The sequence below is a fragment of the Bubalus bubalis genome, chromosome 3 (genome assembly GCF_019923935.1).
Source record: "Bubalus bubalis isolate 160015118507 breed Murrah chromosome 3, NDDB_SH_1, whole genome shotgun sequence".
In the NCBI taxonomy this organism is placed as follows: domain Eukaryota; kingdom Metazoa; phylum Chordata; class Mammalia; order Artiodactyla; family Bovidae; genus Bubalus; species Bubalus bubalis.
Window position 1 is genome coordinate 151,326,433 of NC_059159.1, and position 288,358 is coordinate 151,614,790.

Consider the following 288,358-nt stretch of genomic DNA (forward strand, 5'->3'; position numbering starts at 1 on the left):
ACAAAATGAAGCAGGCAAAGGCTGACAGTTTTGCCCAAAGAATGCACTGGTCATACCAAACACCCTCTTCCAACAACAGAAGAGAAGACTCTACACGTGGACATCACCAGATGGTCAACACCAAAATCAGATTGATTATATTCTTTGCAGCCAAAGATGGAGAAGCTCTATACAGTCAGCAAAAATAAGACCAGGAGCTGACTATGACTCAGATCATGAACTCCTTATTGCCAAATTCAGATGTAAATTGAAGAAAGTAGGGAAAACCACTAGACCATTCATGTATGACCTAAATCAAATCCCTAATGATTATACAGTGGAATTGAGAAATAGATTTAAGGGACTAGATCTTAAAGAACTATGGGTGGAGGTTAGTAATATTAGAATTGTGTGTGAAGTACAGCCATGTCCACTGGAGGTGACAGTCATTGTTCCCTGGGGGGGCGACCACTCCCACCACCTTGGAAAAGCTCATGACCCCCATCTCCTTGGCCTTGAAGATGTAGGATCTGTTGGCACCAACTCCCCTGGGATCCCTGCCGTCTCTCCCTCCCCTGGGGTGGGTTTACTCATTTTTTTGATCTCTCTGAACTTAATATGTTGAAAGTTTAAAGGTTGGCCATGCATGTGCATGGCCCACAGTCTGCATATGGTGGACAGTGAGAAGGCCATCTCACCCCTGCCCCAGGCCCCAGGTGTGCTCTGCGTCGAGGCTGAGGTGCACTGAGATGCCTCCTGCTCCCATGGCAGGCCCAGTAGGCCCTTCATCTTCTCTTTCAGAAAATCAGGGGACGTTGACCCCAGAGCAGTCATGGGAACCGACCTGTGTTGGGGTTTCCTAAATGTTGGGCCCTGTTCTCATGACCCCACCCGGGGCGGGGAGGAAGATAGCAGGGACCCCAGGGGAGCTGGAGCTGACAGATCCTACATTTTCAAACACATCTCCACTATTTTATATGCCATCTAGGTTTGTCGTGCATCTTTTAATTTCATGGCTGCAGTCACCATCCACAGTGATTTGGGAACCCAAGAAAATAAAGTCTGTTACTGTTTCCATTGTTTCGGCATACTAGCAGATAACAAACATCCAGAAGGTGTTGCCTGTGGCCAGAAGAAAACCAGCACATTGTACAGGAGGCGGTGATCAAAACCAAAAAGGCCAAATGGTTGTCTGAGGAGGCCTCACAAATAGCTGAGGAAAGAAGAGAAGCGAAATGCAAAGGAGAGAAAGAAAGATATACCCAGGGGAATGCAGAGTTCCAAAGAATAGCACTGTGAGATAACAAAGCCTTCCTCAATGATCAGTGCAGAGAAATAGAGGAAAACAATAGAATGGGAAAAACTAGAGATCTCTTCAAGAAAATTAGAGAAACCAAAGGAACATTTCATGCAAAGATGGACACAATAAAGGACAGAAGTGGTATGAACCTAGCAGAAGCAGAAGATATTAAGAAGAGGTGGCAAGAATACACAGAAGAACTGTACAGAAAATATCTTAATGACGAGATAACCATGATGGTGTGACCACTCACCTGAGCCAGACGTCCTGGAATGCAAAGTCAAGTGGGCCTTAGGAAGCATCACTGTGAACAAAGCTAGTGGAGGTGATGGAATTCCAGTTGAGCTATTTTAAATCTTAAAAGATGATGCTGTGAAAGTGCTGCACTCAATATGCCAACAAATTTGGAAAACTCAGCAGTGGCCACAGGACTGGAAAAGGTCAGTTTTCATTCCAATCCCAAAGAAGGGCAATGCTGAAGAATGCTCAAACTACTGCACAATTGCACTCATCTCACACACTAGCAAAGTAATGCCAAAATTCTCCAAGCTAGGCTTCAACAGCACATGAACCAAGAACTTCAAGATGTTCAAGCTGGATTTAGAAAAGGCAGAGGAATCAGAGATCAAATTAACACCATTCATTGGATCATAGAGAAAGCAAGAGAATTCCATAAACACCTCTGCTTCATTGACTATGCTAAAGCCTTTGACTGTGTGGATGACAACAAACTATAAAATTCTTAAAGAGATAAGAATACCAGACCACCTGATCTGCCTCCTGAGAAATCTGTATGCAGGTCAAGAAGCAACAGTTAAAACTGGACATGGAAAAATGGACTGGTTCAAAATTGGGAAAGGCATACTTCAAGGCTGTATAATGTCACCTGCTTATTTAACTTTTATATAGTGTACATCATGAGAAATGCCAGGCTGCTTGAAGCTCAAGCTGGAATCAAGATTGCCAGGAGAAATATTAATACCTCAGATATGCAGATGACACCACCCTTATGGCAGAAAATGAAGAGGAACTAAAGAGCCTCTTGATAAAAGTGAAAGAAGAGAGTGAAAAAGCTGGCTTAAAACTCAACATTCAGAAAACTAAGATCATGGCATCTGGTCCCATCACTTCATGGCAAATAGATGGGGTAACAATGGAAACAGTGACAGAATTTATTTTCTTGGGCTCCAAAATCACTGTAGATGGTGGCTGCAGCAATGAAATTAAAAGATGCTTTCTCCTTGGAAGAAAAGCTATGACACACCTAGTCAGCATATTAAAAACGAGAGGCATTACTTTGCTGACAAAGGTCTGTCTAGTCAAAGCTTTGGTTTTTCCAATAGTCATGTATGGATGTGAGAATTGGACCATAAAGAAAGCTGAGGACTGAAGAACTAATACTTTTGAACTGTGGTGTTGGAGAAGGCTCTTGGACTACAAGGAGATCAAACCAGTCAATCCTAAAGGAAATTAGTCCTGAATTCATTGGAAGAACTGATGCTGAAGCTGAAACTCCAATATTTTGGCTACCTGATGCAAAGAACTGGGTCATTGGAAAAGACCCTGATGCTGGGAAAGATTGAAGGCAGGATGAGAAGGGACGATAGAGGATGAGATGGTTGGATGGCATCACCAACTTGATGGACATGAGTTTGAGCAAGCTTCGGGAGTTGGTGATGGCCAGGGAAGGCTGGCATGCTGTAGTCCATGGAGTCACAAAGAGTTGGACATGACTGAGCAACTGAACTGACTGAACTGACTTGGTTTATCAAAGTTACAAATTTAATATTAGTGAATTCTAAAGTTGTAAAAACCTAGTTCTTCTTTAAGCAAACATAATTCATATTATTTTATTCCAAAATCTAGCCAATCTTTAAATAAACTTTAATGATATACTTTTATATAACCTAAGTCTCCTTAAGCATTTAACAATATACTTGATTTACATCAACTATACACCAATTTAAGAAAAGCAAAAATTTGATTTCCTGCATAAGTACTTTAGTTGTTTGATTAATTAACAAAATTTTCCCAAGTAGTCATCAATCTTCATAGATTCATAAATTATAAGTTCTTTTACATGGTAATAATGTTTACAAAGTTAAAGGTTTTCTTTGAAAATTAAAAATAGTCTAATCAGTTATTTAATTACGCATTTTAAACTAAAATTGCAAGATTGTTGGGCCCTAAATATCCTAAACTTCAAAAATACATAAAATACTAAGTATGCACAAAAATATTAACACTATATTCTTGATTTATGAATCAGGTCTACACCTGCTTTTAACATTTTTTAAAACTGATTTTTATTAGCATATAGTTGATTTACAATGTTATGTTTTCTACTGTACAGCAGAGTGAGTCAGTTATTTATATACATATATCCACTATTAGATTCTTTTCCTATATGGGTCATTACAGGGTATTGAGTAGAATTCCCTGTGCTAAATAGTATGTCCTTATTATTTATCTATTTTATATATAATAATTTAAATACTAGTATTTTTAACTCTTTCTCAACTGTGTTAGACTCTTTGCAACTCCATGGACTGTAGCCCACTAGGCTCTTCTGTCCATGGAATTCTCCAGGGAAGAATATTGGATTGGGTAGCCATTCCCTTCTCCAGGGGACCTTCCTGACCCAGGGACTGAGCCGGGGTCTCCTGCATTGCAGGCAGATTCTTTACCATCTGAGCCACCAGGGAAGCCCTTGGACTAAGACACATTGACACTGTAAAGACACAAGAATGTGATCCCACCTGAATGGCATGAAGTAACCATCCCAAGCACGATATTCTCTCAGCTCCAGAAAATCCAGATGATCCTTCTCAAAATGAGGGACATATTTCTGTGCCAAAGGATCTCCCAGCCCATGTTTTGATCAGTCAAGTTGTACACTATCTAATTCTCCTATCTTAAGATTGGCAGCCTCCCCCTTAAGATTGTTCTTAACATCCTTTCGAGGTTTTGTATTTTTTTTTTAATCTTTGTCTTTTGTGACTCTTTAGATATTTAAGTGATGTTACTTGGAGTCTATCTAACTCTGTACCCACAAATTCCCAGGTCCTTTGAAGGAATTCAGGAACACCACCCCAAAATATGCTTCTTTGGTATATTGATTATTTTGATCTGAAGGCACTTGAACAAAGCAAGTGCTTATCTGCCTAAAGACAAATCCCCCCAAAAGAACTCAGTTGCCATTAATTCCCTCCCAGGAGTTTTTCACCCAGCAGGGAAAATTAATTCTTATCATGGGAGAAGAGACTGGAAGTCACCACCACACTCAGACAAATGACCATAACTTCCATCTGTTTGATTCTTTTTTTTCTTGTATTTGTTGTTATTTTAAAATAATTTACTCTCCCCTAAAACGTTCATATCCCTTCTTCCCTGCCCATATGAAGATAGTATATAAGATCTCAAATCTCATCACCATTTTGGGTATTCACTTTTTTTCCCTGAGACTCCTCCAATCTTGTGATGTTAAAAATAAGTTATTTGGGGGATGTCCTTGGTGCCCTAGTGGCTAAGACTCCATGTTCCCAATGCAGGGAGCCCAGGTTTGATCTTGGGTCAGGGAAACAGATACGTGATACAACTAAGAATTGGCATGCTGGACCTAAAAATCCTGCGTACCTCATGAAAATCAAAGACCCCGAGTACTGCAACTAGGACCTGGCACAGCCAAATAAATAAATATATTTTCTTAACAATAAATTAATTTACATACTTTTTGTTCTGGTTACTGTGTCTGTTGTCAGTGTGTTTCATAGATCCAGCTAGGGCAAGTCTTTATCCCTCTACCCCTTCTAAACACAAAGACAGTTTGGAGAGACAGATACATAGTGAGGGGAGAGGGGTATCTTCCCTCACCTGCCCCATCAGTAAAACAGACCCTAAAAATCAAGAGTTGCAGTGTCCCTTCCTGTCTCTCACAGGAGCTGGCCTGTGATCTGGGCCCAGGAGGACAGATGAGGGACATACCAACATTACAGGCAGACGACCCTAGGCTCCCTGGCCACTGCCCCACCCCCCTGCCATCCTCATCTCTCTGTTGTTAATGTGCCCTTTGTTTTCCAGATGCCAGGGAGATTTTTCTTCCTCAATCACTTTAAGCAGTTTTATTATGATATAGAGAAGGAAATGGCAACCCACTCCAGTATTCTTGCCTAGAGAATCCTGTGGACGGAGGAGCCTGGTGGGCTGCTGTCCATGGGGTTGCTCAGAGTCGGACACGACTGAAGCGACTTAGCATGCATGCATGCATTGGAGAAGGAAATGGCAACCCACTCCAGTGTTCTTGCCTGGAGAATCCCAGGGACGGGGGAGTCTGGTGGTCTGCCTCTATGGGATCGCACAGAGTCGGACATGACTGAATCGACTTAGCAGTAGCAGCAGCATTATGATATAACTTGGAGTAATTTTCTTCATGATACTTCTGCTTGGGGTTGCTGAGTTTTATTTTTGTTCTTGTTCATTTGTTTAAGCTGTAGTTTTATGGTTTTCATCAAATCCCCTCCCTAGGACTCAAGTTCCAAAAATACTGTCATGAATGTTGTCTCACAGTTCACTGATAGTCTTTCATTTCAGATGATTTCTACTGCTAGGTCTTCAAGTTCACTTATCTTTTCTTGGATATTGTCTAAAATGCTATTAATTCCATCCACTGTAATTTTCTTATTTATTTATTTTTTAATTGAAGGATAATTGCTCTATAGAATTTTGTTGTTTTCTGTCAAATCTCAACATGAATCAGCCATAGGAATACATATGTCCCCTCATCTCAGGCATCATTTATTTCATTTCTTGAGGTTCTTTCTATTATATAGGTCTATTTTTCTCTTCATATGTTCCAATAACTCTTCTATACATATAATTTTCTCTGCTTTCTTGAACATTTGAAAAACATTCATAGTAGCTATTTTAACATTCATTTCTACTAATTCTATCATTGGTGACATTTCTGGAACTGTATCAATTTATTTTTCTACTAACCATGAGTTATAGTTTCCAAGATCTTTGCCTATTTGTTAAATTTTTAATTGTATGATAAATATGTTAAATATATTCTTGAGTGTAGGAATTTTTTTTATCATTCCTTTAAATGTTACTAGCCTTTATTCTGATACGTACTGTAAGTCCTTGGAAATAGTTTGATATTTCTGAGACTTGATTTTTACTCTAGGGCTAATTTGTCCCTACTCCTAAGACAATACACTATTGACTACTTTTTTCAATGCCCTGTTTATTGGGAGTCTTTCCAGTCTGGCTGGTGGAACATGAATTATTTCTGGACTGTGTGAGTGGGGATTGTTCCCCTGATCCTCTCTGGTGATGTTTCTCTGGCCTTCTCTTCACATACTCACATTTTTCAGAACTCTTTCACATGTTTGCAAAGAGATTTGGGGAGTGCTCTGTGGAGATCTCTCCTTTTGGACACTCTCACCTGTGAAGCATAGCTGCCTTGGCCACCTCCATCTCTGAGCTGTGTCTCCTTTACCCAGAGGTCCTACCACCGCTGAGCTACATCTGGGAACCCCATTATGCTCCATGGATAGCAAACCAACAAGGCAGTAATCCATAGCTTTTTTCGTTTCTCATTTGGGCAAGGTAGAAGATAATTTCTGTCCCCTTTACTCTACTCTTACTGAAAGGAGAATCCCTCCCTTTGTGATCTGTGAATGGTCAGTCCTCTAGGACCTTCATGTGTATTGAACGAGGGGATCACGGACCAGCAACAGCCCCTGGGAGATCCACTAGCTCTACTCAGTCACATGCTTCCTTTTAACCATCTCGCCTGTTACTTCATACACATGTTACATGCTATCTCAGAAACAAGCTCAAGAACAATAAAATTCACATTCTAGTTTAACTAGTTTAACACGAGAAAAATGGAATGCAAGTTAAATAGCAATCGCATGTATACATGGCATGAAAAATGCTGCATTCTTTAGCTTGCCTTTGGTTTAGAACAATTGCTACAAAGTTATTACCACAGGGATCCTTGATCACATATTATTTTCATACAATTTAGCAAAAGGTCTCCCTCTTTTTGGGTGTCATTTTGGTTTTAATATAAAGTTATATTAATACTTACTTGTAAAGCTTTTTTAATCCTAGAGTGTTCAAACACTGAACTTCAAATGTCTTTTCATTTCAGCTTCCGTAGACAGTGTGGAAGCCAGAGAGCTCACTTCACAGTCAGGAAAGGAAAGAACATAACACATGTATAAGTTACTCATTTAGAATTTTAACTGAACCAAAGGACAGTTCATTTTTGGTAGAAAAAATTTTACATTACCTGGTTCTCACGTCAAGCCAACAAGTGCACAAAGTAGGATAGAAGAGGACTCCCCTGGTGACTCGGTGGTTAAGAATTCGCCTGCCAGTGCAAGGGACATGGGTTCCATCCCTGGTCCAGGAAAATTCCATGCCTCTGGCAGCTAAGCACCCATGCCAGAACTACTGAGCCTCTGCTCTAGAGCCTGGGAGCTGCAACTACTGAATCCCATGCTCTGCAGTAAGTGAAGCCACTGAAATGAGAAGCCCAAGCATGGCAGCTAGAGATAAATTCCCTCTAGTTTCTCTAGTTGGCTTCCACTAGAGAAGCCCACATGCAGCAATGAAGACCCAGCACAACCAAAAATAAAATTAATTAGAAATGAAAAAGTAGGATAGAAGACTTATTTGGACAGATTCTAATGGCAGCTTATTTTTTTAATGTAGGTAAGTAGACAAAGTTCTCATCTCTCAAAGCATGTTATTAATAAATTCAAAATAATATCAAGGCAAATCAGTGCATAAATGCTTAGAAGTCACTATGTATATATTTTAATGATTCATTCATTCATTTTCTAAATGTAATATTTTCTAAAAGTAATATTTCTAAATAGCAAGGAGAGATAAGAAGGCTTTCTTAAATGAACAATGCATTTTCTTAAATGAACAATGCATTTTCTAAAAGTAATATTTCTAAATAGCAAGGAGAGATAAGAAGGCTTTCTTAAATGAACAGTGCAAAAACATAGAGGAAAACAATAGAATGGAAAAGACTAGAGATCTCTTCAAGAAAATTGGAGATATCAGGACTTCATGATATGAAGGATGGGCATGATAAAGGACAAAAACAGTAAGGACCTAACAAAAGCAAAAGAGATTAATAAAAGGTGACAAGAATACACAGAAGAATTGTACAAAAAAGGTTTTAATGACTCAATAACCATGATGGTCTTATCACTCACCTAGGGCCAGACATCCTGGAGTGTGAAGTCAAGCAGGCCTTAGAAAGTGTCTCTACGAGCAAAGCTAGTGGAGGTGATGGAATTCCAGCTGAGCTATTTACTATCCTAAAAGACAATGCTGTTAAAGTATTGCATTTAATATGTCACTGTTTCCATTTTTTCCCCATCTATTTGCTGTGAAGTGATGGGATTGAATGCCATGATCTTAGTTTTTTGAATGTTGAGCTTTAAGCCAGCTTTTTCACTCCGTTCTTTCACCTTCATCAAGAGGCTCTTCTGTTCCTCTTCACTTTCTGCCATAAGGGTGATGTCATCTGCATATCTGAGGTTATTGATATTTCTCCTGGCAATCTTGATTCCAGCTTAAGCTTCATCCAGCCTGGTGTTTTGCATGTTGTATTCTGTATATAAGTTAAATAATCAAGGTGACAATATACTGCCTTGACATACTCCTTTCCCAATTTGGAACCAGTTTGTTGTTCCATGACCAGTTCTAACTGTTGCTTTTTTTTACCTGCATACAGGTTTCTCAGGAGGCAAGTAAGTTGATCTGGTATTCCTATGTCTTTAAGAATTTTCTAGTTTCTTGTGATCCAAACAGTCAAAGGCTTTAGCATAGTCAATGAAGCCGAGTAGATGTTTTTCTGGAATTAAATAGTAGGGAAAAAGTGGAATCAGTGACAGACTTTATTTCCTTGGGCTCCAAAATCACTGTGGATGGTGACTGCAGGCATGAAATCAAAAGAAGAAAAGCTATGACAAGAATAGACAACATATTAAAAACCAGAGACAAAGGTCCATCTAGTAAAAGCTAAGGTTTTACTAGTAGTTATGTACATATTTGAGAGTTGGACCAGAAAAAAAGCTGAGCACTGAAGAATTGATACTTTTGAACGGTGGTGCTAGAGAAGACTCTTGAGAGTCCCTTGGACAGCAAGATCAAATCAGTCAATCCTAAAGGAAATCAGCCCTGAATATTCATTGGAAGGACTGATGCTGAAGCTCCAATAAGTTGGTCACCAGATGCAAAGAGCCAACTCATTGGAAAAGACTCTGATTCTGGGAAAGATTGAAGGCAAAAGAAGCAGGTGGCAGAGGATGAGATTTGTTAGATAGCATCACTGACTCTATAGACAAGAATCTGAGCAAACTCCTCAAGATAGTGAAGGAGAGGGGAGCCTGGTGTGCTGTAGTCCATGTGGTCTCAAAGAATTGGAGATGACTTAGTGACTGAACAACAGCAACAACTGATTTCCCAGCTCTAGTCCAGAATTTTTACTTTTTAAATTTTTTATTACTTCGTTCATTTTTGGCTGTGCTGGGTCTTTGTTGCCGCTCTGGCTTTTCTCTAGCTGCGGTACAGGAGCTTCTCATCACAGTGGCTTCTCTCGTTGCAGAGTATAGGCTCCTGATGTTCGGGTTTCAGTAGGGGTAGCTTCAGTAGTTCAGTGAGCATGGTAGTCGCAGTCCCCAGGCTCTAGAGCACAGGCTCGGCAGTGGTGGTGCTCAGGCTTAGTTGGCTGTAGCATGTAGATCTTACTGGATCAGGGATTGAACCGGTGTTTCCTGCATTGGCAGGCGATTCTTTACCACCTAGACATCAGGGAAGCTTTACCCCAGAAATTTTGATCAGTGATAATTGGCCTGTGCTCCCACAGGGCCTTGGTCTTTTCCAGAGCACCCTAGTGCTTTAGGTTTGGCAAGGAGAAGAGCACTCACTGGATCAGGGGGCTGTCTGCAACTGCTTGGAGGTGCACTCGGCCAGGTGTGCTGAGGCTTGTTCTCGACCAGTGTGGGAGAAATACAATTGCAAAATTCTTTCCCACCCCAGAAAACTGCTCCACAGAAGTAGAAAGGAAAATATATGTTATTATTATTGAATAAAAGTATTAAACCAGGATCCGATGCACATCACAGGCATTCAATGTAACTCACTAAAAGGCTTGCAGAAAGAAATCTAACTCTTTGACAGTCAAGGACATACAACCTGTCACATTAGGTAGGCTTTGCCTAAAAATTCTGGAACAAGGTGACAAGTCTGCCCCACCTCCTTCCAGGGTCTTAAACACTACTGTACTATTGGTACATAAATTGTGCATCACCGTGATTGTCCTCAAATAAGGGCAGCGTATTTGGCCACCAATCAAGATTTGAGATTATTAAGGGCTGTAGGGGTCAGAACAGGCCACCCCAAAAATACGCCACATGGCCATAAAGATTATTTTGAGCTGAAGACAATTGAGAAACAGCAGGTGCCAAACACCTCCCTCATCTGCCTAAAAGCACATAAACTCCCATTTGTAAAGCTTTTTCCCTGTCCTGTACCAGAAAGAGGAGGATTGATCTGAGTCTCTTCTCAGCCCCTGAAATAGCAGGACAGGGATGCAGGTAATGAGCCGATTAAAACAACTCTTCTTTTCCATGAGTTCTCTCCATATATTTACCTTCCAAAGTTTGCTGCCTTTAAATCCTGAACATCTTTTTCTGAGTCTGGTCACTTCTCTAGAAATTTATTGTTTTGTTAAATGCCCACATCCCTGAGTTTCCCTAGGTCTATATGTGCTACTCACATTAACAAACTCTATTTGAGTTTCTTTCTCTCTTTTTTTATTTGACTGCACCAGGCCTTAGTTGCAGCATGGAGGATCTAGTTCCCTGACTAGGGATTGAACCTGGACCCCTTGCACTGGCTGTGTGGAGTCTTAACCATTGGGCCACTAGGAAACTCTCAAGTTTCTCTTCTTAGTCTGTCTCTCTTATCAGTCTATTTTGCAGGGCCCCAGCTGGAGAACCTAGTAAGAGAGAGGGAGAGAGTTTTTTCCTCCCCTACAAACCCAATACCTTTCCTCATAGTGGGGGTGGACACCCTTATATTCATTGGGGACCTGCTGTGTTTCTCAGAATACGGAAAAGCAGCAGCAAAGTGAACGAGGCAATACAATGCTAGCCAGAAAGAAGTGCATGGTGCCATGTTGGGGAAGGAGAAAGTTTCCCTCTACTCTTTCTAGGTTCCTCTAGCTGGTCTAAGAATCACACTGACATAAGACAAGTCAACAAGAGAAAATAAAATTTAATTACATACTACATACATGTGGGGCCTCCATAAGAATGTGCTAATCCTTAAAACAAAAAAAGAGTGGATTCATTTAAACAAACAAAAAAAAGTGGAGTCATTAAAAAATGGGTTCATTAAAACAAAAAACAAAAAAAGTGTTAATGGGTGAAGCTGTGTTCCCTCCCTGCTATTTACCTGGGGCCAAACTATGGTAGAGGTAATGAAGATAATGGTTCAGTTCAGTTCAGTTCAGTCGCTCAGTCGTGTCCAACACTTTGCGACCCCATGAATCCCAGCACACCAGGTCTCCATGTCCATCACCAACTCCTGGAGTTCACTCAAACTCACGTCCACCGAGTCAGTAACGCCATCCAGCCATCTCATTCTCTGTTGTCCCCTTTTCCTCCTGCCCCCAATCCCTCCCAGCATCAGAGTCTTTTCCAATGAGTTAACTTTTCGCATGAGGTGGCCAAAGTACTGGAGTTTCAGCTTTAGCATCATTCCTTCCAAAGAACACCCAGGGCTGATCTCCTTTAGAATGGACTGGTTGCATCTCCTTGCAGTCCAAGGGACTCTCAAGAGTTTTCTCCAACACCACAATTCAAAAGCATCGATTCTTCAGTGCTCAGCTTTCTTCACAGTCCAACTCTCACATCTATACATGACCACTGGAAAAACCACAGCCTTGACTAGATGGACCTTTGTTGGCAAAGTAATGTCTGCTTTTGAATATGCTATCTAGGTTGGTCGTAACTTTTCTTCCAAGGAGTAAGCGTCTTTTAATTTCATGGCTGCAGTCACCATCTGCAGTGATTTTGGAGCCCCCAAAAATAAAGTCTGACACTGCTTCCACTGTTTCCCCATCTATTTCCCATGAAGTGATGGGACCAGACACCATGATCTGGGCACCTTCTCAGGGCCCAGCTCAGTTAGGTGTTCAGTAAATATTTGGGGATTAAAGGCAGGTTTCTTACCCTTAGATTTTAGTATGCACACTGCCCAGACATTTTGGGGGTGCAGCCAGCCAGACGCATTCTGCAGTATGAGTACGACAATGCTGTGGGCCATTTCCCCCAACTCTTGTCTCATTTCTTTGAAATTTCCCTTGCTGGATTGTCCCTGAGACAAACAGTTTTTTGTCCTTCTATAACAGGAGAGAAAGGGGCAGGGCACAACTTTTAAAAGAATGACATGGCCCAAGGACACAACATAAACCAATTAGAATCAAATGGGTCCAAGATGGCAGACAAGTCAACTTTGATTAGATCTTGATACTCAATCAACAAGCTAAAGGACACACCCAGAGGTGCCATGACAGCTCTAAGGCACTGTTAAAAGACCAAGGAGTGGGCATTGACTAATTCCTGGATATCCCCACCCTTTCCGAAAAATAGTTGGAATTATCCTCCCATTCATTGGGGTATGAAATTACCCAGCCTATAAAAACTAACCACACCACTTTTCATGGCCAAACTCACCCTCTGAGATGGCCTACACTGTCTGTGGAGTGTGTTCCTCTTTGAATCTGAATAAATTCACTTCTTACCTATTACTTTGTCTCTTACTGTATTCTTTCTATGTCGAGACATCAAGAACCTGAGCTTCATTAGGTCCTGAAACCAGGTAGTGTGCATTTTGGCTGGGTTTGAGTACCAGCATATGGGTTGGAGTCCCAATCTGAGGCAGATGGTTTCACTTGAGATTATAGTTATATTTCAAAAAACAGATGGAACAAACCTTTGCTCGTTCAAATCTCTGAGTAGAGGTGGGAAATTGATCCCCAAGTAGCCTGGAGTAACTTGGCCTAAGGGCATGGATTGTCTCATCTAAAATAGCACTTGTTTCTGCCTCTCCTAGTCCAATAATTAAACACAAGTACCTACGCAGACACATACAGTCATTCCCCACACCACCCCGCCCCAGTTTTCATATATTTATTGAGGGATACAGAGAAGGAGGTTTCTCCCTGCCAATGTAGGTGCTCACAGTATCTTCAGTCACTCCAAGATTAAGCCCTGGGGGTCTTGGAGTTGGCTGAATCTGTTGGTTAGGCTCTCAGCATCTAGAAGGAGCACTGGGGAGGTGTAGAATATAGCCTGGCTGATCATGGTGGCATACTTGGTGTAGGGGCTTATTGTGGGCAGAGTTATAATCAGACCCCAGATGGTGAAGGACGCCGTCAGTACCAGGTCCTTGGCCAAGGCATTCTTGATGAAGGCAATGAACCTTACAGTCATCTTGGTCTACTAGCTACCCCAATTTAAGTCAGCTGGTTCACAAAGACTTTCTGCTTGACCAGGCTTTAGACAAGCTCCTCATCCTTGGCCTGTGGAAAATTATCTTGGCAAAAGATCCTGCTATATCACTTTAACCAGATTCACCCACCCTTTATTTCTAACCAAACTCTTCATCTCCCTACCCTGGATGGCTCATTCTTGATACCTTCATCAAGAATCCCCCATCCTGGATGTTTCCTCCTAGCCATTTCATGTCCACCAACCTCACAGTCTTCTCATTGGCTGTAACCCCCCAGCTGTCTTTGCTCCATTCTGAGTCAAGCCTGATCTCTTGCCCCTTATTGCAATTGTCTTGGAAAAAAAAAAAAAGTCTTCTTTACCATTTGAACAGGCATCAGAATAATTTCTTTTAGCTTGTTTGAGAAGGAAACAGAGAAATGGCCCAGTTGTCACTTCTTGATCTGTTCCTACAGGTGACTGGACTATGGCCAGAGGGAATTTGGGGAGAGAGCTGTCAGTTTCTGTATTTGGTAAGTGGACAGTGGACTACCTCCTGAAATTCATGTCATTCTTTAAAAAAATATAGAAAAATGAGGTGTGGGCAAAGTGGTGCTGGGCAAGGGCATGCAGTGACCACTAGGGGATTGATAGTTAAGTGTTACTTCTGGGTTCTCAGAACTAAGGGAGAAGCACCTGTCTGTCAACCTCTCGTGTTGGAGGGAGGGTGGCGAGAACACAAAGCAGGGGCAAAGCCTCATGGAGGCGTCTGCACATGAGCCCATGTCCCTGCAGCTCACAGGAGGACATTGCAAGATCCTTTTATCAATCCCGGCCTATTTTCACATTTAAGACAATGTGTGCTGAAGAGTGCTCCATCTGCTCCCCCTTTAATTCCTTTTTTTTTTTAAGTTAATTTTATTTATTTATTTATTTTTGGCTGCAGTAAGTCTTTGTTACTGTGCTCAGGCTTTTCTCTAGTTGTGGTATGCAGGCTTTTCATCGCAGTGGTTTCTCTTATTGTCGAGCATGGGCTCTAGAGGGCATGGGTTTCAGTAGTTGCAGCTCCCAGGCTCTGGAGCACAGACTTAATAATTGTGGCATACAGGCTTAGTTGCTCCATGGCATGTGGGATCTTCCTGGATCAGGGATCTGATGTGTGCCTCCTGGGTTAGTAGGTTGATTCTTTACCAATGAGGAAGATCTTCTGGAGAAGGAAATGGCCACCCACTCCAGTATTCTTGCCTGGAAAATACCATGGACAGAGGAGCCTGGCAGGCTACAGTCCATGAAGTCACAAGAGTCAGACATGATTTAGCGACAAATCCTCCACCACCACCACCAGCACCAGGGAAACCGTCCTTTAATTTTTTTTTTTAAACAAAATTTTTTGCAAAGAGCAAGAGACAGAGAATGTAAGAGCTAGGTTGATTCATGAACAAACACGGATTAGTTAGGAGTATGTTGATATTACTTGTGTAACCCACCATCAGAAATGTTGCCTAGTAATGAAAATAAATCAATGAAAGCAATACAGATTATATTAGCACTACTGATGCAAATATCAATACTCCATTTTCACTCTCTGCAAAGTACAGAGATGAAATGGGGCCATGAAAGAAAATTGATCCACTGCACAAGTACGTGACAGTGGGAAAGGAGCAAGGACCACTCTTCTCTGCAAAGTTCCTAGCCTCTGCATTTAACGTGTTGAATCACTTCTAAGAACTGTTTGGAAAGGAAATGAAAGTGTTATTCACTCAGTCCCGTCTGATTCTTTGGATTGTAGCCCTCCAGGCTCCTCTATCCATGGGATTCTCCAGGCAAGACTGCCAGAGAGGGTGACTATTCCCTTCTCTATGGGATCTTCCCAATCCAGGAATCAAAAGCTGTTTAGCCACCATTAAAAAGATAAAAGATCATTGATACAGATTGCTGACAGTGTTTCTGCAGGAGAACACAGATTTATGTTTTGAGGATCCATCTGGAAAAAATATGTGGTGTCTACAGCTGAAAAAATTTAGAGTTCTAGGGGAAAAGTTTTCTAGATATTAAATAAAATTTATGGAAAAAATGAACCAATACAACCCAATATAGTTTATGTTATAGTTTCTAAAAGTTCTATAGAAAACTCAGAACAGATAATGCACAATTTTTTTTAATGGTTATGAAAACTGACTTTGGTTTTAATCTCGCAATGCACCATAAACATTTTTCTACGCAATGAAACATAGAGGCCTGCGGTTGAATAACAAGAGTGACATCTAAAGTATCCCCTAAAGCATGATAATGTATGAAATTTTAAGCTAACCTTTTAGATCATCTTTCTAGAGTGTGATTTCTTCTTGAGCTGGAGACTAGAGACAAGGGCCCAACTGCTAAGGAAAATTAAGCTGAGGAAAGAAGGTGGTGATGTATGGGGGGAAGGATAGTGGCTTTTAAAACACAGCCTTCACTAGAGAAACAGAGCTATAAATACCACCACAGTTAAAAACTCAACAAAACAACATACAGTCAAGCACCTAGAATTTTTTTTCAAGGTGATAGTGAATGTATAGCTATTTGGGAAAAATATAAAAATTCTCCATGTCATCTATAGATATTAGAGTTTGTTGAAGGGTAGAAGCTCTGAAAACAGACTCCAAGTTACTTTTTGTAAGGGACATTTACATTTATATAGGAAATCTCCATTTGTATTGGTGTCTCCTGCTATGTACCAGGAAGAGGAGGATGACTCCAAATTACAAGAGAATCTACTAAGTGAAGGAGGCAAACCCTTGAATCTGCATCACAACCTTGTCTTTGTTTATCCTGTTCTTCTGGGCGACAACCCCCCCACCCCCCACCGCCCGCAACCTCCCATCACCACCAGTGGCTTCCCTTCCCCAACACCTTTCTTTTATCTTTAGCTGAAGATGGTATTTAAAGTGGTGGATTGGGTGATCTGAGGATTTAATGATTTTTCTTGGGTATCTTTCCTGTATCCATGAGGTATACATGTTAATAAACTTCTTTTTTTTCCTTTTTTTGGTCAATCTATCTTTCTACAGGGAGGTCTCAGCCAAGAACTCAGGGTACAGGGAAAATTACTTTTCTTCCCCTCCATGCCAAGCATAAATTTAAATCCCCAAATTAGTTGTGATACTGTGGGGTCCTGGGCACAGGGCCTTTCTGGGTCCCCCATTTCTTCGATTATAGGAAATAGCCTTCCTTTAACCTTCATGGTCTTCCCTGAATTCTAATGGGCAAATTCAAGCAGTTGTTAATAGGGGAAGAGAGGGGATACAAGACCAGGGAGAAACAGTCAAGAACAGCCTTGGGGTAAGGTCCTGTTTCCCCATCAGCTTGTTGCAGGGAGGAAGCCAATTCTGACTCCATGCTGGAAATTGTTTCTTTGACTTGCTTTTATTATTATAATCATATTCAATGGCCTGCCTGGAGAACCCTGCCCCTCTGCTTGACTATAAACTGAAGTGCTTTTGTTCAATTCCTGGAGAGATAGTTTGTCCCTGCCCACCTGTGAATAGAAGAGATAAACACACGCCTTCTGAAGGCTGGACATTCTCTTGGAGATGTTTTGCAAGACTGAAGACCCTTTCACTTTACTTCCCCACAGCGGCTGCCTCTCTATTCTGTCTTTTGACTTTAGTTCCTCATTGCTTCTCTCTGATCTATTAAAAAACCTGGCATCCAAACCCCAGTAAGATGTCTATTTTGAGTTACAACGCTGCCGTCTTCTCGGTCTGCTGGCTCCCAGATTTAAGTCTCTTCCCTGCCTCAACACCTAGTCTCTCAGATTCATTGGCCTATAGCATCGCAAGTAGAGCGAGCTTGGACTTGGTAACAAACAGATACACACCACAGTATCTTTGAGCTGTTTTTCAGATACTGAAACCCTCTTCAGGTGGAAGAAGTTAGTAATTAATGATGATATACTGCCCCAAAACATGTAGACTCCAGACCAGTTGGACCCGAAGTTTGATGATGTTGACTCCTACTTATCTCATCATCCATTTATCAGAAGAATGTCCATGGACTGATCACACTCTCTTTGACCAATTACTATAAAACAATTACTATAAAACTTTTTACTGTCTTCCCCAACGGGGCGCATATGGTTTTGAAGGTATGAGCTCGCCGTGTCTCCCTTTGCCTGGCAAAGCAACAAAGCTATCCTTTTATACTTCACTCAAAATTCTGTCCGAAATTTGATTCGGCACCAGAGCACAGAGAAGCTGAGCTTTCAGCATCAGTTGCTAAATTTGTAATAAATATTAGTTTTTCCAGGCCCAAGTTTCTGATCTCAAAAATGAAAGAGGAGGGCTAGCAGTTGGAATATTTGTCTTATGTCTCCACAACCTGTTTACGGTTTAACACTCTTTCAGATGAGGATGACTCAGAAATCTTACGTCCCCTGTGTCCGTGGAATAAGTGATCCCTATTGGCTGCCAAGAGGGAAACATTTTTCCTGTAGTCTTCATGACGGGCTGTCATGGGAGTGGATGTTGAGGGGTTAACATGTAACCCTGACAGCTGAGGCATTCTGGCTTTAGCTGTAACAAGCAGGATGTGATTTGTCACCTGCTCCCTGGCACTAATGCCCACAAGTTGATTGGCTTCAGACAGCTGACTTCTCAAGGGGCTGAAACACATACATTCACAGTGGGAATTTTGTCTTATGACCTCATCTCCTGGGGCATCATCTGCACACCACCTCCTTAGAGGAGACAGGGGAAGGTGCCTTTGTGGTACAGGGTGGTTAGTCCTCACCTCTTCCCTGGGGAAAGTGTCTGTTTTTCTTTTTTAGGGTAGTGATGCCTTAAGTGAGGCTGTGTTTGATATGTTATAACAATGGGAGTCTATGCCAATCATCCAACAAGTATTTGTGAAGAAGTTGCTCTGCTCTCTGCCAGACGCTGCTGGGGATACAGTCACATGTCATGTCTTGTCAAAAGCAGGAATGTCTCAGTCAGGGGTTGTATTTGGCTGTGTATAATAGCCAGATAGACTCTTGAGTCACCCAAATAAGAGTGACTCAAGTTACGAGGGCTTATGAAAAAGGAGAGTGGGGGCTGGTGATTGTTGGTGGAGAGCCGCAGCTGCATACCATGGTTAAGGTCTTCGTGCCTCCCACCTGCCTTCCCTCTGGTCCCAAGACAGAAACAGACACATGTGTTTGTCAGCAACAGACACATCCCAGGGTGCATGCCCCTTTCCAGACATTTTCCCAGATGTTCAACTGAACAACTTCCATTCATGTCTCCTTTGGTACCACAGCTGCAAGGAGAACAATGCCAAGTAACTCATGGTCTGTATTTGGTTATTTCTTTTTCATTTTTTTTTTTTTTTTAATTTGTGGCTTAATACAGATAACATAGGGCTTCTCAGGTGACACTAGTGGTAAAGAACCTGCCGCCAATGCAGGAGGCAGAGACAAGGGTTCAGTCTCTGGGTCAGGGAGATCCCCTGGAGGAGGGCCTGGCAACCCACTTCAGTATTCTTGCCTGCCCAGTCCCATAGACAGAGGAGCCTGGGGGGCTACAGTCCATGGGCTCACAAAGAGTCGGACACTACTAAAGTGACTTAGCATGCGCAAACAGTTAAAATAAAACTTGACATCTTAACTGCTCTTAAGTGTGAAGTGTGCAGTTCAGTGGCATTAAGTAATTCACACTGGTATGCAACCATAACCGCCATCACCTCCAGCACTCTTTTCATCTTTCTGGACTTAAACTTTATACCCAGTAAGCAATAACTCCACATTTATCTGGGTTTTAAGATGGTGAAAATCTTCTCAAATTTCTCTAAGCGCACCATTATTGTATGTGCGCTCAGTTGTGTCCAACTCTTTGCGATCCCTTGGACTGTAGCTATGATTTTTTCTACTGGTCATGCATGGATGTGAGAGTTGGATTATAAAGAAAGCTGAGCACCGAAGAATTGATGCTTTTGAACTGTGGTGTTGGAGAAGACTCTTGAGAGTCCCTTGGACTGCAAGGAGATCCAAACTGTCAATCCTAAAGGAAATCAGTCCAGAGTATTCATTGGAAGGACTCATGCTAAAGCTCAAACTCCAATACTTTGGCCACCTGATGCGAAGAGCTGACTTATTGGAAAAGACCTGGTGCTGGGAAAGATTGAAGGCAGGAGGAGAAGGGGACGACAGAGGATGAGATGGTTGGATGGCATCACCAACTCGAAGGACATGAGTTTGAGTAAACTCCAGGAGTTGGCGATGGACAGGGAGGCCTGGAGTGCTGCAGTCCTTTTGGTTGCAAAGAATCGGACATGACAGAGCAACTGAACTGAACTGGACTGTAACCAGCCAGGCTCCATCGTTCATGAAATTTTCCAGGTAAAAATACTGGTGTGGGTTGCCATATCCTACTTCAGTGGATCTTCCAGACCCAGGGATGGAATCTGAGTCTCCTGTGTCTCCTGCATTGGCAGGCAGATCTTTACCACCCGGGGAAGCCCCAGTGTAGTAGGTTAGAGATTTTTAAATGTATATGTTGTTCCCAAATTATTGTTCCTCCCCCTGCCCAGCCATTTGTTTATATAAGTATTTGTCTTATAAACCATTGGGGTTTTTTTTCCTGCATAGTGACTGATGGATATTTATTACAAGAGAGCTTAGTAGCCAATGGAAATTTATGCTGTTGTTTTGAATGATAGTCATGTCCCAACAGGGATATCTCCAGTGAACTTTGACTGGGAGCTCAGCGGATCATTCACTGACCAGCTGACTTCACTTAGAGTATGTCCCGGGGGGCCTCTGGGATGAAAAAGGTACTGCTATAGGCAGGAGGTAGAAAGTGGAATGTAGTATGTGTCCTTGGTCTGCTGTCCTGAACTGGACTTTCTCATATCTAAAATTTTAAACCTCTGCATAGTTTTCTATAATATTAAGGTGATGCAGTTTAATTAAATTCTCCTTCTGATGTATATCTAGGGTGTTTCCATTTTTCATTATGATGAACAATATTCCTATTGGCATCCACTTAACGTACGTGATTATTTCTATAAAAAAGCTTTTCAGAAATATTATTGCTATCATAAAGCATACATGCACTTTGAATTCTGATTGATAAATGCTTATAAATAATTCTTTTTAAAGTCCTATACCAATTTTCTACTGGAAATGTGTAAAAATAAGTTTTCCTTGCCATGTAGAAACAAACATTCATTTGCTTACACTGGATATTATTAATCTTTAATATTTAGGCTCATCTAATTAGCTTAAATGATATCTCACTGTTTTGATTTTCTTTTCTCTGATATGTTTTGTTAACCATTTGTGTTTTTCATTATCTAACTAGTCTACTGATATCTTTTATGCATTTCACCCCTACTGGGTAGTTGTAATTTTCTTTTTATGTTAAAAAAAATTTTGTACATTATTTACTTTTTTTATGGTGTCTTGCTGTATTGAAGTTTAAATTTTAATGCAGCCAAATCCATGTATTTAGTGATATTTTCTTTATGACTTTGGCACTTCATATCTTCATTAGTAAGTACTTTGTCTCAGCCCATTTGGATTGTTCTAATAAAATACCATACACTGGGTGGCTTACAAGAAACAAAAATTTATTTCTTGTCCTCTATAGGCTGAAAGTCCAGGATCAAGTCACCATCTGATTCAGTGTCTAGAGAAAGCACACTTTCTGGTCTTCACACTGTGTCCCCCACTTGGCAGGAGTGAGGCAACTCTCTGATGCCTTTTTTTATAAGGCACAAATTGTATTCATGATGGTTCCATTCTCAAGACCTAATCACCTCTCAAAAGCCCCACCTCCAAACATCATCATATTGAGGGTTAGGATTTCAGCATATGAATTTTGGGGAGACATAATATTTGGTCCATAATGTTGCTGAGTCTAAGCTCACTCTGCTCTGCACAACAGACCAATTACTCAAGACGTGAGGTGTTGAGACAAGGAATATGACTTTATTTGGAAAGCTGGCTGACCGAGGAGATGACAGACTAATGTCTCAAAATAACCATCTTGTCTGAGTCTGGATGCCAGATTCTTTTATAGAACCAGAGAGAGAAGTGGTGAAGAACTAAAGTCAAAAGGCAGAGGAGAGAGAGGGAGAGGCAATAAGGAAGTAAAGTAAAAAGGGCCATCAGTCTTGCAAAACATCTCTGGGAAGGAATGTGTTAATCTCTTCTGTCTTGCAGCCATCCACAGGTAGGCAGGATCAAATTATTTCTCTGTGAGCTGAACAAAGGCACTTTAGTTTAACAGCCAGGCAGAGGGGCAGGGGCCTTTCAGGCAGGCCATTATGTATGATTATAATAACAAAAACAATGAACATCAAGTTAAAGAAACAGATCCAACAGGCAGTCAGAATTGGCTCTTTCCTGCAACCATTACAGTACTTTTGTTATTGAAGACAAGTTCTTGTGCCTGATGCACAGAGAGGAGAGAGAGGTTTAGGGCAGGAAAAGGTTTATTGCCAGGACAAGCAAGGAGAATGTTTGCTCATGTTGAAAATCCTGAACTCCTTAGGCTTTAGGTAAGAAGTTTGTAAAGGCAAAATTTAGGGTGAGGGCTGCAGAGTGTGATTTTCTTTTGATTGACTGGTGGTAAAGTACCAGGGTGGTGCTCCAGGAATCTTGAGCTCAGCTTGAAGTTACCATCCAGAATGGGGGCCTTAGTTCCTGCAGAAGAATTCAAAGTTATTATTATACATATTTCTTCAAGAGGAGCCAGGGCCCAGCCCCAAAGCTGTACTATTATTTCTTAACTGCTCCTCCCTTGTTCTGCATTCCCTGCTTTCCCTGGTTAGCAATGGTTTGAATCGGCCCTTTGGAACTCAGGGAAGATCCTGAAGGTTGAATGAAGCTTGCTGTTATTGTTTAGTCGCTGAGTCGTGTCTGATTCTTTTGTGGCCCCATGAACTGTAGCCTGCCAGGCTTCTCTGTCCATGGGATTTCTAAGATAAGAACACTGGAGTGGGTTGACATTTCCTTCTCGAGGAAATCTTCCCAACCCAGGGATCAAACCCACATCTCCTACATTTCTGGTGGATTCTTTACCACTGAGCCACCAGGGTAGCCCTGAATGAAGCTTATTGTCTACAAACAAGAGATGGGGGGACACAGAAAGGATTCATACCCAGGAGACCCACAGGGTTCTGTTTGGTTTCACTTTCCCATCCAACAGTCAAAAATATTCCTCCTTGGTTTCTTCTAGTACTTGGTTGAATTTGCTGATTAAGGTTGGTAAATTTTTTTAATAGTATTTGTTGGGATTGTTTTGCATTACATTTCTAACAGGATGTTCCTTGTTAAGATGTTCTCCTATGTGAAAGAACTGTTACAAAGGAACTTGCATTTGCTCTCCTGCCATATAGTAAAGCCGGTCTACTGACACCAGGGTGAGGTGAAGTAAAGACAGTGTTTATTTGCAGGGAACTAAGCAAAGAGAATCCACTCCAGTATTTGTGCCTAGAATATCCCATGGACAGGGGAGCAGGGGGGTTATGGTCCATAGGGTCACAAAGAGTTGGACATGACTGGAGCGACTTAGCACAGCACAGCACAGCAGAAGTGAAGAGAATGGGTAGCCTTTGCTTAAAAGACCCAAACTTCCTGATGGCTTTCAGGGATGGATTTTTAAAGGCAATATTAGGTGATGAAGGTCACAGGAGTCGTGCATAATCACCTTGTCATTCTTCTGATTAGTTGATGGTACAGTAGCAGGGTGATATTTCAGGAATCTCAATTCTCAACCTTCTGATTCCAATCAGTCTGGGGTCTGTTGTGCTTGTGATTTCTAGACAAGTGAACCTAGTTTCTGTAAAACAACTCAAAGATATGCATCAGATTGTTATCTATCCCTTCAGCAGGAACTAGGAGTCCTGTGACTATTGTTCAGATTTAGTACTTTTCTTGTTTGACTGCTTTTCCTTTGTTTCTTCATTTTCTCACTTGTGTAATCATTAACTGTTTGAGTCTGCTCTTTGGAAATTGGGGAAAGGATAGGGTACTAAAGCTTTTTCTGCAAATAAGAAGCTGGGACAAGAAGGGGCTTGTACCCAGAAGGGCCCTTCAGGGTCCTGCGTAGTTTCAGGATGAGTGATTATTGTTGTAGGAACTGTATCTGCCCACCTAATGGAACTCTCCTACTACTTCCACTAGGTTTACATTGATCATTTTGACTTTTGTTAAGACAAGCATTATTCCATTATTCAACTTTCTAGTTTTTTTCTCCTTATTACATTGGCTAGGAACCTCAATCATGGTATATCTTTTTTTATTTGAAAATTCAATGTTGTGAATTAAAGTAGGCAATTTTATTTTTATAAAATCTTCAAAGTAAAATTTGCAGTTTGAACTTTGAAGTAGTAACTGCAAACAGCAAAAAAGAAAAAAAAGGAATACAGCACTAATGAAATTACACATTCAAATACAGAACATCATGAAATTTCTACTTTGTGGTTAAAGGCTTCCAGTTGTACCCTTCCCCGCACCATGTACAACATTCTAAATTCTGAGGAAAAAAAAAAAAAAGAATCTAAAATATCCTCAGGGCAAAAATATTTTTATAAGGTACAAAAATCAGTCAATATATTGAGATTTAAGGCATTTATTTTGCATGAAACTATATAGCTATACTGGAGAAGGAAATGGCATCCCACTCCAGTATTCTTGCCTGGAGAATCCCATGGACAGAGGAGCTTTGTGGGCTACAGTCCACGGGTCGCAAAGAGTCGGACACGACTGAGAGACTTCACTTTCACTTTCTATATAACTATACAAAAGCAGCTGAGTTATGTTTATGTAATTTCCAATCTTAGAACATAGTAGAATATGTTTCTACTTCAGAGCTCTGTAATCTATCCAATTGTTTTCTGTGAAGATGAAACTCAATTCATATCATGTTCCCAGGACCCTATGAACAAATGCCTTTTATGCATAGAAATGGCATTGGTAATTCTTGAGTGGCAATGTCACTATTTGTTATCACAAATTTCTTTCTTTCTTTTTAAAAAAATTATTATTATTTCTTTCTTTGGGGCTGCACTGGGTCTTTGTGGCTGTGCAGGCTTTTTCTGGTTGCTGCAAGCAGTTGCTACTCCTTGTGGTGTGCAGACTTCTCATTACGGTGGCATCTCTTGTGTGGAGCATGGGCTCTAGGTGCTGGGGTTTTAGTAGTTGTATGTTCAAGCTTAGTAGTTGTGGTACATGGGCTTAGTTGCTCTGAGGGATGTGGAATCTTCCCAGACCAGGATCAAACCTGTGTCCTATGGATTGACAGGCAGATTCTCAACCACTGGACAACCAGGGAAGCCCCATTTCTTTCTTTCTTTCTTTCTTTTTTTTTTGGCTGCACCATGAAGCAAGTGGAACTTCCTTGACCAGGGATCACACCTGCACTGCCTACAGTGGAAATACGGAATCTTAACCACCGGACCACCAGTGAAGACTGCAATCACAGATTTCTCATTTTAGTCAATAACTTCTCACCCGACTCCATACGTGAATGTTCTTTTTTTAAAAAAAAAATTATTTATTTTTAATTGAAGGATAATTGCTTTACAGTATTGTGTTGGTTTCTGCCACACATCAATATGAATCAGCCGTGGGTATACATATGTCCCCTCCCTCCCCATCCCACCCCTCTAGGTTGTTACAGAGCCCTGGTTGGATTTCTTTTGTTCTTCTTTACCATGCTAGCTCTCTTGGTCCTATAGCTCTCAACTTACTTATCACTTTATCAAGGCAACTAACTCTTTCTGATGCCTAGGCTGGGTCACATCTCCCCTGGGGCACCTGAAGCGCTCTCTCTCTCTTTCCATTCCAGTTTCTGGTATAAAAGGAAAATCAAAATGGAGTCAGTGTTGCTAAGAGAGCACTCTAAAATGGAAATAGGAGGCCATTGACATGGTGAGACTTATGCATGTCTCAGCCCAAATGGAGTCTGAACTTTTAACCACTTATTATCTTAATATAAGCATCCAGATCAACTGTGTTGTAGAAATGTAGTGTTCTAAAAACCCAAGATATCTATGGGACCCTTACCCTAAATAACTAGTGACATCTTATGTCCTAAAAACAAATACTTCCCATAATAGCCCAGACATGTAAGCAACCTAAATGTCCAACAACAGATGAATGGATAAAGAATAGTGGTATATATACACAATGGAATACTATTCAGCCATAAAAAGAATGAAGTAATGCCATTTGCAGCAACATGGATAGACCTAGAGATTATCACAGTAAATGAAGTAAATCAGGAACACAAAAACCACATGATATCACTTACATGTGAAATCTAAAAAAATGGTATGAATGAACTTATTTATGAAACAGAAATAGATTCACAGACATAGAAAACAAACTTATGGTTACCCAGGGGGAAAGGTGGGCAAGAGAGATAAATTAGGGGTTTGGAATTAACAGTTGCAAAATACTATATATAAAATAAACAAGGTTCTACTATATAGAACAGGAGCTATATTCAACATCCTGTAATAGATAGGAAAAATGGAAAATGGAAAAGGAAAAAAAATTGACAAATGTCTCCCTTTTGCATCAGATCCAATTGTCAATCTTTTAAAATTTTATTTATTTATTTACTTTTGGCTGCACTGGGTCTTCTTGCTATACGTGGGCTTTCTCTAGTTGCAGAGAATGGAGGCCACTCTAATTACAGTGCCAGTCTTCTTGATGCAGTGGCAGCCTCTTGTTGTGGAGCAGAGGCTCTAGGTCATGTGGGCTTTAGTAGGTGTGGTGTTGGGGCTCAGTAGTTGCGGATCATGGGTTCTAGAGCATAGGCTCAGAAGCTGTGGCTCATGGGCTTATTTGCCCTGTGGCACGTGGAATCTTCCTAGATCAGGGATCAAACCCGATTCCCCTACATTGGCAGGTGAATTCTTAACCGCTAGACCACCAGGGAAGCCCCAGTTATAAGTCTTGCAAGAGAACTTTTAACAACTTTGTAGCTTTTCTCTCTTCCCCAGACCACTCTTTTGGTTTTACCTGGATCCCTGTCTGCTGAATTGCGATTCCCAGAGCTACAGACAAAACCTTCTTTTCAATCTCAATACTGATAGCGTTTGATACCAATCATAACTCTATTTGGCCCTTCTACTGGGATAGGAGCTTGTCTGGGCACGTGTGTTCCTGGCATCTTAGTCCTGTATTCATCCAGATTTGTGGAAGAAATGAATGAATAGTTTTCGTTCTTGAGCGTCTAAGAATTTTTTTTTAACAGCATCCTGTTCTGCTTATTTATTAATATGTAATATGTCGATTAGCTTATTTACTCTCTCTGTAGGATGCTTTTTCTTTTCTACATCTAAAGTGCTTATAATTTTGTCAACAAAGTTAGGCCTCGAAGATGTAAAATAAAAGAGACTCATACCCTCCAGTGGTGGGGAGGGGCATCACCAAACATCACAACAAAGTCTGTCTCCAGTCTTGAAAGTGAAAGTGAAAGTCACTCAGTGTCCCACTCTTTGTGATCCAGGCCATTCTGCAGGCCAGAATACTAGAGTGGGTAGCCTTTCCCCTCTCCAGGGAATCTTCCTAACCCAGAGATCGAACCCAGGTCTCCCATACTGCAGGCAGATTCTTTACCAACTGAGCTATCAGGGAAGCCCCAGATTGGTAGTTTAAAAAAAAAAAATAATTAACTACAGTCCAGAAAGCTTTAAAAAAAATTCTCTTCAAGTTTAATAATTAATAGTTTGTTTATATAAAATTACAGTGGCATTTTTGTCATATCTTAGTAAGTTTTTTCTTCAAAAAGGATAAAATATGAAAATATTTTTCAATGTTAAAGAAAAAGATATTGAAAGATGGTTAACTTAACTGGATTCTAAACCTTATTCTAAAATTATTATGGTTAAAAGTGTGATTTTTTTTCTTTTTTAAACTGACTGGAGTATAGTTAATTTACAATGTTGTGTTAGATTCAGATGTGCAGCCAAGTGAATCTATTATATATATACATACCCACTCATTTTTTAGATTTTTTTTTTCACATATAGGCCATTACAGGGCACTGAGTAGAGCTCCCTGTGCTATACAGTAGGTTCTTATTAGTGGTCTGTTTTATATTGTAGCATGTATATATCAATCCCAATCTCCTAATTTACACCTTCCCCCCAGTCCCCTGGTAAATCTGTTTGTTTTCTGTATCTGTGACTCTATTTGTTTTGTAAATAAGTTCATTTGTACCCTTTTTTAGAGTCCATATATAAGTGATATCACATATTTGTCTTTGATTTAGTTCACTCAGTATGGCAATCCCTGTGCATGCTAAATCACTTCAGTCATATCCAGCTCTTTTCGACTCCATGCGCTATAGTCCTCTGGGCTTCCTCTGTTCATGGAATTCTCTAGACAAGAATACTGGTGTGTGTTGCCATTTCCTTCTCCAGGGGATCTTCCCAACTCAGGGTTCGAACTTGCATCTCTTACGTCTCCTCTTTACCACCAGCGCCACCTGAGAAGCATGTGTCTGCAAATGGATTTTTGTTTGTTTGATTTTTTTTTGGCCATACTTCAAGGTATGTGGAATCTTAGCTCCCCCATCAGGAATAAAAAACGCTCATCCTCTGCAATAGAAGGTGGAGTCTTAGTCACTGGACTGCTGGGAAATTTGCCTACCCATACCTCTGCTGACGGACATTTAAGTTGCTTCCATGTCCTGGCTATTGTAAATGGTGTTGCAGTGAACATGGAGTGCATATATTTTTTGAATTTTGGTTCTCTCTGAGTATATGCCTAGGAGTGGGATTGCTGTGTCATATAGTAGTTCTAAAAAGTGTAATATTGATTCAGTCCCAGAGTTAAATGTTTTTTGCTGCATTCTAGCCTTGTGACTCAAGCTTGTCCTTCACATCACATTCTTTCCTTGTTGCATTGTGTTTCTTTGTTTATTTCTACCTGTTTCACAACGATTTCTCCCCCTCCCCTTTACTATTAGCATTGTGCACTTTGTCTACTATTTTACAGTTGTTGCTTTTGATTTTTTCTTTGATTTTTCTTTGATTTTTTCATTTTTCAAATGCTGTTTACTTCTAAATCATAAATCTCTACATATATTTTTTTCCTTTCATCTCAGTGCAGTCTTATAATTTTCTGATATCACAGATTCTTTTAATAGATTTCATTTTTAGAAAACTTGTCTTTATACGCACAGCCCACTTATGTTTTTATTTATTTTTATTTGTTATGTTTTTAATCTTGCATCAGTGGTATTGCAGACATTATATAAATGATTTGCAACTTGCTTGTTCACTTAACATTTTGTTTTCGGACTTGATCATGCTGATATGTGTAGTTCAGTGCAAGTTTTTATATTGTGTAATGTTCTTTGTATGATCAATGTATTAGTCTTTTAAAAATTTATTTTATTGAAGTATAGTTGATTTATAATGTGTTAGTTTCTGGTGTTCAGCTTAGTGTATCTCTCTTTCTCTCTCTCTCTCTCTCTCACACACACACACACATATATATATTCTTTTTCACATTCTTTTCCATTATGGTTTATTGCAGGACATTGAATATGGTTCCCTGTGTTATACAGTCGGACCTGGTTGTTTATCCATCGTATATATAATAGTTTGCGCAGCAAATACATTAGTTTTTAGTCCTCTTTTCCATTGGTAATATTTAGGCTATTCCCGTTTATTTTGCTTCCACAAACATCACCACATAAGCTCCCTATATGTTCTATGTTGAGCCAAAGCTTCCCAACCTTCCCACGTCACATCACACACCGGACACAGCCCTACTGGTGTGGCAGATTGGAATCAGCACAGGATGGCACTGCTCTTGCAGAACGTGCTGATGACAGCAATCCTGACTGCCCCTGCCCCGCTCAGCCATCAGGGGACACCTCAGAACAGGTCCAAACCCCATACATCTGCATTCACCTTGGGGCACATCATATGCTCGGATATGGAAGCGCTGCACAGGAGGACAGACTCAAAAGGGAAATTACTGGGTGGGGGAACAGTCAGCTCCAGGAATTACTGGAGTAATTCAAGTAACTTGTAATTCAAGTCACTCTTCAAAGTGGTGTTATTCTCAATGCCACTTTCAGTCTCAAGACTGTGTCTTTCCTCAGCTCTTGGAAATGTTGCAACTGTTTGATAATTTTCTAACCTTTACTTTATGTTCTCTTTCTTTCTTTCTCTCCCCTCCTCTTTTCCTCCTCCTCCTTCTCTTCATCCTCTTTCTTCTCTTTCTATCTGTCTCCCTCTCTATTTTTCTCCTTCTCTGTTTCTGCATGTTTCTCTCTCTCTCTGAATTTCCTAATAGTTGGGCACTATATCTGGATTAATCCTGGTTTAATAATCTATCTCTGACTGTTCATGTCGTATTTTCTGTCTCCTCTTTCTCTCTGTAGTCTCTGAAATGTCCTAAACATTATTTTCCATCTATGTCAATTATTTTATATTTCGTGAAACATAATTTTAATTTCCAGAGGCTTTTGTTGTGGGTATGTTCACGACTCATTTTTCATTGTGCCATTCTCTTGTTCTATGGATGCAATATTTTCTAAAACATCTCTGAGGATACTGATTATGCTTAATCGCTGCTGTGTCTGACTCTTTTCGACCCCATTGACGGTAGCCCTCTAGGCTCCTCTGTCCATGGGATTCTTCAGGCAAGAAAACTGGAGTGGGTAGCCATTCCCTTCTCTAGAGGATCTTCCCAACCCAGGGATCAAATCCAGGTATCCTGCCTTGTAGGGGGATTCTTTCCTGCCTGAGCCACCAAAAAAGCTCGAGGATACTGATCAATGAGGTTTTCTGTTACATTCTGTGTTTTATACTCTCTTGTTCTCTGAATTCCCTCTGCTTCTTCCGAGGTAAGTTTCTGTCTCTGCCTTTCTGCCTCTCTTTAGAATCCTGGTTGCTTTCTTTCACGCTACAAGTTTTCTCTCATCTCCAAAGAACCCCTAAAGGCTGATGTAAACTCCAGGACTGGAGCAGGGACTGCTGACTTGAACTGTCCTCAGCAGGATTGGGCAGAGAAGCACCTGAGGCTGTTAGGGCTCTGCTTCCCTCTCCTCTACAGCCACATTCCAGCAGGAGTAGCCTGTACTCTGGGTCTGCACACCAGCTGCCCAATTCCTTCCGTAACTGGGCGCATTCCTCTGTGCCCAGGGCAGAGAGTTCTGGCAGCTCTGTGCACAGACGGGGATGGAGCAGAGGAATGCTGACCATCCTGTACACAGATCTTCAGACAGTGCTTGGTTTTCAGCCCCATTCTTCTCTCTTGCCCCTGAGTGTCAAGCCCTGGGCCTGTTACAAATTCTGCAGGCAGAGCAGTGTCTTCCACATTTCTCCGTCCCCACCCCAAGCTGTGGCTCCTCATCTCGTTGTGGTTTCCTCTGGGCTGTGGTTTCCTTTGCTATTTCCTCCATCAACGCTCTTCTGTCTTCATTCAGCGTTCCAGAAATGAGCTGTGAGCTCTTGTCTGTGTGCACCCATCTGTCAGCATCACTCATGCTATCAGTGTTTGCTGTCTGGTGTTTATTGACACCTGCCCTTTCGCCTTAACTTCTGAGCTCATTACTGCCTAGATGTGGCTCCCAGCCCACACCAAAGCCAGTTCAAAGATCCAAGGACATCAGTGATCCTGGGTGAACCTCAAGGCTCTGAAGCCATTGCTAGCTCCAAATGCACACATTCAGCATGTTTGAATGGCTTGGGACATTTGAATGATGATGGAATGGGTATAAGTTTGAGGCAAGAAGAGAAAGGTTTTGATCTGAATATTGGGTAAAAATTTACTGAGATGGAGGAGAGGAAACAGAAAAGAATAAGCGCAGACTCAAGGGTACATCTCTAAGTTCAGTTCAGTTCAGTCCCTCAGTTGCGTCTGACCCCATGGACTGTAGCATGCCAGGCCTCCCTGTCCATCACTAACTCCCGGAGTTTACTCAAACTCATGCCCATTGAGTCAGTGATGCCATCCAACCATCTCATCTTCTGTTGACCCTTTCTCCTCCTGCCTTCAACCTTGCCCAGCATCAGGGTCCATTCAAATGAGTCAGCTCTTCACATCAGGTGGCCAAAGTATTGGAGTTTCAACTTCAACATAGTCCTTCCAATGAATATTCAGGACTGACTTCCCTTATGATGGACTGCTTGGATCTCCATGCAGTCCAAGGGGCTCTCAAGAGTCTTTTCCAACACCACAGTTCAAGAGCATCAATTCTTCGGCATTCAGCTTTCTTTATATCCAACTCTTACATCCATATGTGACTACTGGAAAAACCATAACTTTGACTAGACGAACCTTTGCTGGCAAAGTAATGTCTCTGCTTTTTAATATGCTGTCTAGGATGGTCATAACTTTTCTTCCAAGGAGTAAGCATCTTTTAATTTCATGGCTGCAATCACCATCTGCAGATATTTTGAAGCTCCAAAAAATAAAGTCTGCCACTGTTTCCACTGTTTCTTCATCTATTTGCCATAAAGTGATGGGACTGGATGCCATGATCTTTGTTTTCTGAATGTTGAGCTTTAAGCCAACTTTTTCACTCTCCTCTTTCACTTTCATTAAGAGGCTCTTTAGTTCTTCTTCACTTTTTGCCATAAGGGTGGTGTCATTTGCATATCTGAGGTTATTGATATTTCTCCGGGCAATCTTGATTCTAGCCTGTGCTTCCTCCAACCCAGCATTTCTCATGATTTACTCTGCATATAAGTTAAATAAGCAGGGTGACAATATACAGCCTTGACGAACTCCTTTTCCTATTTGGAACCAGTCTGTTATTTCATGTCCAGTTCTAACTGTTGCTTCCTGACCTGCATACAGACTTCTCAAGAGGCAGGTCAGGTGGTCTGGTATTCCCATCTCTTTCAGAATTTTCCACAGTTTACTGTGATCCACACAGTCAAAGGCTTTGGCATAGTCAATAAAACAGAAATCGATGTTTATGTGGAACTCTCTTGCTTTTTCCATGATCCAGCGGATGCTGGCAATTTGATCTCTGGTTCCTCTGCCTTTTCTAAAACCAGCTTAAACATCTGGAAGTTCACTGTTCATGTATTGCTGAAGCCTGGCTTGGAGAATTTTGAGCATTACTTTGCTAGCATGTGAGATGAGTGCAATTGTGCGGTAGTTTGAGCATTCTTTGGCATTGCCTTTCTTATGGATTGGAATGAAAACTGACCTTTTCCAGTCCTGTGGCCACTACTGAGTTTTCCAAATTTGCTGACATATTGAGTGCAGCACTTTCACAGCATCATCTTTTAGGATTTGAAATAGCTCAACTGGAATTCCATCACCTCTACTAGTTTTGTTCATAGTGATGCTTCCTAAGGCCCGCTTGACTTCACATTCCAGGATGTCTGGCTCTAGGTGAGTGATCACACCATCATGATTATCTGGGTTGTGAAGATCTTTTTTGTACAGTTCTTCTGTGTATTCTTGCCACTTCTTCTTAATATCTTCTGCTTCTGTTAGGTCCGTACCATTTCTGTCCTTTATCGAGCCCATCTTTGCATGAAATGTTCCCTTGGTATCTCTAATTTTCTTGAAGACATCTCTAGTCTTTCCTATTCTATTGTTTTCCTCTATTTTTTTGCATTGATCACTGAGGAAGACTTTCTTATCTCTCCTTGCTATTCTTTGGAACTCTGCATTCAAATGGGTATATCATTCTTTTCTCCTTTCCTTTTTTCAATTTAAGTCTGAATTTGGTAATGAGGAGTTCATGATCTGAGTCACAGTCAGCTCCCAGTCTTGTCTTTGCTAAGTGTATAAAGCTTCTCTATCTTTGGCTGCAAAGAATATAATCTATCTGATTTTGGTGTTGACCATCTGGTAATATCCATGTGTAGAGTCTTCTCTTGTGTTGTTGGAAGAGTGTTTGCTATGACCAGTGTGTTCTCTTGGCAAAACTGTATTAGCCTTTGTCCTGCTTCATTCTGTACTCCAAGGCCAAATTTGCCTGTTAATCCAGGTGTTTCTTGACTTACTACTTTTGCATTCCAGTCCCCTATAATGAAAAGGACATCTTTTTAAGGTGTTAGTTCTAGAAGGTCTTGTAGGTCTTTACAGAACTGTTCAACTTCAGATTCTTCAGCATTACTGCCCGGGGCATAGACTTGGATTACCATGATGTTGAATGGTTTGCCTTGGAAACAAACAGATCATTCTGTCATTTTTGAGACTGCGTCCACGTACTGCGTTTTGGACTCTTTTGTTGACCATAATGGCTACTCCATTTTTTCTAAGGAATTCTTGCCCACAGCAGTAGATAAAATGGTCATCTGAGAAAATGTCATTTGTCATCTGACAAAACGTGGTCCACTGGAGAAGGGAATGGTGAACCACTGCAGTATTCTTGCCTTGAGAACCCCATGAACAGTATGAAAAGGCAAAAAGATAGGACACTGAGAGACGAACTCCGCAGGTCCGCAGGTGCCCAATATGCTACTGGAGATCAGTGGAGAAATAACTCCAGAAAGAATGAACAATGGAGCCAAAGCAAAAACAACACTCAGCTGTGGATGTGACTGGGTGATGGAAGCAAGGTCTGATGCTGTAAAGAGCAATATTGTATAGGAACCTGGAATGTTAGGTCCATGAATCAAGGCAAATTGGAAGTGATCAAACAGGAAATGGCAAGAGTGAACGTCGACTTTTTAAGAATCCGCGAACTAAAATGGACTGGAATGGGTGAATTTAACTCAGATGACCATTATATCTACTACTATGAGCAAGAATCCCTTAGAAGAAATGGAATAGCCATCATAGTCAACAAAACAGTCAGAAATGCAGAACATCTCTCAGTATATTATATTTGAGAAGCTTCTAATCATTACAGGGGTTCAGAATATGTCACCTCAAGATACGCCACTCTGGAATATTGATGATTCTGAATAGAAGGTACTTGAGAAACAGCGGTTGCAAGAAGGACACCCCGAACTTCCTTTTTCCACTTGAAAGCAGGAGATAAATCTCCTCTGTGAAAAGTTCCCTCCCTGTACCAAGAGGGTAGAGGGCATTGTTATTATTGTTTCCTTGTCTAAAAGGCTTTGACTTCCTTGGGTCCCATATATTTTTTAATTATTTCTTTTTAATTGAAGGATAATTGCTTTACAGTATTGTATTGGCTTCTGCCATACATCAACATGAATTAGTCGCAGGTATACATATGTCCACTCCCTCCTGAACTCTCCTCCCACCTCTCACCCCATCCCACCCCTCTAGGCTGTCACAGAGCCCTGGTTTGAGTTCCCTGAGTCACAGCAAATTCCCACTGTGTCTACTTTACATAGGGCAGTGTGTTGCTTCCACACTACTCTCTTGATTCTTCCCAACCTCTCCTTCCCCTGCTGTGTCCGCAAGTCTGCTCTCTGTATTTGCATCTCCACCGCTGCCTTGCAAATAGGTTCATCAGTACCATCTTTCTAGATTCCATATATATGCCTTAATATACGATACTTGTTTTTCATTTTCTGACTTACTTCACTCTGTATAATAGGCTCCAGTTTCATCCACCTCATTAGAACTGAGTCCCATATTTTCATGGACTTCTGTACATACAAAATTAAATTTGCTTTTCTCCCATTAACCTGTTTTATGTAAATTTAACTACTAGACTAGCCACCTGGAAGAGAAGAAGAGAAGAGCTTTCCTCCCCTATAATACAAACAATTGCTTGGCAGCTCCTTTAAGTTCCTGCTTGGTTTAGCACGGTTCAGAGAACTTTCAGCTGAGAACCAGAACTCCTTGCACAAGGAAAATTTTGAGCTTACTGCAAGTGGTATTTATCTACCATCAACATTTTATACAGCATTAGAAATCATCCAAAGAAATATAGCAACTTATTTGTAAAACTTGATTTCATTCATCATGTAATTGAATATTTGTACTGAGAGAGCTAGGTCAAAAGTTCTGATTTTTCTCAGCGTATAAGGCATGATTATATATTTAAAGTGCTTCTTTGGGCAGGTTTGTTTTTCTGCATTTAATAACCCGTCTGCGATTTCTTTGTCTAATCCAGTAATTCCCTGAAGTGCAAGGGAAGACAGAAATTCCTCAGGGTAGGCATCCAATGTTTTATGTTTGTTCAAAGTCGGGGATTAACTCAGCATGGTATAAATAATAAGTAATGACAAGCTAAGGCAAGTTTCACAATAAGTACTTTGTTTGGCAAAAGAAATTTAATAGACTTTAAAGACTGGAACCCAAGCTAGAGTGAGTAATTTAACATGAGTAAATATATGTGAATCAAAGATATAAACTCTGTCCTCCTGAGGTGTTTGTTTAAAAATCATGTTGCTGTATTTCTTTAATAGTTACTAATACTTAAAAGTTTGGCAACTTCTCATAAACATCCAAATTTTAAAAACCATGTAACATTGGATAGATGTAGTCCAGGTTGTCAGGCTTCCCAGGTGGCACTAGTGGTAAAGCCCCTGCCAGTGCAGGAGGCTTAAGACACATGGGTTCAATCCCTGGATTGGGAAGATCCCCTGGAGGAGGGCATGGCAACCCACTCCAGTATTCTTGCCTAGAGAATCCCTCGGACAGAGGAGCCTCGTGGGCTACAGTCCACGGGGTCACAAAGAGTCAGACATGACTGAAGCAACTTAGCATGCACACAATCCCGGTTGTCTAGGGCCTGTTACCCTGTCTGTACTCATGGGATTGACCCCACCTGCTTTGGATACTCTCTTCCCCACTTTATTCTGGTTTAGGAGGATTGCAAAGAAAAGGGGATTGACTATTAAAAGCTTCCAAGAAAAGACAGAGAAACCAGTAGAATTCAGGCTTGAATTAAAACAGCAAGAGAAATTCACTCAGCAAGAGAGACTGAAAACATGACGAAAATGCAATAAAAGTACGCATGTTATTTCAGACCCTGAATACTAGTTGGAATGCAAAATATGCCATATACTTTCTTACAAAGTGAGTAGTTCTCCTCAGAAATATCGTGTTAACTCAATTCAATAAGAAGTTTTTCAACATCTATTTTATGCCTAAAACCAAGTTGGGCCCTGAGGATGCCAAAATCAGGAAGTCCATCTCTGCCTCAAGGAAATCACAAACTAAAAGAGAAGACTGCTGCTGCTGCTATATAAATGCATAAAAATCAGTGGATTTACAATTCCACAGTAAAAAGAAAAATAGCTCAATATAGGCCAGTGCTTACTTTGTGACACGTAAAAAATGAGCTTAAATTAGGTTGAAAATCTAAACATAAAAGTAAAGCTATAAAACTCTTAGAAGAAAACATAGCAGAAAATCTTCATGATTTTGGTGCCTTAATATGACATCACAAATACAGCCAGTAAAAGAAAAATAGATAAACTGCTTCTGTCAAAATGAAAAACTTCTGTGGGGACTTCCCTGGTAGTTCAGTGGGTAAGAGTCTAAACTTCCAGGGCAGGGGACCCTGATTCGATCCCTGGTCAAGAGATTAGATCCCACATGCCACATATAAGACCTGAAACAGGTAAATAAATAAATAACTATTAAAACAACAACAACAACACTTTGGTGCATCAAAGAAACACTCTCAAAAGAGTAGAAAGACAACCCACAGAATGTGGGGAAATGTTTACAAATCACATACCTGATAAGGGATTATCATCTAGAATAGACATCCAACAACACATGAGACGACTCTACACACAGACATCACCAGATGGTCAAAACCAAAATCGGATTGATTATAGTCTTTGCAGCCAAAAATGGAGACGCTCTATACAGTCAGCAAAATCAAGACCTGGAGCTGACTGCGGCTCAGATCATATGCTCCTTATTGCAAAATCCAGGCTTAACTTGAAAAAAGTAGGGAAAACCGCTAGGCCATTCAGGTATGACTTAAATCTGTTATGATTATACAGTGGAGGTGATGAATAGATTCAAAGGATTAGATCTGGTAGAGTGCCTGAAGAACTATGGACAGAGGTTCATAAAACCTCTGTCCATATACAGAAGACAGTGACCAAAATCATCCCAAAGAAAAAGAAATGCAAGAAGGCAAAGTGGTTGTCTCAGGAGGTTTTACAAATACCTGAGAAAAGAAGAGAAGTGAAAGGCAAAGGAGAAAAGGAAAGATACACTCAACTGAATGCAGAGTTCCAGAGCAAAGCAAGGAGAGATAATAAAGCCTTCTTAAGTGAACACCACAAAGAAATAGAAGAAGGCAATAGAATGGGGGAGACTAGAGATGTCTTCGAGAAAATGGGAGATATCAAAGGCACATTTATTCAAAGATGGGCATGATAAAGGACAGAAACAGTAAGGATTTAACAGAACCAGAAGAGATTAAAAAGAAGTGGCAAGAATACATAGAAGAACTATACAAAAAAAGATCTAATGACCAAATAACCACAATGGTGTGTTCACTCATCTAGAGCCAGACATCCCGGAGTGTGAAGACAAGTGGGCCTTAGGAAGCATTATGCTGAACAAAGCTAGTGGAGGTGATGGAATTCCAGCTGTGCTATTTAAAACCCTAAAATATGATGCTGTTAAAGTGCTGCACTCAGTATGTCAGCAAATTTGGAAAACTCAGCAGTGGCCACAGGACTGGAAAAGGTCAGTTTTCATTTCAATTCCAAAGAAGAACAATGCCAAAAAATGTTCAAACTACTGTACAATTGTACTCATTTCACATGCTATTAATAGCAAGGTTATATTCAAAATCCTTCCAGCTAGTCTTCAGCAGCACATGAATCAAGAGCTTCCAGATGTACCAGCTGGGTTTGGAAGAGGCCGAGGAACCAGAGATCAAATTGCCAACATTTGGTGGATCATAGAGAAAACAAGGTAATTCCAGAAAAAACATCTACTTCTGCTTCATTGACTATGCTCAAGACTTTGACTAGAAGAACAATGGCAACCCACTCCAGTACTCTTGCCTGGAAAATCCCATGGACGGAGGAACCTGGTAGGCTGCAGTCCATGGGGTCACACAGAGTCGGACACGACTGAAGTGACTTCGCAGCAGCAGCACGAAGTTATAAGCATAATGTAGATGGATCCTAAACTACATATCATGTGTAATTCATAAAAGAGATTGTGCTTACATAAAGAAATGATCCTCAAGTGTAGAATTAATGGACTTTTAGATATGCAGATGACACCACCCTTATGGCAGAAAGTGAAGAGGAACTAGAAAGCCTCCTGATGAAAGTGAAAGAGGAGAGTGAAAAAGTTGGCTTAAAGCTCACCATTCAGAAAACTAAGATCATGGCATCTGGTCCCATCACTACATGGGAAATAGATGGGGAAACAGTGTCAGACTTTATTTTTTGGGGCTGCAAAATCACTGCAGATGGTGACTGCAGCCAGGAAATTAAAAGACGCTTACTCCTTGGAAGAAAAGTTATGACCAACCTAGATAGCATGTTAAAAAGCAGAGACATTACTTTGCCAACAAAGGTCCATCTAGTCAAGGCTATGGTTTTTCCAGTTGTCATGTATGGATATGAAAGTTGGACTGTGAAGAAAACTGAGCGCCGAAGAATTTATGCTTTTGAACTGTGGTGTTGGAGAAGACTCTTGAGAGTGAGTCCCTTGGACTGCAAGGAGATGCAACCAGTCCATTCTAAAGGAGATCAGTCCTGGGTGTTCATTTGAAAGACTGATGCTAAAGCTGAAACTCCAGTACTTTGGCCACCTCAAGTGACGAGTTGACTCATTGGAAAAGACTCTGATGCTGGCAGGGATTGGGGACAGGAGGAGAAGGGGACGACAGAGGATGAGATGGCTGGATGGCATCACCAACTCAATGGACATGAGTTTGGTTGAACTCCGAGAGTTGGTGATGGACAGGGGGGCCTGGCGTGCTGCGATTCATGGGGTCACAAAGAGTCGGACACGACTAAGTGACTGAACTGAACTGAACTGATACAATATCCTTTCTGTGTTGGTGCTTGTATTTAAGACTGTAAATCTCATCAGCTTTTGCACAGTTAATGTCTCTATTAGACTTGTTAAAAAAAAGTATCTTCTATGGTTAATAAAATGTAAAGACTGCACCTGCTATTATGCTAGCTTTCATTCTTACATATTTTCACAGGGAACTTGCTTTAATGAATTTATTTTGAGAAGTTTTAAATCAAATTCTATGTCAGGATTTTACATTGATGTCCAATAGGTGGTTAGATTTGTTCAATGTTAAAATAGGTATTATGGTAACTTCCTCATCAGTTAAATTACTAATTTAAAGTATACCATGTTTTTTATTAAGAGAAACTAACTTATAGAGAAATTTGGCTGAGAATAGACAACTGTTAAGGCCCTTTGTTGTACAGAATGCTGTGCTTTAATATATCATGATGTTGTAATAGAAAAAAAAAAAAGACTTTGACTGTGTAGATCACAACAAACAGTGGAAAATCCTTAAAGAGATAGGAATACCAGACCACCTTCCCTGTCCCCTGAGAAACCTGTATGTAGGTCAAGAAGCATCAGTTAGAACCTTACATGGAACAATGGACTGGTTCGAAATTGGGAGAGGAGTACAACAAGGTCATATATTGTCAACCTGCTTATTTAACTTATATTCAGAGTACATCATGGAAAAGTCCTAGCTGGATGATTCACAAGCTAGAATCAAGATTACTAGGAGAAATATCAGCAACCTCAGATATGCAGATGATACCACTCTAATGGCAGAAAGTGGAGAGGAACTAAAGAGCCTCTTGTGGAAGGTGAAAGAGGAGAGTGAAAAAAGCTGGCTTAAAACTTAACAGTCAAAAAACTAAGATCATGACATACAATCCCATCACTTCATGAAAAATAAAAGGAGAAAAAGTGGAAACAGCAACAGATTTCATTTTCTTGGGCTTCAAAATCACTGCAGGTGGTGACTGCAGCCATGAAATTAAAAGATGCTTGCTCTTTGGAAGAAAAGCTATGAAAAACCTAGACAGTGTGTTAAAAAGCAGAGACATCACTTTGCCAGCAAAGCTCTATCTAGTCAAAGCTATGGTTTTTTCAGTAGTCATGTATGGATGTGAGAGTTGGACCATAAAGAAGGCTGAGTGCAGAAGAATTGAAGCCTTTGAATTGTGGTGCTGGAGAAGACTTCTTGGGAATCCCTTGAACTGGACAGAGATCAAACTAGTCGATCCTAAAGGAAATCAACCCTGAATATTCATTGAAAAGACTGGTGCTGAAGCTGAAGCTCCAATACTTTGGTTACCCGATGGAAAGAGCCGACTCATTGGAAAAGACCCTGATACTGGAAATGATTGAAAGCAAAAGGAGAAGGGAAAGGCATAGGATGAGATGGTTAGATAGCATCATCAACTCAATGGATGTGAGTTTGTGCAAATTCTGGTAGATAGCGAAGGACAGGGAAGCCTGGTGTGCTGCAGTCCATGGGGTTGCAAAGAGTGGGACACAACTTAGCAACTCAACAGCAACAACAACTCAACCGCAATTAAGCAAACAACCCAATTAAGAAGCGAATAAAGAATTTGAATTGACATTTCTCCAAAGAAATGTTATGTAGATGACCATTAACACATGACAAGATGTTCAATATCTTTAGCTATTAGGAAAATACAATCATAACAACAATGAGCTGTCACTTTACACCTTTTAGGATAGCTATAGTAAAAAGACAGATGATAATAAGTGTTGGTGATGATGTGGAGAAATTAGAATAGTCACAAACTGCTGGTAGAATTATAAAATAATGCAGCTGCTGTGGAAAACAGCTTTGCAGTGCCTCAAACAGCTAAACATACAGTTTTAATATGATCCAGCACTCCACACCCAGTGAGAAATGAAAATATACATCTACACAAACACTTGTATACAAATGTTCCTAGCAGCAACTAGGACAACTAAAACAACTAGTTGTTTTCCTACGTGGAAACAACTCATTCATCAACTGATGAATGGATAAACAAAATATGGGATATTCTTACAACAGAATAGTGTTCAGGAATGAAGTTCTGTTACATGCTACAATACGGATGAACCTTGGAGACATTGTACTAAGAGAAATAATTCAGTCACAAAAGACCATGTATTATATGGTTTCACTTACACAAAATGTCTAGAGGAGGCAAATCTAGAGACAGAATAGAGATTGGAAGTTACTGGGGCTGGGGTGAAAGGGTAAGTTGAGGGGTGATGGTTTAGAGATGTGGGGTTTCTCTTTGACGTAATAAAAGTGTTTTAAAGTTGATTGTGGTGATGGATGCATGATTCTGTGAATATAATAAAATCAATTCAGTTTTACACTTTAAATGGGTAAATTATATAGTATGTGAATAGTCTCAATAAAGCTGTTATAAAATGCATAACACATTTGCTTTTTAACACATTTTGTTGTGGCAGGTGTCTTAATAGAGCCTGGTTCCAAGTATAAAGGGACAAGAGCAGAAGGATGTGACTGTCCAACCTAAGAGGACAGGGGAGGTTTCCTAGAGGAGGTGATTCACCAGACATACCCACAAACAAGAGAAAGGCTTTGCAGGGGGCAGGGGGGCGGGCAGAAAAGCATATACAAAGGCCTGGAAACATGGCAAAACCCAGAACTTTCATAAGCATTTAGTTTGGCAGAAGAATAGGGGCAAGAGGGACAAAGAAGGGGATGAAAGTCCAGGTTGTGGGGAATCCAGCTAGTGGGGTTAGAGAGGTCGGCCTTTATCCTGTAGGAGATGGGATCTAGAAAAATCCTCTGGCACCAGAATGGAGGATGAATCCGACAGAATTGGGTATTTACTACTTCCTGCATTGTCCCACTGCAGTTAGTACAAGACACAATAAAATATGTTTGTTTTTAATAAGTGTTTATATGCCAGTTGGGCTTCCTTGGTGGCTCAGATGGTAAAGAATCTGCCTGCGATGCAGGAGACCCAGGTTCCATCCCTGGGTTGGGAAGATAAATGTAAGTTTGTGACATTCTAGGGGGAAAGAAAGGGTCTTTTTGATCTTGGCATCCCTCAGCCCAGCCTGGTGCAAGGCATAAAGTAGGTGCTGGGAAAATACTATTGAACTGCTATTTATATGAGGATTCTAGAAAATACTACTTGGGTTATTACCTTAAAAATTACATGGGAGATTTTGTATGGCTCCTGTATTTTATTCACATAATGATATTAGGTGTAAAAAAACACCCTCAGATGCCAGTCAAGAGATGAGTTCTCAATAGGTGAGAGAATAGAGGTCTGAACTAGACCAATGGCTACAGGGATGAAGAAAGTGGACTAACTTGAGAACTCTTTAGGAAGTAGAGTAGATAACCCCCCATGGGACAAATAGAAGTGGGCACAAGAAAGAGGTTTCTTGGCTCACTCCCAGAAACTAGTTGGGTATTATTGGTATGACAGTAGAGTTAGAATGTGTCAGGGGCAGAAGGCACACAGGAATAAGCGGGTGAGAGAGGTGAGCTTAGCAAGGGGTGGGGACAGGAAAGTCAGAGTTGCATATGTGGAGTTTTAGGTGTTTGAGGAGCAAATAGATCTGAAACCTATGAGAATGGACCGGATTAGTTAATTCGGGGGGTGTGACCCGAAAAGCTTGCTTAAAAAAGCCCTGCACTGTTCCAATTTTAAGGGCAAGATAGGTTGCACAATTAGGTGCATTAAGTTACTACTGTACCGTAGGCTTAAAAATCGCTGCTGCTGCTGCTGCTTCGCTTCAGTCGTGTCCGACTCTGTGCGACCCCATAGACGGCAGCCCACCAGGCCCCCTGTCCCTGGGATTCTCCAGGGAAGAACACTGGAGTGGGTTGCCATTTTCTTCTCCAATGCATGAAAGTGAAAAGTGAAAGTGAAGTCGCTCAGTCGTGTCTGACTCCTAGCGACCCCATGGACTGCAGCCTACCAGGCTCCTCCGTCCATGAGATTTTCCAGGCAAGAGTACTGGAGTGGGGTGCCATTGGTAAATTTTATATTATATGTATTTTTTAACCACAATAAAACAGTAAGAAATAAAAATATCTAACTTCAATGTGAAAATAATATATGCTCACCATTGCAAAATTAAAACCATACATAAATTCTTTAAACCATAAATAGTCTACTGTACATAAGTAAAATACAAGCCACAGATATAATTTAAAACTTTATTGCAACCACTTTAAAAAAAGATAGAAACGTGTGAAATTAATTTTAATAAATTTTAATTTTAAATAATATATCAAAATGTTATTGTTTTGATATGTAATTAGCAGAAAGGATTAGTAAAGAGTTATTTTACATTCTCTTTTTTCACTAAAACTTCAAAATCCAATGTGTGTCTTATAGCACATTTCAACTCAGACTAGCCACATGTGGATTCAGTAGCCACATGTGGTTAGTGGACACTGTACTGAATAGTACAGATTTTGGCTATAAAAGATCCTTGTAATTCCATTCTCAAGATAGCAAGTATTAATTACAACCTTTTTATATTTCAAGTTATTAAAATACATAGTCTTCTGTATTATCTTTTTGCTTCATAACTAAAAATAAACCAATATAAATTTTTTTAATGTTTTTTTCAAAGGGAAGAAGTGGAGACTGTGTAAAAAACTATTCTTTCAAGAGAACTTAGCTGCAAAATATAACAGAAAGAGTGGTTAACTAAATGATACAGGAAGGGAGGGAGTGTTGTTTTCTGATATTTAATAAGAAACACTTAAGCATATTTATAGGCCAAGGAAAGGAGACAAAAAGACACCCCAAGACAGAAAATAAAGGAATAGGGGTGTTAAAAATTTAGTCTATCGTTATCCCATTATTTGGCCTTCTTATCACAAATTAAATTCCCACGTGTATTGTATTTGGATCCAGATTTGCTATTCTGGGGGGCTTCCCTGGTGGCTCAGATGGTAAAGAATCCACCTACAGTGCAGAAGACTTGGATCTGATCCCTGGGTCAGGAAAATCCCTGGAGAAGGGAATGGCCCATGGGATCCCAACGAGTCGCTGAGCAGCTGCTGCTGCTGCTGCTAAGTCGCTTCAGTCATGTCCGACTCTGTGTGACCCCATAGACGGCAGCTCACCAGGCTCCCCTGTCCCTGGGATTCTCCAGGCAAGAACACTGGAGTGGGTTGCCATTTGCTAACACTTTCCTATTCCAATTCACTGTTCTATCTACTCACGTGCTGATACCATTCTGTTGTAATTACTGAGGCTTTATAAATATGTTTTAATATCTGGTAAGACCATTATTTTCACCTCATTGTCCCCCTTCTTCTTAAGATTTTATTCCATTGGTTATTCTTGTTTGTTCATTTTTTCATTTAAATTTCAAAATCAACTTGTCTATTCCAAAAATAATCTTTATTTTAAAAAACTGTTTATTTTTGGCTTCATTGAGTCCTTGTATGGTCTTTCTCTAGTTGCAGTAAGCAGGGGCTACTCTCTAGTTTTGTTGGGTGGGCTTCTCATTGCGGTGGCTTCTCTTTTTGCACAGCCTGGGCTGTAGGGCACACCAGCTAAGTAGTTATGGAGAATGGGCTTAGTTGCCCTTTGGGATATTCCTGGTCCAAGGAACAAATATGTGTCCCCTGGATTGGAAGGCAGATTCCTAACCACTGGACCACCAGGGAAGTCCAAAAAAAAAAAAATATCTCGATGATATTTTTATGAAGAAGAATTAAGTCTTGGTCAATTCAATTCACATGTGCTCTTTCCTTCTGTTCTCAAACTAAACTACATTTCAATCTTACTTTTAAAGTACTCACAACAGCAGGAAATTAATAATGAAGAGAGATGGCCAATGTTTGAGGCAGAAAAACAGAAAGAGTAGAGTCACAGAAGTCAGAGAAGAATACGGCAGTGACAGAGAATTCCAAATGCTTAGATAGAATGAATGATACATAAACAGAAAAGTTTGTATGGATTTGCCTACAAGGAAGTGTCAGGGAGCAAAACTTGCCACCCCAAAATGTCCCTTTAGCATGCTGATTATTCTAGCTAAACTATTCTAGGCCCACAAGACTCAGGAAGAAAGTTTAACCTTCTCCCTAACTGCCTAAAATAATTTAAATACAGGGCTTGTCCCCAGAATAGAACTGTCACCAGAGATACCTGCACAGTATACAGTTTAGGGGTGGTGGCTGGAACTCTAGGCAGAGTCTAGAGGTCAGAGTTCACTCTGTATTCCATTGTCTCTGCAGGGTTAGAGTTAGCCCAGCAAACATTTGTTTACCAAACATTTGTTTTTCTATCTCTGGGTTGCCTTCCTTCCCTCTGAAGTCCCAAACTACTACCCCAACACCCTCTTTTGTTTCTAGCTGATGATGGTAGTTATGTGAGGATTTCAACAGTTTTGGTGAGTTACTCAGTTTTCCTGTTGGTGAGTTACTCAGTTTTCCTGGATCTCTCCCATGTGTAGATGTTATTAAATTTTTTGTTTGATTTTTTTCTCCATTTAACTTGTTTCACATCAATTTAATTCTTAGACCAGCCAGAAGAAACTAGAAGGACAGACAGACATTTCTTTCAGATAGAAATAATTGGTAACCTTGACAAGAAGAGTTTCCATGGAGTTGTAGGGACAAAGGCCCAATTTCTGGGTGCTGAGGAAAGATTGGGAGACCAAATGAATTGGGTGTGTGTGTTCACTGCAAAGCAACAGAGAGGGACTGGGCATTAGACGGTAGCTGCAAAATTGGGTGGGAAGCATTTTAATAAAGAAGATGTGAAAACATTCATAGCCTGAGAGGAGATACGTAGTAGAGAACAGGAGGTTAAAAATAGAAGGAAAGGAAGATGGAGCAAAAGATGCGGAGGTGTGACTCAGAGCACAGGTGGAGGATGAATCTTGGATCTGGGGTCATTTTAAAAAGAAAGAGAATGTCAACATATTTGCAAGTGTGGGATGAAGAACTGATTGGATCTATTTTCACTGTCAGGTAGGACTCAGGTCAAATGCAAGATGGTGAGGGACACTAATTGATCAGGAAAAACGTCACCCTCGTTTGTAGTAACACCATTTGCTTGGTTATACTCCTTGGTGCTTGCATCCGAATAGAGGGTCAGCTGCAGACTGATTCAAAGTTAGAAGACTGTAGAAAGATAAGGAGATAAGGGCATAGTGGATACAGATGGAAAATAAGTTGATGTCATCAGTCACAGGATCTGGGGTGATCAATGAGGTAAGGAAAGGAACAAGGGGCAGGAATAAGAGGACATAAATAATTGGCAGCGACAGAAAGGAAATGTCAAAGGACATGTGAGCTCCAAATCAGTGCTGGGATGTGGCAGGGTGTTATGGACTGAATGTTTGCATTTGCTCCCCACACCCCCAAATTCGTATGCTGAAACCCTAATCCCAACATTATGGTATTAGGAAGTAGGGCCTTTGGGAGGTGACTAGGTCTTGAGGGTGAAGCCCTCACGAATGGGATTGACCCTCTCATAAAAGAGATCCTAAGAGGCCCCTCTCCCCTTCCATTATGTGAGGGTTCTTTGTGGAGATGTCTGTCTATGAACCAAGAAGAGCTCTCACCAGACAACAAATCTGTGGGCACCTTGATCATGGACTTTCAGTTTCCAGGATCATGAGAAAAAATTCCATTTTTAATAAGCTGCCCAGTTTATGGCTGCTTAGTCCATAGCAGCCCACATGGGCTTAGACATGGTGCAAGGAATGTGAAATGCTAGGGGGCTGTTTGGAGAGTAAACTTGAGTTTATAGTTTCAGAAGGGCAACTATTCCTAAGAATTGATCATCCCTAGGATTTAGCTATGAAACCAGCTAAATGAATTGAAATGGAGATGAATATGTCTGGAGTTAAGGAACTATAAGAACAAGTTACTCAGTTGGCCTGTGAACCACGAAATCATCCAGATGTTGGCAGTTAGAGTGAAGAGACATACTGAAAGTCACATGTTACAATTTTGATGAATCTGAAAGAAGCCACAGAACATTGCAATGCTTTTCAAACTTTAAAAAGATAAATACAAATACAGTGTGCACTCAAATACATGTGCATGACTCGAATAAAACAAGAGTTTTGCAAAAATAATTTCATTCGTTAATTTCTATACTTTGGTAAATACAAAGTATGAAAACTATATCCCAAAGGACAGTTTAAAAGAATGTTCCTCTTGCACACGCATGCATGCTAAGTCACTTCAGTCATGTCTGACTCTTTGCAAGCCAATGGACTGTAGACTGCCAGAGCCCCAGAATCCATGGGATTCTCCAGGCAAGAATACCGGAGTGGGTTGCCATGTCCTCCTCCAGGGGATTTTCCTGGCCCTGGATTGAATCTGGGATTCTTAGGTCTCCTGCATTGGCAGGTGCATTCTTTACCACTATCGCCACCTGGGAAACCCTCCTCATGCACAGAATCCCCAAAGTCTCCAAAAAAATCTCGTCACTTTGGGACTTCCCTGGTGGTCCAGTGGGTTAAGACTCCAGGCCTGCAATGCAGGGGTCCCTGGGTTTGATCCTGGTCAGAGAACTGGATTCCACATGACACAACTACTGTGTACTGCAATGAAGATGAATATCAGACTTGGCACAGACAAATAAATAAACAAATGAAAATGAATATTGCAAAAAAAAAGACAAAAAACAGCTTCCTCATTTTTATAGCTTTCCTTCAATCAATCATTTGTAAGATGAATTAATATGAGAAATTTCCATTTTTAAATTTCTCTTCACATTCTAAGGAATGCCCTTGGTTAATTGCCACCGCATTTAGGCACAGGGAGGTACACTATTTGCATGTATTAGAAGGTGGGTACACACAGGATGTCTGGGACAGGGGAAGTTACGTCTGAACCCTCCCCAGACCCAGTCGTCTCTCCTGCTTAGGTCTCCTCTGTGAGCTGGAAACGCTGTCCTGACAGTCCCTGGGAACGTAGCTGCATAAGCAGAAGCTGCTGCTTTTCCTTTTTCCTTCTATAGTCTGGTAGTTTGAATGTATTTTGAAAGAGTAGACCCATGACATACCCTGAAAATTATGTACAACAAAGATGAGCTAATTAAATAATGCAATGTGATGACGAAAATAATGCAATGTGATAACGATAATACTGTAGAATCATACTTTCTAACATTAAAATAGAGTATCAAGGGCCAGGAGGGATGACATTCATGGCAAGAGGTAGGGAAGGGAAGGATGAGATAAGTGTCTGACTTCAGAAATGGTTTTCCTTTCACCAAAATTGTAAAGAAAGCCTGGTGCTTTAGGGCAGTGGTCTCATCCAGCTGGGAAAAAAAAGTGTAGGCACACACACACACATATTCCAACGCTGTCTTTCTTAGAGGTCACCTTGTGGAAGTGCAGAACAGTTTCCTGGAAGGAGAAACAGTGGCTCAGAGGGAGGAGCAGGCAGACACAGTCCTTGGCTGTAGATTCTGCCTGTCATTGGTTCCTGGAAGCAGGAGGAGTTCCAGACACTGCTGACTGTGGAGGAACAAAAGTGAGAGCTGTCTCCAGGCCACAGGGAACTGAATCCAGTCCCAGCTGAGCCAATACTAATATTGGCCAACACTCTTTTTTTCTAAGGATGACTGTTTTCTGAAGGCTGCAGAGACATCTAATGAGTGACAACCAGAGACTTGTCTTTTGTTTTACATAGATAACACCATTGACCCAGTTTAGCTTCAGCAAGTGCTTACACGAACAGCCTAAGTAGGTCTAGGCCACTTGTTTGTTTATGTGATGGGAACAGCCTGTCTACTTGCCAAGGTGGGCCAGTCCTCTGACGCTGCAGCTACGTTCGCAGAGGTAGCAGAAGAGTTAAAATAGATTTGCTTGAGCTTTTTCTTCTTTAAGTGATAAGCAGGGGAGGAAAGTTGGATGGTTTACATTTCTAGACCTATCTGATTGAAAAAACCTAAAAGTTTGATAGCACAGTATGCTTGCAAGCTTCTGGCTTGCTTATATCCAGCTTTTGATAATTTAATTTCTCTCAATTAAAGGGAAAAACTTTTCCCAAAAGAATTTATTTATTTTATTTTTGGTTGCACTGGGTCTTCATTGCTGTGTTCAGACTCTCTCTAGTTTCAGAGAGTGGGGTCTATTCTCTTGCTGCTGTAGGTGGGGCTTCTCATTGCGGTAGCTTCTCCTGTTGCAGGGCCTCGGCCTGAGGCACACGGGCTTTGGCAGTTGTGGCATGTGGGCTCTGTAGTTGTGGCGCGTGTGTTTAGTTTCTCCACGGCATGGGAAAAGCTTTTTGATAATCCAAGATCACAGTGTAGTCACTGGCAGTTTCTAAGAGCTAGTCCTTTGTCCTTTTAGCATCCTATTGACATCCTTGAAAACATCTTAGCTTCCTGGCAGCAACAGGTGTTCCAAGTCTCCTGTGAGTTTTCTGCGCCCTGAGACATGTACTGAGCTATTCTCCAAGACACCCTGGATTCTTCTAGGGGAGAATAGATTTGGAAACACAGGATGGATGTTCAGGATATACATGAGAAATGGTAGGCAGAAACGCTATAGTAGATGCTGAGACAATTTTTTTTTAACAGGAGGAATGTTTCTGTGAGTTCACACTGACTTTTCCACTTTGAGTTTAGATATGTTTTTCTCTGCTGCACATTTAAAAAAATCCTCAGGCAAACTATAATTGTATTACGTGTCTTTCCCTATCATTATTGGGTGGTCAACATGTGATACATGTGATAGATAAAATACTTAACAACAAAGCATTTTATGGGACTTCCCTAGTGGTCCAGTGGTTAAGATGCTGCCTTCCAACACGGGGAATGCAGATTCAATCCCTGGTTGGGGAAGTAAGGTCCCACATGCTGTGAGGTTCAGCCAAAAATTTTTTAAAAGAAGAAATACATATATTTTAAAAAGCATGCTATTAAACAAATTAATATAAATCATTCATTTCCTTTACTATGTTAAAGCCATTTTCTTAGGTCCTGCCTTTTATTTACTAACTAGACCAGTTAACCGACACATCTCACCATTGTAGTACGATGCTGACCCTCGTAACTAGGAGGCAGGGGGAGATCTGAATTGTTTTCAGTCCCCATGATTGTAGTCCCCAGCTTGTTTCTTCTCTTCTCTCATAGATGGGCCTGGTTATTTGGTTTTCTAAAAGCTTTACTGAGATATTTCAGTTCAGTTCAGTCACTCAGTCGTGTCCGACTCTTTGCGACCCCATGGACTGCAGCACACCAGGCCTCCCTGTCCATCACCAACTCCCGGAGTTCACTCAAATTCACATCAATCGAGTCAGTGATGCCATCCAGCCATCTCATCCTCTGTCAACCCCTTCTCCTCCTGCCTTCCATCTTGCCCAGCATCAGAGTCTTTTCAAATGAGTCAGTTCTTCGCATCAGGTGGCCAAAGTATTGCAGTTTCAGCTTCAACATCAGTCCTTCCAATGAATACTCAGGACTGATTTCCTTTAGGGTGGATTGGTAGGATCTCCTTGCAATCCAAAGGACTCTTAAGAGTCTTCTCCAACACCACAGTTCAAAACCATCAATTCTTCAGCGCTTAGCCTTCCAACTCTCACATCCATACATGACTACTGGAAAAAAAATAGACCTAACTAGATGGACCTCTGTTGGCAAAGGAATGTCCCTGCTTTTTAATATGCTGTCTAGGTTGGTCATAACTTTTCTTTGAAGGAGCAAGCGTCTTTTAATTTCATGGCTGCAGTCACAATCTACAGTGATTTTGGAGCCCCCACCAAAATAAAGTCTGCCACTGTTTCCACTGTTTTTCCATCTATTTGCCATGAAGTGATGGGACTGGATGCCATGATCTTTGTTTTCTGAATGCTGAGCTTTAAGCCAACTTTTTCACTCTCCTCTTTCACTTTCATCAGAGATATTTAGACTGTCCCAAACTATGCCTCAATGGCATATTGATTATTTTAAATTAAAGTTACTTTAAAAAACAGCTTTTGCAAGAGAGACACACTGACCCTCCTTTCTGTCTCCCTGAAAGCAGGAAATTAATCTCTCATATGAAAGGTACATTCCCTGCATGGGGAAGTAGAAGAACACCTTATCAGTAGAGATAGGGAATTCATGCCTATCTAAACAAACCTTATTTAACTCACTGCTCCAAGTCCAAACTCTAGAGTCTTGACTATGTAAGCATCCAAGGTCAGGGGCGGTGGCCAAAAGGAGCTACCCCCAGCCCGAGGCCAGGGGTGGCAGCCAGGAGGTGGCTACCCCACGTCCGAGGTCAGGGGCGGCGGTCCAAAGGAGCAACCCCACGTCCAAGGAGCGGTGGCTGCGCAGGCGCAGGAGGGCCAAGAGGAGCCACTCCACGTTCAAGGTCAGGAGGGGTGGCGGTGAGGAGATACCCTTGTCAAAGGTAAGGAGCAGTGGCTGCGCTTTGCTGGAGCAGCCGTGAAGAGATACCCCACGTCCAAGGTAAGAGAAACCCAAGTAAGATGGTAAGTGTTGCAAGAGGGCATCAGAGGGCAGACACACTGAAATCATAATTACAGAAAACTAGTCAATCTAATTACACGGACCACAGCCTTGTCTAACTCAATGAAACTAAGCCATGCCCTGTGGGGCCACGCAAGACAGGCGGGTCATGGTGGAGAGGTCTGACAGAATGTGATCCACTGCAGAAGGGAATGGCAAACCACTTCAGTATTCTTGCCTTGAGAACCCCATGAACAGTATGAAACATTCTAGGAATCAGTGAACTAAAATGGACTAGAATGGGTGAATTTAACTCAGATGACCATTATATCTACTAGTGTGGGCAGGAAACCCTTAGAAGAAATGGAGTAGCCATCATGGTCAACAAAAGAGTCCGAAATGCAGTACTTGGATGCAATCTCAAAAACAACAGAATGATCTCTGTTCGTTTCCAAGGCAAACCATTCAATATCATGGTAATCCAAGTCTATGCCCCAACCAGTAACACTGAAGAAGCTGATGTTGAACGGTTGTATGAAGACCTACAAGACCTTTTAGAACTAACACCCAAAAAAGATGTCCTTTTCATTATAGGGGACTGGAATGCAAAAGTAGGAAGTCAAGAAACACCTGGAGTAACAGGCAAATTTGGCCTTGGAATATGGAATGAAGCAGGGCAAAGGCTAATAGAGTTTTGCCAAGAGAATGCACTGGTCATAGCAAACACCCTCTTCCAACAACACAAGAGAAGACTCTACACATGGACATCACCAGATGGTCAACACCAAAATCAGATGGATTATATTCTTTGCAGCCAAAGATGGAGAAGCTCTATACAGTCAGCAAAAACAAGACCAGGAGCTGACTGTGGCTCAGATCATGAACTCCTTATTGCCAAATTCAGACTTAAACTGAAGAAAGAAGGGAAAACCACTAGACCATTCAGGTATGACCTAAATCAAATCCCTTATGATTATACAGTGGAAGTGAGAAATAGATTTAAGGGACTAGATCTGATAGATAGAGTGCCTGATGAACTATGGAATGAGGTTCGTGACATTATACAGGAGACAGGGATCAAGTCCATCCCCGTGGAAAAGAAATGCAAATAAGCAAAATGGCTGTCTGCAGAGGCCTTACAAATAGCTGTGAAAAGAAGAGAAGTGAAAAGCAAAGGAGAAAAGGAAAGATATAAGCATCTGAATGCAGAGTTCCAAAGAATAGCAAGAAGACATAAGAAAGCCTTCCTCAGAGATCAATGCAGAGAAATAGAGGAAAACACAGAAGGGGAAAGATGAGAGATCTCTTCAAGAAAATCAGAGATACCAAAGGAACATTTCATGCCAAGATGGGCTCGATAAAGGACAGAAACGGTATGGACCTAACAGAAGCAGAAGATATTAAGAAGAGGTGGCAAAAATACACAGAAGAACTGTACAAAAAAGATCTTCACAACCAAGATAATCACAATGGTGTGATCACTGACCTAGAGCCAGACATCCTGGAATGTGAAGTCAAGTGGGCCTTAGAAAGCATCACTACGAACAAAGCTAGTGGAGGTGATGGAATTCCAGTTGAGCTATTTCAAATCCTGAAAGATGATGCTGTGAAAGTGCTACACTCAATATGCCAGCAAATTTGGAAAACTCAGCAGTGGCCACAGGACTGGAAAAGGTCAGTTTTTATTCCAATCCCAAAGAAAGACAATGCCAAAAATGCTCAAACTACTGCACAATTGCACTCATCTCACACACTAGTAAAGTAATGCTTAAAATTCTCCAAGCCAGGCTTTACCAATATGTGAAGCGTGAACTTCCTGATGTTCAAGCTGGTTTTAGAAAAGGCAGAGAAACCAGAGATCAAATTGACAACATCCTCTGGATCATGGAAAAAGCAAGGCAGTTGCAGAAAAACATCTATTTCTGCTTTATTGACTATGCCAAAGCCTTTGACTGTGTGGATCACAATAAACTGTGGAAAATTCTGAAAGATATGGGCATACCAGACCACCTGACCTGCCTCTTGAGAAACCTATATGCAGGTCAGGAAGCAACAGTTAGAACTGGACATGGAACAACAGACTGGTTCCAAATAGGAAAAGGAGTACATCAAGGCTGTATATTGTCACCCTGCTTATTTAACTTCTATGCAGGGTACATCATGAGAAACGCTGGGTTAGATGAAGCACAAACTGGAATCAAGATTTCTTTGGAAGGAATAATGCTGAAGCTGAAACTCTAGTACTTTGGCTACCTCATGCGAAGAGTTGACTCATTGGAAAAGACTCTGATGCTGGGAGGGATTGGGGGCAGGAGGAGAAGGGGACGACAGAGGATGAGATGGCTAGATGGCATCATTGACTCGATGGACGTGAATTTGAGTGAACTCCAGGAGTTGGTGATGGACAGGGAGGCCTGGCGTGCTGCAATTCATGGGGTCACAAAGAGTCAGACATGACTGAGCGACTGAACTGAACTGAACTGAAGCATCCAAAGCCTAAATTTCTTTGTCCTGACAATTCTTCACAAATTTATTTTTTCTTTGTCTAAAAAGTATGAAAGCTGCCTGCCTTGGTTACTTCTCAGATTCCATTTCTATGAGACCTGTGTGTGTAGAAATTAAAATGTGTTTGTTTTTCTCCTGTTATCCTATCTTGTGTCATTTTTATTATATTGGGCACTAGAACTCAAGAGGGGTAGGGGGGAATTTTCCACTCCCTGACAATAAACTTTGTCAACTGAAAAAAAAAAAAAAAAAAAAAAAAACAAATACATATGACCTAAAAGTTGAGAAATTTGTTTGGTGGGACTCATGAGGACTTCAAGCCCAGGAGACAGCATCTCAGGTGACCCCAGAAAACTGATTCCTAGGGGGAGTGGAGGAGCCAGACTATACAGAAGTTTGTAGCAAGGGGCAGGTAATCTTAATATTAAAAGATTACTGTTAATTAAGGAAAACCAGATTTCTCATATTAAGGGATCTAGTGCTCTTCTATGTATGGGAAAATGCAAGTGATCAGGCTTACTGAAATCATTTCTTTTATATGCATCTCAGCTATCTGGGGCCAAATCCTGCTTTTTGATTGTTCTCACCCGTAATTCCAGTCCCATCACCTCTTGGCAAATAGATGGAGAAAAATGGAAACAGTGGTAGAATTTATTTTCTTGGGTTTCAAAATCACTGCAGATGGTGACTGCAGTCATGAAATTATTTTCTCCACACTTGCTCCTTGGAAGAAAAGCTATGCTTTAATATGCTAGGCAGCATATTAAAAAGGAGAGACATCATTTTGCCAACAAAGGTCTGTCTAGTCAAAGCTATTGTTTTTCCAGTAGTCATGTACAGATGTGAGAGTTGGACCATAAAGAAGGCTGAGCACCAAAGAATTGATGCTTTCAAACTGTGGTGTTGGAGAAGACTTGAGAGTCCCTTGGACTGCAAGGAGATCAAACCTGTCCATCCTAAAGGAAATCAACCTGAATATTCATTGGAAGGACTGATGTTGAAGCTGAAGCTCCAATACTTTGGCCACTGATGCAAAGAACCGACTCATTGGAAAAGACCCTGATGCTGGGAAAGATTGAAGACAGCAGGAGAAGGGGGTGACAGAGGATGAGCTGATTGGACGGCATCATCAACTCACTGGACATGAATTTGAGCAATCACCAGGAGATAGTGAAGGACAGGGAAGCCTGGTGTGGTGCAGTCCATGGGGTCCCAAAGAGTCAGACACAACTTTGTCACTGAACAGCAGCAATTCTTAATTCTTCATTTACCATAAGGGGTAGCAGATATGGTGGATTTCTGCCTCTTAAACTTTCTCCTAGTCCCCCCTCCCCACTGCCCCACCACTCCAGCTCCTCAGCACTTATGGGGGAGGAAGTGGCTCATCACTGCCGAGTAGCTGATATTGTTTTACCTGGGCTCAGAAATTTGCATTTGGAAGGCTGGAATCCCTGATGTCTGTGACATGGCTTGTTTACTAGCATAGCAGAAAATATTTTATTTCACAGAAATATTTCATTTCACAACTTTATATACTTTTAGGAGAGAAAAAAACAGTTTTCCCTCTACCTATTTTAGATTCATTGGCTGGGACTCCATAAATTAGACTAACAGAAGATAGATTAACAAGAGAAAGAGAAGTTCATCCAGGCTAGAGCACTCAGAGATGAGTGACTCCAAGAGGTAACCAGGGCTTATATTGCATCTCTAAAAATCAGTAATACATTTTCAGAGAAGTGGCAAGACAAAGCAAAGGATTTTTTAGGGGCCACAAATTTCAGGAAGTTAAATACATGAGGAAATTGATGGAATATGAGCTACTTGCAACACAGGTTCCTCTGTCGTGTCTCAGGACTGATCTGGGTCTAGTGTTGTTGGGGTGATTAACTTTCATCCTTCCTCGTAGAGAAAGGAGGATGGGGACACCTTTACTAAATTTATGTCTTTTTAGGCAAATGGGAGGGGGGAGGGTTTTTCCTGCATCTACTGCTTCTCAACTGCCTTCAGCCTAAAATAATACTTATGTCAAACTGGCACATTTTGGGTGGCACGTTCTGCTATGCTTTACTGTACAGTTCATTCATTTAAAGTATATAATTCAACGTTTTCAGTATATTCATAGAGCTGTGTAATCACCACTGCAATCTAATTTTAGAACATATTTTTTTCTCACACTCCTGCAAAAGAAACTTCATACGTATCAGCTTTCAATCCTTATTCACCCCCCAACTTAGGCCCTATTTTACATTTCTACCAGCACCACATGAAGATACCAATTTCTTGCCAGCATTCGTTCCATCCTTCTGTTCACTCCAGTGAGTGTGAGTGAAGTATTCTCACTGTGAGTGTGATTGGCAGATCCCTAATGACAAGGAGATCAAACCAAGTGAATCTTAAAGGAAATCAACCTTGAATATTCACTGGAAGGACTGATGCTGAAGCTGAAGATCCATTACTTTTGTCACCTGATGCGAACAGCTGATTCACTGGATAAGACCCTGATGATGGGAAAGACTGAAGATGGAAGAAGAGGGCAACAGAGGATGAGATGGTTGTATGGCATCCTGATTCGATAGACGCCAGCTTCGGCAAACTCTGGGAGATGACGAGGGACAGGGGAGCCTGGTGTGTCGCCATCCATGGTATTGCAAAGAGTCAGGCACGACTTGGCAACTGAACAACAACGACTTGATGATGTTGAACATCCTCTCATGAGCTTGTTGACTATGTCTTTGGAGAAATGTCTGTTCAATCCTGTGTCTAGTTTTTAATTGGGTTATTTGTCTTTTTCTTATTGAGTTGTAGGAGTTCTTTATCTGTTCTAGATACAACTCGAATATCCAATTTATGATTTTATAAAATTTTCTCCCGCTCTCTGAGTTGTTTTTTCCTTTGCTTAGTGATATCATATATAGCACTGATAGTGCCTATCATTTTGATGTGGTCTAATTCATCTATTTTTTTCTTTTGTTGCTTTTTTGGTGTTTTATCTAAGAAACTAGCTCCTATAACAAATTCACAAAGACTTCCTCCTATGTTTTCTTCAAAGAGTTTAATAGTTTTGGCTCTTGTATTTAGGTCTATGAGTCATTTTGAGTTAATTTTTGCAGAGTTTGATAAGTGTTTGACTTATTTTATTGCGTGTGGATGTTCAATTGTCCCAGCACCATTTGTTGAAGGGGCAATTCTTTCCCCATGGAATGTTCTTGGAACATTTATCAGAATCATGTGACTATCATGTGAGGGTTTATTTCCAGTTCCTTAGTGTGTTTTATGGATGGAGGGAAGCTGGGCCTTTCCTATCTGCCTGACTCAGTTGCTAAGACACATTCTGACCCTATGAAGGGTCTTACAAGTCCCTTTCCTTTAGCTCTGTGGGGCTGGATCTGTGTCTTCTGGCATCTCTGACCTAAGACCTTTGCTCTGCTCACTGCATCTCTGCCTATTTTAGAAACCAGTCTGTATGGCTCAGGTCTTAGAATAGAAGCTCCCACGTGCCTTCCATGCAGTGACTACTTCCAGGCTCCTCTGGGGTATGGGCCTGTGATAGCAGAATGTGCCCTTTGACCCAGTTGTTTGTGCTTCACTCTCTGCTGTGCCCTGACACCAGTTACTGCCTGGCTGCTGAGACCCCAGCTACATCAGGTCACTGGCTGTTTCACTGGGTGACAATCCACCCAGACTTGGTGGCTTCCGATAACAACCATCATTTTATTTGTGCAAAATCCTGTAGCTCAGGATCCAGGGCAGGGTTCAGGTGGGTAGTCCTGTTCCACGATGGGTTGGTGGGCTGAGATCCCTGGGGCTGGCACTGGAGAACCTGGCCTTGTGGTGGTTGACGCCTGGGGTTGGCTGGATCTCTCTCTCTCTCTCCGCATGGCTCTTTATATGTGCTCGTGGAGGGAGGAAGAGGAGCACAGCATTTCCATAGCCCCATCTGGGAAGTTACACTTCTGCATTCTCATGGTCAAAGTCTGAGATGCAAAGGGGAGGACTCAAATCTACCCCCAATGGAAGGGTGACATCCTCACACTGAGGAAGAGCAAAGGGGATGCTGAAGCCTTCTTTGGAAACAAAATCTACCCCCAGGTCCCCACATTGACTTTCCCTGTGAATGGCCTCTGACTAACTAAATGTCCACGATAAGGAAAATGGCAGCGTCTCACTAGGTCCTGAGCAGAGTCAAAATGCCTTTGGAATCACTGAATGAATGTTTAGATTTAGTGTTGTGCTTGTTTAACTTTTATTCTTCATAAAGAAAAATGACTATTGCAATGATTTTGTCTTGTAAGCATTTTCACCTAGAAATGTGTTCCAAAATTTACTGTTACAATTTTACTATTGTTGACTCCTCCGTAATAGGAGTTCGGTGGAATCTCCATGGAACACATTCAAATGTTACGTGAAGTAAAAAGTATGCCATTAGGCAGCGGATTCTCCCCGATTGGAGGTTTCAGGAGACTTTAAGGTAGAGATGGGCACAGAAGAAATAAAAGTACTTATTACATCTAGTAACTTTAACAACCACTGCCTGCCCCTCCCCCCCAAGAAAGCTCAAAGATGTCAGAAATAAGTTCTTTTATTTTCTATACACAGTGACGAGAGGCAAGAGTGATAGCTCTGTGAGCCAGCAGGGTGGGGGAAAGATTCGCCACTGGTGAGGTGGGAAGGCCTTGGAGAAGGCATCTGTCCCCTTGGATGGGACGCAAGGCAATCACATCCACGTCCCTGCTCCACTCTTTAGTTTTATTTGTTTGTTTGTTTATTCATTTACTTATCTTTATTTGGCTTCACTGGGTCTTTGTTGCTGTGTATGAGCTTTCTCTAGTTGCAGTGCTCTGGATTCTCACTGCCATGGCTTCTGTTGCTGCAGAGCACAGGCTCTAGGGCCTGTGGGCTCCGGGAGTTGTGGCACTCTGGTTTAGCTGCTCCAAGGCATGTGGAATCTTTCTGGACCAGTAATGGAACCCATGTCCTCAGTATTGGCAGGTGGATTCTTAACCACTGGACCACCAGGAAAGTCCACCTACTGCTTTAGTTATTGACAGAAACAGCTTTCCTTACCGAAGATGTAATACATCAGACAGCAATTTTTGTTGTTGCTGTTGTTCAGTCACTAAATCATGTTTGACTCTTTGTGACCCCATGGACTATAGTCCTCCCTGCTCCTCTGTCCATGGAATTCTCCAGGCAAGAATACTGGAGTGGGTTGCTTTCTCCAAGGGATCTTCCCCACTCAGGGATCAAACCTGTGTCTCCTGCTTGGCAGGCAGATTCTTTACCACTGATCCACAGATAACAAATCCTTCTGTAAATGGTTTAGATGGATTTTCTACAAAGAAAAATAATTCTCTTCCTGTGTCAATCTGAGCAAACCATCTAAAGAATTCTTGGCATCTGGGAACATTTCAGCCTTACAGAAAAGGCGTCAAGTCTAAAGATAATGTACAACCGGACATATTTCTTCTTGTACCAATGAATTAAGCTGAAGGAAAAACAAACTGAAAATGCTGTAGACATTGAATTCTCTGTGGCCAGACCTAGAGACAGCAGAGAGGACTTTACATCTTAGGTTTATAAATGCAGCTACATGGACATTGACTAGAATACAAACCCAAACTGACCATAATTCAAGGAGAGTTGGGCTCCAGCCACAAGTCAGGCCTCTTAGATTAATATAGACATACTCAGAAACGCTGGCTGTTTTCCCTGGACTAGGAGGGGGTGTGGATTACACTGTGAAAGGGTTTAAGCGGGATTCTGTGGGTCAGTGGCCTCTTTTCCAGCAAACACTTGTGACTCTGCATGAGAAACATCCCAGCACATTCTCTTCAAACTGCAGTAATCATAAAAAGAAAGCCTTAAAAAGAAATTGAAAAAGCCATTTTAATTAGGTTAAAATTTGAATATCTGTAAGAGTTCTACCTTCTAGTGAAGAAATAACTTTCTTCTGCATAAAAATTTGCCATTTCAGTGCCAACATGGTGGGTTTTGGTCTCTCTCTCTTTCTCTCTCGATCCTTCTTTCTCCTTTGCTTCTGTTTGGTAAAAATGGACCACAGAAGCATGTTAATGGGAAAGGAGAGGCAGAGGGGGAGAGCTTTTCTGGGAGTCACTCTTCACGCTGAGTTCTGAGGGTTCCACTCCATGTCCATGGATGACAGAGAGGCAGACAAGCAGATCAAGTCCAAATTCAAGGCCCCCGGGTCCAGCATACACATGGTGAACATGAGACTCAGGCTTGTTCACTAACATGGTCACCTGTGGTTCCGGTAGTGCTGGAGTTACGCTTGGGGCCCAGGGACCTAGTTCTTTCCCGCTCCCCAGTCTCCCCTCCCTCCTCCACATTGCAGAGCTTGATCATTCTTTTGCTAGTTCAGGGAAGTCAACTTAAAAGCAGTTTATTTGACTTACTACCTACAGAGGGGGCTTTGCACATAGTATGTCATATAAATGTTGGCTTTCCTTTGTGTGTGTGTTCTCAATTTTACATTTATTTTTAAAATTTTTATTATTGGAGTATAGTTGCTTTACAATGTTGTATTAGTTTCTGCTGTACAACAAAGTGAATTAGCTATCTGTATACATATATCCTCTCCCTCATGAGTATCCCTCCCACACACACCCCTCTATCACCCACACATCCCACCCACACATCCTATCCCTCTAGGTGATCACAGAGCACCGAGGTGAGCTCCCTGCAGAACACAGTTATTTAGTCATCTGAAATTAGAGAAGTCCTGCCTAGAGACAGGCAGACAGACATAATTCTTATCTCTATAAGGGCAACTGGGGAAAAGAAGAATCTTGGATAAACTCTGAAGAACCTCATCGTCCTCACTCCCACCTCCCACTCCATGTATACTTCAGAGCAGAGCATTCTCCAGAGTAGAAATCTCTGCTTTTCTCCAAAGGAGGAAAATTGCTGAACTCTTACATCTGATTTGCCATGGCTAGACACAGAATGGTGACTCAGAGTCAACCCTCTTCAATAATAAATGGAGAATCACCAACAGAGGAAAAAACAAGCAAGAAAAAAAAGAAAAGTGAAAATGAGTACTTTGTAATACAGAGAGAGGACACAGCTCCTAGTGGGAATATCAAGATGCATCCAGACCTCAAAACAGTTTCTCCGGGGTGTCAAGAAAGAAGTGCACAGATGACCCCTTTCTCCCCTGCTCTCAGGAGTGGGTGTGGATGCCTGGATAAAAACAAACACTTCAAATCCTCTTTTAATGTCCTTGAAAGTGAAGTCGCTCAGTCGTGTCAGACTCTGCGACCCCATGAACTGTAGTCTACCAGGCTCCTCCGTCCATGGGATTTTCCAGGCAATAGTACTGGAGTGGGTCGCCATTTCCTTCTCCAGGGGGTCTTCCCAACCCCCTGGGATCGAGCCTGGGTCTCCCGCATTGTAGACAGACGCTTTATCGTCCTAGCCACCAGGGAAATCCTTTTAATGTCCTTTGAAGGTCTTTAAAAAACTGACTTGGAAAACAAACAAACAAAAAAAACACCCAAAGCCATAAAACTATGGGGGTAGCTTTCAATTCTCAACCTCTTACTTTCCTTCCCAACAAATAAAACTTCTCACAGGTTGTTTTAGTTTCTTAGCGCTGTTTTAGGAAAACCCCACAAAGTGAGTGACATTAAAGAGAGAAAGTTTTGCTCTCAGTTCTGGAGGCCAGAAATCTGAAATCAAGCTGTGAGCAGTGCCAGTCTTTCCAGGCTCTGGGGAAGGTCCTGTCCCTCCTCTTCCAGTTACTGGTGTTTCCAGGTGTTCCTTAGTTTGTGGCTGCAACATTCCTCTCTCTGCCTCTTTTCTCATAGCCTTCTCTGTATCTGTCTCTCTTCTGTCTCTTACAAAGATACCAGTCATTGGATTTCATCCTGCCCTAACCCAAGATGATCTCATCCTAAGATCCTTTTCCCATCCTGAAAAGACCTTTTTCCCAAATAACTAACATTCACATCTGGCTTCCCTAGGGCCTCAACGGTAAAGAATCTGCCTGCCATTGCAAGAGACAGGAGTTCAATCCCTGGATCAGGAAGATTCCCTGGAGAAGGAAATAGCAACCCACTCCAGTATTCTGGAGAATCCCACGGAGAGAGGCGCCTGGGAGGCTACAGTCTGTGGGGTCGCAAGAGTTGGACGTGATTGAGCAACAACACATTCTGCGGGATAGGATCTGGGCATTTGCTTTGTGGGAACCATCACTCAACCCACTACCTGAAATATACCCTAAAAACTGGTCAGACTAAATACAGAGTAGATTTTTGGCAAACAAATTTATATATATAAATTATATATATATATATATAATTTACATTTATTTATTGGCTGCACTGGGTCTCATTTGTGGCACTTGGGATTTTGAGTTGCAGCCTGTGGGATCTAGTTCCCTGACCAGAGATCAAACCTGGGCCCCCTGCATTGGGAGCTCAGAGTCTTAGCCACTGGACCACCAGGGAAGTCCCCAGAGAAATCGATTTTAAGAGTAATATCCAAATGCGACTATATATTTGGCTGAGATTTTGATCTGAAACTTTTACTTCCTAGTCTGTTTGGTTTAAACAAGGGTTTAAGACTAGAGTCACTCTTTTCACTCAGACTGAGGAGTCTGGGCTGGGACGAGTGAAGGAAAGTTACTTGGCTCAAAATAGCCTGGAGTTAAAACTCCCCTTCAGGTCCTCCCCACCATTCTATGCAAAACAAAGAACTCTCTCACCCGAAGAAAAAAAGAAAACTGGACAATAAGGTTGATTACGTCCAGCTCCCAGCTGGTCCAGCCTCTGGCCGATCTCCAGAATTCCTTGCCCCGTTCGAGAGATAACTACATCGAATAGCCTTGGAGAAGAACAGGCCCCCTTAAGACAGTCGATTTCCACATATATGCCTATTACACTTACTCTTTTCTTGGGTTACTCAGCAGCTCACTAATCTGACTGCTGCCCCTTCTCGCCTCATTAAAGGTGATCTGTTCCTGTAAAGTGCCTGTCTCATTCTTTTTCCAAACCTCGACTTTTCTAACTCCCTTACCCTACAATGAATGTTCAAGTCAAAATGGGTATCCCCATTCCTCTTGTCAGGAAATCTCGTGGAATGCCTGCAAAACCCTGCATTTGCAAATCAACCCCCTTTTCACCAATTTGACAGATAGGCCAAGTCAGGCTGACCTTCTCTGATGGGCCAACCATCAATGCCCACTGTGATATATTAATACATCACCTGTATTTAACCCTCCAGGACTCCACCACCAGCCTTTCCCATGCCAACTGACACGCATGTGGCTCTGAGGTGCAACCCAACAGGAGCAGATTTACGGAAAGTGACCTGTTTAGAAATCAAGGCCAATGTTCCCTTAGAGGTGATACTCTTTTTCCTGAGTAACTGCAGCATAAAATGTTTTGTTTATTGTTTTTCCAGATAGTGATTCTCAGAGCTCATCTTATTAGTGGCTGGATTAAGGTTATATTTCTTGATTAAGCCAAACCATTAACTCATTTTTTACCTCCACTATGAACAGTGACCTACATCTGTCTAGTCACAGGTTGGGATGCATGGGGTGCCAGGCATGAGCTGGAGGCTTTTAACACAGAAATAAACTTCACTATTGTGGATGCCTGGTGTGTTGTGGGGAAATTTCGGTTTAGTTGTTCCTTTTAAAATCTGAGGCTTTCAACAGAAATAAACCTCACTAACTCTGCATGCCTGCTGCTTGGACGAAAAATTTTGGTTGAGTTCCACGTTTGAAAATCTAATACTTGTGAGCTGTCTCTCTGTCTACCTCTCTCTCTCTTTTTAAAGATTTATTTATTTATATTTTATTTTTGGCTGCACTGGGTTTTCGTTGCTGTGCTCAGGCTTTCTCTAGTTGTGGTGAGTGGGGGCTATTCTTCATTGTGGTGGCTTCTCTTGTTGGAGAGCATGGGCTCTAGGCACTTGGGGTTCAGTACTTGTGGTGTGTGGCTCAGTAGTTGGGGCATGCAGGTTTAATTGCTCTGCAGTATGTGGGATCTTCCTGTATCAGGAACTGAACCCGTGTCCCTTGAATTGGCTGGCAGATTCTTAACCACTAAACCAGGAGGGAAGCCCTCTACCACTCTTTATTGAAGACATACTTTGTGCCAGGCATTGTTCTAGGTATATGAGGTTTCTTTTAGATATCCCATTCAATTAAGGAGAGAAGACAGCCAATGGAAGATGTGGTGATGACATAAAGAAGATAAATCACATGTCAGGGACTTCCCTGGTGGTCTAGTGGTGAAGATGCCTTGCTCCCAGTGCAGGAGGTCTAGGTTCGATCCCTGATCAGGGAACCAGATCCCACATGGTGAAACTAAGACCCCACACAGCCAAATAAATAAATAATCATTTTCTTTTTTAAATCACATCAGGGTAAAGTAAGGCGAAATCCCTGAAAGAGTGGTGAACAGAGGCGTCATACTTTCCATTGTGCAATAATGGCATTGTGATGGTTGAAAGCAGACATCCAAGAGCCAGCTGACCTCTGGTTGCAATACCCAAATTGCCTCCAGAAGCCGGATCAGAGGCCTGGCTCATTGCTTCGGTCGGATGGTGATGAAATTGGTCTCAGCCCAGTGAAAAACTTAGAGACAACCGGAAAAGTAAGGCAGGAAGATTATGTGACTGTGTATTTCAAGTTTTGTTCACTTGACATTTTCTACATGCACATACTTCACAAGATCAATCAATCAGCGGATATTTATTGAGGATTTAAATGCAGGACAAAGGCATGCCTGCTTCAATCAAAGTAAGGGTATTGCTGAGCTGATGGGTTCTGATCCACTAGAGCTGGAGGCCCGCTCAGGAAGGATTTAATTAAAGATAAATGTCCAGGCATTTGGAAGAATCAGGTCTGGGGAGGTAGGGAAAGCAGGATTAAAGCAGAGAGAAAGAAGAGAACTGGGAGTTTTCTGAGAGGACTCAAATATGATTGGAGGCTTTTACTTCAAGCCAATGTTTCCCAAAACATGTTCCTTGAATCTTTGAAGTTCTAGTGTTGAGAGATGCCCTGAAATGGGGAGGAAAAAAAAAAAACAAGAAGGTCTACCAAGTAAGCCTGCAGAGTCATAAGAAATTTCAGCTTCTAGAGAGAGAGTTAATTAGACCAAAGGATGACTTTCCCTATGAAATCTAAAGACTCGAAAAGAACAAACTAAAATGTAAAATTAAAATCAATTCCAGGTTGCAGTTCAAATGGTTGCTCTACAGAGCTATGAAGCTGCATAATTCTTAAAATAGGGACAAGATGTTCAAGGGTGCTTGGTGGACCGTGGCTCAGGTGGAGGACGCGAGAAAACTGGTGCAGGGACCCCAGGTGGCCAGAGATGCTTGCTCCACCCAGTGGCTCGAGCCCGCTTTCTCTTCCTGGTGGCTGCCTGACTAGCAACCAGGGCTGCTCCAGGGGTGCAGGGCTCCGTCCACATACAAATTCTAGTTAATAAATGTATTGTAAGACTCCTAAACCCATGGGAGGTCAGGTACTTTAAGGATGAGGCTCCAGAGTAACAAGCAGGGAAGTGGCACTTTTTTTTTTTTTTTTTTTTTTTTGGTGTGGACCTTTTTTTTTTTAGTCTTTATTGAATTTTTATTGTTTTATCTTTGGGTTTTTTGGCTGCAAGACATGTAGGATCTTAGCTTCCCGATCGGGATTGAACCCACAGCTCCTGCTTTGGAAAGTCAAGTCTTAACCACTGGAAGTCCTAGAAGTGGCATCTTTGATTTGTTTACCCTCTTCAGAGCATGAGATGGTTCCGTGGTATTCAGGCACCATCTTTTTGTTTCAGTCTAAGAACAATCTCCATGTTCTGATTGCCAAATACATTCTTCCCAGCTCACCTTGAATCTCCCACCACAAGATAAGGTGGCAAATACACCTCCATGGTCTCCGAGAATGTTTTGGCATGACAACAAAACTGTTCAAAAGGGTGACCCAGAGACGGAGGAAAAAGCTTAGGCTATACTTCACATTCACTTATTTTGTGAGTATTTCTAAACCAGACTCACTGATGCTTTCATTTTCATATATTCTCTGTTCAGAACATACACACTTTCAGTAAAAGCTGTTAAGGTTTCTGAATGGGTGTTCTTCAGGTATCTGAGCAAGTTAATATTTTTGAATATTTTTAAAGTATCCCCCACATCGACAGCTACATTAGAGATACTACAACATATTTTGAATATGATGTCTTATTTTGGTAAGGGTCTATTACTACAGATGAATCCATCTACCTCAATCTATTTTAATTAGGCCCCTTGTCAACTGGGGAAGAGAATATACAGTGGGAATAAGTAAGTAAGATTCTGAATGCTACACATTTGTGTGACTCTCCTGCTTGATGTTTAGCTCACCGCTGAAGGCATTGAGACGTGATAATGAAATTGGTTCTAGACATTGGGAAGTGTCGAAACCATGGAGATGAAAGATGCAATGAGAAACACAGGTGTATTGCTTGGAGACTGCCTAACACATCTAGCTGCCAACCTAAGGGGCTAAATTTAGACATTGGAACAAAGCACACATGTTAAAGCAAGCTTGCTCCTTCTCTGGATCCGTGGGATAGACGGGCCACCTGGATAGGAAATGACCGAAGTGCTAGTGGAGGTTAGTTAGCAGGGTTAGTTCCAGTCCTACTCTGTTATCGTGGAGCCTCCCCTCCCTGGGTTTCAGTTTACTCCTCTGCTAATTGAGGGGTATCCCGGCTTTGTTAAGCCTAAGAACTCTCAGAACCCAGGAAATCTGTTTGTAGGAAAATTGTTCCTGGAAGACAAATCACTATAAGGTTGGAAGCCGTAGCCTTTCTGGCTGGAGGTGGTAGGGCAGGCATGATCCCTCCCACTTCCCATCCCTGTGGCCCCAGCTCAGGAAGAACAGCCAATCCTTAAGAAACCACAGCTTTGCTTCTCCAGATACTGTGCATTGCTTCTGTCTCTATTGCTTGTGGTTAGCTGCCCAATAGAGCGTGGCAGGGCCATGAAGATGCTCACGAGTCCTATGGGGCAGGATTCACGCTGGGCTCACTTGGCACTTCTTGTGCATTGTGTGGGTGTCAACAGGATCATTCAGTGTTACCTTGCCTGGTCGGTTGGCTGTTCGGGAGGACCCAAAATCCCTTCCTCACGTGTCTGTGCCTCAGTGGAGAGGGCTAGAGGTGGGATCCAGCAGCACGGTCACCACCTTGCACATGGTCTCTCCAGCACATCCAGACACGGCGAGGAGGTGGCATCAGTAAGGACACAAGTGGTCCCAGAGGAGACAAATGTGTCTGAGCAGAGGTGATAGGAAACAGAAGGAGGTGATCAGCCTCCCTGGCCCGTGAATGAATGAAGGACCAAGGAGGGAGCCATCTCTCTCCCAGGTTTGGGAGATTGTCAAGGAAAACTGAGCTACGTCATGGAAATTTAGGGGACAGGAACATGCCAGCCCAAACGTGCCATTTGACATAAGGATTTTTTTGCTGCTGCTGCTGCTGCTAAGTTGCTTCAGTTGTGTCCTACTCGTTGCAACCCCATAGACGGCAGCCCACCAGGCTCCGGCGTCCCTGGGATTCTTCAGGCAAGAACACTGGAGTGGGTTGCCATTTCCTTCTCCAATGCATGAAAGTGAAAAGTGAAAGTGAAGTCGTTCAGTCGTGTCCGACTCTTTGCGACCCCATGGACTGCAGCCTACCAGGCTCCTCCATCCATGGGATTTTCCAGGCGAGAGTACTGGAGTGGGGTGCCATCGCCTTCTCCGAGGATTTTTTTGAGCTGGAGGCAAATGAGAATCAACAGATGCAGAAAGAAGCCTTCCCAGAGCTTCCCTTATCTGACTGCAAGCAGAAACTTCTGGGAAATGGGAGTTCCAAAAATCCCCTCTCTTGGGAAAGTTTTATGGCTGTGAAGAAGATGGAAATATGACACCAAGATGGTCCTACACAAACAAAACTACTCCACCAGTGCCCCCCATATATTTACCTTCTCAGAGTTCAACTTCTTTCTCTTTCTCTCATCACTTCTCTCCAAGTCTATTGTTCTTCTGTGAAGATGCTATATAAGCCCACAAGTTGTAACCACTCCTTTGAGTAACTCATCTCCAAGTTCCTCCTGCATGTATGAAAGCTGCACACAATTATAAACTCTCTTTACTCTCTTCTCTTCTTATTGATCTGTTTTTTGGTGGTTTTTAATATTCTTTTTTGGCCACACTACTCAGCATGTGGGATCTTAGTTCCCAAGCCAGGTTTCTGGCAGTGAAAGTGTAAAGTCCTTAACCACTCTACCACCAGGGAAGTCCCTGGTTGATCTGTTTTTTTGTTGTTGTTTTTTTTTTTCCCTGTCATTCTAATTTGCAGGGCTCCAGCCAAGGAACCTAAGATAAGTAGAGGGAAAAAAAATGTTTTCCTTCCCTGTGGAAGGACTTGAGAAGAGTTTTCCTTTCCCGGTAAGAGCAATGGGGGTGTAGTTATTCACTATTATGATCTTTCCAGTAGTCATGTACAGATTTGAGAGTTGGACCACAAAGAAGACTGAGCTCCAAAGAACTGATGCTTTCAAACTGTGATGCTGGAGAAAACTCTCAAGAGTCCCTTGGACAGCAAGGAGATCAAACTAGTCAATCCTAAAGGACATCAACCCTGAATATTCACTGGAAGCACTGATGCTGACGCTGAAGCTACAGTATTATGGCCACCTGATGTGAAGAGCCGACTCATTGTAAAAGACTTTGATGCTGGGAAAGATTGAGGGCAAGATGAGTAGAGGGTGGCAGAGGATGAAATAGATAGCATCACTGACTCAATGGACGTAAGTTTCAGCAAACTCCAGGAGATAGTGAAGGACAGAGAAGCCTGGTATGCTGCAGTTCATGGTGTCAAAAAGATTCTGACACAACTTAGTGACTGAACACCAACAACAATAGATCGGCAGGGAGATGGCAGTGGAGGAAAAGAGTAGGATCCATCATTTGGTGGGCCTGAACCGTTTAGAGGAGAGATTACCTACAGCCATGTGGCCATCACATGTCGATGAGCCTGGAATCAAAGAGGAGGCCTTGAAGGGAGGGTAGCAACTCTGGAGGGGAGTTTGGATGTGAATAAAGGGCTTTGTAGAATAGACAGGCTTTAAGTCCAGCTGAGGTTGGATCTGGCCCAGGTGGTGGCTCTCACATCAAGGTGGGGTGCTTGGTGTGTCCTTTCTACCTTGCTCCCTGCTGCATCTGCAGGACCAGAGTGCACTCCAGGGTTACTCTTGAACGAATGAAGAGTGAGTTACTCCAGAAATATTTGCTTGGTGAAGACTCACTGAAGCAAGGAGAGAAAGATTTGCCCTTAAAGTGACATGTAGATGGAATCTTATTTGTATTCATAAGTGCATTTGAATTCTGAAAACTATGAAATTGGGTGTGGATCTCAGCTTCCAGTATGTGGATGCTGGGAATCCCTGCTTTGTTCAGACATTGTTTTATTACTGCTGCAAGGTTTTGAAAATGAAAAGGCTCACATTCTGCCATATTTCAAAGCTCGATTCAAAGAAAAATTATTTGCAGCCAACAAAGAAAAACGATGGAGCTCTGAGTAGCATTCTTTGAGAAGCAATTTCAAGTGGTGGTTGTCACTGATTTAGGTGACACCTGGCTTACTGCAGGATAAAGCAGAAGTGCTTTCATGTAACAGTCCAAAGGCGATGAGGGCTCCAAGACAGTCTGGGTGTGAAGTCAAGTTCAAGCTGCGTGCGAGGTTGGGGTGGAGTAGCATTTTATCAGTACCATAACAAAGCAATCCAGAGCAGGGATTGTTGATGTTCTCATGTCTCTACTGATTTCCTTTTGTCTCAGTGGCAGATTCTGCTTCCTCACGCTGACCACAATTGCATTCTGGCCCCATGGGCTCTCAGGAATATTTGTCTCTGCACAATGAGGGGGGGCATCTCTATTCTCTCCCCTTGGACCTGGGAAGCTTTGTGACTGCTACAAAAATGGCCAGCATGGTTGATGAGGCTGTGTTAGAAGACATGACTCAGCTTCTGCACGGGCCTCTCTCAGGACCTCTGCCTTGGGCCACTTTTAGGGGGAATCTGGCTCTGCTAGAGCAGCTATCCCAGTCACCCGCGTGGAGCAGAGGTATGATGTTCCCAGTAAGCCTGCCCACGCTGCAGGTTGATTCTGAGTTTTGATGAAGTTTGATATAAGCTACAGGGACCTGGAAACATTTCTATGTACCTCTCAAGGACCATAGAGAAGTCCCTAAATAATAAGTAACATCTAGTTCAAATGCAAAGCTTACTTTGAAAGAATTTCTTGTAGTGAAACTCTTCAAAGCCTTCTCTTCTAATGAGCTCTGATTTTTACCAAATTTTTAAAAATTAATCTTTATCCTCTAAGTTTGTGGTAGGTAGAATTGAGATGGACTTTGAGATTGTCTGGTAGACACATTCTACCTGGTCCTGGTAGACACATTCTCTTAGTTATTTGGTCAAACACTAACCTAAGTCCCTGAATTTTACAGCTGTAATTAAGGTCCCAATCAGTTGATCTTAAGAAGGAGATTCTCATGCACCTATGGTCAGCTAATTTATGACACAGGAGGCAAGAATATATAATGGAGAAAATGCAGTCTCTTCAATAAATGGTGCTGGGAAAACTAGACAAATATGTGTAAAAGAATGACATTAGAACACCCTCTTACACCATAGACAAATATAAACCACAAATGGATTAAAGGCCTAAATATAAGTGTGGATGCTATAAAAGTCAAATGCAGAACACTCACTGACATAAATCACAGCCAGATCTTTCTGGATCCACCTCTTAGAGTAATGAAAATAAAAATAAACTACTGGAATCTAGTTAAACTTAAAAGCTTTTGTAAAACAAAGGAAACTACAAAAAAAAATGAAAAGAGGACCCACAGAATGGGAGAAAATATTTGCAAACAAAGTGACCAACAAGGGATTAGTCTCAAAATAGACAAACAGCTCATGCAGCTCAATTAAAAAAAAAAATGATGCAGTCAAAAAATGGGCGGAAGATCTAAATAGGCATTTCTCCAAAGAAGACATAACAGATGGCCAAAAAGCACATGAAAAGTTTCTCAACTTTGCTATTTATTGGATAAAAGCAAATAAAAATTGCAATGAGATATTACTTCACACTAGTCAGAATGGCTAGCATCAAAAAGTCTACAAACAGTAAATGCTGGAGAAGGTATGGAGAAAAAGGAATCCTCCTACGTTGTTGGTGGGAATGTAAATTGGTATAACCATTATGGAGAACAGTGTGGAGGTTCCTTAAAAAACTAAATATAGAACTACCATATGATCCAGCAATCCAACTCCAGGGCAAATATCTGGAGAAAATAATAATTTGAAAAGATACATGCATCCCGATGTTCATTGCAGCACTATTTATTGATACGATATGGAAGCGACCTAAATGTACATCGACAGAAGAGTGGATAAAGAAAATGTAGTACATATATACAACGGAGTATTACTAAGCCATAAAAAGATGAAATAATGTCATTTGCACCAACATGGATGGATCTAGAGATTGTCATACTGAATGGAGTCAGTAAAAGGAAAAATATTGTATGATATTGTTGAGGATGAGATGGCTGGATGGCATCACTGACTCAATGGATGTGAGTCTCAGTGAACTCCGGGAGTTGGTGATGGACAGGGAAGCCTGGCGTGCTGCGATTCATGGGGTCGCAAAGAGTCGGACACGACTGAGCAACTGATCTGATCTGATCTGATTGTTTATATGTGGAATCTAAAAAAAATGAACTTATTTACAAAACAGAAATAGTGTTACAGAAGTAGAAAACAATCTTATGGTTACCAGGACAAGAAGTGGGGAGGAATAAGTTGGGAGATTAGAATTGACAGATACACACTACTGTATGTAAAATAAATATTAATAAGTAATAAGGACCTACTGTGTAGCACAGAGAACTCTACTCAATACTCTGTAAGACCTATATGGCAGCAGTCCCCAAGCTTTTTGCCACAAAGGACTGGTTTTTGTGGAAGACAATTATTCCGTAGACATAGAGGAGGGGAGATGGTTTCAGAATGATGCAAGTGCATTTCATTTATTGTGTACTTTATTTTTATTAATATATCAGCTCCACCTCACATTAGATCAGGCATTAGATCCTGGAGCTTGGGGACCCCTGCTATACGGCAAAGTAACCCAAAAGAGAGCAGATATATGTGTTGGTATAACTGATTCATTATACTGTACACCTGAAACTAACACAACATTGTAAATCAATTATACTCAGATTAAAAAAAAAAAAAAAGATTATTCTTGGTGGACCTGACCAAATCAGGTAAGCCCCTGAAAGAACAAGACTTTTTTTGAAGAATGCAATTTGAATTGTGAGAGGGATTCAATGTGAGGAAGATACTCAGTATAATGTACCTTTGGGAAAAGCTTAGTAAGCTCACACGTGCCCCATTTATCTGAAGTGATACAAATTTTGAACCATCATTGAATTCCAGCAGATTGTGTAATTTATCTAAACAATGTATTGCAAGCATTTGGAACAACCAATTGAATAATAAAAGGTCTTTGTACATTTAGGAAAAAAAAAGAAGAAAGATTCTTTCTTGCTGGCTAAATGACCCTGGCTGACAATCAGTGAGGAAATGGTAACCTCAGTTCAACAACCACAGTGAGTTGAATTCTGCCACAGCTACATGAACCAGGAAGGGGATCTTGAGCTCCTGATGAGACTGCAGCTGGTGGACACATTGACATTGGTCATGTGTGACAATGAGCAGCGAACCCAGTCATGCAGTGCGGGACCATGATGTATAGAACTGTGAGCTAGTAAATGGGTGTTGTTCTGAGTAAAAAATTTATAATAATTTGTTATGCAGCAATAGATAATTATTGCAAACTCCATGAATGTGAACCCCCAAAACATTATCCCCTCTTACCAATGTTTCCTCTCTGTACTCCCACATACAGGTACACTAGACCAAAGATGAGCAGTTTGCATCATGTCCCAGCATCCTATATAACTGATGCCCTTTCCCTCCCAGGGTACCAAGCTGGGATGATGTATTTGATGGTCACCCCAGTCAGGTCACCCTACTCCCTGACAGTCTCCTGGTCAGTCAAAAATTTTCCCAAGGAAGAAGTGAACGGAATTTCACATGTGGAATTTCTGACTATTGTTACTCTTGGAAGAAAATTGTCTATAAAAAAATGTAAAATTGCTTATTACTTTTATTGATCTTACAACTTTAGACTCTGTGTTTAGAATTGGCTATAGATTAAGCTACTTGAGCCAGACAGAGACTTTCAATCGAGGTCTCTATGCAAGTGAACATCTAGGGAAAGCAATCGCTGACTAAGACAACAGGTGTGGACCACATGAATCTGAAACCACATGAACCAAGGTGAAGGCCTCTGTAGTGACATCAAAATTATCTCCACTCAGAATCTAAAAGTATGATATTATTTGGAAATAGAGTCTTTGTAGATACAATTAGTTACGGGCTTCCCTTGTGGCTCAGCTGGTAAAGAATCCACCTGTAATGTGGGAGACCTGGGTTTGATCCCTGTGTTTGGAAGATCCCCTGGAGAAGGGAAAGGCTACCCATTCTGGTGTTTTGGCCTGGAGAATTCCATGTACTGTACAGTCCATGGGGTTGCAAAGAGTCAGACACAACTGAGCAACTTTCACACTTAGGATGAAATCGTCCTGGATTTAGGAGATGAGTCCTAAGTCCAATGAGTGGTGTGCTTATAAGAAGAGGACACAGAGAGGCACAGAGAGATGGCCATGTCAGGATGAGGCAGAGGCTAGAATCGATTCAGTCAAATCCAGGGAACTCCTGGAGCCATGAGAACCTAGAAAAGGCAAGAAAGGACCCTTCTGTGGAGCTATTGAGGAAGCATGGCCCTTGGGATACCATGTTTCAGATTTCTAGCCTCCAGAACCATGAGAGAATTAATCTCTGTCATTCTAACCACTGGGTTTGTAATCTCTTTCTCTCTGTCTTTCTTTTATTTTTCTTCAGTTAAGACCGCAAAGGAGATGATTTACTATACACGTGTTACATTCAGCCACAAATGAGAAGAAAACTAGTCCACAAAGTCACAGGTCTGGGGAAAGGACCAAAAGGGACCACTTGGATATGAGCAAGGTGGGTCTCTCAAAGATGGTCAAGGTGATCAGAATGGCCATCGATGTCCCAGATCCACTGAGACAAGTTCTAGATTGTAGGCTTGTACAACAATTTGTACCAGCTTCTCTGGCCTCTGGCTTCCCTTGTTTTTGCTCTGTGACTTCAATGGGTGTACAATTTACCTGAAGCTCTGTCTCATTGTTCTTCTTTCGTGCTTCAGTCTGCACACTCCCTTCTTCCTCCACTAGCAACCGATCATAACCAGAGGCAGAGAATAAAACAAGAAATCATTAGTTTTATTAACAAGTTTAGGTATCTCTTTCTTTATGTATGCATGCTCATTTGTGTTTCTCTGTGTATACTTTCAAAATACATATTTGGAGCTGTCAATGAAAAATTTAATTAATAGTTTAAAAATAAAATAAAATTAAAAAAAAATAAAATAAAATAATAGTCAATCTAAAAGGGGAGTAGAGAATTTCATTGAAGCCAATCTGAGAATTGTAACTCAAGTTATACTTTCAGAAAACTATTTGAGGGCTGTTCTGCTTGTTAGAAGTCCAAAGCACAGTCATCTTCATTTTTGAGACAAGGGATCGTAGATCAAAATGACACAGTGACATCCTGACATTTCACATAAAGTTCACCAAAGGTACTTAGTCCAGATCTGCACATACGAAGTGAGCAGCAGGTCACCACGACCACTTAGACAGAACTAGGAAAAACAAAATTAATCTTCTAAGGGATTATGTTGCTGGTGTCAGAAGAATAAATTAAAAAACAACAACAACAACAATGTTGATCTTTATGGATGAGTAGGCATTCCCACCTTTGAGAAGGTCTGGTTAATATATAATGCACATTATGTATTAATATATATATTATATATATATTAATACACATTGTATACATTAATGTATATATTAATATACATGTATATATTAATATATACATTGTATATATGTATACAATATATATATTGTATATATATGCATATATTATACAATGTATATATTAATATACATTGCATATTAGGGAGAGCCCAGTATGGGCAGGGACTATGTTATGCTTCAGTTTTCCTGTCCTGCCTTAAAACATAAATTTTATTCCATTAGAGCCATTTCAGTGTAAGTAGAAGATAGTATGCTACTTCACCCCTAAATACTTCTGCGTTTTTCAGAATTTTTTTTGAAATTTATTGTCTTCTGGCACCTAATATTACTGATGATAGCCCTTGTGACAATTGTTTGCTTTTTAAATTTTTGGCTGCATCCCTCAGCATGTGGGACCTTATTTCCCCAACTGGAAATCGAACCTGTGCCCCCTGCATTGGAAGGTGGAGTCTTAGCCACTGGACTACTGGGAAATCCTTATTTCTATGTTTTTAAAAGAATGATGGAGATGTATAAAATGGCACCAACACCAAATCTGGAATGATTGAGCATCAGAATAACTAACAATAAAAGCAGATTACAACTTATTGATGCAGTGGAATGCCTGCTAAGAAATAAAAGCGTATTTTAGAGAAAAGAAATCCGGCAGAATTCACCTTAACCAAACAACCAAAGTTAACATCGCCAGAATTGGCGACAAACTGATACCATGTTCCTTCTGATATAAGGCATCATGAAAGACAAAATACTACTTTTTTTTTAGGAAAAACTTCTTATTTGTGTTGAGGTATAGCTGATTAACAATGCTGTGACAGTTTTAGGCGAACAGCAAAGGGACTCAGCCATACATATACATGTATCCACTCCTCCCCAGTCTCCTTTCCCATTCAGGCTGCCACATAACACTGAGCAGAGTTCCATGTGCTATACAATAAGTCCTTGTTGGTTATTCATTTTAAATATACCAATGTGTACATTTCCATCCCAAACTCCCCAACTATCCTTCCCCCCATCTTTCCCCTGGCAACCATAAGTTCTCTGAGTCTTTGAGTCTGTTTCTGAAGTTCATTTCTTTTTATTTATTTTTTTTAAAAGATTTCTTTATTTTGTTTTTGGCTGTGCTGGGTCTTCGTTGCTGCATGTGAACTTTCTCTAGTTCTGGGGAGCCGGCTTCTTACTGCAATGGCTTCTCTTGTTGGGGAACGTGGGCTCTAGGGCATGTGGGCTTCAGTAGTTGCGGTGTGTGGGCTCAGCGTGGAGCACAGGCTTAGTTGCTCTGCAGCATGTGAAATCCTCCTGGTCTGGGGATTGACCTCTATTCCCTGCTTTGGCTGGAATTCTCCACTGGACCACTTACCCTGTACCATTTCTGTTTAGATTCCACATATAACAGATGTCATATGATATTTCTCCTTCTCTATCTGACTTACTTCACTCAGTTTGACAACTTTTAGGTCTATCCATGTTTCTGTAAATGGCATTATTTCACTCTTTCTAATGGCTGAGTAATATTCCGTTGTGTATGTATATATATACCACATCTTTATCCATTCCTCTGTTGATGAACATTTAGGTTGCTTCCATGTCTTGGCTACTATAAACAGTGCTGCAATGAACATTGGGGTGCAATGAACTTTTGGACAATGTTTTTCTCCGGATATACACCCAGGAAGGGGATTGCAGGGTCATGCTGCTGCTAAGTCACTTCAGTCGTGACCGACTCTGTGCGACCCCATAGATGTCAGCCTACCAGGCTCTCCTGCCCCTGGGATGCTCTAGCCAAGAACACTGGAGTGGGTTGCCATTTCCTTCTCCAATGCATGAAAGTGAAAAAGTGAAAGTGAAGTCGTTCAGTTGTGTCTGACTCTTAGCGACCCCATGGACTGCAGCCCACCAGGCTCCTCCATCCATGGGATTTTCCAGGCAAGAGTACTGGAGTGGGGTGTCATTGCCTTTTTTTAAGGAACCTCCATCCAGTTCTCTGTAGTGGCTGTACCAATTTATAATCTCACCAACAGTGTAGGAGGGTTCCCTTCTCTCCACACCCTCTCCAACATTTATTGTTTGTGGATTGTTTGATGATAGCCATTTTGACTGCTGTGAGGTGATATCACATTGTTTTGATTTTCATTTCTCTAATAATTAGTGGTTATTGAGCATCTTTTTTGTTCCTCTTGGTCATCTGCATGTCTTCTTTGGAGAAATGTCTATTTAGGTCTTCTGCTCATTTTTCATTTGAGTTATTTGTTTTGATGCCGTTAAGTGTCGTGAGCTGTTTGTAAATTTTGGAGACCAATCCCTTATCAGTCACATCATTTGCAAATATTTTCTCCCAATCTGTGGGTTGTCTTTTTGTTTTGTTTATTGTTTCCTTTGCTGTGCAAAAAGCTTTTAAATGTAAGTAAGTCTTCGTTTTTGCTTTTATTTCCGTTATTCTGAGAGACAGATATTGAAAAAGATATTGCTGTGATTTATATTAGAGACAAAATATTACTTTAATAGTATTCCTTCTAAAGCCTAACCATAAGACATCAGACAAACCATCAATGAGGGACATTTTACAAAATCAGTGTAATGAAAAAAATTGTAATTTAAATATTACAAAGTCATAAAAGAAAAAGGCTGAGGAACTGTTCCAGATTAATAGAGATTAAAGGAACATGAAACAAAATGTACTGTATAATTCTGGATTTGATCAAAGACCAGGAAAAAGAAAAGAGCCATAAAAAGGACATTATTGGGACAATTGACAACAGTGGACAGTGTTCTATGGATCAGATAATAGCATGGTGCCAGAGTTCAATTTCCTGGCTTTGATGGTGGTGTTATGGTTATGTAAGAAAAAGCTTTTGTTCTTAGGAAATTCTTACCACTGTAAAACTTTAATTGTAATATATATTTTCTTTTTTGTCTATTTAGTTATTTTACTGCTTTTTTTTTCCCTTTAATATTTTATTATAAAAGTTGACAGTTATGGTACTGTTACAGACTGATCCCTGGGTCAGGAAGATCCCCTGGAGAAGGAAATGGCAACCCACTCTAGTATTCTTGCCTGGAAAATTCCAAAGACAGAGGAGCCTGTGGGCTATAGTCCATGGGATCACAACAGTCGGACATGACTTAGTGACTAAACCACATGGACTGAATTGTATCCTTCCAAAATTTATACCTTGGAGTCCTAAACCTCAGTAACTTACAATGAGGCTGTATTTGGGGACAGGGTGTTTAAGGAGGTAATAAGTTAAACTGAGGTTATTAGGGGGTTTCCCAGGTGGCTCAGTGGCTAAAGAATCTGCCTGCAATGCAGCAGACGCAGGATACGTGGGTTCTATTTCTGGGTCTGGAAGATCCCCTGGAGGAGGGCATGGAAACCCACTCCAGTATTCTTGCTTGGAGAATTCCATGGACAGAGGAGCCTGACGGGCTACGGTCCATGGGGTCACAAACAGTTGGACATGACTGAGCAACTGAGCATGTGCGCGCGCGCACACACAGACACACAGACACACAGACACACACACACACACACACACACTTATATCTTATTCCCTTTTTACATCTGTGTAGTATTGTTGCTGCCATAACTATTTTTCAGATTTCAAAAATAATATCTATTTGTTTTAAAGATTCAAATGTACAGTAGCCCTTCACGTTATACATTTTATTTTTCTTTTGTTTACAATATTTCCTGATTCTCACCCCCACATCCAGCAAACGGCTCTTCTGGTGCTCAGCACAAACCCCTGTGCCTTAGCACTGCATGCATGAGAAGAACAAGATGAAACACACACTCAGCGTTAAGCACCTCCTGCGTGCTATTCTATAGGAGTTGGAATATGGGGCAGGTGCCACAACGAACAATAACATCTTGTGAATTGGTTAATTTGTCTTACTTGTCACAGGCACTGGGGCTCAGAATGCTGCCCATGCGCATGCCCAGAGGCTCCCATGATCTGCAGTCCTGTGAGTAGCTCCAATTAGAACGACGACAGGTCTGCAGACAATGCAGGCACTCTGCTCACCCAACTACTCACATGTTTGGAAAATGAATCATCATCTTCATCTCTCCGTGCACACTGCCAACACAAGCTGGGGAGTGAGGCAGTCCTTGGCTGAGAATTAATCAACTTCTAACACGATCATTTTAAAGCTTTCACGGGAGTTTACATCACCATCAGAGGTGGCTCTGGCAAAGTAGTAAGAAGTTTAATCCATTTCTTAAAAAATTTTTATTGGAGTGTAGTTGATTTACAATGTTGTGTTAATTTCTGCTATACAGCACAGTGAGTTAGTTATGTGTGTATTAGTTGCTCAGTGTCCGACTCTCTGTGACCCTATGGGCTATAGCCGGCCAGGTTCCTCTGTCCATGGAATTCTCCAAGAAAGAATACTGGAGTGGATGGCTGTTCCTTTCTCCAGGGGATCTTCCTGACCCAGGGATCAAACCCAGGTCTTTTGTATTGCAAGTAGACACTTAACCATCTGAGGCACCAGGGAAGCTCATGTTAGTTATAGATATACATATATTCACTCTTTTTTAGCTTCTTTTCCCATATAGGCCATTACAGAGTATTGAGTAGGGTTCCCTGGGCTATAGAGTAGGTTCTTATTAGTTATCTATTTTATATATAGTAGTGTGTATATGTCAATCCCAATATTTGTCTTTGGTATGTGCGTAGGTGTGTAACCATGCGTGCTCAGTCACAGTCATGTCCGACCCTTTGGACTGTAGCCTGCCCAGCTTCTCTGCCCATGGAATTTTCCAGGCAAGAATACTGGAGTGGGTTACCATTTCCTTCTCCAGGGAATCTTCCCAACCCAGGGATCGAGCCCATGCCTCCTGTGTCTCCTGCATTGCACCCAGATTCTTTATCTGCTGAGCCATCAGGGAAGCCTGTATAAAGCCCATATGTGCACTGTTTAAACGTGGCTCACTGGACAATCAAGTGGATAAAGTGAGTGTGCTGCAACTGACCCTACTTTGGAGATGTCAAAGGGCTGGTGCCTCCTAGGAAGGTTCTGTGGGTGGAGCGTCCCAGGCCAGTTCCTTCTTGCACCTCCACCAGGGGTAAGGATGGTGTCCAAGGAGTGGAAACTCTTATGGGGGAGGTGGCTTTTTTTTTGAAAATTGGATGGCAGGGTGGAAGCAGGAAGTTCTTTTGTAGACATGCACAGGCTGAGGGCAAGTGTGTAATTCCTTGGGTATTTTTCACTAAACTATGGGAAAGATCACATTTGGCCCATTGATTCAACATTTCTCTTTTCCATGTTAAACTTTCTTTTAGAGATTTGCCAAGGACCCCCTCTAGGTTTATTAGATTGTAAATCCCATGGACGGAGGAGCCTGGTGGGCTGCAGTCCATGGGGTCGCAAAGAGTCGGACATGACTGAGCGACTTCACTGTCACTTTTCACTTTCATGCATTGGAGAAGGAAATGGCAACCCACTCCAGTGTTCTTGCCTGGAGAATCCCAGGGGTGGCGGAGCCACCCAGGACTGCTGTCTATGGGGTCGCACAGAGTCGGACACAACTGAAGTGACTTAGCAGCAGTAGCAGCAGCAGCTACTGCAAGGGGAGGACATGCGCCAGAGGAGCCTGAGAGAGGTTGCACTGGGTGACAAGGGAGGTTACCACCAGCTCTGGGCTGCCCGTTGCCCAAGGGAAGCAGCATCCTCCAGTGGGGCTCTCAGATGCATTGTGGAGGAGTGAGGTGAACAGCCTTGGGAAGTCGTTGATAAGCACAGAGTTGTCACTGTGTGGGTGGATACTGGCCATTTCAAAAGCTACCTTGTTTGTAATCTATTAGAAAAATTATCTACATTCTGTTGGTATTATCTGCATCCCACTGCAAACGTGGTGTTCCTTGTGCTGGGACCATTTCAGGCTAACTGTGAGCTGAACAGAGAACCGTTGTCTCAAACCCACACAACCTGTGTCGTCAGGCCGTGTGGCCGTGGGGTCCACAGGGTGTGCAGGATGAATGGAAGGCCCTGACGTGGGTGCAGGGGGTGAAATGCAACTGCTCAGCTTGCCAGGCTGTGGGCCTGGGACGAGAGCCAGGGCAAGCAGCAACTTCTTCCAGTTTGCCTTCCTAGTTCGCGCAAAGGTCCTATATGAGCTAGCCCTGGCCCTGGAGACACAGGGTCAGGAGCAGAGGAGGGAATGGTCACCCACCCTAACATGGGTCTCCTCTGTGTGGACAGCCAACAGTGCTGAGCTCAGGCTCTGGTGCAACAAAAGATATATCTGGTCTTTGTCCCCAGTTTCTGGCATAGAACTCCTAAAATCCTTGGAGTTTCCTTGAGTAATAGGTTGTTCAGTTGCCAAGTCGTGTCCGAATCTTTGTGACCACGTGGACTGCAGCATGCCAGGCTTCCCTGTCCTTCACCATCTCCTGGAGTTTACCCAAGTTCATGTCCATTGAGTTGGTGATGCCATCCAACAATTTCATCCTCTGCCCCACTCTTCTCCTTCTGCCTTCAATCTTTCCCAGCATCAGGATCTTTTCTAGTGAGTCAGCTGTTTGCATCAGTAACAGGAGGGTCTTGTAATTCACAAGGAGTCCCCTCTCACAAGACCTGAGTTCTTGCTAATGAAGTGACTAAGGGTGGGGCTCCTTGGTAGCCTCAGTATAGTGCTGGTATGAATGGTCTTTGGGACTTATGGCTAGCACTGCCCTGGGGGTGGTTTCCTGGGACTGAGCCCTTTAACTAGTGACCTCTGACTCCAGCTGTAGGTAGATGGTGGAATTTAATTGAATTAAGTGAATTGCTGGTGTTGGAGAAGCAGAGGGCCATACGCAGGGATGGGGAGCAGAAGTGAAGGGCCCAGAAGCAAGGCATGGGCGAGTTCAACACCATGCAGGCATCTGCCAGAGGATAATTTAAGAATAAACATAGGTGCAGACTTCTTTAGTGGTCCAGTGGCTAAGACTCCAAGCTCCCAGTGCAGGGGGACTGGGTTCAATCCCTGGTCAGGGAACTAGATCCCACATGCCACAACTAAAGATCCTGAGTGCCACAAAGAAGACTTGGCACAGCCACATAAGTACATTTTTATTTAAAAAGAGTAAATGAAGGTGCAGGATCTTCTTGCTCAACATATACAGGTGCAAGATCTCTTCACTGAGACCTGCGGGGGTTAGAAACATTTCACTGATGCATGGTGGTGATGTTAGTCACTCAGTCGTGTCTGACTCTTTGTGACCCCATGGACTATAGCCTGCCTGTCCATGGGATTTCTCAGACAAGAATACTGGAGTGGGTAGCCATTCCCTTCTCCAGGGGATCTTCTTGACCCAGGGATCAAACTCAGGTCTCCTGCACTGCAGGTTGATGCTTTACCATCTGAGCCACCAGGGAAGTCCTCACTGATGCAGTTTTCAAATTTTAGAAAACTGATGGAAAGCACATTTTGTGTTATAAAACACCTCTGGCAGGGCCTGGGCAGCACCCCAAATCAAACATAATAATACTTTGTACAATGAATCATATGATTATTCATACTAAGTGAGATAAAAAAAGAATATGAGAAATTTCGGGTTGGGCTTTGGTGACTTGAACTTAGGCAAAGATGTGGCTTTTCAAATGTCTGGATTTTGGAATTGCTGGTGAGGACTGTGCGCCTTTGTCAGCTGAGAAAGCCCATGCTAGGAAGGTGGACGCTTGTTCCTCACTCAGGATAAGACTGACTGGCTGAGGCTGGAGGGAGAGGTAGCCTGGGGAGCAAAGTGGAGTGCTTGATGAAGAAGGGCATGTCCAGCAGAGGTTGAATGGTTAAATACATTAACAACCTGTATGTTTTTGTGAATTGCATAGACATGGTCATCAGACAATTCTACTTCACATCATTGAAAATTTTTTTGTTTTGTTTTATTCTTATAAATAAATAGACATGCTTTGAACCCATAGAGCAGTCATGCTTTACCTACAGATCTTCAGGGAAAAGTTTCTCTGTCATGTAATATTTCAGAGCATTAATTAATGATGCTTTTTTCTTGATTCATGACTGTCACTGTTTTTAAGGCATTTTCTTTACCATTGCAGATATTCACCATGTAGAGCGCTAGTCAGAAAGTGTAGATTTGTATAATCAGAATATGCTGTGTTAGAGTGATGTGATTCCACTTTGGTTAGGAAAAGCTAAAATTCTGTACTCTTGGCTAGAATATTTATGCAGCTTTATTTTTTGATAATTTTATTTTTATTGATTGATTTGCTGGCTGTGTCTTCATTGCTATGCATGGGTTTTCTCTAATTGGAGCGAAGGGTGCTTTTCTTTGTTGTAGTGTGTGGGCTTCCCATTGCGGCAGCTTCTCTTGTTGTGGAGAATGGGCTTTGGCGTGTGGTCTTCAGTAGCTGTGGCACATGGGCTCGGCTGCTTCACATCATGTGAAATCTTCCTGGACCAGGGATCGAACCCGTGTCTCCTGCATTCACAAGTGGATACTTAACCACTGGACCACCAGGGAAGTCCTACACAGTTTGTATGAGCATAAAGTCTGAAAAACATTATTGGTCTGGCAAGACAGGACTAACTTGTCACAGCTGCTATATTATTGTAACTATTCATGTTTCAGGGATTTAGTTTTCAAAACAATATTCTATTAATCACATAAGTACATGAGAAAACAAACTGAGAAATGTCAGTGGGTAGGCAAATTGGAGTTTCTGAGCCACTTTTGTAGTGTCTTAGCTTATAAATTTGGAGAAGAAAAGGGAACCCCACTCCAGTGTTCTTGCCTGGAGAATCCCAGGGACAGGGGAGCCTGGTGGGCTGCCGTCTATGGGGTCACACAGAGTCAGACACGACTGAAGTGACTTAGCAGCAGCAGCTTATAAATTACTGCTATGGCGATAACCTCTGGATATACTTACTGAAAAATCTGATAGCAATTAATATTTTAAGTGACAAAAGACTCTCAAATGAAGTAATGAATGTCTTCAAACTAATTATGAAAATATGTTGTAACTGTGAAGCCTGGAAGGTGTGCAGGTGGATGAGAATTTTTCAGAACTCAAGGCAGGAAGGAAGCTGACATTTATTAAGACTCTCTGATCCCTGTGAGGTTGGAATTAATTAGCTCAGGATCTGGAGAGAGAGAAGTGCGGTTTGAGTCTTCTGGTTGCCCACTGATTTCCTTAAAACTGCACCTTTTCTTGTCCATCTCTACAGCGCCTTCTTCCTACAATAAATATTCAGGATAGTCCAGGGACTGGATCATCTCAGAGGGGGTGCACTGGCCTTATCCATGACCCATCCCTTTCTCACATCAGCCCCAGAAGACATGCGGCTCTCTGTGTCCACACTGACCTCTAGGTAGGATGGCTGAATGTGATGAAGAGACAGATGGGCACAGTTTGGCTGGAACTCAGAGAGAGAATCATGGAAGAGGCAAGCAGAGTTCTGAAAGCAAGGATGGATTTTATTCCAGTGAGCAAAACTGTAAGCAGGGGAGTGTGATGAGTCTTCATATTACAAACCCTTCATTCGCCTTCTGGGTTGAACACTGCCAAGGGGCAAAAGTAAAGACAAGAAGCCACATGGCCATCACGTGAGAAGTGATGGTGATTGAATGGGCAGTGGGCACTATATGGCAAAGGGGATTCAGCAGCTACTTGGAGATACATTTTTTTTAAAGCAGGATGTATTCCCACTACTAGGGATCAAACCTGGGTCCCTTGCATTGGGAACACAGAGTCTTAGCTACTGGACCAGCAGGGAAATCCCACTTGGAGATACTGATAGCAGATGCTTAGTCTCCATGATAGCTTACACCTTGTCTTGGGATCCTGGACAAGCCCTCAAGATGATAGATGAAAGCTTATGGTGTCCTCTAGGACTCGTGATCTCCAAAGGAGAAAATTTAACTCCAGGACCAAAGACAATCTCAGTCACTCAGAGCTTTGTATAGTAGAAATTTTATTAAAGTATAGTGACAGAGAAAGCTTCTGACATAGACATCAGAAGTGGGTAGAAAGATTAACCGCCTTGCTAGTTTTCAGCAGGGAATTATATATTTTTGTGCTAGCTGCTAAGAATAGAAAAGGTACCTCAAGGCTGTGAAAATTTCGCCCAGACCCTTTCCCATAACATACATCCTGGGATGACATCAGCGCGAAATTAGCCAGAAGGAACAGGTTAACCCGGAGCTCAAGGCTGTGGAAGTCTTACCCAGAACCTCTCTCATAGCGTACTTTCTGAGTTCGAAAAAGCATGTCCTTGAACAAGAGATATTGCTGCCTACAAGGCCTACATGTCTAAGGCAAAAGAATGTGAAAAAGAAAGAATGTTTACTTCCTCCTTAAAGGGGCCTTAGACTTGGACTCCTTATCAATCTGCCCAAGTTAACTCTCATATCTTGAAGGGCATGTCACCAATTGGATGTGGCACATGAATAGAAGGAGGAGTCAAGGATGGGTTTTAGGGCTCTGACTTAATGCTGGCTGAATGTGCTGTTTACTGGGATGGTGGGAAAGGATGTCAAGAATTCTGTGTAAATTTAAACTTTGAGAAATTGAAGTAGTAACTCTTTAGTAGAAATATGAGTCTGAATTTCAGGGGAGGCTTCTAGGCTGACAATGAATTTGGGAGCATCTAGATGTTATTTAAAGCCTGGGACTGAATGATGTTGCCAAAAGAGAGGGTATAACTAGTAAAGAGGAACTGGATGTTATGGCTCCTGCAAAACGAGAGACACTTCCACCTAAAGTTAGGTTCTGATGTCAAGACTGATGATGCCACACACACAGCAAGAGAATGTGAAAGGTTTATTACTTAATGTCAGGGAGGAAACATTTTCCCCTACCCTCTTAGATTCTTGAAGAGGGACTGTGAATTAAGCTAACAAAAGATAGATTAACAGGAGAAAAGGCACATACTTTTTATTAACACTTATGTGCATGAGACTTCACAGAAAAGAAAACTCAAAGAAGTGGTTAGACTCAGAGGTTTCTATAACATTTTAACAAAGGAAAGAGGAATTGGGCTTCAAGGGACAATATATTGTGGGTAAGTGACTAAGAAATATGTAGTAGAACTAATGGGAGATAAGAGTTATTTTAGTGAGATCTGTTTATGCAAGTGCATTTCTGTGTTGACTCCTTGTCTCAGGTGAGAACAGTGCTCTTCTTTCCCTAATATGAGGGACCACTTTTCTCAAGTGAAATTGATGCCCTGCTTTTAGGTAGATAAGGGAAGAGCATCTGTAATGTCTCAATTGCCTTTAATTCAGAGCAATACCTTTGCTAAAGGAGCATACTTGGGGTGGCACACCTTGATCACCTTCACATGCGTAATTGAGGTCTCTGGGAGAGCAGGGCAGACTTCCCAAATATGTGCAAAGGGCTTGAGGTTGTAATGAAGAGAGACTGTCTTGGGGTTTTATCGTGGTTGCATGTGTGCATACTCAGTCGCTCAGTTGTGTCCAACTTTTCATGACCACCTGGACTATAGCCCACCAGGCTTCTCTGTCCATGGGATTCTCCAAGCACGATTACAGGATTGGATTGCCATTCCCTCCTGCAGGGGATTTTCCTGACCCACGGATCAAACACAAGTCTACTGCATTGGCAAGTGGGTTTTTTACCACTGAGCCACCTGAGAAGCTCCTTATAGTGGTTAGGGTGTAGGTCAAGCTGTAGGTTCCTATGTGGGAAGGGGTTAGTGCCATTTGAATCTCCTGATGGGGCTAAAAGAGGGAGCACCAGACCCCTTACCAGTGAGTGCAGATGTGGACCCACAGGGAAAGTAGGTAGTGTGGGGCGTTTAAAGACTGCCATTAAACGTCCAAAAAGTAGAGTCAGATCTTCGTTCCACATACCAAACTCAGGGTGCCAGAAGAGAGAAGTCTGAGCCAGCAGAGTGGTGAAGCTGGGACCTCCAGGACTGAGCAAGACTGATGGAAGGAGTGAGAAGAAAGGTCAACTAGGAGGAGGTTTTCAAACCGGGAACCAGTTTGGAAACTGGTGAGTGAGATGAACATGCTGAGGGCATCACTGGATTTGCCAAAAGGCAGACCAATGGTGGCAGGGGGAAGAGTAGTCTTAGTGGAGTGGTTGAGCTGGAATCCTAACTGAGGAGGTTAGAGCTCACGGAAGGAGTGAAGACACAGGCAAGGTGTGCAGGAAGTAGGGCAGGGGTCAGGGAAAGCTGTTAGGTGAGAGGAGAGGTCAGAACAGGCCACAATGACAAAGGGAAAGCCCACATGTGTTTGGAGCAGTTGGGTCGTGCCTCTGCCCTGACGGTGTGGACCGGAAGGAGGGAGGAGGTGTTTCCTGAGGTGGTTTCTGTTTTCTCCGCCAGTGTGAGCTCATTAGCTGTGAGCAGAAGAGCAGGAAGTTTGCATTTCTTGTGTGCCTATGTAATCCCCTCTCCACCCCACCCTTTTTGGTTACAGGGAGACCACCAACCTCATGCTGAGTTGGGCATCCTATGGACTTGCTCCAGGGAAACTACAGAAAGAAAAATCAACCATGTCGACGGGGCACCTACCTAACTAAATTGTTCCAGCTTAGCAGGAAGCAGTAAGACTCATGCGTCTTAGCCTTCTGCTGGTCTTAAGTTCCTTTGAGATTCTGATGAAAGCTACAGATTCAATCCCCAGAAAAATTTGCACGTCATTTTGGGGAAATTCACAAGACCGCCTGAAGCTCTCGATCTCCTGAGCTAGAACTTGATGTTGGAAGATACACTGAGGAGGAGTGTGTTGTCAACACAACCCTGACCTCTTCTGGGAAGAGTGGAAGATGTTGTCACGTCCATAGAATTCAACCCTGCCCCATCTTTCAGCATCTGGTTCATGTGGGAGACTTGTCTGTGGCTTTGTGAGATCCTGGATTCCTATCCTCCACTCCTCCCCTCCCCACAACAGTTACGATTTACTATCTGCTAATACAAACAGTGGCTCTCTTACTCATCACTGTCTAAACCCTGGATAAAATTCAAATTCTCAGAACAGCCCACTTGCTACTAACTGAACTGTGTTCCCTCAAGATTCACATGTTGAAACCCTCACCCCTAGTTGGATGGTGGTTGCAGGAGGAGCCTTAGGGAGGTGATGAGGCTTAGATGGGCTTCCCAGGTGGCACTAGTGGTAGAGACCGTGCCCGCCAATCCAGGAGATCCAGGAGACGTGGATTTGATTCCTGGGTTGGGAGATCTCTGGAGTAGGAAATAGCAACCCATTGCAGTATTATCGTCTGGGAAATCCCGTGGACAGAGAAGTCCACGGGGTCACAAAGAGTTGGACACAACTGAGCACACACACACTTACAGGCTTAGATGAGGTCACCAGGGTGGGACCCCACCCTCCCTAGGGTGGAATTAGTGCCTTTAAAGGAAGAGGAAGAGACACCAGAACCCTTTCTCTCTGCCATTTGAGGACAGTGAGAAGGCAGCGGGCTATCTGGAAGGCAAGAAGAGAGCCCTTACCAGAACTCTACCACGCTGGCACCCTGATTTCAGACTTGCAGGCTCTGAAACTGTGGGAAAATAAATATCTGTTGTTCAAGCTGCCCGGTCTGTGGTAGCTTAGCCGGAGCTGACTAAGATACCACATTTTCTCCTTAGTGGTCATTTTACGGGAGCAAGAATTTAATTCATTTCCAAAGGGTATACGACTCTCACTTGACTTACTCAGGAAATATGTATATAGGGCTGGGATGCCTCAGGCTCTGTCCTAGGAAATGAAGAGACCGATAAGCTCCAGCTAAAAAGGTGCCTGCTTTGTTGGTGAGAGGACAAAAAGAGATCAGTAAATACATTTTAAAATGATAACTTGAAATAGACAAAGTCGCTATCAATAAAATGAACCTAAGGTCAAAAAACTAGTGATTTTTGATAAATATGCAACCATGGCGGGTAGGGACAAGATAGGGGTAGGGGTTTAAAGAAGTACCAACTACTGTGTAAAAAATAAATAGCCAGGACTTCCCTGGTGGTCCAGTGGCTAAGGCTCCACTCTCAACGTAGAGGGCTCAATTTGATCCCTAGGCAGGGAACTGGATCCGACGTGCTGCACTGAATACCTCACATGCTGCAACTAAAGATCTGAAGTACCACAACTAAGACCAAATAGAAAAGTAAAAATTATTTAAATAAATAAATAAGCTACAAGGATATATTGGGCTTCCCTTGTGGCTCAGAGGGTAAAGAGTCTGCCTGCAATGTGGGAGAGCCAGGTTCGATCCCTGGGTTGGGAATATCCCCTGGAGAAAGAAATGGCAATCCACTCCAGTATTCTTACCTGGAGAATCCCCATGGACAGAGGACAGCACAAGGAATATAGTCATATTTTATAAACTGTAAGTGGAGTATAACCTTTTTATTATTTATATTATTGTTTTTAACCTTTGGCTGCATTGGATCTTCATTGCTGCGAGTGAGTTTTCTCTAGTTGCAGTGATCAGGGGCTAATATTCATTGTGGTGTGTGGGCTTCTCATTGAGGTGGCTTCTCTTGTTGTGGAGCACTGGCTTTAGGGTGCTTGGGCTTAAATAGATGTGACATGTGGGCTCTAGAGCACGAGCTCAGTACTTGTGACATACGGGCTTAGTTGCCCTGCAGCATGTGGGATCTTCCCAGACCAGGGATTGAACCTGTGTCCCCTGCACTGGCAGGCAGATTCACAACCAGTGGACCACCAAGGAAGTCCTGGAGTATAACCTTTGAAAATTGAGAATCCCTCTGTGGTACACCTGAAACTTACATAATATTGTAAATCACCTGGACCTCAATTTTTAAAAAATGAAAAAATAAATAAAAGTATCAAGAAGATTTTCCTCTTCTCCACAACATGAAGCAAGACAGTTAGCACCTGTTGGGTCTTCCCTTTGGAGAAGGAAATGGCAATCCACTCCAGTGTTCTTGCCTGGAGAATCCCAGGGACGGGGGAGCCTGGTGGGCTGCCATCTGTGGGGTCACACAGAGTCGGACATGACTGAAGCGACTTACCAACAGTAGCAGCAGCAGGGTCTTCCCTTGCTGTGAAGATGAGAACAACACTGTTCTCCTGGTTTTTTATTTTTGGTTTAACTCCAAGCACATTTTCTCAACCACATTCCCAGCCGGTGGGGGTGGATTCCTCAGCTCTATGCGTCCCCAGTTGACATAGTTCCATCTTTTTTCTATATTTACAAACTTCAGTTTCTTACCTAACAGTGGGATGAATGCTGGTTGGAAATCTGCTTTTCAAACAGATAGAGTGTAGAGAGAGAACCCCAAACACTTGTTTTTCACAGCTACAGATGGACAAGAAAAGAAACCCTTCCTGATATTCTAACCTGCGGCTTCCCAAACTCGAGTGAGCATCAGAGCTACAAGTGGGACAGGGGAGGTAGTTTCTGATTTCACAGGTCTAGGGGAGGGGTCTGAGAATTGTGCATCTCTAACTGGTTCCCAGGGCTGCAGGTGCTTATCTAGGGATGGCACTCAGAACCCCCACTGTAAACCGCACTTAGCCTGTTCATCATGTTTGAGAGTTTAGTTGCAGCTCCATAATGGAGTGAATTCACACTGAATTCAAACATTCAAAAACCTAGAGGATGAGAAAGGAATTATGTCTGCTGTGCTCAGTCACTTAGTCAGGTCAAACTCTTTTGTGATCCCATAGACTTTAGCCACCAGGGTCCTTTGTCTACAGAATTTTTCAAGCAAGAATACTGGAGCAGGTTGCCATTTCCTGCTCCAAGGGAATCTTCCTGACCCAGGGATTGAAACTGCACCTCTTGCATTGGCAGGTGGATTCTTTACTATGGGGCCACCTGGGAAGCCCCCACATATTATGTCTGCTGCTAAGTCGCATCAGTCGTGTCCAACTCTGTGCAACCCCATAGACGGCAGCCCACCAGGTTCCCCCATCCCTGGGATTTTCCAGGCAAGAATACTGGAGTGGGCTGCCATTTTCTTCTCCAATTCATGAAAGTGAAAAGTCAAAGTGAAGTCGCTCAGTCATGCCCGACTCTTAGTGACCTCATGGACTGCAGCCTACCAGGCTCCTCTGTCCATGGGATTTTCCAGGCAAGAGTACTGGAGTGGGTGCCATTGCCTTCTCCGATTATGTCTGCTAGAAACCATGAAAGGCCGTTTGGGGGCATATTGATCCTCATTAATTTTAATAGTAATAACAGTGATGATAAAGACAAAACATCTTAGACATATTGATAATGTGTCAGTATTGCCTGGAAAATTCCATGAACAGAGGAGCCTGGTGGGCTATAGTCCATGGGGTCACAAAGAGTCAGATATGACTGAATGAACACACACACACACACACACACACACACACACACAGTTTGTCAACCAGATTATCTTCAGGCAACCAGCAAGGTGATGAAGAAGTGACCTTTGGCAGAGTGTTTTTGCAAATCTTGGGGATTTGTACTAGGGAAACCAAGTTTTCAGACTTTAATCTGCGAGCATCTAAATAGATAATGATTCCAGCTTTGTTTCACGAAGTCATAAACTGGTGTTCCTGTCTCTGTTTTCAGAGGAAACCCCATACTGTAAAATTGCATTCCTCAGATGGGACTTGAACCCACAGTTTCTGACTTAAGAGGGGAACTCAAACCCACAGTCTTTTGATTGAAACCACACACCCAGCCTCAGGACTTACTGAAGTCTCTGCGCAGAAAGAATTCAGTGAGAGGCAAAGCGACAGGCAAAGAGTGAGTTTATTAGCATAGGATGCCTGTGAGAGATACAAGCAGGTAGGCAAGGGAGCACAGCCCCGAGATCAAAGAGGGCTATATTTTTATTATCAAGGAAAAAATGGAGTGGGAAGAAAATCACCTTTCTCATTCTTGGGTAGATGTCAAGGCTTACCTCATTAGTTCCTCCTTTGACTGTATATGGTCTAACTGAGACTGTCATGGCACTATTTAAATCATATGTATATTAGCAGAAGGGTAGTAACATATACTAAAATATAGTGATCATCTCAGGTTTTGCTAAAATGTCCCCTTTGTCTATGTTCCTGTCTTGGCTACATGTAGGAATACAGTTTTTTTCAGGGCCTGTTATTTTATAGACCTCTCAAGACCAAATGCAGATCTTGCATCCATTTTTCTATGGTAGTGGTCTAAGTAAGTCTGTTTAGTTTCAAGATATTTCGATTATTGCTTAGCTGCCAGATACTCTGGGTATTTTCTGGTTGGTGTCTAGCTTATGGTGATCTCCTGCTACTGCTACTCCAGATGCTGTGAGACAACTAAGCACGGAGCCCACTAGATCTAGAGCCCATGCCTGGCAACAAGAGAAGCCCACACATACAACTAAAGAAAGCCCACAAGGAAGACATAGCACAATGGAAAAAGAAAACAGATGCCTCTGGTGAATATCCCAGGCCAGTGAGAAAGATCCAGAACGTGGTTTGTCCATTCTCATCGTGGGTCACTTTTTTTCTTTGACAATGGTTTTAATAGCATTTATATCTTGCTTTACAGTTTATAAAAATTTCTCTGTGCACTACTTCCTCACAATTGCTCTAAAGGGTCAGAGCTATGATTCTATCTGTCAAATGAGAAAGCCAACAGTTTAAGTAACTTACAGGTTGGTGCAAATGTAATTGCAGTTTCAGACAGTGAATTTCAAATCATTATAACTAGGCTCAAAGACATCTTTATTAATCAAAATAGAAAGCATTACAATCAACACATTTTTTGCCAGTGAGAAATAAGTTTATTTATTTCTGTAGCATAAAAATCTATGCTTCAGGATTTGACAAAACCTTGGAAAGTGTAGTAGTCTGCATCCTACTGGTTGTGGAAGCATTTTCCCTGCAAAAAGTTGTTGAGATGCTTAAAGAAGTGGTATTTGGTAGAGAGAAGTCTGGTGAATATGGCAGATGAGGCAAAACTTCGTAGCCCAATTCATTCAACTTTTGAAGTATTGGTTATGTGACATGCATCAGGTGTTGTGGAGGAGAATTTGGCCTATTCTGTTTGACCAATACCAGCAGCAAGCACTGCAATTTTTGGTGCATCTCATTGATTTGCTGAGCATACTTCTTAGATGTAATGGTTTCACTGGAATTCACAAAGACGTAGTGGATCAGACTGGCAGCAGACCACTAAACAGTGACCATTCCCTTTTTTGGTGCAAGGTTTAACTTTGGGAAGTGCTTTGGAGCTTCTTCTTGGTCCAACCACTGAGCTTGTCCTATCAAGTCCACTTTTCATTGCACGTCACGATCTGATTGAGAAATAGTTCATTGTTGTTGCACAGAATAAGAGACGGCAACACTTCAAAATGATGATTTTTTTTTTTTAATTTTCAGTCAGCTCAGTTCAGTTCAGTTCAGTCACTCAGTTGTGCTGGACTCTTTGCGACCCCATGAATCACAGCTCGCCAGGCCTCCCTGTCCATCACCAACTCCCGGAGTTCACTCAGACTCACGTCCATCGAGTCAGTGATGCCATCCAGCCATCTCATCCTCTGTCATCCCCTTCTCCTCCTGCCCCCAATCCCTCCCAGCATCAGAGTCTTTTCCAACGAGTCAACTCTTCACATGAGGTGGCCAAAGTACTGGAGTTTCAGCTTCAGCATCATTCCTTCCAAAGAAATCCCAGGGCTGATCTCCTTCAGAATGGACTGGTTGCATCTCCTTGCAGTCCAAGGGACTCAAGAGTCTTCTCCAACACCACAGTTCAAAAGCATCAATTCTTTGGCACTCTGCCTTCTTCACAGTCCAACTCTCACATCCATACATGACCACAGGAAAAACCATAGCCTTGACTAGATGGACCTTTGTTGGCAAAGAAATGTCTCTGCTTTTCAATATGCTATCTAGGTTGGTCATAAATTTTCTTCCAAGGAGTAAGCATCTTTTAATTTCATGGCTGCAATCACCATCTGCAGTAATTTTGGAGCCCCCCAAAAATAAAGTCTGACACTGTTTCCACATCTATTTCCCATGAAGTGATGGGACCAGATGCTATGATCTTCATTTTCTGAATGTTGAGCTTTAAGCCAACTTTCTCACTCTCACTTTTACTTTCATCAAGAGGCTTTTTAGTTCCTCTTCACTTTCTGCCATAAGGGTGGTGTCATCTGCATATCTGAGGTTATTGAACTTATGAAAAGGTTTTTTTCACTTTTTCAATTTGCTTCAAATGCCAAACAACCATAGAATGGTTGACGTTGAGTTCTTTGGCAACTTCTTGTGTAGTTATAAGAGGATCAGCTTTGATGATGCCCCTCAATTGGTCATTGTCAACTTCTGATAGCCAGCAGCTGCCCTCCTCAACTTCAAGGCTTTCATTTCCTTTGCAAAGCTTCTTGAATCACCACTGCACTGTATGTTTGTTAGCAGTTCCTGGGCCAAATGCATTGCTGATGTTGCAAGTTTTCTCCACTGCTTTACAACCCATTTTGAACTCCAATAAGAAAGTTGATCAAATTTGCTTTTTGTCTAACATAATTTCCATAGTCTAAAATAAATGTAAAATAAACAGCAATGTCACTAGCAAAAAACATAAAGTGAGAAATGAGCATTAAAATGATATATAACATAACCACCTTTATTTAAGAATGTATTCCAATATCAAAGGCAAATTTCAACAATGAAAAATCTGCAGTTACTTTTGCAGTAACCTATATTTAGAGCTCTGCAGCTGACCAACACTGCAGCAGAGCCCAAAACATGACTCCTGGTGAAACTTGCATTACTGCTGCATCAAGCTCAGATAATGTTAAAACACAAGCTAGTAACTACAAATCCCCTAAGGACAAGAATCACATTGTTCCATCACAAAGAAAAATATTTATATAATTATATTTCAGTATAATTGGTTTCCTTTGCAATCCTGTGATTTTATACATTTAAAAACTATGTTTGGGGACATTAAAAAGATATATGCACCCCAATGTTCATAGCAGAATTATTTACAATAGTCAAGACATGAAAGTAACCTGAATGTCCATCAACAGATGAATGGATAAAGAAGATGTGATACATAGAATCAATGGAATGGTACTCATCCACAAAATGAATGAAATAATGCCATTTGCAGCAACATGGATGGATCTAGAGATTATCATGGAGAAGGCAATGGCACCCACTCCAGTACTCTTGCCTGGAAGCTCCAATGGATGGAGGAGCCTTGTGGGCTGCAGTCCATGGGGTCGCTAAGAGTCGGACATGACTGAGTGACTTCACTTTCGCTTTTCACTTTTATGCATTGGAGAAGGAAACGGCAACCCACTCCAGTGTTCTTGCCTGGAGAATCCCAGGGACAGGGGAGCCTGGTGGGCTGCTGTCTACGGGATCACACAGAATCGGACATGACTAAAACGACTTAGCAGCAGCAGCAGCAGAGATTATCATACTAACTGAAGTCAGAGAAAGAAAAATAATGTATGATATCAAATAATGTATGATATTTCATGCAAAGATAGCACAATAAAGGACAGAAATGGTATGGACCTAACAAAAGCAGAAGATATCAAGAAGAGGTGGCAAGAATACACAGAAGAAATATACAAAAAAGATCTTAATGATCCAGATAACCATGATGGTGTGACTGGTCACCTAGAGCCAGACATCCTGGGGTGTGAAGTCAAGTGGGCCTTTAGGAAACATTACTACGAACAAAGCTAGTGGAGGAGATGGAATTCCAGCTGAGCTATTTCAAATCCTAAAAGATCATGCTGTTAAAGTAGTGCACTCAATATGCCAGCAAATTTGGAAAACTCAGCAGTGGCCACAGAACTGGAGCAAGTCAGTTTTCATTCCAATCTCAAAGAAGGGCAAAGCCAAAGAATGTTCACACTACCACACAATTGCTCTCATTTCACATACTAGCAAAGTAATGCTCAAAATTATCCAAGTTAGGCTTCAACAGTATGTGAATCATGAACTTCCAGATGTTCAAGCTGGATTTAGAAAAGGCAGAGGAACCAGAGATCAAATTGCCACCATCCGCTGGATCATCGAGAAATCAAGAGAGTTCCAGAAAAACATCTACTTCTGTTTCATTGACTACGCTAAAGCCTTTGACTGTGTGAATCACAACAAATTGTGATTCTTCAAGAGATGGGAATACCAGACTACTACCTGTCTCCTGAGAAATCTGTATGCAGGTCAAGAAGCAAGAGTTAGAACTGGACATGGAACAATGGACTAGTTCAAAATAGGGAAAGAGGTATGTCAAAGCTGTATATTGTCACCCTGCTTATTTAACTTATATGCATAGTACATTATGTGAAATTCCAGGCTGGATTAAACACAAGCTGGAATCAAGATTGCCGGGAGAAATATCAATAACCTCAGATATGCAGATGACACCACCCTTATGGCAGAAAGTGTAAAGGAACTAAAGAGCTTCTTGATGAATGTGAAAGAGGAGAGGGGAAAAACTGGCTTAAAACTTAGCATTCAAAAAACTAAGTTCATGGCATCCACTCCCATCACTTAATGGCAAACAGATGGGGAGAGAAAGGAAATAGTGATAGACTTTATTTTCTTGGGCTCCAAAATCACTGCAGATGGTGACTGCAGACACAAAATTAAAAGATGCTTGCTGCTTGGAAGAAAAGCTATGATAAAACTAGATAGCATATTAAAAAGCAGAGACATTACTTTGCCAACAAAGGTCTGTATAGTCAAAGCTATGGTTTTTCCAGTAGTCATGTATAGTGAGAGTTGGACCATAAAGAAGGCTGAGCACTGAAGAATTAATGCTTTTGAACTGTGGTGTTGGAGAAGATTTTTGAGAGTCCCTTGGACTGCAAGGAGATCCAACCAGTCCATCCTAAAGGAAACCAGTCCTGAGTCTTCATGAGAAGGACTGATGTTGAAGCTGAAACTCCAAATCTTTGGCCACCTGATGCGAAGAACTGACTCATTTGAAGAGACCCTGATGCTGGGAAAGATTGAAGGTAGGAGGAGAAGGGGACAACAGAGGATGAGATGGTTGGATGGCATCACTGACTCAATGGACATGGGTTTGACTAAACTCTGGGAGTTAGTGATGGACAGGGAGGCCTGACGTGCTGCAGTCCATGGGGTTGCAAAGAGACGGACACGACTTACTGACTGAACTGAACTGAACTGAACCTGTTCAATGTTATGAATCTCTGTCCATAGTTCTTCAAGCACTCTGTCTACTAGGTCTAGTCCCTTGAATCTATTTGTCATGTCCACAGTATAATCATAAGGCATTTGGTTTAGGTCATATATTTATGACCTTTTGACTTTCCCTACTTTCTTCAATTTAAACTTGCATTTTGCAATAACAAGCACATGATCTGAGTCATAGTCAGTTCCCAGTCTTGTTTTTGCTGGCTATATAGAGTTTCTTCATCTTTGGCTGCAAAGAACATAATCAGTCTTTCAGTATTGATTATCTGGTGATGTCCATGTGTAGAGTTGTCTGTTGGATTGTTGGAAAAGGGCATTTGCTATGACTAATGTGTCATCTTGATAAAACTCTGTTAGCCTTTGCCCTGCTTCATTTTGTACTCCAAGGTTAAACTTGCCTCTTACTCCAGGTATCTCTTTACTTCTTACTTTTACATTCCAGTCCCCTATGATGAAAAGGACATCCATTTGGTGTTGATTCTAGAAGGTCTTGTAAGTCTTCATTTAACTGTTCAACTTCTGCTTCTTTGGCATCAGTGTTTGGGCCATAGACTTGGATTACTGTGATGTTGAATGGTTTGCCTTGGAAACAAACTGAGATTATTATGTCACTTTTGAGGTTGTACCCAAGTACTGCAGTTATTGACTATGAAGGTTATTCAATTTCCTCCAAGGGATTCTTGCCCAAAGTAGTAGATATGGTGGTCATCTGAATTAAATTTGCCCATTTCCATCCATTTTAGTTCACTGATTTCTAAGATGTTGATATTCTATCTTGCCATCTCCTCCTTGCCCATGTTCAGTTTACCTTGATTCATGGACCTAATATTCCAGGTTCCTATGCAATATTCAGGTGGCCAAAGTATTGGAGTTTCAGCTTCAACATCAGTCCTTCCAATGAACACCCAGGACTGATGTCCTTTAGGATTGACTGGTTGGATCTCCTTGCAGTCCAAGGGACTCTCAAGAGTCTTCTCCAACACCACAGTTCAAAAGCATCAATTCTTTGGCACTCAGCTTTCTTTATAGTCCAACTCTCACATCCATACATGACCTCTGGAAAAACCATAGCCTTGACTAGACGGACCTTTGTTGGCAAAGCAATGTCTCTGCTTTTTAATATGCTGTCTATGTTGGTCATAACTTTCCTTCCAAGGAGTAAGCGTCTTTTAATTTCATGGCTGCAGTCACCATCTGCTTACTTTGGCCACCTGATGTGAAAAGTTGACTCATTTGAAAAGACCCTGATGCTGGGAAAGATTGAAGGTAGGAAAAGAAGGGGATGACAGAGGATGAGATGGTTGGATGGCATCACTGACTCAATGGAAATCAGTTTGGGTAAACTCTGGGAGTTGGTGATGGACACAAAGGCCTGGCATGCTGCCGTCCATGGGGTCACAAAGAGTCGGAGATGACTGGGCAACTGAACTGAATTGATGCAATATTCTTCTTCACAGCATTGGACTTTACTTTTACCACCAGACACATCTACAACTGAGTATCATTTCCAATTTTGGCCCAGCTGCTTCATTCCTTCTGAAGCTATTAGTAATTGCCTTCCACTCTTCCCCAGTAGCATACTGGACACTTTCGGATCTGGTAGGCTCATCTTTTGGTGTCATATCTTTTTGCCTTTTCATACTGTTTATGGGATTCTTGAGGCAAGAATACTGGAGTTACTGGCCATTCCCTCCTCCATTGGACCACATTTTGTCTGAACTCTCCACTATGGTCTGCCTATCTTGGGTGGCCCTGCATGGCATGGCTCATAGCTTCATTGAGTTATGCAAACCCCTCTGCCACGAGTAGGCTGTCGTGGCAAGTTATCACATGTGTATCATTTCCATGCTATGTGTCTTTCTTAAAAAGATGTTTTCCACCATAGTTTTGTAAATTGTGTTTCTATACTTTTAGAGTATTTTCTGTGTGTTTATACCTTTATAAGTTCGTTCTCGTGCAAGTGAGATAAAGATCTAACTTTCCATTGTAACTGTTCCAGGAATCTCTATTTCATTCCATTGTTTCATGTATCCAACTCTGTGCCAATATTTGAATTGCTAAAATGCGTGTAATGTATCATGTAATATATGTATGATTATTCATGCTTTTATATCTGGCAGAACATTTTCTCCTTCATTTCTTCTTTTGAAAACTTTCTTGGCTTCATCCATACATTTTCTTTTCCTAATGAAATTTAGAATTACCTTGTCGAGTTTCATAAGATAGCCTGGGAGGTAGCTTTAAATTTATAGATTAAGTTACAGAGATCGAAGTTGTTTTAGAATAGGATTTTTTTTTTTTGTATGTTTTAAAATTCAGGAGAGAAATATCTAGATGTACTTTTCATAATTATTAAGAAAAGCATATAGGATAATATATAGTGCTTGTATGTTGGCAGAGTTAATGTTTATAAGATCAGAGAGGTCTGAGTTTGTGGGTACAATAATGTAGCTGAACAAAATGAAAATTTTATGACATTCTAAATGTCAGAGAATAAATACACTCTTCTGTAACAAACATTCTAACTTTCCAACAAATGTGGTTTATAGATCATTGTTGAGTTTATTGATTAGCAAACTTTGAAGCTAATATAAAATTGAATATCACAGAGGTATTCTACTCTTATTTATTAAACATTTAAAATGAAGTGAAGTTATGTTAAATTTAAAATGAAGAATCTTGTCTCATTGGGCTATAATTATTTGTGATTTTTTTTTTTTTTTGCTGTGCCATCTGGAATCTTAGTTCTTCAACCAGGAATTGAACCCTGGCCCCCTGAAGGGGGGCCTGAAGTCTTGACCACTGGGCTTCCAAGGAAGTCCTTATTTTTCAAATTTTTGAGCCATCAAATAAAAGCATTCCTCAATTACTTTGCCGACAAAGCTCCATCTAGTCAAGGCTATGGTTTTTCCTGTGGTCATGTATGGATGTGAGAGTTGGACTGTGAAGAAGGCTGAGCGCCAAAGAATTGATGCTTTTGAACTGTGGTGTTGGAGAAGACTCTTGAGTCCCTTGGACTGCAAGGAGATGCAACCAGTCCATTCTGAAGGAGATCAGCCCTGGGATTTCTTTGGAAGGAATGATGCTGAAGCTGAAACTCCAGTACTTTGGCCACCTCATGCTAAGAGTTGACTCATTGGAAAAGACTCTGATGCTGGGAGGGATTGGGGGCAGGAGGAGAAGGGGATGACAGAGGATGAGATGGCTGGATGGCATCACTGACTCGATGGACATCAGTCTGAGTGAACTCCAGGAGTTGGTGATGGACAGGGAGGCCTGGCATGCTGCGATTCATGGGGTCGCAAAGAGTCTGGCACAACTGAGTGACTGAACTGAACTGAACTGAATCTCCTTTGTCTCAATTACTTGATAAATATTGTCCTTTAGCTAGATGCACGTTGTGGCATTCAGATTTCTTAGTTGCGGCATAAGCACAGGATCTAGTTCCTAGACCAGGGATTGAGCCCAGGCCCTTTACATTCATAGAGCCTTACTCACTGAACCACCAGGAAGTCCTTTGACTTTCTAATTAGATGATTACACACCAGTAAATAGGTATTTCTTTCCCTTTTTTTTTTCCCTCCTAACTCAGATCCTCTGATTTCTCTTCTTTCTCCCAATGGCTAGCTCCTGAAATACTTTGTGGAACAGAAGCAATGACAGTAAGCATTCCTGTCTTCCAAAATTTAATAGGAATTTTGATCTTTCTACTTAAGGGTATAATTTGCTGGAGGTTTCTGCCAGATACGTTTTTATCAAGTTAAACAAGATTTTATCTAATCCAAGTTTATTGAGTCTTTTTTCTCCCAAGTCTCAGATATATGTTGACTTCAGTTTTATTATCAATAAGATAGTCATTTCTCCTTTCCTTAGACCCTTGGTTTATCACCTTCATAGATTTACTAATGTTAGGATATCCTGAATTCATAGAATACTCTCTACTTGTTGGTGACATATTATTTTAGTACTTGCTGGACTTGATAACTTCTTTTTTTTTTTTTTCATTTTGGCCGTGTGGCATGTAGGATCTCAGTTCCCTGACCAGGCATCGAACCTACGCCCCCTGCATTGGAAGCACATAGTCTTAGCTACTGGACTCCCAGGGAAGTGTTGAGTACATGCTGGATTTGGTTTGATAATATTGTGAGGGCTGCAGAGTTGAGCACTGACACCTGACTTCTTCACACATGTCACTTCTCACATTTCACTGGCCAGAACTATTCTCATGGCCACACCGAACATCAAGAGAGCAGAAACAGCAGAACTGTTGCAGGAAGGCGGACCCATTCCAGGGCCCGAAACTGGGCTCTTGTCTAACACTCAGAAATGAATTGTCCAAGGAGACACATGTGCTGACAAAGCAAGAGATTTTATTGGGAAAGGGCACCCGGGTGGAGAGCAGTAGGGTAAGGGAACCCAGGAGAACTGCTCTGCCACGTGGCTTGCAGTCTCGGATTTTATGGTGATGGGATTAGTTTCCGGGTGGTCTTTGGCCAATCATTCTAATTCAGTCTTTCCTGGTGGTGCACGCTCGCTCAGCCAAGATGGATGCTAGCGAGAGGGATTCTGGGAAGTGGAAGAACACGTGGTGTCTCCTTTAGACCTTTCCTGATCTCTTCTGGTTGGTGGTGGCTTACTAGTTCCGTGTTCCTTATCAGGATCTCCTGTCATAAAACAAATCATGCAAATGGTCACTATGGTGCCTAGCCAGGGTGTGCGGTTTCAATCAGTGTGCTTCCCCTAACAGAACTAGATACTGTTGAACAATATGAAAGACTGCCATATGGGACCTTACCATTTATCATCCATACTAGAACACTTTTGAGAATGCAAGGAGGGACAATTAATAACTATGCTGAGATGACCAGTATGTTGGGTTTTTAATATTCAATTTTGTTAATTTTACACTGAATGGTATGTACTGGCATGATAAGTTTCCCTTGAATTCATGTCCACCCAGGACCTGTGAGTATTGCCTTAATTGGAAATAGGGTGTTTGCAGATGCGAGCAAGTTAAAACAAGGTCATACTGGAGTAGGATGGGCCCTAATCCAGTGGCAAGTGTCCTTGTAAAAAAAAGGGAAATTTGAACACAGATAAACAGAGTGGAAAGCCTGCCCAGGAAGATGGAAGTAGAGAATGGAATTATTCTGCCAGAAGCCAACCATCACCATAAATTTCTGGCCAACACCAAAACCTGGAAGAGGAAGAATTTTAACCTAGAGTCCTTGGAGGCAGCTTGGCTCTGATGACACCTTGATTTCAGACTTTTCTGAAATCTTTCAGATTCTTTCAGAACTGTGAAAGAATACATTTCTGTTATTTTAATAACTCACCCAGTTTGTGGAACCTCGTCATGGTGGTTGCGGGAAACAAACAGTATCAGAGACCAAGCTCTTAATGAAATTCACAGAACACACAAGTGTTCTGTTTGGCAGCCCTTTGGCCCAGATCTTTACCCCTGGGGAGACAGGAGGCAAGATGCAGGGAGCATTTCCCCAATGGCTAGTGGGAGGAGGTGAGGGATGAGAGCAAATGATTCTTCCGTGCACACAGAGGGAAGTGGCTATTCCTGCCACTTCTGAAAGTATCTTCTTGGAAATATAATGGGCCTGAGTCCTTAATTGAGGCTTTTGGTACATAAATAAAATCTCCAGGGGCCAGACTGCCTTGTGTTTGTGTGCATGTGTGGTGGCGGTGTACACGTGTGTGCCTTGGCTTTTTTTGGCTGCAAGGCATGTGGGATCTTAGTTCCTTGATCGAGGATCGAACCACCACACCTGGCACTGGAAGCACAGAGTCTTAACACTGGACTGACTGCTTTTTATACTTAGAGTTCAAGTTCTGAGGCGCACTCTTCCTTCAAATGTCCATACCTAGGGAGACAGCTGCACCATTTGGCCTTTTTGCGGAGACAAGAGAAGTTTCATTATCCTTCTGGATCAAAAAAATTAACTAGACAGAAGGCTCCAGATGTAATTCTCATGGTATGTGTGGAATATCAGAAGGCAGGTCTTTTACAGGAGCACTGAGAAATCTGAGTTTTATTTCCCCACAGAGTGTAAGCTGAGAGTGTCCTGGAAAACCTGGGCTACATGGCCATTCTACGTGTTACAGAGTACACAGTAGTAAAGCTGAAAATTAACTGCACACATATGTGCACATGCCCATACACAAACACACACACACACACACGCATGCATGCACATTGAAGATTCTGGGGTTTTTAAGACACTCTAGTGGAAAAAATGTGTCAAAGAGGAAAGCAAATCACTTTAGAAAACCCCACAATGAGGACCTGCAAAACAATACTATTAACCTTCAATTTCATATTATAAACTGTAATACTAAATGAGAACAACCTAAGCAAAGTTTCCTTTAAAAAATGCCATCATGGGACTCCCCTGGTGGTCCAGTGGCTAAGACTCTTCACTCCCAATGCAGGGGGGCTGGTTTGATCCTTGGTCAGGGAACTTGATGGATCCCCATGCTGCAACCAAGAATCTGCATGCTATAACCTTAGACCCTGCATGCTGCAACTAAAGATCCCGCATGCCAAAATGAAAACCTGGTGCAGACAGATAGATATATGAATAAAAATAAATATTAAAAAAATACCATCAACAATAAGCAAAGCACCCTTATGAATAGAAGAAAACAGAATATTAGCTACTAGAAGATATTAGTACTAAATTGATACATAAATTCAAAAGCTGCTACTTTCAGCATCCCCTAACCATATACAGATAATACACCGATAGCCTAGAAAAGCTATGGTTTTTCTAGTAGTCATGTTAGTGTTGGATCATAAAGAAGGCTGAGCATTTGCGGCACTGGTAAAGACTCTTGAGAGTCCCTTGAACAGCATGGAGATCAAACCAGTCAATCCTAAAGGAAATCAACCCTGAATATTCATTGTAAGGACTGATGCTGAAACTGAAGCCCCAATACTTTGGCCACCTGATGTGAAGAGCCAACGGTTTGGAAAAGACCCTGATGCTGGGAAAGACTGAAGGCAAAAGGAGCAGAAGGCGGCAGAGGATGAAACGGTTAGATAGCATCACTGACTCAATGGACCCGAATTTGAGCAAATGCTAGAAGATAGTGAAGGACAGGGAGGTCTGGCATGCCGCAGTCCATGGGGTCGCAAAGAGTTAGACATGACTTAGCGACTAAACAACAAGCCTAGAAAAAATGTAATGAAAAAGGACATAAAATCATCAAAATTAGAAATGCAAAAGGAGCTATAACCAGATTAATAAGAGAATATCATATACATGTCCATGCTAATAAGTTTGAAAAATCTCTATAAAACAAATGATTTTCTGGAAAAAAAAATGACCCAAATTGACTCAAGAAAAGAAATATCTAAGAATAGTGGAAAATAGCTAAGAATAGTGGAAAAGAATGAAGGAATTAATAAAGAGTTCTTTTAAAAGCAAAAGTTTTGATTCCTTGATTTTTACAAGTGCTCGTTTGAAACTTTAAAGGAATAAATAATTTCATCATAGAAAAAGATTTTAAAAATATATCCCAGTTCATTAGTGATATATAATACATTAACTAAAACTAGTTTCCCAACTCCAAAAAACGAAAGAGAATTTTAGGTAAGATTAACTGTGGACTTCCTCTGCTGGCTCAGTGATAAGATGCAGGTTCAACCCCTGGATCAGGAAGATCCACTGGAGAAAGAAATGGCAACCCACTCCAGTATTCTTGCCTAGGAAATCCCATGGACAGAGGAGCCTGGCAGGCTATAGTCCATGGGGTCACAAGAGTCAGACACAAATTAGTGACTGAATTACTTTGCCAACAAAGGTCCGTCTAGTCAAGGCTATGTTTTTTCTAGTAGTCATGTATGGATGTGAGAGTTGGACTATAAAGAAGGCTGAGCACCAAAGAATTGATGCTTTTGAACTGTGGTGTTGGAGAAGACTCTTGAGAGTCCCTTGGATTGCAAGGAGATCCAACCAGTCCATCCTAAAGGAAATCAGTCCTGGGTGTTCATTGGAAGGATTGATGTTGAAGCTGAAACTCCAATACTTTGGCCACCTCATGCTATAAGCTGACTCATTTGAAAAGGCGCTGATGCTGGGAAAGATTGAGGGCAGGAGGAGAAGGGAACGACAGAGGATGAGATGGTTGGATGGCATCACTGATTCAATGGACATGGGTTTGGGTGGACTCCTGGAGTCGGTGATGGACAGGGAGGCCTGGCATGCTGTGTTTCATGGGGTCGCAAAGAGTCAGACACGACTGAGCGACTAAACTGAACTGAATGCACGCATATCATATTAATTGTGTGTATACTCAGTTGCTCAGTTACGTCCAACTCTTTGCGACTCTGTGGACTGTAGCCCACCAGGATCCTCTGTTCGTGGAATTTTCCAGACAAGAATACTGGAGAGGGTTGCCATTTCTTTCTCCAGGGGATCTTTCCGACCTAGGGATGGAACCCATGTCTCCTGCATTGCAGGTGGATTCTTTACCACTGAGCCATTGGGGAAGCCATGGCTCTTCGCAACCCCATGGACTATACAGCCCATGGAATTTTCCAGGCCAGAATACTGGAGTGGGTAGCCATTCCTTTCTCCAGGGGATCTTCTCAACCCAGGGATCAAACCCAGGTCTTCTGCATTGCAGCCAGATTCTTCACCAGTTAAGCCACCAGGGAAGCCCAAGAGTACCAGAATGAGTAGCCTCTCCCTTCTCCATAGGATCTTCTGGAACCAGGAATCAAATCAGGGTCTCTTGCATTGCAGGTGGATTCTTTACCAGCTGAGCTACCAGGGAAGCCCTATTAATTATTTATTACTACCTGAAAAAAGATCATCCCCAAGCTTGGTGGCTTGAATCAATACACATTTCTTATCCCACTGTGTCTCTGTGGGTTAGGGGTCTGTCTCAGCTCAGCTGGGTTCTCTGCAGAGCTGCACTCACCTTGCTGGCAGGGGTTGGGGTCATCTCAAAGCTGGACTAGGGTGGGTTCGGTCTGCTTGGTGCTGACTCACTTGGCTGTCAGTCTCAGGTCCTCTCTGGTAGACAAAAGAGACAGCAGCCATTGACCTCTCCCAAGGGCAGCTCAAACATGTCTATGGGCTTCCTGCAGAGAGGGTGGGAGAAAGCCAGGAGGGCACCCAAAAGGGAAGCCAGTCTTTTACAGGCAACCAACAGAGAGGACCCCATCACTTCTGTCTGTTTGTTCCTTAGGAGCATGAGTCCCCAGGTTCTGTCTGCATGGTGTGGGGAGAATTACCCAAGAGACGTGAATACAGAGCATGGAGATCCTTGGGGCATCCTGAAGGCTGCCTCCCACAAATTGGCTAACAAAAATAGTCCAACAGAACCAAACAGAATTCATGCCAGGAATGCCATAAAATGAAGAACCTCTTGGGACTTCTCTGGTGGTCCAGTGTGTAAGACTCTTGTGCTTCCAAGGCAGGAGGCTTGGGTTTGATCCCTGGTCAGGGCTTCCCGGGTGGCTCAGCTGGTAAAGAATCCGCCTGCAATGTGGGAGACATGGCTTCGATCCCTGGGTTGAGAAGATCCCCTGGAGAAGGGAAAGGCTACCCACTCCAGTATTCTGGCCTGGAAAATTCCACAGACTGTATCCCTTCATCCCTGTATCCCATGGGATTGCAAAGAGTCAGACACAACTGAGCAACTTTCACTTCACTTCAGGGAACTAGATCCCATATGCTGCACCTAACAGCTTATATGTCACAACTGAAGATCCTGTATGCCACCCCTAAGACCTGGCTACCCACTCCAGAATTCTTGTCTGGAAAATCCCATGGACAGAGGAGCCTGGTGGGCTATAGTTGATGGGGTTGCAAGAGTTAGACACGATTTAGAGACTAAACTACCACCACTAGGATTAGGACTCAAACATATGAATTTGGGTGTTTCACTGAGGGACACAATTCAACCCACATGTGAGGGTAGTCCTTGGTAAGATCTACTTGTAGACCAGTAAAACCCAAATAGAGGATACTTCCTTAACATGAGAAAATGTTCATCTCTTGTGGAAATAAGCCAAGGCCATCCAAATAAGCAAAGGCTGGGTTGCTATAGGGAGGGAGCCAGCTACAATCACTTGCATTTGGAAGATCCTCAAAAGAATGGGAAGGAAAAGGGTGAAATGCCAGTGGGAAAAGAGGAGTTTCACATGAGCCCTGGTGGAGGCTGTGGGGGCCTCACTCGAAGGGAGCATTTTGTGATGGGATATGGGAGCATATTTGGCTTTTTGTGGTTGGTCCTGAGTTGGAAATGGGAACAAAAATCAGGGAAGCTGCCCATTACCGATCAAATTCTGGCCATTTGGAGCTCATCATTAGGTGGTTTGGTTGTTGTTTGACAGCAGGCTGGCTTCCCACACTGAACAAGAAAGCATTCTTAGTGTGACCTCTTTATTTCCTATTGTCATTGGAGGCTCTTCCAATTAACCAGGATGCAACAGAAGATGTGGAATTTGGTCAGGCTAGGTTACCACTGTTTGTGGATAACATTAGAATGCATGGTAAATGCAAGAAAACAAACTGCAAGCAAGTTTATATAAGAAAATCAGTAGGCAATTATTCTACATAAAATTACTATCTAGTTAGAAGAAAAAAATCTCATGTATGATAGCCATACAAACAATATTTAGGGACTTCCCTGGTGGTCCAGTGGTTGAGAATCTTCCTTCCAATGCAGGGGATGCAGGTTTGATCCCTGGTCGGGGAACTAAGATCTCACATGCTGGCTGAGCAACTAAGCTGGCATGCTACAACCTCTGAGTCTGTGCTGCAACTGGAAAAAGCCCATGGGCTGCAATGAAGACTCAGCACAGCCAAAAACAAAAGAAAAGACAATGATTAGAAGTAATATTAACAAGAAGAGTTAAATATATATATATATATATGAAAAAATACATGAGGAATAAAATAAGATTTGAATTTGAATACATGGATAATATATTCTGTTCTGGGGTCAAAATATGGAAAAATTTTAAATGTTGATTTTCCTTATATTGATCTATACTCATAATATAATACCAATCAAAATTTTACAAACAAAAGAAAATTCAAATGTGAATAGAGCTGCAAGCTGCTGGACTTTGCTGGCCCTGTGATTTTTATCAGTGACAGGAAGTTGTAGATCTGGGCAGATTAGTTGTGGAGGATTTCTTAAATTATCATTCAAGCTCATCACAACCTTGAAACTGGCAATTTAGTAGTAATTAGACCCACCACTAGATCTTGTTTCCAGCCTGTTAAAAAAGCTCATGTATTACTATTCCACAAATGATGATTTTAAATTGTGTTCCAATATAATTGGTTTCCTTTATAACCATATATATTTTATTTACTCACTGAAAATATTGTTCTGAAATGAAACCATGGCAGATTGTATTTTCCAAAATCGGCCACAGCAATAATTTCTGCCCACCAGCTCTTCAGGAGGCCACGGTGTCAAGACCACTGTCAACAAAAATAATCAATAGACAATCTATGATCAGCAGAGAGTTTTATTTGGGCCAAACTGAGAACTAGCCCAGAAGCCAGCTCCCAGCTTATTCTGAGAAGCTGCTCTGGAGAGAAGCATGATTTCCAGCAGAGTTTTGTATCTTGTTATAACAAAGAGCATTAAACAAGTCAGGGATCCATTCCTTCAAGGTTTCAAAAAACAAAACAAAACAAAACCAAACCCCAAACCACACATATCAGCATGCATCATGTATGCAGCAAGTTAGCATGATCTTGGCACCTGGGATGGAGTTTTATCATCAAAGAATCACCAGCTGCGGTGCCCTGAAAAGAGAAGCATTTAATCTTTAACACAGACATTCTCTTCTTCTGGTCAGTGTGCCCTTTCCTTGAATAATTAAAGCAGATGTACAGTGTGTGTTTGATAGGCCACAAATAGGCTATTTCTGCTAGCATAAACTTTGAGTTAACTCACATATAAGCCAGAATGACTTCCCTGGATCTCAGTGTGTGAACATTTCTTTTATCACCCCTTAGGGTGGCATTTAACTCCTGCTGTGTGAATCTGGGCCAGCTGTAGTGACCCCTCATCCCCAGCGGAATGCGGGAGCAGCAGTAGTCCTTGCTGTAGGTGGTGGTTTAATTGCAAAGTTATGTCCAACTTGGAGGCCAAAAACCCCACGCAGTGTTCTCCTGCTTCTCTTGGAATGCTCACTCTTTCTTGGGACCCAGTGGTGAGCTCTGACATGCCCAAGCCACAGAGGCCACACACTGGCTCCTTGGCTGACAGTCCCAAACAAGCCTACCTCGAGTACCACCTGCAGCTTTCTGAGTCCTCCTAGCTGAGTGTCCTGTCCAACTGCAGACCCCCAGATCCTGTGAGCATAATTAAATGATGGTTGGGTCAGCTACCATTTCTGTGATGCAGTGTGAACACCTGAAACAGGACCCATGGGCTTCATCAAAGTGGTCCAAAACAAGAGCAGTTTTTTGGTGTTTTTTTTTAATTTTTATTGGAGTATAGATGCTCTACTGCTGCTACTGCTAAGTCACTTCAGTCGTGTCCGACTCTGTGCGATCCCATAGACGGCAGCCCACCAGGCTCCCCCATCCCTGGGATTCTCCAGGCAAGAGTACTGGAGTACTGGAGTGGGGTGCCATTGCCTTCTCCAAGATGCTCTACAATGCTCTACAATGTTGTGTTAATTTCTACTGTACAGCAAAGTGAATCAGCTATATCAGGTATACATATACACATATCCCCTCTTTTTTGTATTTCCTTCCCATTTAGGTCAGTACAGAGCACTGACTAGAGTTCCTTAAGCTATATAGTAGGTTCTCTATTATCTATTGAGTAGATAACTCAATTAGCTATTTTATACATAGTATCAATAGTGTATATACATCAATCCCAATCCATTCCATCTCCCTTCCCCCTCTTTGTGTCCATACGTTTGTTCTCTATGTCTATGTTTCTATTTCTGATTTGGAAATAAGATCATCTATACCATTTTTCTAGATTCCACATGTAAGCATTAATAGACAATATTTGCTTTTCTCTTTCTGATTTACTTCACTCATATGGCAGACTCTGGGTCCATCCACGTCTCTACAAATGACCCAATTTCGCCCCTTTTTATGGCTAATATTCCATTATATATATGTACTACATCTTCTTTATCTATTCCTCTATTGATGGATACTTAGGTTATTCCATGTCCTGGCTATTGTAAATAGTGCTGCAATGAACATTGGATTGCATGTGCCTTTTGGAATTCCTGGGTATATGCCCAGTAAGGGGCTTCCCTTGTGGCTCAGCTGGTAAAGAATCAAAAGAGCAATTCTTAGCTAAAATATATCTTGACTGGATCTGGAGATGCTGCTGCCACCATCTTGATCTTGCCACCCTGACTTTGTGGTCTGTGGTTTTTGCAAGGCTGAGGTGCAGCTGCAGGTCTGGGTGTACACAGAGCTGGGGCTGAGGCAAGAAGCAGGAGCACCCCAGTTGGTGTTGATGGAGGGGACTCCAGCTTGTCCCACAGTTCTGGCCCAAGTGAAGTTCCACACTGTGTCACTTCTTGATACAGAGACAGAGTTCCTGAGGAGGAAGGGCTGGATGACCCCTGCTGGAGCTTTGTGTCTAAATAATAGCAGATCTTGACCTCACCCTTGCTGTCCCCACGCTGCAGAGGAAAAATAGGGCCTTCAGTTCTTACCAAGGTTACAGAGCCCAGCATTGCAGCCGCAGGCCTGGTTACTGCAATGTCTGTAGCATGTCGTTGGGAGACTTCTGTTTTTTTAGAGATTGACAAATAATTCCAATTTCTTCTTGAAGAATAAGTGAGAATCCAGCAGGGTTGCATCATCTAAGAGCGGTGTCTAAAGTGAATATGCACTGCCATTGGAACATATGTAGAATAAAACTACTACCAAAAATCCCTGGTAGAGGCTCGAATCACCAAGGCTGTAGTCCTTGAAGCAATAAAGCTAGAAGTAATAAGGAAAGGCGTTCCCCTTCCAGTGCGTGCTCCGATGTTCAGTGTCCGCATTGAGTGGAGGCTACTCTCTAGTTGCTGTGCATAGGCTTCTATTGCAGTGGCTTCTCTTGCTGGAAAGCACAAGCTCTCGGTACACAGGCTTCAGTAGCTGTAACACGTGGGCTCAGTAGTTGTGTAGCTGTGGCTTGTGGGCTCTAGAGCACTGGCTCAAGGGTTGTGGTGCATGGACTTAGTTGCTCCGCAGCATGTGGAATCTTTCCGGGCCAGGGATCAAACCTGTGTCCCCTGCATTGGCAAGTGGATTCCTATCCACTGAGCTACCAGGGAAATCCATCAGCTAACTGTATTTAATCTATATTCTGAACCACAAAATAGTAGAACAGACGAAAGAAAAAAAATTGAAGTGGTTTGAACCAGCAACCAGTTTAGAGAACCAGTAAATGTTAATTTGTATAGGAAAGAAGTAAAACATAAAGTGAAGGGAAAAGAGAGAAAGGATTTCCTGGGGGTAGTTTAGAACAGTTTAGTTCCACTTGAAAGTATAAGCTGGGCAGGAAGATAACAATACAGGGCACATAAAGGGCATATTTTATGATTTTCACAACTCCAGAAATACCAAATGTAGTCAGTTTCTCTACTGGGCACTGTCATTCTTGCTTTCTGAGAAAATTTTAAATTACTTTGCATAATTGGCTGATTTGTATCCCCCCAAAATTGATATGTTGAAGTGCTGCTGCTGCTGCTAAGTCGCTTCAGTCGTATCTGACTCTGTGCGACCCCATAGACGGCAGCCCACCAGGCTCCCCTGTCCCTGGGATTCTCCAGACAAGAACACTGGAGTGGGTTGCCATTTCCTTCTCCAATGCATGAAAGTGAAAAATGAAAGTGAAGTCGCTCAGTCGTGTCCGACTCTTAGAGACCCCATGGACTGCAGCCCACCAGGCTCCTCCGTCCATGGGATTTTCCAGGCAAGAGTACTGGAAGTGGGGTGCCATTGCTAGCCCCCAGTAATTCAGAATATGACTGTATTTGGAGATTAAAGCTCTTCAAAAGGTGATTATTGTAAAATGAGGTTGTTAAAGTAAGCCCTAATCCAATCTGACTTGTGTCCTCGTAAAAAGAGGCTATTAGGACAGAGACAGGTACAAAGGGAAGACGTGAGCATACAGGGAGAAGACTGCAGTCTATACACCGAGGAGAAAGGCCTCAGGAGGAACCAGCCCTGCCTGTATTTTGATCTTGGATTTCCGGCCTCCAGATTATGAGAAATAAATCCCTATTGTATAAGCCACCCCGTCAGTGGTGTTTGTTATGCAGTTTGAGCTGACTGACACACTTTGCATCCACGTACCTTGGTGACATGCCAAGCCGCTTGAGGACAGTTTGTTTAGTCATGTCGTCCTCTTTACAGCCTTAGCCTGGATTGGTCCCACTCTCAAATTTTGGCCAGCACTGTTGAGATGGAACCTTCTGCCTCAGTTTTCTGCACTGATGCACGAATTCTATGTTCCAGCATGACAGCTCCGATGCTCACTGTTCAGTTTAGTAATCAGAACACACATACCCTCCTAAATGGACTGATTTACACCCAAGCGGTGGTATGCCTCTCCTTGGCCCCTGTTTTCCTGTTTTCTGGCATGCTTCATTTGTACAAGTAGGAAACTGGTTGACCATGCCTCTTACCCACTCAGCTACAGCATCTCTAAATTAATATCAAGCTGCTTGGAAGTACATAAGCCTCCCTAGTCATCAATCAGATAATTTAAGATATTGTCATCAAATGAGGTTCCTGTTTTCTTCTTCCCAGTACGAACAGTCCACTGACAGTTAATGGACATTGGGGGCTTAATGCTTCAGAACCCAGCGGAAGCACCTGAAGTCAATTTTGCTGTCGATGGAGGAGTCATTTGAAGAAGCTGAGAAGTGAAATAAATAACCCTGCCTTTGTCCCTCTCATCCTTCAAGCTGTGTAGATGGAGAAAGGACTTGAGTATTAGTATGCTGGTAACTATGGAACATTGTGAAAACCAAAAATAGTAAATTCTTTTATTTATATGTCTCTGCCTTGGAACCTGAATAAGGCTGAGGACACGCTCAGGCCCTGGGCACATGCTTTAAATACTTTCTTAACCAGAACCAGCTTCATGAGCATGCATTCACAAGGCCCCTTTCTTCTCACAGCTCTGCATGGCTGTCTTGGAAGTCTTAATAATTTTGAACAAGCAGTCTTGCATTTTCACCTTGCACTGGGCCACATAAATTGTATAGCTGGTCCTTCTCTTTCACCAGGAACTAGAAAAATTGTCTCAAAAAAGCAATGGCATGGATAACCAGCAAGGACCCTGTATAGTTCCCTGTATAGCACAGGGAACTCTGCTCAATGTTATGTGGCCGCCTGGATGGGAGGGATCTTGGGAGAGAAGGGATACGTGTATATGTATAGCTGTGTCCCTTTGCTGTTCACCTGAAAATATCACAACATGGTTTGTTAATTGGCTGTACCCCAATACAAAATACAGCAAGGAGATCAGACCAGTCAATCCTAAAGGAAATCAATCCTGAATACTCATTGTAAGGACTGATGCTGAAGCTGAAGCTCCCAGTACTTTGGCCACTTGATGTGAAGTGCTGACTTATTGGAAAAGACACAGATGCTGGGGAAGATGGAGGGCAGGAGGAGAAGGGGATGACAGAGGACAAGATGCTTGGATGGCATCACCAACTCAATGGACATGAGTTTGAGCAAGCTTTGGGAGATAGTGAAGTACAGGGAAGCCCAGCGTGCTGTAGTTCATGGGGAAACAGAGAGTCAGACATGATTTGGAGATTGAACAACTAGGTGAAAACAGCTGGTCTGAAAAGACTGCATATTGTATGATTCCAACTGTATGGAAAAGGCAAAATTATGGAGACAGTAAAAAGATCAGTGGTTGCCATAGGTTAATGGGGAGAGATGGGTGAACAGGTGGAGCATGCAGGATTTTTAGGGCTGTGAAACTACTGTGTATGACATTGTAAAGGTGGATACATGTCCAAACATGTGTAGAATGTACACACCAAGAGCGATCCTCATGTGAACTATGGACTCTCACTGATGGTGGTGTGTCGATGTAGATTCATTGATTGTAACAGATGCACCACTCTGGTGGGGGTGCTGATACGGGAGGAGGCTATGCAAGCAGGGGGCCACGGTCTTTGGGAAATCTCTATCCTTTTCCCAGTTTTGCATTGAACCTAAAACTGCTCTAAAAAATAAGATCTACTTGAAACCATGAGGTGATTTCAGGGGTCTCCAAAGAACTCTGATTCTTTATGTCTCAAAACAGAAAGGATTCAGTGAGAGGCAAAGTGAGAGATAAGGAGCGATTTAAGTGACTTATTAGAACAGGATATTGTGAGGCTTACAAGTGGGCAAGGGAGAGGGTGCCACCCTGACAACTTAGTGGGCTACAGTTCTATAATCAAAGAAAAAGTGGGGAGGGGGAAGAGATCACTTTCTTCCTCATTCTTGAGTAGACATCATCAGTTCCTCCTCCAGACTGGGGAGGGAAGTTTTCTTGTCCCTATAGGGTCAAGCCAGGACTTTCATGGCACTATGGGTATATAGTCTCAGGTCTCAATACATTAAGGGTCTTTTACTTAGGAATGTTACCTTTCCATAAATTATTGCTTTTTATATGTGCAGAGAGCATGTCCTAGGGATCATTAACTTACTGAGCTCCCTGGGCAGGATGTGGGGCTCATGTCACCATTGTATTGTTTGAGGGCATGTCTCATGCTTTTGTTGCATGGTTTGTTGCTAAGCAAGCCTGCTTGGTTCTGTTGTTAAGCAATCTTGCTTTCTTAAGTGATTATTAACTTACTGGGGTCTCTTAGACATTTTTTTCTACTTACAATCCCCTAGTGTGATTAACTATTTAATCACCTATTTTGTCCATTTTGGAGAAGGAAATGGCAACCCACTCCAGTGTTCTTGCCTGGAGAATGCCAGGGACGGGGGAGCCTAGTGGGCTGCCGTCTATGGGGGTCGCACAGAGTCGGACACGACTGAAGTGACTTAGCTAGCTTAGCTTTTTGTCCATTTACTCTGTCCCTATCATATTAAAAGGAGTTCCCCTGGTGGCTTGGGCTTCCCTTGTGGCTCAGCTAGCAAAGAATCTGCGTGCAATGTGGGAGTCCTGGGTTTGATCCCTGGGTTGGCAAGATCACCTAGAGAAGGGAAAGGCTACCCATTCCAGTATTCTGGGCTGGAGAATTCCATGGACTGTATAGTATAGTCCATGGGATCACAAAGAGTTGGACATGACTGAGCGATTTTCACTTCACTTCCCTGGTGGCTCAGTTGTAAAAAATTTGTCTGCAGTGCAGGAGACACGTGTTTGATCCCTGAGCTGGGAAGATCTCCTGGAGAAGAGAATGGCAACCCACTCCAGTATTCTTGCCTGGGAAATCCCATGGATAGAGGAGACTGGTTGGTTGCAGTACATGAGGTCATAAAAAATCGGACGTGACTGAGCGACTAAACAACAACAACAATTATGTTAAAAAAAAAAAAAAAAACAAGCAAAACCCAATGAACCAGTGAGAGTCTGGAAGCTGAAGACTTGCCTTTATTGTATAGAATGCTGAACAGTTGTAGAGGGTTTTTGTTTTTTAATCCATTTTTCCAAAGATGAACATAAAATGTTTTATGTACTTAATTTTTTAGAAAGCTTTTCGTGATAACTATTTCTAAGATTGGATTTGCTTTTTCTTTCATGCTGGCATTTTAGGGTATTCTTATTTCACAAGTAAAACATGTTTTAAGTTTAAAACAAAATCGAGACAGGCTCTGTTGGAATTCATCAGTCTTTAGAAATCTATGGTTTATTTAATGTTGTTGATTATACCCTGGCTTCCAAAATGCTTCCTAGTGAGACATATTCTTGGTCTTCATTTCTGGAAGGCTGAGATCTGCACCACTGATTTGTATGTGATGACTCACCTTTCATTTGCCGGGGAAAGGAAGCTGACTCCAGCGTCTCCAGCTTAACACAGCCTCGTCTAACTCCTGTTTCCTGCGTTGCAGAAATCCACTGGCCGACTTCGGTTTCTGTGGGACTGCTCAAAGCTGAGAGCTCAATTTTGGCAGGAAACGAAGAATCAGCAATACAAAAGCAAATGTTTCCTGAATCCCAACCTATGAGTGAGTTTCAAAAGCCTATAGTAATGCAGTAAGCTTTGGATAGAAAACGAGCAGGCAGTGAGGCAGCAGAAATACTCATTCTCCAGCCGGTCTTTGTGTTGCCAAAAGCAGAGCAGTTACCAGGTGATTCTTGTGATTTAGGAAACAAATAAGTGATCTGGGATGTCCAGTCAGGGGTAACATGTACAGAGCTCTTTTTTAAAATTAAAAAAAAATTTATCGGAGTATAGTTGATTTACAATGCTGTGTTACTTTCTGATGTATGGCAAAGTGAATCAGTTATCCATATACATATATTCACTTTTTTTTTCGATTCTTTGCCTATAATGGACATTACAGAGTATTGAGTAGAGTTCCCTGTGCTATACTGTAGCTTTTTATTGGTTATCTATTTTGTTTACAGTAATGTGTATATGTCAACATCAGCCTCCAAATTTATCCTTTCCCCACCCTTACCCCCTGGTAATCATAAGTTTGTTTTATGCATTTGTAACTCTGTTTCTTTATTTTTAAAATATTTATTTGTTTGACTATGCCGGATCTTTGTTGCAGCACAAAGGATCTTTGATTCTCATTGCAGCATTTGGGATCTTTAGTTGCAGTATATGGGATCTAGTTCCTTGACAGGAATCTGACCTGGGCCCCCTCGAATTAGAAGCATAGAATCCCAGTCACTGGACCACTAGGGAAGACCCTGTGACTCTATTTAGTACAGAGCTCTTTTGCAGTGAGATCTTCACAACCAATCACTCCTTGGTTGTGTTATACGGACACCTAGGGTGAAAACATCCAACCTTGACTTCTCCCGACTTTGACCCGTAATCCTTTACTGAAGGGAGCACACAGGTTCACAGAAACATCTGAGTGCTTGGGGCACCCAGCAGGTATAACAGTCATCCACAGTGCGTAGTGCTCAGAATGCTCAGCTAGAGTCCTCCTGGGGAGACCTGGCTGCAAACAACAGATAGGCTGCCCCTTCCACCACCACCCCCCGACTCCATATTCTCTCTTTGTGTCTCTGTCACCCTCCAGCACCTCTTCCTGCCCTCGTGGGTGTAGGGTCTCAGGCAGTAATGTGGTTGGAAGTGCTAAAGGGTTCTACCATTGCCAACTGACCAGGAGAAAGCACCCACCTTCTAGACTCACTTTCCTGCCTGCCCAGTGAGAAGGGATGTCCTCCTAACTCTAAGACGCACTGGAAGCCTGAAGATTAGAACCACAGTGGTTCCTGAAGGGCCCATAGACATCCCAAGTGCTCCACCATACTGGAGGCACTGAGTGAGACATTCTGGTTGGGACTGAATGTCCAGAGCATCTCCAGAGGCCCCCATCCCCACCATGGACAGCCGAACTTTCTCGTCTCTGTTTTTTCTCACCTTAGCAGCCCACACTGCTCTGCACAAATGTAATTGGACATTTGTCCAGTACTTTAAATCATGAATGGCATTTCCAGATGGATCATTGTACTCAAGTGGTTTGAGACTGGCAAACACACAGATTCTCATTAACAGAGGGGTGATGGAGAGAATTCAGATGTGGAATCAAAGGAAATTTAGCTTCATAACCATGCAGTAGGTATTGTTTCTTTGTGCCTCATTTTTCTTATTGAACCCCACATGAGCCTTTTCTGAGGTGTGACAGCCTGGACCTCTGACACACCCACAGCAGTGGGTAGAAGGTCCCCCAACTAGGTCCAAGCCTACAGGAGATCATGGCATGGTCAGAATGAAAGGGATGATCTGTCAACCTGTACTTATTCATTTTTAAAATCCTATAGTATATACATATATGATACAAGGGGATTACATCTGATAGACAGAGTGCCTGAAGAACTATGCACAGAAGGTTGTAACACTGTGCAGGAGGAAGTGATCAAAACCATCCCCAAGAAAAAGAAACACAGAAATGCAAAATGATTGTCTGAAAAGGCCTTACAAATAGCTGAGAAAAGAAGAGAAGTAAAAGGCAAAAAAGAAAAAGAAAGATATACCCATCTTAATACAGAGTTCCAAAGAATAGCAAGGAGAGATAAGAAAGCCATGCTAAGAGATCAATGCAAAGAAATAGAGGAAAACAATAGAATGGGAAAGAGTAGAGATCTCTTCAAGAAAATTAGAGATAACAAGGGAACATTTCATGCAAAGATGGGCACAATAAACAACAGAAACAGTATGGACCTAACAGAAGCAGAAGATACCAAGAAGAGGTGGCAAGAATGCACAGAAAAATTATTTTTAAAAGATCTTCATGACCTAGATAATCACGATGGTGTGATCACTTACCTAGAGCCAGACATTCTGGAGTATGAAGTCAAATGGGCCTTAGGAAGCATCACTATGAACAAAGTTAGTGGAGGTGATGGAATTCCAGCTGAATTATTTCAAATCCTAAAAGATGATGCTGTTTAAGTGCTGTATTCAATATGCCAGCAAATTTGGAAAACTCAGCAGTGGCCATAGGACTGGAGCAAGTCAGTTTTCATTCCAATCCCAAAGAAAGGCAATGCCAAAGAATGTTCAAACTACCACACAATTGCACTCAGCTCACATGCTAGCAAACTAATACTCAAAATTCTCCAAGTTAGGCTTCACCAGAGAGCTTCCAGATGTTCAAGCTGGATTTAGAAAAAGCAGAGGGACCAGAGGTCAAATTGCCAACAACTGTTGGGTCATAGAAAAAGCAAGAGAATTCCAGAAAAACATCTATTTCTGCTTCATTGACTATGCTAAAGCCTCTAACTGTGTGGCTCACAACAAACTGTGGAAAATTCTAAAAGAGATGGGAATACCAGACCACCTGACCTGCCTCCTGCTTAACCTGTATGCAGGTCAAAAAGCAAGGGCTAGAACTGGACATGGAACAATGGACTGTTTCAAAATTGGGAAAGGAGTGTGTCAAGGCTGTATATTATCACTCTGCTTATTTAACTTATGTGCAGAGTACATCATGTGAAATGCCAAGCTGGATGAAGCCAAAGCTGGAATAATCAAGATTTCCAGGAGAAATATCAGTAGCCTCAGATATGCAGATGACACTACCCTTATGGCAGAAAGTGAAGAGGAACTAAAGAGCCTCTTGATGAAGGTGAAAGAGGAGAGTGAAAAAGCTGGCTTAAAACTCAACAATCAAAAAGTGAAGATCATGGCATCCATTCCCATCACTTCATGGAAAATAGATTGAGAAACAATGAAAACAATGATGAATTTTATTTTCTTGGTCCCCAAAATCACTGCAGATGGTGGCTGCAGCCATGAAATTAAAAGACACGTGCTGCTTGGAAGAAAAGCTATGAAAAACATAGACATCATATTAGAAAGCAGAGACATTACTTTGTCATCAAAGGTCCAGATAGTCAAAAGCTATGATTTTTCCAGTAGTCATGTATGAATATGAGAGTTGGACCATAAAGAAGGCTGAGCACCGAAGAATTGATGCTTTCAAACTGTGGTGTTGGAGAAGACTCTTGAGAGTCCCTTGGACTGCAAGGAGATCCAACCAGTCCATTCTGAAGGAGATCAGCCCTGGGATTCTTTGGAAGGAATGATGCTAAAGCTGAAACTCCAGTCCTTTGGCCACCTCATGCAAAGAGTTGACTCATTGGAAAAGACTCTGATGCTGGGAGGGATTGGGGGCAGGAGGAGAAGGGGACGACAGAGGATGAGATGGCTGGATGGCATCACTGACTCGATGGACATGAGTCTGAGTGAACTCTGGGAGTTGGTGATGGACAGGGAGGCCTGGGGTGTTGCAATTCATGGGGTCGCGAAGAGTCGGACATGACTGAGCGACTGAACTGAACTGAACTGAATGGTAGATGAGGGTTATTTAGTGAGGTTTGTTGTGCAGAACCATGTCAAGCTGGACTTTCAGACTCCAGAGCTGACTGTTTTTTTCTCCTGGTACAAGAGCAGGATAGGGGGTGGTGAGGGAATGCAGCTTCTTAAAGGGGAATTTATGCCCTGCTTTTAGGTGGATGGGGAGGGTAGAGAACTATTCCTGCATCTGCTGTTTCTTAACTGCCTTTGGCTCAAAACAATCCTTAAGCCCAAATGACATATTTTGGGTGGCATGTTCTAGCACCCTTTCACCCCAGACAATGTGCCTCACCCAGTCAATTTCCCCTCTTCCCAGGGAGCCACTATTATTTTATTTACTTTCTGGAATGAGTTTTGGAGGTAGGTTTCCTCTCGCATTGGTTTTCCTCCACGGGGAGGCAATAGGAGTTCTCTGTTTGGAGAACTGCTTGCCTACTGACCTGTCCACTTTGTGATGAAGGGTGGTAATTAAGGTCAGATTCAGAATCAAGGTGCACTGGTCTTGGCTTTCCCATTCTGACATTTTCCTCAGTTTTTCCACAAGCTATTTTATGCACTTTCTTCTTCTATTTTTTAAATAATATATTTATATTTGGCTGCACCATGTGACATGCAGGGATTTATTTCCTTGACCCTACTTTGGGAGCACAGAGTCTGAACCATTGGACTGCCAGGGAAGTCCCCTACCCACTTTCTAAAGGGAGAATTCCCATTGCTTCCTACAGATGTGATGTTGGGCTATGGGCGGGCAGTGGTGGAAGCAGGCAGCCATTGGCAGATTTATTCATACGTGAATAGTATAATGTTAGTCACTCAGTCATGTCTGACTCTTTGTGATCATACCCTGCCAGGCTCTTCTGTCCATGGGATTCTCCAGGCAAGAATACTGGAGTGGGTAGCCAAGACACACCTCCAAAGGTCCCTTGCTCCCTGCTTTCTCCTGCCTTGGGCTCACGGCCAGTCTCCTCCTCCAGCCACTGTCACTTCTTTCCAGACCCCTCCTACATATTCTGGGAAGTGCCTTATTTGCTGCCAACTGGCTTCTATCTCCCAGAATTGCCTTGACATTTATGCTCACTAAGATCCCCTTTTCATTGCTTTTACTTCAATGAACTGATTCCTTCAATGTTGTTGTCCTGGGGGCAGGAAAGATAAAGAATAATAACTCAGTCTGACTTGCTGAAACCCTATGCAGGTATTCACTAAGAGTTGTGTTGTATTGTTTCTTTGTTTGCTTGTTTTTCATGGAAAAGCATCCTTGTCTGAATAATGTGAAAAGTATTTGATTTCCTGCAGTCTGTGATCAGGCACTCTCTTCATTGCCCATGAAACCATCAGGGACCCCTGGCTGCCCCCAGCTAAGTTCACATGCAGGGATTCTTAGGAGGCTGAGGGGAAAGTGTGAAGTCCATGACTGGAAAGTGTGTCCAATATTTTCACCTTAAACATCTCTGCCACAAGCATTTTTGTTGCAAACATATTCATTGCAAAACCAATTGGCTGAAAGGCAATTTCGCTGCAAAAGGTAAAATAACTGGCTGACAGCTTTGAGTTAGATAGTTTGGTTTCAACTAGTTGAAATGAATTAGCATTTCTTCCAGCTAGGGCTGTTACCGATGGCTTTATTAAACTGACAGATGGCGGTGATTTTTTTTTCCAAGAGTTGCTTTCTTGTTTTGAAACTCTATATTGGTGGAGAAAGACGCTGAGGGCCTTGAAGGCACAGAGTTGAACCCACATTTCCCACAGAAGTTTGAAGTGTCCATCAAAAAACATGGGACAAAATGCCAAGAGCAAAGAACAGTATAGAGGCTTTCACTACACAGCGTTAAGTTCAGATGCGAAATATGCATCCTGCTGCTGCTGCTGCTAAGTCATTTCAGTCGTGTCTGACTTTGTGTGACCCCATAGACGGCAGCCCACCAGGCTCCCCCATCCCTGGGATTCTCCAGGCAAGAACACTGGAATGGGTTGCCATTTCCTTCTCCAATGCAGGAAAGTGAAAAGTGAGAGTGAAGTCGCTCAGTTGTTTCTGACTCTTAGAGACCCCATGGACTGCAGCCTACCAGGCTCCTCCATCCATGGGATTTTCCAGGCAAGAACACGGGAGTGGGGTGCCATTGCCTTCTCCAATATGCATCCTAGTGTTTGGAAACTGATATCTTTTTTAATGGGGCTTCCTGGTTGGTAAAAAACCTGCCTGCCAATGCAGGCGATGTAAGAGACATGGCATGGAAACCCACCCCAGTATTCTTGCCTGCAGAATCCCATGGATGGAGGAGCCTGGCCAGCTACGGTCCATAGGTTTGCAAAGAGTCGGATATGACTGAAGCTACTTAGCACGCATGCACCTCTTTTAATAAGAAAGGAATTTTAGTAAGCAAGAAAAAATGTGTAATGGCAAATGAGAAGATGAATCAATAAGCAAGAACATGTATAACATTATGAATGAAAGACTTGGAAGACAAATGCTTAAGTATACTAGTCACAATATAAAATCAGTTCTTTGTGCAGTATTGCCGTGAATCTATACACATTTTAAACGTTTTCACATATTTTGTATTTTGCAATAAAGTCTTGAATTTTGTTATTCATTTCTCATGCTTCATTATTTCCATTTTAAAGTCTCTTCTTTTCTTTTTTTGCTCTTTTATCTTTTATAACAAAAGTGCCTATAGCCAATTAGGCACTGAAAATGTCTGTGGCAAAAATGACTGTGTCAAGATGCTACAGTAACGATGCTTAGGGCTAAGATACTGAGACCCCAGGATGCATGACAGGCAGTGCAGAGAAACAGTGGGGAGTCATTAAGGCCCAAGACTTTCCCTCCCGGCAGCAAGTATATAAGGTCAACTACACATTGGCACTTGCCATGGGTGCTTGCCATCTACCTCTACAAGGATTGAATCACGTGCTGCTGCAGCTGCTGGTTTTCAACATTCCCTGAAAGTAGTTCAGGGTGGACAGCAGAATTTAGGCACTCTGTTCTTGGGGGTGGTAGGGGAGACTGGAAGAATGGGTCTTCAGATAGATATTTTCAGGAGTCAATTTTATGAGCCCAATTTTTGTATCTCCTCGTATCTGTCCTCAGTTGCTCAGTTGGATCCCACTCTTTGTGACCCCATGAACTGGAGCCAGCCAGCCTCCTCTGTCCATGAGATTTTCCAGGCAAGAATACTGGGTTGCCCTTTCCTTCTCCTCATATCTAGAAAAGCACTAAAATTCTTCATGGTGATGAGTGCTCCTCATGACTAGCAGCAATCTTCATGAGACTAGCAGCAATCTTCTGCAAAAAAATATGTGCTTGATTGCATGTACTCCCCCTTCACCTAGTACCTCTTTGGAGCGGTTTCTCAGAGCTAGCCAAGATGCTGTCTCCCAGGCTTCAGTCCTCATTTTGCCCCAAATAAAACTTAACTTGCAACTCTCACATGGTGCATCTTTTTTTAACATCAGCAGTTAGCTCTCTTGTGAATCAGGAGCCATTTGGCCTCAGAAGGCTGCTGGGCTGGTTCACACACCTAAGGCTGAAACGGCACCCAGTTCAGGGTCAGACTTACAGGAAGTGCACCAGCAAAGGCAGTTTTCAAAATCCCTGCTAACAAGTCACCCTGAGTGGCACTGTGCTCACTGGTCACTAATTACCTGTAGCTAGTTTACTCTGGTGTGCAGCAGGCATTCTAGGTCCAACAGGAAAAAATAACCAAGAAGAAGAAGATTAAAACAGAATGAAAAAAAAAGCAACAGAATGAAGAGAAAGCCAAGAATAGGCAGGTTCTGTGTATTTCTACAGCCTTCTGTTACTATTTACCTAGAGTTTAATTCTTAAAATCATTAAAGATTCCAAATCCATTGAAGCTTTTGTTTATGTGGGCGACCTTATAGATGGTTACCTTGCTAGAATTAAGACCAAGAAATGTTAAACTATTTATAAATTCATTGTCAAATAGCAATAAAAGTTTAATTCAATGTCTTATTTTATCCAATGTTTACTCCTTGGAAGGAAAGTTATGACCAACCTAGATAGCATATTCAAAAGCAGAGACATTACTTTGCCAACAAAGGTCCATCTAGTCAAGGCTATGGTTTTTCCAGTAGTCATGTATGGATGTGAGAGTTGGACTGTGAAGAAAGCTGATCGCCAAAGAATTGATGCTTTTGAACTGTGGTGTTGGAGAAGACTCTTGAGAGTCCCTTGGACTGCAAGGAGATCCAGCCAGTCCATTCTGAAGGAGATCAGTCCTGGGTGTTCTTTGGAAGGAATGATGCTAAAGCTGAAACACCAGTACTTTGGCCACCTCATGTGAAGAGTTGACTCATTGGAAAAGACTCTGATGCTGGGAAGGATTGGGGACAGGAGGAGAAGGGGACGACAGAGGATGAGATAGCTGGATGGCATCACTGACTTGATGGACCTGAGTTTGAGTGAACTCCGGGAGTTAGTGATGGACAGGGGGGCCTGGCGTGCTGCAATTCATGGGGTTGCAAAGAGTTGGACATGACTGAGCGACTGAACTGAACTGAATATAAAACATATATTTATTTAAAATAATATATTTTGTAAAAGAGAGAAGAATTTAGTTGAGAAGTCCTATTTTGGATTTTTGCAGTTCTTTTTAATATTTGGCTTAATAGAAGACACCTGGATTGTTGCATATGTTTTCACATTCAGCCTGTTGTGGTATCACATGTCTGGAAAACTCCCCTCAGACTTCCCTGGCAGTCAGTGGAAGGGACTCCGCACTTCCAATGCAGGGAGCACAGGTTTAATCCCTGATCAAGGAACTGGGGTTCCACATGCCATGCAGCCAAAAAACTTCCCCCAAACAAACAAACCCCTTCCCTGTCCACTTATGAGAAAAATGGGTGTGAAAAAGGCAATAATGTCTTAGAGCAGGGGTCAGCAAACTATAGCCCAGGGCCCAAATCTGGCCCAGTGCCTGCTTTGTAAATAAAGTTTTATTGGAACACAGAGGTGCTCATTATTACCTATTGTTTATGGCTGCTGTCACCCTATAAAAGCAAAGTTGAGTGCTTATGACAGAGACCAGAGACCTACAAAGCCTAAAATATTTATCTGACCTTTTCCAGAAAAAATTTGCTGGCCCTGTTTTATACTGTAATGAAAAGAGTTTGACTTCCTGGATCCCTGGAAGGGGCTCGGAAACCTGCAAGCGTCCTCACTTCATCAATGCCTGTGGTCCTGTTGTCCAGGCTTTTCGTTGCACCCCCACTTTGATTCACGCATTCATCAAATGTCTCCTGACTCCCTGGGGACATCTGGTGCTTGTCTCAAGGAGCCCTCAGTCTAGAGGGGGCAGGCAGGAGGCAGCAGTGATAAGCACCATGATGGAGAGTGCAGAGGACCACTGAAGACAGAGTTGGGGAGAGGAGTTGACCAGATAGAGATAGGAAAGGAGGAGGTGACATTTCTGGCACAGAGAAAAGCAAACTCAGAGGCCTGCAATGCTCTGGTTTGTGCAAAGCACAGAAATCCACTCATATCCTGATGTCCTGTCCTCAGGTGCCATGGGAAGGGGTGATACCCAGGACTTGGCCCATGACTTTCAACAGGGCAAGAGTCACCCCATGTTAACAGGGCTGCTGGAGTTCCTTCCACCAGGTGCCTCTCTTTCTCTGGGGCAGTGGAGGGCCTCTTCCTTCCATCTACAGACTCCCCCAGCCCCAACCCACCAAGGAGACACTGTAGCATGAAGGCTGTGCTCTTTGGAGTTGGCCCTCCAACAGAAAGAAGTGGAACCCCACACGGGCCATGTATACCTTGTAGGAAGCAGTTCAGTAGGGCACTCACACTTGACCCTGCATTTTGAACTCTGTAAGGATATAGTTTTACCACAATGGAAACTTGAGGTGTGTGTGTATCCCTTAATGAGAAGCCTTTACTACAAAGGCTCCAGGATTGTACACTGAGAAAGAGCTGAAAGACACGTGGGCCCTGGGATTGGAAAAGGCAACAATTTCATGGATACCAGTTTGAGCAGTGTCCCTTAGCAAGTGAAGTGCTGCTTCCTAGAATGCAGAGATAAGATGAGCTGTATAGCAGAAGGCCCTGTAATGTAGTACAATCTGGCTTTCAAGGGTGTGCAGCTAACGAAGTAACTGGCCTTGCAGGGTGATCAGTGGATGTGTGTGGATAAAGTGGGTGGATCTTGTTGGCCCTCTCTGTAGACGCCCACACAGCGATCCAGAGATGATCTCTGAAAACTGTGGGCCAGTTGGCATGGTGCTGCTTTTCCTATACTAGGAGAAAATATTGGGCTTTGATGAGCCACTAAGGAAGGACACGGCTCCTACGACAATCACATATTTTTTGTTGCATCGTTAACACACTTGTTTCAAAGATTTTACCTACCAAATCAAAGGTTGTTAAAATAGATAAATCTACTGTTTAGAGAACAAAAATAATCAGAAGGCTTTAGAATAAACAGCCTCAAATGGAAAACTAGTCTAAAGCCCTACTATTAATAATAGTAGGATGGATAAGTGAATGGCGATATTTTCATTTAATGGAATATTACTTAGCAATAAAAAGGAATCATCTATAACAACAGCAACAAAATAAGTGTGCTCCTATCCTCTCTCCTTCCCTTCCTCTCTCCCTTACTCCTTTTTCTCTTTTTCCCTCCTTCCTTACTCTTTTTTCTTCCTTGCCTTTCATGTTTTATTCATAAACCTAAATTTGTAACTTGATAAAAATTAGGATGCTGCTAATCATGTATTTGGAGGAGGCAATGGCACCCCACTCCAGTACTCTTGCTGGAAAATCCCATGGATGGACGAGCCTGGTAGGCTGCAGTCCACGGGGTTGCTAAGAGTCAGACATGACTGAGCGACTTCACTTTCACTTTCCACTTTCATGCATTGGAGAAGGAAATGGCAACCCACTCCAGTGTTCTTGCCTGGAGAATCCCATGGACGGAGAAGCCTGGTGGGCTGCAGTCCATGGGGTCGCACAGAGTCGGACACGACTGAAGAGACTTAGCAGCAGCAGCAATCATGTATTAAAAATCATTTCTTCATTCACCTTTATAATTTATTTTATTGTTTTTGATAAATACAAACATCAACTTTTCTGATGATTTCACAGCTCTTTAATATGCTATCTTAAATCTAATAGGCCCAAATAATTCATACTCTGACACCCCATTCCTAGGAATACATATTGCCTCGTTCACTCACAGAGAATTTACTGAGTTCTGACACAGCCTGGAGGTGGATCTGCTCTGGAAAAGTTTTAGGCATGGGTCAAGGAAAGAAAGAGCTGGAATTGAAGCAGTCAAGACAGAAGGAGATGCTTAAGCGTGTGTGACAGGGACATCCCAGGGTGGATCAACTGCTTGCAGGCATCAGAACAGCTGGCCATGCTGAGCCTACTGCGGCCCTCACCCTGTATGCAGGGGTCAGGACTTTTCTATTAAAAGGGAGCTAGCAAATTGACACCTGCCGTGTTCTGTCTTGAGATTTAGGAAAGCAATACACGCAGATTCCAAAGACAAACGAAGCAGCCCTGTGGAAGGAATAAGAGGCTTCCGGCTCCTTCGGGGTTCCTATCTGAGGTTCCTGCCCTGCCACTGCATAGGTGATCCACCTCCTTTGTATCCTTACAGGCCCTTTCCCTGGGCTATTTCCACTTTTCTCCATGCAACCAAGAATTCTAAGCATGCCATATATATATTTGAATATCTATTTTATTTCTTTATTTGGCTGTGCTGGGCCTTAGTTGTGGCATGCTAGATCTTCAGTCTTCATTGCAGTGTACAGGATCTTGGTTGCAGCATCTGTGATCTAGTTCCCTAACCTGGGATTGAACCTGGGCCCCTTGCATTGGGAGTTGGATGTCTTAGCCACTGGACCACTGGGGAAGTTTTGCCATATTTTAATAAGGCAAATTATCCTGTCTTTTGGGCACATCTAACCCTGCAGTAGAGATTGCATATCAGGATGGAAGGATTGCTTTCAAGTTCACCTAATGTAAGGTGTTTCATTTTTCTCTTTTAACACAAGCCACAGAAAAGAAAAAAAAAATACATTTACTGGGGCCCATTTGTACACATTTACACCACATGGACTTATAAAACACTGCATTGAAAGTTTGATAAGACAGTATTTAACCTCTACTGTATGTGATACATCTTATTTCCTTTCTCTTCTCTTCAATTTATTCTCTCCTATTAAATTCTACTGAGATTCCCACGTGGCTCAGTGGTAAAAAATCCACCTGCCAATGCAGGAGATGCAGGAGACATAGGATGATCCCTGGGTTGGTAACATCCCCTGGAGGAGAAAATGGCAACCCAGTATTCTTGCTGGAAAAATCCCATGCACAGAGTGGCCTGGCTGGCTAGAGTTCATAGGGTTGCAATGAGTCAGACATGACTGAGCAACTGAGCATGAGCATGAGCAAGATTAGATTCTATTAGAAAAGGTGGTTGTTAACCTACTAAGTTAATTTCAGGGTTTATGAATGGTTGTGCCCTGTAAAATTGTAAAATACTGTTTTGATCGTCTCTTCTTTGTTTACTGTCCAAGCTCCTGAGTGAAATATTGTGTCTCACAAGATTTTCTTACATAGCTAGTGAGACAATGAACCAACCATCAGTGTATTTCAGCTGTATGGGATTTATTTCCCATCACAGATGATAAGACTGGGCTTCTGCCTGGCTACGAGTGCACCGCTTCTCCAGTTTAGTTGTACAAGACTTCACCAGAAGAGTGGATATTTACAAAATTGAATTTCTGATTCTGCAAAAGCTGAGAGTCCAGCCCTAGACTTGATGTCTATGTGCATGCAATCACCAATACTGGCAGTGTTTCATTTTATTAAAAAAAAATTTTTTTTTTTTGCTCCACTGAATCTTCGCTGCAGCACAGGGGCTTCTCTAGTTGTGGCACAGAGGCTTAGTTGCCCTGTGGCACGTGGGATCTTAGTTCTCCAGTGATGCTATCCAACCATGTCATCCTCTGTCTCCCACTTTTCCAACTGCCTTCAATCTTTCCCAGCATCAGGGTCTTTTCCAATGAGTCAGCTGTTGGCATCAGGTGGCCAAAGTATTGGAGCTTCAGCTTCAGCTCCAGTCCTTCCAATGAGTATTCAGGGTTGATTTCCTTTAAGATTGACTGGTTTGATCTCCTTGCTGTCCAAGAGACTCTCGAGAGTCTTCTCCAGCAATACAGTTCTAAAGCATCAATTCTTCAGCGCTCTGCCTTCTTTATGGTCCAGCTTTCACATCCATACATAACTACTGGAAAGACCATAGCCTTGACTATATAGACCTTTGTTGGCAAAAGTCCATATAGTCTTTGCTCTCTAACACATCGTCTAGGTTTGTCATAGCTTTCCTGCCAAGAAGCAACCATCTTCTAATTTCATGGCTGCAGTCACCATCTGCGGTGATTTTAGAGCCCAAGAAGAGGAAATCTGTCACTGCTTCCACTTTTCCCTTCTATTTGCCATGAAGTGATGGGACCGGGTGCCATGATCTTAGTTTTGTTATATATTGTTTTTAATATTGAGTTTTAAGCCAGCTTAGACCATAAGAAATAAATTTGTGATGTACTAATATGGATGCTTCTTTACCAACACTATAAATAAGCTTTAGAATTGAGTCTAATGGCCACTTTAATTTTAAGTAGTGACGAGCACAAGCAGTGGTTCCAGATGAGATGAGAGGACTGAGATTTCTGTTATCGACATAGCCACCAGGCTCTGCTGATGCTGCTGTGGTTTGCTACCCACAATCATAGCAGAAGGAAATGCTAAATTGAAGTTAGAAGCTAGTGAAAATGAGTAAGTTAGTTAGTGAGCTGCTTAGTTAGCTTAGTAATTTTTTTTCCATCCGCATTCTTGGCCCATTGAATTTTGCCCATGGACTCCACAGTAGAACCTCTGGCCCATACAATGCAAGACACAGCTTCCCAGTGGCTCCTTCCCAACACACTTCCCTGGCTAAAGAGAGTAATCTCCAGAGCAAGTGCACACTTGTTTCTCCTGAAGACATAGTTTTCTCCTGAGGTCCTATGGGGAACCTCACCATGTAACCCCTGGACCGGCATCATCACTGCATGTCCTGCATGTACATCTCCAGCTTTTGATCAGACACACAGACGCCTGGGTCTGCAGAGTCCAGTCTGCTGCAGGAGAGAAGGAACCGCTCACCCGCTGAAACCTGGATGGATTGGAAACAGCTGGTTGGAGGAGTGTGACAAGTACCAGGGCCCCGTGGCTGGCCTCGCAAGCACAGATGCACGCATAATCAAGAATTCCAGAACAGTGGAAAATACTGCCTCTTCAGGGAAGGGCAGCAGCCCACGTGGCCTGAGGGCCGGGGGCCGGCTGAGGGGGCCCTCCCTCTGCCCCACACAGTTGTGTAGACAGGGTGGAGGAGGAGTGTGGGGAGGAGCGGGACCTTGGATCAGTCCTGAGAAATGATGGGAAATTACTCAGTGAAGCTTAGAAGAACTCATTGACTGCTGCTTGACTGGGGCTCGAGGCAGGACTTGCATTTTTAGCAAAGTCTGCAAAAGCACATGAAGTGAAATAATGGAGAACAGATTGAAAGCCAGCCCACGATGAGGGGGAGTGCCAGGGGTCAGAGTTCAGGCAGCGTTTCTGGAAAGAGAAGAAAGAGCATGTTTCTCAGTTCTAATTTTTACATGCCTGAGCTATGCAACCAGACAAATATTTGTGGATCTCCTCCAGCCCTGCAGAGCCCGTCATGGGAGCCCAAAGAAGAATGTTTCTGCATACCAGTCTCCCTGCGGGCCCCAGATTGCCCTGCGGTTCACCCTAACTCTCAGGAACCCCAAATTTCCCAAAGGAAGCTGCAGTGGAACCCAGACTGTCTGCTTCTCCGGGTTAGGCTGCTCACACCTCCCACCACTTCTGAGCCTCAGTCTGTGCTCAGAGCTGGGAATCACTAGGCTTGGGGGGAGGAGACGTGGGGTCTGGACACTTAGCTGAGGGCTCGGTGAACTTAGGAGGAGGATGAGGGATGAGCACACACTTGTCCGCAGTGCATCTGGCTGTCACAGGGTGCGAGTGAGCCCGAAAGTTGTCACAGCTGAGCAGACGACTCACTTCCCTGCCCTGCCATGACTGCAGCTGCGTAAACCTGGGAACGTGGGAATTCCACGGACCTGACTTTGGCCAAAAGGGCAGAAGCCCAATGTGACGTATCCGTCTATGACTTCGTTCAAATAGCTGCTTGATAAAGACCCAGGAAAGGCTGCCCATCCCTGCTACAGTCTCCTGGCTTATCTACCAATGGTATCACACTGTCCACTCTAAGACAGCAGTTCCCAACCATTGTGGCACCAAGGATAGGTTTCATGGAAGACAGTTTTCCACAGACCAAGGCAGAAGGGATGGTTACAGGATGATTCAAGCACATTACACTTATATGTGCACTTTATTTCTACTTTGTGGTAATCTGAAGATATTCTGATTAACATTAGGGTTAGGGTTCATGCTCCTGTGAGAATCTAATGCTGCCACTGCTCTGACAGGAGGCGGAGCTCAGGCAGTAATGTGAGCAATGAGGAGCAGCTGTAAATACAGATGACGCTTCACTGGCTTGCCCACCCCTCACCTGCTGCTGTGCAGTCTCATAGTGGTGTGTGGCCTGGGGGTTGGGTACCCCTGCTCTAAGACACACAATTTTTCACACTGTGACATTTCTAAAACCCAAGCACTGCCACCGGCCAGGAGGTGAATTGTGGCATCATTGCAGGAGCAACTGTTCTGTCGTTGGTGTTGGTGATGACATTAACAGATAAAGATTAGATTAAATTTGAGTGTCTCTGGTTTTCACTGAAAACTCACATCACCATGAAAATTGAAAGGAAAAGTTGTTTTCACCATATTAGGTAGCCTGAGGTGTACACCACCGAATAATGTAATTGAAGACAGAGGACCTCTGTCAGCCCATCTCTTATGACTGACTCTTGTGCTTGACCTAAGGTTGGAACATCCCTTCTCAGAAACCTCCAGATGATTTCCAGTAATAGGTAACTCAGATCAAAAGATAACATGACTTTGGACTCCACTTATCAGACTTGGTTTTCTCTGTCACAACCAGAAAATCCCCAATGAAAAATGTTAGATTAAAAAATAATGTGTGCGTGCTCAGTCACTTCAAGTTGCATCTGACTCTTTGCAACTACATGGACTGTAGCCCGCCAGGCTCCTCTGCTCATGGGATTCTCCAGGCAAGAATACTGGAATGGGTTGCCATGCCCTCCTCCAGGGGATCCTCCTGACCCAGGGATAGAACCTGAGTCTCTTATGTCTCCTGCATTTGCAGGTGGTTCTTTACCACTAGTGCCATCTGGGAAGTCCCCCAAAATAATGTATTATGCATTTAATGTGGAGTTTTCTTTTCCCCAGAAAAGCTGTTATTAAGTTGATGATGCACTGGGTGTATTAAAAGTAAGGAAACTCGCAGTTCTGGACTGTGTGATTTGAGATGCGTCTACAGCTTCCCTATGGTTCCTACTCCACTTTTTCTCCTGGAGACCCACTCTCTACTTCAATGCTTGGAATGTGATTCTGAAGTGAGCATCTGATCATCTCACTCTGGTGTGAATTCCAGCAATGAGTCTGTGGAGTTCCAAGTCAGAAATTCTTGTCTGAATTCTGGCTAAATGCACAGCCCGGTGCGTTGCAGACACTCTGAAATTGTAGACACAATTGTATTTGTGAGCATCCTTTCAAGGAATGTGCTCATAACTTTGCTCAGATTCTCAAAGAGGTTTGTTCCCAGACCTTCAAATGAGGCACATTGCCTACAGAAAGGAGTCCATGTTCCTTCACATGTATATGAACCCATTCACAATTTGGACCTTCTGCTTCCTGACTCTCTCCCTTGTAGTCTATAAATCCAACAACCGAGAAGCACTTGTAATTCTTTGAATGTGCCAAGGTATGTAATGGTTTCATATAACTATACCTGGGGCACCTTCTAGAATGTTCCCCCCATACAGCTTGCTTGCCCTTGCCAGCTGACACCCTCTCCTTCATCCTTCAATGCTCCCTCCAGGTATGACTCCCTCTGTAGAGCTTTGATCAACCACCTGGAGAGAATCAGCTTCTCCCTGATAGGTCTTCAGCATCATCTGCACAGATCTATTATTGTGTAGGTCACAGCACTGCAATCCCACTCCTTTCTGCCAGGACTGTAGTCTTCCCTTTGCATTCCAGCACACTGCTGGCCACACAGCAGGTCTCAATAAACACATGTCAGAGAAATGAATCTTCCCAGAGAAAGTATATTAATACTTCCCAGAGTATTAATGCTTTTTCTCTGGAATTTCCAGATTATGCTATCTTGACTTCACCAGGCCTGTGTGACAATTATTTGCATGCAATTTTTACCTGCATCTGCAGAGTAGAGGTTATTTGAGTTCAAGCAGTACCTGTGGTCCAGTTTTGTAGCCCACAAAGGGCCCCACCTGGGATCTGATTGAGCAGGTCTGCTCAGCATGGGATCAGGCTGGGTTCTGAATGGGATTTCTTATGCATCCGTGCTCAACAGTTCATCATGGTGCTGGAGACGTGCAGCCTATCTGGCTTGACTTTCAACTGCCTAAACTTTCTCACATCAGAATTTTCAAAGAACACATGAGACTAGTATATCATCTGTCTTCCATTGAAGTATTTGTTATAACATCGTCTCTCAGCCTTCAGCCATTTCAGATTCAAAGATTTTCTGAAACCTCAAACAGTTGACTATCAGTGCCCATGCTGTCATAGGAAATCTTTGTTTTAAATCTTCATTGTAAAAAAGGTTGACAGAAAAAAAACAAGGACAGGGAAAAGACATAATTCAGATTCAGAGACAACCTTCTGCGTTGCACAACTGCCGCTTTACTAATTGTCCCCTCGACAGACGTGGCCATTGGACATTCCTGCTTTAAAACAGGACCGGAATCCCTTGAGGCATCAGAGCTTAAAATTGCTTTTAGGTCTCCTGTGTTAATTAGCCCAGGAACTTTCCCTCCACCTCTCTTAGCATGCCTGCAGAGCAAGATAGAAAAGGTGAGATCAGGCCAGACAACACCCGGCTCTGCTCTCAGCAGTCATCTCCAGGCTAGTCTGAAGGCTCTCTCCGGTGCTCAGAACCCTGGTTTCCAGGCTTACGGGACCAGATGCCCTTCCCTGGAGGTGACCACTCATCAGCACTCACTGGGGTGGGGGTGGGGGCAACCAAAGTTGCGAGCAGGCTGACCAGAAGGTTCTGGGGACCCTGAGGGGTTCTCTGGGTCAGGGAATGTAGGTCATTTCTACTTTTGGGGGAGCATGGTTCTGGTAATAACTGGCAAATTCTCCGGGCTGGGCAGCTAGCAAGCCACCAGGAGAGAATTTGGGCTGCTGCTAAAGGAATCACCAGGGTGAATTGTGACTGATGTCTGATTTGCAAAAGGGAAAAAATTCTGATCTTCCTTTACCACTAGCCAGTATGCTATATGCTGTGCCTGTCCCTCCCAGTTGAGCATTTCTATGGCACTTGGGGTAGCCAGCTACCATTATGGCCCCCAACGAACTCCGTATCCTAGTTTTCATAGCCTTGTGAGGCCCCTCTAACATGGCACCAGGTAGGTAGGTCTGTGTAACCATTGTAGACCTATGCTATGGTGATATCATGACACTGATGTGGTTAGGTCAGAGGAGAAACTACAACATCTGTCTTGGGGCTAGCCATTCTTCTCCCTCATCACTTTTACTGGGGAAGCCAGCAATCATTTTGTGAACAGCTCTGCAGTTTGGCCTACATGGGGAGGAACGTTTAAGCCTCATGCCAACAGTCAGTGAGGAGCTGAGGCATGGGGACAGCAGTTTAGACTCAAATCCTCCAGCCCCAGTCATAACCTCAGATAAGACTGAGGCCTGGCTGACAGCTGGGCTGCAGCCTGTGAGAGGGCCTGAGCCACAAACAGCGAACAATCCACTCCTGATTTCCTAACCTCAGAGACCATGCGAGTCTTAGAGCAATCTGTTATACAGCCATAATTATCTAAAGCAGTTCTTATGAAAATTTTTAGAACTTTAAAGTGATTTTTTTACATTTATCACACTACTGTGAGATTATTATTATGACTCTTCTCAGAGAGTGAAAATTAGGTTCAAGTAGATTGCCTTAACTAAAATCCCATTGATTTGTGAGTTAGCTGCCCTTAGAAATTAAAACTTCAAGGGACTTCCTTGGTAGTCCAGTGACTAAGACTCCATGCTCCCAATGCAGGGGGCCTGGATTCAATCTCTGGTCAGGGAACTAGATCCCACGTGCCACAACTAAAGATCCCACATGCTGCAATGAAAATGGAGGATCCCGTGTGCCACAACTAAGACCTGAAACAGCCAAAATAAATAAGTAGGTAAGTAAGTATCATTCAGTCCCTTAGTTGTGTCCGACTCTTTGCGACCCCATGGAGCGCAGTGCACCGGGCTTCCCTGTCCATCACTATATCCCAGAGTTTGCTCAAACTCATGTCCACTGAATCAGTGATGCCATCCAACCATCTCACCCTCTGTCACCCCCTTCTCCTCCTGCAATCTTTCCCAGCATCAGGGTCTTTTCCAATGAGTTGTCTCTTCACATAAGGTGGCCAGAGTATTGGAGCTTCAGCTTTAGTCTCAGCCCTTCCCATGAACATTCAGGTAAGTAATTAAATAAATATTTTAAAAAAAGAAATTAAAGCTTCCAGTTTTAGCACCAATGGAAACTCTACTGTGCATTTTTGTTCATTTTTGCTTGAAGTGAATGAAAAGAAAATATCTTTAATCTCATGGCAGTCCAGGTGCGTGTGTCTGGCTGATATTTCTCATTAAACTATATTCCAGTGTATTCTTAAAACCCATGAATGAGGATGAGAGGAGAAGGGCTATAGAGCAGAAACTATCTGTGTTGTAGAGACCAGGAAATACACTTCCTCCTGAGATGATGAAAGGCTGACAGAGCGTGCATGTGATCTAATGCTATCGTGGCATCTTGCATTAACTCAAAGCACGAACTCATCAAGGGCTGTAATTTATTGATCTCAGTGAAGCACAGGAATTCAGGTTAACGCTGCATTTTTCATTCAATGATGAGATCTGTAGCTACGACTGTACATGAAGGTCTGAGCATTTCTGTTACAATGTTCATACTCACGGATTCATAGTGAGCTGGGACCCCGTTGCAGCTGAAACTCATAAAACACACTCTTAGCTTAGGAATGAAATTTAAAACAAAGCACAATAGCTAAAGGCCTTGTTTCCCTCCCTCACCCACCAGGATTATATATTCTCAGAGAGACTTGATCTCTGGCTTGAATTATGTGAAAGTACAAAAGGAAGAATTTTAGTGCACAGAAAATACGAACTATTGTCCCAAATGAGTGTTTCTCCTGTATTTTGATTTTGTTCCCACGATATTGAAGTTGGGATGATTCTGCCATTTGATGTTTAAAAAGACAGTGTAATTGAGTGTCTACTATATGGAATGCACGCTTCTGTATTTTCTGAACATCAATGCATTTATTCTTCTCTGTGTTCCTGTTTGGAACTCACCTGGAGCACATTATGAAATATTAGTGAGGAAAGCAACCAAAAATTTATGAGATAAGTTAGCAGTTGTGGAGGACAGGTAGGAAAAGATCCTTAAATGGCTTTTCTGATTATAAAAGTGATATTCACTCATTATGAAATACTTGAGAAAAATATTGAAAACTCTAAGCAAGAAAACAAAACCATCCCCTTCTTGAACCTGATCTTATCACCACACATGCTTTTTTGCCTCCATGGCTATCAGGAGGCACCCTCAGCGAACCCTGTCTTGCACACAGACCAGAGTGTGCTGATCATCGAAACTGGGTCTCCCCAGACAGACAGTGGCCCTCAGCAGCAGAAAGCATACTTGCCCTGCCATGATGTTCCTAGCATTGTGTGGGACAAGTAGTAGACACCCCGTGGATGTTTGTGGAGACAGGCATGAAGTCCAAGTCCTTGTAAATCTCTGTGAAGTACCCCTCCCCTCCTCCAAGAAAGCCCTGAGTGCTCCAGGGCTCGTGTTGTATGCCCAAGCAGTGAGGTGAGCTCTGGAGCCAAAGCTGGCCCAGCCAAACTGCCTTGACAGAGGAGTGTGGTGTTAGCCGTGCTTCAGGGACCATGGCCACTGATAGTGCCACTCATGAACAGGGGCCTCTGCATGCCTCCCTCAGCACCACCAGCTCCAGGCAACTCAGCAGATGTCACAGAGGGAGTACTTCAAAGCCTTCAGGGACAGACTAATGACCTAGAGATTCTAAAAAACTGATGGCAGCTAAAAGCCCTGCTTACTGCATCTGTCCCACCAAGTCTGAGTGGATGGTGAAAGTATCACCACAGAACAGCATATTGTGCTTATACCAAGCACTTAGTGATGAACCAGGATACCACTGGATATAACTTTGACTTCTGTGAACCCAGGCAAGTGGTACAGCCTCTGTGTATGCAGTGTTTCCTCTTCTGAGACAAGCAGTGCCTGCTTCATGGTTCCCTGGTAGGGAGGAAAGTTCTAGAAGTTAACAGAGCATGGTGAATGCCGGCTCTAGCTGTCACAGTCATTATTGTGACTGTGGAGTTCCCTTCTCAAGGAACTCATTATGTTGGGAGGGTCAAATGATGTGCTGATGGGGCTTACATCTGTTCTCAGGAGACTGAACAATCAAACAGTGAGGAATGTTGGCTCAAGGTCATACACAGTTTATATGTGCAAAGCCTCACCATTTCTGGCTCTGCAAACAGGGACAAGTCCTTATTCTTTGAGTCTTAGTTTCCTTCAGTTCAGTTCAGTTCAGTTCAGTCGCTCAGTCATGTCTGACTCCTTGCAACCCCACAAATCGCAGCACGCCAGGCCTCCCTGTCCATCACCAACTCCCAGAGTTCACTCAGACTCACATCCATCGAGTCGGTGATGCCATCAAGCCATCTCATCCTCTGCCGTCCCCTTTTCCTCCTGCCCCCAATCCCTCCCAGCATCAGAGTCTTTTCCAATGAGTCACCTCTTCACATGTGGTGGCCAAAGTACTGGAGTTTCAGCTTTAGCATCATTCCTTCCAAAGAACACCCAGGGCTGATCTCCTTTAGAATGGACTGGTTGGATCTCCTTGCAGTCCAAGGGACTCTCAAGAGTCTTCTCCAACACCACAGTTCAAAAGCATCAATTCTTCGGCTCTCAGCTTTCTTCACAGTCCAACTCTCACATCCATACATGACCACTGGAAGGACCATAGCCTTGACTAGACGGACCTTTGTTGGCAAAGTAATGTCTCTGCTTTTGAATACGCTATCTAGGTTGGTCATAACTTTCCTTCCAAGGAGTAAGTGTCTTTTAATTTCATGGCTGCAGTCACCATCTGCAGTGATTTTGGAGCCCAGAAAAATAAAGTCTGACACTGTTTCCACTGTTTCCCCATCTATTTCCAATGAAGTGATGGGACCAGATGCCATGATATTTGTTTTCTGAATGTTAAGCTTTAAGCCAACCTTTTCACTCTTCGCTTTCACTTTCATCAAGAGGCTTTTGAGTTCCTCTTCACTTTCTGCCATAAGGGTGGTGTCATCTGCATATCTGAGGTTATTGATATTTCTCCCGGCAATCTCGATTCTAGCTTGTGTTTCTTCCAGCCCAGCATTTCTCATGATGTACTCTGTATATAAGTTAAATAAGCAGGGTGACAATATACAGCCTTGACATACTTCTTTTCCTATTTGGGACCAGTCTGTCATTCCATGTCCAGTTCTAACTGTTGCTTCCTGACCTGCATACAGACTTCTCAAGAGGCAGGTCAGGTGGTCTGGTACTCCCATCTCTTTCAGAATTTTCCATAGTTTATTGTGATCCACACAGTCAAAGGCTTTGGCATAGTCAATAAAGCAGAAATAGATGTTTTCCTGGAATTCTCTGGCTTTTTCGATGATCCAGTGGATGATGGCAATTTGATCTCTGGTTCCTCTGCCTTTTCTAAATCCAGCTTGAACATCTGGAAGTTCACAGTTCATGTATTGCTGAAGCCTGATTTGGAGAATTTTGGCATTACTTTGCTAGTGTGTGAGATGAGTACAACTGTGCGGTAGTTGGAGCATTCTTTGGCATTGTCTTTCTTTGGGATTGGAATGAAAACGGACTTTTTCCAGTCCTGTGGCCACTGCTGAGTTTTCCAAATTTGCTGGCATATTGAGTGCAGCACTTTCACAGCATCAACTTTTAGGATTTGAAATAGCTCAACTGGAATTCCATCACCTCCACTAGCTTTGTTCGTAGTGATGCTTTCTAAGGCCCACTTGACTTCACATGCCAGGATGTCTAGCTCTAGGTGAGTGATCACACCATTGTGATTATCTGGGTCATGAAGATCTTTTTTGTACAGTTCTTCTGTGTATTCTTGCCATCTCTTCTTAATATCTTCTGCTTCTGTTAGGTCCATACCATTTCTGTCCTTTATTGTGCCCATCTTTGCATGAAATGTTCCCTTGGTATCTCTAATTTTCTTGAAGAGATCTCTAGTCTTTCTTATTCTATTTTTTCCCTCTATTTCTTTGCATTGATCACTGCAGAAGGCTTCTTGTCTCTCCTTGCTATTCTTTGAAACTCTGCATTCGAATGGGTATATCTTTCCTTTTCTCCTTTGCTTTTGGCTACTCTGCTTTTCACAGCTATTTGTAGACAACCATTTTGCTTTTTTGCATTTCTTTTTCTTGGGAATTGTCTTGCTCCATGTCTCCTGCACAATGTCACGAACCATGAGCCATTAGTCTATCCATATAGGGAACAGGTGTATGAACTAAAACAGTATGTTAGTCAGGATTCTGCAGTGAAATAGAACCAATAGGATACCTCTATCTATACATCTAAACCTACCTATATCATATCTTATCTATCTGTCTATCTGTCTGACTGCCTATTTATCTATCAAAAGAAAAAAAGAGAGAAAGATTTCTTTTAAGCAATTGCTTCAAGTAATCATGGGGGCTGGTAAGTCTGACCTCTATAGGAAAGACTGGCAGTCTGGAAACTAAAGGAAGAGTAGATATTGCCATTTGCAGTCCAAACTCATCAGGGCAGCAGGCTGGACATTCAAGCATGGTTTCTATGTTACAGTCTGAGGCTTAATTCCTTCATTCGGGAGAAAACCTCAGGCTGCTCTTAGATTTTCTACTGATTGGATAAGGCCCACTCACAGCGTGGAGGGTCATCCGCTTTACTCAAAGCCTAATGATTTTAATGTTAATCACACTTTTAAAATACCTTCACAGTGACATCTTTACTGGGGTTTGACCAAACAACTCGGCACTGTAGCCTAGCCAAGTTGACACATAAAATTAACCATCACAGACAGTTTTGTAACTTCTCCAAGCCTCAGTTTCCCAAGCATCCAATAATGCTGTTAATACCTAAGTTATAGTGTTTTTTTAAGCAAACATTTTTTCCAATTTTTCTGTGTGTGTTTCAGGAAGTTCTAAGTGCTTGAGATACTACAATGAGCAAAACAGAGTATCATTTTTGAGCTCACACTTGGAGGTGCTGAGGGAGGCACTTTTATTTAGTTGCTATACAAACTCTTCTGTCCATGGGATTCTCCAGGCAATCTTCCCAACCCAGGGATCAAACCCAGGTCTCCTGCATTGCAGGCAGATTCTGAGCCACCAAGGAAGCCTGTATAAACTGCCAGATATTGATAAGTGCTAGGAAGAAAAACAAAGCAGAAGCTGCTGTTGAGAGGACTAAAGAAGCTGATGGAAACAAGGGCATCCCTGAGGATTGAGCAGACTCCAGGTGCTCAGTCCGTGTTGCCTTCCTTCCCTTATCAACTGTAGTGTCACATGATAAGCCATTTTCCTACCTTGCCAGAAATTATTATGTATTTCCCCTTCTTGGCATAGACCATCTTGGAGTGAATCTTAATTATGCCTGTGGGCTGCAGTCAAACCCTGGAAGAAAGATGAAATTTAAACTTTTGCTTCCCTAGGTGCCTAAGTAAAGTTATTTTATCCCTTACAGAAATCTGGAATTCAGAAGGGGTAAAAAAAAAAAAAGTGTTTTAAATTTATTTTGCATTGAAGTATAGTTGATTTACAAAGTTGTGTTAGTTTCTGATGTATGGACAAGTGATTCACATTATGGCTTATTATAGGATATTGAACATATTTCCTGTGTGTGTTGTTTATCCATTCTATATATAATAGTTTACATCTGCTAATCCCAAACTTACAATCCATCCCTTCCATGGTGGCTCAGTGGGAGACCCAGGTTTGATCCCTGAGTCGGGAAGATCCCCTGGAGAAGGAAATGGCAACCCACTCCAGAATTCTTGCCTGGAGAATTCCATGGACAGAGAAGCCTGGCACAATTATAGTCATTGGGTCACAAAAGAGTCAGACACGACTTAGCAACTAAACAGCAACGGGTTTAGTTGCTCCTGCCTGCTTCCCAGGTGGCACAGTGGTAAGGAATCCACCTGCCAGTGTAGGGGATGCCAGAGACACGGGTTCAATCCCTGAGTCGGGAAGATCCCCTGGAGTAGGAAATGGCAACCCACTCCAGTATTCTTGCCTGGAAAATTCCATGGACAGAGGAGCCTGGAGGACCCCCACCCTTGGGGTTGCAAAGAGTCAGACATGACTGAGCACACACACTCTGGCTAGATGCTCTGTAGCATGTGAAATCTTCCTGGATCAGATATTGAAACTGTGTCTCTTGCACTGGCAGGAGGATTCTTTGCTTCTGATATCCTTATCATAGGATATTGAATGTATTAATAGTTCCCTGTGTATATAGTAGGACCTTGCTGCTTGTCATTCTGTGTATAATATAATCGTTTGCATCTGTTAATCCCAAATTCCCCATCCATCCCTCCCCCACACCCCCCCTCCTCCTTGGCAACCACGAGCCTGTTCTCTAGGTCTGTGAGTATGTTTCTCTTTTCTGGATAGGTTCATTTGTGTTGTATTTTAGATCCCACATATAAGTGATATAATATATGGTATTTGTTTTTCTATAATTTTCTTTTTTGATGTCTTTGTCTGGTTTGGTATCAGGGTAATGCTGAGTTCATAAAGTGAGTTTGGAAGCATTCTCTCATCTTCATTTTCTGGGAAGACTTTGAGAAGGAGAAGTATTAAATCTTTTTTAAAAATGTTTAGTTCAGTCGTGTCTGACTCTGCATGACCCCACAGACTGCAGCCCACCAGGCTCCCTCATCCCTGGGATTCTCCAGGCAAGAACACTGGAGTGGGTTGCCATTTCCTTCTCCAATGCATTAAAGTGAAAGTGAAGTCGTTCAGTTGTGTCTGACTCTTCACGACCCCATGGACTGCAGCCCACCAGGCTCCTCCGTCCATGGGATTTTCCAGGCAAGAGTACTGGAGTGGGGTGCCGTTGCCTTCTCCGAGTAAAATCACCAGTAAAGTCTAATTACGACTTTTGTTCATTGAGAGGCTTTTGGTTACTGATTCAACCTCCTTACTAGGAATTGGTCTTTTCAAGTTTTCTATTTCTTCATGATTAAGTCTTGAAAAATTGTGTTTCTAGGAATTTGTCGATTTACTCTAGGTGGTCCAACTTTTGGACATATACTTGTTTTTAGTATTGTCTTATGATTCTTTGTATTCCTGTGGTATCGAAACTTCTCCTCTCATTTCTGATTTTACTTGACTCTTTCTTTTTCCTAGTTAGTCTAATTGAAGACTTGTCAATTATCTTTCCAAAGAACCAGTTCTTAGTCTCTGTTTTATTTCCCTTCTGAACTTTATTACTTCCTTCCTATTATTAACTTTGGGTTTTGTTTATTCTTTTTCTACCTCCTTTAGGTGAAAAGTTAGATTATTTGTTAGAGTTTGGTTTTACCAACTATAAAGACCATGCTGTACATTACCTCCCCAGGGATTTTTTATTTTATAAATGCAAATTTGTACCTTTTGACCTTCTTCACCCATTTCACCTAACCTCTAGTCCCTGATTCTGGCAACCACCAATATGTTCTCTGTATCTGTGAGTTTAGTTTGGGGGTTTTGTATGTTTATTTATTTGTTTTTTTGATTCCCTATATAAGTGAGATCATACAGTATTTGTCTTTGTCTCACTTGTTTCATTTAGAATACTGCCCTTGAGGTCCATCTATGTTATCACAAATAGCCAGATTTCATTCATTTTTTATGGCTGAATAATATTCCATTGTGTGTGTGTGTGTGTGTGTGTGTGTTCATTCATTCATTGGTAGACAGTTAGGTTGTTCCCTATGTTGACTACTGAAAATAATGCTGCAATAAACCTGGATGAGCAAATATCTTTCTGAGTTAGTGTTTTTGTTTCCTTCAGATAAATACCTATAAACTGAATTGCTGGATCATATGATAGTTTAGTTTAATGTTTTTGAGAAATCTTCATACTGCTTTTCATAGTGGGTGCACCAATTTACAGTCCCATCAGCAGCGCACAAGAGTTTCTCTTCCTCTACATCCTCATCAATACTTGTTATTTCTTATCTTTTTGGTAATATTTTTTCTCCCTGTTTTTAATTTATGGTCATTGTGTTCTGCTTTCTGAGACAGTCCTCATATATCTTTATCTATGTAGGGTCTATATCTTCATCTTCCAAATTTTCTAGGAAGTTTTATAAAATATATAAAAAAATGTAAATATCAAAAGTATTCAACTCTATAAATTTTCACAAAGTGGAAACACTGCGTAGCCAGCACTTGGCTCTGGAAAGAACATCACCCCCACTGCAGATGCCATCCTTGTGCCCTGCTCACTCACTATCCTTCCTAAGGGAAAAAACTATCCTTTATTTCAAATATTTTAAATTAGTTTTGCCTGTTTTGTACTTCACATAAATGGAAGCACACAGAATTGTATTATTTTGTGTCTGGCTTCTTTCACTCACCATTGTTTAGGCAATTCATTTATCTTGTGTACATTCTCATTTCTGCATGGTATTCCACTGTAAGAATGTATTACAATTTATCTGCCCATTTTATACTGCTGATAGATGATTGTTTCCAGTTTTTATGGATAGTGCTGCTGTGATCATTCTTGCACATGTCTTTTGGTGAACACATGTATACATTTCTGTTGGATACATACCTAGGAACAGAATTATTGGGTCATAGGACATTCGTATTTTCGGCATTAGTGGATGTTGTGAACCAGTTTTCCATATGTGTTTTATCAATTGACATTCCCTTCAGCAGCATATGAGAACTCCAGTTGCTGTACATTGTCACTAATACTTGGAATGTGTGTGTGTGTGTGTGTGTGTGTGTGTGTGTGTGTTGTTACTCATTTTAGCCATTCTGGTGGATGGCACATCATTGTGGTTTTATTTTTTTCCTGAAGTTGAGCATCTTTGCTTACCCATTTGAGTATTCTATTTGTAAAGTGACTTTTCGGAACTTTAGTCCAATTTTCTATCAGTTTTCTAACTTCTTTTGTTATTTATTTATAGACGTTCTCTCTACATTCTGGATACAAATATTTTGTTGGAGATAAAAGTGCAAATATTTTCTGTTATGCGGTGGCTTGCCTTTTCACACCAGTGACAGTATGTTTTTGTAAGCAGAAGTTCTTAATTTTAATGCTTTCAAATACATCAATCCAGTGTGAGCTTTCTGATACTTTATTTTAAATTTGTGGATTCTTTAGCTGTTTCTTTGTTGTTGCTTGCTCCCAAGATAAATAGAATATTTTCTTTCAGCTGCGTGAGAATATTGATGCTTTTTAAAAGCTTTCCATTTCCTGCGCAGCCTCGGTATCCTCTCGGGTCTGTCTGCTCCCATCCCTGTCATTTACCTGGTGGGTTTCTTCTAGCATCTGTGACTCTTGGCTGTTTGCTGATGTGTGAGTCCTTGGTGTTCAGTGGGCTTCACCCTGGGGTGAGCTGTCTTGTGGGGTGAGTCCCCATTGCTCATGAAGTTAGGTCATTCCTCTTGGATTGGTTCAAATTCACCAAAAAATACACTTTCAGTCTTCTTCCTGAAGGATTAAATCCTGGCTCCAGAGTCCTGAGGCTACATTGTGGGAAGAAGAACAAGAGCCCACAAGCTGCTGGTGTCCACTGAAGTAGACATAATTTGCTTTACCCTCTCCAGAAAATAAATCTCCAGCATTCTGTTAGAAAAGTGGAGATGTATCCCTGTGTCAGGAACAGTGGATAGGATCTGAGTGCCCAACAGCTGATTAAAGAGGTTTGAAAGCAATCATCAAATTTATAGCTCACTCCTCTCCTTTCCTCCCGGGACCCAGGATGCTTCCAGTTTCTGAGCCTTTGGGGATTTTTTACTGGAAACCAAGACTTCCCTACTGCTGGCTTGTAATTCAGCTTTCCAAGCTCTGCTAAGTCCATTTCCAGTCACCACTCTGCTTTCTAGCTTCCATACAGTTGTTGTTGCCTCTTTTCCTAATCCCTTAGTAGGTTTATGTCTTTGAAAATCCTTCCCCATGATTTTATTGAGATTGGGGGAAGAAGCAAATGTAAATGGAGGCACTCAATTTACTACTTTTAACTAGAAGTCACTACATTAGTTCCTTAATCCTTTCAGAATTTATTTTTGTATGTGTAGGGTACATACCAGAAATTTAAAGTTATGTGTGTATTCCAAACAGATACTCATTTGTTCCAAAATCACTTATTGAATAATTCATTCTCTCTCCCATGTCCTGGAATGTTCTGCTTCTAAACACCTGCTCAGTGTACTCTTTCTTCTCGTTCAAGTCTTTGTACAATGTTTTCAGGCCAGAGAAGACCATGTACACTACCCAATTAAAAACGCACACCTGAAACTTCCCTGGTGATCCACTGATTAAGAATCCAGCCTTGCAATGCAGGGGACAGAGCTTTGATTCATGGACTGGGAACTAGGATCCCACGTTCCATGGGGCAACTAAGCCCATACACTGCAACCACTGAGCCCATGTGCTACAGCTAGACAGTCTGTACACTGCAAGGAAAGATCCTGCATGACACGACTAAAACCCAACGCATCCCAATGAACTAATTAAAAATGCACACCCACCTCTGTTGTTTTCTTTCTCCTCTCCAATTTTATATGATACTTCACACCCTGTTATATCAGAGCAGGCAATGGCACCCCACTCCAGTACTCTTGCCTGGAGAATCCCATGGATGGAGGAGGCCGGTAGGCTGCAGTCCATGGGGTCACAAAGAGTAAGACACGACTGAATCAACTTAGCAGCAGCAGCACCCTGTTATATACTGTTTAACCATGTCTTTTATTTTTTGTATTCTGATGTTTTGACATCTGCAGCCTTGCTGACACACCTATGGTTAACCAAATACTAGAGATAATTCACCCAAGAATATGCTTTTCAAATACAAGCAGTCCAGAGCCCTCCCACCACCCACCTTCTCGATCCAGCTGTCACACTCCAGACTGCTGTCCACCTGCCCTAATCACACTAGTGGAGGTGCAAGACCACTAGGGACAGCCCCTCTGTCCCAGAACCTGCTGAAATTATTCAGACTTGCCCTCCTAAACCTGTTTGCCCTGTCTTTCCTGTTTCTTCTATGAAAACCAATGTAAAAGCTCTTACCTACACTTCTGGAACCTCATTCCTGCCTTCTGACCAACCTGGTGCTTCCCCATATGGCCCTGCATGGTGTGGCATGCCCCCTTCCTTTTAAGATCTGTGAGAAACAAATCATCTTTCCAACTGCAGTCATCTCCTGACCTGTTGCCTTACTGTGCCTCACTAAATTGTCAAACATTTACTTTTCTATTTGGGGCTGATTTTCTCTCATTAGACAGTAGTTTCTGTGAACTCAAGGATTTAACATGTTTTGGTTGTTATCTTATGCATGATACCTATCATTCAACAAACATATGCAGAATGAATTAGCAAATATACAATGTTTTCAAACAAGCATGGCTTTGTTTCCATACCCTCTATTTTGTTCCACTTGTTAATTTATTTATTCCAATATAGTTCTACTCCATATTATTTTCCATAATTTTGTAGTTTAATACTAACAGAGCAAATTGCCATTCATTGTGCCTGTTTTTCAAGATACCTGTGCCTGTATTGTTATTATTACCTATTATCGAACATTTTTTAATCAGCTAATATTTAGGTAGAATTTTTATATTATGATTCATATTAGTTAAGTGTTTATTAACCCAAGTTAAAAAGTACAAAAGAGTAAAAAATGAAGGTAATTGTTCCCCTTACTCTAGTCCCCCCTTCCCAGTGGCAACCACTTTGTAAAAATCTTTGTTTCTTAGAAATAATCCAGGTATGTGCTTGTTGTATCTATATAATATATATGTGTGTGTATGTGTATGTATAAATATATTTCTAATCTACGATTTATACTTCTGACATGCATATAAAATATAGATATATAGTCACAATGAAGAGAGAAATGGAAACTCACTCCAGTATTCTTGCCTGGGAAACCCCATGGACAGAGGAGCCTGGCAGGCTGCAGTCTATGGGGTTGCAAGGAGTTGGACACGACTGAATGACTAATGGCCCATCTAGTCACATAATTGGAAAAGTTCTATAAATGGTATTTTATGCCTTGCTTTTTCCAATTTAACATATTTTGAAGAATATTCCACATTTGCCTGCCCATCTATGTTACCTTTCTTCCACATGTGTTCCACTTTATGGATATAATGCAGTTTATTTACCTCATTGACATATGAATGTAAGTCTTGGATATTTATAATATTTTGTCATTTTTTGTTACTTTATATATTATATTATTTTGTCCAATTATGCCATGATCATCCTAATACATATAATAAATAAAATTAAAATCACAATGAGGTCACTTATACTTTATTAGAATTAGCAAAGAGTTGGTTGGTTTTTTTTTAAGTTGATAGCAAACATAGATGGAGAAGACCTGGAAAAACAGGTATTCTCCCAGACTGCTATGACTTTGGAAAGCATTTGACAATATCTGTCAAAATTAATACTGCATCCATTTACTTAGAAACTTCATTGACACGCATATCACAACATGTAGTCAAACTTGTTAGAATTTTGACTGAGATTTCATTAAATTTATCATTTATTTTGTGAAGTGAAAGTCTAACAGTTGTGTCTGACTCTTTCCAATCCCATGGACTGTAGCCTGCCCAGCTCCTCTGTCCATGGAATTCTCCAGCAAGAGTACTGGAGTGGGTTGCCATTTCCTTCTCCAGGGGATCTTCCCGACCTGGGGATCAAACCCAGGTCTCCTGCATTACAGACAGATTATTTACCAACTGAGTCACTAGGGAAGCCTATCATTTAGTTTAGGGGCAGTTAATTATCATATTAGTGACTTTCCATTCGGTAAGACACAGTATAATTTTCCACCTCTCTAAGTTTTCTCTTATAATTTCCAGTAGAGGTGATATATGTCTTTCATATTTCTTAGGTTTGTTTTTAGATACTACATAGATTTTCTGCCATTAACTGCAAATATTACTACTCTGAAATTCTGAATCAGCTAACGACAGCATTTGGGCTTCCCTGATGGCTCAGTGGTAAAGAATCCGTCTGCCAGTGCAGGAGATGTGGGTTCAATCCCTGGTTTGGGTAGATCCCCTGGAGAAGGAAATGGCAACCCACTCCAGTATTCTTGCCTGGGAAATCCCATGGACAGAGGAGCCTAGAGGGCTACAGTCCATGTGATTGCAGAGTCGGATATGACTTAGTAACTGAGCGCACAATGTCAGCATTTGGGAAAAGTATTTTTTAATACATCTACTTCGGCTCTTAATACACATTTGATTCTCTGACCTCTTCTCAACTTCCTGCCATACTGAAATCCAGTGCAATTTTAGTTCCACATTTTCATTCATATATTCGTTTACACAACTGGCAATTATTTACCCGTCACTATATCTTAACCATATATATATATATATATATATACACACACACACACACACACACACACACACACGCACATATAAAACTATATATATATATTTACTGTTTTTCCTGCTTACTGCTCTTTCTTGCATTGTAAAATTTCTCTTGGATTAATTTTTTGTTGAAGTACAGTCTCTTTAATTTTTTTAATAGAAGCTGTAAGGGTAAAATTATTCTGAGTCGTGGCAGATCTGAAAATGTCCTTCGTATTTGAATCAACATTGGCCAGAAATAAAATTCTAGTTTCAAAATCCTTTACTTTTGGAACTTTAAGGTTATTGTTGTATGATTTTTCCTACCTAATTCTTATGTTTCTGTAGGTAAGCTGTTGCATGAGTTTCCTACCTAATTCTTATATTTCTATAAGTAAGCTGTTGCTTTCTCTCAGAAAGCTTTAAGAAATTTTTCCTCCTTCAGTCTTGGAACTTTAGAAATCTCATCATAAAGTCACTAAGGGTAAAGCTGTTTTGAATCTGAAAACCTGCATTATTTTCCTCTTCTAAATTCATTGATTATTTTGTGCCCTCCATTCTCATGATTCTTACTCTAGAATTTCTCCTTCATGGATGTAGGGAGACCAGCAATATTGTACACTGATATGTACAATTTTAAAGAATTTTAAAGAATGAATGGTTGTTCCCTCATCAATTTGTAAACCTAACTAGAGAGGTAATAATTTAAATTGATTTTGGTCACTTACACTCTAATATGAATAAGTTAGTGATAATAGACTAGGCATTTCAGCATAAGCAATCTACAAAATGGAAATTTGGCCAAGCACACAAGTTCTTGCAAAAGCATCAACCTCAGATATATTCTGTAAAACTTAAAGACTAGATAATTGTTCCCTGGGAAATTTCTCTTAAAAAAGCAAAATACAGATGTCCCTCATATGTAGTTTCCAAGTCAATTTCAGATGTTGAATTTTAAAGGAAACCAGAGTGACCACATAAGAGGTAAATTTCAGGTTACGCATATGGCAGGATGGGAGGCCTAAGCTGAGAGGTATTTGGTGATGGGTCTTGGTTTCTCTAAAGGAAAAAAGTGTTTCTGTATTTCAGATAATGTGACTTATTATTATTTCTAAGCTGAAAGAAACTCACATTTGCTCCAGGGGAATATTAGACTTCCTTCCTCAACTGGCTTTCAGTTTTCTCTTTTCAAATAAAAAATTTGATTCTTTAAAGTAACTATAAAACCTTAGGTTTCAAACTTGTATCCTTATTATAACCAGATGGGAGTTATAGATCTCTCTGATATATCAGAGACCAAAGAGGGGATGTCTGGTTAATCTCTTTGGTAGATTTCTTAAATCTCCTGGCTTTTCCCATGAGCAAAAAAAAAAAAAACCCAAAGAGTAATAAAATAGATTAGATCCAGTTACATGCTGTTGTGTTAGAGTTTTCTTTTTACCTTAACTTTAAAATTTATATGTGTTTTTAACAGGCAAAATTAACATTTTGAGAAGTTGAAGCTTCAGTATCAGAAAACTATTAGAGGCAAGAAAAAAGCAATGATTTTATCTTGATTAGTTCTCTGGGAAATTGATTGCAGTCATAAAGGTGAACTGTGTCCAGCCTTCACTGATTCCAGCAGCAGTTGGCATCCTCTTGTGTTGCTGCCATATTGGACAAACTCACTTTCATTGGTATTGATCAGAATTTATTGATCTAGTTCAAGCACCATAAAATTACTTTGTCAAAAGTTCATTATGTAGGAGTGGAAACATTTGAAAATAAACCAACTATTTTTAATAGGGACTGGGATATATGAAAGACTATAACATGATTCATTAATTTTTTTGTACCTTCCTTGCATTGAAATGAGCTTACAAGCACCACCTGAGTAGAATATGATGGAATGAAGGTTTCCACATAGCTTGCCTGAATTTCTAAGAAAAATAAATAAATTTACCACAATTTCTCCAAAGTTGATTGATAATATCAGGGTAGAGTTCTGGTTATGTGGAAGTAAACATTTCTCAAAGAAATCATTAGCATACAGACTATCTCTGAAATAGCCATGTCAAATACTGGAATACTTTATAGGAGCTGCCTGAATGGCAGAAACACTGGCTGAGAAGCAAGCCCGTAGACTGGAGTCAGTACATCAGGAGACCAAGGGGCCATCTGGAGGCACCTCTAGATTCGATCCTCTGGCCATGCATGTGTGGGTGACCTCAGGGCTGCTGAAAGTCCTTTCCCATGGCCAGTGCCAGCATGTTCACCACACATGCCTGAAGCTGGACTAGCCACCTCTCATCTTCTTAAGTACGTTAAGAATGTCTGACAATTTTAGATGAGACACCATTAAATATGTATATAACAGAGCAGCAAAATTAATGTGTACCATCATCAACTTTAGTTTCTTCTCTTTTCTTCCCAAAGGAGGAAACTAAGGCCCGGAGGTCTACAGAGGTTTTCTGCCTGAGAGTCTTTCCCAAGATGCCCCCTGTCTTGTCTCCTGGAGTGAAGATTTCTTCCATTGATCATAGGATAATTGATACTTTCTCTTTCTCCTTACATTAAAGGAGTCTTTTCTTAGTGCCCCATCACCTCTTGATGATTTTTATCACATCCTTCTTCTCCTACATTTTTAACTTCCTAAGACATCATTGATAATTATTATTCTAAATTGTATGTGCTCTTGCTTCTCAGTCACTTGATCAAATGTACTATGTGCTGTCCTCATCAGTTTAAATCTGATTTTTTTTCTGATGCTTTATTGGGTATATCAATGCATGTAGATGGTGCTAAGGAGAAACTTAAAATTGGACTTACTTTGAGTTTTTTTTTGAAAAAAACTTTGTTATAATGTTTCATTTCCATGTAATAAAAGACCACTGATTGTATCATAATTAAAAGATGATATTATCATTCAAACTTGCATGAGTCCATTGAGGTTTCATGATGATAAGTGATTCCACTAAACTAAAAGATGTTTCTGGATATTTAATCACAAAGAGTATATTAGAAGTTAAAGCAACCACTATCACACCCATATTTGGGATGTGTCAATCCTATTGCTAAAAAGAATCTAACTTTTCATTAACCATTAGAATGGCCAAAATCCAGAACACTTATGCTTCTAAGGATGTCTAGCAACAAGGACACTCATTTATTGCTGGTGGGAATGCAAAAGTCTGCCACCATTTTGGAAAACAGTTTTTTGACAGTTTCTTATTGAACTAAACATACTCTTACCATAGGATTCAGCAATCATGATCCTTAGCATTTACTCAAAGGAGTTAAAAAATTATGTTCACACAAATACTTGCACACGGATGCTTGTAGCAGCTTTGCTCATAAATACCAAAAGTTGGATGTCAACTAGATGTCCTTTAGTAGGTGAATGGATAAATAAACAATGGCATATCAAGATAATGGAATTATACAGTACTTAAAGCTCAACATTCAGAAAACTAAGATCATGGCATCTGGTCCCATCACTTCATGGCAAATAGATGGAGAAACAGTGGAAACAGTGGCTGACTTTATTTTTTTGGGCTCCAAAATCACTCCAGATGGTACCTGCAGCCATGAAATTAAAAGACGCTTGCTCCTTGGAAGAAAAGTTATGACCAACCTAGACAGCATATTAAAAAGCAGAGACATTACTTTGCCAACAGAGGTCCATCTAGTCAAGACTATGGTTTTTCCAGTGGTCATGTATGGATGTGAGAGTTGGACTATGAAGAAAGCTGAGTGCCTAAGAATTGATGCTTTTGAACTGTGGTGTTGGAGAAGACTCTTGAGAGTCCCTTGGACTGCAAGGAGATCCAAACAGTCCATCCTAAAGGAGATCAGTCCTGAATATTCATTGGAAGGACTGATGCTAAAGCTGAAACTCCAATACTTTGGCCACCCAATGCACAGAGCTGACTCATTTGAAAAGACCCTGATGCTGGGAGGGATTGGGGGCAGGAAGAGAAAGGGATGACAGAGGATGAGATGGTTGGATGGCATCACTGACTCAATGGGCATGAGTTTGAGTAAACTCTGGGAGTTGGTGATGGACAAGGAGGCCTGGTGTGCTGCAGTCCATAGGATCACAAAGAGTCAGACACAACTGAGCAACTGAACTGAACTGAATATTCCATTATATGTGTGCTGTGCTGTGCTCAGTCACTCAGTCGTGTGAGGTTGATGAGGTTGAAATGACTCTTTGTGACCCGATGGACTGTAGCCCACCAGGCTCTGCTGTCCATGGAGATTCCCACCAGGCTCTGCTGTCCATGGAGATTCTCCAGGCAAGAATAATGGAGCGGGTTGCCATGCCCTCCTCCAGATGATCTTCCCAACCCAGGAATCAAACCCGGGTCTCCTGCATTGCAGGCAGATTCTTTACCAACTGAGCTATGAGGGAACAGTATAAGAGGGTTCAAAAGGGAGTAACTCTTGGTGCCTTGGTTCCCACAATGTTTCTTAATCTGATTTTCCAGCTTGAGAGAGGAGCCTGGCGGGTTACAGTCCATGGGGTCACGAAGAGTCGGACATGACTGAGCGTCTAACATAACATGGCATTGGGTTGCTCAGCTATGTCTGGGTCAGAGAAATCCCTGTTCCAACTTGTGTATCTGACACACTTTCATCAGTACTTACAGCTCATGTGTAAATGGGAACACATTTACTGTGATTTCAACCCTGGGAAGGACCCAGTGTGAGCCAACAGGGGCCCAGAGGGCCACTGCAAAGCTAGCCCTAGAGGCTTCCCTGGGATGCCCACCTGTGCGCACCTTCGGATCAGCATGGTCAGCCCTGGGTCTGGAGCCTGAGTGCAGATCTCAGCTCTGTTCCCCACAGCTCTTTAACTTGGAAACTGACTTCTCTTTCTTCTGAGGAGAAGGTTTGCTAAGGTGAAATGGCCAATGGCCAATGGCTGTGCCATAGTTATTTACTGCTTGTTGTTTTCTTGATATGAGCCACCCACCCTCACCCTCAGCCTTCTCTGGCAATTCTTTTGGTTGAGTAAGTCAGTTGGTCCACTGCAGACAATTTCTTCCCAAGTAACTTTATCTTCCCGGACTCCGTGAGTGTCTCCTCAGCAGGTAAAGTGACGGGGGAGAGGGGCATGGCTTATCCCTTGGTTCTGAATGTCTCTTCTCCATCAGGAGCCATTTCTCAGGGCAAGGCAGCTCTCCCTGGAACTGAGTTGAATGCTGTGAGACAGCACATGATAGACAGGAACAAAGCATCTCTTTTAAAGAAACACACTCATTTTTCTAAACCGAGTAGGTACAGAAGTTCAGTGATTTTGTGTAATAAATATATTGATCTCAAACATGGAGAAACCTGTGATTATTCAGTTACAGACCCAGGAGCTTTGGCTCCAAACCAGTCCCACCTATCCCAGAACATGAAGCCAGGGAGGAAAAGGGAGCACTGACCTTGATTTTACTAGGCCCCAGTCTGCTCGTGGAGGGGGCTGGGTGATAAATGCCTTCAGCTAAGCCTTTGTGAGAAACGGACAAATAAAGGATACCATCTTATAAACACTTGTTGTTGTTGTCCAGCCACTAAATCGTGTCCGACTCTGTGACCCCATGAACTGCAGCACACCAGGCTTCCCTGTCCTTCACCATCTCCCAGAGTCTGCTCAAATTCATGTCCGATGAGTCAATGATGCCATCCAAAGATTTCATCCTCTGTCGTCCCTTCTCCTCCTGCCTTCAATCTTTCTCAGCATCAGGGTCTTTTCCAATGAGTTGGCTCTTCACATCAGTTTAACAAAATTTTGTTAGCTCTTTCCAAATTGAAGTTGTAACAATAATGCCACAAACTGTGGCAAACTCAGTTTGTCCTGAAATATTATGCAAATTTTGTCTTCTCTCATATGCAATTTCAGAGACAAGTCTATCTTTCAAACCTTTGGTTTTCATGTTTAAAGGCTTTTCCATAGCTTTTAATATGCTTCCATGTATTTCTATTTCACTTAATTGAAACTTCCTTGAGAATATTAATATTTTAAGAACATTGCTGGGAATGTTATCAGTTCCTTATTATCATGTAATAATAACTTTTAATAAAAGAAAGTCATCTCAAATTGCCACATCTGCTTGAGAGCTTTAGAGGACACAAAATATATTTCTATCTACAGCATGTACTTAGCCTGGAGAATATTCAAGAAAAACACAATTTTCAGAAAACTCCGCCCCCTCCTGACCAGGCCAATGCCTTGGAATTAGCTGGCCATCCAATTAGTTGGTATGTGACTACTAGGTCATTAAGGAAAGATGGTCAATCCTGATTTTAAGTCTTATCCAATACTGTCCTTTCATTGCCATATATTCAAGATGCATCAATTTTTTTAATTAATTAAATTTAATTTTCTAGTGATCTTTTGGGGAGGGTCTAAAGTTCTGTGACTTTTAAAAAATTATTTATTTATTTATTTTTGGCTGCACTTGGTCTTCATTGCTACGTGAGGGCTTTCTCTAGTTGTGGCAAATGGGGGCTACTCTCTAGCTGCAGGGCATGGGCTTCTCATTGCAGTGGCTTCTCTCGTTGCAGGGCATGGGCTCTAGGGCATGGGCTCAGTTGCAGTGCACGGTCTTAGTTTCCCCATGGCATGTGTAATCTTCCCAGATCAGGGAGCAAACCCATGTCCCCTGCATAGGAAGGCAGATTCTTAACCACTGGACCACCAGGGAAGTCCATATATTTCTGTGACTTTTAACTCATATATAGATTTGTATAACTACCACCACAAATAGGATATAGAATAGCTTCATCTCTAAGATATAAACTCTCAGGTGTATGATAGTTTGACATCACACCCTTTTCCTCCCCAGCCTCTAGAAACTCTGCTCACTTCTCCATTCCTCATGGTTGTGCCTTTCCAGAATGTCACATAAAATGAGTCATACAGAATGTAACTGATAGAGACTGGCTTCTTTCACTTGGTAAAACACCCTAGAGATTCATCTTTGTTGTTGCCTATATTGATAGTTTGTTCTTGTTTATTACTTTCTTTTTATTTATATGTGAGTCTTCCCCCTCTCTGGGTATCTTTCAGGATTTTTCTTTGTCTTTAAAGTTCTGAGGTTTCACTATGATGGATCTGGTTGGGAATTTACTATTACTATTTATTCAACATTAGGTAGAATTTTCAGTGTAAGGACTCGTGTCCTTCAATTTTGGAAAATCTCAGCTTTTATCTCTTTCATTATATTCAACATTCACTTTTGCAATGGTTAATTAAGGGTAAATTAGGCTGGTGATTGAGCGCCCAGATTAAATAGTATTTTGGTGTGTGTCTATGAGGGTGTCTCTGGGGGAGATTAGCATTTAAATTGATGGACTCTGTAAAAGCTGATGGCCTTCCCCACTGTAGGTGGGCACCATCCAATTCATTGAATGCCTGACTAGAACAACAGGTGAAGGAAGGAGGCAATTGCCTGGAGCTGGGGCATCTCATCTTTTCCTGCCCTCAGACTGGGTTTTAAACCATCAGCTCCCCTGGTTCTCAAGCCCTCAGACTTTGACTGAATTACACCACTGTCTTTCTTGAGGCTCTAATTTGCAGATGGCAGATCTTGGGGCTTCCTAGCCTACATAAGCAAAAGGGCAATTCCTGATAATAAATCTCCTTCATATCATCTATGTCTAACTCTGAAACTGTCAGGTGGCGTTTTGAGAGGCTCCGAAGAGCTCAGTCCTTTGTGTCTCAGTGCAGAAAAGATACATACAGAGGCAAAGTGATAGATAAGAAGTGATTTATTTGGACACTTGTGAGGCTTCCAAGCAGGTGGGTGACAGGATCTGTGCCCCAAGAACTTAGTGAGCTACAGCTTTAAAATCAAAGGAAAAGTGAGGAGATGGGGGAAGATCACCTTCTTCCTCATTCTTGAGTAGGCATCACGTTTCCATAATCAGCTCCTCCTCCAGTCTGGGAAAGGGAACTTTCTCGTCTCCCTATGGCCATATTGGGACTGTCATGGCACTATGGAAAAATTATTTTAGCTCCCAGGACAATGAGGGTCTTTCACTTTGAAGTGTCACCTTTTCATAAATTATTATTTTTTATGTATGCAGAGAGCATGTCCTAGGGGTCATTAACTTACTGAGCTCCCTGGGCAGGATGTGAGTCTCATGCCACCATTGTTTTATTGTTCGGAGGCATGTCTCATGGGACTGCATGGTTTGCTATTAAGCAAGCCAGCTTGATTTTGTGGTTAAGCAAACTTGCCTTCTTAAGTGGCCATTAACTTATAGGGATCTCCCATATTTTCTCTATTTATAATCCCCTAGTGGGATTAACTATTTAATCAGTTTTTACTATTTCTGCTTTATTGACTATGCCAAAGCCTTTGACTGTGTGGATCACAATAAACTGTGGAATATTCTGAAGGAGATGGGAATACCAGACCACCTGACCTGCCTCTTGAGAAACCTGTATGCAGGTCAGGAAGCAACAGTTAGAACTGGACATGGAACAACAGACTGGTTCCAAATAGGAAAAAGAGTACGTCAAGGCTGTATATTGTCACCGTGCTTATTTAACTTTTATGCAGAGTACATCATGAGAAATTCTGGGCTGGAGGAAGCACAAGCTGGAATCAAGATTGCTGGGAGAAATATCAATAACCTCAGATATGCAGATGACACCACCCTTATGGCAGAAAGTGAAGAACTAAAGAGCCTCTTGAAAGTGAAAGAGGAGAGTGAAAAAGTTGGCTTAAAGCTCAACATTCAGAAAACTAAGATCATGGCATCTGGTCCCATCACTTCATTGGGAATACATGGGGAAACAGTGGAAACAGTGTCAGACTTTATTTTTTTGGGCTCCAAAATCACTGCAGATGGTGACTGCAGCCATGAAATTAAAAGACACTTACTCCTTGGGAGGAAAGTTATGACCAACCTAGACAGCATATTCAGAAGCAGAGCTATTACTTTGTCAACAAAGGTCTGTCTAGTCAAGGCTATGGTTTTTCCAGTAGTCATGTATGGATGTGAGAGTTGGACTATAAAGAAAGCTGAGTGCAGAAGAATTGATGCTTTTGAACAGTGGTGTTGAAGAAGACTCTTGAGAGTCCCTTGGACTGCAAGAAGATCCAGCGAGTCCATCCTAAAGGTGATCAGTCCTGGGTGTTCATTGGAAGGACTGATGTTGAAGCTGAAACTCTGGTATTTTGGCCACCTGATGCGAAGAGCTGACTCATTTGAAAAGACCTTGATGTTCGGAAAGATTGACGGCAGGAGGAGAAGGGGACAACAGAGGATGAGATGGTTGGATGGTACCACTGACTCAATGGACATGGGTTTGGGTAGACTCCAGGAGTTGGTGATGGACAGGGAGGCCTGGCGTGCTGTGGTTCAGTTCAGTCACTCAGTCATGTCCGACTCTTTGAGACCCCATGAATTGCAGCACGCCAGGCCTCCCTGTCCATCACCAACTCCCAAAGTTCACTCACACTCACATCCATTGAGTTAGTGATGCCATCCAGCCATCTCATCCTCTGTCATCCCCTTTTCCTCCTGCCCTCAATCCTTCCCAGCATCAGAGTCTTTTCCAATGAGTCAACTCTTCTCATCAGGTGGCTGAAGTATTGGAGTTTCAACTTCAGCATCAGTCCTTCCAATGAACACCCAGGACTGATCTCCTTTAGGATGGACTGGTTGGATCTCCTTGCAGTCCAAGAGACTCTCAAGACTCTTCTCCAACACCACAGTTCAAAAGCATCAATTCTTCGGCGCTCAGCTTTCATGGGGTCACAAAGAGTTGGACACAACTGAGAGACTGAACTGAACTTGTCCTTTTACTCTGTCCCTGTTTATATCTATATCTATATCTGTATCTGTATCTGTATCTGTATCTGTATCTATGCCTGTGTGCTAAGTCGCTTCAGTCATGTCCAACTCTTTATGACCCTATGGACTGTAGCCTGCCAGTTTCCCCTGTCTATGGGATTCTCCACGTAAGTATACTGGAGTGGGTTGCATGGCCTTCTCAATCTATATCTATGTCTACATCATCTATATCTATCTACTTGTCTATCATCTATATGTCTCCTATGGCTTCTATTTCTCTGGAGAACTCTGACTAATTCAGCTTTATTCTTTCATTCACATACTTCTTCAAATATATGTATATATCTTAACTTTATTTTTTTCTAATTTCCATCTCTTCATCTCAGCTCTGAGAGATTTTCTTAGTTTTATTTCCTTATTTTATTCTTAAAGGAAACCTTTAATATGGAAATCTTCAACCATATACAAAAGTAGAGAGAATTGAATAATGAAACTCCCATATACCCATCATTCAACTAGAACAATTATCAACTCTTGACAAATTTCATTTTACTTTTACTCTCATTAACTTTCCACCTCCAGCTAGGCTATTTTGAAATAAATTCCAAATACCATATTATTTTGTTTATCTATTCTTCAGTATGTATTTCTTAGTTATGATAGATAATAGATAGATAGATAGTGAAGTCGCTCAGTCGTGTCTGACTCTTTGTGACCCCATGGAGAGTAGCCAACCAGGCTCCTCCATCCATGGGATTTTCCAGGCAAGAATATTGGAGTGGGTTGCCATTTCCTTCTCCAGGGGATCTTCCCAACCCAGGGATAGAACCCAGGTCTCCCACATTGTAGGCAGACGCTTTACCGTCTGAGCCACCAGGGAAGTGATGTCTAGACATCACTTCTAAAACACATCCAATTATATCATCCCTAAAATAACAAGAATAATTCTTTAATTTAATTAAATTGCAAATCCATTTTAAATGTCTGCCACTGTGTGATGGTTGTTTTACAGTTGGGTTATTTGAATCAGGACTCATTGGGTTGATAAATCTCTTGCTGCTGCTACTGCTAAGTCGCTTCAGTCGTGTCCAACTCTGTGCGACCCCAGGGACGGCAGCCCACCAGGCTCCCCCATCCCTGGGATTCTCCAGGCAAGAACACTGGAGTGGGTTGCCATTTCCTTCTCCAAGATTTAAGATTAATCTCTTAAATATTTTCAGTTACAGATTCTTTCTTCTACATTTTTTGTTTTTATAACTTATTTGTTGAACAGACTAGGTCTTTTCCTCAATAGTTTCCCATACCTTGAATTTTGCTGGTAGCAGCCCAGAAGTATTACTTAACATATTTCCCTGTCCCCAGTATTTCTTGTAAGCTGCTAATTATATCTATTAATAGAAGTTTGATCAGATTCAAGTTTGATTTTTTTTTCAGGAAAATTTCAAGTTGGTGTTTTCTTTCCTACTGCATGACATCAGGGGGGACATATGCCAGTTTGCTCTTTTCTTTTTAATGCTGAAATTAAACTGTGGGGTTTGGAAGTTGTCAGCCTGATTATAAGTTTCTCATAACTTTTTCACCTAATGGTTTTAGAAGCCATTAATAATCATTGCTTAAGTCTGTTATTTCACAACAAATGACAAAATGATAATATCTTAATTCTACAAATCCTTCTTTTTCTAAATTTTCCATCAAGCAAAGCTTTTCCTCATCAACTGTATTATTACTCTGAAGTACATTTATTTCCCTTTATTTCAGTTTTCAGGACAATGAATTGGTTGCTGCTGCTGCTGCTGTTAAGTCGCTTCAGTCATGTCCAAGTCTGTGCAACCCCATAGATGAATTGGTTACTTAGTGACAAATGAGTTTGTGTGTATCAGTTCAGTTCAGTTCAGTCGCTCAGTCGTGTCTGACTCTTTGGGACCCCATGAATCGCAGCATGCCAGTCCTCCCTGTCCATCACCAACTCCCGGAGTTCACCCTCCCTGTCCATCACCAACTCCCGGAGTTCACCCAGACTCATGTGCATCGAGTCAGTGATGCCATCCAGCCATCTCATCCTCTGTCGTCCCCTTCTCCTCCTGCCCCCAATCCCTCCCAGCATCAGAGTCTTTTCCAATGAGTCAACTCTTCGCATGAGGTGGCCAAAGTATTGGAGTTTCAGTTTTAGCATCATTCCTTCCAAAGAACACTCAGGGATGATCTCCTTCAGAATGGACTGGTTGGATCTCCTTGCCGTCCAAGGGGCTCTCAAGAGTCTTCTCCAACACCACAGTTCAAAAGCATCAATTCTTCGGCGCTCAGCCTTCTTCACAGTCCAACTCTCACATCCATACATGACCACAGGAAAAACCATAGCCTTGACTAGATGAAACTTTGATGGCAAAGTAATGTCTCTGCTTTTGAATATGCTATCTAGGTTGCTCATAACTTTCCTTCCAAGGAGTAAGCATCTTTTAATTTCATGGCTGTAGTCACCATCTGCAGTGATTTTGGAGCCCAAAAAATAAAGTCTGACACTGCTTCCACTGTTTCCCCATCTATTTCCCATGAAGTGATGGGACCGGATGCCATGATCTTCGTTTTCTGAATGTTGAGCTTGAAGCCAACTTTTTCACTCTCCACTTTCACTTTCATCAAGAGGCTTTTGAGTTCCTCTTCACTTTCTGCCATAAGGGTGGTGTCATCTGCATATCTGAGGTTACTGATATTTCTCCCGGCAATCTTGATTCCAGCTTTTGTTTCTTCCAGTCCAGCGTTTCTCATGATGTACTCTGCATATAAGTTAAATAAGCAGGGTGACAATATACAGCCTTGACATACTCCTTTTCCTATTTGGAACCAGTCTGTTGTTCCATGTCCAGTTCTAACTGTTGCTTCCTGACCTGCATACAGATTTCTCAAGAGGCAGGTCAGGTGGTCTGGTATTCCCATCTCCTTCAGAATTTTCCACAGTTTATTGTGATCCACACAGTCAAAGGCTTTGGCATAGTCAATAAAGGAGAAATAGATGTTTTTCTGGAACTCTCTTGCTTTTTCCATGATCCAGCGGATATTGGCAATTTGATCTCTGGTTCCTCTGCCTTTTCTAAAACCAGCTTGAACATCTGGAAGTTCACAATTCACATATTGCTGAAGCCTGGCTTGGAGAATTTTGAGCATTATTTTACTAGCATGTGAGATGAGTGTATAGGACAGTGTTAGTATCATTTTGAACTCGTGAAATTATTTAAAACCAATTTATATGCTGTGATTCACTACAACTATTAATTTGATGATGCTCAAAATGCTCCATCTTTGCCTAGTTTTTTATTTTCCTATGGTTGCTGTATCAAATTATCACAAACTTGGTGAGTTAAACAATTGAAATTTATTATTTCACAGTCCTGGAGGCCAGAAGCCCAAAATCAGTTTCACTAGATCAAAATCAAGGTGTTGGCAGGGTCATATTCCCTCTAAATTAGTTTTCCTTTTTAATTTATTAAATCTCTTGCTTGCTGTCCTCTATTAAATACATATGTCCTCTATTAAATACATACTCTAAGACTTAATTATCAAGATATCTGATTTTGTTTTTTCTCACAATCACCTGTTCTTTTGCCATAATGGTATGTTTTTATTTTGAATATTCTTATTCCATGAATGTAATCCCCTCTTTTTATCAGCCTGAGAATATAACATCTTTTTTAGATTGCCCTAAAATTCTTATTCTCAAGTTTTGCATTGTGTGTGTGTGTGCATGTGTGAGTATAAATGTGATTATGGTCAATCTGAATGACATACCTATAATTGTTTGGTGCACAATTTATAATTATGTAAGCTATATGCAGTGGACCTGGGTCTTTTGGCTATTTTTCATAACACTGGACTTTCTCATATGTTTTGTAATTCTTGTGTGTGAGCTTATCTTCTGTGGGAATTTAACTTCCTGGGTGTCCCAAGGCATTCTTGTCTTCCTGTGAAGCACTTTCGCATTAACCCACAGGTACATGGCTCCCAGGGCTTCCCAGGTGGCACTAGTGGTAAAGAACTTGCCTGCCAATGCAGGAGATGTAAGAGACTCGGGTTTGCTCTCTGGATCTGGAAGATCCCCTGGAGGAAGGCATTGCAACCCACTCCAGTATTCTTGCCTGGAGAATCCTGTGGACAGAGGAACCTGGCAGGCTAGGGTGGAGAAGCATCAGACACAACTGAAGCAACTTCGCACACACACACGCACATTAACCCAATCAGACCATGGGGTAATGACCTGGCTCTTCACCCACTGGTGAAGCTCACATGCATGCTGATGATTTCCATCCAGGCCTCTGATGCAGAGGGATTCAGCTCCTTCTTACAGGCAGCCATGAGTCTGTTTGGGGCCCTGAATACATAAGTCTTGTCTCAACTGCTGCTCCTTTGGGCATTGGACCCTACCTCCCCTGCTTCAAGTGCCCAAGGGGAATCTTTTAAAGGTATAGGAAAAATAAAGGGAGAAATGAATACATAGATTTCAATCTCAGGTTTACTAAGATATCTTCTTAAAAATATATATCTGACTTAAAAAAATATTTATCTATACCTAAATCAAAAAGAATGTGCTACTTCCCAGACATGCTAACTTCCCAGCAAATAAATATTTGGCAGACTGGCAAGTTTTGAAAGTGAACAAAGAGCGTTCATCAGAGAAGATGACAAGCACAGACACTGACAATATCAGTTTCCAAACAAGTGTCTAAGTTGTTTGAGTAAACTGCTAACTTCTTCATATATTTAGTTTAAGATTCTCACAACTTAAGAAATGTTAAAATATTTTTTTAAATGTTCTTGCTTTAATTTCTGTTTATGAGAAAAGGTGAAACAGAAAAGACTAGAGCTACAGTGAGCTGATCAAAATTGCAAAGGCCATAAGATAAAACTTTTACAACATATAGATTGTATTAATAAACTCTAGGACCTCTCAGTTGAGAATAACAGATTTTTATCTGAAGTCCTGAGAATCTGGCTTTCATCAACTTCTTCCATTCAATAAGCACAGTTTTGAACCTGACTCTGAGTAAGATGCTGTGTTGTCAGCAGGAGATAGGACACCCCCTGACCCCACGCACTCACTCTTTAACTGGATTCTTTCACTTTAAGGTTCAACTCAGATGGGTTTCTCCAGCCAGGTTCAGGGAAAGGCGAGTGGGTGCAGGGGTGCAGGGATATGTATATGCAAGATGAAGACAGGATTAAAACTCTCTTGTCACCTATTAGCTGTGACTGTGAGCAAATCCTTTCATGGTTTTCAATCCCTACTTTAGGGTAGAGTTTACCCCTTGGACCATGGTGCTCTGGGAAATTAAATGAAAGAAGAGTGCAGGCAGGCATACAAGTCAGTCTCAAAAATGAGCTTATCCTGTCTGGTTTTCTCCATGTTTTCCAAACTGACAACTGGGGCCACTTCAAGTGAGCTGCAAACAGGTACCCGCATCACCATCCTCAGGAAAACTCGGGATTAATCCCATAGTCAATACTCCAAAACAGCTTTTTAAAATAATGAGTTAATATTTTCTAAGAATAGTTGGCAATGCTTATAATAAAGTGCCAATCATCCTTTTTATTAAGTAACAAACAGTAAAATATATGATTACTAACTTAATTACTAAACAAATCAAGGGCTATTCACTTTAAATATAACTGTGTATGTCAGCATGCGGTCCTTTTCCTGGACATGAAACCTGGGGCATGTTGTGAACAACAGCAGGATAAGATGAAACACGGCTGAAAGGAAAGGAAGTAAACAGAGGAAGGTTTTAACATGCCTCTTTAATAAAATCAGAGAAGGTTTTAAGATGCAAATGCAAGAGTATAAATTGGCTTGACTTTTTATCATGCTTATTAGGCTGATACTCTCTAAAAACAACCCACGGTGAGTTTGAGAGAAGTGAGGAAGCTTAGAGAAAAGTGATGAAATTGGAAAAGTTACAATCATCTTTTCACTTTCACTTCTTTGACGCCACCCCTAGGTCCAAGTTAAAAGGAAGGAGTTACAGACCTACAAGAAACAGTTAAAATCAAGACAGTCAACATATTCTCTGTAAATCTTCCTAGAAGCAGATGAAAAGATCTTTCTGTCTCTTCTTACCTAAGACCCTGGACACCAATAACTGTCTATTGTTAAATATTCTTAGTGGCAAGACTCCTCTAAGAACATGGTTTCAGAGATTTAGTTTGAGAGCAATCTCACAGTCAGGTAAGTACATACACTGAAATCCTCTTTAATTCCTCTTGATTTTGGCATTTTCATTGAGTGCAGAAACTCTTCATGCACTTCAAGTACACTGTTATCACTATGGCTTCTTGCCATTCAGTTCACAAACTTTTCTTTCATTTTAGATTCTTACATTTAATAGTAAAACTGACATTGCTATTTGAACTATCCACATAGACATATATAGAAAAACATATATATGTACATGTGTACACACACATATACACACACACGCACGCACATATACACAGAGATACAGAAAGACCAAAGAGATCAAATACATAATTATGTAGGAATCCTTAGAAACTAAAAATTTCAATGTAAGAAAAGGAATACATTCTTATCATCACACTTGAAACCCTACAAACTTACATCCTACATTTGCTCTGGAAAGGTGAGTATTAGCTTATAATGTGAGCTTATATAATGTGCTGTTAAAAACAACAGCAAAGAAGAAGCCTAGATTCAAGGACTAGACAGTCTCAGTGGGCACACACACACACTTTCCACTCCCAGTTCCCAGACTGTGGTCTCCAAATGCTATTTTTCACTAACAGGAACCAGAGTTCCTAGAGAAATGGCTGTTCTGGGGCAGGTACAGTCCAAAATGATCCTGAGACGTACTGTGGCCCAAAATAGGGCTGTTGCCAGAAACTAAGGAACTGTGTCCAAGAGCCAAACTGGAGGAGCCCCTACAGGCGAAAGATGGAACAACTGATGGGCCACAGACAATAAGTGACTCCGTTCAGTTCAGTTCAGTTCAGTCGCTCAGTCGTGTCTGACTCTTTGCGACCCCATGAATCGCAGCAGGCCAGGCCTCCCTGTCCATCACCAACTCCCGGAGTTCACTCAGACTCACGCCCATCGAGTCAGTGATGCCATCCAGCCATCTCATCCTCTGTCGTCCCCTTCTCCTCCTGCCCCCAATCCCTCCCAGCATCAGAGTCTTTTCCAATGAGTCAACTCTTCGCATGAGGTGGCCAAAATACTGGAGTTTCAGCTTCAGCATCATTCCTTCCAAAGAAATCCCAGGGCTGATCTCCTTCAGAACGGACTGGTTGGATCTCCTTGCAGGCCAAGGGACTCTCAAGAGTTTTCTCCAGCACCACAGTTCAAAAGGTGCTCGGCCTTCTTCACAGTCCAACTCTCACATCCATACATGACCACAGGAAAAACCATAGCCTTGACTAGATGAAACTTTGATGGCAAAGTAATGTCTCTGCTTTTGAATATGCTATCTAGGTTGCTCATAACTTTCCTTCCAAGGAGTAAGCATCTTTTAATTTCATGGCTGCAGTCACCATCTGTAGTGATTTTGGAGCCCCCAAAAATAAAGTCTGACACTGTCTCCACTGTTTCCCCATCTATTTCCCATGAAGTGATGGGACCGGATGCCATGATCTTCGTTTTCTGAATGTTGAGCTTGAAGCCAACTTTTTCACTCTTTCACTTTCATCAAGAGGCTTTTGAGTTCCTCTTCACTTTCTGCCATAAGGGTGGTGTCATCTGCATATCTGAGGTTACTGATATTTCTCCCAGCAATCTTGATTCCAGCTTGTGTTTCTTCCAGTCCAGTGTTTCTCATGATGTACTCTGCATATAAGTTAAATAATCAGGGTGACAATGTACAGCCTTGACATACTCCTTTTCCTATTTGGAACCAGTCTGTTGTTCCATGTCCAGTTCTAACTGTTGCTTCCTGACCTGCATACAGATTTCTCAAGAGGCAGGTCAGGTGGTCTGGTATTCCCATGTCTTTCAGAATTTTCCACAGTCTATCGTGATCCACACAGTCAAATAAGTGACTAAATGTATTGAAATAAAGCAGACACAAGTTCTACATGTTTATAATGACAAAAAAAAAAAAAAAGGAAGTCGTCTTCATTATAGATTCACAATTATTCTGAAAATTCAGTAAGAGAAAGCATTATGTATTGATTCTGCCTTTCTTATACAAATTCTGTTTCAGGTTAACCAAATAGTTATAGAAGTTATGCTAATAAATGCAGAACAGGGACTTCCCTGGTGGTCTGGTGGTGGAGATTTCACCTTCCAGTGCAAGGGGTGCGAGTTCAATCCTGGTAGGGGAGCTAAGATTCCACATGCCTTGTAGCCAAAAAACTAAAAAACAGAAGCGATATTGTAATAAATTCAGAACAACAACAACAACAAATCACCATTTTGCAACCACTAATGAAAAAACCAGACCAGACCACCTGACCTGCCTCCTGAGAAATCTGTATGCAGATCAAGAAGCAACAGAACCGGACATGGAACAACAGACTGGTTCCAAATCGGGACAGGAGTACGTCAAGGCTGTATATTGTCACTCTGCTTATTTAACTTGCATACAGAGTACCTCATGCAAAATGCTGGGCTGGAGGAAGCACGAGCTGGAATCAAGATTACCAGGAGAAATATCAATAACCTCAGATATGCAGATAACACCACCCTTATGCCAGAAAGCAAAGAAGAACTAAAAAGCCTCTTGATGAAAGTGAAAGGAGAAAAGGAAAAGTTGGCTTAAAGCTCAACATTCAGAAAACGAAGATCATGGCATCTGGTCCCATCACTTCATGGCAAATAGATGGGAAAACAATGACAGACTTTATTTTGGGGGGCTCCAAAATCACTGCAGATGGTGATTGCAGCCATGAAATTTAAAGATGCTCCTTGGAAGAAAAGTTGTGACCAACCTAGACAGCATATTCAAAAGCAAAGACATTACTTTGCCAACAAAGGTCCGTCTAGTCAAGGCTTTGGTTTTTCCAGTAGTCATGTATGGATGTGAGAGTTAGACTATAAAGAAAGCTGAGTGCCAAAGAATTGATGCTTTTGAACAGTGGTGTTGGAGAAGACTCTTGAGAGTCCCCTTGGACTGCAAGGAGATCCAACCAATCCATCCTAACGGAGATCAGTCCTGAATATTCATTGGAAGGATTAATACTGAAGCTGAAACTCCAATACTTTGACCACCTGTTGCAAAGAACTGACTCATTTGAAAAGACCCTGATGCTGGGAAAGATTGAAGGCAGGAGGAGAAGGGGACGACAGAGGATGAGATGGTTGGATGGCATCACCAACTCAATGGGCATGAGTTTGAGTAAATTCCGGGAGTTGGTGATGGACAGGGAGCCTTGGTGTGCTTTAGTCCATGGGGTCGCAAAGAGTCGGACACGACTGAGTGACTGAACTGAACTGACTGAAAGAAAAACAGATCTGGGCAATAAATAAATGTAATTAACATGAGGCTGATGGGAAACATTTGATGAGTGGATCAGGATGACAATACCTCAGCTTACTACTGATTAATTTCAAATCCACTAAACCTGGGTAACAAAACATTAGGGGTGCAAAAGGAACCACCAACACCACCTATGGACAACTCACACTGAAAAGTTCATAACCCAGTCTAAACAAACCTCCAAACTATGGGAGCAAAGGAATGTGTTAGTTAAATCATGCTCAAATCAAACTCAAACAGAGACCAGACTTGAAAATTCCCTGAGCAGACAAAACCAGTTTAGTCATACAAACAAAGCTTTATTTAGCTGATTTTGTAGGACAAGTGAGGGTAACTTGACGTGGGTCACTTGTTGCTTATGCCTCTGAAAATCATAAGCAAAAAATATGAACTGTTCCTCCCAGTTGATATGAGGTAACCACTAACCAATTCCCTTTCATTCAAGAAAAGTCTAATGTTTTAATCGATTACTCTGAAAAATACAGTCACTAACTTCACACTGCTTTACAACAATATACCATGTTTGGGTTTGAGTGCTCCCCGTTTGTAGTCTGTCTTTTTGGTCTGTGCACAATAAACTTTTTTTTTTTTTTTACCTTTTACTTTATGTTAGAGCATAACCAACTAACAATGCTGTGATAGTTTCAGGTGGACAGCAGAGCGACTCAGTTGTACATATACACGTACCCATGCTGCTGCTGCTGCTGCTAAGTCACTCCAGTCATGTCCGACTCTGTGCGACCCCATGGACTGCAGCCCACCAGGCTCCTCTGTCCATGGGATTCTCCAGGCAAGAACAATGGAGTGGGTTGCCATTTCCTCCTTCAATGCATGAAAGTGAAAAGTCAAAATGAAGTCGTTCAGTCATGTCCGATTCTTAACGACCCCATGGACTGCAGCCTACCAGGCTCCTCCGTCCATGGGATTTTCCAGGCAAGAGTACTGGAGTGGGGTGCCATTGCCTTCTCCAACATGTACCCATAGCCCCCTCAAATTCCCCTCCCATCCAGGCTGCCACGTAACATTGAGCAGAATTCCCTGTACCTTTTACTAATTACTACTTCAGTGATTCACTGGCTTTACTTCTGTTGTTGTTGTTGTTTTTTCCTGAACTTTTGACAACCGTGAGGATACAATTTAGTGAAACCTAGACTGGGAAATTGGGCAGGTCAGACATGAGGCGTGAAAACAGGAAGAAGGGAAGTATTACACGATGAAAAAGCCTGAGAAACTTCTCAACTAAATTGACCATGTAGAGGTTGATTGGAGTTTGTTTGAACAAAATAACTATAAAAATATTTTTTGAGGAATTTTTAAATACACTGATCTCAAGGAAATATAGCAAATTTTGAAAAATATGCTAATGCATTTCAGTTTGTTTATTTTTTTTAATAAACTTCATTTATTTATTTTTGACTGTGCTAAGTCTTCATTGCTGTGCAGGCTTTTCTTTAGTTGTTATGTGCAGTGACTCCTCTTGTTGTGGAGCGTGGACTCTAGGCACTTGGGCTTCAGTATTTGTGGCTCCCAGGCTGTCCAGCACAGGCTCAATAGTTGTGGTGCACAGGCTTAGTTGCTCCATGGCATGTGGGATCTTCCTGGATCAGGGACCGAATCCATGTCTCCTGCATTGGCAAGCAGATTCTTCACCACTGAGCCACCAGGGAAGCCTGGTTAGGTTTTTAAAAAGTAAATTTCTCTTAGAGACACATAATGACACATATAAGAGTAACATTTGGGGGTTTATTTTTAAATGCTTCAGGAAAACATTGGGCTGCAGGGAGAGTTGGGGTAGAGAGCTAGGAGATCGAGGCTGGCACAGAGTTGATATACCTGAGGCAGGTGATAGATAGCTGGGGGGTTGTTATGTGTTTCTCATTACTTTTGTGTATGTTTGGGAATCTCTATAACAAGAGAGATAGCTCAGTCAAAGGAAGAAGGGTACACGAGAGAGAAAGAAATCCAGAAAGAAAGAAAGGGGAGAGCGGAAGGCAGGGAAGAAAGGATGGAAGAAAGAAGGGAATGAAGGAAGGAATGAAAGAAAGAAAGGAGGAAAGAAGGAGGAAGGAAGGAAGGACAGAGCTTGTGTCTGAGCATGAAGAAAGGATGGTGTAGGCAGTTTCTGGAGCTTCTTGTGGGGGCTGGCTGCCTTCTCCATGAGTGGGATCAACACTGCCAGATGAGAAGTAGCAGGAAGACTAGCAGTCTGACACATGATCTTTTCCCTTTCTGCTGCCTTTGTCCAATCTTTGCATCCATAATTTGGGACTGGCTCCTTGCCTTCAGTTGTATTCTTGAATTGTGTTTCTCACTGCAGATGTCCAGCTGGATAAACATCATCTCTGAGTGATTTTTGCACTTTATGAGTCTCTTACTTGTAAGTGCCTCCCTTTGCTGCCATAAGAAGCAAAAGCAAAAATGTACAGTGAATTCCAGGGCTCTCAGTGGAAACATTAACGTGTTTTAAAAGGAAGAACATTGCTGAGAGATTGCCTGTGTGTTGGTTGGGTTTCCGTTGGTTATTCTGTTTATACACACTAGCCAACACCCTGCAACTTCAGGTCCAAGATGTAGACTGTCTTGGGCTCCAGTGGGGATCATTACCATGAAATTACTCCCATTCCACAAAAATCCACTCACATCATGACTGAAAAAGCTGATGAAGACACGAGTTTTACCTTTCCTGTTCTCATTCTCTCTCCATTCTTGAGGTGGCAGGATATTTGGGGAGAAATGAAAAAGAGGAGCTGGGAATACACAGATATGAACACCAGACAACCTGGGGTGTCCAGAACATTCTCTGTACACAAAACACTGTCAGTGGCTTCTGTAACCCCTGTTTGGAGAATCACAGAATTTTTGGAAAGCCTTTTATTCCCAGGAGTGGCCTGAGTATCCTTCATCCTTGTTCTAAATTTCAGGTGCACAAAATGTGATCACCAAAGGCATAGACTAACCTGAGAAGATTCCATATTAGTTTAGTTTTTTACTGTTGTTTTTTAATGAGAGCTTTGAAGATCTACTCTAGTAGCAACTTTCCAATATACAGTGTTATTATTAGCTATGGTCACTGTGCTGTATATACATGGCCCTAGGATTTATTTAACACTGAAAGTTTGAACCTTTTGAGTCCCTCGCCCACCACCATTTCTCTGTTTCTATGGATTTGGTTTTTGTTTTGACTTGCTGTTGTTGTTTTAGATCCCATATGTAGGTGAGGTCTTACAGTGTTTGACTTTCTCTGTCTGATTTATTTCACTTAGCATTACACCATCAAGGTCAATCCATGTTGTTGTAAATGGCAGGATTTCCTTGCTTTTTATGGCTGAATAATACCATATTGTATATGGTGACCACACAATGTTTATTCATTTACCCATTGGGATTACTTAGGTTGTTCCCATACCTTGGCTAATATGAATAATACTGCAATGAACAGGGGGGTAAAATATCTCTTTGAGATTCTGTTTTCATTTTTATTGAATAAGTACCCAGAAGTGGGATTGATGGATCATATGGCAGTTCTACTTTTAATTCTTTGAAGAATCTCTGTACTCTTTTTCATAGCAGCTGCACCACTTTACATTTCTCTACTAGTGTTTTGTTTTGTTTAGCAAACACTTACTGTGTGCCGGGTACTGTTTTGAGGACTTATCTCTCAAAAGCAGACATGATCGTTTTGCTACCCATTCTACATAAGAAGAAACTGAGTACCTGAATGCACACGGCATCAAGGGCCCAGCTGGGCCTCAAAGCCAGGCATCCACAGCACATCTCATGGTGGTCTCTGTTTTTTTAACTTCCATGTCTGACAATTTTTGAATGTATATAAATTGTATTGGCTTTCCTAGTAGTAATTAATAAAACACTCTTGCTGAATTTATTAATCACTTGGAAATAGGCTATAGTTTAAAAAAAACTTTTTTGCATAATAGCTAAAATAATTAATCTAACACTTGCTGCCTGTTTGACATTGAAAATTACCCAGCTTTACACTTTCCCCTTTTGCTTTATTCACTGATGATGCAGGCTGACTTAGGAATGGATCATGAGCTCTCCTTCACTCTTTGTGGGTTCTTCACTGTAACTCTGATTCTTCCTTAGAATATTAATGTGAATGAAATTTCTATGACACACCTTTGAAGTCTAGAAATTCAATACTAATGAAGACATCCTACCGAACAGCTATTTACAAGTTACTGTGTTGGATACTGTGTGGAATGAAAGATGAATGAAAGGTCCATGCAGGGACATGGACCCTGCCTTCAAAGGACCTAGACTGTGGGTCTAGTCAAAGCTTCTGGTGCTCAAAGTGTTTCCTTGTACCATGCATCATCAGTTGAGAGCATGATCAAAGTTCTTGGACCCTAGACATTCTGGGCGTGAGGTCAGGCGCTCTGTTCTAACAAGTTTTGGGGGTGATTTTGATGCACATAACGTTTGAGAATTGCTGCTCCAGATGCAAAACAGCAAAAACAAACAAACAAAATACAAATAAAGACTCTAAAACAAGATTTAAAAAGGTACAAATAAAGTACAGTGGGATGACTGCGGGCTGAGGAGACATAAGAGAAGTTGCTATTGCAGGAGAAAACCTTCTAACAGCTCAGAACCTTCAAACAAAGAGTAGAAGATGTCCAACTTATCCCAGAGCAGCATCCTACCAAAATCTTGGTAATAATAGAAAAATACAAAGCTGAGAAACAGCTTCTGGTCCTGGATAAAATAAAATTCCTAGTGCCTGATCATGTCAACATGAGTGAGCTCTTCAAGATAATTAGAATGTACTTACAGCTCAATGCTAATCATCTCCTTCCTGATAGTGAATAAATATAATGAGTGTGTCCATCCAATTTGTGAAGTGTATGTAAGTGAGAAGGATAAATATGGATTCTTGTATATGGCATATGCCTCTCAGGAAACTTGAGAATGAAATTGTCTATGTAAGACTAGAAAAATGAGTCTTTTCTAGAATATTTTAAACCCTTATCAAGGAATAAAAAAGGAGTGTTACTGACTGAGATTGATCAGTTCATCTAATCACAGATCATCAGAACAGTACTGTCCTTACCTAGGAGCTTTAGAAAGTTGGCTTTTGTACTTCAGGCAAAAAAACTAGCTCCAGATGGACACATTTAGCATTGGGAAACTTTATTATTCAAGCTAGGCTGTCTTGTTTTCAAATTTCAAAGTTTAAAAATAAAATTCTAAGTTGCCAATGAAATAGACTTTCAAGTTATTTTAATATTTTTTATTCTAAGTTGCCAATGAAATAGACCTTCAAGTTATTTTAATGTCTTTTCCCCCAAAAGAACTTGTAATTTAAGCATCCATAGAGATATTCTGGAGAATCCTAGGGATGGAGGAGCCTGGTGGGCTGCTGTCTATGGGGTCGCATGGAGTTGGACATGACTGAAGTGACTTAGCAGCAGCAGCAGCAGAGATATTAAGTCTTCCCACTAGGTTCACAGAACCTGCCAACTTCTTACAGAAGGGATTTTCCTTGATTAGAGAAATCTCCTTAGGAGGATCTTTTTAAGCATAAGTTGTTAGGCATAGCCAATCCCCACCCCCCAGGATTTTGCCTTAATAGTTGGTGAAAAGCAGAGTGAACGGGGGTGTTTTGTAAATGAGAAAATTAAGCTGCTGTCCAGGGTCCCTGCTTGCTGATAACATGTGTTCCAAGTCAGCACTTTTCTCACAAAGTTCTCATTTGGTTTGTTCTCTAGACAGTAACACAGAAAAGGTTTCTGCTCAACAGGAACCTTGAATAATTTATAATTTTGGTCAAGTTTCTCAAAAAGTGCAGAGGAAGATAAAGTACACTTTTTGTTTTGAATATTCTCTTAAGAGCTCAAAGTAGTGCCTGCTTTGGTGAACACAGAAGCAGTTACATGGATTTCATTCTTTGGGACAAAGGTAGGAAACTACAGGATACTAAAACTAAAGCATTAAAATTCCGATACACTTCCTCTATCTTTAGATTTGAAGCTATAGATGACCCATGGTCTATGTTAAATATGTGAATAAATTCTGTTATTAAGAAGTATTTTTAAGGATATTTCAGCTATCACTGTTAGTTTGAGCAACCATCAAAATTCCCCCACTCTGCAGGCATATCAATTTTTAAAACAGTGAAAGGAAACATGTTCTTCACAGATAATAATGTCAAAAGTTAAACAGTTTCAAATTAAAACTAGAATAAATAAACAGTGCTTACCTGCATGGGGTTTACTATGTACCATTTTCATGAGAGCTATCACAGGATCACAAACCCACTTGGAACTGTACACGCAGCAGGTCATTGTTTACTCTTGTGTATTTAGATGTGTGTGGAGAACCTGTGTCTGTTAGTGGCAGTTATTTGTTGTAATAAATAAATTTATTCATATAAATAGGAAGAAAAAGCAATATTACTGCTTAATTTAATTAAGGATATCCTTAAATATCCTTAAATATAAATATCCTTCAACCCCAATCAACTACTCTTCCTGCTGCTTATATCTCTCCACACAGCTAACTTCTAATGTGCATATTTTTACAGTATGTAAATTCTTAAATAGCTTCTCTTGTTTAGATTGTATGCATCATTATATCTGACATTCTTGTAACTACTGTGTGATTGATAAGGTTCCTATAAGAAACTCTGCTTTTCAAAGACAAAAATATCACTCTGAGAGGGATGACTTATTGTACCCCACTAATGGCAACCCACTCCAGTGTTCTTGCCTGGAGAATCTCAGGGACGGGGGAGCCTGGTGGGCTGCCATCTATGGGGTCGCACAGAGTTGGACACGATTGAAGCGACTTAGCAGCAGCAGCAGCAAGTGGGACCAACCTAGATAGCGTATTCAAAAGCAGAGACATTACTTTGCCAACAAAGGTCCGTCTAGTCAAGGCTATGGTTTTTCCAGTGGTCATGTATGGATGTGAGAGTTGGACTGTGAAGAAAGCTGAGCGCCGAAGAATTGATGCTTTTGAACTGTGGTGAGAAGACTCTTGAGAGTCCTTTGGACTGCAAGGAGATCCAACCAGTCCATTCTGAAGGAGATCAGTCCTGGGTGTTCTTTGGAAGGACTGATGCTAAAGCTGAAACTCCAATGCTTTGGCCACCTCATGTGAAGAGCTGACTCATTGGAAAAGACTCTGATGCTGGGAGGGATTGGGGGCAGGAGGAGAAGGGGACGACAGAGGATGAGATGGCTGGATGGCATCACTGACTCGATGGACGTGAGTTTGAGTGAACTCCGGAAGTTGGTGATGGATAGGGAGGCCTGGCGTGCTGCAATTCATGGGTCGCAAAGAGTCGGACACTACTGAGCAACTGAACTGAACTGAACTGAAGTGGGTGGTCATTCTATCTAGAGGATCTGTAAAATAGATACAATTTTAACGAACTAAGGTGAATAAAGGTGCAACAGAAAACTGTCAAAAAGAATATACAGGGCTTCCCTGGTGGTCTGGTGGTTAAGACTCTGGGCTTCCACTGCAAGGGGCACAGGTTTGATCCCTGGTCAGGGAAGTTCCACATGCTACGTGGTGTGGCCAAAAAAAGAAAGAATATATAGTGGAATTTCCAGAGGGAAAGCTGAGTTGAGGCCAAGAGAAATTTTGGAAGTTTCCTGGACTTGGTGTTGGGACAGGCTTTCTAAGGAAGGGTGAGATGAATGGAGCACCGTGGTGAGGTGCAGGGGAAGCTTATCTAAGAGAAGCAGAGAGCACAGAGGTGGGGGCCGTCAAGAGCAGATGTGAGAGGGTCTTGGAATCCTCCACTTTGGTAGATCAGAAAGTGTGGGGGAGTCAGTAACTCAGTCATAGAAATTCTTGAATGAACCTTATTAATACAAAACCCCAAACTTTACCAAAAAGATGAAGGATATGCCATTTGTCTAGCAGAGGAGAATAATGGAATATAAGTCTATACGATTTAAATAATGGGACATGCTATTATATTTGTTTGGTCTTCAAAAATCTTGGAGATGGGACTTCCCTGATGGCCCAGTGGTTATGAATCTGCCTGCCATGTAGGAGACATGGGTTCGATCCCTGATCTAGGTAGATCCCATATGCCACAGAGCAACCAAGCCCGTGTGCCTCAACTACTGAGGCTGTGCTCTAGAGCCCAGGAAACACAACTACTGAGCCCATGTGCTGCAACTGCTGATGCTTGAGTGCCTTAGAGCCTGTGCTCCGCAACAAGAGAAACCGCTACAATGAGAAGCGCTCGCACGGCAACTAGAGAGTAGAGAAAAGCCCACTCGAAGCAGCGAAGACCCAGCACTACTACTACAAAGAAAGAATCTGTCTCTCAATGCAGGGGACACAGCTTTGATCCCTGGTCAGGGAACTAAGATCCCACAAGCCTCAAGCCACAACTGGAGAGCCCACACACCATAATGAAGACCCAGCACAGCCAAGAAAAAAAGGGTCCTGGAGGACAATGATGCATACCTTTTTTGGTACATGATTGTACAAGTTAAAAAATACTAAAGTACTTATTACTTCACTTTTGAAAACACTACCATGGCAAATTCAGTCACGATATTGATAACAACACTTCTGCTTTATAAAGAAGTATGAGAGTGATACTCTTACTACAACAAAGCCATAGTCCTGGACTGGCAACTCATTTCATACATGATATTTTACATGTTTCAATGCCATTCTCCCAAATCTTCCCACCCTCTGAGTTGCCAGTCCAGGTTCGATGCACGATACTGGATGCTTGGGGCTGGTGCACTGGGACGGCCCAGAGGGATGGAATGGGGAGGGAGGAGGGAGGAGGGTTCAGGATGGGGAACGCATGTATACCTGTGGCAGATTCATTTTGATATTTGGCAAATCTAATACAGTTATGTTAAGTTTAAAAATAAAATAAAATTTAAAAAAAAAAAAAAAAGCCATAGTCCTAGTTCTTGGCATTTGCTACGTAGTTCCATGATTCACCTTTAAGAGTAGCTTCACAGCACTTTTTGAGAAAAATTGAAATATGAGTAAGTTTAAAGAAGAAAATAATACTGTTATTTGAAAGAAGCTCGATATTGACATATGAAAATGAGTTTCGACTATAATAGTTCTAATATTCCCAGTGTTAAAGATAAGTAGCCATTTAGGTTTACTATTCAAAGAGAGATCATGGGAATTCAAAAGAATTTTGGCAGATGCCTCTGAAAATGGAGAAGACAATGTAAAACTAAAAGGAATTTAAAATAGACTTTAATCTGCTTAAAATGGATTAACAGTGGCCAGATTTATCCTACGGACCAAATTTAAGAAAAAGGACAAAATACATGAAACAAAAAAATTTAAGACATTGAACATCAGACAAAAAAAGTTAATGATCCCCAAAGAAGCAGGAAAAAATAAGAAGAGCCCCATGATTGTCCAACTTAGGGCCCTTAGAGAGGTTTAAAGCTATGTTGCCTGGAGGGGCAGTGGGGAGGCTGATGGTCTCTCTGAATTAAGCAGAGCTAGGAGCCTGGGAAAACTAATAACAAGAGTTTTGGAGAAGAGAACGCTACACAGGAAGAGACCCTGAAGAGGATGCTTTGAATATTTAGCAGAGTACTGCCTAAGACTTAAGCGTGAGGAAACTCTCCAAGGATGGGGAAAGAGTGATCCAAAATATTATAGAGAACAGTGCCTTATAGGGCACACAGCCCCAAAACAGTGCTTGTTCCCCAAAGTCAGAAGGGAAATCTTATAATTCAAAGGACATTGGGTAATGTACTAAGACAGGTCTTACCTCTTTATGGAGGAATTAATTCTAAACTAAACTCAGTTCTGCTTCTGCTGAACAAATCTTAAAATGAAGCCCAGAAGTGCTCAGACTCTTTCCAGTTAGCTTAATCACATCCCAGAACAAAGCTCAAAAATATTTATAGGGCTACAAAAATATTCATCAACCTATGAGGTAAATTCACAGTGACTGCTGCTGCTGCTAAGTCGCTTCAGTCATGTCCGACTCTGCGCGACCCCAGAGACGGCAGCCGACCAGGCTCCCCCATCCCTGGGATTCTCTGGGCAAGAACACTGGAGTAGGTTGCCATTTCCTTCTCCAATGCATGAAAGTGAAAAGTGAAAGTGAAGTCGTTCAGTCATGTCCGACTCATAGCGACCCCATGGACTGCAGCCCACCAGGCTCCTCCACCCAGTGGGATTTTCCAGGCAAGAGTACTGGAGTGGGGTGCCATTGCCTTCTCCATCACAATGTCTAGCATTCAGTAAAAAAATAACCAGATATGCATAGAAGCAGGAAAATACAACCCATCTTGATGAGAAAAATCAATGAACCAAAACTGACTCCAAAATAACACAGATGATGGAATGAATAGCAAGGACTTTAAACAATAATTTTGACTGTATTCCATATGTTCAAGAAGTGAGAAAACAGATTGAAAATGCTAAGTAGAGACATAGAAGACCCAAATCAAACTTCTAGAGACAAAAATTACAATAACTGAGTGGAAAAACATACCAGATGACCATTGCAGTAGATGAGACATTTCAGAAGAAAATATTAGTAAGCTGAGAGAAAATGATGTCTCTACTTTTTAATGTGCTATCTAGGTTTGTCATAGCTTTCCTTCCAAGGAGCAAGCGTCTTTTAGTTTCATGGCTTCAGTCACCATCTGCGGTGATTTTGGAGCCCAAGAAAATAAAATCTGTCACTGCTTCCACTGTTTCCCCTTCTATTTGCCATGAAGTGATGGGACCAGATGCCATGATCTTAGTTTTTTGAATGTTGAGTTTTAAGTCAACTTTTCCACTCTCTTCTTTCATCCCATGGACTGCAGCATGCCAGGCTTCCCTGTCCTTCACATCTCCTGGAGCTTGTTCAAACTCATGTCCATCGAGTCAGTGATGCCATCCAAACATCTCATCCTCTGATGTCCCCTTCTCCTCCTGCCTTCAATCATTCCAGCATCAGGGTCATTTCCAGTGAGTCAGTTCTTCGCATTAGGTGGCCAAAGAATTGGAGTTTTAGCTTCAGCTTCAGTCTTTCCAATGAACACCCAGGACTGATATCCTTTAGGATGGACTGGTTTGATCTCCTTGCTGTCCAAGGGACTCTCAAGAGTCTTCTCCAACACCACAGTTCAAAAGCATCAATTCTTCGGTGCTCAGCTTTCTTCACAGTCCAACTCTCACATCCATACATGACTACAGGAAAAACCATAGCTTTGACTAGATGGACCTTTGTTGACAAAGTAACATCTCTAAGTTTGCATCATTTCAACAGGTTCTCTGAGGTGTCAGGGCTGTCCTGGTTGTCTGGCACCTGGCCTTGGGCTGATTAGGGCAGGCAGGTAATGGATCTGGTTGTGAGACCTGATCAAGTAGGTAGTTGAAGTGTGGACTCTGGATTGTTTGGCTTACATATGAGAGGAGTGCTTGCAGAAGAGTCCCATAATATCTCCAGGAGTTAACTAGCCCTGGGAAGGACATCCTTCCAGGGTCAGCACAGCCTCAAGATATCAGAGGATCAAATATGGAAACTAGAAAATATTGTTATTACAGTAAGTAGTCTCTAGAAGCTTTTCTAAGCAAAGAAAGGTATTTTTCCCCTGAGTTTTCAGAAGAAACATAACCCTGTGAACCCATTTTGAACTTCTACCTCCATAAAAGGTAAGATAAGATAATACATTTGTGTAAGATGATAAATTTGTATTGCTTTAATCTACTAAGTTTGTGATGACTGATAATAGCAGAACCTTACTCCCAGATTCCAAAATTTATATCAAGTTTCCTACTGTTGCCATTACCTTAGGAAATTAAAAAAAAAAAAAGACTTAAAATGCAAGCAAGCAGAAGAAAAAATAAACCTTATTTTTGAAATAAAAAATAGGAAAAAAAGAGTAAAAATAATGTATTCAAAAGCTAGTTCTCTGAAAAAAATCAGTAAAACTGAAAACTTCTGGGAGATTGAATAGAAAAAAAGAGAGAAAACAAAAATAACTAATATCAGTAATGAGAGAGGTGGCATCAGACCAGATTCTGCAGATACTAAAAGGATAAATGGGGAATATTTTTACCACTTTTTTGCCAATAATTTTGACAATTTAGATGTGTTTTTCTTGGAAAAACACAAACTATCAAAGATCACTTAAGAAGAAACAGATAATTTGAGTAGGCCTATGTCTATAAAAGAATTTTAATTTCTAGTTAATAATTTTCCCACAAAGAAAACTTGAGGCACAGATGGTTTCACTTGTGAATTCTACAAATCTTTTATAGAGAAAGTAACATCACTCCTACACAGTCTCAGAAAATTCGAGGTGGTGATGTCTTCTCATCCTATGAAGCCAGCATTATGCCTGTTCTCATCCTTCCACTTACCATTGCTCTGATATTTCCAGTCAGTGCAAGAAGACACAGCTTTATTTCCAGATGACATTTCCATCTATGTAGAAGATTTTATGGAATCTATGCAAATAATGAAATATATCCATGACTCCACACTCTCACCCCTTCTTCCTGTTAGCTTCCAACCACTACTCTCTCAACAATCAGCAAAAATGATAAAGAAGGAGAAAATATTTTGTGTTGCCTACACAAACAGGGAAACACACCGTTCAGAGATATGGACAATCTTCCATATTCTGACCCTGTTGTCCTCCTTAGAGACTGAAATGTAAGGTAAAGAAAGGGAAGACTGAGTAAAGGAAACATTTTGGAATTAGCTGACTACAATCAAAGACAAAGTTCATTTAACTCAAGGACAAACATCTGAGGCATAGAAGACTAATTGCTAGAAGTTGCCTCACAGTGAGTTTCTTGGGACCAGGTCCTTCTCATCTTCTCATCCTTTCCACCTTTGTTTTTCCTGTTCTTTCATCATAGCCTATGATCTCTACTCATAAAAGATGACTCCTTCGATTCTTCCTACCACTGATGAACAAACTAAAGTGGATATCTAGCCAGTCAACTGTATTTTACCACTCTATGCACTTGCCTCTACACAGTGCCCTAGCAATGTGCTCATTGGGTTATCAGTTCAGTTCAGTCGCTCAGTCATGTCCGATTCTTTGTGACCCCATGAATCGCAGCACTCCAGGCCTCCCTGTCCATCACCAACTCCCGGAGTTCACTCAGACTCATGTCCAGCGAGTCAGTGATGCCATCCAGCCATCTCATCCTCTGTCGTCCCCTTCTCCTCCTGCCCCCATTCCTCCCAGCATCAGAGTCTTTTCCAATGAGTCAACTCTTCGCATGAGGTGGCCAAAGTACTGGAGTTTCAGCTTTAGCATCATTCCTTCCAAAGAAATCCCAGGGCTGATCTCCTTCAGAACGGACTGGTTGGATCTCCTTGCAGTCCAAGGGACTCTCAAGAGTCTTCTCCAACACCACAGTTCAAAAGCATCAATTCTTTGGCGCTCAGCCTTCTTCACAGTCCAACTCTCACATCCATACATGACCACAGGAAAAACCATAGCCTTGACAAGATAGACCTTTGTTGGCAAAGTAATGTCTCTGCTTTTGAATATGCTGTCTAGGTTGGTCATAACTTTCCTTCCAAGGAGTAAGCGTCTTTTAATTTCATGGCTGCAGTCACCATCTGCAGTGATTTTGGAGCCCAGAAAAATCAAGTCTGACACTGTTTTCACTGTTTCCCATCTATTTCCCATGAAGTGATGGGACCAGATGCCATGATCTTCGTTTTCTGAATGTTGAGCTTGAAGCCAACTTTTTCACTCTCCACTTTCACTTTCATCAAGAGGCTTTTGAGTTCCTCTTCACTTTCTGCCATAAGGGTGGTGTCATCTGCATTTCTGAGGTTATTGATATTTCTCCCGGCAATCTTGATTCCAGCTTGTGTTTCTTCCAGCCCAGCGTTTCTCATGATGTACTCTGCATAGAAGTTAAATAATCAGGGTGACAATGTACAGCCTTGACATACTCCTTTTCCTATTTGGAACCAGTCTGTTGTTCCATGTCCAGTTCTAACTGTTGCTTCCTGACCTGCATACAGATTTCTCAAGAGGCAGGTCAGGTGGTCTGGTATTCCCATGTCTTTCAGAATTTTCCACAGTTTATTGTGATCCACATAGTCAAAGGCTTTGGCATAGTCAATAAAGCAGAAATAGATGTTTTTCTGGGACTCTCTTGCTTTTTTCCATGATCCAGCGTTAGGTTATACGTCCTTTTAAAATTTGAGTTAAAAACTTAAAATGAGAGACTGATTAATGAGATGTCCAAAGGGAGCTTTGAGAAACTCCAATACAATCCTGGAATTCTGGAAGCTCACACACATGTCCAGAGTCATGCACAAGCCCAAGAAAGACTTGGAAAAGCCCCAGTGTCTCACCTTTGATTGACCTCAACACACTGTGTAAACCAGAAATGAAGGCCAAAGCAGAGTTTTAAACTTCCAACTGGGGCATTTAAGGGATTCCCCAATGTACACATTAATCTCCCAGAAAATCCTGAGAGATTAATTGGTTCAAGACATTTAAGAAACTCTTTGCCCAAATATTAGCTGACCATTAGGCTAACTAAGCAGAGGATTCGATGGCCACCCATGCCAAAGAATACACACTTTAAAGAATTATTTCAATTAAATCACTAAACAAATAGTGACAATAATAAAGTCTGACGAAAACAACTAACCACAAAGGAAAGGGAGTCTGATTACCAAAATTACGATGTTGTATTATTAAGCTGTCCAGTTTTCAACAAATGTTAGACGACACACAAAGAACTAGGTGAACATAGCCCATACATTGTAAATAAAGTATCCAGTAGGAACTGTTCATGAGAAACTCCAGATGCTGGGCTTACTGGACAAAACTTTAAGTCAACTTTTAAAACTATGTTCAAAGACTAAAGGAAACCATGTCTGAAGAACTAAAGGCGATTGAGAACAATGTGTCACCAAATACAGAACATAAACAAAATTTTTTGATGCTAAGAAAAAGAACAAATAAAATTTCTGGAGCTGAAAATATAACAATTGAAATGAAAATTTGATGATAGGTTTCCAACAAATAATTTGAACAGCCAGAAGAAATGATCAGCAAGCATGAAGACAGGTTAATTGAGATTATCCAGTCTGAGAAATAAGAAAAAAAGAGAAATGAACAGAACCTAGAACTTGTGAGATATGTCAGATATACCAACATGCACATAATGGGAGTTCCAAAAGAAAAGAAGGGAGAGGAAAGGAGAAGAAAGAATATTTGGAGAAAAATGACCAAAGCTTCTCAAACTGTGTAGAAAATGTATTAATGAACATATCCAGAAAACTAAAAAACTTCAAGTAAGATAAGAGATCCACATCTAGAAACATCAAAATCAAACTGTCAAAAGACAAAGAGAGAATCTTTTTTTTTTTCCTTTTCTTTAAATTTACTTATTTTTTTATTGGAGGCTAATTACTTTACAATATTGTGGTGGGTTTTGCCATACATTCACATGAGTCAGCCATGGGTATACATGTGTTCCCCATCCTGAACCCCCCTCCCACCTCTCTCCCCATCCCATCCCTCAGGGTCATCCCAGTGCACCAGCCCTGAGCACCCTGTATCATGCATCAAACCTGGACTGGCGATCTATTTCACATATGATAATATACATGTTTCAATGCTATTCTCTCAAATCATCCCACCCTTGCCTTCTACAGAGTCCAAAAGTCTGTTCTTTACATCTGTGCAAAGAGAGAATCTTAAAAAACCCCAACACACAAAAACTTATGAGAGGACTTTACTGGTGGTCTAGTGGTTAAGAATCTACCTACCAATGCAGGGGACACTGATTCAGTCCCTGGCCCTGGAATATTCCACATCAGGGCAACTAAGCCCTTGAGCCATAACTACAGAGCCTACGCTCTAGAGCCTGTGCTCTGTAATGAGAGAAGTCACCTCAATAAGAAGTCTGAGCATGGCAATTAGAGACTGGGCCCCTCTTGCCACAACTAGAGAAAGCCTGCATGCAGCAATGACCCAGTACAGCCAATAAATGAATAAATAAATAAAAATAAAACTTTTGAGAGGCCACGAAAACCATTCTGAGCACTAAGTTTATAGCCATAAAAGCATATACCGAATTAAGAAGAAAGATTTCAAATCAGTAACATACACTACCACCTTAAGAAACTACCAAAAGAACAACAAACGAAACCCAAAGCAAGTGTAAGAAAAGAAATGATAAAAAACTAGAGCAGAAATACATGAAAGAATAGAAAATTGTTCCTAAAATTTAGTAAAATTGACAAAACTTTGGCTAGATTTACAAAGGAAAAAAGAGTAGAATTAAAATAACTAAAATCAGGAAAGAATGAGAGGACAGTACTACAGAGAGCACAGAAATAAAAAGGCCGATCAGGGAAGTCTGTGAATAATCGTATGCCAGTTATGGTAGGCAGAATAATGGTCCCTTTCTCCCCAAATATGTCTTTTCTTAATCATTGGAATCCATGAATACATAATACTTCATGGCAAGGGATTTTTTTAAATGTGACTTCAATAACCTCAGATTTGCAGATGACACCACCCTTATGGCAGAAAGTGAAGAGGAACTAAAAAGCCTCTCGATGAAAGTGAAAAAGGAGAGTGAAAAAGCTGGCTTAAAACTCAACATTCACAAAACTAAGATCATGGCATCTGGTCCCATCACTTCATGGGAAATAGATGGGGAAACAGTGGAAACAGTGTCAGACTTTATTTTTGGGGACTCCAGAATCACTGCAGATGGTGACTGCAGCCATGAAATTAAAAGACGCTTACTCCTTAGAAGGAAAGTTATGACCAACCTAGATAGCATATTCAAAAGCAGAGACATTACTTTGCCAACAAGGGTCTGTCTAGTCAAGACTATGGTTTTTCCAGTGGTCATGTATGGATGTGAGAGTTGGACTGTGAAGAAAGCTGAGTGCCGAAGAATTGATGCTTTTGAACTGTGGTGTTGGAGAAGACTCTTGAGAGTCCCTTGGACTACAAGGAGGTCCAACTAGTTCATCCTAAAGGAAATCAGTCCTGGGTGTTCATTGGAAGGACTGATGCTAAAGCTGAAACTTCAATACTTTGGCCACCTCATTCAAAGAGTTGACTCACTGGAAAAGACTCTGATGCTGGGAGGGATTGGGGGCAGGAGGAGAAGGGGATGACAGAGGATGAGATGGCTGGATGGCATCACTGACTTGCTGGACATGAGTCTGAGTGAACTCCGGGAGTTGGTGATGGACAGGGAGGCCTGGCGTGCTGTGATTCATGGGGTCACAAAGAGTCGGACACGACTCGGCGACTGAACTGACTGACTGACTGAAGGTTAAGGTTTAAGATGGGGAGACGATCCTAGATGATGCATGTAGGCCAATTTAATCACATTAAGTCTTTAAATGGGGTGGACCTCTCCAGATTGGAAGTGGAGAAACAGAGATATGGCAAAATGAAAAGGAAATGACCAAATATTGCTGGTTTTGAAGATGAAGGAAGAGGCATTTGAGTCAAGAAGTGCAGAAGGCCTCTGCAAGCTGGAAGAGGAAGCTAGATTCTCTCCTCCAACCTCCAGAAAGTAATATAGCCCTGCTGACACCTTAATTATAGCCCAGTGAGACCTATGTCAGACTTCTAAACTACAAAATTATTAAATAATAAGTTTAATACATTTCTGTGGTTTTCATTTATAAATTGGAGTTGATTTATTTTGGCAACAATGGGAATCTAATACAGTAACAAATTCGATAGCCTAGATGAAATGGACAAATGCCTAGAAAGACACCAACTGTCAAAATTGATTTAATAAGAATTAGAAAATCTGAATAGATTCATAAAATGTAGAGATTAATCTAGTAATAAAAACCTTTCCCACAAAGAAAAGCCCAATCCTAGAGAGCTTTCGGAGAAGGCAATGGCACCCCACTCCAGTACTCTTGCCTGGAAAATCCCATGGATGGAGGAGCCTGGTGGGCTGCAGTCCATGGGGTCGCTAAGAGTCGTACATGACTGAGTGACTTCACTTTCACTTTTCACTTTCCTGCATTGGAGAAGGAAATGGCAACCCACTCCAGTGTTCTTGCCTGGAGAATCCCAGGGGTGGCGGAGCCTGGTCGGCTGCCATCTCTGGGGTGGCACAGAGTCAGACACAACTGAAGTGACTTAGCAGCAGCAGCAGCAGCAGCAGCAGCAGCAGAGAGCTTTACTGGTAAATTGTATCAGAGGTCTAAAGAATTAATACCACTCCTTCACAAACTTTTTCTAAAAAATGGAAGAGTACAGAATACTTCCTAACTCAACTTATAACCCAGTACCACTGTCATCCCAAAACTAGGCAAAGACATCACAAAGAAAAGACAGCTGTATTTTAATATCCCTTATGAATACAGTTGGGCTTCTCAGGTGGCGCTATTGGTAAAGAACCTGCCTGCCAATGCAGGAGACACAAGAGACACTGGTTCGATCCCTGGGTCAGGAAGATCGCCTGGAGGAGGGCATGGCAACCCACTGCAGTATTCTTGCCTGAGAATCCCCATGGACAGAGGGGCCTGGCAGGCTACAGTTTGTGGGGTCGTCAAGAGTCAGACACGACTGAAATGACAGCATGCATGCACGGATGTGAATATAGATGCAACAATCTTCAGTGAAATACTAGCAACCTGAACCTAGCAATATGTAAAAAGGATTATGTGTTGTGATCAAATGGAATTTATCCCAGGAATGCACAGTTGGTTCAACATACACAAGTAAATTATATTAGAAGGAAGAGACCCAGAATAGAAACACTATACAGGCAGACTTTTGTATCCATGCGTGGGTGCATGCATAGTCAAGAATAGATCCCAGATGTCTCTAACTCCAAAGTCCACACATTTCCCATTTGTGTTAGTTAGCTATTGCTACTACAATATTATGTAATAAATATCCTCAATCTCAATGGTTTACAAATGCAAGCATTTTTCCTTCATTATGATTCTGTAGGTTGGCTCTTCTTTCAGCTTCAGGTCAGCTGGTCTGACCTCAATTGTTAGGCTGGCTTCAATTCTGCCCATGTGTTTTCAGTCTCCTTGGCTCAGTAACAATATGACACATGTTTTCTCATGGTAGATCACTGGAGCACAAACCCGAATTGCACAAGAACACTGAAGACCTCTGCTTGTATTACCTCTGGTATTATTCCATTAGTCAAGCAAGTCACATGGCAAAGCCATGGGGCAGGGAAGCACACTTTCTGTACCACAGGGTCTCATGCAGAAGGAGGGATTAAAAACTTGGGAACAAATACTCGATCTACTGCCTCAATGTGTCATAGAGGCAGAGAGTGAGATAAGTGAGCTCCCACAAATAAGTGAATTTGCCATGGGAGCCATCTCTGATAGGAAGAAAGAAGCACCTTAAGTTGGTTTTGAGAGAATAACTCCAAAATTATGGGCCTTCTTTGTTATTTGTATGTGTTTGTGGGGTTCTATTTGTTTGCTTTGGTCTTTCCATAGATAAATAAGGGGAAGTGCACCAGATGTTCTGTGTGTAGAGATTCTTTGCTGCCCAAGTGTTTTCTTTGAGCAAGTGATGCTTTAGACAGTTTGCTGTTCACTTAATTTCCACAGTCACAATGCATCAGGCCTTCATGGAGGATCTTCTTCCCTTTTCTGGGTGGAATATTGTGGTCCTGATACATCAGCAATCAATGTCTGCTTGTCTTTAGAAATTTTGATGGGAGCAGTTTTTTAAACACTTAGCATTGGTGGACTCTTTAAATGGATCCACTGTGTCTTTTTTTTTTGAAGTATAGTTCATTACAATATTATGTTAGTTTCTGATGTACAGCAAAGTGATTCAGTTATACTTTTTTAAGATCATATTTCATTATAGGTTATTACAAGATACTGAATATAATTCCCTATGCTAAACAGTAAATTCTTGTTACTTATCAGGTCTACTGTGTCTTGACTCATCAAAGTTCCTTCTATTGTCTTGTTATGAGAGATGAGGACTTGGATATTCAATTTCTTCCCCCCACCTTTTCCCCTCTCTCACTACCCCAATACATTAAACATCTTTTTAGTTAAATTGGTCTGTGGTGCTTTCATACTTGTAGCCATTACATTCTATTCTCCATGAGTCAAGTTATATATCATCCATTATTACAAATTTTTTTGTTCTTAGCTAATAATTTCCACATCTTTTTCATTTCTGTGCTTCTCTTTATCCTTATCTTATCTCACCCTCCTGCTTCTTCAATGCAGTTGTCTACTCTGCATGTAATCTGATCATTTGATTGAATTATATGTGGGCTCTATTCTCTATTTCTGCACCGCCCCCCTGCAATGCTCTTGCTCCTTGAATCTGCATTTGTTGTTCTCTCAACTGCTGCCAATCAGTGGTCCTGGGACTTGCCTTTAGGACTATCTTGGGATCCTCTTAACCACCGTTTAAAATATATAACCTTCCCGAAGTCCCTAACTATCCCTTCCCTTGATGGAAGAACTCGGTAGCCTTCTCAGTTTGAAAAGTCAAGTCCTTCCCTTCTGGAGAAATTCATATGTATGATTCTTTGGTAAGTTTCTCCTACTGCCTCATTTTCTCAAATACCCATTAGTCAAATATCCATCAATATCAAACCCAGACTTAACCACTCATTTTGTTTCCATGAATTCATTAGTTTTTATTTTACCTTCTCAAAGACTGATTTGACATTATTGTCCAATGCTCCTTCTGAAGTCTTAATTTTCACTACATATTTAATTACTTAGCATTTTCTTACTCTTTACTTTTTCCTTTCACAACATCAGATTCCTGTTTTATAGATTCAATATTGTGCCAACGAAGGTCCGTCTAGTCAAGGCTATGGTTTTTCCAGTAGTCATGTATGGATGTGAGAGTTGGACTATAAAGAAAGCTGAGCACTGAAAATTTGATGCTTTTGAACTGTGGTGTTGGAAAAGACTCTTGAGAGTCCCTTGGATTGCAAGGAGATCCAACCAGTCCATCCTAAAGGAGATCAGTCCCGGGTGTTCATTGGAAGGACTGATGTTGAAGTTGAAACTCCAATACTTTGGCCACCTGATGAGAAGAGCTGACTCATTTGAAAAGACCATGATGCTGGGAAAGAATGAAGGCAGGAGGAGAAGGGGACAACAGAGGATGAGATGGTTGGATGGCATCACCAACTTGATGTTCATAGGTTTGGGTGGACTCCGGGAGTTGGTGATGGACCAGGAGGCCCGGCATGCTGCAGTTCATGGGGTCGCAAAGAGTCAGACATGACTGAGCGACTGAACTGAACTGAACTGAACTGAGCTATTGTGTCTTATGTCCCTGAACATATTAATTGCAGATTTTTCTGAAGTTGTCTTTTACTGTCCACATTGTTGATATTTATTCTGTGTTCCATTCTCTTTTCTGTTTTCTTTTTTGCTTTTGTGTTATAGGCTGTTTTCAAATATCTGGTTATTCTTGGGAAGGAGATTAGAATACACCACCCCAAAATATGCCCTTTGACATAAGAATTATTTTGAGCAAAAGGCAATTGAGAACGAACAGATTGAGGAAAAGTCCTCTATCCTCTCCTTTCTGCCAGAAGGCAGGATATAAACTTTCCTTTTGAAGATATTCCCCATCTCTTCTCCCATTATCACAACCAAGCAAGAATTATCACTAGAGACAGAAAGGTGACCCTGAGTTGGGCCTGCACAAACAAAACTTAGTGAAATATTTCATCATTTCCACTAACTTTTCTCTGTATCTACCATCCCACATTTTACCACCCCTAAAAGCCCACACCCCTTTTCCTTCACTTTGGCACTTGCCCAGAAATTTATTGCCCTTTGTTAAGAGGGTGTAAAAGTTCCAAATTCAAACCACCTCTTTGAGTTACTCGTCACTGAATTCTCCTGTGTGTATGCACATTTCATGTGCAAATAAACTGTTTTTCCCCTCTTATTGACCTCTTTTATCAGTTTGATTTTTGAGCAACCCCTGAACCTAAAAGGACAGAGGGAAAAAAACTTTTCCTGTCCTACATTTGACTGTTCTTTGATATTTGTGAGTCATGCACCTAAAAATTGCTTGACATTCCTGCACTAGGAGTGGTGAAGAGGAGGCATGACTGCGGAGAAAGCTGGATTTTCTAAAATCTATGACTTTGCTTGTTGTAACTGAAACTTCGGGCCTGATAATGTAGCACCACACTGGAGCAGGCTGATAAGGTCCTCATTGGGGACCCTTTGGGTTCCCTGAGTTTCTTAAGGGAGGCTGCTCTCATCTTCTTGAAAAAATGTGAAAGTGTTAGTCACTTGTCATGTCCGACTCTTTGGGAGTCCTCCAGGCTCCTCTGTCTGTGGAATTCTCCAGGCAAGAATCCTGGAGTGGGTGAGCCATTCCCTTCTCCAAGGGATCTTCCCTACCCGGGGATTGAACCTAGGTCTCCCGCTTTGCAGGCAGATTCTACCGTCTGCGTCACTGACAAATGCCAGAGAACTAGGTAGAGCAATGCATCTTTCATCATCAATCTCCTTGTTTTCAAGTCCAAATCTCGCCCCTGCCTACTGTTCAACTGATGACTCTGAGTCAAGAAGTTTTTGGCTTCCATTTCCTCAGGGAAGAATCTTCCAGTTTTCCATGAAAGTGAATGTGTTAATTTTTGCTCCATTAAAAATGAATACTGTCCTCAGGGCTTCCCTGGTGGTCCAGTGGTTAAGAATCCGCCTGCCAATGCAGGGGACATGGGTCTGATCTCTGGTCCAGGAAGATGCCACATCCCCCAGGGCAATGCCACAACTACTGAGTCTGTGCTCTAGAGCCTTTGAGCCACAACTACTGAGCTGGAACTTGTTGGCTTTATCAGACAATTCAGGATGTTCTTATTGCACTTAAACCCATAAATTCAAAGAGATTTCTTATTTTTCACTAAATATTACATTGAGCTCCATCTGATCCCAGATGACAAGTTCACTGAAAGTAAAAAGGCTGATGGTTTTGTTATAAGATAATGATGGCTGAGCCCCTAGTAATTACACACTTTGGCTGTTCCTTGTTCTGGAAATGCATCCACACTCTATGGAAGGTTTTGAATATGTTTTTTCAAATTTCTCATTTACTTTTCTGTTCAGGGATTTTTTTGACGAAAAATCAAATTCTTGGCCTTAGAGATATAATAGGGTCTGACCTCATTTTAAATATATATATATTTATTTATTTGGCTGTGCTGGGTCTTAGTTGGGGGAGGGTAGGATCTTCAATGTTTGTTGAGGCATGCAGGATCTTTAGTTGCAGCGTGTGGGACCTAGTTCCTTGATCCTTCACCCCCTGCATTGGGAGAGCAGAGTCTTAGCCACTGGGCCACCAGGGAAGTCTCTGACCCCATTTTTGATATATGACTATTGATAGCATCAAGCCCCACCCCTTTCCTTTCCCTTGTGTGGGGCCAAAGGAGATTTGTTCAAACCACTGAGCCCCTGCCCACATGTATGAGCATGCATCTGGGCTCCAAAGCTAACCATAAGAACCCCAAACCAATCTCACTTCTTTGCTTACTCAAGTCATTTTCTTTGTGCATTTTTCTACTTTTCCCCCTTTCTAGCAAAGTTTTATACTAATAATCAAACCATACAAAGGTGGGAACACTAGGAGATAGAGACCATCAGGGATCATTTTGAGGTCTTATCACCATAGCTGCACTTAAAAAATTGAATAGAAATATACAGTAACACTCAGAATGCATCATATGTAGTATGAGTATGTATTTTTAAATGAAAACTTTGCTAGTATTACAAACTTGTGCATGTGTGATAGAAAATGCCTTTCTTACTCACAGTCCAGAACAAAATAGGTTGAAAGCCACTCACATAGATCTTGCAAACAAGAAAGATAAGACTTTAATTAAACAATACATGCACTCTGCTTGGTTTGCCCTCTGTTCCTCAAACTCCCATGGCAACCAGAAAGAAAGGTTCTACCCACTATTGTCTTCATTTCTGCTGTTCATCACAGTACTGAATTCTCAAAGAGCTTTTCCTCTATGGTTTTCTCATCAAATTCTTCTGTGAAACCTGACTCACATTGCCAATTGACACATGGCTGGGAGCACCAGCTTATTTGGTCCATTTTTCTCCTGCTCTCCCAGCTTCATATGAAGTCTGCTCACGCCATATTCTCAAAGTTTGTGAATTCCTACTGCCTTCAAGTGTCCTGGGCTTCCCTGGTGGCTTCCCTGGTGGTAAAGAATCTGCCTGCAATTAAGGAGACCTGGGTTCAATCCCTGGGTCAGGAAGATCCCCTGGAGAAGGAAATGGCTACCCACTCCAGTATTCGTGCCTAGAGAATTCCATGGACAGAGGAGCCTGGTGGGCTAGTCTGTGGGTTCACAAAGAGTCAGACACAACTGAGCAACTAACACTTTCACTTTTTCACTTTCAGGTATCCCAATTCAAGAAGATTGAGGTAGCATTAGAGGTGTTCTCATGTTATTTAAGCTGGAATTTCCATATCTGTTAAGTTCCTTGTCGTTTCTGAAGGCTTAAGAGAAAAGAGAGGTCTGTGAAGTCTTTGCCATCAGTCTGTGAAGTCTCGCTTCCCTGAGGCAGCCATCTTAATGTCCCAGCAGCACCCCCTGAATGATGCTGGCACCACTCCCAATGGGCACTAGGCTTGGACACGGCCACCCCTGTGTCCTCTGCCTTCCTGGGGAGCGGCCACTTCAGGACGGGGAAGTTCAGCTGGCTGAGACTCTCCCACTCCCACTGCCCTGAAATTTGGTTAAATCATGTGCCAGTGCCACTTATCACTGTGGACTGATCCTCAGGTTTGGGCAACAGCCTCCTTCTGCCACCTTGGGAGTCTTCTCCTCTATCTCTGTTGGCTCCTGTGGGTCTCTCCCTCCCAGGATGGGCCTGAAACATCACTCCTAGCCTGTCTTCATCCTTCACCATCTCTCCTTCAGGGAGTGGATGGTTTTTGCTCCTTTTTTCTCTTCCCTTCCCATAGGTGTTTGTTTATGAATGAGGAATATTAGCTCTTTGCAAGTGTAATCATTTTGCCTTTTCTCTACTTTCCTCCCAGCTTGAAGAAACATGAACGGTGAGCTTGACGGCCTCAGCTGTCCCAGCCCACCCTGCCCCTGCAGCCAGTCTGAGGGGCTTCTTTGTACCTTTTCCTGGTTTAACTCCTTTTCTTAGTAGCAGGTGATAGGAAGAGGACCATTTGTGAGAATCCTCAGGAAATGTTCACCCACTTCTCCCTTATTTGGGGGAATGTTCTAAGGTTGGAAACCCCTCCATGGAGAAGGAAATGGCAACCCACTCCAATATTCTTGCCTGGGAAATCCCATGGACAGAGGAGCCTGGCAGGCTGCAGTCCATGGGGTCGCAAAAGAGTCGGACACAAATTAAAGACAAACAACAACAACAAAGAGGCTTATTGGTTTCATTGATCTTTTAAAAGAAAAAAAGAGAAAGAAACTCCTCCAAACCAAGCCCAGAAGCTTCTCCAAACTGAGCCAGCTGCTCTCTTTCTTTCTCTGGCCATCACTTTTCAGAGACAATGGTTCTCAGTCAACCTTTCTCCTCACTGGCTGGCTGATGATAAATTGTGTGTGTGTGTTTCTCATGTTCTGGTCAATGGCTATTGGTAGAGGTGACCCAGCCACCTGGGTGGATAATATCTTCAAGAGTTATTTATTCTTTTCTCCAGAAGTGCCATGGTCTCCCTCGCCCATGGAAGAGGTTCAGTGTACCAGTCACATGATGGTGACATGAGTTAAAAGTAGCTGTGTCCTTGGAGGGACCCCTTTCTCATGTCCAGGTTGACAAAGATGCAGCACTGCCTGTGCTTTCTTCTCCTTTCTTCGTTCTCCCATCTTCCTTACCCTTTTCTTCAAAGGAAAATAGAGAAACTCAATTATGCAGTAAATACAACACAGAATGAGACTGGAGCCTCAAATTCAGTTTATATTACCTCGGGGAAGAAAACAGTCCTAGGGAAGAATCCCCCAAAGGAAAATGAGCTGTGGTTGTTCCTCTACTCAATGAAGAAGTGAAGGAATTGTCTGGGTCCCTTTTGTGAGCAACTATGTCATATCTTGGTATCAAAATGAGGTCAGATTATATTTGCTTCTTCAGATGACCCAGTGCTCACTTGAAAAATCACGATATGGAGACCCATGGAGACAACCACAGCCTTGCTGTGAGTCTTAGCAAGGAAGAACTCCAATCTTCACAAACCCATCACCACAAGACAGACACATAATACAAAGCAGGCCCAGGGTGTAGATCCATGATTATGGAACAACAAGCACATGGGTTCTTTTCTGGAACTGAGCCTCCACACTCCTCCTTGAGCTGAGGTGAAAAATTGAACAACAATCAAATGTTTGTCCATGGTAACAAGGGTGCAAGGCTGCTGGAGTCGAAGAGATGGTGTTCATTTTTAATAATTATGTGAAGTTTTTCTTCAACATGTGCAAAATTAGGAAAAATTAGTTAGCACAGAGTATTGCCATGAAGCTGATGTTGAAAATAAGAGTAACTCTGCTCCGTGCTTTGCTTGTGGTAAATATTTACTTTGTGAGTTTTTCAGTTTCAGGGACATGAGATGATGCCCCGAGACACTCAGCAATCACTTTCAGAAACGGGTTTCTACTGAATAATTTTACTCATACCAATTCACTCTGCAAATTTTTTTGAAGTATAATAAATAATAAGTCATTGCTTAAGTGACAGAAAACTCTGCAGTTGACAGGGGACCATATGGTGGTTACAAGGCAGAATTTAAAATTTTTAAAGGACAAAATGCTCATATTCATGTAGAGCAATTAATTACAGGACCGAGAACCATCTGCTGTGACTCACGAGTGCCCCCAGGCATTAATACAATCCCAAGTTTCAACTTGGTTTTTCTTGGTCCCATATTCCAAGCAGAGGAAATACCTTTTCCATAACTTTCTGATTACTTATTAATGTTATCATAATGTTTTTGCCACATTGCTGTTTCTCTGTCCTTGGCTTAAAGATGGTGTGCTGGGTGCCTGTTGATGTTCTTTAGCTTGTTTGCAGGCTTTCTTCCTCTCTGTGTTAGCTTCTCTGTCCCAGTTTGAAGCCAAGTTTGGGGGTTCCCTCTGACTTTTGGATTTTCTAGCATCTTTTAGTGTCCCCTGGGAAGAGGCAGGGAATGGAAGAAGAATCATGCTGTGTTAGGCACAGTTTTCCATAATATATTGCACAAGAGCAGGTGTTAAAAGAGATGTTGAAATTTGTATCTTTCCTGGGCAAGTTGTACCGATTCTATTTCTCTTCGGAGAACAATTCTCAAATCCCAAGCATTTATCATCTCAGCTTTAATCGCCCCAGTACCATATTGTTCTCCTCAGAGAGAGACATGTAAGCTAAAAATGCAAAGTCAAAACAAAAAGAAGTGCCGGATGGGAGTTAAGCAATCAATGTAATGCATCTGGTACCACATAGGAAATGGACCATATGGGTCATTCAGGTGAGGGGAGGTGCTCATTGTAACCTCACCTAAATAACGATGGATTCCTGCTTTATTTTAGCCACAGGAATTTAAAAAATATTTTCTAAGGCACCACCTTCCTGTTATTAACATAATAAATCACAATGAATAAGCTTGTATTTATATCTAAAGAAAGGGCTTGAGCTAATTTACATGTGCCCCCACAGCTCTCGAGAAAGTCTTAGATCTCCCTGCTAAGCTGCTAAGTCACTTCAGTCATATCTGACTCTGTGCGACCCCATAGACAGAAGCCCACCAGGCTCCGCCGTCCCTGGGATTCTCCAGGCAAGAACACTGGAGTGGGTTGCCATTTCTTTCTCCAATGCATGAAAGTGAAAAGTGAAGGTGAAGTCGCTCAGTCGTGTCCAACTCTTCGCGACCCCATGGACTGCAGCCCACCAGGCTCCTCTATCCATGGGCTTTTCCAAGCAAGAGTACTGGAGTGGGGTGCCATTTAAAAGTAATTCATCCATCTTCCACTTACCAACAGATAAGCTTCTGTTTTCTTGACAAAACAATAGGGGTCTGTAACAGCTTTCTACTGTAACACCTGAGTTGAATAGTTGTGACAGACTGTATGGCCCAGGAAACCAAAAGCACCTACTGTCTAAACTTTTACGGAACAAGTTTGCCTGCTCCTGCTTTTAAGGGCTCAGTTGAGAAAATTTAAATTCCACTCTTGAGTGATGATTGCAAGCCCAAGACTTATTATCTCCTAAACATACTTTTAAACATTTTTCCTACTGTACCCAAAACATCAAAGATTCCTATCATTTGAATTGGGAGGAAACTTCCAAATCATCCATTGACTTGCCCTTGTTTACAGCTGGGGGAAAATGAAGTCTATGTGAGAAGACTTTCTTGAGACCCATCCATCTGCCACAAATTTTATCTTTCCTACTTTCTACCCAGCTTCAAGTTCTGCAAGAATTAGTCTTACCAGTGACTCCAAAATTGAAAGGCAGGGCAACATTTCCACTAATGCATTTGGACTGGACACCTGTTTATTAGTGGGAAAGACAAGATACAACCCAACCTGGTAAGACTGTGTCTGTGGATATTCTCCCCACTGTAGCTCATAGCAGCTCCCTATTCCACGGACACAAATGGCCATTAGTGCTCCCCCACTTCACCATCATTTGGACTATCTCTAATAAACCAGATTTTATTAATAATTTTTAAAAAATTTTAGATGCTGATGAGAAATAATTTCATTAAGTGGGGCCTGTGATATTTCTGTGGTGTATTTGTTTAACTAATGGACATTATTTTTTAGGAAAGTTTTAGGTTTACAGCGGAGAAGGCAATGGCACCCCACTCCAGTACTCTTTCCTGGAGAATCCCGTGGACAGAGGAGCCTGGAGGGCTGCAGTCCATGGGGTCTCTATGAGTCGGACACGACTGAGTGACTTCATTTTCACTTTTCACTTTCATGCATTGGAGAAGGAAATGGCAACCCACTCCAGTGCTCTTGCCTGGAGAATCCCAGGGACGGCGGAGCCTGGTCGGCCGCTGTCTATGGGGTCGCACAGAGTCGGACACGACTGAAGCAACTTAGCAGCAGTAGCAGCAGTAGGTTTACAGAAAAAAAAAAAATGAGCAGAAACTACAGAGACATCTTACATTCTCCGTTCACCCTCTGCCCTCGGTTTTTCCTATTAACGTCTTGCTTTGTTGTGGTATGTTTGCTACAATTGATGAATCAATATTCATTCATTATTATTAGCTAAAGTCCATAGTTTACTTCAGGATTGACTCTTTGTATTGTATGGTTTTTTGAGTTTTGCCAACTGCATAAAGTCATGTACTCACCATTATAGTATCACAGAATAATTTTAATGCCCTAAAAATCCTGTGCTCCATCTATTCATCCCTCCTTTCCCTATCCCCAAACTTTTGCAGCCCCTAATCTTTTCACTGTCTCTGGGTCTCCTGCATTGCAGGCAGATTCTTTACCATCTGAGCCACCAGGGAGACCTTAAAAATCTTTAACCTTTGACAAAGATCAATTGACTATATCTGTGTAGGTCTATTTCTAAGCTCTCTGTTCTGTTCTGCTGATTGGTTTGTCTATTCTTTTGCCAATACCATGCTGTCTTGATTACTGTAACTTTCATAGTAAGACTTGGAGTAAATTCAGTTCTCTGACTTTGTTTTGCTGCTGCTGCTGCTAAGTCGCTTCAGTCATGTCTGACTCTGTGCGACCCCATAGACGGCAGCCCACCAGGCTCCCCCGTCCCTGGGATTCTCCAGGCAAGAACACTGGAGTGGGTTGCCATTTCCTCCTCCAATGCATGAAAGTGAAAAAATAAAGTGAAGTTGCTCAGTCGTGACTTTGTTTTAGGTCTTCAATATTATTTTGGCCACTCTAGGCCTTTTTGCCTTTTGTTATAGACTTTCCTCTATTTCTTTGCACTGATGACTGAGGAAGGCTTTCTTATCTTTCCTTGCTATTCTTTGGAACTCTGCATTCAAATGGGTATATCTTTCCTTTTCTCCCTTGCTTTTCACTTTTTTTCTTTTCACAGCTATTTGTAGGGCCTCCTCAGGCAGCCGTTTGCTTTTTTGCATTTTTTTTTTTCTTGGGGATGGTCTTGATCCCTGTCTCCTGTACAATGTCATAAACCTCCATCCATAGTTCATCAGGCACTCTATCAGACCTAGTCCCTTAAATCTATTTCTCATTTCCACTGTATAATTGTAAGGGATTTGATTTAGGCCATACCTGAATGATCTAGTGATTTTCCCTACTTTCTTCAATTTAAGTCTGAATTTGGCAATAAGGAGTTTATAATCTGAGCCACAGTCATCTCCGGGTCTTGTTTTTTGCTGACAGTATAGAGTTTCTCCATCTTTGGCTGCAAAGAATATAATCCATCTGATTTTGGTGTTGGCCATCTGGTGATGTCCATGTGTAGAGTTTTCTCTTGTGTTGTTGGAAGAGGGTGTTTGCTATGACCAGTACGTTCTCTTGGCAAAACTCTATTCGCCTTTGTCCTGCTTCATTCTGTACCCCATGGCCAAATTTGCCTGTTCCTCCAGGTGTTTCTTGACTTCCTACTTTTGCATTCCAGTCCCCTATAATGAGGACATTTTTTGGGTGTTAGTTCTAAAAGGTCTTGTAGGTCTTCATGCTGCTGCAACTGCTAAGTCGCTTCAGTCGTGTCCTACTCTGTGCGACCCCATAGACGGCAGCCCACCAGGCTCCTCTGTCCATTGGATTCTCCAGGCAAGAACACTGGAGTGGGTTGCCATTTCCTCCTCCAATGCATGAAAGTGAAAAGTCAAAGTGAAGTCGCTCAGTCGTGTCCAACTCCTAGCGACCCCATGGACTGCAGCCTACCAGGCTCCTCCATCCATGGGATTTTCCAGGCAAGAGTACTGGAGTGGGGTGCCATTGCCTTCTCCAGTAGGTCTTCATAGAACTGTTCAATTTCAGCTTCTTCAGCATTACTAGTTGGAACATAGACTTGGATTACAGTGATATTGAATGGTTTGCCTTGGAAATGAACAGAGATCATTCTGTCATTTTTGAGATTGCATCCAAGTACTGCATTTCAGACTCTTTTTTGACTATGATGGCTACTCCATTTCTTCTAAGGGATTCTTGCCCACCGTAGCAGATATAATGGTCATCTGAGTTAAATTCACCCATTTCAGTCCATTTTAGTTCGCTGATTCCTAAAATGTCGACATTCACTCATCTACAATATACTATCATCTACAATATACTATCAGAGCAATATATGATGATAAATATAATAAAAATAACAGTGTGTACCCTTTAAGCTAAGGTCTACGCTATTTGAATTCTAAATGCATCTCCTACACATTTAGTTAACATTCTTAAAAATTGAAAAAATTTTTTAAATTTATCTGTTCCAACAGCCTATCAGAATCTCAATGAGTATTTAGCAGGAGTAAATGTAAGATGCAATTAAAAGAATTAATAAAAGAATTAATCCAAGCAGAAAATAGAATTCACATCAGATATTTCAAGTTGAGAAACTTTTGAACACAGTGGCTCTCAACCCTGGCCACCCATCAGAATTACTTGAGAACTTTCAAATTCCCCATGTCTAGTAATAGGAACCAGGCCCTATTCCAATGGCTGCCGAAGTTGAAAAACCATATATTAATGAAGAGACTACCAGTAAAAGTATAGGCAAGGTTAAGGTAACTGAACAGGGATGTTGATAAAGAAACTTAAATTTAATAAAAAAGAGTAACTAACTCAAGGTTACAGAGACAGTAATGGCTGAACTGAGATCCACAGATTCTTATTATCTACTTCATGGTGCCTTCCAAAATGAGTTTTTCTCTGGAATAAAATGTCATGTTTGACCAAGCCTGAAGTTAAAACACCTTAAAGGTAAGCAAATGATGTTCCTCTTTTTAAAAACAAGACTAAATGAACTAAGGTCAAAGTTCTCTTTGTCTTCTCAAATGAGTTATAGCCTGAAATAAAACCTGTCTGGTTTCCGTGAATAATATCAGACATATAATGCTTTCTCCTTTCCTCCTCATTTTGCAAATAAAATCCTGTCTGAACTTTTCTGGAAACAAATTAAATGGACACCAGAATGACAAACATTATATCTGCTAATGTGTGCTCTGAAGAAGAGGACCCATTGTGTCTGGGGGAGTGCGTCAGGAGGATGGGAGGAGATGCTGATCTTTGGTCAGAGCAAAAAGCCAAAGTCATGGATTTGAAGAGCTCTGTCTCTTCCATCACTATGGAGATAACCAGTACATCCTAGCTTTACCTCTTAGCTAAGAACTTAGTGCAAATATATTTTTAATTAATTTATTATTTGTTGTTACGTATATATGTGTGCTCAGTCACTTAGTCATATCTGACTCTTTGCAACTCCATGGACTTTAGCCTGCCAGGCTCCTCTGTCCATGGAATTTTCCAGGCAAGAATATTGGAGTGGGTTGCCATTTCCTTTTCCAGGGGATCTTCCCAACCCTGGGATCGAACCCGCATCTCTTGCATTGGAAGGCATGTTCCTTACCACTGCTGCTGCTAAGTCGCTTCAGTCGTGTCCAACTCTGTGTGACCCCAGAGACGGCAGCCCACCAGGCTTCCCCGTCCCTGGGATACTCCAGGCAAGAACACTGGAGTGGGTTGCCATTTCCTTCTCCAATGCAGGAAAGTGAAAAGTGAAAGTGAAGTCGCTCAGTCGTGTCCAACTCCTAGCGACCCCATGGGCTGCAGCCTACCAGGCTCCTCTGTCCATGGGATTTTCCAGGCAAAAGTACTGGAGTGGGGTGCCATTGCCTTACCACTAGCACCACCTATTAACTAGATTATAAGACTTCAAGAGCTTCTGAGACTACCAGATGCCTCTTAAAATGAAGTGGTCACCTGCTTTTGTGTAATAGAGGTAGCATTTGTCTTTAAAATTCTTTACACTTTTCATCATTCCTTTCCATGTATTACCTAACTCCCAAGTACTTTCAATTTTCCACATATTGCCTGTCCTCATACTGTTTATGCTGACACCCCTTCCCGCTGCAGAAGGAAAGATAAAATTGGTAAGTATCTTTGGGTGTGGTGTGCACTCTGCAGCTCACTGCAGTCTCCATAGCTACCTATTAATGTTTTATCTATTTAGATTATCCATCTAGATGCCAAAGACATTTAAGAGTGTGTCTCTTATCCTGCCTTGGCCAATTCCCAAGTATAGAGTATGGAAATCAGCAGATGTCTCTGTGTGTGTCTGTGTGTGTGTGTGTGTGTGTGTGTGTGTTTTGTTTTGGGATTTTATTGTTGCTTGTTTTGCTAAGCAGAATTTTTTAAATTAGTTTGAATGTTTATACTTTTATGACCACAGACTATTAACATAGTCCTTACCCTCACATATCATTTCAGACCCTGTAGATTATGATGATATCTAAATAATACATACATATTCATAAATAAAATTCATGTGTGACACTTTATATGGAAAGTTCCCAAATGTACCTAAATCAGATAAGTTGAGACAGTTTTTAGTATGTGGAAAATGTCATGAAATCGTGTCTGATAAAAACTATCAGACAGAAGATGGCAGAGTAGAAAGACCCTGAGCTCACCTCCTTTCATGGGCACAACAAAATCACAGCTACTTGAGAAACACATCACTGAAAAAGACTGGAACCTACCAGAAAAGAGCTACAAATAAAGAAAATATATAAAGAAGGAACCACAATGAAACAGGTAGGACCAGCAGAGATGTGATACAGTCAAGTCCCATGTACCAGAATAGGCAACCCACAAACCAAAGAATGATTATGACTGCAGAGGTTTTCCCCAAGGAGTGAGAGGTCTGAGCCCCATGTTGTCTTCCTAGCCCAGCAGTCTTGCACTGGGAAGATGAGCCCCCAGAGTGTTTGACTTTGAAGGCTAGTGGGGCTTACCTTCAGGAGTGCCAAAGGGACTTCTTCACTCTTCAAGGGTGTGCACAAAGTTTCACATGATCTAGGACCCAGGAAAGAAGCAGTAATTTGATAGCAGCCTGGGTCAGACCTACATGCTCATCTTGGAGAGTCTCCGTGAAAGGCTACAGGCAACTGGCGCTCACTCTGGGGACGTGGATACTGGTGGAGCTGGGGAGCTCATTCTATGAGATGGATGCTGGTTCTGGCAAGTGCCATTTTGGAATCCTCCCTCTAGCTTATTAGCACCAGGACTCAGCCCCACTCTGGCCCAAAAACCTGCAGGCACCAGAGCTGGGATGCCTGAAGTGAAGTGCAAGTCACTCAGTCATGTCTGCCTCTTGGCGACCCATGGACTGTAGAGTTCATGGAATTCTCTAGGCCAGAATACTGAAGTGGGTAGCCATTCCCTTCTCCAGGGGATCTTCCCAACTCAGGGACTGAACCCAGGTCTTCTGCCTTGCAGGCGGATTCTTTACCAGCTGAGCCACCTGCTTAAAGCCAAGCAACTAGCTGGATGGGGCACAGCCTGCCTAGCAGCAGACAGGCTGTTTTAAGACCCCTGAGTCCACAGCTGCTGCTCTACAGAGCCCTGCCCACCAGAGGGCCTGGGATCCAGCTCCATCCACAAGTGGGCAGGCATCAGCACCAATCCCCTGAGCCCTCATTCATTTTTTTCAATTTTGGAAAATATAGTTAATTCTAGAAAAAGATGTACTCATATTAACATGTAATGGTTTAGTATTCTTATTTCTAAATAAATTAATATTTTTCCATTTCTTTGTTTTAATTTCTAAAATAACAAGTACCAATAGCTATAGTCTATATAAACAAAAGATTTATGGGATCCTTGATAATTTTTAAGAATGTAAAAGAATCCTAAGATCAAAAATTCTTTAGTACTTCGGGTGGTGGTTTAGTCACTAAGTCGTGTCCAACTCTTGTGATTCCCGTGGACTGTAGCCTGCCAGGCTCCTCTGTCCATGGGATTCTCCAGGCAAGAATACTGGAGTGGGTTGCCAGGCTCTCTTCCAGGGGAATCTTCCTGACCCAGGGCTCAAACCCCTGTCTCTTACATCTCCTGCATTGGCAGGCAGGTTCTTTACCACTAGCACCACCAGGGAAGCCCAATCAATTATATGCAATTAAAAAATATTTTAATGTCATTATATTACATTGGTGGGGGAAAAAAAATAAAAGCCAAAGACATATATTTTACTTGGAGCAGTGGAGGGAGGGCACGAAAAGGTAGAGGAGAAAGTAACAATGTAAATTTGTAAAATATTTTTAAATGACAAAAAGAAACTTAAAAACTTTTAAACTTATTTTTAAAAGAAAAAAAGTACATCATAGATATTTAAAATGTTTATTTAACTTTAGTAAATAAATGGACCAAAATCACATTGTTTATTAAAGGAATGGATTTCACATTATAACACTTCAGTGCTGAAGATAAGAAAAACTGATTTTTTTTTTTTAGAACCACTTGTTGGTGAAGGAATCAGATAAAATATCTGCCTATGTTGCCTCAAATCATTTATTAAGACTATCCAGTTATCAACCTATTTTCTGTTATAAATATGAGTTTAAATTGAATAGGATTCAGAATACAGCTTAGAAAAGAAGACTGTGGTATAAAACAACTGAAGAGATTTGCGAGACGAAAAGGAAGGAAAGAAGTATGATTGGAGGGAAGGAGAGAGGGAAGAAAAAGAGAATCTACAATTAGAATTAAAGTTCTCAAAATTATTGGCTTGTCAAGAAAATCTCAAACGTCCTTCTTCTTCTATTCAGCCCTATCCTTGTGGAAAGATACTTCTGGAACCTTTCCAATAAAGTCTCCAGGGAAGTCAGCCATCCTTCCTTCCTTCCTAATTCTTTTTGGAGCTCATATCCTTTAAGCCTGGGAGCATTTTCCAATGTCTGACTTCCCTCCTTACTATTTCAATGCAGACTTCTTATTACCTTGGGAAAATGGAAATGCTATCCCCAACCAGGCACTCCGTGTGCCTGCCTCCCTCATATCCACTCCGCCTGCCTTCCTCCCATAACTAAGGCAATAACAAGCTCCATGCAGGGAGCACCTAGGAGGATCTTGCCTCCAACTCGTGGTGTATCATTAGCCTTGGACCCAGGGTATCTCCAACACCATGGGCACCTCCCTATACCCATGGAATGTGAGGCAGTCCTTGGTCATTGGCAACAGGCACAGATGGAGACACTTCCCAGAGTCATTTCTCACAGCTCCACAGAGAGTCCTGTCGGACAGAGAGAGAGTCCCCATTGCCCACAGCCCACCACGATGACTGACTTGAGAATTTACGCTCGTGTTGTCCTCCCTTCCTTTCCTGTGACAGTCTCCACAATTCTCCACTTCTGCTCTCTGGAGTCATGTTTCAAAATAACTTACATACTCACCTTTGACTCAGGCTTTGCTTTCTGGTGAATCCAGACTAATGTCTCAGCATTAGTGTTATTTTCTCAGCTCTTAAAGACTATTTAACATTGTTTGACTTGAGATAAATTGACTCATCCTTTCTCTTCAGAGGGAAAGCTTGTCCTAACAAAACCTTACTTTGTGTAGTCTCACTATTCTGAGGGATCTCATAGTATTTCATACTTAGCTCTTCTTTAATTTGGAGAAATTAAAAATTGCAGGCAGATACAGAGAATAACTACACTGAAGCCTTTAACTGTGTGGATCACATCAAATTGTGGAAAATTATTAAAGAGATGGGAGTACCAGGCCACCTTACCTGTCTCCTGAGCAATCTGTATGCAGGTCAAGAAGCAACAGTTAATATTGGACATAGAACAAAAGACTGGTTCAAAACTGGGGCAAGAGAACGACAAGCCTGCATATTGTCACCCTGCTTATTTAACTTAGGTGCAGAGTACAAGGCAATGGCACCCCACTCCTGTACTCCTGCCCGGAAAATCCCATGGACGGAGGAGCCTGGTAGGCTGCAGTCCATGGGGTCGCTGAGGGTCGGACACGACTGAGCAACTTCACTTTCACTTTTCACTTCCATGCATTGGAGAGGGAAATGGCAACCCACTCCAGTGTTCTTGCCTGGAGAATCCCAGGGATGGGGGAGCCTGGTGGGCTGCCGTCTATGGGGTCGCACAGAGTCGGACACGACTGAAGTGACTTAGCAGCAGTAGCAGAAGCAGCAGAGTACATCATGAGAAATATCGGGCTGGATAAAACACAAACTGGAATCAAGATTGCCGGGAGAAATATCAACAACCTCAGATACACAGATGCTACCACCCTAATGGCAGAAAGCAGAGAGGAACCAAAGAGACTCTTGATGAAGGTGAAAAAAGAGAGTGAAAGCTGGCTTAAAACTCAACACTCAAAAAACTAAGATTATGGCACCTGGTCCCCTCACTTCATGGCACATAGAAGGGGAAACAGTGCAAACAGTGACAGACTTTATTGTCTTGAGCTCCAACATCACTGCAGATGGTGACTATAGCCATGAAATTAAAAGATGCTTGCTCCTTGGAAGAAAAGCTATGACAAATCTAGACAGCCTATTAAAAAGCAGAGACATCACTTTGCCAACAAAGGTCCATATAGTCAAAGCTATGGTTTTTCCAGTAGTCATGTAAGGATGTGAGAACTGACCATAAAGAAGCCTGAGCACCAAAGAACTGATGCTTTCTAATTGTGGTGCTGGAGAACACTCTTGACAGTCTCTCGGATTGCAAGTAGATCCAACCAGTCAATCCTAAAGGAAATCACCCCTGAATATTCATTGGAAGGACTGATGCTGGAAGGCCAATACTTTGGCCACCTGATGCAAAGAGCCAACTCATTGGAAAAGACCCTGATGCTGGGGAAGATTGATGGCAAAAGGAAAGGGAGTAACAGAGGATGAGATGGTTAGACAGCATCACCAACTCAATGGACATGAGTATGAACAAACTCTGGGAGATAGTGAGGGACAGAGAAACCTGAAGCACTACAGTCCATGGGGTCACAGAGTCAGACTCGACTTGGTGACTGAACAACAACAGAATAATTTCATAAACACCTTTGTATCCATTACACAGAACAATGAATGTAGACATTTTATTTTAGATCTTTATAACATGAGAGCATTGGCGATGAAGTTGAAATTACCCCTTTGCGTTTTCTGAGCCCCATTCCCCTTCATCAGTCCCAAGAACTAGCCACTACCTTACATTTGGTACATGCTTTCTGTTAGCCTTATGTGTCATTTTGAAACTGTATTTGTTATCAATTTTATTTTTTAAGATATATACACATTGATACATATGGCTCTAGGCCATTTATCTTATTCACTGTAATATTCTATTGTATAATCTATATTCATTTATTCCTCATTCTAAGCATTTTTGGATGTTTCCAGGGTTTTATTTTCCCCTTATGAATAGTGCTACTGCTATGAATACATGTTTGGTACTTTGGTGCACACATGCAAAAGAGTTTGGGAGTCTGGGGACTTTTGGGTGTTTTTTTTTTTTTAGCCATAAGGAAGAACATTTCCAATTCTTCCAGATATTGCCCAACTACTCTCGGATGGCTTTGCCAATTTATTCTTCCACTTAGCAAGATAAGAATTTCTGCGTCATTGGGTCCTAGTCATCACTTGATATCTTAAATTGTTTTAAAACCTGTTGTTAATCTCATGGGCTTGAATGAATGCTAAAATTGGGAGAGACCTGCGTGAATCTGAATCATTGGTCACCCTAGCATAAGCAGGTCATTTCTCTATTTATTTCACTGCTTTGGGTCCTAGTCACAGCATGTGGGATCTTCTTTGCCCCATGCAGGATCCTTTTTTTTGGCAGCATGAGAACTCTTAGTTGCAGCATGTGATATCTAGTTCCCTGGCAAGGGATGAAACTTAGACCCCCTGCACTGGGAGCTCAGAGTCTTAGCCACTGGATCACCAGGGAAGTCCCCAGAGGCAGGTCAGTTCTGCTCTTTTTGCTCATTCTTTTGGTATTTATCTCCATGCATGAATGCGTGATAAGTCGCCTCAGTTGTGTCCAACTCTTTGCAACCCTATGGACTGTAGCCCATCAGGTTCCTCTAACCACGGGATTCTCCAGGCAAGAATACTGGAGTGGGCTGCCATGCCCTCCTCCAGGGGATCTTCCTGACCCGGGGCTTGAGATCGCATCTCTTCTGTCTCCTGCACTGGCAGGTGGGGTGTTTACCACTGGCACCACCTAGGGAGTTCCATTTATCGCCATATTTCCAAATAATGTGCCTGTATTGCTACTTCATCAATATGACCCCTTCCAAATGTGTTAGATATTTCCTCACGGAGTATCCAGGCAACAGGCTGATGATGCGATGAGACATCCTACCACTTCACAGTGAGTGTGGGAAATCCAGTGGCTCAGCTTTCTTGGTCACTGGCACTAACCTTATCACACTAGGATTTCCGGCAGTTTAGAGGTGAAAGGCAGAAGATGATAGTGGCTAAGTCTTACAGCAAGTGTCACTCACATTTTACAAAACCAGCAGTCCCTACAGACTGCTCAATTTTGTCCAAATTTCTCTTTCTTTAAAAAATAAATAACTTTATAGAACACTTTTAGGTTCATGCATCTTGTGTTTATAGCGCCATCTGCTGCTGCTTCAGACCATTGCCGTTTCTCCCATTTGCTCAGTTCACACCTGGGGAAAAAGTGGACACAGTGACAGACTATTTTCTTGGGCTCCAGTATCACTACGGATGGTGACTGCAACCATGAAATTAAAAGACGCTTGCTCCTTGGAAGAAAAGCTATGATAAATCTAGACACCATATTAAAAAGCACAGACATTACTTTGGTGACTAAGGTCTGTCTAGTCAAGGCTATGGTTTTTCCAGTAGTCATGTATTGATTTGAGAGTTGGACTATAAAGAAAGCTGAGCACTGAAGATCTGATGCTTTTGAACTGTGGTGTTGGAGAAGACTTTTGAGAGTCCCTTGGACTGCAAGAGATCAAACCAGTCAGTCCTAAAGGAAATCAGTCCTGAATATTCATTGGAAGGGCTGATACTGAAGCTGAAACTCCAATACTTTGGTCACCTGATGCAAAGAGCCAGTGCATTTGAAAAGACCCCAGTGTTGGGAAAGATTGAGCACAAGAGGAGAAGCAGGCAACAGAGGATGAGATGGTTGGACGGCATCAGCGACTCGATGGACAACAGTTTGCGCAAGCTCAGGGAAGCCTGGGGAGCTGCAGTTTATGGGGTCACAGAGAGTCAGACACGACTTGGAGACTGAACAACAACACCTGACCTGGGTAATGGGTGAGAGGGAAAACCTGTTCTCTCAGGTTAATATTAATTAAAAATGACATTCCACTAAACATCAGGCACCTTTCCAGACACTGCAGAAACAATAAAATTAAATAGAAAAATTATTTTCTGTACCCTTATATTCTCATTGAAAAAACATAATAAATAATGTCAGGGTATGGCATCAAAGAAAAATCAAGCAAAATAAAATGATAGAGACCTAAGGGGTGCTCTTTTTATATCAGATAGTCATGAAGGGCCTCTCACAGTTAGTTGATTTCTGAAGATTCTGTAGGTACTGGGCCGTGTGGATACAGCAAATGCTGAGAACCTGGAGAAAGATCCAAGGGAACAGCGGACATGAAGGTCGTGCGCGTGAGGTCTGGGTGATGGGAGCCCCAACGGAACGCAGTTCATAGAGCGCTGTGTTGGCCAAAGTGAGACCCCCAGCTTTATGCTAGCGGGAAGGAAGCATGGGGTTTCCCCACTCTCACCGCATTGTACTTCCCTTCTCTTGTCCTGGGTTTGTGGGTATCCTGGGACTTTCCCCACGTGGGGAACTGTTTGGAATAGTCAGGTGGAGCGTAGGGTTATGAGCCCTGGGAGGGGTGAGGCTTCAGAGCGCAAGCAGAGCCTTGTCACCCTCCCTCTGCATATCCCTTTTCTGACTCCTCCTCCTTTTCAGGAAAATGTTTCCCTTTTCTTGTTTCCCTCAGGGACTTCCTCCACCTGACATGCTGAAACTCTAATTGTCCCTAATCCTCAAAGATCTTTTTATGACCTACAAAATCCAGTTCTTTTTTTCCTTGATGATGGTGAAGGCTTTATTTTCTTATCCTCTCAGGAGTCAAAAGAAAATATTAATATCTACACTCCATTTCTTATATAGCAAAACTATATGCTGCTGCTGCTGCTAAATGCCTTCAGTCGTGTCCGACTCTGTGCAGCATATAGCAAATTTCATATAGCAAAGCTATCAGGTTTTCCAGCTGAGAAAGTCTGGAGGTACACATTTAGCCACACCAAGTGTGTGTGTGTGTGTGTGTGTGTGTGTGTTAGTTGCGTCTGACTCTTTGCTACCCCGTGGCCTGTCATGGAATTCTCCAGGCAAGAATACTGGAGTGGGTTGCCATTGCCTTCTCCAGGGGATCTCCCCAACTCAGGGATCAAACCCCAATCTCCTGCATTGTAAGCAGATTCTTTACCATCTGAACCACAAGGGAAGTCCTGGTACCAGCCATACCTTGGAGACTCCAAATTGAAAGGTGTGACCATATCCATGCAAGTACACCAGATGAGGTATATTTGGGACCCATCTGAGCCCCCGCTTCATTGGAAGGATTTGGTGGGAGAGGGATTCAGAAATGCTGAGATCCAGGAATATTCAAACACTCACTAAATTGTTGCTATAAGTGTCGCATAGAAGAAGTTGCATCTGCCTGGACTAAAGCTGGTCCATGTGCAAAGAAGAGAGAAAAAAATGTGGCCACGAGAGCCAAGATTGGGGAGCACCTTAACGTCTATGCGTGCATGCTGTCCAGCTCTTTGTTACCCCATGGAATGTAGTCCACCAGGCTCCTCTGGCCATGGAATTTTCCCGACAAGAATACTGGAGTGGGTTGCCATGCCCTCTTCCAGGGGATCTTCCTATCCCAGAGATGGAACCTGTGTCTTCTGCATCTCCTGCATTGAAGGCAGATTCTTTACCACTGTGCCACTGGGAATCCCACCTTAATGTTCATTGATAGATAAATGGATAAAGAAGATGTGGTATATACATTCACTGGACTATTATTAAGCCTTAAAAAAGAAGGAAATTGTGCCATATGTTACAACATGGATGAACCTTCAGGACATCATGCTACATGGAGTTAGCCAGTCACAGAAAGACAAATATTATATGAGGGCCCTAGAGCAGTCAGATGTTTAGAAGCAGAGAGTGGAATAGTGTTGCCAGGGGCTGGGGGGAGGGGAAAATGGGGAGTTACTGTTAAACAAGTATAACATGTTAGTTATGCAAGGTAAACGAATTCTGGAGCTCTGCTGACAATGTTGTGCCTATAGATAACAATATCACACATTTGTGGTGGCTTCCCTTGTTGGAGAGCACGGGCTCTAGAGTGCTTCAGCAGCCGTGGCATGCAGGCTTAGTTGCCCCTTGGCATGTGGAATCTTCCCAGACCAGGGGTTAAATCAGTGTTCCCTGCACTGGCAGGCAGACTCTTTACCACTGGGCCACAGGAAGGTCCTGGTGTGAATTCTTGCCAAGAAGAATCCAGTCAAACTATAAGCTCAATTCCAGTAACTACTTTGACCTTTACTACTGGCATATTTGCATTCTGCTTTTGCTTGGCTTTTGGTTTTATAGTTTGAAAATTTAATATATTATCCAGCATAACTTTTCACATGAGCCATCTCTGTGCTTTTAAAAGCATATATGAAAACAAATTTTTAATTCTTTTTCAGAGAAAATGACCAAATAAATCAGAATGATAAACTATATATCTTTGAGATTTTGCCATGAGACTACCTATTCTTCTGCATAAAGGTCTCTCTCTGGGTTACTGATTACTAAATTAAAACTGCTATACTTAGAATTTTTAATAATTATTGTAATTTTAAAATTTTGATGAACATAATTACAGACCACGTTTGTACAAAAGTACAGAGAAATATTGAAAAAAAAAGCACAAAAGTCCACCAACAGAAAAATCGATAAATCAAAAGTGATACATTGATAGAATGCAATACAACTCAGCAGTAAGAATGACCAACTACTGACACACAACAGGAATAGATCCCCAAAACATTATGCAGTAGAAAAAAAAACAAGACACAAAGGAGCATGTGTAGATAAGCATGTGTATAAAATCACTTTATATAAGTGATTCCACTTATATAAAGTTCCAACACAAGGAAAACTCCTCCACAGTGATGGAGATCAGATGAGGAATCGTCCAGCGCTGGGGGAGGGTGTGCGAGATGTTCATGGGGACACAAGGAAACTTTGGCAGTGATGGCATTGTTCTCTATGTGGATTGGGACAAGGTATCACAACTGTGTGTATTTGTCAAAATACATCAAATGGTACCCTTAAAAGAGATGTGTTCTATCTGTATAAATTATACTTTATACTATTGGTTAATTTTTAACATTTAAAATGTGTATTATTTTATTTATTGATTTTATTTTTGGCTACACTAAGACTTCATTGCTGCACATGAACCTTCTCTAGTTGCAGTGAGTAAGGACCACTCTCTAGTTGCAGTGTTGAGGCTTCTCATTGCAGAGGCTCCTCTCAAAGTCGAGCACAGGCTCTAGGGCTCACAGGCTTCAGGAGTTGTGGTGCACAGGCTTAGTTGCTTTGTAGCATGTGGAAACTTCTTGGACCAGGAATCGAACCCATGTCCCCTGCATTGGCAGGCATATTCCCAACCACTGGACCGATGAGGGGAGTCCCAATAATATTGGTTAATTTTTTTTAAGTGAGTGTCCTAGGAAATGTTCAAATGTGTTCTATAAAAAAGGAGAGAGATCATAGTGAAGTAATTTTGAGGAAAAAGTGGATAAAAATGATCATACTGATGTATTTGTGCAGGATTTCTCAGAACCTATGGTAATATGAACTAAATAAGATGCTCCCAATGGTCATTGTGAATAGAACAGGAAATGTTCCTCTAGGTCAAATCCTGCTCCGATTGCCTTGACATGCATGGCAGCTTCTACCCTGCTGGTGCTACTGTGGACCCTGTCCAAAAAGATTCTTTCCTCCTCATGCCACCAAAAACCACAACACACAACAAAACAATGACAAACTAGAATTAAATTGAAAAATATTCTTAAACGTCTGGACTCATTAGGTATTTGAGATGGTCATCATAAAATTTCAGTCTCCTAATAACAGCCTAAAATCCTTATTCTTACATGCCGTCTGTCATGCTTGTATCTGTACTGTTTCATTCTTACAACTGGACAATCAGATGGAACAACCTTTGAACTGTCACACTGATATTTCACAGTCTCAGGAAACAAGCTTTCCTCTTTATTATGGAATGAAAGCTAGGGAAATGCCATTGTTCTCAAAAATGGGAGTCACTGTATTTTATTAATTAGTATATTTAAATCTGAACACTTTCTTGGGGGAAATCAATTGTATTTTCATGAGGCACCTGCTTGAAGTTCTGTAAATTACAATGCAAATGACCCTTGGGCGATGCTCAGGCTAACAGCAAGCACTGAGGAAGGCGCGGCACCAGAGGCGCTCGCTCTCCCAGCAGAGTGAGCGGTGCCAGAGCCCCAGACAGGCCTGCTCCTGCATCTCCTCAAAACTGAGGCAAAGTAGAAATGTCGCTTCTAGAAATTCACACCCCTCTAGAAGAGTACTAATTTTCGTAATATTCCTAGCTTAAAAAAAACACCACAAGAAGCTACTATACTATACTACATATGAAAAACTAAATAACAAGTTTAATGTTTCCAAGTTTGTAGACAGAAAAGTGATGTAAAAATTATCCAAATGTGTCTTTGGGAGGTTAAAAATTGGTTCCAATTATTTTAATAAGAAAATCAGTTCATGCATTCAAATACTAGTCTAGAGAAAGAATATGTCATTTGAACATATTTTCATCAAAAACCAAATAAAGTAAAGAATTACTGTCATAGGAAATCTTCTTCCAAAGCATCTATTTTTGAAGAACTTGTGTAACAAGAAGAAATCAGGCTATAATCTTGAATGATTTCTTGAAATTGTCTGCCCTTGTAAGATCTGTTGGTCCTTCTTTGATTCTATTAACTGGCATTCAACTATTCCAATAAACAGTGCGTAATTTATGCATGTTCCATCGTAGCAGTATGAGGTACATTGTCCTTAGAAGCCTGTATCTGAGAATCATCTGGATCATATTACACATTGGTTTTGAAAACAGTTCCTGTTCTATTGTGACCCATTAAGAGCATTTATTAAAACACTCCAGTACAATCTATGTGCCCTGTTTTGAAAATCCCAAGCCTAGCAATGAAAATGCCCTTTGAATACACCATGTCAGTTTCCTGTGCACAGAAATATCATCTTGATAAACAGGCTTGAGCAGAAAATCATTAGTAGTGCCTCAAGATATTTTAAAGAGATGAAGAAAATAAAGATTTTAATTATTCTAAATGCCTTGACTATTTAAACATACATGGTCGAGTTCCTGGTCCCATCACTTCATGGGAAACAGATGGGGAAACAGTGGACACAGTGTCAGACTTTATTTTTTGGGGCTCCAAAATCACTACAGATGGTGACTGCAGTCATGAAATTAAAAGACGCTTACTCCTTGGAAGGAAAGTTATGACCAACCTAGATAGCATATTCAAAAGCAGAGACATTACTTTTCCAGTCTAGTCAAGGCTATGGTTTTTCCAGTGGTCATGTATGGATGTGAGAGTTGGACTGTGAAGAAGGCTGAACGCCGAAGAATTGATGCTTTTAAACTGTGGTGTTGGAAAAGACTCTTGAGAGTCCCTTGGACTGCAAGGAGATCCAACCAGTCCATTCTAAAGGAGGTCAGTTCTGGGTGTTCTTTGGAAGGAATGATGCTAAAGCTGAAACTCCAATACTTTGGCCACCTCATGCCAAGAGTTGACTCATTGGAAAAGACCCTGGTGCTGGGAGGGATTGGGGGCAGGAGGAGAAGGGGACGACAGATGGCTGGATGGCATCACTGACTCGATGGACGTGAGTCTGAGTGAACTCCGGGAGTTGGTGATGGACAGGGAGGCCTGGCGTGCTGCAATTCATGGGGTCGTAAAGAGTCGGACATGACTGAGCGACTGAACTGAACTGAATAGGACTCTGAGATTAATCTGCTTATAGTTTGCTTGGTGATGTGAAGGTAAGAGTTTTCTGCCTATTTCTGCAAATAACCCAACTAATGAAATATATTCCTAGAGCCAGGCTCATATGTTAGTTTCAGTGACAGGTGCCAAGTTATGGTGAATGCCCTTTTATAACAGGAGGTTCCTAATTACATATGGTGCCCTCAAACACCTATCTTCATTGCAGCGTGGTATGGAAAGAGTTGGTCTTAATGGAGGGCATTTGCTCTATTATTCTGGAGTCAGTTTATACCAATAGCAAAGAGCTGAGAACACTTGTATGGCAATTAAGTATGAAATGCACTCATTTCCTGACAGGCTATGTGATTCTCACCCAGGAAAACCTTCCACCACTTCAGTGCTGCAAAGGTGATGTAATCAGAACTTCTGTGGCGGTGATGTGTGGCAACTCTTCTGGACAGAAACAAGATCAAGTCATATCTTTGTATCCTACCAAGGATAATGGAGGTAAGATGCCTTGAACCACTTCAAATCTTTCTCCCATCATCCTAATAGGTTACACTTGGAATTATTAGGAGTTTTCTACTTTATACAAATGCTGAGAAATTAATTATAGATTTTGCTGAGTGCAAGATGAGACTAAGCCTTCCGTAGCTAGTCTTTTTTCTCGCCTTCTGATTCTCACCACACTGTGGCAGGCAGCAGGCGTCATTTCAGCAAGTGCATCTGCTTGGCAAACCATCTTGGTTCACTGGTTCCCACTTGGAAGAGAAGTGAAAGAGAGAACTACGGCAAAAAGCACCTTGTGTGACACTGGGAACCAAGGAGAATCATCTATAAGAATCAATGATGATCATTTTACCACCACAATAAACAGGGTGGGAGTAAATAGAGAACTGCTGGGACCATCTCTATTTATGAAGGTCCCTTCCATGCAGAACTGGAACCAGAAAGATGATGGAAACCTTCCTCTTTCTCTGCAGAGAAAGCCATCCAAAACTTCCTGATTTTCTTCTCTCCCGGAGGAACCATGCAGCAAGAACCTCCAATGGCTGTAGAAATACAAGGAAAGAGCAGGTAGATGCAGGGAGGATCCGCCAAGCCAGAGGCTGTTGGTGCCTGTCCTGGCCTGAGTTCAGATGCAAGTCTCTCTGGACCACAGATTCTCTGAGGGCACCTGTAGGTCCTTGAATAGTTTACATTTTCAAGGGGGTTTTATTAACCACTCCAAAAAACTCTCATTGAAACTCAATCTTAGTTGATAATCTGAAATGACAGAAAGAAAATCAATTCTGTTACAAGTCTGGCCATCAGGATGACGAGATTCTTCATGTCCTCATCGGGTTCCCAGCAGAGCCAGGGTTGGGTACCTGTCCCAGATGCTCACTGACACACAGCAGATGGGCTGCCCTCCCCAAGAAGGGGCTGCTCTTCTTTCTGTCCCAATCAACTGCAGTGACAAGGGGCTAGAGGAGAATGCGTGTCGCAGGCTCACGGGCTCTCACATCTATTTTCTTTGGCCTACACTGTACTTTAAAAAAATGTAAATGTTTGCCAACATGTAAAACTTGAGAGGTCTCACATTTTAAATGGCTAGGTTCTGGCTTCTCCAGAAATCAGTAGTTCCAAACCTCCAGCCGGAACCATGTGGAGGGCAGGAGAAGACACCTTGCTGGATGGGCGTGAGTTCTCCATTAACACAGGTCCTTCCAGGCTCATCCACTCACTTGTAGCCCCTGGGGTCTGGGAGGCAGTCAGGGTGGCTGCTCTGCTCTAGAGGAATGACAATGTCCTCATCCTCAGAGCAAGGCTGGAGTCCAGAAATCAGCAGTTCCAATCTCCAGTTCTCTAGGGAGATCCTAGAGCACTGTGCTACCCGATGATGCCATTCTCACTCCTCCATGATTCTTCTTGACCATAGACCAGAGCCCTGGACTCTTTTTTGTTTTTAATTTACGAAGTCATCACTGTAGGAACTGCCCCCAGAGACAAGCCCAGTCAGGGTGCTGACACTGGACTGCCAAGGATACAGGGAAACAAAAGAGGTGGTGGAGACCCTGGTACATGTACACAAGCCTGGATTTGTGCTGTTCCAGTAACAGATGTGAGCTTCTAGAAAGTTCTCGGATAAGTGGATGGGGCATGCATATGCAGAGCAAATTTAATAACTGACACCACTTCAGCTAAGCATGAGGAAAAGTAAGAAATGCATAGTTTCTTGCAAAATATTCTTTTATTGAGAAACATTGAATATACTGAGAATTTTGGATTAAAGAATTTTTCTTTTTTGGGGGGCTGTTGAGCTTGTGGGATCTTAGTTTCCCAACAAGGGTTGAACCCAGGCCCTCAACAGTGAAAGCATAGAGTCTTAACCACTGGGCCCCTGGGGAATTCCCTAAAGATGTTCTTTGTGTGCAAAGTAACATAAATGTATCAAAAGAGGCATTAAATGCATTGATTCAATTATGTTATTAATATTTTACAGGTTTTATCATATTAAAGATTTTGAAAGCCCAATATATGTTCTTTGCTGTTGACATAAAGAGGGAAGACAAATGTTAACAGCAATTCACTTTTTAAACTAAATGGGTTTTGTTCTTAAAATACAATTTTTTTTTCTTCATGGCACCAAAAGAAAAGGCAACAAAAGTAAACATAAACAAGTGAGACCACGTCAATTCTATGAAGCTTCTGCCTTTTCGTCCAGAACCGCCATCTTCCAGTAACTCACCAAAATGACCGATATGGAGGGAAAAAGGAGGGACTCTCACGACATGTTCTCTAGGCCTTTTAGAAAACATGGAGTTGTTCCTTTGGTCGCATACATGGGAATCTACAAGAAAGGTGACATTGTAGATACCAAGGGGATGAACACTGTTCGATAAGGAATGCCCCACGAATGTTACCATGGCAACACTGGAAGAGTCGATGATGTTACCCAGCCAAGCTGTTAGCATTGTTGTAAACAAACAAGTTAAGACCAAGATTTTTGCCAAGAGAATCAACATGTGTGATGCTAGTGGGAAAGAACCTGCCTGTCAATGCAGGAGACATAAGAGACATGGGTTCAGTCCCTGGGTCAGGAAGATCCCCTGGAAGAGGGCATGGCAGCCCACTCCAGTATTCTTGCCTGGAGAATCCCATGGACAGAGGAGCCTGGTGAGCTACCATCCATAGGGCCGCAAAGAGACAGACAAGACTGTAGCGACTTAGCACACATTGAGCATGTTAGGCATCCTAAGAGCCAAGATAGCTTCCTGAAATGTGTGAAGGAAAATGAAGGAAGGAAACAGAGGAAGACAAAGAGAAAGGTACTTGGGTTCAACTAAAGAGCCAGCCTGCTCCACCCAGAGACACACGCTTCATGAGAACCACTGGAGAGAGCCTGAACTGTTGGAGCCTATTTCCTTGATTTGATGGTATGATGAGTATAAAGAAAATAAAAGATCTGGACTCTTTAAACATTTCTCTTAATTGAGTAGAAGTCTTGTGTCCCCAACCCCCCCAAGAAATATTTAAAGCGCATTTTAATTGTGTGTTTTAAATTCAGTGGGTGACATCTTTACTTTTCAAACTGAGTGGTTTTTCTTCCTGAAAGATGTGGGGTAGTTTGTTATGTAATATACTCCATTGGTTTAATAAACTGCCCAACATTATTTATTAAAAAAAAAAACAAAACTACAAAGCTTCTGCACAGCAAAGAAAGTCATCAGCAAAATGAAAGGGCAACTTACCAAAAGAAAGAAAATAGTTTCAAATGATATATCTAGTTAGATCTATAAAGAACTCATGCAACTCAATAGCAAACAAACAAACAAACAAACCATGATGTAAAAAGGACCTGAATAGACACTCTTCCAGAAAAGACATGCAGATGGCCAACTATACAGGAAAAGGTCCTCAATACCACTAATTATCAGGGAAATGCAATGAAAATCACAGTGATGTATCACCTCACAGCTGTTAGAATGAAACTGAAAATGAAAGTTGCTCAGTCACGTCCAACTCTTTGCGACCCCATTGCTTATACAGTCCATGGAATTCTCCAGGCCAGAATACTGGAGTGGGTAGCTGTTCCCTTCTCCAGGGATCTTCCCAACCCAGAGATCAAACCCAGGTCTCCCACATTGTTGGTGGATTCTTTACCAGCTGAGCCACCAGGGAAGCCCAAATATCTGTTAGAATGGCTATTTTCAAAAAGACAAGAGATAACAAGTGCTGACAAGGATGTGAAGAAAAGGCAACCCTCGTGCACTATTGGTAGAAATGTAAATTGGTGCCTCCACTATGAAAGACAGTCTGGAGGTTCCTCAGAATATTAAAAATAGAACTACTATATGATCCAGCAATCCCATGTCCAGGTATTTGTCTGAAGGAAAACAAGTCACTGTCTCAAAGAAGTTGCATCCCTATGTTTATTGCAGCATTACTCACAGTAGCCAAGATATGAAAACAACCTGAGTGTCCGCCAGAGGATGAATGGGTAAAAAGATGTGGTATACATACACAATGAAGTATCGTTCAGCCACGAAGAAAAATAAAATCTTGCCATTTGTAACAAAATGGATGAAACTCAAGGGCTTATGCTAAGTGAAATGTCATAAAAAGACAAATTCTGCATGGTATGACTTATTTGTGGAATCCTAAAAAAAGAAAAATTTATAGAAACACAAATTATAATGGTGGTTGCCAGGGACTAGGTGATGAAATAAATAGGGAGAGATTGGTAAAAGCGTCCTAACTTCTAGCAATAAGATGAGCAAGAACTGAGGATCTAGGGACTTCCCTGGTGCTCCAGTGGTTAAGAATTTGCCTTCCAATGCAGGGGAGGCGGGTTTGATCCCAGGTCGGGGAACTAAGATCCTGGAGCAACTAAGCTGGCATACCACAACTAGAGAGTCTGAGCATCACAACTAGAGAAGCCCTCACGCTGCAACCAAGAGCCTATGAGCACCACAGCAAAGGTCCAGTGCAGTCAAAATATAAATTTAAAAAAAAACAGATAATTTTTAAAAAGGTCTCAGGAGCTGATGCATAACATGATGACTATAGCTGATAATATTGTATTGTATAATTTAAATTGACTAAGGGATGCAGAGGAGAAGGAAATGGCAACCCACTCCAGTGTTCTTGCCTGGAGAATCCCAGGGACGGCGGAGCCTGGTGGGCTGCCATCTGTGGGGTCGCACAGAGTCGGACACGACTGAAGCGACTTAGCAGCAGCAGCAAGGGATACGAAGAGCCGACTCACTGGAAAAGACGCTGATGCTGGGAAATATTGAAGGCAGGAGGAGAAGGGGACAATAGAGAATGAGATGGCTGGATGGCATCACTGACTCAGTGGACATGAGGTTGAGCAGCTCCAGGAGTTGGTGAAGGACAGGGAAGCCTGGCATGCTGCCGTCCATGGGGTCGCAAAGAGTCAGACACGACTGAGCTACTGAACAACAACAACAAAGGGAGTAGAACTTGAATGTTCTCACCAAAAAAATGAAAAAGGTTAATTACGTGAGGTGACAGAAGCATCAATGAATCGATGGGGAGAATCCTTTCACATGTGTATGTATATCAAATCACCATGATGCACACTTTAAATAGCTTGCAATTTTAAATGTCAATCATACCTCAATAAAACTGAAATTAAGTTTTTTCTTCAAAATAATCCTCTAAGAACCAGAAAATCACAAAGCATCAAAAGGTAATTAAGTTCCTGCCAAATCTCTACCTTCATGTAAGATAGTAGCACCACGATCTGCGGAAGTTCCAGATCAGCCACACATTTTTCACTTGCTTTCTCCCTTCCAGAGTTGAATTTGGTATGTAATTTGAGGAGATGTAATTTGGCATGTAACTTGGGGAGGTGAATTTGGTATGTAACTTGAGAAGATATAATTTGGTATGTCCGAAGTATCTCCCTTAGAGAAAAACAAAAAACCACTTGAATCTCTCCCAGAGTACATCCAAGCAAAATTGTAATAAGCTGCTAAAATCATAGTTTGTTATTCTGGACTCAGAGAGACTACACATAAAACTGTAGTTTTTAAAACATGGGGAAGGATCTGTTCAGGTGAGACACTGTAGGTATTAATTATAATACAAAAGAGTTCCTCTGTCACTGAAGTGGGAGTGGTCATGGAAATCTAATAGCTACCATGATTGCTTCTCAAGTCCTCACTGGGAAGATAGGCTCTGACAGAATCTCACAGGCACATGTTTCCTTGAAGCTCCTTGTCTGATGAGGCTTCCCTTTCCTTTAGTTATAATAAACATTCAAGAGAAAGAGAAAATTAGCTATTTAATAACTGTTAGGTATGCCGCCCAGATCTCCCTCAGAACTGAGGAGCTCATTCCCTGGATGAGTCCCTCTTCCTTTCTTTGAGGTTGCAAATACTGCAGCTTCAACCAAGGTCACATCTTCTCACTGCTGGATGTGAGATTTGACTCATGGAGGGGCAGCTAAGCGATGTCATCCCAGCACAAAAATCCTCGTGTCCCAGGGAGGCTGCTGTTGCACCCACATCACAGCCCAGCTCCACCCTACCCAGTCTTGCACCTTCACTCCTTCACAGTATGGTTCCCAAGAAGTCACCTCAAAACTCTCTGCAGACTCTATTTTCTAAGGAATTCCAAATACAGTATACCTTTGTCACTTCATTTTTTAAAAGGATAATTACAAAAATATCGGAAAGTCTCAACAGTTAAAAAATTGTCATGTGTCGACCTCAGATTTTTTCTTAGAAGATAGTGACAACTGACATTGACAAAAGAATGTTATTTTTTGTTCAACAATGGCAAAATTCACAGGACATCAAAACAGCTGTCAAGCGGTCAATTTAGTGGAGACAAAATTTATAAAATTGTTTTTAAGTGTAATTAGCTATCTTGGGCAGCTATCTAATTACCTGAAATGTATGGCCCTTAAGTTCAAGTATGCTATTAGTAATAGTAGTTTCCTTTCAACTGTGCTTTGAACAGCTTTAGTGAAGCAAAACCTTGCCTTCAAACACACTGTGAATTGTTCTTGTCAAAATTAGCCTATGTTTTAAGAATTTTCAGAGAAAACTTGGAAGAAAGACATTACTTCTCACTTATTTTGGAAGGCCATGTATCCCAGCCATATCTGAGCAGTGCAGGCTAGCAGTGAGGTGAGAAAGAGATGAAGAAATAGTCTCTTCCCCATTATCCCCTGACAGTGCCCACCAGGGGGCATACATTTAGAATCGACTTCAAAGTAATGTCACTGATGATCGAAAGACCAGATGAGGGGATGAGTACAAGTTGTGATTGCTGAAGAAGATGTGTTTTCTGTTTCCTTTTTTTTTTTTTTTTTTTTTGTCCCTTGATCCCCAAAGCTGCCCCACCCTTGTCAAGCTGTGTTCCTGGGGGCCCTAAGAAATTCTGGGCTCAGGGCACGTCTTCCTCCCATTCTTGGAGCTACACCAGCTGAATGAAAGGCAAAGGTGACTGGCATCACCAGTCTGAAACACACTTCTCCAGACTAATACTTTTCTAACCTCCACTAGTTAAATAAAGTGGTGCATGCCAACAATAAGTTTTTCCCAGTAAGACAGGGAAATCTGTAAAGAACGTGGCACAAATCTGTGCATTTCTCTACCTCATAACTACTCTGAAGACAGTTACCAGAAAATCAGTGAGAAGTTCATGACTCGCTCACAGGACCCAGAAGGAGCCATGGGACAGAAAGCAAAGAATGTACTAAAGACAGATATAGAGCTGCAGGGGTGCAAACAGTAGGCAGAACTTCTCTATTTCAAAAGAAAGGGAAGGATGGAGGAAGAAAGAAGAGAGAGGGAGGGAGGAAGGGAGGACGCAAGGAAGAAAGAAAAGAGGAGGGAAGAAGAGAAAAAGAAAGAGAAAGTCACTCCCAGTAATTTTTTTTTAATCCCCAGTACTTTACCCCTTTTCATACTGTTCACCCTGCTTATTTAACTTCTATGCAGAGTACATCATGAGAAACGCTGGACTGGAAGAAGCACAAGCTGGAATCAAGATTGCCGGGAGAAATATCAATAACCTCAGATATGCAGATGACACCATCCTTATGGCAGAAAGTGAAGAGGAACTAAAAAGCCTCTTGATGAAAGTGAAAGAGGAGAGTGAAAAAGTTGGCTTAAAGCTCAACATTCAGAAAACGAAGATCATGGCATCCGGTCCCATCACTTCATGGGAAATAGATGGGAAAACAGTGGAAACAGTGTCAGACTTTATTTTGGGGGGCTCCAAAATCACTGCAGATGGTGACTGCAGCCATGAAATTAAAAGACGTTTACTCCTTGGAAGGAAAGTTATGACCAACTTTGACAGCATGCTAAAAACTGGAGACGTTACTTTGCCAACAAAGGTCCGTCTAGTCAAGGCTATGGTTTTTCCTGTGATCATGTATAGATGTGAGAGTTGGACTGTGAAGAAGGCTGAGCACCAAAGAATTGATGCTTTTGAACTGTGGTGTTGGAGAAGACTCTTGAGAGTCCCTTGGACTGCAAGGAGATCCAACCAGTCCATTCTGAAGGAGATCAGCCCTGGGATTTCTTTGGAAGGACTGATGCTAAAGCTGAAACTCCAGTACTTTGGCCACCTCATGCAAAGAGTTAACTCATTGGAAAAGACTCTCTGATGCTGGGATGGATTGAGGGCAGGAGGAGAAGGGGATGACAGAGGGTGAGATGGCTGGATGGCATCACTGACTCGATGGACGTGAGTCTGAGTGAACTCCAGGAGTTGGTGATGGACAGGGAGGCCTGGCGTGCTGCGATCCATGGGCTCACAAACAGTTGGACATGACTGAGCAACTGAACTGAACTGAACTTTACCCCTTCCCTGGAGGAGGGCATGGCAGCCCACTCCGGTATTCTTGCCTGGAGAATCCCATGGACAAAGGAGCCTGGTGGGCTAGAGTCCATGGGGTCGCAAAGAGCCAGTCACGACTGAAGCAGCTTAGCATGCACGCAAGCATTTTACCCCTTTGTTGTTGTTCAGTCACTAAGTCGTGTCCAACTCTTAGTGACCCCATGGACTGTAGCCCACCAGGTTCCTCTGTTCATGGGGTTCTCCAGGCAAGAATACTGGAGTGGGTTGTCATTTCCTTCTCCAGGGGATCTTCCCAGACCAGGAATCGAGACCACATCTCCCACTGAGCCACCACGCAAGCACCACTTTACCCCTTATAGGAAGCCTACTTGAAATAAAAATACATAAATGTATTAGAAAGTAAGATCTATCCTGTTGGTTGCTAGACAGTACCAGGTAAAGCATATTTCTTGTAAAAGTCACTGAGACACAAGGTTTCACATATAATGATGCAAAAGGATTAAATACTTGAAACAATACTGAATTTCTGTGGCCACAAAATCATAAATGTTGTTATTCAGTTGCGTCCAACTCTTTACGACCCAGTGGACTACAGTATCCCAGGCTTCCCTGTGCTTCACTGTCTGACAGAGTTTGCTCAAAACGGCACCCGACTCCAGTACTCTTGCCTGGAAAATCCCATGGACGGAGGAGCCTGGTGGGGCTGCAGTCCATGGGGTCGCTAAGATTGGACACGACTGAGCGACTTCACTTTAACTTCACTTTTATGCATTGGAGAAGGAAATGGCAACCCACTCCAGTGTTCTTGCCTGGAGAATCCCAGGGACGGGGGAGCCTGGTGGGCTGCCGTCTATGGGGTCTCGCAGAGTCAGACACGACTAAAGTGACTTAGCAGCAGCATGTCCATTGAGTTGGTGATGCCATCCAACCATCTCATCCTTTCCTGCTCCCTTCTCCTCCTTCCCTCCATCTTTCCCAGCATAAGGGTCATTTCCAATGAGTCAGTTTTTCACATCAGGTGGCCAGAGTATTGGAGCTTCAGCTTCAGCATCAGTCCTTCCAATGAATATTCAGGACTGATTTCCTTTAGGACTGACTGGTTTGAAAGACAGCTGAATAATGGTAATACCTATTTTACTATCCAGATGATAAGAGATCAAGAATTTGTACTAAAATTATTCCTCAGAATCACACAAAAAGTAAAGCCAGACTTCGTTGGCAGGTTGGAGATAATTAAGATGGACACTCACTGGGAACACAAAATGCGTAAAACCTGCAGAGAGCTGACACAGGATTGCTATCATTGAATTCAGGCCCCAAGACATAAGCTTGTTTGAACACTGAATATCCTGTAGGTTGGAACAGAAATGTTTTCAACTGTGTATGACCCACTTTACATAAACTTGTTGACAGCCAGATAGAAGGCTGTGATTTACAATGCTGATTTTATTTTCTTTCCTTTTCTGTCCCTCCCCTCTTTTCACGTTTGTCCCCTCCTTAATTTAGCCTGAACTGAACACAGACCTTCCCTTCTAGAATTTATTTTTAAACTGATATTATGTCACCAGTAACAAAACTAAAAAAAAAAAAAAAAAAGCAACAATTTAGCAAGAATAAATCAATAGATTTTCTTTCTTTCTTTAAATAAGATCCTATGAAAAACCTGAATGATCTTTTTGGTCAACCCAGTATTTATTTATTTATTGGGCTGGGCCAGATCTCAGTTGGGATCTTTAATTTTTACATGTGGGATCTAGTTCCCTGACCAGGGATTGAACCTGGGCCCCCTGTATTGGGAGTGCAGAGGTTAGCCACTGGACCACCAAGAAAGTCCCCAAATCCACAGATTTTCTAAGAACCAATTTTCATCATATGATAAGTAAAGATACAGCTCTGTTGTTCAGTTGCTAAGTCGTGTCCAAATCTTCGCAACCCCATGGACTGCAGCACACCAGGTTTCCCTATCCTTCTCTATCTCCCAGGGTTTGCTCAAACTCATGTTCACTGAGTCAGTGATGCCATCCAACCATCTCATCCTCTGTCTGCCCCTTCTCCTCTTGCCCTCAGTCTTCCTCAGCATCAGGGTCTTTTCCACTGAGTCGCCTCTTTGGGTCAGGTGACCAAAGTTTTGGAGTTTCAGCTTCAGCATTCCTTTCAATGAATATTCAGGGTTGACTTAAGGATACAGCCAAATAAGATCAATTTTCCACACAAGCTAGGAATAAGGTGACCCCCATAAAGTGAGGTTTTTAACTACCCCAAAACATTGTCTATAACTGCATCAGTTCAGTTCAGTTCAGTAGCTCAGTCATGTCCGACTCTTTGTGACCCCATGAATCGCAGCACGCCAGGCCTCCCTGTCCATCACCAACTCCTGGAGTTCACACAAACTCATGTCCATCAAGCCGATGATGCCATCCAGCCATCTCATCCTCTGTCATCCCCTTCTCCTCCTGCCTCCAATCCCTCCCAGCATCAGAGTCTTTTCCAATGAGTCAACTCTTCGCATGAGGTGGCCAAAGTACTGGAGTTTCAGCTTTAGCATCAGTCCTTCCAAAGAACACCCAGGACTGGTCTCCTTTAGAATGGACTGGTTGGATCTCCTTGCAGTCCAAGGGACTCTCAAGAGTCTTCTCCAACACCACAGTTCAAAAGCATCAATTCTTCGGCACTAAGCGTTCTTCACAGTCCAACTCTCACATCCATACATGACCACTGGAAAAACCATAGCCTTGACTAGACGGACCTTTGTTGGCAAAGTAATGTCTCTGCTTTTGAATATGCTGTCTAGGTTGGTCATAACTTTCCTTCCAAGCTAGAGGGATTTGGGAATATCTAGGTATCATTAACTGAGAAGGCAATGGCACCCCACTCCAGTACTCTTGCCTGGAAAATCCCATGGATGGAGGAGCCTGGTGGGTTGCCATCTATGGGGTCGCACAGAGTCGGACACGACTGAAGTGACTTAGCAGCAGCAGCAGCAGGTATCATTAAAAGGTGTGAATTTTGTGGAGAAGAAACAAATGGTTAGGACTAAAATGTAAGTGAAATCACATGTATGTTGCATCTTGTCTGTAGTATCAATATGAGTTAAAGAGACACAATCTTAGTACAAATGGCCCTATAGCGTTTTAACCATGTGCAGAGGGAAGTGATTCTGCCAACCGGCACTTGAGGACCACGTATAGAAATGATGGATGCATCAGCCACCATCAAACACAAATCAGCCTCCAGTTCACAGCTGTTTCCTAAGACAGCCATCAGGCAAGATGCCATTCAGGTTTATCACGCACACCCTTGTCCACCTGAAACAGCCTCCTAGGGCTAGTCATTTTCTTATATTGAGGGGAGCATGTGCTGAAGAGCAGAGCTGAACATCATCCTTCACTCACTAGAAAGTAATAAATTGGCTTCTTTGGTTTATACATCAGTCTCTTAAGAGTTTGGTTAATTTGAGTTTACACCTATGGGTACGTGGAAAATAACTGGGAACACCACCCTGGAGTAAAGACTCTATTGGGGAGCCAGTGCCAAGAAGAATACCACCTGAGTAGTCAGCAGGCACCCCCTTTAGCATCACAGTGGGATCAAGCCTTTAATATTGATGCTTGACCAAGAGGACAGAAAATTCTGGGGTCAGCTCTCCTGCAATATACCTAAAGACACTCTCTACATATCATTTTCCATTGGAAAACATTTTCTTTAAGTAGAAAATTTCCTGAATAATTTTTATCTCGCCTTTCCCTAAAATCTTTCCCTAATCAAACAGATATTTCATGAAAGTTTCAGCATTTCCTATAAAAATTTTTTAATTGCTTTAATTTATTCCATAAAATTTCACTTTCGACCCAAAGTTACTTGACCCAAAACTTCTGATGGGCGTTTCATGCTGGGCCCAGCATGTCTGAAGGTTAGCGTCTCACCAGACTTCTCACCTCTGTTCCTCTACACCTCGATCTGGTTGCACTACCGTCCTCTCGCTGGAAATCTCAGCTCAGATCTCGCAGTGGTAATTTTCAAGTTTATGGGAAGATGGGCAGCAAACCCCTCTTGATACTGGTGTGGCCAGAGCAACAGACCTTGCAGGTTTATCTCTGTAGACCTCCCACCACTGAGCAGCCCCACTCCTGAAAGGAAAAGGGCAGGTCCTTGGGCCCTGGACGAAAACCCTACAGAAGATAGATTCACGGGTTCACGCCTGGAAAGCCATCACACCAGACTGGCGGATCTCACTTCGCTGGGAAGCCAGCTCATTCAGCCGAGCATCTGAGCTCCAGCCACTCCCCACTGGAAATGAGAGGACGGAGACTGTCTTCTCCCTGCCGCCTCGTTTAGGGGTCACATTCCAGCACAAGTATCTCCAGAATTAGATATCAGAAAGAACTAGATATCTTCTAACATAAAGACCTGCCGAGAGCCAGCGTGAGGAACTCCGCCTGTGGCAAAGGTCATGAGGAAGGAGGCTCAGCATACACAAAGGCGGGATCGAGCCTCAGGAGTCTCCCTGGATATTCTCGAGCATCTACCCCCAAAACCAGAATCTGCCTATTTTACTGCTTTGTGCTCTCACCTCTGACTTTACGGGGGCTGTCCCCCACCACCATCTCACTCTCTCTGAAAAGGAGTTAACTTACAGCTCCAGTTAATAAAGTTCCTGGGCATAAAAGGAGTGTTTAAATCCAAACCCCTCAGACAGCTCTCTAACTTGCCTGAGAAGTTTACCAGGACTCCTACAGCTATGCATACGATTGTTTACAGTCTCCCAACCGCGAGAGGCACAAGAAGCTTAAGATATTCAAATAGCTTAGAGCCTCTCAGAGAGTTAGAAACTGTCAGAATAAAACTAGTAAAAGATTTCATTGATGAGCCAATGCTTGCTGCCAAGTTTCCACATCCCCTGTTTTGTATCCTTGAATGTGTATTAATTAATATAGTTGGTATGTAGAAAAAATAAGTAGTGGCCTTGGAGCTAGCAACTTTAGACCCTTAAGGTAATAAATTCTTTCCTTTGTTGTAAACTCACTGCACCTCTGCCCTATAGGAATGCAACTTTATCTAACACCTTCGGAGGATGGCGCCAAACCTTAAAATAATTACTCTTAGAGAAAATAAGTCTTATGGTTGACAAACCTTTGTCAGAGTCATAAAATGTTAATAGGCCTTCTGGCCAGAAGAAGATGTAAATCACCTAAACCATTTGCATACGATAAATTTGCAGAAAAGACACCCTGGTTTCGATAAGGATCAAAGACTGCCAATTTTGCCTGATTTCACATCTCCTATTATCCTCTATGTGCAACTTAGGGTATAAAAGCCCCTGTTGAAAATAAAGCTACGGGCCTTGCTCATCGAAGCTTAGTCTCCCCGTGTCATTCTTTCTTGTTTCCTTTTCCTCCTTTTCTCTTCTGTTCTTCCTTCATGCCAAAATAATTTGGAGCTTGGGGGTCCTCCGCAACCACTTATTTGCCTGGGCTTCTAAGACCCACTCGAGAAGGTGCCTAAGGTGGGGCACCTTCCGCTATTCGAGAGGGTGCCTGCGGCCTCCGTGGTCAGAGCAAGTTTGGTGTCACGAACTTTATTGATTTCCCGCATGAACCAGTTATTATTGAGCATCTAATAAATCTCTCAGCCTTTGCTATTCCTTAATCGCCAACGCCATCATCCTGAGGGAATCCCTGGATCCATCCGGGGCTGGACTCCGGTAAAGACCCTCTTTCCCTTTGAAAGAAACTGTCACATGTTTCATTCAAAATTATCAAAATTACAGTTTCATTCATTTCAAGTTGCCGGTAGCAGTACTGAAAACTGTTCTGCACCAATGAAAAAACAAAATGTGGATTTATCTCTCATAAATCTCTACCAAGATAAGCATCAGCATCAATAGTAATTTAAGGAATGAAAAGCTTATTTTAAATAAGGACCACAGTTCCTGGAACTCTCCCCTCCTTTTATTTGTCTAAAAAGCTTTCAGCATTGAATTTTTAACATTTGCTACAAAACAGTTCTTCCACACACTATTCTTTCAAAGTGATTTTATTACACATTCAGTTCTTTTAAAATATGTCAAACTGACAAAACATAGATCTCTCCATTCTAAATGTGTAAATGTTGAAAGTTTTACTAGAAAATGAAGTTGCATGAAGGGGAGAAGATACTTTGCCTGAGAGAGACAGAGGTGGACATCCTGAGCAAAGGGCAACCACAGCATAGGAACTCAGGGCCAGAACATCTAAGGAGTGATGAAAATAAGAGCTATATATTTGCTTTTCTTTACCTGCCTCCTCTCCATAGTGTAGTGGTTATCACATTCGCTTCACCATGCAGAAGATCCCTGGTTTCAAACCAGACAGAAACAGACTGGGCTTTCCTCCGTGGCTCAGCAGTAAAGAATCAGCCTGTCAGGAGACACATCAGGAGTCACAGTTTAAATCCCTGGGTCAGAAAGATCTTCTGGAGAAGGAAATAGCAACCCACTCCAATATGCTTGCCTGGAAAATCCCATGCCCAGAGAAAATCCCATGCCCAGAGAAGCCTGGGCTGTATAAGGTCCATGGGGTCCATGTAGTCCTTTGGGCCAAACAGTCAAACACAACGAAGCACCCATGCACACATTTGAGAACTAGTCACAGAGGAACAGGGGATCTTCTGGAACTCTCAGGCTCAGGATGAAACCAGTGAGCAGAGGTGGGAGAAGAAACTAACATTTCTCACACATTCTGGTTGTACCTGCAAGGGCTTCTCAGCAAACCCTGCCCCCTGCCACACATACAATCATCCCCATTTTACAGACATGGGTACTGAGGCACAGAAGATTAAGAATTCACATTCCATGGGCTACAAATTAGTCACCTGGACACCTAACAGCAAAGAATATCTGCCAAGAAGAGGAAATTGACATTCCAACCCATGGGGAAATGAAGTGAAGTGAAGTGAAGTCGCTCAGTCATGTCCAACTCTTTGCAATCCCATGGACTGTAGTCTACCAGGCTTCTCTGTCCATGGGATTTTCCAGGCAAGAGTACTGGAGAGGGTTGCCATTTCCTTCTCCAGGGGATCTTCCTGACCCAGGAATCGAACCCATGTCTCCTGCGTTGGAGGCAGATGCTTTACCTTCTGAGCCACCAGGGAAGCCCTTCATGGGGAAGTCAAGGTTAAATCAGGATGCTACCCAGATCTCTCTTTGGAGTGGAGTACAGGACAGACAGAAAGTACAGGACAGCCAGGAGACCAGCAGACACAAGACCATGCTCAGGTGGGAGACCTGCTGAGGAAAGGTTGGCTCTGGCCGAGTCTAGAGGAGGCTGATGCTAGAGTAAGAGGGGCGCACACACCAAGCAGGGGGGCAGGGCATTTGATTGTTCATGTTCACCTTGAGAGATGCTGACTGGAAGCCAAACAGGGGAGCAGACAGCAGACGGATATAACTGGACCAGGCAGAAATAAATTTTTAAACAAAATTTATGTTTTTTCCATTTGTCTAGCTTTATTGAGAAGAAATTTTCTTAGAGTTGAGACCCTTTCTCTGTGGGCACTTGGTAACTGTGAACAACAACACCAAAGCTATTCCTACCAATTTGGGCTCATAATCATTGGCACTTTAGAATAGAAGGCAGCAAACTGCAGCCCACCACCTCTTTTCATCTGGTCTGCAAACTAAGAATAATTTTTACATTTGTAAATGATTAGGGAAATAAAAGAAGATGACTACAGCAAGCCCCCTACATCCGAACGAGTTCCATCCCAGGAGTACGTTCACAAGTCCGATTTGTTCCCAGGTCCACTAAAGTTAGCCTACTAACACAATCAGCTATATAGTACTGTACACTATTCACACAAATAATACATAAAAAACAAACACATAAAAAAGAAAACATGCTTAATCTTACAGTACAGTGCCTTGAAAAGTACAGAAGTACAACAGCTGGCATATGGGGACTGTCAGAGAGGGCACAGGCAAGCAGAGTTACTGACTGGAGGAGGGAGAGGAGGTGGGAGATGGTAGGGCTCAGATCAGATCAAATCAGTCGCTCAGTCATGTCCGACTCTTCGAGACCCCATAAATCGCAGCATGCCGGGCCTCCCTGTCCATCACCAACTCCCGGAGTTCACTCAGACTCACGTCCATCCAGTCAGTGATGCCATCCAGCCATCTCATCCTCTGTCGTCCCCTTCTCCTCCTGTCCCCAATCCCTCCCAGCATCAGAGTCTTTTCCAATGAGTCAACTCTTCGCATGAGGTGGCCAAAGGACTGGAGTTTCAGCTTTAGTATCATTCCTTCCAAAGAAATCCCAGGGCTGATCTCCTTCAGAATGGACTGGTTGGATCTCCTTGCCGTCCAAGGGACTCTCAAGAGTTTTCTCCAACACCACAGTTCAAAAGCATCAATTCTTCGGCGTTCAGCCTTCTTCACAGTCCAACTCTCACATCCATACATGACCACAGGAAAAACCATAGCCTTGACTAGACGGACCTTTGTTGACAAAGTAATGTCTCTGCTTTTGAATATGCTGTCTAGGTTGGTCATAACTTTCCTTCCAAGGAGTAAGTGTCTTTTAATTTCATGGCTGCAGTCACCATCTGTAGTGATTTTGGAGCCAAGAAAAATAAAGTCTGACACTGTTTCCACTGTTTCCCCATCTATTTTCCATGAAGTGATGGGACCGGATGCCATGATCTTCATTTTCTGAATGTTGAGCTTTAAGCCAACTTTTTCACTCTCCACTTTCACCTTCATCAAGAAGCTTTTTAGTTCCTCTTCACTTTCTGCCGTAAGGGTGGTGTCATCTGCATATCTGAGGTTATTGATATTTCTCCTGGCAATCTTGATTCTAGCTTGTGTTTCTTCCAGTCCAGCGTTTCTCGTGATGTACTCTGCATATAAGTTAAATAAACAGGGTGACAATATACAGCCTTGATGAACTCCTTTTCCTATTTGGAACCAGTCTGTTGTTCCATGTCCAGTTCTAACTGTTGCTTCCTGACCTGCATATAGGCTTCTCAAGAGGCAGATCAGGTGTTCTGGTATTCCCATCTCTTTCAGAATTTTCCACAGTTTATTGTGATCCACACAGTCAAAGGCTTTGGCATAGTCAATAAAGCAGAAATAGATGTTTTTCTGGAACCCTCTTGCTTTTTTGATCATCCAGTGAATGTTAGCAATTTGATCTCTGGTTCCTCTGTCTTTTCTAAAACCAGCTTGAACATCTGGAAGTTCACGGTTCATGTATTGCTGAAACCTGGCCTGGAGAATTTTGAGCATTACTTTACTAGCATGTGAGATGAGTGCAATTGTATGGTAGTTTAGCAGTCTTTGGCATTGCAATGAAAACTGACCTTTTCCAATCCCATAGCCACTGTTGAGTTTTCCAAATTTGCTGGCATATTGAGTGCAGCACTTTCACAGCATCATCTTTCAGGATTTGAAATAGCTCAACTGGAATTCCATCACCTTCACTAGCTTTGTTCATAGTGATGCTTCCTAAGGCCCACTTGACTTTGCATTCCAGGATGTCTGGTTCTAGGTGAGTGATCACACCATTGTGATTATCTGGGTCATGAAGACCTTTTTTGTACAGTTCTTCTGTGTATTCTTGCCACATCTTCTTAATATCTTCTGTTTATTTAGGTCCATACCATTTCTGTCCTTTATTGAGCCCATCTTTGCATGAAATGTTCACTTAGTATCTCTGATTTTCTTGAAGAGATCTCTAGTCTTTCCCATTCTATTGTTTTCCTCTATTTCTTTGCATTGATTGTTGAGGAAGGCTTTCTTATCTCTCCTTGCTATTCTTTGGAACTCTGCATTCAAATGGGAACATCTTTCCTTTTCTCCTTTGCTTTTTGCTTCTCTTCTTTTCACAGCTAATTGTAAGGCCTCCCCAGACAGCCATTGTGCTTTTTTGCATTTCTTTTTCTTGGGGATCGTCTTGATCCCTGTCTCCTGTACAAAGTCTCGAACCTCATTCCATAGTTCATCAGGCAATCTGTCTATCAGATCTAGTCCCTTAAATCTATTTCTCATTTCCACTGTATAATTGTAAGGGATTTGATTTAGGTCATACCTGAATGGTCTAGTTGGTCTAGTAGGTCTAGTTGGCTTACTTTCTTCAACTTGAGTCTGAGTTTGACCATAAGGAGTTCATGATCTGAGCCACAGTCAGCTCCCGTTCTTGTTTTTTCTAACTGTTGGCAAAATATAGCCCTGGGTCATCAACTCAGGTGGAGAAGGCAGTGGCAACCCACTCCAGTACTCTTGCCTGGAATACCCCATGGACAGAGGAGCCTGGTAGGCTGCAGTCCACGGAGTCACAAAGAGTCGGACACAACTGAGAGACTTCACTTTCACTTTTCACTTTCATTCATTGGAGAAGGAAATGGCAACCCACTCCAGTGTTCTTGCCTGGAGAATCCCAGGGACGGGGAAGCCTGGTGGGCTGCCGTCTCTGGGGTCACACAGAGTCAGACACGACTGAAGCGACTCAGCAGCAGCAGCATCAACTCAGGGCTCCCAGGTGGCTCAGAGGTAAAGAATCCACCTGCCAAGCTGGGGACCCAGGTTTTATTCCTGGGTTGGGGAGATCCCCTGGAGCAGGAAATGGCAACCCTCTCCAGTATTCTTGACTGGGAAATACCATGGACAGAGAAGCCTGGCAGTCTACTGTCCATGGGGTTGCAACGAGTTGGACACAACTGAAATGACTAAGCCACATCAGCTCAACTGCAACTTTCTCTTACAGAGTTGTACTATATGAATTCACTCTTTCAACAAACGCTTATTCTTAAGTAGCATTATTCTTAAGTAGCAGTGAAAAGGAAGTAAAAAAAAAGAGGAATTAGTTTTTTCTTTCCCTTTCCTGAGAACAAAGAAGATAAAGAGAACAGTGAGCAAACCTGAACCTTCCTAACTTCTCCTAACTTGGAATGTCAATAGCAAAGTGTGCTTTGAAAAGCAAAAGTGAAAGTCGCTCAGTTGTGTCCAACTCTTTGTGACCCCATGGACTATATAGTCCATGTAATTCTCCAGGCCAGAATAGTGGAGTGGGTAGCCTTTCCCTTCTCCAGGGGATCTTCCCAACCCAGGGATCGAACCCAGATCTCCTGCAGTGCAGATGGATTCTTTACCAGCTGAACCACAAGGGAAGCCCAAGAATACTGGAGAGGGTGGCCTATTCCTTCTCCAGCAGATCTTCCCGATCCAGGAATCGAACCGGGGTGTCCTGCATTGCAGGCGGATTCTTCACCAACGGAGCTACTAGTGGCCCAAAGTGTGCTTTTCTGCCCCATAACTCTGCAGGAGCTATACTTCACATCTATTTTTCCTTTGACTCTATGCTAGATGCATCCTGCATCTGGTGTGTACCCTTACAACACTCTTCCGCTTACAGTTCTTCTTTTTACATATAAGAAAGGCCACAGAGCCATCAAACTCCCGGACTCAATTACTGAGTTACTGAAGCCAGCCTATGACTGTCTTTGAAACAATGGAAGAGGAAGAAATCAAGATCCCAACACCTTTGTTCCTCATCACCGACTCCTAACAGTTTGCCCTCATTTTACATAAACCCCTAGACTCCTCATGAAGCCGGGGCGGGGCACAGTTTTTGAGGCATGAGCCTACCATGTTCCGCTCTCCTCCAGAGAAAGCCAAGGTTTTGGCCAGCAACATTCTCAGTGCTGTGAATACAGCATCTCTCAAGGCCCCTGTTTGTTGCTTTCATTTCTGTGGGAAAGATAAAAAATAACAAATGCAAAGCCAGGGAAGGTAAGAGTTATGAACAAAAATACAGCAAGGAAGGCAACAGAGGTGTCAGGTGCAATTATCAGTAGAGGTGACTCCTGAGCAGTGAAGGAGGAGTGGGAGGGAGTGGCATGACCATCTTAGCAGCACGACCACAGAAACAGAACAAAACCACATCTTTGAGTTTAAATTTTCTAGTCACCACCTTATGAAACTAAAAAGAAGCAGATAAACTTAATTTAGTTACCCCCATATATACCAAATATTATTTTGACATGAAATTGACATAGAAGACTTTAATGAGATATTTTACATTTTTTCCATAAGAAGCCTTCACACTCCAGTGTGTATTTTGCCCTAACAGCACATCTCAAAGTCAGCCAGCCACCCACAGGGCAAGGGCTTAGTAGCCACACATGGCCATCAGCTACCATACGGGGCAGCGCAGGACAAGGGCCAGCACTGGAGATGGATGCCCCTTCAGGCTGGGTCCTGACATGGGCCACCCCACCCCAAGCCAGGAATGCTGCCCACTGACCGGAAGTTCAGACAAGGGATTCCGATAGACCCTGGAGTCCTTGTGTGTGCGCCTTTGTTGTTGAAGCTGTTATAAATGCATGCACATTTAGAGTGATCTGAGTGACAAGGAATACAGAGGGGAAATCCGGTCTCATACCCAGAAACAAAATTGTTGAATGTTTCTTTCCCTCCTCCTGAGGCCTGCCTGAGGACGGGCACCTGTCTAGGATGACCTTCTTCCCAAGGACTGAAGAATTTGCCTGGAGATGTTCCTGTTGACATGGGGTCCACGCCCCTCCATGGCACACACAGATCTTTGGACAAGTCCGCTCTATGGCTTGTCTTGAGCTCTCCATTCTAGCAAATCCTTATCTGAGTGTTTGTGCAAATGAGAGAGGAAGAAGGCAACTCAAAATCTCTCAAGGCTTAATATTAGGAGAACGTGAGCCTTGGTTTTTGCCCTGCCACAACTGGAGCCTTAGAGCAGGCTGCTTCTCTTATCCAGGCTCTGGGTGTGAAAACATGAGGTGGGGTGGAACTGGTGATGCTTCGGGGGCCCCTTTCAGGGAAGACATGATTAAAACTGTCTGTAATTAAAATTGACCACAGAGTAAGAGTAATCTACCTCAAGTGGGTTTTATTGTGCTTTTGGTCAATTAGGACTTCAGGAAAACATTCACCTTTCTTTTGGAAACCTAATTCCTAAGGTATGGGGCAGAGGGATCCCTGACTAGGATTTTTGAGAATGTCTTAGACAAATTATTTTAGAAATACTTTCTTAGATAACCTAAAATTTCTAGTATTAACAAATCCTATTATATCTCTCTGCCAAAGAATGTGTGCTCATAAAATGTGCATAATATGGTAAGGAAGTAAGAAACATAAGGTTAGATCCCATGAGACAAATAGGATGTGTATAATTGAAGGACCCACATGCGCTTCCCTCTTTGGTACTTGCACATGAATAGTCTAACTGGATGGTTTTAATAGGGATACTGATGAACACGTTGGTGGCTGCCATTAACCTCAGGTTGACAAGGCCATGATGGTGTCTGCACTAAATGGCTCCGTAAACCTTCTCAAGGCCTAAAAGTTCATCTCCCTGAGAACCCACCTTTTACAAAGGACTGACAGATGCACAACAGGAGAAGGCGCTGTTTCCCAAATTTAGAAGAAGGTAAGAATGATCCTGATGCTGGCTGAAAATACAGATGTGGAGCCAAAACAAGGGAACTTTCACTTGGGTGACCACTCTGGATTGAAGTGAAATTTTCAGTTCTAAGTACAAGAAGGAAGAGAAGAAATTGGAGTTCTATGTGCTCTATCCCACCCCATCTCCCTCTGCCTCTTGATGCTCCTAGCTGCCTCTCTGCCTGTTTACAGCAAGGAGAGCATAAAGAGATCTTGGTAAAGACAGATATGTTTTCTCTTTCTTAGCTATGAGAGATACAGGCCCCAGATTTCAGAGTCCATTTGCTGAACAAGGACTTCTTTTCTCTCTGGGCATATGTCAGTGATTACTAAATTGAATGCATTGGAAATACATTAATACATTGTAAAATTCTGGAAAGGGGAAAGATTTGGTGGATTTTAGTCTCTAGGGGATGGTTGATATGTAGCAGACTCTCTATGGACCAGGATGCACTGCATTTCTCTGTCTTGTATTTTAAAATAGGGTGTAATTAGAACATGGGATTCCCTGAGGATGGCACACAGATGGCAAATAAGCACATGAAAAGATGCTCAACATCATTAGTCATGAAGGAAATGAGAAGTAAACCACAATGGGGTATCACTACAGGCCTAATAGAATGGCTGAAATAACAAACATTGACACCACCAAATGCTGATGGAGATGCAGAAAAATTGAATCACTCTTACATGCTGGTAAGAATATATGTTCGTATCTTAACCCCAGAAAACTTTGGCAGTGTTTACAAAACTAAATGTACAATTACAGTACAACCAAGCAAGTAAACTTTTGGGTATGCATCCAAGAGAAATGGAGACATATGTTCACACAGAAACCTGTATGCGAATTTTCAGAGGAGCTTTATTTATTTATTTTTTTTATTTATATTTTTATTCTTATAAGTCATTTTTGTAACACAATGTTCTTCAAATAATTTGCAAAATTACATTGTAGTTTGTCACTAATGACTTTATTGTGTTTCACCAAATTTTTTCACTATTAGCAGTATTCAAAGTAATTCTGCATTTTTTCAAGCTACCACCTCATCTTCTGCTTTTTCTCCTATTCTTTTTTACTTTTATTGACAAAATTCTACTCATATTTATTTCTTCATGATGCCCATGATTTGTTTCTTATTACTCCTTTCCTGAAAATTCAATATATTTTAGTGGAGGATGAATGGGTGAGAGGAAACCTGAGTCACTGCAATAAATATATTAAAATGTTTATATTTGTCAATTCATTCTTCTTTGGTAGTTGGTACTTTTTGAATAAGCAATGCTGATTAAGGAGCATATTCATGTGCAGTTACTTGGTCATTCTGGTCTTGTTTATTCAATTACTGACAGTATTCAGAAGAGATGTTGGCATATCCAATATTCTTAGAAGAGAACATCTGCAACCTTGATGTACATACTTTCTTTTAAAAGACACAGAAAATCAACTTTTACCAACAATAATTTAATCACAAATCCAAAGTTCTAAGAAATCCTAGGCTGTTTTTTTTTTTTTTCTCTCAGTCTTTTTAACTCAGTCCTTCAAAGACATCATCTGTATCTTTGCAATCTCTGGGTTCCTTCACACTCTCTGTATTCATCTATAGCTTTTCAAACCCTTAATATTTTGCTCCATCCTCACATGTCCCACCTTTTTCTCCAGTGGCCCCTCATGTGCCTCTCTGTGTTAACTCCCATAAGTCTGTAAGGGAATGGAATACCCCTTTCTTTCTTTAATATATTGCAATTTCTGTTCATCATTTTTTGCCTGTATATCAAGTTGCACAATCATAGAAACATTATTAGCTTTAAATTTCCATCTATTTAATACTTCATTTAATACTTTTTACCTCCCTCTTTGTAAACAATGCAGCCCTGCATGATTGTTCTCTAGTGGGAGAGGAGCTTTATTATAATAGCCAAAACTAGAAACTACCCAGATACCCTTCATTGGGTTGAATCACACAAGCTCCTATCTCTCCATGCCACAAATGTTGTTGTTTAGTCGTCAAGTCATGTCTGACTCTTCTGTGACCCCATGGGCCGTGGCCTGCCAAGCTCCTCTGTCCATGGGATTCTCCAGGCAAGAATACTAGAGTGGGTTGCCATTTCCTTCTCCAGGGGATCTTCCCAACCCAGGGATCAAACCCTCATCTCCTGCATTGGCGGACAGATTCTTTACCATTGAGCCAGCAGGGAAGCCCCTATCACAGAATGCTACTCAGCAATTAAGAGAATTATTGATGTGTGCAACAAGTTACAATGGAGTTCTACTAAGAGAAAAAACAATCCCCAAAGTTTATATTACTGTATACTTCTATTTATACATCATTCTTGAGATGACAAAATTATACAGATGAAGAGTCAGCTAGTGAAGATGAGTGATGACCTAGGATTAGGGATTGGATGAGGAGGACAGGGGGCTTCCTTGGTGGCTCAGTGGTAAAGAATCCACCCCGCCCACCAATGCAGGATTCCTGGGTCAGGAAGAGTCCCTGGAGTAGGAAATGGCAACCCACTCCAGTATTCTTGCCTGGGAAATCCCATGGACAGAGGAGCCTGATGGGCTATAGTCCATGCGGTCACAAAGAGTCAGACATGACTTAGTGACTCAACAACAACACAATAAACTTTAGAACCTCTGAACTTTTCTAAGTGAAAGTGAAAGTCATTCAGTCATGTCCAACTCTTTGCAACCCCATGGACTATACAGTCTATGGAATACTGGGGTAGAATACTGGAGTGGGTAGCCTTTCCCCTCTCCAGGGGAGCTTCCCAACCCAGGAGTTGAACCTAGGTCTCCTACATTGCATGTGGATTCTTTACCAGCTGAGCCACAAGGGAAGCAAACTTTTCTAAATGACACTTAAATTGGCCAAATAATTAACCATATAAAAGTTACTGGTTGCTTTCTGTCAAAAGAGTTTATCGTTTTTATTCTTTCCATATTACTGAATTATTCCCCCTTATCCATATCACTGAGGATATACAGCAGGAAGTTCTGTAAAACATTTTCTAAAATTATATACAAGTGAAATGTATCATTGGAAACTGGGACTCTGAAATGGTTTTGCTGAACCTGTTATTATAGAATGACTAAATAGGAGAAGTAGATGGTTTTACAGGCAATGAGATCCAGAGGTTGGGAAAGAAAGTGTTGCCTAAATGAAGGGATGACAGTAAATGAAATATTTCAAGTAGGCAAAATTGCTTTCATTGATGGTACCTACAGTCTGCAAGTAAATGCAACTAGGGAATCGAGGACTGAACAGTGTGTAGGCTCACATATAGAGACAACAAAGAATAGAGCCAGGTCAGCAAGCAAGGAGAATCACAACATAAAATGCTATGTTCCGCTTCATCTTTCCTAGGAAACACAAAAGACCCAAGTCAAAAATTAATTCATGGCCAGTGCATTGAGCAAGCTATCTCTATAGCTGAAGAGGCCTTAGGTGCTCTGGATGAGTAACAAATGAATAATGAAACACTTGAAAGGCTAAGACATTTGTATAATTATGGAACCTGCTGAGAAAGAAGCAGCCGTAATGAAAGCCATGGGGAAAATGTAAAACAGAGCATTCTGGGTAATCCCCTAATCATGCTTTTTAACAAGAGAAAAGCCCTTTCAGGCATGTACCTTTCATTCCCCTAGAAATTCAGCACTGAGTTTCCAAAGAGAAAAATTATTAAAAGCAATAAATATTCTTGAGAATTTTTCTTTGCTCATTTGGAAAGACAAATGAAGGATAAATAGTTCAGAAAAAATAATCAAGTTTTTTGTAAAGGAGCTTTTTCATTGTCCTGAGCTCAGAGTACTTTCTGATCTAGAAATCAGTGTTATTACACTCTTGGAGCCGACTTGGGTTCCACCTCAGCGTGGTGTGGGCAGTTGTCAGCAGCCTCAGACCCCCCGCTGCTCTGGGATGGTCCCCACACCTGTACCACAGCCACCACCCTCGCTCAGCTTTAGTTAACACTCCAATTACCTGCTGTTTAATGCAATATACCAGGGATGAGTCCTGGTTTCTCACATTCATTCTTTCTTTAAAAAACTTTTTATTTTATATTGGAGTAGAGCCGATTGGCAATGTTGTGATAGTTTCAGGTGTGCAGCAGAGTGACTCAGCCACACATACACATGTATCCATTCTCCCAACTTCCCTCCCATCCAGGCTGCCATGTAACACTGAGCAGAGTTTTCTGTGCTATAAGTAGGTTCTTATTGGTTATCCGTTTTAAATACAGCAGTGTGTACATCACATTCAGTTTTGACAGCCCACTTCTGCCACAGAAACAATTTTAACTGGCAAAGAAACAAGACGACATGCACCATCTTCTCTGTGAGTCACCCCAACACCTCCCCTTCCTTTCTTCTTGTCCTAGTTATTGCTGTTGTTTAGTCGCTAAGTCGTGTCTGACTCTTTCGTGATCCCAAGGACTGTAGCCCACCAGGCTCCTCTGTCCATGGGATTTTCCAGGCAAGAATACTGGAGTGGGTTACTGGGCCCTCCTCCAGGGGATCTGCCCAATCCAGGGATCGAACCTGCATCTCCTGCATTGGCAAGTGGGTTCTTCACCACTAGCGCCACTTGGGAAGTCCAGTTACAGATTACTGCAAAATAAACCCCAATATCAGTCTGATAAAACAACATCCACTTTATTCTGCCTGTGGATGCTATGGTCAGGAAGTTAGATCAGGCCCTGAGACAATGGCTTGTCTGCTGTGCAGGATCTGGGATCCCAACTGCTGCTGCTGCGGCTAAGTCGCTTCAGTCATGTCCGACTCTGTGTGACCCCATAGACGGCAGCCCACCAGGCTCCCCCATCCTTGGGATTCTCCAGGCAAGAACACTGGAGTGGGTTGCCATTGCCTTCTCTGGGATCCCAACTAGGAGCACTCAAATGCCAGGGCTGGCATCTCCTGGCATCTTTACTCATCCATCCACTGCCTGGACTGAGATGACTCGAAGGTTGGGCTCCCCTGGGCCTGGAGCTCCTGCATGCGGCTCCTCTGTGCAACTTTGGCTTTCTCTTAGCTCAACTGCTTCAGGTGGAGCAGGCTTCTTACATGGAGGTCCCCACAAGTGCCTTGTAAGGGAGGCAGAACATGCATGGCCTTCTGTGGCCCAGTCTCAGAAGTCACACAGGAATCCTTCCACCGATTTCTGTTAGAGCAGTCCCAAGCCTGCCCAGTTACAAAGGGAGGGCATAGAGCCCCACCACAGGAGGGGAGGATCTACAAAGAATTTGTGGCAATTTATATCTCATGTTGGTTCTGGGTTTGACCTCTTGCATGCTTCTGGATCTCCAGTTCTTTTCTTCTCCCCACCACCTAGACGACCTGGCCACCCCTCTTTCTCATCTCCCTGCACACGCTGTTAGGCTCTGCTCAAGCCACAGTCTGTTCTCCATCCTGCAACCTGGGTAATCATAAAAACCCAAATATGCTTCTCACCAGCTGCTGACCCCTCTGAGATTGAGATTTGGAGCTCTTAGCTCAGCTCCCAAGGCCCAATGTGATTTATTCCCTGACGACCTGTCTCATTGCCCAATCCTGGGCCGCTGAATTGGGTGACCATCCTGACTGCCTCAAGCCCTTTGCACACACTGGTCCCTCTGCCTTGAATGCTCTTCCTTGTAGGCCCCATTCACCTGTACCCCAAAACTCCTGACTCATGATTCAGCTCTCTGCCCAACACCATGGTCACACAGGGTCCTTCTCCACCCCCACAGTGAGTCCGAGTGCCCTGTGATGTGTTCTTACAGTACCCTACACTTTTCCTCTGTCTGGCGCAGCATTGCCTATAAATATCTTGTGTTAAGTTGTACAATTGGCCACGTCGTGCTTTCCGCCTTCAGTCTACGCCCTTAGGATATGAGGCTCCCGATGATCCCATCAAGAGGTGAAATCTAGGACTTTCCTGGTGGTCCAGAGGTTAAGAAGCCACCTTGCAATCCAGTGGACATGGGTTCGACCCCTAGTCTGGGGAGATTCCACATGCCACAGGGCAACTAAGCCTGTGCACCACAGTGAAGAGGAGCCCCCTCTCCCCACAAGTAGAGAAAGCCCCCACACAGCAACAGAGATTCAGCACAGTCAAAAATTAATTAATTAATTTTTAAGAACAGGTGGAATCCATACATGGAACTTGGCTATGAAGTTGCTTTGGCCAATAGGGCATTGACAAACACGGCACAAGAAGAGGTTTGAAAGGTGCCTGTGCTTTGGGGCCTGCTCTGTTGCAGTAGCTGGACCCCGAAGACTACCAGATATGGACCAGCTGGCTGTACGCTGGAGTCGCACGGCACTGGGGCTCCCTGTGTCATACCGCATGGCCATCCTGCATCAGCCAGCCTCCCCTGCCCTTTCACTGGCCAGACACAGGGGACAGCACAGCAGACAAGCCATACTGGACGTCCAGTCAGGATGACTCTGTAATCAGATGCACAGTAATAGATGGTTGTGGTTTGAAGCCACCATATGTTAGGGGAAGCTGATGGATATGGATGTACTTGTATCAGTACTTTGTGGTGTCGATAGCCTCACCAGATTTCAAACCTCATCAAGGTAGATACCAGATGATTTTTTTTTAAGACTTATTTATTTTCTTGGCTGCGCCGGGTCATCATTGCTGTGCACAGGCTTTCTCTAGTTGCAGAGAGCAGAGACTACTCTTTTTTGTAGTGTGTGGGCTTCTCACTGCTGTGGCTTCTCTTGTTGCAGAGCACAGGCTCTAGGTGCACGGGCTCAGTAGTTGTGACACTGAGGCTTAGTTACTCGAGGTATGTGGGATCTTCCCAGACCAGGGAGTGAACTTGTGTCCTTTGCATTGCAAGGTGGAATCTTAACCACTGGAACTTTCTGAGTTGATGGAAACGTCCCCAACTTGACAGTGGTGATGATGGCACAAGGGCACGTGTTTGTCAAAACTTAGAATTGGTGCGATTCCTTGTGCACGAAAGATTCTCGATGAAGGTGATTTCTAAAGGTCTAAGGGTGGTCCTTCTCTCTTTCCAGCTCCTTCTCTTCCACTTGTGCCCGTGGCCCTCTGGGTTGGAGCACATAGAGAGATGAGGGAAAGGGGCATCTGAGATCGTCAACTCATGATGGAGTTCTAGAAACTCCACCCTCCAAATTGCCAGCTGACTGTTCTGCCCTCCTTGCTTCCAGGGGCAGGAGTGTCCCCTAGTCACTGTGTCCCCAGAGCCTCAGCAGAGCCATCTCTCACCAGGTCTTAGGTGGGAGGGTGAGGGGCTCATGGCACATGTTGTCTATCTCTCAAGACTCTGCATCTTTTTTTTTTTTTAATATAATTGCCTTAAAATGTTGTGTTAGTTTCTGCTGTACAACTACATGAGCCAGTCATATGTATACATATATCCCCCTACCTCTTGAGCCTCCCTTCCACCCCTCCCCATCCCACCTCTCTAAGCCAGCACAGAGCACTGAGCTGAGCTCCCTGTGCTATCCTTCAGGTTCCCACTATTTTACACATGGTAGAGTATATATGTCAAAGTTACTCTATCAATTCATCCCACCTTCTTCCCTCCCCACCCTGTATCCAGAAGTCCTTTCTTTATGTCTGCACCTCTATTCCTGGCCTGCAAATATGTTCCTCAGTACCATTTTTCTGGATTCCATATATATGTGTCAATATACAATCTTTGTTTTTCTGACTTACTTCACTTTGTATAACAGGCTCTAGGTTCATCCACATCCCTACAACTAACTCAATTTCTTTCCTTTTTATGGCTGAGTAACATTCCATTGTATATATGTACCACATCTTCTTTATTCATCTGTTGATGGAGGAAATGGCAATCCACTCCAGTACTATTGCCTGGAAAATCCCGTGGACAGAGGAGCCTGGTAGGCTACAGTCCATGGGGTCGCAAAGAGTCGGACACGACTGAGTGACTTCGTTTCATTTTTATATATGTACCACATCTTCCTTATTCATCTGTTGATGGACATTTAGATTGTTTTTATGTCTTGGCTATTGTAAATAGTGCTGCAATGAACATCAGAGTACATGTGTCTTTTTGAATTATGGTTTTCTCGGGGTATATGCCCAGTTGTGAGATTGTTCAGTCTGTATCTTTTTCCTCCCTGATCCTGCCGTGGTGCTCTTTGTAAATTTCTATTTGGTTGGGAAATTCAGGCTCCATGGGAACCTGCATGTAGAACAAGTTGGCATCTTATTATAAATGATGACCCTACTGGGCCTTAGTTTGGGGGTTGTTGTCTATTGCACCTTTGTTTTATACCATCCAGCTTCTGCCAGCTATTCCTGAGATAATAGCAGCCTAAATTTGCTTTGGTGATGAATGTTTCTCCAAATCAGTCCAGGTGGTTCCAGAAAAGACAACTCCACAGAGAAATTCAACATGTAACTTGGTCTGAAGGGTAAGGAACCTATTGCCTTGGCAGATATCCAAGGGAGAATATTCCGGGCAGAGGGACTATTATGGATTGAATTGTGTTCTCCCACAAATGGATACATTAAAGCCCTAAGGCCCCCAAGTGACTCTCTTCAGAGATAGAGCCTTTAAAGAGTTAATTAAGGTTAAGCAAGGTCGTAAGTGTGGAACCCTGATCTGCTAGGACTGATGAACGAGGAGGAGAAGACACTAATGCTGTCTCTGCCATGTGGACACAGCAAGAAGGTGACCATCTGCCAGGCTGGGAGGAGGCTTACCCCCCAGCCATGATGGCACCCTGATCTCAGACTTTCAGCCCCCAAAATTGTGAGAAAGAAAAGTTTGTTGTTTAAGCCTCCCAGGTACTGTACTTTGTTACAGTAGCTCAAGCTGACTGAGACAGGAAGTGACCCATGCAGAAGACCCGAGGTTCAAGGCTTTTCAGGGACAGCAGAGGGAGCAGGAGCTGTGGGGAGGTTTTTAGAACAGAACCTGCTCAATTACGTTTACAGGACCTGCCTGGACCTGGATGGGGAGCGCTGGGCAGCACTAGGGGGAGGGGGAGGATCCTGCTTTCGAGGTGCAGATGGCCAAGGGATGGATGACAGACGGTGTTTCCCAGGGAGCAGGAGGGAGGCTCACTGGGACCAGAGGAGGATTCGTGGGCTGGCTAATAACCATGGTCTCAGAGGATGCCTGGAGGGGCTGCAGGGGCTGGGATGGGCCAGATATTCTTGGAGCCATAACAAGCAGGCCTCTCTCTAGCTTGGCCTAGGAGAAGAAATAAAAACTCCTGGGGTTTGGGGCTCGTGTAAGCTTTTGTTGTTGTTCACTTGATAAGTTGTTCTGACTATTTGTGACCCCATGGACTGTAGCATACCAGGCTTCTCTGTCCTCCACTATCTCCCAGTTTGTTCCTATTCATGTCCATTGAGTCTGTGATGCTATATAATTATCTCTTCCTCTGCTGTCCCCTTCTCCTCTTGCCCTCAATTTTTCCTAGCATCAGGATTTTTTCCAGTGAGTCAGGTCTTAACATCAAGTGGCCGAAGTATTGGAGCTTCAGTTTCAGCATCAATCCTTCCAATGAATATTCAGGGTTAATTTCCTTTTGGGTTGATTGGTCTGAATGCTGTGCTGCAAAGTAAACAGGAATGAGTCTAGTTACTGCAAATCATTCTCCCCCAACACTTCCAACATACGAAGTGCTTCAGGGTAGGGAAAAAGAGAACTGAGGGGAAGGGGGATGAAAAACGTGCTGCCTTCACACTAAGGGGAATGGAGAAGCCACTCTGGGTGTGTAGAGCCCATCTCAGCCACCACCACTGAACCTGAGTTGCTGAAGCAGCTCCACATGACAAAAACAAATCTGCAGAGAACCCAGCAGATGTCTACTTTGATGTTACACATCTCCTAGATTAAAGAGCCATTGATGAGCTAGGACCTGGAAGCAACCTAGATGTCCATTGGCAGATGAATGGATAAGGAAACTGTGGTACATATACACAATGGAATATTACTCAGCTATAAAAAGGAATACATTTGAGTCTGTTCTAATGAGATGGATGAACTTGGAACCTATTATACAGAGTGAAGAAACTCAGAAACAGAAAGACAAATACCATATATTAACACTTATATAGGAGAAGGCAATGGCAACCCACTCCAGTATTCTTGCCTAGAGAATCCTGTGGACAGAGGAGCCTGGTGGGCTGCTGTCTGTGGGGTCTCACAGAGTCAGACATGACTGAAGCATCTTAGCAGCAGCAGCAGCAGCAACACACATATATGGAATCTAGAAAGATGATACCAACAGTCCTATGTGCAGAGCAGCAAAAGAGACACAAAGAACAAATTTTGGACTCAGTGGGAGAAGGAGAGGCTGGGATGATTTAAGAGAATAGCAGTGAAACATATACATTACCATATGTAAAACAGATGACCACTGTGAGTTTGATGTATGACACGGGGCACCCAAAGCTGGTGCTCTGTGATAACCTGGAGGGAGAGGATGGGAAGGGAGGTGGGAGGGAGGTTCAGGGTAGAGGGGATACATGTATTCCAATGGCCAGTTCATACTGATGTATGGCAAAAACCATCACAATATTGTAATTATCCTCCAATTAAAACAAATAAATAAATTTTTAAAATAAAAAATATTTTTTTAAAAAAGAGCCATTGATGTTATCTAGAGAAAGAAGAGGGCAAATGATTGGAATTTCATTTTCCTCTGAGCAGCACATTAGTGATCCAGGGGGCTGGGAGCTGCCACTCTCCCTTGCTTGTTCTCAGAGCAATTTAGCCAACATTTCTTTCTAAACATCTCTTCCCCAGTATCTCCTTGTGGGCATCACACAACCCATCATGGGGCCAACAGGCTGCAGCTCAGGTGTATAATTTCACTATATTGATTGATATTAAAAATGGAATGCTCTCAGGTTACTTTCCTGTCTTAGTTTTATCCTGGAAATGCCCCAGGGAATATATTCATAGGGCTCTGGTGTTGTTTTCAAGATGAGCAGAAATACCTTTCTACATGAGTTTTTTAAAACCTATTTGTGGAATTCACAATGACATCCTCCTTCTTTCCTATGGCTGCTCAGCTCTTTCCAGCACATTTCTTCCTGATTTTTCATGGAAAAGCAGGGATTTTCCCATCCAAGAGGAAAGGGAAATACTACAGTAAGTACCCTATGTACAAAAAAGTTTCATTCTGAGAATGCATTCATAAGTCAAATTTATTCATAAGATCAACAAATTTAGCCTAGGTACTCAATGAATACAACCAGTTACATAGTACTATATTGTAATAGGTTTATAATATTTTTCACACAAATAATACATAAAATACAAATACAAAAAATAAAGAAAACATTTTTTTTATCTCACAGTACAGTGTACCCCTTGTAGAGGGTGCACACACATGACAATGTATGCCAGGCGTGTGAACTAACTTACACAATTGGACATGTGAACACATGTTCTCATCTTTGAAAGTTCACAACTTGAAGGTTTGCATGTAGGGGACTTAACTGTACTATTACAAGCATGCAGCATTTCCCCTGCACTGCTACAGATGTCTGTGATAATTAAACCAAAGGGAAACCTTATGTAAAAGCCCAGTCATCTGGATCGAGATGGTAGAATGAGACACGAGGTTTCCTTGTCTCCCTCACTAAAATCATCCAAGAGAAGTACAAGCGGAATTCAAGGAAAGGGAGCAGAATGGAAGATGGAGACCATCAGCCTTTGAAGACTCTGACAGGTTTCTAGAAGACAGGAGGTGGAAAGATGCCAGTATATGGGTTGGAAGAGGCAGGTGGAACCCACAGGGTGGGGGAGGGGAGACAGGCAGTGTCTGCCGTGCACCGTAGGTGGGGAGATGACGATGATGACCATACTCACCTCATATCTATCCTTCTAAATGAAATGAAATAAAACAAAAGCTTGTATTTACCTTTTATGCACCCCATCCACCTAGGAAGAAAAGTCAATGCCTTGTTAATTATTGCACCCACCTCCAGACCTCTGGCTGAAGTCCATTCCCCCGCTAGTTTTACCAGCCTGCCTCAGATTGTAACCCACAAGTCTGGTTACAGGGTTAATCATCGGTAACACTCACACATGAAAGTGCTGGCTTTTGTCACTTTATTTGTGAGTTCAGTAGGCACATACCAGAGTAGTGGGAAAGACTGACTCATTTCAGCATGTGGGCTATCTTCTCTACCAGATTCTTTTCTTTTTAATTAATTTTTATTGGAGTATAGTTGCTTTACAATGTTGTATTAGTTTCTACTGGCCAGCAAAGTGGATCAGTTTTACGTATATATATATGCCCTCTATTTTTGGATTTCTTTCTCATTTAGGTCACCTCAGAGCACTGAGTGGAGTTCCTGTGCTCTACAATAGGTTCTCTTTCGTTGTCTACTTTATGCATACCATCAATAGTGTGTATGTGTCAACCCCAACCTCCCAATCCATTCTACCCCCACTTTTCTCCGTCTGTGTCTATTTCTGTTCTGTAAATAAGATCATCCATACCATTTTTTCTAGATTCCACATATATGCATTAATACACAACATTTGTTTTTCTCTTTCTGACTTACTTCACTCTGTCTGACAATCTCTAGGTGTCTACCAGATTCTTAAAAGCTCCATATACACTGGGGCACCACATGGGCATTTATCAATTTATCTATTGACAAACCCAAAATGTTCTCAACAATATGAGGTAGTAAGGGGGTACAATTTTAAAATAAGGATAAATCTAACTGAAAGTCTACTATTTATTATCACCATGTTCTAGATGTCCTAAACAAATGTCAGTGATAAAAATACTCCTTTTTGCTGGACACTCAATCAGTACTATTCATATCTTGTCACACTACTCACTCCTTATCACCCATCCTTCCCAGTCCCTGACACTAGGCTCTGCCAATAAATCAATGTAGATCTTTACCTTTGGTCCTATCTCCTTCCAGGCAATGTAGACCATCAGCTTTACTGCCTTCTCATGGGTCGTGCTGTATACAAAACTGGAAACCTTTTAGGTCACTCAGAGCAGCACACTCAGCTTTGATGTAGGCTACCTCCAAATCCCACAGAGACCTACCAAGCGTTGTATATCTTTCTGGGCGGTAAAGAACACAATTCACAGCAACATTATTTCAAATTAGAGACAACATCCCCAAATGTCCTGTGACGTTGGACTCCAGAAACTCCACCAAGGAGACAGACCTTGGTGGTTTGGGCTGGAATATGTTCATCTTCCACCTTTTGCATATGTCTCTCCCAACACATGTCCCACCATCAGCTCTTGGAGTCCTGTCAGCATGAAGCTATCAACGCTGTGAATGACTCAGAATATCGTCCTGCAGGTCAGTGAAATGGCAAAAGTGTGGGAAAGAGCCAGAGCGTTTAAATACCCCGGAGCCAAGACACTGAAGATGCTCTTCTTAGCCAAAGAAAGCTCTCAGTTCCTTTGTTATTTGCATTAAGCAGGAAAAAATGCCTTATCTTTAGCTGCATGCTTGATGACTGGAGGTCTTTTGATTTGCTCCACTAAGGAGGCCCTATCTAGAAAAGCAACTGCAATTAGAGATATCACCTGGAATTATCCACTGTCATTATTCAGTTTTCATCTACCTTTTGCCCTGGCTATATTAGAGAGCTAAATGGACCATGATGGGAATATACATCCTTGCATCTTTAGTCATGAACAGTGCCAATATCCTATGAACTTCCCTTGGGCATTTGCTTTTGCTTTTGGCTCTTTGTCAACAGTGAAGAAGGCTATGTGGGGCTTTCTCTTTTTTTTAATTAATTTTTTTAAAATAGAAGGATAATTGCTTTCAGACTTTTGTTGTTTTCTGTCAAACCTCAACATGAATCAGCCATAGGTATGCATATATCCCCTCCCTTTTGAACCTCCCTCCCATCTCCTTCCCAATCCCACCCCTCTAGGTTGATACAGAGCCCCTATTTGAGTTTCCTGAGCCATACAGCAAATTCCTGTTGGCTGTCTATTTTACATATGCTAATGTAAGTTTCCATGTTACTCTTTTCATACATCTCACCCTCTTCTTCCTTCTCCCCATGTCCATAAGTCTATTCTCTATGTCTGTTTCTCCATTGCTGCCCTGTAAATAAATTCTTCAGTACCATTTTTCTAGATTCCATATATGTGCATTAGAATATGATATTTATCTTTCTCTTTCTGACTCACTTCACTCTGTATAATAGATTCTAGGCTCATCCACCTCATCAGAACTGACTCAAATGCATTCCTTTTTATGGCTGAGTAATTTTCCATTGCGTATATATACCATAACTTCTTTATCCATTCATCTGTCAGTGGACATCTAAGTTTCTTCCATGTTCTAGCCATTGTAAATAGTGCTGCAATGAACAATGGGATATATGTGTCTTTTTCAATTTTGGTTTCCTCGGGGTATATGCCTAGGAGTGGGATTGCTGGGTCATATGGTGGCTTTGTTCCTAGTTTTTTCATCTTCCATAGTGACTATATCGATTTACATTCCCACCAACAGTCCAAGAGTGTTCCCTTTTCTCCAAACCCTCTCCAGCATTTATTGTTTGTAGACTTTTTGATGATGGCCATTCTAACCAGTGTGAGGTGATATCTCATTGTAGTTTTGATGTGAATTTCTCTAATAATGAGAGATGTTGAGCATCTTTTCATGTGTTTTGTTAGTCATCTGTGTGTCTTCTTTGGAGAAATGTCTGTTTAGGTCTTTTTTCCAGTTTTTGATTGGGTTGTTTGTTTTTCTGGTATTGAGTTGTATGAGCTGCTTGTATATTTTGAAAATTAATCCTTTGTCAGTTGTTCCATTTGCTCTTATTTTCTCCCATTCCAAGGGTTGTCTTTTCACCTTGCTTATAGTTTCCTTTGCTGTGCAAAAGCTTTTAAGTTTAATCAGTTCCCACTTTTTTACTTTGTTTTTTGTTTCTGTTACTCTATGAGGTGGGTCATAGAGGATCTTGCTTTGATCTATGTCATTGACTGTTCTGCCTATGTTTTCCTCTAAGAGTTTAAAGTTTCTGGTCTTATTTTTAATCCATTTTGAGTTTATCTTTGTGTATGGTGTTAGGATGTGTTCGAATTTCATTCTTTTACATGTAGCTGTCCAGTTTTCCCAGCACCATTTATGGAAGAAACTGTCTTTGCCCCATTGTATATTCTTGCCCCCTTTGTCAAAAATAAGGTACCCATAGGTGCATGGGTTTATTTCTTGACTTTCTATCTTGGATCATTGGTCTATATTTCTGTTTTTGTGCCAGTACCATACTATCTTGATGCCTGTAGCTTTGTAGTGTAATCTGAAGTCCGGAAGGTTGATTCCTAGCTTCATTGTTCCTTCTCAAGACTGCTTTGGCTATTCGGGATCTTTTGCAATTCCATATGAATTGTGAAGTTTTTTGTTCTAGTTCTGTGAAAAATGTCATTGGTAATTTGATGGGGATCACACTGAATCTGTAGATTGCATCTGGTAGCATAGTCATTTTCACAGTATTGATTCTTCCTACCCAGGAACATGGAATATCTCTCCATCTGTTTATATTATCTTTCATTACTTTCATTAGTGTCTGATAATTTTCTGTGTACAGTTCTTTTGTCTCCTTACAAAAGTTGATTCCTAGATTTAATTCTTTTTGTTGCAATGGTGAATGGGGTTGATTCCTTAATTTCTCATTCTGAGTTTTCATTGTTAGTATATAGAAATGCAAGTGATTTCTCTGTATTGATTTTGTATCCTGCAACTTTGCTAAATTTACTGATTAGCTCTAGTAATTTTTTGATGCTCTCTTTAGGGTTTTCTATGTACAGTATCATGTCATCTGCAAACGGTGAGAGCTTTACTTCTTCTTTTCCAATCTGGATTCCTGTTATTTCTTTTTCTTCTCTGATTGCTGTAGCTAGGACTTCCAGAACTATGTTGAATAATAGTGGCAAAAGTGGACACCCTTGTCTTGTTCCTGATCTTAGAGGGAATGCTTTCAGTTTTTCAACCATTGAGAATAATGTTTGCTGTAGGCTTATCGTATATGGCTTTCCTGGTGGCTCAGGTGGTAAAGCATCTGTCTACAATGCGGGAGACCCAGGTTTGATCCCTGAGTTGGGAAGATCCCCTGGAGAAGGAAATGGCAATCCACTCCAGTACTATTGCCTGAAAAATCCCATGGACAGAGAAGCCTGGTAGGCTACAGTTCATGGGGTCGCAAGGAGTCGGACACAACTGAGCGAATTCACTTTCACTTTCACTATCATATATGGCCTTTACTATGTTAAGGTCGGAGAAGGCAATGGCACCTTACTCCAGTACTCTTGCCTGGAAAATCCCATGGACGGAGGAGCCTGGTAGGCTGCAGTCCATGGGGTCACGAAGAGTCGGACACGACTGAGCGACTTCACTTTCACTTTTCACTTTCATGCATTGGAGAAGGAAATGGCAACCCACTCCAGTGTTCTTGCCTGGAGAATCCCAGGGATGGGGGAGCCTGGTAGGCTGCCATCTATGGGGTCTCACAGAGTTGGACACGACTGAAGCGACTGGGCAGCGGCAGCAGCAGCATGTTAAGGTAGGTTCCTTCTATGCCCATTTTTTGAATAGTTTTAATCATAAATGAGTGCAGAATTTTATCAAACACTTTTTCTGCATCTATTGAGATGATCATATGGTTTTTATCTTTCAATTTGTTAATCTTTAGGGGTTGCTCCACAATCCCTAAACTCCAGTTCCCAGCCACTGCTCCTTCCAGGGGACCTGTGTCCCTTTCCGTGGTATATATGGCTGTAGAAAGGACTGTCTGATTCTCATTCCATTAAGGCTGCCATAGATCCGCTATTTCACTCTCAGCCTTAAATGTGTCTCCTCTGATTCAGACAATTGACACATGTGGGGATTGGACCCTTGTTTCAATTCCCCTACCTACAGAGGGCAGGTCCAATCCTAATAACATTCCTGTTTTTCCCCTTAGTTCCTTCATCCTACCAAGTTTTGCATGATTCTATATATTCTTTTCTGCTGGTCAGGTACTCCTGTCCACTCTCCTCTAGTATTCTGCATGGCCTTCTGCATCTGAAAGTGTATTCCTGATGTATCTGTGGAGAGAGATAAACTCCACGCCCACCTACTCCTCTGCCATCTTGTTCTATCTGTGTGAGACTTTCTACCATAACAACTTCACCCCCTGGACCAGGAGGCCAGTGGTAGAATTGTACCAGTTGCCGAGGTCACCTCTGTTCAGGAACTGGGAAAGTAAGTGCAGGGTAGATGTATACAGGAAATAGCTAAAGGATAGATGGACTGCCACGAAGTAGACTCGGCTCCTATTCCATTTGTCATATTAATAAGCCCTCTATACACTCTCAGACTGGCCAATGGACCACAGTAACTTAGTTGGTCTATGGCAATTAGCCTCAGAGAGCATTCCCTGTGTCTGAGTATTTTCTCATGCAAAGTTATTTTGTTAAGTGGCCATAGGCTTTAGGGGAAGGTGAGGAAGTAAACTCATAGCACATTTTATGAGAATATCATGTAGTCCTCCTTGGAAGACTACAGGAGATCATGGCTTGCACAATAGTTCCAATCTAGACATTGAGAGGCTTTGATTCTTCATCATGATGTTCAATCCAGGCCTCTATTCCCCAGAGCTGAAAGTTCTCCATTTTAAAAATCAAACAGAACCTCAGTAAACTGCTTGCCAGTTTGGGAGTGACAACAGTCTGTTTACCAAACTGACCTGGAGCCTATTATGGTGATCAAATTAGACTTGCATGTGCTTATGTGGCTTCCACCTCCCCAGAACCAACACTGAAATCAAGGAGTCCATGTAAACCGAATCTTTAATCTGTGTTATCTTCAGCCTAACATTGAGCAGTGTTAATGCTCCTAGAGGTGGCAAAACAACTCAGAATCCAGCCTTCAAGTAGTTCACTCATATAGACGCTTCAACCCAACATAAAAATATATTCTCTTTTTCCTTGGTCTTAGACCATGAGAATCCATTCCCATTCTGACTTACTTCATTTTTTATGACAGTCCCTAAGTCCATCCATGTCTCTACAAATGACCCCATATTGTTCCTTTTTATGGCTAAGTAATATCCCATCATATACATGCACTACATCTTCTTGAGCCATTCATCTGTCTATGAACATCTAGGTTGCTTCTGCCCTGGCTATTGTAAATAGTGCTGCAATGAACACTGGGGTGCATGTGTCTTTAAGAATTTTTTCATTTTTCTCAGAGTATGTGCCTGAGATTGCTGGGTCATGTGGTAGTTCTAGTTTTAGTTTTTTGAGGCATCTCCATATTGTTCTCCATAACAGTTGTATCACTTTCAGTTCAGTTCAGTCCCTCAGTCATGTCCGACTCTTTGCGACCCCATGAATCGCAGCACGCCAGGCCTCCCTGTCCATCACCAACTCCCAGAGTCACTTTACATCCCCACAAATGGTACAAGACAGTTCCCTTTTCTCCACACCTTCTTCAGCATTTATTACTCGTAAATTTTTTAATAATGGCCATTCTGACCTGTGTAAGGTGATACCTCTTTGTAGTTTTGATCTGGGTGGGTGGAATTGGAGTGGGCAGGGAGGTCCAACAGGGAGGGAAACTATGAATACATTCGCTGATTCACTTTGTTGTACAGCAGAAACTAACACAGCTTTGTAAAGCAACAAGAACCCAGGTTAAAACAGTCTATTCCCACACATGTTCTCATGATTTTGCTGATTACAAACAGTTTATTTTCTATTCCGGAGTTTGACTTTGTAGTTGACCTCCTGGACATGTAGAGCTCTGAGTCTAATTACAGACCATCAGACAGCCAGAATAGCATGCAAGGAGTGGGATGTGAACAGAACTTGCAACAGAACTCACTCAGGCAAGAGAGTTTCAGGGTTTTTATGCAAGGAAGGACTCGGGTGAGTAAGGAAAACCGAGGGGAAGAAAAGGCAGGACTCATAGTTGTCCAGATATTTTGGATTCTCATGTATTCCCATTCTAATTCTTAGAGTTCCAATCAATCCCCTCACTCTGATAGAGTGATAACATGTTGTTGTGAATTCAGCTGACTTTGCCACTCAGCATACTGTAAGATCAAACTGCAACACAGCATTAGACGCACTATGGGGTACACTTTATGCCTCAGTTTTAGAATTTAAGACATTTAAGTTTCTTGTTATCTTTCTTCAAGCCCTTCGATGCTATATCAGTGTTGCCTCCCCAAATACTAAGTGTATTTTTATCCCTTTTCATTGAAAAGTCATACCCTCCGGGGTTCCAGACAGAGCAAGGAGGAGAAAGTCAAAGTGGAAGTTGCTCAGTCCTGTCTGACTCTGCGATCAGGCCAGAATACTGGAGTAGGTAGCCTTTCCTTTCTCCAGGGGATCTTCCCAACCCAGGGATCTAACCCAGGTCTCCTACATTGCAGGCGGATTCTTTACCAGGTGATCCATAAGGGAAGCCCAAGAATACTGGAGTGGGTAGCCTATCCCTTCTCCAGTGGATCTTCCCTACCCAGGAATCGAACAGGGGTCTCCTGCATTGCAGGCGGATTCTTTACCAACTAAGCTATCAGGGAAGGGAGGAAGAGAAGTTGCCTGAAATGAACAAGAATGCTATCAAAATCACGTGGGAGGACTTCCCTGAAGGCGCAGTAGATAAGAAACTGCCTTCCAATGCAGGGGACATAGGTTCAATCCCTGGTTGGGAAGATTGCACCTGCTAAGGGGCAACTAAGCCCTTGAGCCACAACTAATGAACCTCTATGCCACAACTACAGAAACCTGTGTGCCTAGAGACTGTGCACCCCAACAAGAGAAGCCACAAAGTGAGAAACTGCAACTAGAGAGTAGACTCCACTCTCTGCAACTAGAGAAAGCCCTCGTGCAGCGATGAAGATCCAGTGCAGCCCAAAATAGATATTAAATAAGTATAAAATAATACATGGAGCTGTGTGCATGTCACAATAAAATTTAAAAAAAAAAAAAAAAAAAAAAAACAATGTCAGGGAAACAAGTTAGGATCTTGTTTTGTTTTCTGAATGTTACCTGTCATTGCCAGAGTTGGGTGGGCGTCTCCACAGCAGAGGAAGCAAAAACAGGCTGAAGGCGGGCCTTTCTGGGAAGATGTCCTTGCCCTGAGCCTGGTACTGGCTGCTTTAGCCACTTCCCAGATCCCAGTGGAGAGGCCCCACCCTTCCCCTGGGCAAGGGGCGGTTGGGCATTTCTTAAGGAACTGTGGTAGGTGGGGGGAGTATGCCCAGAGAGCGCTAGCCTTAGGCTCTCATCCCACTTATTGAACCATTTGCTTTTGTTTTCTCAAGTATTTCCCTGGAAATCAAGCTGCCTTGAGATGCATTTTGTAAAAGGAGCTAGAAATAGAAACCTCTCAGGAAACCCGCTCGATTCCTGATGAAGGAGGAGGCTCTCTGACTTCAGACCCCACATACGCCAGCTGAGGGGCCTGCTTCTAACACTCAGCCCTGCTTCATGGGCTGAGTTTTTTAAAGGACTCTTTTAAGTGTCGCTTCATAGTCCTTTGAGGGGATTCTGAATAAATATTGAAGGTTTGACCTCTCCGTTACTAAGCTGTGTGCCTTTTGTGATAGCCAAAGGTCAATTGTTTCACACTCTGTTCAAAGTGCTAAATGGTGACTGCTTTGAAATTAGAGAACTGCTGTATGAAGCATTCTGAAGAAAACACTGTAAAAATTCCCAGAAATGTTTGTAATAGTCCTCATTATGAAAGAGGAACTGACTTCCTCATCACCAAAAAAAAAAAAAAAATTGCACTCCAGCTGTGTTCTAAATGAAAATTGTCTGTATTAGTCTCAGGACTTTTGTTGTTGTTCAGTCCAGCTCTTTGTGATTCCATGGACTGTAGTCCATGGGATTTCCCAGGCAGGCAAGAATACTGAAGTGGATTGTCATTTCCTTAAGGGGATCTTCCCAAACCAGGGATCGAACTTGTGTCTCTTGCATTGCAGGTGGATTCTTTACTGTTGAGCCACCAGGGAAGCCCCTGAGCATTTTTAGGGACCTGTAATATACCTATGACTTTTAAGACAATTGAGAGGATTTTGGGGAATCACAGGTTACTGTCGCATTTGGATTCTGGGTTATGGGGAACTTGCCCAGCCTTTATATAAACTTATAGCTGAAACTCCAGAGAGGGCAATGGCGACCCACTCCGGTGCTCTTTTGCCTGGAAAATCCCATGGACGGGGGAGCCTGGTGGGCTGCAGTCCATGGGGTCGCTAAGAGTCCGACATGACTGAGCGACTTCACTTTCACTTCTAATACAATACAGTACAATTTCATTTAAAATATAAAATAGAAATATACATATAAAATATTAAAACTTTGTAAAGTTGCAGCTAGGGTATCAGTGACTGTTTAAGTATCCTTTAGAGTGAGAGTGTAAGGAAAAGGCTACTTTACATATTTAATATCTATCTTCTCCATTTGAGCCATCATCTGGGATTCATTATTCAGCAAGGCATTTTGTCTAGAAGGCACGCTGTTTTACACTTGGTACATAGAACTGGAAGATTTTCTCAGAAGTAACCCTGACACTTATCACTGCACATACTTGTTCTCCATTGCCCTCAGAATAAATTCAAATCCCCTGCCTTACCCCCCAAAGCACTGTATGATCAGGCCTTAGCCTGATGTTCCCAGAATTTTTCTTGCAACACTGTGGTGCCAACAACCCTGCACAGGCCTCCTTCCCATCTAGGCCAGAGCTGCTTGTCTTCTTTTCTGGAATGTTCCACCCATGGCTAGGTCATGCTTCAGTATTTTCACCTGTTCCATGTGATGGTTAATTTCATGTGTTGACGTGACTGGGCCACAAAGTTTGGATATTTGGCCAAATATTATTCTAGATGTTCTGCGAAGGTATTTAGTATAGAAATTAACACTTAACTCAGTAGACTTTGAGTCAAGCTGACTGCCCTCCATCACACAGCAATGCAGTCCAGTATCCTTGCCTGGAGAATCCCATGGACAGAGGAGCCTGGCAGGCTATAGTTCATAGGGTCGCAAAGAGTCAGACACGACTGAAGTGACTTAGCATGCATGCACGCACATACAGTTGCCCTCCATAATGTGGATGGGCCTCCTTCAATCACTGAAAGGTCTTCCGAAAAAGACTGAGGTCTCCCAAGGGAGAGGAAATTCTGAATCCAGATAGCCTATGGACCCAAGCTGCAGCATCAACCCTTCCATGGGTCTCCAGTCTGCCAACCTGCCCTTCAGATCTCAAACTTGCTAACCCCCACAATCATGGGAGCCAATTCCTCAAAATCAGTCTCTCTCTCTCTCTCTCTCTCTCTCACACACACACACACATACATATACACATACATCTTATCTACATGTGTATACCCACATGCTCTCAGTTCTATTTTCTGGAGAACCCTGCCTACCTCATCTAAAGACGGAGGCTGACACCGTGGCTTTCTTGAAGTGCTTCATGGGCATTTCCACAACCTTGGTTACTGTGCACTTGCTCCCTAGCTGGCTCAAGGTCTGAGGACTCTGAGCAGGAATGCTGAAGGCTCTGGGAAGCCAGCGGCCTTGGTGGGCTCTCACTGCACAGCCCCATGCAAGCACAGAACACCAGTTGGATGGACAGTGGATGGCACACATTCTAAACATTTTAATTACATATCTTCTTTGAAGTAACTGTGAGGATTGATCAACACATTTTTAAAGTCTAATAATATCTCAAAACTGATGCTTTTGAACTGTGGTGTTGAAGAAGACTCTTGAGAGTCCCTTGGACTGCAAGGAGATCCACCCAGTCCAACCTAAAGGAAATCAATCCTAAATGTTCATTGGAGAGACTGATGCTGAGGCTGAAGCTCCAATACTTTGGCCACCTGAAGCGAAGAGCCAACTCATTGGAAAAGACCCTGATGCTGGGAAAGATTAAGGGCAGGAGGAGAAGGGGACAACAGAGGATGAGATGGTTGGATGGCATCACTGACTTGATGGACACAAGTCTGAGGAAGCTCCGGGAGATGGTGAAGGACAGAGAAGCCTAGCATGCTGCAGTCTCTGGGGTTGCAAATAGTCCAACATGACTGATCAACACGACTGAGCAACAAAAACATCTCAAAGTTAACGCCCACTTTGTTATTTTTAGAAACTTGAACAGGGGACTACAAGAACTAGAATTAGACAATGTTTCATAACTTGGTTAGCTAGTAACTCATCGATCCATTAATAATCACAACATTAAACATCATAAGTAACTGCAATAACTCATTGATATCAAACTCTATCAAAACCTTCACACTTCCTGCAGGAGCCCCACCCTTGCTCCCCCCAACCTTGTGCTTTTGTTATAGCAGTGTATACCCCTCACCCTACCTTTTCAAGGAGCCACTCATTTTGAGTGGTCCTGCACGCATGTGAAATAAACCTCTCTCCTGTTAAACAGGCCCCTGACTCCTGGGACCTACACTGGTAGAAGAAAAATTTCCCTCCCACACTAGGAACTGTTTTGCTAATGCTTTTCTGGTGGTTAACTCTGTTACTCTTCTTAAAAATCTTACATCACAATTTTTAGTAATTACTATGCTATAAGTTCCCAATTCATTTTGATTCTCTTATTGCTTATCTTTATACCTTTAAATAACGTCTTTAAGCCTCTATCCCTGTTTTGCCAACTCACTTGCTTCTCTCCGAGAATCAGTGCGCACTGCTCATCCTCCAAGCCAATATCTTCTTCCATTCAATAGGTTGTCTTTTTACTTTATTAATGATTCCATTCTCCGAACAATAGGTTTTTACTTTAATGTAGTCGCATTTATTTTTGCTTTTGTTGACCTTGCCTTAGAAAAACCCCAAAACACCTCGCTAAGACCAAAGTAAAACATTTCACTGCCTAAGCTTTCTTATAGGAGTTTTATGGCTGCAGGTCTTATATTTAAGTCTTTACTCATTTTTAGTTTATTTTTGCATATGGTCCTATGTTAAAGATATAATTCATTACTAGTTTGTTTCACCTAAACCTGTATTACTTTTGAGGTTTGAAATGCCGCAGAGAAAATTGTGTCCTAACAATTTAAAGTAAAAGAGGATGAGGGGATCAGCAGGTGGTGGGGAGGGTCCCTGGTACAGAGGTGCCCACTGACCACCTAGAGGAAGAGCTGGCTAATAGCCTGTCCAGAGCGCTCCCACTGCGCCACCTTGTGGAGAGGTTCTGAAATAGCTGAGTGAGCGGCTCTAGGGCTGGTTTGAAAGCACATCCCACCTGCAGCATCTACGCCACCTGGGAGCTTGTCAGAATTCAGGTTCTCAGGCCTCATTCAGACACACTCGGTCAGAAACTCTGGGGGTGGATCCAAGTGATCTCAATTTTACAATCGTTGATTCTGTTGAAACTTGAACTCGGGAACCACTGCACTATTTCAAACATGGGCCAAAACTTTAGTTTGGGGCACAACCAACATATATATATAGATAGATAGATAGATAGATAGATAGTTTCAAATTTTCAACTACCCATAAGGGTAGGTGTACTGATCTTTTTAAGGGAAAAATCATTCTGGCCACAGATCTATGTTCATCAGTGATGTTGGTTGGCAGTTTTCTTTTTTTGTGATATCTTTTTCTGGTTTCGATATCAGGACAATGGTTACCTCATAGAATAAAGCTTGGGAGGGTTCCTCCCTCAATTTTTGGAAGAGTTTGAGATGGATAGGTGTTATTTCTTCTCTAAATATTTGATAGAATTCACTTTGAAACCATCTAGTCCTGGACTTTTATTTGTTGGAAGATTTTTAATCAATTTCACCTGTATTACTTGTGACTGGTCTGTTCATATTTTCTATGTCTTCCTGGATCAGTTTTGGAAGGTTGAATTTTCTAAGAATTAGTCCATTTTTTCCAGGCTGTCCATTTTATTGGTATATAGTTGCTTGTGAAGTGAAATTAAAGTGAAGAGTTAGTCACTCAGTCGCGTCTAACTCTTTGCGACCCCATGGTCTGCAGCCTACTGGGCTCCTCAGTTCAGTTCAGTTGCTCAGTCATGTCTCTTTGCAACCCCATGGACTGCAGCATGCCAGGCTTCCCTGTCCATCACCAACACCCGGAGCTTGCTCAAACGCATGTAAATCGAGTCAGTGATGCCATCCAGCCATCTCATCCTCTGTCATCCCCTTCTCCTCCCACTTTCAATCTTTCCCAGCATCAGGGTCTTTTCCAATGAGTCTGTTCTTCGAATCAGATGGCCAAAGTATTGGAGTTTCAGCTTCAGCATCACTCCTTCCAATGAATAGTCAGGACTGATCTCCTCTAGGATGGACTGGTTGGATCTCCTTGCAGTCCAAAGGACTCTCAAGAGTCTTCTCCAACACCACAGTTCAAAAGCATCAATTCTTGAGCACTCAGCTTTTTTTATAGTCCAACTCTCACATTCATACATGACTACTGGAAAAACAATAGCTTTGACAAGACAAACCTTTTTTGGTAAAGAAATGTCTCTGCTTTTTAATATGGTATCTACGTTGGTCATTGGAGAAGGCAATGGCACCCCACTCCAGTACTCTTGCTTGGAAAATCCCATGGACGGAGGAGCCTGTTAGGCTGCAATCCATGGGGTCGCCAAGAGTCGGACACGACTGAGCGACTTCACTTTGACTTTTCACTTTCATGCGTTGGAGAAGGAAATGGCAGCCCACTCCAGCGTTCTTGCCTGGAGAATCCCAGGAACGGGGGAGCCTGGTAGGCTGCCGTCCATGGGGTCGCACAGAGTCGGACACGACTGAAGTGACTTAGCATAGCATAGCACAGGTTGGTCATAGCTTTTCTTCCAAAGGACAAGTGTCTTTTAATTTTATGCAGTCACTAGCTGCAGTGATTTTGGAGCCCAAGAAAATAAAGGCTCCTCTGTCCACGGAATTTTCCAGGCAAGAATACTGGAGTAGGTAGCCATTCCCTTCCCGAGGGGATTGTCTCAACCCAGGGATCAAACCCAGGTCTCCTGCGCTGCAAGCAGATTCTTTACTGACTGAGTGGCCATGGAAGCCCACAGTTGCTTGTCGTAGTATCTTATGATCCTCTGTATTTTTGCTGTATCAGTTGTAACTTCTCCTTTTTCATTTCTAATTTTATTGGAGTCCTCTCCCATTTTTTCTTGCAAAAGCTTATCAATTTTGTTTATCTTTTCAAAGCAACAGCTTTTAGTTTCATTGATTTTTGCTATTGTTCTCTTCATTTCTGTTTCACTTATTTCTTATAGAAAGTAGAACAAAAAGTTGGGGGGAAATAGAATTTAAGAGATTTGCTTGGATAGCCAAAATCAAAATAATGAAATCTTTAAAGAGAAGGCAAAAAAAAAAAAAAAAAACCAGAGATAGAGTTATCAGCAAAGAAGTATAAGAACATTTTCTAACATGGAAAAACATTAACTATCAAATTTTAAATAGGTATCAAAAAAACAATAGCTACCAAATCCACAGCCAGATAAATGTAATTTAACATGCACACACATAGAAACATAAAGAATGAAGAGAGAACTCATTTAGTTTCTTCAGATAGAAAAATAAACTATTTACCTACAAAGCATTGGGGATCAGTATGACACTGAAATTCACATTGCCAGAAGTGTAAATGATCACAAGAATTACCTTTGAAATTTGGAAGGAATATTTCAGCCAGTATACATCCAGCCAAACATGCAATCTCAAAAAAATTGTTGACAACCTATTCTCATGAAGCTACTCAAAATTATGATCCGCAAAATGATAGAAAAATCCAAGAAAAGAACAATATGGGGTCCAGAAAATTCTAGCTCCAACAGAGGAAAGAGGGGGAGGAAAGTCCCGAGATGATGGAGAAGGCACATTCCAGGATAACAGTAGGAAGAGAAGCCTAGAGAACAGCTGACACAGATTGGAGGAGGGAAACTGAGGCCTCCAGGGGAGGTTTATATGCTCATCAGAGCCTGGAGGAGGGCATGGCAACCCACTCCATTCTTGCCTGGACAATCTCATGGACAGAGAAGCCTAGTGAGCTGCACTCCATGGGGTTGCAAAGAGTCAAACATGACTAAAGTGACTTAGCATGGCATGCATGGTCATCAAAGGTGTGGGGAATTAATGAATGACTTTGACTGTGTGGATCACAATAAACTGTGGGAAATTCTGAAAGAGATGGGAATACCAGACCACCTGACCTGCCTCTTGAGAAATTTGTATGCAGGTCAGGAAGCAACAGTTAGAACTGGACATGGAACAACAGACTGGTTCCAAATAGGAAAAGGAGTACATCAAGGCTGTATATTGTCACCCTGCTTATTTAACATCTATGTAGAGTACATCATGAGAAATGCTGGGCTGGAAGAAGCACAAGCTGGAATCAAGATTGCCAGGAGAAATACCAATAACCTCAGATATGCAGATGACACCACCCTTATGGCAGAAAGTGAAGAGGAACTAAAAAGCCTCTTGATGAAAGTGAAAGAGGAGAGTGAAAAAGTTGGCTTAAAGCTCAACATTCAGAAAACGAAGATCATGGCATCTGGTCCCATCACTTCATGGGAAATAGATGGGAAAACAGTGGAAACAGTGTCAGACTTTATTTTGGGGGGCTCCAAAATCACTGCAGATGGTGACTGCAGCCATGAAATTAAAAGACACTTACTCCTTGGAAGGAAAGTTATGACCAACCTAGATAGCATATTCAAAAGCAGAGACATTACTTTGCCAACAAAGGTTCATCTAGTCAAGGCTATGGTTTTTCCAGTGGTCATGTATGGATGTGAGAGTTGGACTGTGAAGAAAGCTTAGCAATGAAGAATTGATGCTTTTGAACTGTGGTGTTGGAGAAGACTCTTGAGAGTCCCTTGGACTGCAAGGAGATCCAACCAGTCCATCCTAAAGGAGATCAGTCCTGGGATTTCTTTGGAAGGAGTGATGCAAAGCTGAAACTCCAGTACTTTGGCCACCTCATGCAAAGAGTTAACTCATTGGAAAAGACTCTCTGATGCTGGGATGGATTGGGGGCAGGAGGAGAAGGGGATGACAGAGGGTGAGATGGCTGGATGGCATCACTGACTCAATGGACATGAGTCTGAGTGAACTCCAGGAGTTGGTGATGGACAGGGAGGCCTGGCATGCTGTGATTCATGGGGTCGCAAAGAGTCGGACACGACTGAGCGACTGAACTGAACTGAACTGAATGGTTGAAATAAATGCAACAAAATTGAGTCTAGAAGAAGAGAAGCTGTACCAGAAAGAGCATAATCAGACACACTATGAATATGAGTAATATACTGTGAAAATTGTGATCATGATAATGTAAACACTATAATTTACCCAGAAATTACATTTTATGAAGAGAGAATGGGAGCAGGGGGAGTAACTATTGAGGTGCCAAAAGAATTAAATTCTCAGGAATTCCCTGGCAGTCCAGTGGTTAGGATTCGGGCACTATCACTTCTGAGGCCTGGGGTTGGATCCTTGGTTAAGGAACTAAGATTCCCAAAAGCTACTCAGTGCAGCCTAAATAAATATATATATAAAGTGTAAAAAAGAAAAAAAAAAACAAACAAACCTTTTCTAAAGAATTAAATTCTAATCTACCATAATGAGAAAGCAGACAATCAGAAGACTAGAAATCAAGAAGTACTCTTACAAGCTTGTCACATATCAATGTAGGTATAAAATCATGATAAGCTCCTAAAAAAATTATATCTTCTTGTATTTAAGGAATAAGAATCAGTTGTGTGGAAGGGTGTAGCAGGAGAGTGCTGTTTCTCTTCAAAAGTATTGAAAAAAACACTCCACTTTTCAAAATGAGTACATGCAACATGTGGTAAAATGAAAACGAAAACTAAAGACTCAGATCTGCCTGGCATGTAGTGTATGGCATTTAAATTCAAAAGCACGCTTAGAATGTATTTTTATCACGTGATTCTGAACTTAAGTATTACGCAGAAAAAGCGCCACACGCGTTTTAGAATACTTTCCTAAACCTTATCCATGTTGAATCCACTTCAGTAACGGTGTGTAGAAAAGTCCTATTTATTGAGATACTGTGTTTGGCCTTGTTGTTTGGCGTGATAGAGGCGACCCTCTATCACGCGTGCTTCTGGGCCAAGTCTTCCTAAACGACATGATATCGTCGTGTCTGACGATACGGGGGGCATCTGCTTGCTTAGGGAGCTGCTGTCGTGGTCCCCATAGAAGAGGAGTGGGTTCAAAAAGGATGTTGACCAGAGGCGGGAGACGCTGACAGAGCTCTCTGAGAGACGTTAAGGAGGTAGGAAAACCGGACTGTGTGATAAAAGAACTTTCTGTGAGAGGTGATCAAGAGTACTCGCAGGTATCTGACCTGAGAACCCAGATGGCGACTTTATCTTCAGTTGCGCACCGTGAGACTCCACACACCCTCACCCCAACCCCCGAGGGCATTTTATACATTTTTCCCATTGTTCCCTCATTGCCCTGTTGACTTAGTTTTTAAATATCTGCCTCTTTCACCAGTTTCTGATTATCATTCGTAGGGCCATGGAGAGGTTTCTGTCTCCTGGAAGGTGAGCATTTCCACAACTGCCTCTCATCTAAGAGGCTAACTGGGGCTTCCCTGGTGGCTCAGAGGTTGTTCTGTCCAGTTCAGTCTCTCAGTGAGTCAGCCTGCAATGCAGGAGACAAGGGTGCCATCCCTGGGAGGGGAAGAGCCCCCTGGAGAAGGCAACCCACTGCAGTATTCTTTCTGGGAAATCCCATGAACAGTAGTACCTGGGGGGGTGCTAAGTCCATAGGGTCACAAAAGAGTCAGACACCGCTGAGTGACTAAACAACAGCAAGAAGCCAGTTATGGCTAATCATCTTAAGTAGAGTTTAAGGTTTGTTCTTTTTTAGTCAACAGTTCTTCCGGATTTCTCTTTTGTATTAAGTTCTCGAGATGGGAAAACTTTATTGTTGTGTCTGCTAAGTCTTGTTCAAGGTTAATCATGTTCCTACAGGCATGTGTCTCGTGCCTTTATTTTTATTTATTGTTTACTTTACCCTTTTGGCTGCACTGAGAAGCTTGAGGGACCTAGTTCCTCCACCAGGAACTGAATCCAGGCCTTGGGCAGTGAAAGCACCAAGTTCTAACCCCTGGACCACCAGAGAATTTCCTAACTTGTTTCTTAATTTTTATACCATTCTTAAAGGTTACTTTCCCCAAAGTTACTAAAGCCAAAATGTTGGCTATATTCCCTGTGTTGTACAATACATCCTTGAGCCTATCTTCTACATCCAGTAGTTTGTATCTTCTCTTCCCCACCTCTTATTGTCCCTCTCCCCTCCACTGGCAACCACCAGTTTCTTCTCTGTATCTGTGAGTCTGCTTCCTGTATGTTATTGTCACTTGTTTGTTGTATTTTTTAGATTATACATATAAGTGATATCATACAATATATGTGTGTTTCTCTAGTCCTGAATATTCATTGGAAGGACTGATGCTGAAGCTGAAACTCCAATACTTTGGCCACCTGATGCGAAGAGCTGACTCATTGGAAAAGACCCTGATGCTGGGAAGGATTTTGGGCAGGGGGAGAAGGGGACGACAGAGGATGAGATGGTTGGATGGCATCACCGACTAGATGGACATGGGTTTGGGTGGACTCCGGGAGTTGGTGATGGACAGGAAGGCCTGCCGTGCTGCAGTTCATGGGGGTCACAAAGAGTTGGACATGACTGAGCGACTGAACTGAACTGAACTGTCTGACTTATTTTACTTAGCATAATGCCCTCCAAGTCCATTCATATTGCTGCAAATGGCAAAATGTAGTTCTTTTTTATGGCTGAGTAGTATATAGTTTTTCCAGTGGTCATGTATGGATGTGAGAGTTGGACTGTGAAGAAAGCTGAGCGCCGAAGAATTGATGCTTTTGAACTGTGGTGTTGGAGAAGACTCTTGAGAGTCCCTTGGACTGCAGGGAGATCCAACCAGTCCATTCGAAAGGAGATCAGCCTTGAATGTTCTTTGGAAGGAATGATGCTAAAGCTGAAACGCCAGTGCTTTGGCCACCTCATGCAAAGAGTTGACTCATTGGAAAAGACTCTGATGCTGGGAGGGATTGGGGGCAGGAGGAGAAGGGGACGACAGAGGATGAGATGGCTGGATGGCATCACCGACTCGATGGATGTGAGTTTGAGAGAACTCCGGGAGTTGGTGATGGACAGGGAGGCCTGGCGTGCTGCGGTTCATGGGGTCACAAAGAGTCTGATACAACTGAGTGACTGAACTGAACTGAGTATTACAGTGTGTATATATATATATATATATTATATATATATAACATTTTCTTTATCCATTCATCTATTGATGAACACTTAGGTCTTGGCAACTGTAAATAATGCTTCTATGAACATTGGGGTGCATGCTCTTTTCAAATTAGTGTTTTTGCTTTTGAATATATACCCAGGAGTGGAATTCCTAGGTCATATGATAATTCTATTTTTAGTTTTTTGAGAAACCTCCATTCTGTTTTCTAGAGTGGCTGTACCAATCTGCATTCCCACCAACAATGTAACAGTGTTCTCTTTTCTCCATATCCACACCAACATTTGTTATTTGTAGAGGTTTTAATAATAGCTGCTCTAACAGTTGTGAAGTGTCATGCCTTTATTTTTAAGTTCATCTCATTTTTCAGAATATCCTCACTCAAGAGCATTTTCACATTTGATTTTGATGTCACCCCAGAACTGCTGTTCACTAACTTCTCAGCTAGATGTTGAATAAACCTACTTTGCAATTTCTCAATATTTTTTCAACTATTTTAACATTCTGGAAAAAAAAATTAATGGAAACACAAGAAAACACATAGATAGGGAGGCACATTTTCCCATTTGCCTCAGGCTCTGATGTGGCTCAGAGTGGTACTGTGAGAGCTTATCTTTATTTACTATTCTTTCATCTTTTTTTAATGCATTAGTACTAATAGTTTTTTAATATCCCATTAAAATATTATTCATGCTGATTACTGAGATTTGGGGCATAAAATTAAAAGATGCTTGCTCCTTGGAAGAAAAGCTATGATAAACCTAGACAGCATATTAAAAAGCAGAGACTTTACTTTACCAACAAAGGTCCACTAGTCAAAGCCATGGTTTTTCCAGTAGTCATATATGAATATGAGAGTTGGATCATAAATAAGACTAAGTGATGATGCTTTTGAAATGTAGTGCTGGAGAAGACTCTTGAGAGTCCCTTGGACTGCAAGGAGATCAAACCAGTCAACCCTAAGGAAAATCAACCCTGAATATTCATCAGAAGGACTGATGCTGAAACTGAAGCTCCAATACTTCGGCCACCTGATGTGAAGAGCTCACTCATTAGAAAAGACCTTGATTCTGGGAAAGATTGAAGGCAGGAGAAGGGGGTGACAGAGGGTGAGATGGTTGGATGGCATCACTGTCTCAATGGACATGAGTTTGAGTAAGCTCCAGGAGATGGTGAAGAACAGGGAAGCCTGGTATGCTGCAGTCCATGGGGTCACAAAAAGTCACACATGACTGAGTGACTGAACAACAATGGCTTTGATCATCCATCCATTCCAGGTTCCCTTCCCCACTATCTCTGGGAATGAGAAGTGTGTGCTCAGCTGCTCAATCGAGTCTGACTCTTTGCGATCCTATGGACTGTATGTAGCCTGCCAGGCTCCTTTGTCCTTGGGATTCTCCAGGCAAGAATACTGGAGCGGGTTACCATTTCCTCCTCAAGGGGATCTTCCCCATCCGGGGATTGAACCCACAATCTCTGGAGTCTCCTGCATTGACAGATGGATTCTTTACTACTGAGCCACTGGGGAAGCCGTGGAAATGTTAGAAGAGATGATGGCAATTATAATTCCATGCTGCTGCTGCTGAGTCTCTTCAGTCGTGTCCGACTCTATGCGACCCCATAGACAGCAGCCCACCAGGCTCCCCCATCCCTGGGGTTCTACAGGCAAGAACACTGGAGTGGGGTGCCATTCCTTCTCCAATGCATGAAAGTGAAAAGTGAAAGTGAAGTCGCTCAGAGTGTCCGACTCTTAGCGACCCCATGGACTGCAGCCTACCAGGCTTCTCCATCCATGGGATTTTCCAGGCAAGAGTACTGGAGTGGGGTGCCATTGCCTTCGCCGATAATCCCATGAGCATGAGCCTTAACTCAAAGGAGATAAGGGTGAGGGGAGAAGGTGAGGTGGGGAACTTGTTGTAAGACAAAGAAATAAAGGAATGAAGGAAAGATCTTAAAAGCCAGGAAGGAGGAGGACACTCTACTTGCTTCTCCAGGTCAAACCCACGGAGGTATCTGGATCCCCAGGAATGGAGGAAAGGAAGCAGGCAGACGAGAGGTCTCCAAGAAGTCGAGAAATCAGAAACAAGGAAACACTTCAAGGAGAATACGTATTTTTAGTCTGGATTTAGCAGATAGAAAAGGTTGGGATTAGCTTTTGAAAAGAACTCTGAAATGGAGAGCTATTGTGTCTATGGGCAAATGTTTCTTCACTCTTTTTATTTGCTGACTTCTCAGTTGTCTGCAAACATTCTGAAAATTTTGAACTGGCATTCCCAGCCCACCATGCAAAATCACAGGTGTCCTACATTTACATAGCACTTACTACATCACAAGCTTCTTTCAAACACTCTACTTTGTGAGGTAAGCAGGAATGGTTTTCTATATTCATGAGATTGTCTCACTTGGCAGACTCAGAATGCAAAACTAAGACTTCAGATGGAGTTACAGGGTTGTGTTTACCACTCTCAGCTGCCATGTACGTTCCCCAGAAAACCCGCAGTGCCCACAGCTTAGTTTCTTGGGTCAGTTTCTTAAAGGTCAGTTTCACCTTCTTTTCTTTTCCCTTTCTTGTCTTCCTTGGAAACAAATGCAGGTGTGAGCCCCAGGCCTCCAACTTCCTACCTTTGCTCTGTCATCCTCGCCCACTGTTCAGGAAGGGGGCCTGAAAGGCAATGAAGAGCTGCTGCAAAGATGCAAAGATAAGAGGAAATTCCCAAAAGTGAAATGTGTTCTAGGGGCTGAGTGTTTCCTAGGTGTAGGAGAGGGAGGCACCCTTGGTCTTGTTTGGCCCACAAAACCCAAAGATGCCATTTCTCAGCAAATGTCTTTGGCCATCCCCAGTATGTACTGAGGGGCTTCCCAGGTGGCTCAATGGTAAAGAATCCGCTGGTCAATCCAGGAGATGTAGGAGACTCGAGTTCCATCCCTAGGTCAGGAAGATCCTCTGGAGGAGGAAATGGCAACCCACTCCAGTATTCTTGCTGGAAAAATCCCTTGGACAGAGGAGCCTGGTGGGCTACAGTCTGTGGGGTCCCAAAGAGTCAGACATGACTGAGCTACCGAGTGAACCTGCACGCACATAATGTGCACTGAACCAACCCAGGACCAATAGTATTTAAAAGTTTCATATGATTTATCTGAACAGTATTGATGTGCCTTTAAAGGCATTTATAATTAGCTGAAGAGATTTGGTGAAATGGAGAAAGACTGGGACTTGGCTAATTATCTGCTCAGATTCTTCCCCTGTAAAATAGGAGATTTAATTAACTAAATGGTTCTAGCTCAGATGTTGAAAACATTTCATTTAGGACACTGAAATGAGTTCATAATAGTTCATGTACTAGAAGATCCATATAATTAAGTTTTCTATTGTTTCATTCCTTTTATTTTTACTATTATAAACAAAGCTCTATTATGCATATCCTTAAATATTTGACCATATATGGCAAATAGTTTCATTTTTAATCTAATAGGTTAAAATATAGCATTTCACTAATTTGTGTTGCTTTTTTAAAAATTGTTTTATTGAAGTATAATTGATTTACAATGTTGTATTAATTTCTCCTGTACAGCAAAGGGATTCAGCTATATGTATATATATATTTTTTTCATATTCTTTCCTATTATGGTTTATCACAGGATATTGAATGTAGTTCCCTGTGCTATATAGTAGGACTTTGTCATTTATTCATTCTATATGTACAGTTTGTATCTGCTAATCCCAAACTCTCCATCCGCTGCCTACCACCCCCCTTCCCCTTGGCAACCACAAGTTTATTCTCTACATGAGTCTGTTTCTTTCATAGTTAAGCTCTTCTATTTTGGCTATGCCACACCACATAACTTGTGGGATCTTAGTTCTCTGATGAGGGATCAAATGCAGGTCCAGGGCAGTGAAAGCACCAAGTCTTAACCACTGAACCACCAGGGAATTCCCATTTGTAGCATTGTCAGGAAGCATTTAACAGGAGGCTTCCTGTGTGCTGTTTTGGATCTGTCATGAATCCTCTGTTCCTTATTAATTCCTGAATATTCAGGAATTAAGAGGAGAGGCAAACCGCTCTCCGGGCTGAGGAATGCATGCATTTCCTTCGTTAGTTTTTCCATATGGTGATAATTAACTATTTTCGACCCTCTTCCTTTTTATGAACTATACAGTAAAAGTGATTACAATCCTCTCTCTTTGATATGGATTGTCTTATGTTTCCTTGATAATTTGTAAATCTGGACTTTTGATCTTTATCTTTGCTGAACAAAGCTACCTTGTAAGATAGTATATATACCCACACCATGTTGAATAAAACACCTTTGCTCCATCAGAGCTTGGGTCCCCGGTCTGTCTTTCTTTCTCTCTCTCCCTGGCTAATTTTCTGGAGTGTAGAAACCCGTCATGCTCACTCTCTTGCCCAGGCTTCTAAAACCCTCTTAAGAAGGTGCTAACTATGCCGTCACCCCCTCGAGAGGGTGCCTGGTGCCTTCATGAGCCCTGTGTTGGTTTTCTGTGTAAACCAGGGAATATCAGCCTCTCTCTCTTTTACTTTCTTATTGTCAACTCTGGACCACCAGGTCCCAGTCCATTAAAGGACTCCAACATATCATATTTTAGATTCCACATGGATGATATCATTATGGTATTTGTCTTTCTGATTTACTTCACTTAGTATGATAATCTCTAAGCCCATCCATGTAGCTGCAAATAGCATTACTTCATTCTTTTTCAGAGAAGGAAATGGCAACCCACTCCAGTGCTCTTGCCTGGAGAATCCCATGGATGGAGGGGCCTGGTGGGCTGCAGTCTATGGGGTTGCAAAGAGTTGGAAATGACTTAAGCAACTAACACACACACACACACTCTTTTTTATGACTAAGTAGTATTCCATTATCAGAGAAGGCAATGGCACCCCACTCCAGTACTCTTGCCTGGAAAATCCCATGGATGGAGGAGCCTGGTAGGCTGCAGTCCATGGGGTCGCTAAGAGTCAGACACAACTGAGCGACTTCACTTTCACTTTTCACTTTCATGCATTGGAGAAGGAAATGGCAACCCACTCCAGTGTTCTTGCCTGGAGAATCCCAGGGATGGGGGAGCCTGGTGGGCTGCCGTCTATGGGGTTGCACAGAGTCAGACACGATTGAAGTGACTTAGCAGCAGCAGCGCAGTATTCCATTATATATGTGTACCACATCTTTTTTTAAAAAAATATTTATTTATTTGGCTACACCAGGTCTTAGTTGCACATGAGAACTCTTAGTTGTGGCATGTGGGACCCAGTTCCCTGACCAAGGATCAAATCTGGGCCCCTGCATTAGGTGCACAGAGTCTTGGCCACTAGATCACCAGGGAAGTCCCCACATCTTTATTTATTCCTCTATTGATGGACATTTAAGTTGTTTCCATGTCTTAGCCATTGTAAATAGTGCTGCTATGAACATAGAGGTGCAAGTTTTCTTTGGATATATGCCCAGGAGTGGTACTGCAGGAAACCATGGCAATTCTATTTTTAGTTTTGCTTTTTTTTTTTTTTTTTAAATTTAGAATGACTTTCACTTTTGAGAGGTATCATTCATTGTTATCTGACTTTATTAATTTCCCTGCCACTATATATGCTCTTACTTTTTCCTCCATGTCATTTGCATTTTGAGTTTTGTCCATGGTAACTATCCTGTATTAATGGCAGAGCAGTCTCTTTTCTGTGTTTATTTTTATGCTTGGAACCATTATCTTAGCCTGAGAGGCATTCATATGCTGCCTGGTAATTAAGAAAACTAGGCTCTAAGAGAAGAAATGTCGCCCAGGCCCTATATCTAGGGAGTGTGGGGCCAGAACTGAACCTCAGTCTTACCTCAGGCTCTTCCCTTATTCCTCAGGCTTTCTCTGATCAGCTGCTTAGCAAGCACCCAAGAGCCTGGGGAAAGGAAGGGAGATAGGGAGTTCTCATCTGAGAAGCGGAGAAGGCAATGGCACCCCACTCCAGTACTCTTGCCTAGAAAATCCCATGGATGGAGGAGCCTGGCAGGCTGCAGTCCACGGGGTCGCTAGAGTCGGACACGACTGAGTGACTTCACTTTCACTTTTCACTTCATACATTGGAGAAGGAAATGGCAACCCACTCCAGTGTTCTTGCCTGGAGAATCCCAGGGATGGCAGAGGCTGGTGGGCTGCCATCTATGGGGTCGCACAGAGTTGGACACGACTGAAGCAACTTAGCAACAGCAGCAGCATCTGAGAAGACCAGGAGCATAGTTATATATCCCTGGTTATATATCCTAAATCATTTCCTTCCAAATACTGATTTCCTAAAGATCTTGGTGAAGCTCCAATACTTTGGCCACCTGATGTGAAGAGCTGACTGATTAGAAAAGACCCTGATGCTAGGAAAGACTGAAAGCAAAAAGAGAAGGCGGCAGCAGAGGATGAGATGGTTAAATAACATCACTGACTCAATGGACATGAATTTGAGCAAACTCCAGGAGATAGTGGAGGATAAAGGAATCTGGCATGCTACAGTTCATGGGGTCTCAAAGAGTCAGACACGACTTAGTGACTGAACAACAAAGACCTTGTCCATGTTTTTCATTTGTTGTTGTTGTTTAGTTGTTTTGTTTTGCTTTTGTTTTGGCCATGCTGTGTGACTTGCTGCATTTTAGAACCCTAACCAGAAATTGAACCCAGGCCTGGGAAGTTAAAGCACTGAATCCTAAAAAAATGGACCCCCAAGGAATTCCCAAGAACTTGCCCTTGTTGAGGACAAATTTCCTGCAAAGAATGTAAGAAAACTAGAGACAAAAAGCAAGAGACAGCATCTTTTACTTCTTTTCCACCTACAAGAAACTTGGAAATGCTGAAGTCTAATTTCAGAGAAAGACCATCACTCACCAATCATCTTAGCATATGCAGATTCCATGGCCAGCTTTGCCATGGCATATATGAGTAAATAGTTCGTGAATCAGTGTCTTCTCTTTTTACTACAACTTGATAAATATAAGGGCTAACTAATGTTTATTAATCCATTCCAATGTGGATTTCACACATTGTAAGGCACTATAGGGGCAGAAAGACAGGGGACCAGAGAGAAGCCTTATAAAAGTCAGTGTTCAGCCAAGCCTTCTGCTCCATTTGAACAGAAGACAGCCATCCAGTCTCCTACCATGCAGCTCTGCTTCTGTCTCTTTGAGCCCCAGACCTGGGAAACTCAGCATATCCCCTCATGAAGACACACAGGAGCAGTTTCCTGACACCCTCTGTGGGCACAGGGCAGCCTGCTGCTTTGCCCTCCAGCAAGATCTGGTGGTACTCTCATTCCCTCTTCACCTGGTACTGCCATTTGGGAAGGAAAATGGGGGTGAAGAATGGCGTTTGAAGCTAGAAAGATGTCTACTGATGAAACCTGAGTAGTCTGGAGTCAAAACCCAAGGTGCTGACAATGTAGATCAGGCTATGAGGCCTTCCTGGCAGTTTGTGTGTTGGTACTTTAACGTCACAGAATGGCAAGGAAGCAAGGAAGGTGAAATTGGACATTTCTGTGGTCAAACAGCCTGTGCTCAACCCCTGATGCTGCTGCTGCTGCTAGGTCACTTCAGTTGTATCCGACTCTGTGCAACCCCATAGACGGCAGCCCACCAGGCTCCCCCATCCCTGGGATTCTCCAGGCAAGAACACTGGAGTGGGTTGCCATTTCCTTCTCCAATGCATGAAAGTGAAAAGTGAAAGTGAAGTCTCTCAGTCGTGTCTGACTCCTAGAGACCCCATGGACTGTAGCCCACCAGGCTCCTCCATCCATGGGATTTTCCAGGCAAGAGTACTGGAGTGGGTGTGCTCAACTCCTAGTTTTCCTTAAAATCAGACTATGCAGAGCAATTTAAGGCTGCTGGAGTTCATCTCTGGTGTACACCAGATCCTTATTTATAAACTGGGTAAAGCTAAGTTTTGCTACTCTGTAACCTTGAAGGTAGTCTGCCACATGAACAAGAAGCATCTTTATATAATTTCTCCAACCTTGAGGGTTCAGTCCCCCTGGCTAAGAAGATTTCCTCCACACAGGTGTGCTTCTCACCCTCTCCCTCTTGGCATAGATGGGTAGGTACCAGAGGGACCCAGGCTACACTGTGAACTGAAAAGAAGAGATTCATTTGCATTCACCTTCCAATTTCTCTCTACTCAAACCCATTCATTCTACATTGGGGTTTGCATTTGGCCATATAGAGTGAGTTGGGAGGAGGACTTGCTTTCAGGAAACTGTTTGCCCAGGAGCAGGGATCTGTTCAAAGTCCAGAGGGAAGACACACCTGGCTGGACAAGGGAAGTGGGCAGTGTGCACAGAGAAGAGGGAGGATCCATTCCAGGCCACAGAAATAGCCACAGTGAATCCCATTCTGTGAGTATTGAGTTTATTTCTACAAATCAGCCTTCATCCTACCCCGCAATCCCTTCTAAGGTTTACAGAACATTTAAGTGCTTCATATTGATCAAGTGAATCATATTGATTCATATTGATAAAAAGGCAGGACAGATAGACTTCCAAAGATCCCTTTTCCTCCCACCTAAGGAAACCCCTTAGGTCCTCTGCCTGCCCGTATCCCCTGCACTTTATGCCCTTCCATCTTGACAACTGCATTTCATTAGAAATATGTCTATATCTCTCCAGCACAAATACACAAATCTTCAAATCCTTTTTCAATTTTTCATACTATTAAAAAGTATAGATGAGCCCTAGCTGATTTCATCTGTGACCTGACTCACACTTGCTTAGGTTATGTCCACTGTTTTGTTGTAGCAGGAGTTTAAGTGCTGCTCCCAGAGCTGCAATGGCTGAGGGCTGGGGTGCCTAGGGCCTCCCACCAAGGTCCTTTCTCAGAGGTAGGGATGGAACAGGTTCCTATTATGGGCAGGTGCCTTCTTTGGAAAGGGCTGAGAAGAAGCAGGATGGGAACACAGCTCCTGGGGCAGAGGGGGTTGAGGAGGTGAAGAGGCTGGAATAGGTGGAAGTGACCAACAGGACCTCGGTGGCACAGCGGCCTCCAGGCTCTGGGATGGTGGCTGCTCGAATTCCATCTCTGGCTTCAGAGCAGGCGAAGGCTGCCAGCTCCACCATGGCTGCTGTTCACCAGAGGGGGCACATTGCCCGTATCCCTGCGGGGCCTCATCCCCTTGAGCCAGGAGCTGTTCGGGGCCCCCCAAATAAGTCTCTGCACAGCCAGCTTCCAGTTGTGGAGAGGACTGTTGGGAAGCATTGAGAACTTTGGGGTTGAAGCCTGAGGAGAAATAGTGGAGGCTGAAGCTCGAGGAGAAAGAGTAGCGCAGGTCTCCGGAAGGCTCATCAGCTGCAGTTGGCAGGTTATGCGAGGCCATATTCATGCTTGGGTTACCAACATACCCACCAAAACCAGCTTGATCAGAAGCATTCCCTGGCTTCAAGGAAAATAAACTGGCATTCTTCTGGGCCGCCAGAAGACACTGCTGGCAAGGGCAATTGGGGGCACAGAGTCCACCCTGACTGGGTCTTGGAACTGGGGCACCAACTCTTCCATGAATGGGTTCTGGAACCCGGGGGCGTGCCTTTTCCTTTGTGTTCTTGCGAGGATCTCGAGCTCTTCTGTTCTGAAACCACACCTAGAAGGGCGGGGATAGGGGGAGGGAGATGGAGAAAGGAAGAGACACTGAGTCACAGGGATGGGGAGACAAAAGACATTTTCCAATTAAGCCCAGTCCTATAATTATCACCACCAAGGAGCATGTGACTTAAGGTAGAATTCAGAATAAAAGTAAAATTTGTGGTAAGCTGATTCACGGAAAAGGCAATGGCACCCCACTCCAGTACTCTTGCCTGGAAAATCCCATGGACAGAGGAGCCTGGTAGGCTGCAGTCCATGGGGTCTCTAGGAGTCGGACACGACTGAGCGACTTGACTTTCACTTTCATGCATCGGAGAAGGAAATGGCAACCCACTCCAGTGTTCTTGCCAGGAGAATCCCAGGGTTTGGGGAAGCCTGGTGGGCTGCCGTCTATGGGGTTGCACAGAGTCGGACACAACTGAAGCGACTTAGCAGCAGCAGCAGCAGCAAGCTGATTCAAACCATTCAAGGTGTGGCCCAACCTTAACCATCCGGGCAAAACTCCCCAAGGCATCATGTGCGCATGCGTCCCACAACCCAGGACGCTGTGTGGAGGCCGCCATAGCGACACACCCTTTCTCTCCCATTTTACTTTCCAATTCTTGTCTGCACTTTCACTGTGCTTTCACTTTCACTCCTGGCTCTTCTCTTCTCTGCCAACTGCAACTCACCCCTTCTTATCAAGATTATCTTTGAAAGAAGCCTCCTCCCATGGCGGGGGAGGCCGGGGTCAGGGCGGACGGGACTGGACAGATACTGGTCAAAGCGTACCAACTCTCAGGTCATAAGATTAACAAGTTCTGGAGATCTAATTACAGCATGGTGATTACAGCTAATAAAACTGTAAAGAATACTTGAAAGTTGCTAAGAAAGTAGATAGATGTTTAATGCTCTTGACATAAAAAAGAAATGTTAACTATGTGACAGAATGAGGTGTTAGGTAAGCTGTACAGTGGTAATCATTTTTTAGTTTATAAGACAGAACCCCTCTGAGTAAAACCCCTTTTCACCCCAAGCCCCCTAGTTCAGTGTCAGTTCCTCTGTGGGTCCTTTCAGGACCTCACCTTGGACAGGTGAGGCCTGGGAGCAAGACACTTGTTAGTCCCACCTCCTCTCCTTTGCCCGACAACAGGCAGTCCTCTTCTCTTCCCATTCCCAGGCAGGCCTCCTCTCTGCCTCCTCTAGATTTGAGATGCGGTTCTACTTCCCCCAGGGCTACTCCTCCTGGAGGTTCCTCTTCACCCCTCACCCTGGTCCAGTTCTGCCAGGCCTCCCCTTTGCCCTCCAGGACCACAACAGTGGCCTCTTTATAGGCCTAGCCACTGGGCAAGCCCTGAAGATGGAACAGAACAATAAAGGAACTTCACAGACAATTCCCATGCTTTTTCTTTTCCCTTAGGGAAAACAACTCCCCCAGGGAAACTGCAGGATAAAGGCCCAAACTTACAGCAGAGGGGTGAGGGAGGAGGGACATTCCCAAAATTCCAACCCTGCACTCTCCTATACACACCCTGGCCCCAAGGCAAGCCCACCTCCAGGTAGGCACAGGATGCTGGCTTCTTCCCCCACACCCTGGCCTTTGCAAATGCTAAGCTGATCTCTAACCAGGAAACTTTCCCAGTCTCTCTGGCCCCTAATTGGGTTTCCCAGGTGGCTCAGATGGTAAAGAATCTGCCTGCAATGTAAGAGACCTGGGCTCAATCCCTGGAAAGGACAGACCCCTGGAGAAGGGAATGGCAATCCACTCCATTATTGTCCCTTTGGGAAATCCCATGGACAAAAGAGTCTGGCAGGCACTGGGTGGCAAAGAGCTGGACACGACTAATCGACTTTCACTCTCTGGCCCTAAGAGGGTGTCTACCAGGTGCCCCCAGAGGGATGTCCCATAGCTGAGCTTTTGAACTTCAAGGTTTCCCATCTGGCTCCAGATGCTACCTGAAGTATAAACGGAACCCCAGAACCTTTTACTAAACTTCTGAACCCAGTGCTTCTGCCCATAAGTGGTCGTGAAGTGTACCTGCCTGCCTGCTAAGTCGCTTCAGTAATGTACAACTCTGTGTGACCCTATGGACCGTAGCCCGCCAGGCTCCTCTGTCCATAGGATTCTCCAGGCAAAAATATTGAAGTGGTTTGCCATTCCCTCCTCCAGGGGATCTTCCCAACCCAGGGATGGAACCCAAGTCTCTTAGTCTCTTAACGTCTCCTGCATTGGTGTTTGGGCTTCCCAGATAGCACTAGCGGTAAAGAATCTGCCTGCCAGTGCAGGGAGACGTTAATCTAGGACTGAAAACCACTGGTCAAGAACAGAGATTTCAATCCTAGCTACACATCAGAATCACCTGGGAGGCTTTCTAAACAGCCTGTGTATATTCCAGCTCCGCCCTCAGAGACCTGAATTTCATTAAGAGCAGCAGCAGCAGTTTTCAGACTTGACCTCACACTTCAATCACCTAGAGGGCAGAGGAGGGGGTGTTATTTGAATTCCCAGGCTGGACCCAGACTCATCCCAGTAGACTTCCTGGAGGAGCAATCAGAGAGGCTACCGTGTGCCCCCAAGGCTGTGACCCAGAGATCCAAAAGATCCAAGATCCCTGGGACCTCCAGCCCCCTTTGGGGGGTCCCTGTGAAATCAAAACCATTTTCTTTACAACACCCAGATGTAATTTGCCTCTGCTCTTTCCCTCTCTTCCTATATTCTCTGTGATTCCCAGAGCCCCAGAGAGCTGGTACAGCAAAGGGAATGCAAAGAACTGAGAAACCAGCTTCTGAGTCTTGTTCAGCCATTCCTCTGAGACAGTGTTCAGGCTTTGAGACTACGGTTGCTTTTCTTAAAAAATACTTAAAAGTTAACAAGTAATGTAACCAGTTTATTGTTGTTCAGTCGCTAAGACTCTGCGACGTCATGGACTGCAGCACAGGTTTATTATGGTTATTTTTACTGAATTAGTGAATATTTTGAGATTTCTCAGTTTCAATTTCTTTTCCCCCCCCTTTTTTTAATTCTCAGTTTTCAATTTCTAACATGGTAAATATTTGACAGAACCCAGAGAAGCCAGTTTAGACTCTATCCCTTGCCAGAGTAGTAACCTAAATTACTAACCTCTAACCTTTATTTTCCTATAAATGGGGATAATGTCTACCTCACAGCAATATTAAGAGGATTTACTCAAAGCAGGGCTTTTTAAACCAGTATTAAAAACAGGCAGTTAATACATGGGCTGGTCCCTCACCCAGCCCCACCCTCCTGTCAAGGATTTACATTTTTACCTGGATTCTTGGCTCAGGAACCTTGATTCGCTCGGCCAGAGCCATTCTGACATTAATATCGGGGTACGCGTCACTTTTGAAAGCCTCAGAAAGAATCTTGTACTGATTTTTGTCGTACTTGGTTCTCCTACGCCTCTGGCCTCCTTGAGACTCTGGAGCAGGTCCTGAAAGAGACTCTAGAACAGATCCAGAACAAGAAACAGACTTTAGCCTCAGGCCTCACATTTCGGTTCACTTGTAACTCCAGGATCTGTGTGTGAGAGCTGAGACTTGCTCAGTCTGCAACCTCCCAAAGAGAAGGAATTTTGTTTCTGGGCAGGAAGCTTAGGCCCCCTTGCAGAGCTCTCGCAAGCCCACTCCTGGGATTCTGCTCCTGGCCTGGCACCCTCAGAGGAATCCCATGAAATACTGACTCTCCCTCAGCTCCCAACTTTCCCTCAGCTCCCAACTCAGGGATTCTACCTGCACATCTTGCCGATACCGAAAACGTCGGTGCACCCCAAACAATTCTTGGGGCATCTGCCATATAAATTATAATGACAACGCAATGCACAGGTCCAGACACTGGCCTGGGAATGCCCAGATGTGTCTGTCAAGACCCCCACTAATATGTACCCACCACCTATGAGAGGACTCAAAATATGCAGCTATTAGGAGATGTCAAAAATTAAAACGAGGAAATCTCATCTGAGAAAAACCAAATATCGTGGAATTATACACATTAATATTTGCATTTCTGCTTGTAACTAGGGCAAGCTCCTCAGTCCTCAATTTTAGCTTTGGGCTCCCAAGTCCATTAGAACTGGGCTCACCACTGACTCAGTTCTAAACCGAATTCACTCTCTGATGAAAAATGGGCAAAATGTCAGGCCCTGGAGAAGTTAGGCTCCCTTCCCCCTTTAAGCCCTCCTCAAAGCAATCTAGAACCGCTGCATCCTGCAAAGTGAACTTTCCACATTTCTGAATTTAAGGAAAAAAAAAACGTATCATGATGGGTGCCTACTACCATCTTAAGCTCCTTCTCTAAGGAGGCTTTTTCAGGGCCTGATCTAGTTAGCCTTTCCAAGTCTCAGCACTAAATGGCACAGTGAACAGAAAACTTCAAATCACTCCAGGTGAGCCCTGCCGATACCCCACAGCCCAGACTCTCTGCATTCGTCACAACAGCCCTCCTCCCAAGGACTTACCCTCCGAAGACATGGTGAGGATGGGCCTCCAGACGATCAAGGAACTTTTGCCAGAACTGCCTCCCTCCTGGAGTCCGGTAGAGGCTCTGGAGGGACCCACCCAGTCAAGGCCCTTTTAAACACCTTCCAAGGCCCCCTCCCTTAATGCAATCTTCTCTAAAAGTAGTTCTGGGAGTGGCCAGGCGCTCTCGGAAGAGCACTAGTTCCGGTGCGTTCACCTCTCGGACTTTGCGCAGCTACTGAGTCATTGAGCACTGCGTCAGGATTTAGGAAACGTGATTGGAGATTGCTCCCACCCCGTCGCAGAATAGCGTAGACCAGACCACACAGCGTCATCAAGGTGATTGGTTTTAAGGGATATGACGGCAGATGAATTAGTTAAGGAATGAAAGGCAACCCTTCTGCACCCACAATATGCCCAGGTGCAGTGCGGCAAGCGTCGCCCAACAGCAGACGTCCCCCAGTAGCAAACATAGGGCCAGACTGAGTCACACTTTCCTACCCCGTTACTACAGAACTTGCTACTGAAAGTTCCTTAACCATTTCCTCTGATCAACATTTAAATAAAGAAAAAAAAATTTTTTTTAATCATGAAATGAACTATGTTATTATAAAAGCTGCTGCTGTGCCTACCTAATACATAGAAGGTCATGAGTCAAGATTTAGACATTTATGCTGTATATCAGGGCCCACTTTTCTTGAATTCCAATGGACTGAGCAAATCTCAAGGGAATTTTAGTAGACTATAATTCCAGGAAAATACAAAGGAAATAAGTTGCAAACTGCCCCCAAGGTGCAGGTACCAGGAGAGAAAGGGGTGGGAAGCTGCATGACCTTTTGCTTATCTCATTGTGGTGATTAACAAGCAGGGCGGGGCACTAGATATGATCACATTTTGTTGTTGCTGTTGTTCAATCACTCAGTCGCATCTTACTCTTTGCAACCCCTTGGACTGCAGCACACCAGGCTTCCCTGTCCTTCACTATCTCCAGGATTTTGCTCAAACTCATGTCAGTTGAGTCCGTGATGCTATTTATAACCACCTCAACTTCTGTTGCCCCCTCTTCTCCTGCCCTCAGTCTTTCTCAGCATTAGGGTCTTTTCCACCTCTTCACATCAAGTGGAGAAAGTATTGTAGCTTCAGTTTCAGCATCAGTCTTTGCAATGAATATTCAGGGTTGATTTCCTTCAGGATTGACTGGTTTGGTCTCCTTGCAGTCCAAGAGACTTCAAGAGTGTTCTCCAGCAGTTAGAAAGCATCAACTCTTTGACACTCAGTTTTCTTTATGGTCCAACTCTCACATCCATGTGGGTGGATGTATACTCAAATCATGTCCAACACTTTGTGATGCTATGGACTGTAGCCTGCCAGGTTCCTCTGTCCATGGAATTTCCCAGGCAAAAATACTGGAGTGGGTTGCCATTTTCTACTCCAGGGGATCTTCCTGACCCAGAGATCAAAACTGTGTCTCTTGCATATCCTGCCTTGACAGGCAGATTCTTTACCACTGTGCCACCTGGGAAGTCCCAGTTCACATCCATACATGACAACTGGAAAAACCATAGTTTTGACTAGATGGAGCTTTGTCGGCAAAGTGATGTCTTTGCTTTTCAATGTACTGCCTATGTTTGTCATAGTTTTCCTTCCAAGGAGCAAGCCTATTTTAATTTCATGGCTACAGTCACCATCTGCAGTTATTTGGAAGCCCAAGAAAAGAAAACCTGTCACTGTTTCCACTTTTTCCCCTTCTATTTGCCATGAAGTGATGCAACCAGATGCCGTGATCTTAGTTTTTTGAATGCTGAGTTTTAAGCCAGCTTTTTCACTATCCTCTTTGACCTTCATCAACAAGTTCTTAAGTTCCTCTTCACTTTCTGCGTTATAATGGTATCATAAACAGTAAAGAATCTGCCTGCCATGCAGGAGACCAGGGTTCGATTCCTGGGTTGGGAAGTTCCTCTGGAGAAGGGAATGGCAATCCACTCCAGTATTCTTGCCTGGAGAATTCCATGGACAGAGAAGCCTTGTGGGCTACAGTCCGTGGGGTCACAAAGAGTCGGACACAACTGTGAGTGACTAACACACACATAACACACACACATATTTCTCCCAGCAGTCTTGATTCCAGCTTGTGATTCATCTAGCCCAGCATTTCCTATGATGAGCTTCCCTAGGGACTCAGTGTTGAAATTCCTCCTACCTATGCAGGAGATGTGGTTCAAACCCTAGGTTGGGAAGATCCTCTGGAGATGGGGATGGCTACCCACTCCAGTATTATTGCTCATAGAAGTCCAAGGACAGAGGAGCCTGGTGGGCTATAGTCCATGGGGTTGCAAAGAGTCAGCATGACTGAGCAACTAACACTTTCTCTCTGCAAATATGAAAAATAAGCAGGGTGAAAATATATAGCCTTCAAGTACTCCTTTCCCAATTTTGAACCAGTCCATTGTTCCATGTCCAGTTCTGACTGTTACTTCTTGACCTGCATAAGGTTTCTTAGGAGGCAGGTAAGGTTTCTCAGGAGGCTGGTAGTCCCATCTTTTTAAGAATTTTATACAGTTTGTTGTGATCCATACCAAAGGCTTTTGATCACATTTTGACCACTATCCGGTGTTTTCTTTCAAGCTCCATAGTTTTGATTTGTTTTGTTTTGCTTCTGGCTGGATTAATTTGCAATTTGTTCAATTAATTTGGCATTGCCTCAGAGAAAAAGAAATTATTTCCGCCAAAGTCTGTCCTGAGCTGAAAGATTTAAATAGGAAGAGCAAACCTGGAAAGATCCAAGTGTTGAGAAGTAGAGTGGAAAGTATTGTTGAATATTGTCAAAAAGACAACCTCAAAATGCCATATGAAGCTTTTCTGATGGTCTCCCATGGAGAATTCCATCTCAGAAACCTGCTTTCTGCTCTGCATTCCAGGAAGCTCAGAAATACATGGGCACTGGCCTCCTATTCTGCTCTGAGGATGGTTCTGCCAGCCCATCTCACTCCTGCAGAGAGGGGTAGCAGACCGAAAACCCAGAAAGCTTCCAATCCTGAAAGGCTCTCCATCTGCACCAGTTCTGGTTAGAAATGATCTTCACAGCTGTGTGTCCATGAAGGATGTAATCTGTTTGAAAAAGTTTAGCATCAGAGGGTCCACCTCGGGCAGAAGGAACCACCTTATGGGTATGATAGTTCCCACTCCTTCACCAGGGAACAGCTACATCAGCTCCAAGCAGTTGTACTTCCCCACCCACACACAGCCCCATAAGACCCCACAAGACTCCCCCTCAGCCCCACAAGATCCCACAGCCACCCCAAAAAGACCCCAAATGACCCCACAACAACCCAACGAGACTCCACACCACGCTATCCCACATAATGCCCAAGAGCCACCACCACCTCTTTAACACTTGAACCTCTTACTTCATTTCTTGTTACTAAATTTGAGAAGACGACTGCACTTTGAGGGGATGGTGAGTGTCAAGCTCTGTGCAGGGAGGAGAGAGATGAACAGGAGGTGCAGGAGTGGAGAAACCATGGAGAATTTGGGGGGGAGCAGAGGGAGCTCTATACACGTGTGGACATGGATTTTTGGAGAAACACTTTAGAATGGGAGAAACTCAAGTGTTATTATAGGAAAGTGTGCATCAAAGCAGAAATGAGGTGACCAATGTTTCAATGCCACAAAAGGATGCATCCAAAGCTCAAAGGATCTGGATATCTGCTCTGGGCCAAGCCCTGCCCTTGTATTAATTGGTCCCCATAACTGCTCTCATCCCATTTCTTCAAGAGTGGAGGCCAAGCCCAAAAATCCCTTTAAAGGCACAGTCCTGGAATACAAGACAATTTGGGCAGTAAACTGCTGCCCTTTTTCCTCCTCTGAAACAGGCTCTGAGGGTGTTTATAACCAATACAGTGGCTGAGCCACATTTATAACCAATACATGGCTGAGCCACACTGGGCACCTGAACGTGGCAAGTCCAAACTGAGATGTGCTGTGACTGTAAAACACACCCTGAATTGTGGGGTTGTTTTGTTTGCTTGTTTGTTTTCTTTTTTTGCCCCATGGTGTGGCATGCAAGATCTTAATTTCCCAACCAGAGACTGAACCCATGCTTCCTGCAGTGGAAGCTTAGAGTCTTAACTACTGGACATCCAGGGAAGCCCCGGCACACTGCATTTTGGACACTCAGCACAAAACACACGATGTGAAACAGCTCTGTCCAAGAAAAAAAAATACTCAATAGCCAATCTAAGAAATAAATGGAAAATTTTATTCAAGCCAATCTGAAGATTACAACCCAGGAGACAGTCTCTCAGAAAGCACTGAGGACTGTTCCACCCATTAGAACTCAAAGATCCATTAGAGGTCAAAGCACAGTTATATAAGCTTTTGAGACAAAGGGTTATACGTAAGAGAAACATATTGATAGTTTACATGATCTAACAAGGCAAGTAGTGAGTCATCATGACTCCTTACAGAATTGAGAAAGGAATGTTATCTCCTAAGGAGTTACCTCTCATTGGAAAAGACCCTGATGCTGGGAGGGATTGGGGGCAGGAGGAGAATGGGACGACAGAGGATGAGATGGCTGGATGGCATCACTGACTCGATGGACATGAGTCTCAGTGAACTCCGGGAGTTGGTGATGGACAGGGAGGCCTGGCATGCTGCGATTCATGGGGTCGCAAAGAGTCGGACACGACTGAGCGACTGATCTGATCTGATCTGATCTAAGGAGTTACCTTGCTGGCACTGATAGAAAATTGGTGGGGTTTTTAGTTAATTTTTTGTTGGTGAGCAGGCATTCCCTGTGTCTTCTAGATCTTCTAAGGAGACCTAGTCTGTGTACAGTGCAGATGCACAATGCATATGAAGGGGAGAGAAGACTGACTCAAACAGCAGATAAAATTTTAGGTTCAATTTTTCTTGTCCTGCCTTAAAATAATTTTGTTTCATCAGCTCAGTGATTTTTATATGCCTTACACAGTCAAAACAACCTTTTTTACATACCAGGCAAAATAAAACGTGTTAGTAAAATCAGTGTCACCCATTTCTTCTTACCTTTTTAATGTGGTTATTATAAAATTTAAAATCACCCATGTGGCTCACATTATATTAAGAGTCTGTGCTGTTAATTGCTATGCAGTCCCTCTGCACCTATGAGGTGCCAGATAATGGGCAAGATCCTAAAGATAATTTATGAGCAAGATAAACAGTATTCCTCTGTGGCTTCAAAAAGCTTCCACGTTCCTCATGGGAGAAGGCCAAAGCTTCAGATTCCTTTAGAGCAGAGGCCCCCAACCCCTGGGATCTATTGCCTGATGATCTGAGGTGGAGCTGATGTGATAACAATAGAAATTAAGTGCACAATAAATGTAAGGCACTTGAATCATCTGGAAACCATCCCCCACCCCTTCCCCCACCCCCACCCCACCCCCTTCACCCTCACACTTGTCTATGGAAAAACCATCTTCCACAAAACCAGTTGTGCCAAAAAACACTGTGGACTGCTGCATTAGAGCATAACAGGGAAAAAAATTTTTTTTAAAATTAAGGAAGTTTATCTTTACTTCCAGAGACATTTGACAATTGGTCTATCCCAGATTATGTTTATTATTATTCAATTGAAGTGTATCAGACACTCATCACTCATAAATTAATGTTTTCCCATAAGAAATGGCAGACTTTGTAACATAGTTGTGAATACTTGTTGATTATTTGAGGTTAGTATTTCAAGAATCATGCCAAATTTTTTTTTTTTTAAGCATAACAGCAATAGATGGAAATAGAGAGAAGGGGGAAAAAAGATTGCGTGTGAGAGAGAGATGGAGATTGAGGGTGATTGAGAGGGAGTCAAAAAGAGTCGGTTCATGAATGTCTTCACGATTCAGACCCTCAGGACCACACTTGGCTAAAATGAACTCCATGGGACTCCCCTGGTGGTCCATTGGCTGCAGGGGACCTGAGTCTGATCCTTGGTCAGGGATTTAGATCCCACAGCCACAACTAAGAGTTCACATGCTTCA

The 288,358-nt window shown here is 42.3% G+C and overlaps 1 protein-coding gene and 2 pseudogenes across 3 annotated transcripts; 2 read left to right on the forward strand and 1 right to left on the reverse strand.

The window, feature by feature from the left end:
* Positions 1–70,563: 70,563 nt before the first annotated feature.
* On the forward strand, positions 70,564–173,739 carry LOC102414479 (annotated as a pseudogene).
* Positions 173,740–216,992: 43,253 nt separating this feature from the next.
* LOC123465535 lies at positions 216,993–218,181 on the forward strand (annotated as a pseudogene).
* A 58,467-nt stretch (positions 218,182–276,648) lies between these two features.
* Positions 276,649–282,497, reverse strand: LOC102414144 (double homeobox protein 4C). 3 transcript variants are annotated; one of them, XM_006064077.4, is made up of 3 exons: positions 282,344–282,497; positions 281,157–281,332; positions 276,649–277,887 (listed from the first exon to the last, which is right to left on the reverse strand). In XM_006064077.4, the coding sequence occupies exons 1-3, from the start codon at positions 282,354–282,356 to the stop codon at positions 277,129–277,131; spliced, it is 948 nt and encodes a 315-aa protein (XP_006064139.4). In that variant the 5' UTR covers positions 282,357–282,497; the 3' UTR covers positions 276,649–277,128. The 3 variants fall into 3 exon arrangements, with proteins under 3 accessions (XP_006064139.4, XP_045021079.1, XP_044796272.2); XM_045165144.1 differs by lacking the exons at positions 281,157–281,332; positions 282,344–282,497 and adding an exon at positions 279,337–279,468; XM_044940337.2 differs by lacking the exons at positions 281,157–281,332; positions 282,344–282,497 and adding an exon at positions 278,998–279,224.
* Between the last annotated feature and the right edge of the window lie 5,861 nt (positions 282,498–288,358).

Bases quoted from the DNA above. Each gene is read 5' to 3' on its own strand.
- LOC102414144 (XM_006064077.4), bottom strand. The intron at 277,888-281,156 runs GTAAAAATGTAA...CCGCCCTTCTAG, and splicing joins TTCCTGAGCCAAGAATCCAG to GTGTGGTTTCAGAACAGAAG.